This window comes from Hermetia illucens, chromosome 1 (assembly GCF_905115235.1).
Source record: "Hermetia illucens chromosome 1, iHerIll2.2.curated.20191125, whole genome shotgun sequence".
NCBI classification, from domain to species: domain Eukaryota; kingdom Metazoa; phylum Arthropoda; class Insecta; order Diptera; family Stratiomyidae; genus Hermetia; species Hermetia illucens.
In genome coordinates, this window is record NC_051849.1 from 148544220 (window position 1) to 148810173 (window position 265954).

The 265954-nt window shown below is 42.0% G+C and overlaps 3 protein-coding genes across 3 annotated transcripts; 1 reads left to right on the forward strand and 2 right to left on the reverse strand.

Annotated features, from left to right (window-relative positions):
• Positions 1-336: 336 nt before the first annotated feature.
• LOC119661115 (PI-stichotoxin-She2a-like) lies at positions 337-9146 on the reverse strand. Its single transcript, XM_038070311.1, has 2 exons — positions 8994-9146; positions 337-621 (listed from the first exon to the last, which is right to left on the reverse strand). The coding sequence occupies exons 1-2, from the start codon at positions 9064-9066 to the stop codon at positions 455-457; spliced, it is 240 nt and encodes a 79-aa protein (XP_037926239.1). The 5' UTR covers positions 9067-9146; the 3' UTR covers positions 337-454.
• Positions 9147-14799: 5653 nt separating this feature from the next.
• LOC119646248 (boophilin-G2-like) lies at positions 14800-24461 on the forward strand. The gene is made up of 4 exons (XM_038046645.1): positions 14800-14907; positions 15158-15322; positions 23767-23919; positions 24298-24461. The coding sequence occupies exons 1-4, from the start codon at positions 14841-14843 to the stop codon at positions 24459-24461; spliced, it is 549 nt and encodes a 182-aa protein (XP_037902573.1). The 5' UTR covers positions 14800-14840.
• Positions 24462-99587: 75126 nt separating this feature from the next.
• On the reverse strand, positions 99588-215949 carry LOC119655734 (frizzled-4). The gene is made up of 3 exons (XM_038061787.1): positions 214210-215949; positions 114481-114719; positions 99588-101017 (listed from the first exon to the last, which is right to left on the reverse strand). Exons 1-3 carry the CDS (start codon positions 215187-215189, stop codon positions 100371-100373), a joined length of 1866 nt encoding a protein of 621 aa, XP_037917715.1. The 5' UTR covers positions 215190-215949; the 3' UTR covers positions 99588-100370.
• Positions 215950-265954: the final 50005 nt, after the last annotated feature.

The window sequence follows — 265954 nt, forward strand, 5'->3', positions numbered from 1 at the left end:
CGGGGATTCTAGGTGGTATTGTTGTTCGAGCTCGGATCACCATGCCAACGAGATAGTGATCCGAGTCTATATGGCGGCGTTCGATCAACACGTGGTCAATTCGGTTGAAAGTGGTCCCATCTGGAGAGGCCCAGGTATGTTTGTGGACCACTTTCCGCGCAAACCAGGTACTTCCAACAACCATTTCGTGTGACCCTGCTAATTGTAAGCTATTCGAGATCCAATCACTTTCCTAAAATGTACAACATCTCGGCTATGAACCGGTGCTCATCTAATATGGAATTAGGTTTGGAAGTAAAAACATCTACAGGATGCATTCAATAAAAGAGACTCAAATATTTATGGTATTTGGAAAATTTTATTTAACTTCCATTTCATCCAGGATAATATAGAGCTACCTTTTACACTTCTCTAACGCTGAGCAAGGCATGGTGGACTAATTATGAAGAAGTTTTTAAACTTTACATACTTCTTCACATGATTCTTTCGTGAAAAAGTTATTGCCATTCCCACCACAACCGCCATAGATGAACTGGATGCACTCGTTCGTGTCTGGTTTATATCGAAATCTGGGCATGTAAGCCATGCAGCGTCCAGCTCGTTCCGGTAGATTGCACATTTCTGTAAAAACATATTAAACAAAAACATATTCATATGATTTCTTGTCGGTATGATTAATAAATACGTAATGTGAAGCAACATAACCACCATTGGCACAGCAAAAATAATTTTGAATCTCTTACCGATGATTGGATGGTATTCGTGAAATTTGTGTACAGTGCAACGATTTACTTCAACAACATAAAATAATAGCCAAAATAATGCGGAACTCATTTGGAAAAATTGATGCAAAAAGTTTTGGGTACTCTTACGTACCACGGTCGAGTAGTCCACATAGCTTAGATCACGCATCATATCTTCTTCTAGATCCCTAGTTACATCTACTTTTCTTAATTTGTATAACATTTTTGGGGTCGTTACAGTGCCACAAAAGCCTTTAAAATCCTTTTCAAATAAGAAAGGAAGAGTTACTAAACTCCGGATGGCCGTGGAAAAGAGTCCTCTCCTGTAGATAATAATGTATGACGGAATTTTAAAATTGCAGCTGCCCAAAGGAGTGACAATCATTGGTTTCGCAGACGAATCGGAGTGACTATCGTCGTACAAGATATTGAGGAAATCGTGGTCCTCACAAACGAGGAAATTGCTGGAACAAGATCTTGGCTGGAAGCTGCTGGTCAAACGCTCACAGTACATAAAATCGACGTAGTTTTGATCACCAAGCGAACGAAGAAAACGTCGAAAAAGATCAGAATTGGCGAACATATCATCCATTTACAACCAACGTTTAAATACCAAGGAGTCATGGTTGACCACCGACTGAAATTTAAGGTCCATCTTGAGAAATTAGCAACAAAGGTTTCCAGGGTTGCACCATTGTTCGCAAGAATTTTACCGAATGTAGGTGGTACTAGGCAAAGGCTTGGCTCCTTATCTCAAGAGTTGTCAGCTGCATTTGGCTTTATGCAACTCCAGTCTGGGCATCGGCATTGAAACTAGAAGCAAACAGAAGAAAAGTCTGAGCCCCATATCGACTGGGTGCATTGTAAACGCCGTGTGCCTACCGGACAACATCAGTCAAGGCAAGAAATGGTTTGAGTGATAGTCGGAGACAAAAAAAGTCAAGTGTCCGTAATGAAGCTTTTATATTTCGTGTGGTTCGTTTGGAAGTCTAATCAGAATTAATTAGAATTCTTTTCTTAGATATAGATTTGCGTTATCTAATAGAATGCTAGAAATAGTGCAGAATTACATTATGATAACTCAACGTCTGGTTTTGCAGAATTTCGAGACTTGTCACCACGAACTTTCTCGCCCAGTCCAAGGTGTCATGCTTCTGGGCGGTTTCACATTTTATGAAACCAGAAGCTCAATTATACATAATTGGGATGGTCCCCATCGGCATCTTGTCGAAAGAGGGTCGACATCTCTATGACCCATCATATGCCATCGGCAAGTATTGTATCGTCGGCAATTAGGACGAAGTGAATCTATTTTCCGGAGGAGTGATTCGCCCCCGACGTAATACCGAAATAGCAGTCCCACGAGGTAATCGAAGGAGAAGGAGTGGTTTTAATGGCAAAAGTCTCACATAACCGGATTGTGGGAGCCAGTGGTTTTGAACCTTTCTACCTTCAAACGCAAAGAAAGACAGACAGACAGTAAACCGATTTTTTTTGCTTTGTTTTTGTTTGTTTTACACAAAACCTTAAAAATAGCAAGAATAGGCGATTAAGTGTGAAGGTTTGAGGAACGCCAGCCGAAGGAGAGTAGGAGCGGTGTCAGTAACCATGAGAAAAACTCCGCATTTAGCAATGAAGGTGGTAAATTCCAGAAGGTTTGAAGCAATAGACCGATATTTCAGGAAACCATGCTGTTCTTTCACTATAAGGTGACCAAAGTGCGGTATATCAGGAGAATTACTGAAGCGCTCAGCTATTGTAAGTTCTCCGCTTTCGAGGATAGTGATAAAACGGCTTTTTTCTACAGATGAGTGGCATCCTTAGAGAATTTTATTGAAGATTATACATAGAGGAAGGAAGATGTGTTGTTCACGGTTAACGAGGAAAAGGTGTGAAGACCCATCGCGACTAGGGTTTGACATTGGTGTTAAGATTATTAACGGGGAACTTTTTGTCGCAGTGCAAAACGGGGTACCCTTCGCTAATATTGCTTAGCCAGCGCGGATAAATTGGAGGCCCCTCGCTTAGTTCTTAAAACCTTGACATTCTGGTAAAATAATCAAACAGTGAACACGGAATCGGTGACTTTGATCCACTATTAAGAGCCTCGTACGTCTGTTATTGAACCCTTTTTAAGAAGCACTAATTTTCGAATAACATCCCTTCCCCCTTCCATGAATTGTGGATAAAATCCGGCTCAATGGATTACGGTGCGCGGGTCACTTAATCCGTATGGATGTGGATGATCCAGCCCGGAAAGTCTATAAGGGCAATATCTATGGTAGAAAAAGAAGACGAGACAGACCCTACCTGAGATGAAGTGATGACGTAGGTCAGGACAAACCGGGATATTGGGAGTTCTTTATTAAGTCAGGCCTAGACCGGATACCGGTTGTTGCGCTTTTGATGATGATGATGATCAAGGTCCTTGAATAATTTGTCTTAGTGCTTACTACCACAATGGGTATGCAAATGAAGGAATGTGTAGCTATCAAGTGGTGATCATGGCTAATATTAACCATCTTTATATAGCTAGAAAGTTACTCTTCGGCGGGATTTCTCGCCAAACGTAATAGTTGAGCATATTTTTAAGGTTTTGTGTGAAGAAAAACCTTATCAAAATTGCTTCAATATCTGTCTGTCCATCTATCTGTCTGAATGTCCATCTGTTACACGCGATTTACTCTGAAATTGCGGAAGCTATCGTCATGAAATAAGGACTCAAAATGAGTGCCCCAAAAAGTGAAATAAGTCTCGTTCTCAGAACTTATCCAACTGAAAAATCTGAAAAAAAAGCACGGCGCTGTATCTACCCAAAATCTAGGTTTCAAAATACACCCATTATCCGCTCAAATAAAGTTGATAATAGCGTCATCATCATCAACGGCGCAACAACCGATATCCTCTCTAGGCCTGCCTTAGTAAGAAACTCCAGACATCCCGGTTTTGCGCCGAGGTCCACTAATTCGATATCCCTAAAAGCTGTTTGGTGTCCTGACCTTCGCCATCGCTCCATTTCAGGCAGGGTCTGCCTCGTATTCTTTTTCTACGATAGATATTGCCTTTGTAGACTTATAGATCCATATCAATGGATCGTTCTCATTCATATGGATTAAGTGAACCACCCACCGTAACCTATTGAGCCGGATTTTATCCACAACTAGACGGTCGCGGCATCGCTCATTGATTTCGTGGGTACGTAGGCTACGGAATCGGGCATCCTCATGTAGCGGACTAAAAACTCTTCGGAGGATTGTTCTCTCGAACGCGGAAAAGAGTTGGCAATTTTTCTTGCTAAGAACCCAGGTTCCCGAGAAATATATAAGGACTGGTAAGATCATAGTCTTGTACGGAAAGAGCTTTGACCGTATGGTTAGAAGTTTCGATCGAAACAACCTAGATAGACCCTAGATAGGGAAAATTTTCAAACGGTCTCAAAGTTGCAGTCTCCTATCTTTATTGCTTTCGATTAACCAGTGCAATTTGATGTTGTTCATTCTTTGGTTTTTGGCACCGACGTTGCCACCATGTACTTTATCTTGCCTTCATTAATGTGCGGCCCGAGATCTCGCGCTAATGCCGCTTGTTCGATCTGGATGCAGGTAGACCGTACACCTCGGGTTGTTCTTCCCATAATGTCAATATCGTCAGCGTAGGCCAGTAGTTGGGTGGAAGAGGTGAAAAGGATTGCGCCTCTCGTGTTTGCGTTTCTAGCGTGAATCACCTTCTCGATGGCCAGGTTGAAAAGGACTCATGATAGGGCATCCTCTTGTCGTAGACCGTTGTTGATGTCGAATGGTCTTGAGAGTGATCCTGCTGCTTTTATGTGGCCTCGCACATTGGTCAGGGTCAGCCTAGTCAGTTTTATCAATTTCATCGGAATACCGAATACTCTCATGCCCGTGTATAGTTTTATCCTGGCTATGCTATCATAGGCGGCTTTAAAGTCGATGAATGGACGTTGCAACTGTTGTCCATATTCCAACAGTTTTTCCATCGCTTGCTGCAGAGAGAAAATCTGATCTAAATGATACTCAGCAACGTGATACCTCTATAACTGCTACACTGCGTCATATTCCCCTTTTTATATATGTGCCAGTCGTCAAGCATTGATTTGCTGTCCCTTACTTTGAGCATCAGTTGATGAACCGCTTCTTGAAGTTGGTCACCTTCATATTTAACCAGTTTGGCAGTAATTCCATCACGGCTTGGAGACTTATGATTTGTCAGCCGGTGGATTGCAAGGACTGTTTCTTCTATGCTTGGTGGTGACAGTATTTGTCCATCGCCTTCAGGCGGCGAGACCGCCAAGTCGCCTATATTTTGGTTGTTAAGCAGTTCATCAAAATACTGAACCAATCGCTCCAATATGTGTATAAGGATTCCTTGTGCTGATTTGTTGGTAAAACTTCCAAGCCTGATGCGGTTGCTTCCTGTATTATTGAAGTTCACAGATCTGTTGGTCACCTCAGGCTTCCTTTTTCCGTCTGTGAAGTCGCTTCTCTGCTCGACGGAGTTCTTGGTAGGTCTCCACGTGTGCGTGCGTTCTTTGAGGATGCAGCATTACTTGGTATGCAGCATTCTTTCGTTCCGTTGCTAGCTTACATTCATCGTCAAACCAGCCGTTCCGACTCCTTTTGCGGCTGGGGCCAAGTATGTTTGTGGCCGTACTAATGATAATGTTCTTCAGGTGATTGTGAAGATCATTTGTTGATGTTTCATCTCCAGGTCCTCTGTTGACTGCGGTTATTGCGGCATCCATTTCCCTGTTATAGGTGACGTGGACGGTTGTGTTGTGGATGTCGAAATAACCGTTCCGACTTTTCTTGTGGCTGGGGTCAAGTATTTTTGTGGCCGTATCAATGATAACGTTCTTCAGGTGGTTGTGGAGATCATTTGTTGATGCTTTATCTCCAGGACATCTGTTAGCTGCTGTTATTGCGGTATCCATTTCCCCCTATGGGTGTTACGGAGGGCTGTGTTGTGAATGGCATCGGTATTCACTCTCACCTGATTGTCAGAGGGGATTGTATGATATATGGTGTCGTAATTTGAACTTGGCGTACTATGCTAACGAGATAGTCTATATTGGCCCCCTATAGGCTCTGACATTCATGAAGGCTGATAGGTGGCGGCGATCAATCAGCACGTAGTCAATTTGGTTGAAAGTGGTCCTTTCTGGAGGGACGCACGCCTTCCGCGCAAACCAGTTAGTTCTAACCACCGTTTCGTGCGATACTGTTAACTGAATAATCCGCAGCCCGTAATCCTTAGTATCCCTATGTAAGCCATGGGACCCGACGTTTCACTGGAATACGGGCTCCGCCCCTACTTGACTGTTGAAATCTCCAAGAAAGATATCATACTTGGGACATGCTTCGAGGGTCCTGTCAATTGCCTCGTAGAAGGTGTCTTCTCCGACTCTGCAGTCAGTCTCCTCTGTAGTAGCGTGAACGTTTATAAGGCTTATATTTCTAAATTTGCCCCTGTGCAGTGCATCTCTAGCAGCGCTGTTACATCGACCTTATATTAATAATAATAATCGTTGGCGCAACAATCCATATTGGATCAAGGCCTTGAAGTGTGTTAGAGCACTTCATTCAAGACCGTAACGGTACACCACAGTACACTGTGGGAGGCAATGTGGTCAGCATTGCGCTCGCCCGAGATTATTACCCTGATTTGACTCAGGTACTCATTCACAGCTGAGTCGACTGGTGTCCGACATCCAATCACGATAACAAATTCCTCTGCCCCCAGCGAGATTTGAACCGCGACCTTCCGCTACGAAAGCCCAGCGCTCTAACCACTTGAGCCATCCGGACACCTTATATTGGGGCAGGATATTGGCAGCATTCGGTACAGAGAGCGCACGTTCCATTAAGAAATGCGCAAATTTTTATTCCGTTTTCGTTGCCGGGTTCATCGTTTTTAAGTCCATCCTGTCCGAGGCTCCTGTTCTATTTCCGTATAGGGTTGTTAGCCCCTACCCAACCTCCAGCCTAGAGTGTGGAAGTGGAAAAACGTATATAGAAAGTTTCGCACACAAGAAGACAAAATTTCCATACCCAAACGTCCAGTTTCAGGTATTCCGACTTGTTTTAAACCTTTAAACCCTGCCGCCTAGTTTCTTGTGCAGGCCAGCTGACAAAGACAATAGACGGCATGGTAATTCCATTACCATCAGTGGCGTAAGACGCTATGTTGCGTCACTTTCACCTTAGAACGATGAAAGTACGTTAATAGTTCAATCAATAGTTTAATGATCACTCAATAGAAACAGCTAAAGTACCTTGGCAAGCACCTGGATAGACAATCCATGTGGAGGCCACAAATCTAAACAAAAACGCTGCAACGCGTTTCTCAACAAGAACTCTAATCTAGGACTCGAGCACAAAAGCTTGCATGCAAATGTAATATAAAGTTGTTTCGCAGAATTTAAAGGATGTGATGCTACCCGTCGCAATTGGAGAACATGCCTGATGTGTCCATAGGCGGGGCATTCACAAAGGAAATGCTCCGTGGATTCCGCTTCCTCATTACAGGAGGGACACGTATCATCTTCGGTAATTCCTATTCTGAACATATGCCCATGGCATAGCCTGTCAGAATGCCCACAATGCACCTGCAAGTCCTCCTGCTTTTCGACAGGATAAACTTTGCGGTACGTATGTTCGGTTCTGGCAGGAAAAGTTTGCTGTGCCGAGCAGCATTTAGGCTCTGCCACCTGTCATTATGGGAAGCTTGTTCCCAGTTTTTGAAAACAGACTTAGCCAATGCTACTGATACTCCAATTGCTGGCTCCGGTCCCGGCATAGAGGAGATTGACCACTCTTTCGCTAAAGCGTCCGAGATTTCATTTCCCTCTATGCCACAGTGACCAGGTACCCAGAGTAGTTCTACCGTATTGAATCTAGACATAGAGTTCAAACGGTTTCTGCATTCCTGAACGATTTTCGAGGTGATCAAAGGATTGCTCAATGCCCTCAATGCAGCTTGACTGTCACTGCAGATTGTGATGCGCCTGCCCTTCAACCGCTCGTCAATCACCCAGTTTGCCACCCTTAGGATCGCATAAACTTCGGCTTGAAAAACCGTTGCATATTGTCCCAAAGGAAAAGCCCACTTCTCTTTTTATGCGAGAGGTAGATTCCGGCTCCAGAACCCTCTTCTGTTTTTGAGCCATCGGTGTAGAAGACTCCCGTATATCCCGCCACACATTCCTCTGGGTCTTCCCAGTCTGCTCTACGCTTCAGGGTAACTTCATATCTTCTACCAAACAGATGTATGGAGACACGAGAATCGTAAGGCATTGTAAGAACTGGATTCAGCCCACCCAGTAACTCTTTCAATGCTCTGTGCCTCCCACATCCGTTTTTTTCCCATAGATTTAATCGAATGAGTCTATGAGCTGCTCTCATTGCAATAGCCTAGTGTGAGCCAATTTAAAATATTGAACTTTATAGAAAATTGAAGGAAAACAAAACCGAAACATCATGTAAAGAAGCCGTAACTATATTTTTCAAACAATGTATTTTATTACATTGGCGAGGAAGACATTTTAAGCTTAGTTGTAGGATTTGGCGTCTTGTTAGTCCCTCAAAAAAAAAACACAAAAACGTCGTTTATAAAAAATCAGTTGGCTTGAAATCAAATATGATAAGCAATTTGAAAGGTGAAAGGGACACTTCATCATATTTTAGAGTCATCGTGCTGCAACGAACCGATTTATGTATGACTTTTTGTCCTATATTTGAAGAACTGCTGACATTGATAAAATTAAGAAATGGGTGAGACTCAGCGCCTTGAAATCATTGCAATTACAGCAAAAAGACTACACACAGGAGATTTGTTTCGCAGTGCGTTGCTTGAAATTATGTGGTGACAAAAAATCATTCGGTACGTGGGTTAGCGCGTTAACTCTGGTATATTGTGCGCTGCATTGCAGTGCATTGGTGTGCGAGTACAGTTGTTTCTGGCTTGTGACATTGGATGCGGAAATACAGGCTAGAAAGCCATCTAGGCACCATCGACACACTAACCCATGAATCATAAGTACCACGGACCAGTTAGTTACCTCGTCCCTACCCCGCGAATACGCAATGACATTCCGTGATTTGATTTGCTCCTTCTGTGTTTAGTCTTCTTAACTTAAAACTATAAGAATGTAGAGCTGCGAGCACTTTTATTATTTAGTTAGCTCTAGACGGTAATAAATTCACTTTACTTTCACCATACTTAAAAACTTGCCTCGATTAACGTTTTCCGAAAATGCTGCAGCGATTACAGTTATCAGCACTAATATCAGTAGAAATGCTTTCATTTTGATGTTAATTTGCGTATCGACGTATCTATTCAAGTGGTCACTTCAACTGAAACTAAAGAGCAGATTAGCATTTGTCGTGAATTTAATATCTGTACATATGCGCATATAATTGTCTTATACTATATATATAATATGTAATTACTGATAAGGTAACCTTGAAATTAAAAAAAAAATTATTTCAAGAGAAGGGTTTTGATACTGGAAGGTCAACATGTTTTTAAAATGTTACGACCTATGATTGCTGGAGACCGAAATTATCATTTGTTGATTCCTTCAAACACATTCATAGGCGATTAAAATATGGCAGACTCTATGGATACGCTTAGAAAAACAATGTGATATTAGGACATTAAGAACAATAACAAATTGAAGAAATGTGACCTACTTTTTAATGTTAATTGTACATTCAGAAACTGTTTAACGAACATAATAAGTATATTCCATTTACAGCTGATTTTGTAGATTTTTAGTTTAAAGGTCTACTTAGTCTTTACCGGTGTCGAAACTGCAGTCAGCTTCATTTGACACTTCACGTGACCGATATACTACTTCCATAAAAAAGTTTCCAGTCTGTGGTGTCTCCGCTGACCGCATTTAAACTGTTTCTTTTGTTAGGCTGCCACATCCTTTTCGAACGTCACCCCCATTGCAGCGCCATAGGCCAACAGATGTGAAAATAATACCGTATTGAGTACAACTGTATGTCGAGCGCTTTCGGAATTTTAAAAGTTTAACAATTAAGAAAATGGAAAACTGGACCCTTCAAGTATGAACAATTCTGTGTTTTCTTATGTGAGTAACCCTAAGTATACGACAAATCGAAAAATCGCTATGATCACTTATACGTATGTAGATAAAAATTTCTTCAGGAACTGTTTATACACCTAATTTGCTCTGTAAAGTACAATATCGACAATAGCCCTCTCTCAGTCTCATAGCACCTGAGTGGATCGCCTACCTGTTCGTAGCAGGTTGGCATCCACGCGATTGGCGGAGCAACTGGGCAGAGAGTAAGTAGTCTACCGTGAGAAGTAATGAAATATGAATGGTGATTTTAACATTAGTATCATAGATTATCACGTGATTCCGCTTACTTTCAGTTTATATGAGAACACCACTCTTTAAAGGTTTTGCTGAAAACAGAACCTTATTAAAATCGGTTTACTGTCTGTCTATCTGTCACATGCACATTCCTCAGAAATTGTTACACCTATTGACTTGAAATTTCGTGGAAAAGCGGCTACTGTGCCTCCGCACGCATGCAGTGAATTACATCATGTTACGTTGATTTTAAGGGATCCCATACATGTAAGGGGGCTGTGTAATTTTTTTTCACCGAATATAGCCATGTGAGATATTAAATGAAATGTAGTATTAGTACTTTCGGAATGAGTTTGCAGTTTTGAAGCCGATTGCGAAACGGGGAAGTAAGAGGGTCATAAAGGGGTCACTTAAATAAAGGGGCCATTCTCAGAAATTACCCAGCAGAAAAGCCAGAAAAAAAATCACTATTATCTATATGATATCAAGACGCCGGAATAGGTGTTCCAATGAAAAAGGGATAGTACGGACGCCCGTATAATTTTCTCCGCAGATCTCCTGGGCACCGTTTTCCGCATAACTCCCACCGCGGACGCGGTGCATATTCGAGAGTGAACAAATAATGTAACCGTTGGCTTTAACATGGCGCTTGAATTTTAAAAACCAAGGCTTGTTTCTAAAATTCAAGCGTCATTCGAATTTTCATTAGCATAAATTTGTAAAAGAAATGAATGCCCATATTTCATAACAGTTAAAAGCGATTGTACTGAAGCTTTATTACTTCTTGCGAACATCCTAACCCTAACAATCGGCATAAAATGAAATTGAAAAAGAACTTAGAAAAGCTAACGAAAAAGTTCACTTTTCAGAGTTTCCTGTGGTGGCCGAAACCGTATATTTAACTTTTGTGAGTGTCAACTGCGGTGGTCAAAGGGTAGTATAAGTGCCAGGGCGAAACGTGGATTGATACCCACGATAGAGCATAAAACTTGGGAAACGCCTGCGGAACCAACACCAACAACTCTACTACCAAACCCTACCTCCACTTCCACGTGGCGACCGCTGGGAGCTCTTTCTTAACGAAAAGCTGAAGACGGAGAAGGATAAAGGCGAGTCTCCCGGCCTAAAAACGGGGCAAATTGTACCAACTGGTCCTCCAGGCTGGGGGTTGAGTAGGGCTGACAACCCTACATGGAAAACCGAAGTTACGAAGCCACGGAAGGAGCCTGGGGCTGGACGGATAATACAACGACGAGCCCGGCAAGGACCAAGAAATAAGAATTTGCACATTTTCTCATGGAACGTACGCTCCCTGTCCAGAGATGAAGCTGCTGAGCAGCTAGCCGATACCCTGTTCCAATATAGGGCTGATGTAACAGCGTTACAAGACAGCGGCCATCCACTAAACCAGGTGTTTGGAGTAGGTTTCTTAGTCAGCCAAAAAATGCAATCTACTGTTATTGGTTTTGAAAACATATATAAGCGAACGACTATGCACTTTGCGCTTGCGAAGTAAATTTAGAAATAAAAGCCTTATAAACGTTTACGCCCCTACAGAGAAAACTGGAGAGTCGGAGAAGGATACCTTCTACGAGGCAGTAGAACGAACCCTCAAAGCCTGCCCCAGATATGATATCAAAATCATACTTGGGGATTTTAAAAGCCAAGTAGGGACGGAGCCCTTATTCAGGCGATACGTTGGCTCCCATTGCTTACATCAAAATACAAATGATAACGGACTGCGGATTATTCAATTAGCAGTGTCACAGGAAATGGTTGTTGGAAGTACCTGGTTTGCGCGGAAAGCGGTCTCTCCAGAGAGGACTACTTTCAACCAAATTGACCACGTGTTGACCGAACGCTGCCACCTCTCAGCCTTGATGAATGTCAGAACATATAGAGGGGCTAATATAGACTTGAATCACTATTTCGTTGGCATGGTGCTCCGAGCTCGAATAACAACACCATCCAGAATCCCCTCTGACATTCAAGTGAGAGATAACACTGAAGCCATTCACAACATAGCCCTCTGCAACACCTATAAGTGGGAAATGGATGCCGCATCTTGGAGATGAAGAATCAACAAATGGCCTTCACAATCACATGAAGAAAGTTATCATTGATACGGCCACAAACATACTTGGCCCCAGCCGCAAAAAGAGTCGGAACAGCTGGTTTGACGATGAATCTAAGCTAGTAATGGAACGGAAGAATGCCACATACCGAGTAAGGTTGCATTCTCAAGGGACGCGGGCACGCGCAGAGACTTATCACGAACTCCTTCGAGCGGAAAAACGATTTCATAGACGGAAAAAGGAAGCCTGGGAGAACCAACAGGTCCGTGAACTTGAAAAGTACAGGCAGCAACCGCACCGGCATGAAAGTTTTACCAACAAGTCAGCAGGATGAAGCCTTATACACTTCGATGTTCATCCTGCCGAGACAGAAAGGAAAATCTGATTTCCGACAGAATGGGCATATTGGAGCGGGGTTGAGTACTTTGATGAACTACTGAACAACCAGAATATCAGCGAGTTGGAGGTCACACTACCTGAAGAAGACGGACAAATACTGCCACCACCAAGTACAGAAGAAACAGTCCGTGAAATTCATCGGCTTAAAAATTATAAGTCGCCAGGAGCCGATGGAATTACAGCCGAATTGGTTAAATATAGAGGCGATCAATTAGACCTAGTGGTTCATCAACTTGTGCTCAAGGTGTGGGACAGCGAATAAATGCCTGACGGCTGGCATCAATCCGTCTCATACATAAATAGGGAGATATCACACAGTGCAGCAATTATACAGGTATCACGTTCCTGAGTACCATCTATATAATATTCTCCTCTATCTTGCTAGGCTTGATAGCCCCATACGTACAGAATATCATTGGTCCATATCAATAAAGTTTCACTCCAGGCAAATCAGCAACAGATCAGGTTTTCTCTCTGCAGCAAACGATGTAAAAACTGTTATGATATCGACATGATGAGAAGAACGACCCGAGACGTACAAACTGCCTTCATCCAGATCGGGTAGGCGGTAATCGGCGTGAGATCTTGGGCTGCACATCAATGAAGGCAAGACAAAGTATATGATGGCTACGTCAGCATCAAAAGCCAACCAACCGACAACATCAAACCGCACTGGTCAAACTGGAAGAATAAAGATAGTAGAGTACAACTTTGAGACCGTTAATAATTTCTCTTATCTAGGGTCGAAAATCACAATCGATAACAGCTACGATGATGAAATCCACGCACGGTTGTTGGCAGCCAATAGAGCCTATTTCAGCTTACAAAAACTGTTCCGCTCCTACATGAGGATGGACGATTCCGTAGCCTACATAACGACGAAATCTATGAGCGATACCATGACCGTCCGGTTGTGGATAAAATCCGGCTCAATAGGTTACGGTGGGCGGTTCACTTAATCCGTATGGATCAGGATCAGGATGATCCAGCCTGGAGAGTCTATAAGGGCAATATCTATGGTAGAAAAAGAAAACGAGGCAGACCTGTTTATGATAATGCTTGAGAGTCCCACGTATGTCGTAAGTTGTAAGCTCCGCGTTGGTTTGCCTACAAAAGCCTGATTTTACTTTTGCCAGACCATAGAGCTGAATACCAAATTTAAAGATTTTAATAGCACGTTTTTTCTCAAAAACAGACTGTTTTCTCGGTCATTTTCGGAGATGAACAGTTTTCTTCTGTCCGGGTATGGAACTTCGCTAACCACACTATTTGGCGTATGCCCCTAAAGTGAACCTGTCTGCTCGTGCATGTGGTGACATCTTCCAATATCATGTCGCCTTTAAACGGACTTTTATGTGAATTGCAAATGACATCACGTTGTTTTCCGACTGCCACCTTCCGCAGTGTGTCATTCCATTTATGTCCAATTTAGTGCCTTATTATATATATTATACCTTTTATGATGTAAAGGACTGTATTCACCTAAACCACTACTTTGTTTTTTGGCGACGTAAATTTGGACTTATTTCATGAAGTGACCGCATGTAGCGAAACGTTACCAGTTCAGTTTTTTGATTATTTGTCATTTAGCAGAACGTGATATTGCCAAAAATTAACTTCATTTTGATTTCTGATTAAAGGTACTGAAAAGTACCTATTTTTTTAAAAATGCTACAAAATGACAAAAAGTACTAAAATACTGATGAACTTCAAAACGACACTGATTAAGGCTACTTGCGATGTAGTACCGTTCAAATCAAATCGAAGGTACATGGGAAGTACAGTCGGTTGTCAGTGGAAGGATCTGCTTGATCCTCAAGAGTGACAAAACTTCCTTCAAACAGCAGAAAACTGCCTAACTAGACGGAGGCGTTGCAAAGCCTGAAATACAATCGACAATTGTATGTGGACCAAACAATTTAGGCTTTTATCTGCGGTTAATCGAGATACTATCTTTCTTTTATTTTTGCTTTTTTTAAAACCAGAGGTTGATCCCAACACCCCAAAGAGGACTTTGTTTGCTTCTCTTACTGAAATATCTAAAGCTTGACGTAATAGTTGTGATTGAATCGATAGCATACAGGTTGTAGAACAATACTTTGACCTTTGTTCACTTTTAAGTTTTTAATTAGATTCAACTCATTATTATTGTTTTTCAATGACTCCAAATCGGTTATAAAAGCTTGCGGATTTGCAAAGTCGACCAGTTGCATTTGTGCACGTTTGTGTTCTACACTTTTTGGATACTTGACGAGAATGAAAGTTAATATTTTCATAGTGGTATTCGGGTTGATTTGGTCGATGGCTGCTGGGATGAAGCAAGGTAATCAGTTGTAGAATATATTTGTTAATCGCCTTTCTATTGAAATCTAGTGAGATAGATAGATAGATGATGTTATTAGAAATGTGTATTAATTTTTATGTAACCGTATATATTCAGATACGCTAGTAAAATGTTAATTATATGCATCAACTGAGCGGATGGCTCTGAAAAGTTCCAATGAAAAATTAAACTGTGAATTATTTTCACTAAATTAAGAAGAAATTTATGCGAATTGTTCATCTCTTTTCAGGACAATGTAGTCTACAAAAAGCCGAAGGAGATTGCTATGCACTTATCCCACGCTTTTATTACAACGCAGAAAGCAACGAATGCCTTAAATTCCACTATGGTGGCTGCGGAGGTAACGATAATAACTTCCTGACGAAGGAAGAATGTGAAAAAGCTTGTAAAGAATAAAACATTGAATAAATCATCCTGATTTGAGATTGTCCACTGTTTTTCCTTGTCATGAAAATCTTTGACTGAAAATTGTATTATTTTATTACGATTTCGAAAAAAGTGCATATAATGTTCAGAAAAATGAAGGATTTCGTAACTAAAAGCTTTCACTGAAAAGGGAAGCAAGGGTTGATACATTTACGTAAATTCTCTACCAGTTCCTCTTCATATGCTCCTGGATGTCCTCACCTTTAAGTTGTAATGGACTTTTTGCAAAGGCTTAAACTGACATACAGATAACCTTGGTTCATTGTGAAAATGACTTCCCCCTTCCTCTCAAAAGAGAACACTTGTACCGCATTGACTCCTTTTCGCACCAAACTAGAAACTGTTTTTATAATATTATTTGTTTAATCCTATCACTATTGTTATGGAAAAAAATATTTAGAGTCACTGTTTGAGTACGTGTCAAGCTATACAACATTATTTAGTTGCAATGAGAGCCCTTTGTTAGCATTGCAATAAAAATCGAAGTTATTTGTGGAGGCAACGGAAGTTAATAAACCCGAAACAATACAAAATTATTTCGGACTGGTTAAAAAATCTGTAACGAAAATTATCAATAATTTAAATTCGACTAAATCGTCTTAAATTCCCACGCTGTCGGAAGACGTTGGATTGAACGTTTTTATGAAAAAGAAGAAGCTAAAATTTTTTTCGAAAACTCTGAGAAAAAGTAGGAATCTTGGACTACTTGAGTTTCTAAGCGAATCAAAATTTGTTTGTTGGTTTTTAGATAACTTCGTCCGATAAGACCAAAATAAATCGGTTTCAATCATATGTGCGAGCATGGCACTGACTCTCATATGAAACCTACGGTATACTGCGATCTTCTTTCTTACATGGTTTGAGGGTGTATTACCTGGAACTACTTATTAAAATTACGTGGGGTAATTCGTACTTAATATTATCTTCGCATTCTTGTCGATAATTTTCCCGCTACAATTGAAAAAGTGGGAAGTATCGTCCCGGAGTCATCTTTCAACATGATAACGACTAAGTATCTGACAAAGTCGTAAAGGACCGCTGCCCACGGTGTTGTGGCAGATGAAGATCGGCGGTCTGTCGAGGACTGACGAATGCCCCAGGCAAGCAGATCATGCTGAGGGTAAAGTAGATAAATCGGCAGCACCCGAAATGCGCCTCGGCTAATCTGTTTGTTTTCCTCCTAGAGGAAGACATCGACATCGCACTAATACAGGAGCCCTGGGTCGAAGGCGACCGAACCATCAAAGGACTCCAAAGCAAATATTTGAATTTATTCCACAGCGCAGGAGACGCTGATCAGAATAGACCCAGAGCATGTATCCTCGCAAGGAAGAGTCTGCACACTTTTCTGTATCCGAACCTGAGTTCCAGTGACCTAGTCGTGGGCAGACAACGTGTATATTTCCTCGGCTTACATGGCTCATGACCAATTAGCTCCACCAGAAGAACTACAACATCTGATGAACATCATAGTAACGAAGAAGACCAACCTGTTGATAGTCTGCGCCGCCAATGCAAGGCATACGCTTTGAGGCAACTCGGAAATCAACGAGGGAGGTTAGTCTTTGATTTTATTATTACTTCAAACCTATCGATGTGTAACAGGGGTAGTACACCAACCAGCAAATCCGCAAGGCTCAGCAAGATCCTGTCCAAGGAACATAAGAGCCCATCCCTTCTTCAAAGGCGGAAGGCTCCTGGATGAAATTTTCTGGGGAAACCTTGGAGCTGCTGGTTCAAACGCACTTTCCCGTCAGCGAGGAAGACTGTAAGTCAGAGAATTGCTTGGAGGGTTTGCGGCCACCCCAGTCGTGCGAGACTATCAGATCGGTAATTACCGAGAATAAGATCGGCTGGGCTATAAACAGCTTCTCTGCATATAAATCCTCGGGCCCAGATAGCATAATGTAGTCATGCTACAGAAGCAGCAGGAAAAAGTTATGTCGCGGCTTGTCGAGATTTACCGAAGCTGCATCCGTTTAGGATGCGTACCACAGTCTTGAAGACGTGCACGAGTGGTTTTCATACTGAAAGTGCGCAGGCGCGGCCTCACCTCTTTCCTGCTGAAAACCCTAGAGCGCGTACTGGAGATTCACTTAAGGACGATTATGGAGAGAACACCTTTCTCTAAGTCCCAGAATAATAATAATAATAATCGTTGGCGAAACAATCCATAGTGGATGTGTGTTAGAACACTTCATTCAAGGCCGCAACAGTACATCACAGTACATCGTAGGAGGCAATATGGTCAACATTGCGCTCGCCCGAGATTATTACCCTGATTTGACTCAGGTACTCATTCACAACTGAGTCGACTGATATCCGACGTCAAATCACGATACAATTCCCACTGCCACGAGTGAGTTTTGAACCGCGACCTTGCGTACGGCAGCCTTGTGCTCTAATCAGCTATCAGGACACAGTCACAGAATGCCCACCTCAAAGGCAAATCCAAAGAAACCGCTCTCCCCGGGGTAATTGACACGGTTGAGCGGTTACTGCGATACAAGCAGTATGCCCTAGCTGCCTTCTTGGATATAGAGGGAGCTTTAAACGCCATCAAGGAAGCCTTGACCAGTATTGGATTGGAGGGACATATTACGCATTCGATTATATCCATGCTAAGTACCAGGATAATCCAGTGGGATCTGGAAGGCAACTACTTGACCAGAGCTGTAAACGGAGGCAGACCCCACCGCGACGCTATCTCTCCGGAGCTCTGGTTAACAGTGATGGACGAAAATTTTCCGAACATTGGACAGTAGCGGGGTGAAAGTAGTGGCGTATACTGATGACTTGCTGATATTAGTATCTGGGATGTTTCCGTCTATTATGAGTGACATCACGGAAGAAGCGTTGCGAAAGGGGTGCCTGTAGACCGCAAGATGCTCCATTGTATGGTGGCTGGCTTTGAGCAAAAAATACAATATGATGAAGCTTAATAGGATCTGAAGAACTGCGTGGTATCCGGATAGCTGAGTGGTTAGAGCATAAGGCTGCCGTACGGAAGGTCACGGTTCAAATTTCATTGGTGGCAATGGAATTTGTATCGTGTAATTTCACGTCGGATACCAGACTCGTACCGTTACGGTCATGAATGAATGAATGAAGTGCTCTAACACACTTCAAGGCCCTGCTCCACTTGGATTGTTGCGCCAACGGTTATTAGAGAACCGCAGATACTCTCAATGTACTCCTGCTTCTCCTCCCCTTAGACCTCCACATTAAATACGATGTAGCATGCAGCGCCATCAGATTACGTGAGTCCAGATGCTGGACAGCAAAGCCTACGGCCACAGTAACATTCTAGACAGAGTAGAGTAGAGAGAGTAGAGTACCTTGGGAAATCCAAAAATTCCCCTCGGACTATGCCACACGCTGAACTTCACGAGAAACTATGCTGTGGACTTTCCAACCAGGGCAAAGTGGAAGACCGGCGACGTGTTGCAAGGTTATGACACAGTATTCTTTACCCATGGATCAAAGATGCATTTAACATGTCAGATTTAGTACTTCGGGTTGTAAATTTACACGGTAAAGGCAACTTTGAGCTACTGTAACTTTGTTACTAATAGCATGATTTTGATCAAACTTGGGAATAATATGCTTCATACTATATTTTATACCACTACCAATTTTTACAACTCTGGGATAAACTTAAGCGGGGTTTTACTCGATTTTCCCAAAAATATGGTAATATACTATTATTAACTTAATTTGAATCGATATGGAGAGTATTTTGAGGCCTGGGCACCATATAGAGGCAACTTGATGATTTTTTTCAGATTTTTCGGTTGAGTAGTTTCTGAGAATGGGTCCGTTAAATAAATCATCACTTTCGACCCCTCCCACCCTCCGCCTTTTCAATAAATCTCAAAACTAAGACCGGCTTTGAAAAGTCCTAATTGAGACCTTTCATTTGATACCCCACATGACTATACTTGGTTTACAAAAATGTTACATCCCCCTTTTACATGTATGGGGACCTCCCTTAAATCTCAACGTAGAGGGATATAACCCACTGTATGTCTGGGGGTCTACAGTTCCCACCTTCTCACCAAATTTCGTGTCAATCGGTATAGCCGTTTCTGAGAAAAGTGCCTGCTACAGACAGACAGACGGACAGACGGACCCATACCCGGACCCATGGTGTATGGATCACAGATTCGATTGGTGGAGCGGCGATATGGGCTTGTGGTCGACAGGTCAAACAATGTACTGCAAGTCAGGCAGCCAGGGGCTTTGTGTGGGCGGAAATAAGTGGTGTATATGTATACAGCTGCTACGCCCCACCAAGTTCGACACTGTCTGAATTCGAGCAAATGCTTGATAATCTTGTTCTCGACTCAAGGGGACGAAGTCCAAAGGTGATTGCTGGTAATTTCAATGATTGGGCCCTAGAGTGGGGTAGCAGAGCATCAAATGCTAGGGGGCGCAGTTTAATAGAAGCTTTCGAGCAGATGGACATGGTTTAGCTAACGAAGGTGCAGTAAACACGTTCCACAAAAGGGGGTCAGGCTCGGTTGTAGACTTGACCTTTGTCAGCCCTTCGCTGGCGCGTGGTATGTCCTGGTGCGTCAGCGAACGCTACAACCACAGCGATCACCAGGCAATTCTTTGAGACATGTGTCGAGCTTCAGAGCAAAGAGCTATCATGCCCGAAGCCGAAAAAGATTTCAGGCTGGTCTGCAAAATCTTTGGATGAGCAGACCTTCATAGAGGTGTGATTAGATCAACCTGATAAAGCAGGCACCTCTACGGAAAGAGCCGTCCTTCTGGCTCAATGCATCGCCAAAGCATGTGACGCGTCCATGCCTAGGAGGTGCTCACTTCCTCGTAGAAGACCAAACTACTGGTGGAATGATGAACTGACCGGTCTTCGATCAGCCTGCCACCGAGCCAGAAGAGTGGCGCAGAGTGCGGTAGGTAGAGTCGATCAAGGGTACAAAGAGTGCGCCTATAAGGCAGCCCGCAAAATGCCCAAGCTCGCCATCCAGCGAAGCAAGAGAAAATGCTTTAAGGAGATCCGCTCAGAAGCGGACGTAAACCCGTGGGGGAGAGCTTATGGAATCGTGATGGGACGATTCAGAAGCCGCTCATCTCCGCAGATCACGTGTCCCACCCTCTTGCTGAAAATCATCCAGGGGTTATTTCCCCAGCAAGAGGAGAGCACCGACACATTCCAACCACCTCTGAATGTGACGGCAAATCCGCCAGTCACCAGAGACGAGCTGCTGGAGATCTGCGGTAGAATAGGAGACAATAAAGCGCCGGGCTTGGACGGAGTACCGAATAAGGCCCTTAAGCTTGCCGTGGAATCCAGACCGGACATGTTCGCTGAGTTGTTCGAAGCGTGCATGTACAAGGGAATATGTCTTTTGCACACTGCGGGGAAAATGTTACAACGGGTAATCTATAATAGATTACTCTCGGTTGCTGAAAGCCAAGGCGACCTTTCAAATCGGCAGTATGGGTTCCGAAAAACCAGATCAACCATTGATGCCATCAAATTGGTTACTGGCTTGACCGAAGATGCAATTCACGGAAAGGTTAGTACCAGCAAATATTGCGTGGTAGTAACCCTGGATGTGAAAAGTGCATTAAATTCCGCCAATTGGAATCTAATACGGAAATCTTTAGCGGAGGTTGGTATTCCCGCCTATCTCGCTGCTATCGTCGATAGTTATTTAACTGAAAGGAGGCTCTGGTATGACACCGATGACGGACCCCAGGAGTACGTTGTTTCCGCGGGTGTCCCGCAGGGCTCCGTATTGGGCTCACTACTGTGGAACATCATGTACAACGATGTACTTAATCTTCCCCTTCCGAGGGAAGCCACAGTGGTGGGTTACGCTGACGACATAGCACTGGTTGTTGTCGCAAAGCATCTCGAAGATGCTGAGTTTTACTCAAGCGAGACAATCAGTGCTGACGCTTGCGGAGGAAAAAACAGAAGCGGTCCTCATTACGAAGCGCCGGAAGAGGTTACACCTGTGTTAGAATCGGGAATCATATCATCACATCCAAGCCGACCATCAAATACTTGGGGGTGATGATAGACAGGAAGCTCAGCTTTAAGCAGCACGTACAGTATGTTTGTGATAAATCATCCATTGCTAGTATCGCCCTGGCGAGGATGATGCCGAACGTGGGAGGGCCACGGCATACCTCTAGGTTGCATACAGCCAGGGTGGTGACCTCAATCATGCTCTATGCGACCCCAGTTTGGAGCGAGACGTTACGGATATCAGTTAATACTAGCAAACTGAATGCAGTCTACAGGAGCACAGCTCTGAGGGTATGCTCTGCCTTCAGGACTGTCTCAGATGATGCAGCATTCGTCATCTCTGGAATGATGCCGATTGACATCTTGGCAGATGAGATGGCGAATATATACCATGCGAAGAACGCTGAGGGGGAGAGATACATAAATAGATGGCAAGAGCGGTGGGAACGCTCGGGAAAGGGTCGGTGGCCTCACAGGCTCATTCCTGCCATCAAGTAGTGGTTGGAGAGACGACACGGTGAGATTAACTATAATCGTACCCAGTTTCTCACGGGACATGAAGGATATCTCCAATACCTTCACAGGTTTAAATTGGAGACCTCACCAGACTGTCTAAATTGTGATGGAGTCCCAGAGGACCCTGAGCATATATTCTTCCACTGTCCGAGATTTGTGGAAGAAAGGAGGAACTGAGAGGAGACTCTAGGAGAGGTGCTGGTACCAGAAAATCTGGTGTCGAAAATGCTAGCACATCAAGAGAATTGGGATGCGGTTAACTCCATGATCGCATCTATTCAAGATAAATTGCGAAAGGCAGAGGAAAGGAGAAAAGCCCGGTCACGTGCGCCGCGTATAGAATAAATGGGATTAAGCTAGAGTGAGCTGACTCCGCCCCGTGATGTAATACCTTATGGTGGTTCCGCGGGACAGGGAGGGAGTCGGGGGTGGTTTTAGTGGGTAAAAATCCCACACGCTGGTGTGTCCAGACCAGTGTCTTTTGAAGATTTCCACCTCCTCAAAAAAAAAAAAAAAGACGGGCAGACGGACAGACAGACAGACATTGAACCGATTTTATCTGTCTCTCCGTCCTTCTGTCTGTCTGTCTGTCACACCTTATATCTCAGAAACGGTTAGCCCTACTGATACGAAATTTCTAAATTTAATTTAATTTAAATTAAAGGTGAGACCTGTGAATCCAATTACATGAAGTGAGTAACATAGTTATAACCCCTTAAGGGAGGTCTCCATACATGCAAAAGTGGGGTGCACATTTTTTTCACTGAGTATAGTCGCGTGGGGTATCAAATGAAAGGTCTTGATTTGTACCTTACAAAGAAGATAACACCTTTGATATCGGTTGTAAAGAGAAGGAGGGGGGGGGGGGGGATCCGAAAAGGGTTAGTTACTTCAATGACCCGTTCTCGGAAACTACTCAACCCAACTATCTAAAAAGAAATATGGTGGTCCATGCACATGGTATCTAGGCCTCAAAATACTCTCCATGCCGATACATGTTTAAATAAAGTTAATAATAGTATATTAACATATTAATTATAAGTTTATTTTTTTAGAAATTTACTGGGAACCCCCATTAAATTTTTCCTAGATTCATAAACTTGGTGAAAATCGCACTATTACAAACAGAGCTGCAATAGGCCAAATTTGTCACTTTTGTATAAATTTCTCGCATTCTAAGACTTTAATATGAGTGTCATACTAATATTAATGGTCTGATAAGCTAAATGCATAAACATTACTAATTTATAACAAATGGGACAGGACAGGTGACCATTCAAATATGTTTATATAAGCAATGCAAATCACATCCAATCGAGTTGAACTATGTTGATCCGATTTGATACAAATTAAATTAAGGGGAAACCACATTAAGCTATTTACAAACCACTACAAGATTATGTAAGGACATAAAGCGGCTATCTACCTCTTGGGCGTGCGAGACTGAGCCTGTACCCGATAATCGCCCGGTTCTATGCTCAAAAAATCGAAAGGAATGTGATTTTTTTTCGAAATTTTTGCAGGTTCTTCTGGAATAGTTAACTCAAAGATCTATGCAATAAAAAAATTGATTCTGAAAACGTCTTAATGTGGGGAAAACCCTTAAGTCAAGTTAGATTGAAATTTAGCCAAATACATACTTATATTCAATTCTAGTCATATTTAGCAGCGAAAAATTTGATTAGCTTCATTTAAAATTAGGTAATGCCCGAAAGATGAACTTAAATTTGAGAACCGTTGAATGGTTGGGTTGAATGGCAACGTAGCGCAGTAGTTTGAGAACCATACTTTCTAGAATACTATTATAGCTTGAAACAGAATGAAACCTTTGACCTTCTCCACTTATTATAATTCCAAGCTTTTAATTAATCCGAATGAATTATGATTAGTTTGGCCGGTTATAAAGACGAACAGATTTGGGAATCATCCAGTTGCAATTGTATTTTGGCAACATTCGCTCGTGAAGCTAAGGAAGATGAAAGTTAGTATTTTCATAATACTATTTGGATTGATTCTGTCGGCGGGTGCAAGCCTAAAGCAAGGTAATCCATTATAGAATATATTTCTCAGTAATTTTTGTGTTGTGTTGTCACAAGAATTTTATTTCATACAACCACTTGCGATCATATATATACATACGCGTAGAATTTGCTATAATTGACATCATAACTTAAATCGATGGTATTGTGAAAGCAATACAAGTGGAACAAGTGCTTTACATTATAAATGCAAACAGTATTCCGAATGTCTTTCGATGCCAATATTAGTACTAATAACTGCAACGGGAAATGGCTGTGGACAATATTAACTAAGAATAGTAAAATGCACAATTTCTTCGTCTAAATATTATATTTTAATAATTTTTCGTGCATAAAATGTTGGTCACAGTGACTAGTGTAACTTCCTTGAATATTTTTTAGCAAAATGTGGTCTACCGAAAGTCGAAGGTCTTTGCGATGCACTTTTCCCACGTTTTCACTACAATCCAGATAGCGAAGAATGTCAGCAGTTCTTTTATGGTGGCTGCGGGGGCAATGATAATAACTTCATGACGAAGGAAGAATGTGAAAAAGCTTGTAAATAATATAAATATATACAAAATTGTAAAAATAAACTGTACGTGCTTCACATTAACTTCCGTTTCTCCCTCTCATCAGATCTGACGAGAAGGGGAAGATACAGACTCCGACAAAATTAAATAGAGACTTTTACAAAACAGCGGGGCTCCTTTCACCCTGGGGCCGGGATTTTTTCTCGACGTTCCTACCCATATACATATACAGAGAGCTTGTAAAAAGGTATTAATTGGCATATTCGATGCAGAAGGATTGAACATACGGGACCTAGTGCAGAGAAAGGAGGCAACAGCACCTCAAATCCATATTGTTCGAAAGAATGTAGCCAAATCGTTGTATGCGCGAAATACCCAGAACTGAAGTAGTTTTAAATTGGAACGGAAAAACAATGTTAATTCGGCCTCAACTTTGAAGAACTTCTGAAGTGAAATCTCCTGGAATCTTTGATTAGACAGGTACAGTCATACATTATAGAGTACTAAATGAGGCAGTTTTGTGCAAAATCTGATTGTCGGCGTATATGTGTATAGCAGCTATTTTCCTTTAGATCTTTGACATAATTAAGGAATATGCTTTGGCCGCCTATCCTTCGAAACGCACCATTGTCGAATGACAACAAAACCCAGCAAATGTAATTAATTTTTGGCTTTTGCACAGTCTTACATACGTATTACTCTCCGCTCCGGCTCAATTATGGAACTGTTATTCGTTTGCCCTGCACAGATGAATAGCGACCCTTGGAACGCTGCCCAATCAAAAACCTAACTACTGGTGGCAAAGCAATCTGTGTAATCTTCGTTCAAGTCTACCCCAAGCCAAAAGGTTGCCCAGGAAGCGGTATTTAAGATGATTAAAAACGAACGACCAGGTTTATAAGGAATTCTTTAAAAAACCGTAAACTTTGTTAAGGGGTTCTGCTCAGAAACAAACTTAAACGCTATAAACTATCACCGGTCAAGAATTTTCCCCCCGCAAGGGGGGGGGGGGGGGGGGAGCGTACTGAATGAAAAAAAACTTGGGGTATAATAACAGCGCGGCCTGGTCTGATTATGCTTCAGGTTAAAGTTGCATAATTCGACAACTCGGGCGGGCCAAGAGTGTGTAGGTCCGGGCTGGAAGAAGGATCATCCGACTGACGAGGGTCTGATTTGTCTCCTGGCGATGTGTTAGGGGCAAGTAGATCTGGTGGGGGATGGACCGAAGCAACAGCCCGGGGATCGTCGTCCCTACACCGGAGAAAGTGCTAATAGGATCCCAAGCCAAGGTGGAACAGCATAAGCCGAGGGCTGCGTGGCCAATGGGGAGCTTGGTCTTTAGTATGCAAACTCTGAATACCTTAGCCACCTTCAATTTCAAATAATACTCTTACCCTTACCCTGGTGGCCTGGTGGACTACTCGTGGGACCAAGACATGGACTCAATTCTCAAAAAACAAAAAAACGACGATAGCGGAAGAGGGGGTGATGCCAGGCGCATCATCGGAGGATGAGCTGCTGGCCTCCAGCCAGGGGACAGCAGCCGTCAAGAGCAGTACACTCGGTGCCAGCCGTAGCACCGCTGTGCTGAAACAAATCACAGGGACCTCCCGGAGTGAGGCGGCAGACAGACTAGTGGCTTCCAGCCTGGAATCCACTACCGGTAAGCTGGGTGTAACGAGTACCAGACATACTACTTCTAACTCGAAACCCTCAGCGTGGGGGATCCCTCGAAAGTGAACACCGACAAGAACGTCGGTCGCCGGAAACCGGCCAAGAAGCGAAGGTCCACTGGTGTCCTGCTTAAAAACCAGTACCTGAAGGCCATGCACATTCTCAGTCGATGAGCGGGATGAAAAATACCCCGCTGAATACCAAGCGATTGCTGACGAATACAATAGCAAACGCCTGGCTGACGAGCAAAAGGCGAAGTCCATCGCTGTGAAACCCAATCGATCTCAAGACGAGGAGGAGCAAGATAAGAAGCGGAGCAGAGTGGGCAAGAGCAACATCAGAAGGAAATTGTGCAGCAACCGTCGCCGACGGGCCACGAACTGGGAAGCCCTTCAGCGACGTCACGTAGGCGGATGGTAATTATGCTAGCGGCAAACTAGCGCCGGAGGTGTGGACCAGTGTTGAGGCCAGGCTGTCGGGCATGGTTTTTGAGTATATCCTGGACACCGAAGGCGGGACTCATCTCCTACTTTGATTCCTCTCAGGTGGTCGGTGGGTTCCACGTAATAGCTTGCATGGACCAGTTCTCTAAGGACTTTCTCGGTTCATGTGTCGCTAAGATCAGCGACGCCTGGGAGGGCGCAAAGCTCAAGGTCATTCCTTACGATGAGATTCCCAGGAGGTTGGTCGCTCGCATCTGGTTGCCGAAGATCCCCATGGATAAGGACAAGCTCGTCCAATTCCTGCGCCTTCACAACCCCGGGATTTCCATGGAGGAGGAACCTCAGACAAACAGCCAACCTTTACTACTCTGTATGAGCGAGGAGTGCCTGGAGGCACTGAAAAGGCCGACTATAAAGTATGATTCGGAATCAGGAATGCAAAAGTAAAAGTGTTCCGCTCTGCAAAACCGGACGACGACCTAGACCCAATCGACGTCGACAACGAGATGTTGGAGGAGATGACGATCGACGGTCCGACGGGGTGACGAACTCCCCACGCAAGCAGATCATGTTGAGGGTAACGCAGATAAATCTGCAGCACTTGAAGTGCGGCTCGACTAATCTGCTTGTCTTCCTCTTAGAGGAAGACATCGACATCGCACTAATACAGGAGCCCTAGGTCGGAGGCGACCAAAGAATCAAATGGCTCCAAAGCAAATATTTTAATTTATTCCACAGCACAGGAGACATTGATCAGAATAGACCTAGAGCATGTATTCTCGCGAGGAAGAGTCACACTTTTCTGTATCCGGACCTGAGTTCCCGCAACCTAGTGGTGGTCAAGCTGAAGCAGGCGGGGGGCAGAGAACGTGTATATTTCCTCGGCTTACATGGCTCACGACCGATCTACACCACAACATCTTACGAACACCATAGCAACAAAGAAAGTCAACCTGCTGATAGGCTGCGACGTTAATGCATGGCATACCCTTTGGGGCACTCCGAAATCAACAAGAATCATTCTCTGATTTTATTATTGCTTCTAACCTATCGGTGTGTAACAGGGGCAGTACACTAGCCTTCTATTTCCTCTGGTCGGAGAACTGTGACGATTGGAAGAAGGTCCTTAATATCACCCTAAGAACCGACAATGGGATTCTTGGGGTGGAGGATTGAAGAGTGTCTGACCAGATACCCTTCTTTGATCATAGTTGGATACTTTTCAGTCAGGTCTCGCCGCAGAGGTCTCCAAACCCTTTAGAGACCCCAGGAGGATCGACTGGAGAAAGTTTAGTCAAGTAATTGAGAACAAACTCTCCGGTGCGCAAGTTGGTAAGATTGGCACGACAGACGAAGTAGAGTCAAAGATCGGGGCTCTGGAAATGGCATTCGATACCGCCTGTAAAGTCTCGTGCCCTACTAAGTACAACAAAAAGACCCTGCCACCATGGTAGAATGAAGATCTCTCCAGCTTCAGGAAGCTGACCAGAGAAATCTTCAACGTTTGCTGTACGCAAAAATACTGGCAGCCATACAAGGACTGCCTGAAGAAGTACAAGTCGACCATTAGGACCGCCAAGAGGCTCGGTATACCCTACAATTCCAAATCAGATTCGGATAATGTCGAAAAATGATCGCAACAATATTTCGTAAAAAGGTCCCGAAAAGCGGTTATTTAAAAAAAAGTAAGATACACGCGGACTTTATCCTCAAAGATGAATTTTCGAACGAAACATTTAAAAATTATTATCGTATAACACGTGAGTAGTTTTGTGATTTGCAAGATTCATCAAAGAAAAGGATGCAATGCGTGAAAGCCTATCGGAACAGAAGAAAAAGTGGCTGTATTTTTAAGGAAGGAAATTTACTTTTTATTCAAGAATGTAAGAATAAGTGAATAGTTAATAGTTAAATAAATTCAAAAGAAAAAGAAAAATCATGCAAGTATCTACAATATAAAATTAACATTACTATCATGGGTGATGATAACCAAATCGCTATCTTCACCCCCCTTTTGTATGTTTGAGGACCCTTTTAAATTCGATGTCAAATTATGTATGTTTTACACAAAACCTTAAAAAATGATATAGAGTGCTGAACTTTTTCGAACCAATTTGCCCTCTCTGCTTCTCTTTCAGCCATCTTTTTCGCCCGGTTTTCAAGGTTTTGTGTAAAAGAAAGAAAGAAAGAATTGAGGGTATAAAATAACGCATGATCCTATCAAGTTTGGTGGAAATCGCACTATTATTAACAAAGTTATAATAGGTCAAAGTTGTCGCTTCTTTGCAAATTAAAGCCTTTCAATGAAAATATCACCTGAGTGTGGATGTTGTCACATAATGGGACAAATGCACACTCAAATGTCTTTATAGAAGAAATACACAAAACCTACGCTGGAAACCTGTAGCGTTCAGCTTCCGGTTTCCCTACTTGTTTAATTTTTGATTCCATTATCAAACTAGTTCACTGCATTTAACTTGGGTAAGCGCTAAGCTTCTTCAAAATAGTGTGCAATTCGAAGTTTTTAATTGAGCTTCTATCGCCAAAGGAGTCTTCAGTCGCGTAGGGGCCTCCACTTTTTTGCTAATAAATTATTCAATCCGTTCTCCTGAAAATTCTTATTTATATTACAGTCTGTTCGACCGTACTAGTCGAACTAAACTCTAAGTAACAATGGTCTGGCAGCGATTTGATGTAGAACTCGCAACTCTTTATTAAATTCTAACATCTGTAATGACTTATACGATTTGTAGCTGGTCTAATGATCATCCTTATTGGCCGTAATCGAGCAAGAGGGGAGAGCTAACCCGAAAATCTAAAAAGATGGCGAAATTGACCGTGAAGGTCCGCCCGTAAACAATGAAGTTCTATGGAAGCGCTCCGTCGACAGGTGCTTGAACGCTTCTGTGCTAACCAGGCTCGGGAATATGGGGGGTGCTTTGAGCATTTCGATCCCTCATGTGTCATTGTATAAAATTCACGTGTCTCTTCCGGTACGGACGCTCGCACCAAACACGGGGATTCGCACGCATCTATCGAAATAAACAACACGCGAGCTAAAATAAAAAAAAAAACAATTAAAAACTAATCGAACAGTGGAGCAGTGAGCGGAGTTTTGAACTTCGCTGCATATGCTCTTCATCGATTTCGAGGAAGTTTCGATAGCATGAACAGGAAGTGTATCTGGAATGCTCTACGCGGGGGGCATTCCGGTTAAACCAAGAGCTATTTTCAGAGCGACATATGATGGCGCAAAATGTCAAGTAAAATTTCGAAGAATTTTGAGGTGGTTCCATTCTACCACCGAGATTATTTCTTCCAGTTATCGGTGACCATTTTCTTGCTGCCTTGTCCGGAGAACGTGGAGGAATTCAATGAACTATGACATCTTTCCTTAAATGCCTCGACTAGCTGATAACTTCTGTTTGCTCCCTCACGAGGTCATGGACCATAGCCAGATAGTTCCAAGCTAACTAGAATTGGACTGGGGATAAACACCAACAAAATCAAGGTTCTCTGTCCGACGGATCCTCGCACTCTCTCCATGTGCATTAGTGGGCAGACCATCGAAACTATCAACCAATTTTAATTTCTAGAAAGCGTGCCGACAGTGGCATTGAACTGGATGTCGCTTGATGCATTAACAGCGCTAGATCCGCTTTCGTTGTCCCGTCTAAAACCTGGAAATGCAATTATCTCAACACCAAAATCAAGCTGAGACTGTTCTATTCTAGTATTCTTTCTGTGTTACTACATGGAGTAGCACATGGAAAGTGAAGTTCATTGTTATTCAAAAGTTCCAAGCGTTCGCCAACACCTGTCTGCATCATAATAACTTGGTCGGTACGCAAGTACGAGGTGTGACAATTGCATTACTGACTACGTCAAGCGGTGGAATCAACGCTCCCAAGATTGCCGGCGAGTGGGTCGCCCCTGTCTTGAAACTTACAAGTTGTAATTACAGAGAGGGAGAGAGCAGGGCCTGTGCAATAAAGGAACAATAATGTGAAGAAACAGATATAAGATTTATTTATTTTTTCACATGCATATTTCAAATCTTAGCTACAGAGCGGACTACAAAAATACAACAGTCAGTATGGACATGGGTTAGTCTAATCTACCGACTTTAATTGATTATATATTTGGTTGTAATTCGCCAATCACAATTGTTTTCTAACCGATTAAAATTTTTGTCAGAAATGCAATAATTTCCTCTTATTTGTTATATTTCCCGACTGAAAAAAGTAGTAGTTGAAAATATAAACAATATTCCAAAAATTTTCATCAAAAAATTAGAAAGTTTTCAAAATTATGTATAATAAATCTCAAAAAGGAAATATTTTATAATATAGAAAATGTCATCAGAAAATAGACATTACGGTTCAATTGCAGTTTAGGTTTCCATTGCGTTACTTCTAGTTGGAGGTTTATATGGAACTTATGATCTGTAACCTCTCTACTCTGACGCACAGAGTAGAAAACAGACCACTTATGTCTTCTCTTGAAGTACAGGCGTGAGTACCAGTCTCGTTTGTGACGAAGGAGCCTTTTTTAAGCTAATACACACTTCTTGCGTGTTCTTATACTCTAAGGTAACGAGAAGGAAGACGGGGCAACATTCCTTTTGGCCTAAAAAAACCATGTAAACCAGTAAACACTGACTTACTGTTCATGATGCAGTAGGCGAATACTTCGCAACTTAATTAGAACAATCAGAGCCCAGTCTACACCGAGACTCATCCACGTCGTTTTGGCCACGAAACTCCACTAGAGGTATACTGCTACCATAGGAAATCGGGTAGCCTTCTGAATTTACATGTCCCAGGAGAATTCCTAAAATATGTACTTTCAGCTCGGTTATTAGCGGGTGGCCCCTGAGTGTAAGTTTCATCAGGGTTGTCGTTACATCCAAGCAAACAAGAGATCTTCGGGTCTCAAACGTGGAATTACTTTTCAACTAGGGTGGCATACTCCTTAGTTCATCATCATCATCAACGGCGCAACAACCGGTATCCGGTCTAGGCCTGCCTTAATAAGGAACTTCAGACATCCCGGTTTTGCGACGAGCTCCACCAATTCGATATCCCTAAAAGCTGTCTGGCGTCCTGACCCACGCCATCGCTCCATCTTAGGCAGGGTCTCCCTCGTCTTCTTTTTCTACCATAGACTTTCCGGGTGGGATCATCTTCATCCATACGGATTAAGTGACCCGCTCACCGTAACCTATTGAGCCGGATTTTATCCACAACCGGACGGTCATGGTATCGCTCATAGATTTCGTCATTGTGTAGGCTACGGAATCGTCCATCCTCATGTAGGGGGCCAAAAATTCTTCAGAGGATTCTTCTCTCGAACGCGGCCAAGAGTTCGCAATTTTTCTTGCTAAGAACCCAAGTTTCCGAGGAATACATGAGGTCTGGTAAGATCATAGTCTTGTACAGTAAGAGCTTTGACCCTACGGTGAGAAGTTTCAAGCGGAACAGTCTTTGTAAGCTGAAATAGGCTCTGTTGGCTGACAACAACCGTGCGCGGATTTCATCATCGTAGTTGTTATCGGTTGTGATTTTCGACCCTAGATAGGAGAAATTGTCAACGGTCTCAAAGTTGTATTCTCCTATCCTTATTCTTGTTCGTGTTTGTGTTTGACCAGTGCGGTTTGATGTTGTTGGTTGATTCGTCTTCGGTGCTGACGTTGCCACCATATATTTTGTCTTGCCTTCATTGATGTGCAGCCCAAGATCTCGCGTCGCCTGCTCGATCTGGATGAAGGCAGTTTGTACATCTCGGGTGGTTCTTCCCATGATGTCGATATCGTCAGGATGGGCCAGTAGTTGGGTGGACTTGAAGAGGATCGTACCTCTTGCATTTACCTCGGCATCACGGATCACTTTCTCGACCAGGTTAAAGAGGACGCATGATAGTGCATCCCCTTGTCGTAGACCGTTGTTGATGTCGAATGGTCTTGAGAGTGATCCTGCTGCTTTTATCTGGTCTCGCACATTGGTCAGGGTCAGCCTAGTCAGTCGTATTAATTTCCTCGGGATACCGAATTCTCTCATGGCCGTGTACAGTTTTACCTGGCTATGCTATCATAGGCGGCGTGAAATTCGATGAAAGATGGTGTAGCTGATGTCCATATTCCAACAGTTTTTCCATCGCTTGCTGCAGAGAGAAAATCTGATCTGTTGCTGATTTGCCTGGAGTGAAGCCTCTTTGGTATGGGCCAATGATGTTCTGGGCGTATGAATGTTGAGCCATGCACTCGGTATAGACTGGTATCGTTCTTGCTGTCAGAGAGCGGTTTTCACGGTGGTCGCAGAGATTCGATTTTAGTACCAGCTTTACACGTCGCCAACTCGAGCATGGGTTCTCTGCAGAATTCCTAGGTATTTGTAGAAGTTTGTCTCGATTATAGCTTCGATGTGGAGTTTACCAATGCTATGTCTGGCATGCGGCTCGTGATAACCTTTGCGGATGGCTTGGATTCGACACTTGTCTAATCCAAATTTCATCCAAATATCACGGTTGAACATGTCTACTATTCGCAACAGACTTCTAAGATGGTCATCAGTACTAGTATACAGTAGCGTCGTCAGTACAATACACAAGTAGCCATGAAAGGGGGTTCAATGCCATGCAAAACCAAAGCGAACTCAAACAAGTCGGAATACCGGAAGCTCGCGCTTCGGGTATAAAGGTTTTGTGTTATGTAAGAGACGCACATTTCTCTGTCCGTACATAGCTACAAATCCAACATAATCCTTCATATTTTCCCAAACTACGAGACATACGTACATATTAGAGCCATAGATATCATGCTCACCCTAAACAAACAAACTGCCTATTACCTGCTGTACACATATATGCACATATCTAAATTTATCGTACCCATATTTCCGATTTACGTCTTATATCTATCTGAATTAGGCACTAGCCGCAAAGTTCATTAGCACGCATATATTATATACCTACATATACACATGTCTGGTTGACAAATAACTAAAAAACTAAAACAAAATAATTGTCTGCGACCCAATTAATAAAAATTCATTTCGTTGTGGTATTGACGAATTGATATGTGATGATGACGTCATGCGGGTTGTAGAGTGCACGAAATTCACAAAAAATTGTAAAGTTTCACCCCCAATAACTTTGTTAATAATAGTTGGATTTTCTTCAAACTTGACCAAACTGTGCATTATATTCTTCGTTACACTCATGCCAAATTTTGTATTTCTGGGATGAACATAAGGGGGGGTGCCGGGTAAATTTCTAAAATGTGGAAATATACTATTATTAACTTTATTTGTGCAGATATCGGAACCGGATATATTTTGAGGCCTAGATTTCGTAGAGATGCACCACTGTGATTTTTTCCAGATTTTTCGGTTGGATAGGTTCTGAGAACGAGACCTGTTACACTTTTTGTGTTTCATATTTTCAACCCTGACTCCCCTATGTTTCATCTAATATCAAATATTGAACCAGATTCGAAAAGTACTAATTGAGACCTTTCATTTGATACCCTACTTGGCTACATTCTGTGAAAAAAAAATTTGCACCCTCCATTCACATGTACGGAGAGCCCCCCCTTAAACTTAACGCAAGATGGCGCCTTTTACTGCATGTAAAGGGATCACCAGATTACATACTCTCACCAATTTTCGTGACAATCGGTCCAGCCGTTTCCGAATAAATCGGGTGTGACAGACAGACAGACAGACAGACAGACAGACAGACAGACAGACAGACAGACAGACAGACGGACAGACGGACAGACAGACACCGTCACCATTCTAATAAGGTTTTGTTTCACACAAAACCTTAAAAATCCAGCCAGAAAATGGTCCTTCGTATATGGATAGGCTCTGAGGTATTAGCATCCTCAGATGTCGGCACTAATAAAGTGGTATGCCAGCCTTCCATGACTGTTGCCAGAAACTTTATTAGTTTGGGGTCAACGGGACAGAGATGTAGGATATCGCCATTATGTTTATTACTATTATTATTATGTACAAATTGACAATTTGTATATAAACATGTATATAAATGAGCTTTAGAGTTTTTAGGGAGAGGTAACAAGCGGTAGGCTTTGATAAATAAACTGAAATGATTGACTTGCCTTTGTGTTTTAAATGGTGGATGTTAATTAACTTTGGGGAAGGGAAAAGAGAAGTTGGGACAACTATATCGCGGTAAGGGGTGTTAAAATGGAAGGAAAGGTGAGAATATTGAATATTACTTTTTTTTTCAAAGTTGCGAGAAGATTCGAAGTCTGTGACTTCTTACCGATTGGAGAGTAAAAATTCTTAGCTTCCATGTTCATGGTCTGGACACTCTTAGTGCAAAAATGCGCTACTATAAACTACCCCACCATGTTATGATGGTGTTATTATAACCTACAGAAATTGTGGACAAATCTAAAGTTAGGAAGTAGGCAAGTAAAAGAACACCCACTAGAAGGAATCATCGCAACTGTAAACAATAAATTCAAAATATAATTCAGTAGTTTTTAAGCATGGACATTATAACCCAATTGTCATTGACTTTAACATCGCGAAGAAGGAAACGAGGAAACATGTTAATATAAAGGCACAAAAATTCAAAAGTTGTAGACCAAAAGTCAAGTAGCTCCTAAACTGGCAGCATAATTTGGAGATGCATGGTAGACTAAAAAGGAGGAGGAGGATGCATTCTAAGTTCGTTTAGTTTCAAAGTTCAAATGCGATAACAAAATATTCTATTACCACACGTTAAGCGGATTCAAACAATCATTGTCTTCCCCTATATGGAAAATTATTGCATATTAGCTCCACGTGTAATTATGTATGTGCTCACGAGTGTTTTTGCATATTAGTTACCCAGAAAATGAACTAATTATTATATACTTACCTTATGACGACTTCCTGGTTCGTTGTTATGCAGAAAGATAACCTAATGATATATTTACCGCAATTAGTGGTTAGTGCTCTCCATTAGTTCAGTTGTATAAATAGGTGAGCCCTCAAAATGGAAGTAATCAATCTAACCGCAAAACATGGGGAAAATACACCTGGTAAGAGACTGCATCTTCACTTCACCTTACTTATGTTTTCGCATCTTCACCCCTTTAAACTATCTTTTCAGATTATTTTCTTTTATATTCTCACTAGCTGTGTTGTATTCGCCTTACCAGCATTTGATCATGATGAAAAGCAAATTATTATTCATGAAATTGACGAGGAAGCTGAAAACATTGACATTCCATATCCTGACTTCGAGGACAATGATGCGATTATAGAAGCCATTGGCGACATTCAGACAAAGTCTTTCTATTACAACTACTACCCCTGTTATTACTACTGGCCCTATTACTGGTATATTTATTGTCCGTAAATTGGTTTAAGTACAGTACTTGATATTTCAAATTCCAAAAAATTACACACAACAATTATCACTGATTCAATCATTATTGTTGACAAAATATGTCGTTGAATTGGATTACAATTTGGGTTAATAGGGGAAACTAAGCACTCCCATAATTTAAATAAGGGTCAAACTTCGAAAAGAGAACCTGGGATTGCTAAAATATTTCTTGTTACAATTTTTGGCTTTTGAATAAAGTTACTGGAGGTCCTTTCCTCTATCACTTCACATTACATACATATCAGTAAATCCGCTCTGGTAAACTTTTAGGAGTAACTTAGCTCATTGGTTGATCACAGTTGAAAATTTTCATTCCGGAACCCTGATGTCGGGATTATTTGAACTCCGCTAAGCTATTAACATAGTATGATGGTCCCAAGCCCAGGTAAAGGAGGAGGGTTTGAGGCAACGTATTCTGTACTATCCTCAGTAAAACAAAAATAAAATGCTGAGATTAGAGGAAAAGATAAATAGAGTATAGTTGGAGTTATTCCACTATGTCAAATCCTACCAGACCTCTCTTGGTGACAGGTCCCGCGACAAGCCGACCAAGAAAATGCATACAATGTCGTTACAAACATGATGATCGGATTGAGTAAAAAAAGAACAAAAATATCTGGAGAAAGTGTTTGACCGTGTGCCACACGGACTCATTCAGTATGCTTTACGACAACACTTAGTGCTAGAAGAACTCGTGCGCTGGGTTCAATTGTTCTACCATGATCCGAAAATTAAAATTCGAAGTATGGCAGGTGTATCAAAACCGCTTCGTGTCTTTCTTGTTGTTCATCAAGGAAGCGCCCTCTTACCACTCCTCTCTGTTCTTGTTATGGACACCGTCACACGGGATATCCAACGTCCAGCGCCCTACACACTGCTTTATGCAGATGATGTTTTTCTAGCATCCAATAGCAAAAATGATTTCAAGCAACTTGTCCAAAAATGGAATGATCGCCTCATGCAACACGGTCTCAGATTGAATCTGATAAAGCTGAATTTTTGACGACCGATCCCCATGAAACAGGCACAATCATTGTCAGTGGCAGTGATATGCGCAGAACTGAGCGATTTACTTATCTCGGGTGAACGCCATCAGACAATGGAGAACTGCATTATGAAATTGCTTCACGCATTAACGTAACCTGGATGAAGTGGCCTTCCACAACTGGTGTTGTTTGTGATGGACGTATCAACGAACGTCTCAAATCTAAAATTTACCGCAATGTTGTCCGTCCAGTCGCTCTCTATGGTTCTGAGTGTTGGCCGACTATAAAAGACAATGAACGCCGTCTTGCGGTAATAGAGACGAAGATGTTACGTTGGACTAGTGGCATGACACGTTTTGATCACATCCGAAATGAGAATATCCGCGATCGTTATGAGGTTGCACCGATGGTGGAAAAGTTGCGAGAGAGGCATCTTCGATGGTATATTCGTGTTAACGAGAATTCACTTGCCAAGATTGGTCTGAACATCGAGGCCGATGGTAAACGACCAAAAGGCAGGCCTAAACAACGGTGGCTTGATACGCTGGATGGGGATTTAGAAGCCGCGAGATTGCACCCAGATCAGGCATTCGATAGAGCCAAGTTGTGAAACCGATCACGACGAGCCGACCCCGCTTGTGAACGGGAGAAGGCTGAAGAAAAAGAAGACATCGGGATCATTTGAGAAATGACGAAAAAGTGTCTGTGTGAGGTCTCAAAACCAATATTTGATACTAATATATATTTATTATATTTTTAAAGACGTTTTCCCTTGAAAAACGGATGTATTTTTAATCTTCTGTTATATGCTATGTACGATTTTGTATAATAGCATATCTTATATAAAATTAGAGGTGTAATTTCAATCTTGAAAATCGTCATCATCATCATCATCAACGGCGCAACAACCGGTATCCGGTCTAGGCCTGCCTTAATAAGGAACTCCAGACATCCCGGTTTTGCGCCAAGGTACACCAATTCGATATCCCTAAAAGCTCTCTGACGTCCTGACCTACGCCATCGCTCCATCTTAGGCAGGGTCTCCCTCGTCTTCTTTTTCTAACATAGATATTGCCCTTATAGACTTTCCGGGCTGGATCATCTTCATCCATTCGGATTAAGTGACCCGCCCACCGTAACCTATTGAGCCGGATTTTATCCACAACCGGACGGTCATGGTATCGCTCATAGATTTCGTCATTGTGTAGGCTACGGAATCGTCCATCCTCATGTACGGGGCCAAAAATTCTTCGGAGGATTCTTCTCTCGAATGCGTCCAAGAGTTCGCAATTCTTCTTGCTAAGAACCCAAGTTTCCGAGGAATACATGAGAACTGGCAAGATCATCGTCTTGTACAGTAAGAGCTTTGACCCTATGATGAGATGATTCGAGCGGAACAGTTTTTGTAAGCTGAAATAGGCTATGCTTGGCAACAACCGTGCGCGGATCTCATCATCTTAGCTGTTATAGGTTGTGATTTTTGACCATAGATAGGAGAAATGATCAACGGTTTCAAAGTTGCAGTCTCCTATCTTTATTCTTCCCGTTTCACCAGTGCGATTTGATGTTGTTGATTGGTTGGTTTTCGGTGCTGACATTGCCACCATATACTTTGCCTTGCCTTCATTGATGTGCAGCCCAAGATCTCGCGCCGATCGCCGCCTGCTCGATCTGGATGAAATCAGTTTGTACGTCTCAGGTTGTTCTTCCTATGATGTCAATATCGTTAGCATAGGCCAGTAGTTGGGTGGACTTAAAGAGGACCGTACCCCTGGCATTTGCCTCAGCATCACGGATCACGTTTTCCAGGGCCAGGTTAAAGAGGACGCATGATAGGGCATTCCCTTCTCGTAGACCGTTGTTAATGTTGAATGGTCTTGAGAGTGATCCTGATGCTTTTGAAAATAGTTGCCATAAAGTAACTGCTTTCATTATTTTCAGTTCTGTCAATTTTTTGGACGGTAAAAAACAATTAATTATATTACAATTATTATTATATTATTAGATAATTTTTCGAAATGATGGTTCATTAATTGGGAAAAACATACTCAAAATAATTTTCTTAGATTGTTGTTGATCTATCGTGTTGTTATGAGGCAATTTTCCGAGAAGCTGAAGCCCTTTATCGTTCAAGTGGTACGAAAAGACTCTAGTCAGAGAGGAGAGAGGAACTCAAAATCTCGCAATCCGATTCCGTCACATGAACGCCGCTTCAAGAAAAAATGGTAGCGGATATCCGAGGAAATCAATTGAGATCCAGGACCGTGTGCATGTCCGCATTGTTTGAAAAGATCCGTTAAAAATGGTGAAGTTGGGAGCCACGACAAGTGCAGCTAGAATCATTTCGGAGTGGACAAAAATTCGGAGTGGATTCCACTGCATGGCGTGACCAGGAATTTAGTTGTCCCCTTCCTTAATGTGTAATCTATGCACTGTCACTTTCGCTTTCCAGTCATAGCAAACAAGTTCTTTGTTTGGAATGGTATCAGGCCAGCGTACTCCGATGATACGCCGCAGACAGGTGTTAACGAAGACTTTGAGCCTTCCAATGACTGTGGAGGTCAGCGCGGTTAATGCACTGGACAACATTTAGTTCGGCACCATTGGCAGAAACTACGCTTCCTAGATATACAAATTGGTTGAGGCCTCCGATGCTCTCCCCATTAATGAAGATAGGGAGAGAGCAAGCACATATTATCACCGTAATGGGGTTGTTTGAGGAGGATGTCGTTGTCTATTGAACTCCTCCGCGTCCTCCGGACAAGGCAGCATGGAAAAAAACACCGATTACAAGGAGAAATAATATCGGTAATAGCATGTAATCCTGGGGGACTTCCTTTGGATCTCAAAATTTCTATGAGATTTCATATCAATGCTGCGCAGGACATTTTCTGTCATCATATCTCGCTCTCGTAAAGGCTATTAGCTTATACTTTCGCGCAGAGCACTCCTAGCTCATATTATCAAAAGCTTTCTCGAAATCGATAAAGTGCAGATAAAGCGAAGATCTAAATCGCGCGAACTGTTCCAAAGTGGTCCATAGGATGCTGTTGCGGAAACCAGCCTGCTTTCTACCGATTAAGCTTTCGAAAAGTTGTTTTGTGCGCTGCTGAATTATTCTAGCTATTTCCTTTGCGACGGTAGATAGCACGCAGATATTCCTCCAATTATCACACTCAGGATGGGTACCCATAACGATCATCAGCTACTTCTAATCTCTGGGAAAGGTGTGGATTCCCTAGATTTCCGTACGAGTGGAACGAGCAGATATGCATAATTTGCAGGTGCTTTTAGGGATATCGAATTGGTGGACCTCGGCGTAAAATCGGGACGTCTGGAGTTCCTAATTAAGGCAGGCCTAGACCGGATACCGGTTTTTGCGCCGTTGATGATGATGAGTGATAAATAACCCTACGGGGAGACCCTCAAACCGCCCGGCTTTATTTCGATTGAATGCGTTGATGGGTGAAAAGATTCTAAAAACATGACAGTGGCTGACCTTTACAAAAGCTGAACCGCAAAATACATCTTACTTCTGCTCAAATAAAATTAATAATAGCATATTTATATATAATAATAATAATTGTTGGCGCAACAATCCATATTGGATCAGGGCCTTGAAGTGTATTAGAGCACTTCATTCAAGACCGTAACGGTACACTACAGTAGACTGTAGGAGGCAATGTGGTCAGCATTGCGCTCGCCCGGGATTATTACCCTGATTTGACTCAGGTACTCATTCACAGCTGAGTCGACTGGTATCCGAAGTCAAATCACGATACAAATCCCACTGCCACCAGCGAGATTTGAATCGCGACCTTCCGTACGACAGCCTTGTGCTCTAACAACTAAGCTATCCGGACACTTTTATATATAACAAATCATAATATATCAAGGAATGGAAAAACGTACATGTAAAAAATTACATAAGATGAACACAAAACCTTTATACCTGAAACGTCAAGCTTCTAGTGTTCCAGTTTGTTATTGTACGAATCCAAAGGTAGGGAAAACATCGATTGAGGGTGTGATTCGTCGTGAATGTTTCCTCTTCATAGAGGCACCTGGTTTTCGAGATTTTCTGATGCCACCCGCGCGGTCGAGCAGCGTTTTTTTATTTGACTATTTTAATTTCGAGCCTACGATCAGATTCTGGTACTATCGCTTCCATAGGCTAAACGACACGTGAAATTTTGATTAATGACACGTGAGGGACTGAATTATCCGAAAGGAATCGCGCCACATTTCGGAGCCTGACTAGAACATAGTCGTGCAAATGCGTGTCGACGAGACACTTCGGGGTATTTTCCGTATTTGTGGATTTTTTTACGATCATTTTCGCCATCGGGAGAGCTCTGACTCTTAGCCGGATGGTCTTTGGTCATCACTCACGCTTAGGACCATCTTTTGGGAAGGTAACAGCGAAGTAGGGTAAAAACCTGATTTGAATGTTGAAATGTTGTGTATTGAAGTATATGTATTCCAAGCAACAATATTGTTGATGATGACCATAATCATGGTCTGCTCGACTTTAGATTTCTTACACAAAGCCTTAAAAATGATTTTTTTGGAAACAAAGCCTCGGAGAGGCGTTTACGTCATTCAATTCGGCAGACCGAGCCTTTGTAGTTTATTACCGCCGCTGAAGGCAAAGCTTCTGCCTATGAGACTATCGCATCTCAACATCGGCAGTTGGTTTCTGCCATGCGAATCACTCCACCGAGACAACAATGTGGGGCATGCACTGGCCCACCGCGCATTAAATGGTAGTCATTTCGTGAGAAGAAGAATAAGAACTGATTTCACTTACACGATTACTACCATGACGGATATCGAAGAATCGTGAAAACAAGCTAAAAATACGATCCACAAAGTGGCCTATGCAACCTGTAAAGGAATCATTATCGTAGATGGTTGCCTTTGAAATGATGATACCTAAATAAAGGTCAATGGGAGAAGTAAGGTGGGAAACTGGAAGCTAAGCGCTTCAGGTATGAAAGGTTTTGTGTATTTCGTATATAAGCATATTTAGGTAGGCATTTGTCCCATTTGTACGTAGCTCGTAATGTTTACGCATTTCTTTTATCAAACCATTCACTTTAGTATGGTATTGAAATTCTTGAATGCAAGCAATTTGCACAAAAATGACCTACTATAACTATGTTAGTAATAGTACGATTTCCACCAAACTTGATAACTCAATGGTATAACCAATATTACTGCAAGCGTTGGATAAAGTTAAGTGGGGTTCCCATTCAAATTCTCAAAAATATACTTATAATAAATGTGGCAATGTACTATTATTATTAGCTTTATTTAAGCAAGCATGGGTGTGGAAAGTATTTTGAGGCCTAGATGTTTCTTTTTATATAGTTGGGGTGGGTAGTTTCTCAGAACGGGTCTTTGGAGTAACCGGTCCTTTTCGGATCGCCGCATCCTCCCCTTTGCAACCAATGTCAAAACTAATACTAATCAAACAATAATCGAGATCTTTCATTTAATACCCCACATGATTATACTTGATAAACCCCCCCCCTCTCTTTTTGCATGAATGGAGTCCCCCCCCCCTTTTAAATTGAATGTGTAATTATGTTACTCACTGCATCCAGTGAAATCCAGACAGAGAGACATATCGAAGCACAGACAGACTGTAAACCGATTTTAATAAGGTTTTGCTTTACACAAAACCCTAAAGATGAATTTCTCGCTCACAGCCTAAACAAACATGTCTGGCTGGTTGGCCGAATCATTTTGCATTCGATCACCGGCCGCCTGAAGAGTACAAACTGACAGGCTAGCCGCATCTCACCCACGTTACGCCCACCGGTCAACTGCAAACTGTTCAGGCATAACTGACAAACCGAACTGAATGTCAGTGGCGGACTTAAGTATCTATAACTACAGTTTATAAAAGAAAAGGCATTTATGTAAAGTTTATTAGATATAACTTTTCAGGCCGATAATGTAGGGATGTTTTCCTCAAATCTGCATTGTTCAAAAATTGAATGAGACCGTACCGAAATGCAACCAGGAGATATAACTATATTTAATTTTAGGGAACCATTAATAAACAACAACAAATGATCACTTATTTTTATATCCCTAAAATTGTGAAAAACCTGCAAACATTTTGTAAGTTAAAAGTAAGTTTTCAGTTACGCAAAACAGAACATAAATGAATACCAGCTTTTTCTCACGTTGAGAAACATCCAGTATCTTGTTCGTCCCTGCTGGTGACGTACATATATTCATACATTAGCAGTACTTTCACTTCGCCTACCAACGGAGTCGTAACAGATAATTCCTTGAATGGAACAACTTTTTTCATACATTTCAATTGCTTAATCCTTTTAAAGCGCAGAATGCTGCCATGAAACAAGTGCAGATTATACTCTAAGGGTTGACTTGGTTGTAATATGACTCCAAGCATGACTAAGAGAAATTCCTGGATCACTTGTAAAGTGTCAATGACTTCATATCAACGTTGAGACTTTCCACAATACTCGAGAGTGCACATATGTAGTTCAGACAACACAGCTTGTGCTGAAAATTCGCAACAATGTTTGTAATTAATGTACACCTAATTTTCTTTTCATTATTTCCGAGTTATCACAATCTCGGCATATACCGGATTTTACCTAATACTAGCACTAAGTGCCAAGCATTTAGGCTAGGACGATCCTACCTACTTAAAAACTAAAGGGGCGCTGGTGGTAGTGGCCGGTTGTAATTCAATGGGAGAATCTGTCGAGTACTCCCCGCAACATCGAGCACGTATGCAGAATGATGCACTTCTGCATGGTTTGAACCAGACTGTGCGAAAGTCCCAGGTCAGCAATGGAAGCCGTGAGGGATTTAGGTACAATACCTGTAGCTGACAACTACAACCACCTGCTTGAGACGCCAAATTTCTTTGATTTCCCTTCTTCTGCACGTATTTCCACACAATGTTGCTATTATGGGGGAGAGCAACATCAATAATATACGCGGAGCGACCTATTTTGTCAACCAACATTACGTCAGGCTTGTTGTGCGGTATGTGGCGATCAGTCAGATCTTGCCGGTCCCAATACATGTTGTAAGCTGAACTATCAAGAACTGCTTGCGGCTTATGTCGGTAAACCGGACATGTTCCCGTGATCAGCCAGCATTATGCCTGGTGATATATTGCACTGGTGCCATAGCAGTACACCCAGAAATGAGATGGTCCAATGTCTCTAACGCCGAACCACACATTCTGCACTGGTCGTTCTCCACCCGTTCCTTCATGATGAGCTTTTTATAAGCTCGGGTGGCGACCACGCCGTCCCGAATGGTACACATGAACCCTCCATTTCAGTAGAAATTTCCCCAGCACACAACCATCTGTTCGACGAATGCAATTCGACAAATGGTTGCCAAAGACAATTCAGGTGTTTACCGTGCATTGCCTTCGACTTCTGTTCATCGATCCGCTCTTGATCCAACTTCACCCTACTCAGAGGACTGAAAGATCGATCCTTCAAGTTAAGTGAAATCAGTCCACTGTCTCCCTTCCAGACAGCCGAATGCAAGGGACTCGCCTGCTGTCTGCTAACCGTGCAGCGAGTCGACTTGGCGATGATGTTGTGCCGCCACGTCAACCACGCCCCTACCTCCGATGTCACGAGGCAGGTTCATTTGCTCCACGGCAGAGTTTGGATGATGCATTCGGAATTTGGATATATTATAGTTATCCGTATCCGCCGCTGGACGTTTTCCAGATCGGTCTTCGTCCACGGCAATATTTCAAATTTATAAGCCAGTGAAGGGATAGCGAATATATTCAACGCGTTTATTTTATTCTTCGCCCAGAGATGCGATTTCAGTGCCAGTTTTACACGTCGCAGGAATTCGGACAGCAGAGCATCCTTCAGATCACCATCTCGAGTATGGGTTCCTTGCAGAATTCCTAGATATTTGTAGAAGTCTGTCTAGGTCATAGCTTCGATGTGGAGGTCATTAATACTATGTTCGGCATGCGGCTCGTGATTACCTTGGCGGATCACTTGGATTCTACACTTGTCTAATCCAAACTCCACCCGAATATCACGGCTGAACATGTTTATTATGCGCAACAGACTCCTAACATGGTCGTCAGTACCAGCATATAGCTCGATACCATCTATTTGGTCGTTATGTAGGCTACGGAATCGTCCATCCTCATGTAGGGGGGCAAAAATTCTTCGAAGTATTCTTCTCTCGAACGCGGCAAGAATTCGCAATTATTCTTGCTAACAACCCAAGTCTCTGAGGAACTCATCAGGGACTGGCAAGATCATTGTCTTGTAGAGTAAGAGCTTTGACCCTATGGTGAGTCGTCTCGAGCGGAACAGTTTTTATTTTTGTTGGCTGCCAGCAACCGTGCGCGAATTTCATCGTCATAGCTGTTATCGGTTGTGATTTTCCACCTTAAATAAGAGAAATTATCAACGGTTTTAAAGTTGTAGTCTTCTATCTTTATTCCTTCCGTTTCACCAGTACGGTTTGATGTTGTTATTGGGTTGGATTGGTGCTGACGTTTCCACCATATATTTTGTCTTACCATCATTGATATGCAGCCCAAGATCTCGCGCCAATCAGCCCCTCCTCGATCTGGATGAAGGCAGTTTGTACATTTCGGGTCATTCTGCTCATGATGTCGATATCGTCAGCATAGGCCAGTAGTTGTGTGGACTTAAAGAGGATCGTACCCCTCGCATTTACCTCAGCATCACGGATCACTTTCTTGAGGGCCAGGTTAAAGAGAACGCATTATAATGCATCCCCTTGTCGTAGACCGTTGTTGATGTCGAATGGTTTTGAGAGTGATCCTGCTGCTTTTATCTGACCCCACATATTGGTCAGGGTCAGCCTAGTCAGTCTTATCTATTTCGTCGGAATACCGAATTCTCTCATGGTCGTGTACAGTTTTACCCTGGCTATGCTATCATAGGCGGCGTTAAAATCGATGAAAGATGGTGCAGCAGTGTCCATATTTCAACAGTTTTTCCATCGCTTGCCGCAGAGAGAAAATCTGATCTGTTGCTGATTTCCTTGGAGTGAAGCCTCTTGGGCATGGGCCAATGATGTTATGGGCGTATGGGAGTGAGAGAATATCTTATAGATGGTACTCAGCAACGTGATACCTCTATAATTGCTGCACTGTGTGATATCCCCATTTTTATGTATGAGTTGCCAGTCGTTAGGCATTGATTCGCTATCCCATACCTTGAGTACAAGTTGATGAACCACTTGGTGTAACTGGTCGCCTGCATATTTAACTAATTCGGCTTTAATTCCATCGGCTCCTGGCGACTTATGATTTTTAACCCGATGAATTACACAGGCTGTTTCTCCTGTATTTGTCCGTCGTCTTCAGTGGGCGGGACCTTCAACTCGCCCATGTTCTGGTTGTTCAATAGCTCAAAGTACTCAGCCCATCTCTCTAACATGCCCATTCTATCGGAAATCAGATTGTAGATGCCATGCAATAGACTCCAATAATCCAGGATGGTTGGCGAATGGTTCGCTCTGGTTCTTCTTAACGCAAAACAAGAAAGGAAGTGTGCCACTTTCTCGGAAAATCATTAAGTTAGTTGAATCACACTATCAGGACCCAACATAGTGAATGCCCACGTGTATTTGGCGCGCTATGCCGACATTAGGATTTATGACAACCACATACGTTATATAATGAAACAAATTTTCGCTGCATTCTTGACGTAGATTCTTCTCATATTCACAAGAAACTTTTAGAAAGCGGAATCTACTATTTGTACATCTCCTGTTATGATATTTTCTTGCCTAACTTTTTCGCATTTAGGTTCATTCGTAACCCATGCAAGCAATTTTCCGACACAAATTGTGCATACCAATTTATACACTCAACTTTTACATGTCACTGCGTGTATACTGATATATGTATATTTGCTTCGTGGTACATATAAATGCGTAAACCTAAAAGAAAATAACTTATTGTATTAACAACCTGCCTGTCCGGCATCCTCAAGATAAATTGAAAGATGCATGTTAAGACACATTTCAATTATGAATTATAGCCGTAACCAGTTCAATGGCGATTACACAAACCTGAACGAGATTCTTGAAGTAACTACAGAGGCTGGATGGGAGTAGCGCGTAATCAGTTGGCCAAGAAAATCATTCAATCCTAAGTGGACAGTTTGCTTCCATTAAGTTTCGAAGAGAATTCCAATGGACTTTCACAACATGGAGTTATTTTTGTTGCCTCGCAATGGCTTTGATTGGTATGAAAATGTTTTCATTGTGAAGTTGAGTTTTAGGTAAATACTGAGTTTGCTTTTGAGTTTCAATAAAGAAATCAATCATGAAACTCATATTAAAGCAGCATCCATTACGATTGGAGAAATTTTCCCAGGGGTATCACCTTGTACTATTGTCATCTGATAAATATTATAATTATATGAGATGAAAGCCTTCCCTCATTGGACTCAAAAGATAGACCTAGAGTTTGCAATTGTGTGACCGGTGATAGTTGCGTTGGAAGTGTCCTTAAACAAACTCCGCAATATCGAACGAATCTTGGTTTTCCAACTTGGGATGCACTGCATACACACTTACTCTCTAGATTCAGTGGAATAACCATACGATTGATCACAATGCCTGTTGAGAGATACTTCTCTAAGTCTGCGCTGCTTGCGAACGGAATAGTTGCTTCTGAACATCGTGTCTTAGTCCAAAACAAAGTAATTCTACCAATTTTCTACCTATAGCTTCAAGGTAGCTGTTGAAATCCTCGCATGGACCTTCAGTGTGACTGCACATAAACTGAACATCAATCTAGCATCTAACATCTAACTGCGCCCTAAAATGCTATCGAAGATCCTCACAAAGGGAAGTCCACTTGATCCATCCGCAGACTGATAATTCCAATATCAATTTGCTCTACCTCTAAAAACGATGGGTACATGAGTTCACAGCAGACCGGAATCCCCTACAGGATGCAATGGGTAAATGCTTCCCCTTCAAAAGATAACAGGTTGATGGGCAGAGATGTTTGTCTGTCCTTAAAAAAACAGCGCTCAGGACGCGGTGATAGTATAAATACGGTCAGCTGAGATGATATTATGCGTTCATGAATCGGCATCCTAGAAGCGAGTCATCATCGTCATCAAATTCTTAAAAATTGTCAGCAGGTCCAATTCTGTTGCCAAATCTGTAAACACTGTCAAATCCAGACATCCCTTCATGTTCGATGGTTGAGCCTGATACAAAAGCAGGAGGAAGACGACGTTGGTCTCGTGGTAAGAAATCTCGATGATGCGATATATTTCAGGTTACCGAAGCTGGGGAGCGACTAAGAAGGCAATCGGATCTAAAATTCGAAATAAAAAGAATATAAAAATGGGAGCTTATATAACGCAAAAAAACAAGACACCAAGCACTTGCCAGACTGCTGGGGCAAAGTTAATAAAATTTAAAATGTATTTAGAAAAACAAGCGAAAAATAAATAAAGTAGTTTTGATTAAAAGGAAAATGGTTCGTAATCGCTATAAGAGAAAAGAAAATGAATGAAGTTCAACCGAGTTGCTCACCGTCGTAGATTACAAACAAATGGAAATCGCCAGAATTCAATTTTCCTCGTTTGGAATCCGAAAACAAAATGAGGAGGAAACAGTGAGAACGAAATGGTGCAGTTTAGGCTGTCTTCGTATTCCATCAAGTTTTCATCTAGCCCAAGGTTTCGCTCCAAGGACGAAGAAAGAATATTACTTTGTATTGCAATTGAATGTAGAGACTGTTGTTTATTACAATGATAGGGAAAACACTTTTCCGAAGCTTAGACGACAATGAATTTCAGCAACTTGACGCAAAAGTTCGTAGATCCAATATGTCCCAAGACAAACATTCGAAACAGCAAGCTGTGAAGGTATGCTACCAGCGAAAGGACAGGGAACTCTACTGTACAAATTGGGATGGAAAAATGAACTTTAGGAACGCTTACTTCCGGGCAGAAAACATGTAAACCAAAGTTTGAAAAAAAGTCGAGCCTACTTGAAGTCTAGTCGGAAAGAAATCTCTTTATCCGATACACCACACGAAGTTGTGGTTCACTATCTGCCTCAGGTTTATTGTACTGAAACCTTATAAACGTTGGGCATCAGGTTAAGCACTATTCGAGTTGGGCAGGCAGCTGTTGCGAAGATTGATATACTAGGTGCGCTGGAGAGTCAAGGGAACGCGACTTTGCTCGCGTAAAAAATTAGCGCTCTGATGCAACATGATTACGCCGCCTCAAACCACCAGTACTCAACAGGTCCAAAACCGGAAACTCGGCGTTTTAGGTATGGACGGTTTTGTATATTTCTTCTGCTAGAACATTCGGGTGTAGGACTGTTCCATTTACACGTAATTTGTAATGTACATGCATTTAGCATGTCAGACTATTGGTCTTTAGTGTTTTGAGTTGCAGTAAATACACACAAAATATTGAACTACTATAACTTCATCGATAATAGTGGGATTTTTACCCCACTTGGTAGTACCATGCCCCATAGCATAGCCTGTATATATAATCATTCTAGGATGAACTTAGGGGGGGGGGGCTTTCCACCCAACTACCCAAAAATATGCTAAAATACTATTATTAACTTTATTTGGGCTGACATCGGTGTAAAAGGCATTTCGAGGTCGGGGTTGCATATATGGGAAGCTTCGTGATTTTTTCCAAATTTTTCGGTTTGCTAGAGAGAGAGAGAGAATGGTCCCATCACGTTTTTTAGTTCCGGCACTCCCCTTCGACAATTAATATCAAAATTGATACCAGCTACGTAAAGCACTAATCGAGACCGTTCATTTAATCTGCCACATGACACGTATGAGGACCTCCGTTAAGGGGGTGTAGGTTATTTAAAGTTTTTTCTTTGTATTTTTGGTTTATATTCTTAAATAGATGCATAATACCTCAAGAATATTGAGTCAAAATTTCAAGTTGATCGGAGAAAAATTGACGAAGTATTTGAACCTTGCTCCAGGCCGGGTATTTCAATGTGCAACACTTTAAATCGCCTTTTTAAGGTTTTGTTTGTAAAACAAAACCTTATTAAAATCGGTTTACTGTCTGTCTGTCTGTCCGTCTGTCTGTCTGTCTGTCCGTCACACGCATTTTTCTCGGAGACGGTTACAGTGATTGACACCAAATTTGGTAGAAAGGTGGGAACTGTGAACGCTCACGCATATAGTGAGCTACATCCTTTTACGATGAATTTAAGGGGGGATCCCCATACATGCAAAAGGCGGGCGAAAATTTTTTTTTCATCAAATATAGTCATGTGGGGTATCAAATTAAAGGTCTCGAAGCCGGTCTTAGTTTTGACTTTTGTTAAAAAGGTAGGGAGTGTGGGGGGTTGAAAGTGGTCATTTTTTTAACGAACCCATTCTCAGGAATCACCCAACCAAAAAATCTGGAAAAAATCAGGGGGCTGCCACTATATGGTGCTCCGAAATACCCTCCATATGGATACCTGCTCAAATAAAGTTAATAATAGTATATTGCTATAATTTTTAGTAATTGACAGGAAAAACCCCCCTTAAGTTCACCCTAGAATCACAAAATTGTGCAGCAATGTAGGCCACAGTATAGATCATGATCCTGCCAAATTTGGTGAAAATCGCACTATTACTAACAAAGTTATACTAGGTCAAATCTGTCGCTTCTCTGCAAATTCAAGACTATGAACGTGAATATCACTTGAAAGTGGCTATTTTCACATAATATATGCATATTTTACGTGCTACATGCTAATGAGAGAAATGCACACCCAAATCTCTTTATAAAAGAAATACACAAAACCTTTCATACCTGAAGCGTCTAGCTTCCGGTTTCCCGACTTGTTTGAAACTTGCTACTGTACCAATTGTTTTAAAATTTTGCACAATACTTCTTCACATGATTCTCCATGTATCCCTAGAAGCTTTTTTGTTTTTTTAACTTGTTTAAATTAGTCGATTTTCCGACAAAAATGCTACAGAAAATTAAAAAAGTCGACGAAAAAATCCCTCCAGGGTTACCTCGGCAAACTTCTACTTTAATGAATGCATTTTGATTGTTATCTTTCAGATGATTCTGGCGCGAGATATCGTGTACACCGCAAAACAACTATTTGCTGAATATTTTTTTTGAGAATTGTGGGGTCCTCAGTTTTTTGGTCCACGGACTTCTCGTTTAGGGCTTAGCACCCAAACTACCAGAATATTAGGGGATGACGGCTTTACCGTTTCTTACCAGGGCAGAGGCAAATTGTCAGATGCTGCCTCACCTCTGCCCTGGGAGCAGCGTGGCCGAAACGGCTCGCATATGTTAAGTGCTCCTTTGTATAATTCGCAGAACACAACATGACTACGAAGTACCTCTGGAGATTCACTGTCACTCGTTCAATTTAACATTTTTTACAATAGAAATTTTGGGAAATATTGTTCGATTGTTTCATTATCATATGGAAATTGATTAAATAGGTTGGCACTATCTGTATCCGCAAAAAAATAAATCTTAAAAACATGTCATTTTTTCATCTAGTTCCCCAGGATGAGGGAGATTTTAATAGCCAAGTAGTGAAGCAGCCCGTATTGAGGCGATATGTTGACTCCCATAGCTTACATAAAAATACCAATGATAACAGATTGATAATTAATCAGTTAACAGTTCAGTTGTTGGAAATACCCAGTTTTCGCAGAAAGTGGTCCGCAAACAAACGTGAATTGAATGCCGCACATATCAGCGTTGCCGAGTATCATCTGTAAGATATTTTCCGTTATTTTCCTGGTGCTACCCCATGTGTCGAAAACGTCGTCGTATGGACCGAGGTCTCATTCCAGGCAAATCAGCAACAGATCAGGGTTTGTCTCTTGCGCAGGTGATCGGAAAACTCTTGGAATATGACCATCAGCCGCACCCTTTTTATCGACGGCAAGGGCGCCCATGATGGCATAGATGGCACAGTCTACCTTTATCTAAATCGAGCAGGCGGCGCGAGATCTTGGGCTGCCCATTAATGAAGGCAAAACAAGATACATGGTGGCAACGTCCGCTATATAAATCAGGAACCAATAGCTCCAAATAGCACTATGAAAATGAGAAATAAGGCCAGGAGACTGAAACTTTTAGATATTTTATCCATATGGATAAGGATAATGTAGCCCCGAGAGTGTATAAGGCCAATATCTATGGTAAAAAAGAAGGGCGTGGCAGACCCTGCCTCAGATGAAACGATGGCGTAAGCCAGGACATCAGACAGCTTTTATGGATATCAAATTGGTGGATCTCGTCGCAAAACCGGGATGTTCCTTACTAAGGCAGGCTTAGACCGGCCACCGGTTGTTGCGCCGCTGATGGTGATGATTTATTTACTGTGCTAATAAATGCTCTAAAGCAAAAGTTCATATTCGATTCGCCCCCGTAATACTCATTTGATAATTGTTGAAATATCTCCCTTCTGACTGTCTTTTGTTGAAATATTGCCCTTCTGACCGACCAGTAATCATAAATTGATTAATTTAATAAGCGTGCAAAAAAGAAGAATCGTGCAACTTATCTTTGAACTTGATTTCATAGATGTTCATTATGGTCACTATTTGTCGCGAGAAAAATTCTATTTCTTTCCTCTGAAAAATCTCTCTATTAGCCACCACCTCTTTCTCCAGAGGCAGAAATTTACCAAAAAATTCTTACCCCTGTTTATCGATTCCGACTCCCTTCCCTATTCCCAATGAAAACTCGATTAAAGTTTTTCCAATCTCATCAATCAGACAATCCGCACAATAAACGAAAAGCTCGGCGCTTCAGGTATGAAAGGTTTTGTGTATTTCCTATGTAACAATATTTGATTGTACATTTGCTCTGAGGAAGCCTTGGAGGAAGACGGGGCAACATCCCTGTCAGTCGCACCAACACCAAGTGCGGAGGAGAACAAGAGGAGGTAGCACCGAGAAACGCTGTACTCACCTTGGCTTGCTGGTCTTGATGAAGTAGGTGAGTGCGCCAAGCCTTTAGAACCGGTTAATGAATGGAAACCTTTCATTTTATATTCCATGGAAAAAAAGTCACACCTCTTTTACTAGTACTCACTGCATGCGAGAGGATTCACAGTTTCCACTTTTGCACCAAATTTTGTATCGATGGAAATTTCAAATGAATGAGATTCAAAGCATTACGTATATATATACCTGTTCAGCGACTTGACCCAACTTGGCTTAGGCGTATTTTGTCTAGCTATTCACAAGCTTAATGGAAAGGGCTAAAAATATTTTAATATTGTAACAATTTTGTAATTATTAGTTTTAAGGCTGATGAATGCTTTAAAATTTCGAGCGAATGTTGCTTTTAATATTATTGATTGAGGAAGATACAGAATACATGAGAAAGGGCCGTGAACAATTAAATGAAGTTCCTATGTTAGTCTGGAAAAAGACAATGGATAGGTTAAAGTGATTGCAATTCAAGAGACTGTCGATCCATTAAACATTGATTTTCATGACCCATAATTGAAGAAAATGTTGGACCACATGAATACTTGACTTAATCAAATTTTCTCCACGACTCATCAGAAATCACCCAAATCTGGCACGAAACTACGCTTCTAAAGTGATATCACTTCCGTCAGTAAACCCATAATCGGGTCATTCCTGGCTTCCATGCATTTAGACAAAACAATCAACATTAGAGACAGTTTAATGTCTTACAACCCGCCGAACACCTGATGGCAATACGAACTCCAGCATGCTATTACTCGGCCATACTGGCCATAAGACATTCCCGGCTCCTGAACGGGCCAAGTCAGTGATGGGTGCTAATAAGGAAACATAAAAATAAATTTAATTCTTGACTTCTCGGCAACACGGTCTACCACCCCTCATTATCTCAGATGATTGAAACACATTTCCTAAAATCATTTCCCATCAACATGAACTAAATTTAGAATAATATTTTCGCTGCAGATGCAAGATGTGAACTCGGCCATAGTTTAGTTAGCCGCTCGCCAGTCAGAACAAACATCGACAAAAGATTTTGCAGATTTGTACATTTTTCAACAAAAATATTTATGCGAAAAGCATTTCTGTATTGTGGCAGAATGGATGTGATCTTGAAGGCTTTTAGTGAATGGGATAGCAGGGAATAGTGGGTGAAGTAAGTGGTTGAACTCCAATTTGAGGAGTGTTTGACATCTCCTTTTTATATCTCCTGAACAACCTTGAAAAATAAAGTGTCACCTTACAGACACTTTTGTAAATTCAAACTAATCAACATCAGATACCATACACACGCTGCTTGGTTTTGAAAAATATAAACAATTCACAAAAAATCCTATAAATTTAAAGTCCTGAAAATATTAAATATTAGGAAGTATATGTTGCATAGAAAAAGTGGGAGGCAAGAGTTTTTTAAAAAAAAAAATCACAACTGATAATAAGAAGTTTCCGCTGATGATCTAAATAATGAAGCTCTCCAAAATGAACTTTAAGTTTGCCGTTTTCAGCTGAATGGCCTTTGGGACAATATTATAACGCAATTAAATGCAGTAAAGGGAAAGAAATGAATATGAATGGTGAGGTACAGCCCCCTGTGAATTGGGGTTTAAGAATACACTCAAAGCCTTCCCTACCTATTATAAGAGGCAAGTAAACGGGATAGAAATTTGTGGGCTTGCAACCCTGCAAATTTGGAAACTTTAGTGATACCGAAACGTCAACAACGCCTTGGACAGGGACTGACCTGGCATCGACCATACCAATCATCTCTCTTTTTATTCAGTCGAACCGCCCGAAAAATACATTGAATTGCATGCAACATTTCCTCTTTTCTCCCACAGATTTCAGTTTCATCATTTCATTCTTCCATGCATAATTCCCTGCACTCCATCCCAACATCACATCTCTACAAATTAAGGAATATCAGTTTTAAATTAGCAAAAACTCTGCAATCTCAACATCCCAGCAAAATCCAATTGAGTAAATACTTCATTTAAATTGAAAATTGAACTGAAGATGCATCTCGCATTTTTCTGCTAACTAGATACAATCAAATGCATTTTACCTAACGGCCCGCTATAGGTGTTGGAAAAATTTCTGTGGATGGACGCAGTACTTTACTTTACCACATAAGATCAACTAATTGTTGGAGAGTCTAGAGGTGGATAAGCTAGGTAAGTCCCTAGGTCGCTAGGTCCCAGATCAGGCCTATGAAAGAGAAAAGTGGCACAATTATTCCAAATGATCCTACCCCACTACTGATCAGGACAGATCAAAGACTACGAAGTTGCAATTTTCGGAAAGTTTCCAGTGAGAGTCTCGCATTACTTTGTAATTTTTTTTCATTTCTGGTTTTGGAGGTTTGGCGACTTCATGCGGACAATCATATTGGCTCTATCTGATTCCGGTTCAGGTTTTTGCGAAAATTTTGAAAAATTTTACTTTGGGAATTTTTGAATCGCGAAACATTGACATTCAAATATAATTTTTCAATATAAATATGATCAAAATGAACAATTTTAAGAGGTATTTCCTTTTAAGGATTTGTGTAAAACGCGTGCAATGAGTAACATAATTCTAAGTTGAGTTTAAGGGAGGTCCCGATGTGATTGCGGTCAAAGGATAGTATAGGTCCCAGGGCGAAACGTGGATTGGTACCGACGATGAAGCATAAAACCTGGGAAACGGCTGCTGAATCAACACTAACAGCTCTGCTACCAAATCCTATCTCCACCTTAATGTGGTGATCGCTGGGAGTTCTTTCTTCATAAAAAACTGCAAACAGAAGGCGAGTCTTCCGCGCCTAAAAACGGGACAAAATGTACCAACTGGTCCTCCAGGTTGGGGGTTGGGTAGGGCTGATAACCCTACACGGAAAACCGATGTTACAAAGCCACGGAAGGAGCCTCGTACAGGATGGATTTCACAACGACAAACCCGGCAACGACAACGGATTAACGATTTGCGCATTTTCTCATGGAACGTGCACTCCCTGTACTAATATAAAGCTGATGTAACAGCGTTGCAAGAGATGCGATAAACAGGGGTCGGTTTCCTGGAGAAGAGTCTCTACACCATATATTATAGCAACCATCCAGTAAACCATGTGTTCGGAGTAGGTTTCTTAGTCAGCCAAAAAATTAAACCTGCTGTTATCGGCTTTGAAAGTATCAGTGAAAGGCCATGCACTCTGCACTTGCTAGGCAAATTTAGAAATATAAGCCTCATAAACGTCCATTCCCGCACAGAGGAAACTGTCGGAGAAGGATACCTTCTACGAGGCAGTTGAGCGGACCCTCGAAGCCTGTCCCAAGTATGATATCAAAATCATACTTGGAGATTTCAGCAGTCAAGTAGGCATGGAGCCCGTATTCAGGCGATACGTCGGCTCCCATAGCTTACATAGGGATACCAATGATAACGGACTACGCATTATTCAGTTAGCAGTATCGCACGAAATGGTTGTTGGAAGTACCTGGTTTGCGCGGAAAGCGGTCCATAAACATACTTGGGCCGCTCCAGACCGGACCACTTTCAACCAAATTGGCCATGCGCTGAATGAACGCCGCCACCTCTCAGCCTTGATGAATGTCAGAACATATAGGGGGGCCAATATAGACTCGGATCACTATCTCGTTGGCGTGGTGCTCCGAGCTCGAATAACAATACCACCTAGAATCCCCTCTGACAATCAGGTGAGAACGAATACGAAGCGATTCACACACAGCTCTGCAACACCTATAGGCGGAAATGGATGCCGCAATAACCGCAGTCATTAGAGATCCACAACCACCTGAAGAACGCCATCATTGATACGGCCACAAAGATACTTGACCCCAGTAGCGGAAAGAGTCGGAACGACTAGTTCGACGATGAATGTTAGCTAGAACAATGCCGCATACCGAGTAATGTTGCATTCTCAAAGAACGCGGGCACGCTCAGAGACTTATCAACAGTTCAACAAGAATTCCGGCGAGCGGAGAAGTGACTTCACAGACGGAAAAAGGAAACCTGGGAACACCAACAAGTCTGTGAACTCGAAAAGTAGAGGGAGCAACCGCACCAGGAACGCAAGTTTTACTAACATGTCAGCAGGATGAAGCCTCATTCAGCTCGATACTCATCCTCTCGAGATAAAGAGGAAAATCTGATTTCCGATAGAATGGGCATATTGGAGCGATGGGTTGAGTACTTTGATCTCAACAACCAAAATATCGTCGAGTTGGAGGTCCCGCCAACTAAAGACGATGGACAAACTGCGCCACCATCAAGCATAGAAGAGACAGTCCACGCAATCCACCGGCTTAAAAACCATAATTACAAGGTGCGGGACAACGAATCAATACCTGACGACTGGCTACGAGGCGTTATTTGTCCCATATATAAAAAGAGAGATATCACACAGTGCAGCAATTATAGATATAAGATATATAAGCTGTTCTGGACTATCTTGCTAGACCGTGTAGCCCCATACGCTCAGGACATCATTGGACCATACCAAAGAGGCTTTCAGGCAGATCAGTAACAGAAAATATTTTCTCTCTGCGGCAAGCGATGGAAAAACTGTTGGAATATGGACACCAGTTGCACTTCTATTCATCGACTTTAAAACCGTCTATGATAACATAGCTAAGGTAAAACTGTGCACGGCCATCAGAGAATTCGGTATCCCAACGAAATTGATAAGATTGACTAGGATGATCTTGATCAATGTGCAAGGCCAAATAAAAGCAGCAGGATCACTCTCGAGATCATTCAACATCAAGTCCACCCAACTACTGGCCTATGCTGACGATATCGACATCATGGGAAGAACAACCCGAGATGTACAGTCTACTTTTATCCAGATCGAGCAGGCGGCAATCGGCGCGAGATCTTGGGCTGCACATCAATGAAGGCAAGACAAAGTATATGGTGGCAGCGTCAGCACCAAAAACCAACCAACCAACAACATCAAACCGCACTGGTCAAACGAAAAGAATAAAGATAGGAGACTACAACTTTGTGACCGTTGATAATTTCTCCTATCTAGGGTCGAAAATCACAACCGATAACAGCCACGACGATGAAATCCGCGCACGGTTACCGGCAGTCAACAGAGCCTGACATAGGCAACAACAAAACAAAAACTGTTCCGCTCGAAACGTCTCATCATAGGGTCAAAGCTCTTACTGTGCAAGACAATGATCTTGCCAGTCCTCATGTATTCCTCGGAGACCTGGGTTCTTAGCAAGAAGAATTGCCGCTCTTTGCCGCGTTCGAGAGAAGAATCCTCTGAAGAATTTTTGGCCCCCTACATGAGGATGGACGATTCCATCCAGCCTACATAACGATAAAATCTATGAGTGATACAAGGATCGTCTGGTTGTGGATAAAAGCAGACTCAACAGGTTGTGGTGGGCGGGTCACTTAATCCGTATGGACGAGGATGATCCAACCCGGAGAGTCTATAAGGGCAATATCTATGGTAGGAAAAGAACATGGGGCAGACCCTACCTGAGATGGACCGATGGTGTGCACAGCCAAACAGCACGCCAAACAGCTTTTAGGGATATCGAATTGGTGTTCCTCGGCGCAAAACCGCTATGTCTGGAGTTCCTTATTAAGGCAGGCCTAGACCGGATACCGATTGTTGCGCCGTTGATGATGATGATTTCCTTTTGAGGGTTTGTGTAAAACAGATGCAGTGAATAGCATAAGTCTAAGTTGAATTTTAGAGGAGGTCCCGATGCATGCCAAACTGTGGCCTCTATTAGTACTTTGCAAAGCTAATTTTTGAAATTTGGCGCAAACGGGCAAGTACGGAGACTAGAAAGTGAAAATTTCTGTCACGGAATCGTACTCAGAAATTACTCGAGCGAAAAATCTGGAAAAAATCACAAAGTGGTGTCTAGGCGCTACCTACATATCTAAATTAAGTTTATAAGAGCATTTTACCCGTATAGGCTCATCCTAGAAGACGTTTTGCAATATTACAGACGTGTGATGTGAATCGCACTATTATTAACAAAGTTATAATAGATCAAAATTTTTCTTGTGTGCAAATTTACTGCAATCTAAGTCTGAATGGCCGTGTCACACTAAACTGAATAATCTAAATACATACACGCTGCGCGCTAGCGATAAATATCCTTACATAGAAAATATACAAAACCTGAATAGCTGGAACACCGAACTTTGTTGTTTTCGGCTTGTTCATCTCCTTTGCGTGAATTAATGATAGATTTTGTTAGCAAAATTCACGGGTTCTAAGAATATCTTTCATTTGGATAAGATTTGTTCATAAGATAAGAGTCCTTTCTAGACCAAAATATGAAAAGCATTTCTGAGTGTAATTATGCGGTGTTTCCAACGATTAATTATCTGAAATAATAAAGAAAAACTTTTTGTTTCTTTTTCGTTGGCGTAGATATTTATTCTTGCAAATACCGGTTCCGTTTTGGTTCGACACCAGAATGGAGGAGAAAGGGTAAACAATATGCGAGGTTGGTTTCCCTCTGCATGAATGAAAATGATTCCACATTCAGGGGAAAATACTTCAAGACAACCTCGGGTGTAGCGATTGCCCATCGCTCTCCCCACTCCTAAGTGAAATCTTTATGGCATCACTGGAGGAGAAAATGGAGCAGGATGGATTATTGCCAAATATATGGTTGAGATACGTGGATGACATTTTGACAATGATCCCGGACACAAGTATCCAAAATATGCTGGATAACATCAACACGCTACACCCTAAAATAATTTTCAACCATGAGAATGAAGTTAACAACCAATTGTCTTTCTTAGATTTTTTAATGAAACTTCAAAACCGGTAATTTAATTTTTCTATTTTCAGGAAACCCACCAGCATCACCATAGACAGGATGATCAGGAGACATACACGGAGGTTAGAACGTAGTAATCTCACTACACTGTATATCCAACAATCGGCCTCTACCGCTCTAAAACGATCAAGTGTCACCTTCTCAAATCTGTCCAAGCACATAAAACGGACATTGAAGAGGTTTAACATACAACTGGAAGGATCAAGTCGTATCTACCAGCTAATATCCCAGCTGGTTAGGGGAAAGGACCGAAAAACGGTAGAGGAGATGAGCGGCATATATAAAATCGCTCAGATTGTCTCAGATTGATCGGACAAACGAAAAGACTGATAACTACCAGATTTAGGGAACATACGAAGGAGGCAGAGTTGCCCTGGTCAAGTAATCCCGAAAACCTACAAAATCTATGGTGGCTAAACATATGGTGGAATGCGGCCATAAAATAAGCGCCGATGATTTGAAACTTTTATAATAAAACAGGTAAGGAAAATTAACCAGCTAGACGCCTAAGAAAGCTTTTCCATTAGCAAACAACCGGTAGACACTAGGTTGAATTTAGATCTAGGTAATTGCTATTCCCCATTATTTAGAAACTTTTTAAAAAAACTAATTAAATAAATTTGAAATAATGAAAACTTGTTGTTTCTTTTTCGTTGGTGTGAATATTTATTCTTGCAAATACGATATTTCGGGAACCACGTGTTCCCTTCATCAGTGCTAACACCACATAATTTCACTCAGATAATTAAATAAACCTCTTCTCGTTTCAGAATAGATAATTTTACATTTACATTTACAGGACCTAGATATAGATATAAGTTTTTCAAAATTCTAATTTAGCCATAATTATAATATTATAGGATAGATTTAGACTAGCATACACACAACTAACAAGCCTACTGATGAGCAGACTTGTTAGCAATGATGAAGGGAACAAGTGGTACACGTAATATCGGTATTTGCAAAAATAAATATCTACACCAATGAAAAAGAAACAAGTTTTTTATTATTTCAGAAAAGCATTTGTAAAAGTTAAAAACTTGTACGACACAGCAGAAGCAATATGAATTCTGGTCCGGAAGCGAGCGAAAATCGCTGAGTGAATGGTGTAACTTTGGTGCCGCGTGAGGACAGTTTGCTGTCAAGCCCTGGCATAGATTTTTCGCGTAAGATTTACCCGCGACCTGGAAGTTCATTCATAGACCATTTTTGCCTCGGGCTCCTTTTCGGCGCTGCTGAGTCGGTGAATATGTTGCCTTTTCACATGCTACTGGAACGGCTGCATGGTAAATTTCTGTGCAGGTATGAGAGTAAAAAGCGAAATTCTGTTCAAGCTTAACCAGATCAGGGAGGAGCTGAAAATGCCGTGCATTGACCCAACAGACCCTATTTGTCGTCTTCACTATTGGAAATTGGCCTTATTTTAATTCTTCTCTATTTTGATTTTATTGTAATTTATGCATTTATGACTTCCTTTCTTTATTATTGTAGTTTATATTTAGTCATTTCAAGGTCAAATAGCAGAAAACCAGTAACTTTTAGTGGAAGTTTATCTAAAGTTCTTTATATGTTATAGCTCCCTTATTACCTATCCCATTGACTTCTATCGTACCTCATTTTAAAGGTCTTCCCCAACAGTTACTGGCTTTGTGTTATTTGACTTTGAAAGTATTACTTTTATACCCATTACGAATTTACGTTTGGCGAGCCATAACTTAGTCCATATTGCACCTACTAAAAATAAAAAGATTCATTATTTTTGTTATTTGATACGATTTGCTTCTGCTTAATTTCATTTCTACATGAAGGCATAGTTTTCGAGTTATTTGGAAAAAACATTGAAAAACATGCATTTTTTCGATGAAAAAACGACATGTTTGAACATGAATAACTCGAAAACTATTAATTGTAGGAAAAATGTTTACAAAAAATATTTTGCTTAGAGACCATTTAATCGATTATTGTGGTTATTCGGGGAAAAAATCCACTCCGGAGGGGGCAGCCACACCTCTCCGGGGGGAGGCGCACATCGACGCTATATAACTTTTGTTTCTTATGCTACCCTATACCCCACCCCAAATTTCATGTCAATCGGTCTTGACTGAAAGAATTCGGAGGTTGAAAGCTTTAATGACTGGACTATCCCAGATGGCTTGGATTGGACATTTGTTTGCAAGCAACCCGAATTCCATCCTAATATTACTGCTATGTATGTACCAGTATACAACTAAATGTCATCTAAGGAAATTAGGTGTGCCAGCTCGCACGTAGACCATACTTCATTGTGAAACCATGCCCCCAAGCCCCCAAGCTCGTTCAATAGCAGTTAAAGGGTCCTACATCGTGTCCCCTTTAGTGAAAAGATAGGTGATCCCCGCTGTGAAAAAACGTGGAAATTCCACAGGCCGAGTAATGATTTGCCCTGTCTCAGCGGACCATGTATATGGGTAAACTTTTTATACAAGAAATTTTATACCCGATCCAGACCAGGGCCTTTACAGTTCTTCGAGCTATTTATAGCTCGTCGAAACTCCTCTTTCGTTACATCCGCAAAATTCATGAACGGCATTGTGTCATGCGGGTGCCTCCACTCAGAATGTGTTTGGCGGACTACCCCAAGTTTCACCCCGGTCTAATGGGCTTCGTTGTGTAATCTGAAAAGCTCCGCTGGTTCCTCGCGTACTTTACATTCTGAGCACACCTGGAGTGACTTTTGCCTTACTGGATTCGGCAGAAAGTTTCTACTTTAATATGTCCAGAATTTCAACAACAGGTGCCTCATTGGGATGGCATAGTTCCCGTATTTTATCCTTCACCCGTCTATTGACATTGCCAGAGGTGATTTAAGTCAGCCTAGCAACGTGCTGCCTTAGTGGGTCACACCGACTTTCTAGGCGAATTTTCATCTTCGGTCACTCAAACCAACCATAACGTGAAAGCAAATATTCTGACTGTGTAATCTGACCACAAACTACACCACAATGCACAAGTGATTGTAGTTACAATAGTGACATATCAGTAACATTCGAAACGCAATCTTCTCATTGATTTGAGATAGAATTCTCGGAATTGATAGATTCTGGAGAATTCCGCCGCGTATGCAAGAAAGGAGACCAAGCTAGAATTCCAGCGGAGCAAGGGGAGGGGTATCGATAATGGTTTTGCTGGGTAAAAGTCCACTGATTTTCTAGATCAATGACTTTAACCTCTCCGAAAGATGACGATCAAAAAGGCAATAAACCAACTTTAATAGGATCTTCTTGTTACACAAATCAATGCGTTTTCGCGGTATTTCTAGAAAAACGTTTGTAGGAATTCCGACTCAACACCGTCTCCGTCCCTAGTAGTAATTTTTTATTCAGCAAATATCGATATTTGGGAAGTAACTTGTGCCCTTCTTCAGCGCTAGTTGTATGCGCTGAAGAAGCTAGTTGTATGCTCCCGGCACCCGGGGACTACTACTAGGGACGGATACGGTGTAGAGTTTTAATTCCTGGAAGCAAATTGTTAGTATTTTCTTGACATCTAGCCCGAAACGTAACACTATTTAGTTCCCTGCTTGGTACTACCTCTCGCTAATTTTCCCCACTTAGATTTATACAATTCAAAAACCACAAGTTGATCGTAGTCCGCCCTTGCATAGTTACGTACTTCCTAGTCCCTAGTTCTGATGATTGATTACAGTTTGCACAAAGGACCGAACCAAGAGTAAATTATAGTTTCAGGATCGTCTTGTACGATTTGCCACAAACAATTACTGGAGTGATCTTAATTGATATTTTGGTCAACGAGAGTACGTATGTCCATATAGGATGGAATCCTTGGGGAATACCGCAAATACCTGAATAGATTTAGACTGAACAGCTCACCTAATCTTATTAATATCGGCTCACTTTCAATTCATTTATCACACGCACATTTTTTAGAAACTATTGTACCCATTGGCACAAAGTATGGTGCAAGGATTGGAGCAAATGACATTGAGTTCAAAGGGAAGAGCAAAATACAGACAAAATTAAACGGTAATTTTTTCCCCGAATATAGTCATGTGCGGTAATTAATGCAAATTCTTGATTAGTACCTTTGAAGCAGTTTGAACATAAATCATAAAATGGGGAAGTATGGAGATTACAAAGTAATCACTTCTTTTAAGAAAATATTCTCAGAAAATACAAAAAATCTGAAAAAATAAGAGATGTGCCTGTAGATAGTTAGCTTTCGAAGAACCTTCTTCTTTTTCTTGAACTGGGTCCCGTTCACAAATGGAATTGATTCGTCGTGATCGGTCGCGAGGCTTTTAAATCATCATCGCTACTGTTGTTCCGACTTTAGGCCTTTTGGTCGCTTACCATCGACTTCGATATTCAGACCAATCTTCGCAATCCTTAGCCTAAATTAAGTGACCATATCGATCTCGGATATCCGCATTTCACTAGTCCATCGCAAAAAATTTGTCTCCATTACCGCGAGACGCTGTTCATTTTCATTTATAGTCGACCAACGCTCAAAACCATAGAAGACGACTGGGCAATTCCATAACGCACATTTCCATTAGCTGATAGCATTGATTGGGTTGGTCCTGCACATGGTCAAACGCCTTCACCAGATCCAGAAATGCAATGTAAAGAGGACGATGCTTCTTTCGGTGTTTCTCCATGAGTAACCGTTTAGCATGTATTGTGTCGTAGTTCCACAGTTCTTGACTTGGTGCGATTATTTGGACGATTTTGCGAATACGGTTGTGAAGAGGGCATTCAAAAATCTTCATGAAATGGACTGCAACCAGATCGGATGGTAATATTGAACATTCTGCTGGACTACCTTTCTTTTTCCATATTGAACCTGTGGTATTTTGTTGGCGTTCAGATGGTATTCCACTTTCCTCAATAACCCGATGTTGTGTTGGGGTCCCAGCTTTTCGCTTTCCAGTGTGTGCTTTGTGGCCCCGAGGGTTCTTTAGGCGGCTTTGTGGGTCGTATTCTTAACTTAGTTCTAGTATTCTTCCGTATTTGTAATGTTTGGTAATCGTGTAAGTGAGATTTCTTCTTTCTTCTCTCGCCACCATTTAGTGCGTGGCGGACCAGTATGTTCCCCACACTGTTTAATTGGTGGCTTGATTCGCAAGACAGCAATGAACGGTCGATGTTGAGGTGCGATGGGCTAATACGGAACGGCTTTGCCGTCAGTGACGGTAGTAAAATATCGTCCTCTTATAAGAATATAGACAATTTGTATTTTACTGTTCCCAACATAAAATGCAGAAAGACGGGATAATCGTTTGATGAACCGTTTATTCAAAATTACAATGTCATCATTACGAATTCCAAACCCTTCTTCCTCATGGCACTTGTTACCATTTGCATTTTGACCTACATACCCATTAAGGTCGCCTGCAATGATGATATAGTCATCAGCAGGCACGTTTGGCTTTGTATCGAGACTTACCAGAAGGCATCTATCTCGGCCTGTCTGTGGTGCATGGTCTCTCAACGAGAGAGGGCAGGTAGGATTTAGTATAGTGGAATGATCCCAACTAAACTTTATTTATCTTTTTCCCCGATCTCAGAATTTAATTCCTTAATTTAAATCCTTCAATTGGCAAAGCTATCAAGGCAAAGCTAGAATAGTGCAATTTTATACTTCTATTGCAGAGAGACTGAAGAGCTTGTGCAAGCCAAGGAGGGGCCCCTAAAAGTTGCTTTGCGACCGTGTAATGAGATCAGATAACACTCTCAAATTGATGCACAAAGAGCAGGTCAGTTTCTTTTCTGGAGTTTCTGTAGAACTTAGAATATCTCTGAGGATAATCTGGAAAATTATTATTTTATCATATAATGACAGAAAGCCCCGCAAAAAAGGAAACGAATTTTCTCATTTCAATCTCCCAGTTGTGTGAACATGGAAGAATGAGTGCAAAATTGAATTCCTTTTGGAGATCACTGTAATTCTTGGCGCTACACTTGTGAACTCATGTTCATGGATATTCTGAAAACTGAAATACTCCAAGCCATTTCACACATTTTATTTGGACACATTCTCGTGTTTATGATACAAATTCGCACTGAAAGAATTCGAGAAGATTGTAAACAGCAGGCATGCATGCAGGATCGTAAAATCGGAAAATTGCGAATCAATACCATGAAGACTTCGCAATTATTGTCGGAAAACACATTGTTTTGCTACGCCTCCACTCGAAATGGGTTCCTCGGTAGTTTCGTTATCCATTAGATAAATTCAAATATAATTTTATGAAGTATATTTCGCAAACGTGTTGTATGCAAGGAAAACGTGTTGTTTGCAGGCATCAGATAAATTTACTTTATTTTCCGTAACAGACATGACCGGAAATACTGGAGCACTTGGAAGTTGAAACTCACTGCAATAGAAGTAAATTTATGATTTTATTAGGTTCTTGCACATGAAGTGGCCGATTTAGTACCAACATTTGAAATGACTGTAAAGCTTGCAAAAATTTATTTAATTAATCAAAATAGGTGCCAGTCGATTCAAAATACTTCTCGAAGCGAGATACAAGAGCATGTATGCCAGTTTCGTAGAAGTCCAATTTTCGGGTGTTGATAAATTCGTCGAAGGCAATTTTGACAGTCTCTTCGTTCCTAAATTGTTTTATCGCCAAAAAAATGATCCAAATGCTTAAAAATGTGGTAGTCGGTTGGCGAAAGGTCCGGTGAATATGGTGGAGGGGCACGGTCTCATACTGCAATTCGTTCAACTTTTGAACCGTTTTTCTGGATTCATGAGGTCGTGCATTGTCGTGAAGGAGTATCACACCATTTCTGTTGACTAATCTTCGCCATTGAATACTCAATTTTTGGTGCATTTCCTCGAGTTGGGCACAGTATTTCTGTGCATTTATCGTTCCACCAGGTGCCAAAAAAGAATAGTGGATAACTACAGCTTTAGAACACCAAACAGTCACCATTACCTTCTTCGGATGGAGGCTCGGTTTCGGAATATGCTTCGGTGGCTCATCAGCATCTAGCCATTGTGCTGATCGGCGACGATTGTCTAATAATATCCACTTTTCATCACATGTCACTATTCTGTGCAAAAAAAGGATCGCTTCTGTTGCGGAAGAGTAAAGAATTGCAAATTTCCGTTCGGAGCGCCATGTTTTGTTCCGTAAGGGCATGCGGAACCCATTTGTTCGAGCTTTTTCACCTTTCCAAGTTGTTACAAGTGCCGGAAAACTGTCGAATAGTGTACGTCCAGTTTCTCTGCAATGTCCCTCACAGACTGACGTGTGTCGGATTCGCCTAGCAGACGCAGCTCGTCAATGTAAATCGATGGTCCTGGATGTCCACGTGGCTCACTTTGGAGGTTTACGCCGCCTGGCCGGAATTTTTCGAACCACCGCCGAGTGGTTCGTTCGCTTACCGTATCAGCTCTAAATGCGCTGTTAATGTTCCTGGTCGCCTCCGCTGCTTTATGGCTGAGTTTGAACTCATACAGAATAAGCATACGTTCTTGGCTCTTTTTCATCCTTCTTTCCTTTTTGTTCACTGTTATCACAACGATGGTCAAAACTGCAATGATTACTTGATTAAATGTAGGAGTATTTATACTTCATTATCCGACACCAACAGCGCCAACTGGTGGTGGTTTGATACAGCTAAATCACAACTAACTTCACTTGATTGCCAAATCGGCCAACAACCTAATACCTATGTACTCGTATATTAGTAATACGGACCTGATCTCATGTGCTAAAAAAAGCATACAGAAAATTTTACAACTAAGGACCGTTGATTGAACTAGTAGGGAATAAACGGACCCGCACTCCCCACCTGCACCGTGTATCAGGTATTACATCACGGGGCGGAGGTAGCTTACTTTCACTAGGTCCCCTTTCTTCTATGCGCGTCTTATACCTGGTCTACGAAGATATTTCCGGTTAGCTCCGACAACAGATAGGTAAATATCTGTTCCTGTTTCAGGCATTAGACAGACATGATAAATGACCCTATTAGACAAATCTCTGACAGACAAACATCTGCGCAGACTGTCTGAAACCAACATTTAGCTGAGCGAGGCATTCGTCTGAAGCAGACACAGACACAGATTTTGTCCGAAACGCATATTTGTCTGTTTGATGTGTGCAACAGATACAAACATCTGCCTGACACATGCACAGATGTTTGTCTGTCACGGACACAGACATTTGTCTATCGGATGTCTGAAACAAGCACAGACAGTAGTTTGTCTGTTGTCTGAGCTAGACCAGTGGGTGTACTCCTTTATTGGTTGAAACAAAACATTTGTATAGAGTCAATTCCAGGCTTTAGGGGTTATAGCAATTATCAATACCAAATTTCAAGAATTATGGAAATTCCATTAAGCGATTAAAAGGACGAAAAAAAAGTTTGGCGGATCGAACAACTTCGGGTCCAGACCGAGTTGGCCACGACATCGAAAAACTAGTTTGGACAGCGAAAATTTTTTTTACGTTGTGAGCGAGAAACGAGACTAGCCCGTGGAGAGAAGGAATTCCTCACGGTCAATTAATTTATAATTAATAATAATTAATTTAATAACAAAAATAATTTAATAACAAGAATATGTTTTAACTCCGCCGTAGTCGGTCCCAAGCCCGGTTGTGAAAGGAGGAGGGATGAATAGCTTCAGTCTAAATGGATGTACGCCACCGCAGCGTCTCAGGGGGTAGCTGAGGAAGGTGCAGGAACTTTGCAGTATTGCAGATTATTCACTGAGGAAGCTATCCCCACACCTGGCAGTTAGGTATAAAATGCAAATCCATCTAATCAGAAGAAGGAGAAATTTGAGGTCCGGTACGGATAACGGGCGGGAGTCGTCTGATTTGGTGACTGGGTCAGGCTCTTGTAATGGACAGTACGGTGTTGAAACCGCTAGTCGTGTTGCGGTTCGACGTCTAGGTGCCACGACGACCAGGAACATAGCTCCGCCTGCAGCAGCTGTTTCGCCACAATTAGTTGCGACCACTTCAGCAGGTTTTCGTAGGCAGCGGATGAAATGGACTAAAGAAATGAACCTCTTCATCATCCGTTCCTACTACGAAATAACAGCGGGGGCGGATACAACATCTTACCCTGCCCCCTGTTGCACCAGAGATTCGCGCGCGTAACTGTGAAGCGAGTCGCCGACCAGTACCGCTTTATTACTCGCAGCGACACAATCCCGGCCACCATCAGAGAACGTGTTCGACTTGAGGTCATCGGGGAAACTGGTGGGGGAACTGGTGACCGAGGGTCGATGGGGTCAGAGGCAGCGGCATCAACCACACCACGCTGCACTGCAGGCAACAATTTCAGTACTCACCGAAGCACTCTTTTCCACCGTCCAGCTGAAGTTTCCGCTGAGGTTCGGGACAAATTCCAAAGAGCGTGTGTAGAATTTTCGGATATGGATCCCTTACATAGACCATAGACCATAGAGCCTAGGAATACAGCTCTATCCACCTCCACTAACTCCGGGGATTCTATCTCAAAACAATGATGAGATTGCATCTCGGCTGTGTGCTGATATGTCGCTGCTGCAACTGCAATCACTTGTGTATTGTGGTGCTATTTGCGGCTATCAGATTGCACGGTCAGAAGATTCGCTTTCGTGTCATTGGTTTAAGTGAGCAAAGAGATCCACCATGGAAAATTCGTCTGGAACGTCGGCGGGAATCACTAAGGCAGGATATTGCTAAACTAATTCAGATCAGCATTGGCAATACCAGCAGACGGATGAAGAATAAAGTGCAAAGGGTTTACCGGAACTATGCCATCCCCAGTGAGACACCCGTTGAAATTCTGGACACACTAAAGCAGAAACTTTCTATCATATGCAGTCGGTTACGACGGTATGGCGAAAGTCATTCCAGATGTGTCCAGAATGCAACATACGCGAATAACCAGCGGAGTTTTTTCAAATGTCTCAACAAATCCCAACAGAGCTTCCAGACAGTACAGTTTTATTGGCGTGGCCTATGAGGGTTACTCGCCCAGCATACTGAGTGAATCACCGCCGAAGGCACCCGCCATGCCAATACGCCTGGCATGGATTTTGCGGATGTTACCGAAGAGGAAGTTCGACGAGCCATAAACAGCTCGAAGAACTGGAGGGGTCCAGGTCTGGATCGGGTGCAGAATTTCTGGTATACGAAATTTACCAGCGTACACAGTATAAATGAGGTCATCAGTCACACGGAGGAATTGCCACCCTTCCTCACTGCGGGGATTATTTACCTTATCCCTAAAAAGGACATGGTGCAGGACTCCGCAGACACAAGACCGATTACTTGCTGACCAACCCTTTACAAATTCATAACGTCCATTATTAGTGGAAGGATCAATGCGCATATCGAGACAAACAACTTTCTGTCCGAGGAACAGAAGTGCTACTGAGTTGAGTCAAGGGGTTGCAATGAGCAACTCATTATCGACTCGGTAGTTGCAGGACAAGCAACTAGAGGCCAAAGAAACCTCTTTAGTTAGCGATAGCGTTTCACATACCTGGCTTATCGATGTCCTACATCTGTATCGCATTGATCCGAAGCTAATAAACTTTTTGGTGACAGTCATAGAAGGGTGGCGTACCACCTTATCAGTGCGTACATCTGAGGGTGCTAATACCTCAGAGCCCATTCGTATACGAAGGGGCATCTTCCAGGGGGATTCGTTGAGTCCCCTTTGGGTTTATAGGGCACTGAACTCCCTTTAATGGATACTAAATGATCCTAGACGGCATGGTTTTTTTGAACTAATTCACTTGATGTACTTAGATGACATCAAACTGTATGCTGGTACTGACAACCATCTTAGAAGTCTGTTGCGAATAATAGACATGTTTAGCGGTAATATTCAGGTGGAGTTTGGATTATACAAGTGTCGAATCGAAGCCATACACAAAAGACATCACGAGCCGCATGCCAGACAAAGCATTGGTGACCTCCACATCGAAGCTAGGACCGAGACAGACTTCTACAAATACCTAGAAATTCTGCAAGGAATCCATGCTCGAATTGGTGATCTGAAGAATGCTCTGCTGTCCGAATTCCTGCGACGTGTAAAGCTGATGCTGAAATCGCATCTCTCGGGGAGGAACAAAATAAGCGCGTTGAATGTATTCGCTATCCCTTCACTGACTTATGCATTCGGAATATTGCCGTGGACGAAGACCGATCTAGAAAACGTCCAGCACCTGAATGCATCATCCAAACTCTGCACACAACAAGCCTGACGTACTGTTAGTTGAGAAGACGGGTCGCTCCGATATATATTATTGGCGTCTCGAGCGGGTGGTTGTACTTCCCATAATATTGTCAGCTACAGGTATTGTACCTAAATGCCTCACGGCTTCCATTGATGTCCTAGAACTTTCGCATAGTCTGGTTCAAACCATGCAGAAGTACACCATTGTGCATACGTGCTCGATGTTGCGGAGAATTCTCGAAGGATTCTCCCATTAACCTACCACCGGCCACTACCACCAGCGTGCCTTTAGTTTTTAAGTAATTAGGATCGTCCCAGCCTAAATATTTGGCACTTAGTGCTAGTATTAGGTAAAATCCGGCATCCGCAGAGATTGTGATAACTCAGAATATATTTTAATTCATTGATAATATAATAAAATTAGTTATGAGAAAAATAAAGTGTTTATCGCAAAAAACTAATATGAATTTCCTTATTTAGCTATGCATAATGCCACCAGTCAGACCACAGCGAAAATCTATATTACAAAGAGCCCGACTCTAATGGTCTGCAGTAGTTTAAGGGGGTTGTTTCGTCATTAAAGCAATGATTTTGTCATGCCCAGACGCTTTTCTTTGGGTGCAGTAGTCTATAATAATACCAGTGACGCGATTGGTTTGAAATTTGAGTGCCGAATGGAAAACCGTATCTGAAAACTTTTGCTGGAAGATACTTCGCTGGTCAAGGGCTGGAAATCAAATAGGGGATTACATTGCCTCGGGGCGTTTCTAGTTTTCAGTGGATTTCCATATGAGCATTTAGATGGGGTCAAAGGATTCCATTTTGGCACTTGACGTTTGAAAAAAATCTACATACTCTGTAGAACTTTCCCGAGTACTTTTATCGAAGCGGATGATTTCAATTTAGCGGATGGACATCGTTATTCCCGCCATTCACGTTGGAGTTTTCCTTTTTCAATTATTAATCGTTTGATTTGTATCAAGATGTTCGATAGGCTTTAATGTTGAGGGAACTTTATGGAATGAAAAAGTGTAAATTGCCCCTTCTGTTATATCACAATTACTACTAAATTATAATACTATATATTACTACTTATTGAACAAATCTTTCGACAAGCCAACTGCATCTAGGTCTTGAGTTGTGTTAAAGCACTTCATTCTAACACTACACTAGGATGCAATATGCCCAGCATTGCGCTCGTTCGTGGATATTACTCTGATTTGACTCAGATACTCATTCCCAGTTGAGGCAGCTGGCATCCGACTTCCAGTTTAGACACAAACTCCTCTGTCAACAGTGGGATTTGAACCGATGTCTTCCATTGCGGCAACCTAGCGCTAACCTGCCGTAGTATTATGAAGTTGTCTATGGTCACATTGTGAATCCGGTTTATCACAAGCTTAGTGGCGTATAATTCATTTTCCTCCGCAGTTAGTTTTTTCCTTCTCAGTTCCATGCCCCTTCTCATATTCAATTTATCAATGGAGCTGGTGCTCGTTCTTTCTAGCTGCGCCAACATAGTATGCCAAGTCACAAAAGAAAATTTGTTATTGCGCTGGTCAGGCAAGATACCGCAAAATGCAATGATTTCAAAAATGTACACCCCTCCAAGAATGACCCACATATAGTTGCTATTTTTCGAAGGTCCTTTGGAGAACGTTAACGGTGGACTCTTTATCCATTAGGAAGGAACACTCCACCACGGTTCTTAGCCGTATCATATCCGATGAAGTTCCTTTTCTTGCGGATGAAATGGCTAATCACGGTTACATGCGGATACGGACTACTCCTACAAACAGAAGAAAAATTATAGTTATACGTTGTAAAGTCGACAGTCTCCTCGCAGCGTTTTCATCGCAGCACGCAGTTCCTGCTCTACAGCCTCAACAGGAAGTATATCTGTAGTTATCTATGCAGGAGGAACATTCCGGAGAAACTGATATCAGAGCGTCATATAGTGGCGCAAAATATCATGTGCTGCAACGAGGGAAAGTCTCAGAGAAATTTGAGGTCGAAGGCAGAGTCCCCGAGGGATGCATCTTGCGACTGATATTATTCGTTCTTCTTATCGGTGACGTTCTGCATGCTACGTTATCTGGAACATGTGGAAAACCCTCGACTTAGCTGATGACACCTACTTGCTCTCTCACCGTGTCATGGACCTTGGCCAAATGGCTCTGGATTTGGAAAGAGGGGCAAGTAAAATTGGACTCAAGATAAACAACAAATAAAATCAAGGTTCTCTGTCTGGCGGCCATCGCACTCTCCCTAATTGCATTAATGGGCACCAAACTGGATGCCACTTGACCCATTAACAGTGCTAGTTCCATCTTCAATGTCTTGCCATCTGAAAATGCCGTTATCCTAATACCAAGATCACATTGAAACTGTTCTGCGCTAATGCTCTTTCTGTGATGTTATATGTGAGTATAGCATTATGTTGACTGAATACACACTGCACGGTTACTCGTGGAGAAACACCGTGAGAAGCATTGCCCTCTTTACATTGCATTTCTGGATCTAGAGAAAGCGTTTGACCGTGTGCCACACGAACTTTTCTGGTAGGCTCTACAACAAGTCTTAAAGCCAAAAGAACTCGTGCGCTGGGATCAATTGCTCTATCCCGTCCCGAAAGTAAAGTTCAAAGTGTGGCGGGTATATCAAAACCGCTTCATGTCTCTGTTAGTTTTTATCAAGGAAGCGCCCTCTCACCACTCCTCTTTGTTCTTGTTATACGCCGTATACACTGCTTTATGCAGGTGATATTTTTCTAGCATCTGATAGTAAAAATGATCTCGAGTAACTTGTTCGAAAATGGAATGATCGCCTCACGCAACACGCTCTCAGATTGAATCTGAATAAAACTGAATTTTTGACCACTGATCTCCATGAAACAGGCACAGCGGCAGTGACCTGCTCAGCACTGAGCGATTTAAATACCTCGGGTCGACGCTATCAGTCAATGGAACTGCGCTATGAAATTGCTTTACGCATTAACGCAACCTGGATGAAGTGGCGTTCCGCAACTGGTGTTCTTTGTGATCGACGTATCAACGAACGTCCCAAACCTAAAATCGTCCTGTCGCTCTCTACTACTGGCAATGAACGGCGCCTTGCGGTATTGGAGACGAAAATGTTGCGTTGGACTAGTGGCGTGACACGTTTTGATCACACCCGAAATGAGGATATCCACGTTCGATATAGAGTTGCACCGTTCGTGGAAAAACTACGAGAGAGGCGTTTTCGATGGATCACGAAATTCGCGCGATGGTAAACGACCAAAAGTTCGGCCTAAACAACAGTGGCTTGATACGCTGGATGGGGATTTAAAAGCCTCCAGATTGCATCCAGATCAGGCATTTGATAGCACCAATTGGTGAAACCAATCACGACGAGCGACCCTGCTTGTGAACGGGATAAAGGCTGAACAAAAAGAAGAAGCGGCATGGTAAGTGAACACCTCTGTTACTCAAAAGCTCCTCGCCTTTGTCAATACTTGTCCACAACGTATCATCATGGCTTGACACTATTTCCACCGAAGAACTTGGTCGGTGCACAGGCCAGTTTCCTGTGGGCAATGTAATCGGAAGGTACAAGGGGAAGTAGGTAGGACGCACATCAAAGAGGTACGGCAATTGCTTAGCTGTCTACGATATGTAGTCCACTCTCCTAAGGTGGCGGACGAGTGCGTCTTCTTGAGATCACTTAACGCGGAAAGTAAGAAAGGAATGCCAGCTTAGTGTCCGGATAGCTGAGTGGTTAGAGCGCAAGGCTGTCGTACGGAAGGTCGCGGTTCAAATCTCACTGGTGGCAGTGGAATTTGTCTCGTGATTTGACGTCGGATACCAGTCGACTCAGCTGTGAATGAGTACCTGAGTCAAATCAGGGTAATAATCTCGGGCGAGCGCAATGGTGACCACATTGCCTCCTAGTGTACCGTTGCGGTCTTGAATGAAGTGCTCTAACACACTTCGAGGCCCTGATCCAACATGTATTGTTGCGCCAACGATTATATTATTATTATTAGTAAGAAAGGAATGCCAGCTTCTCGGGAAATCTTCAAGGGAGTTGGAGCGCATTTCAACTAACTGTAAATGATGGCGCGTAGGTGTGGCTATCTCCTATTCTACCATAAATATTGCCGCTCTAGATTTTTTAGGCCACAACCCACTGCGACCTATTGAATCGGATTTTATTCGCTGCCGGGATATCCCACTCAACTTTCTATTGGAGAGCAAAGATTCTTTGAAATACTCTCTTCTCAAAGCCTGTTTAGAGCTCGAAATTTATTCCATTTTCTGGGCCTAGGTTAAGAGGATTAGATTATAGAAACCCCTTTGTCTTAGACCGTTATTGATTTTTTTAAGGTGATTCTTATTTTTGTCGATCGCGCACATTGGTCAGCTTAATCAGTGTAAGTCAGTAGCTTCTATGGTTGTCGATGAAAAAATGCAATTGATGTCCATATTCCTACAGCTTTTCCATCGCTTGCCGCACAGAGAAAATCTGATCTGTTACTGATTTGACTGGAGTGAAGTCTCTTTGGTATGTATGAGCCAATGGTGTCCTGGGCATATGGGGCTATCCGGCCTAGCAAGATAGAGGAGAATATCTTACAGATGGTACTCATTAACGTGATACCTCTATAATTTCTGCACTGTGTGATATCTCCCTTTTTATATATGGGACAGATAATGCCTCTTTGCCAGTAGTCAGGCTTTGATTCGCTGTTCCACACCTTGAGCATAAGTTGATGAGCCGCTTGGTGTAATTGGTCACCTTCGTATTTAACCAATCCGGCTGTAATTCCATCGGTCCTGGCGACTTATGATTTTTAAGCCAGTGCATTGCACGGACCGTTTCTTCTAGACTTGGTGGTGGCAGTATTTGTCCGTCTTCTTCAGTTGGCGGGAGCTCCAACTCGCCGATATTCTGGTTGTTCAGTAGCTCATCAAAGTACTCAACCCATCGCCCCAATATGCTCATTCTATCGGAAATCAAATTTCCATCTTTGTCTCCGCAGGATGATCATTGAGGTGTGTAAGGCTTCATCCTGCTGACTTGTTGGTAAAAATTCCGCGCCTGGTGCGGTTGCTCCCTGTACTTTTCGAGTTCACAGACCTGTTGGTTTTCCTAATCTTCCTTTTTCCGTCTGTGAAGTCACTTCTCCGCTCGCCGAAATTCTTGATAACATTCTTCAGGTAATTGTGAAAATGATTTGTTGATTCTTTATCTCCAAGATTTCTGTTGACTGCGGTTATTGCGGCATCCATTTCCCTCTTATAGATGTTGAGGAGGGCTGTGCTGGCAGCGTTAACTCTCACTTGACTGTCAGAATGGATTCTGGGTGATGCTGTTATTCAAGCTGGGATCACCATGCCAATGAGATAGTGATCCGAGTCTATATTGGCCCCCCATTTGTTCTGACATTCATCAAGGCTGAGAAGTGGCGGCGTTCGATCAACACGTGGTCAATTTGGTTAAAAGTGGTTCCGTCTGGAGAGGCCCACTTTTGTTTGTGGACCGCTTTCCGCTCAAACCAAGTACTTCCAACAACCATTTCGTATGACACTGGTAATTGAATAATCCCCAGTTCACTACCATTTGCATTTTGATGTAGGCAATGGAAGCCAACGTATCGCCTGAATACGGGCTCCGCCCCCACTTGGCTGTTAAAATCTCCAAGTATGATTTCGATATTATACTTGGGACAGACTTCGAGGATTGATTCTACTGCCTCGTAGAAGGTATCCTTCTCTGACTCCGCAATCTCCTCTGTAGGGGCGTGTATGTTAATGAGGCTTATATTTCCAAATTTGCCTCGCAAGCGCAGAGTGCATAGCCGTTCGTGTATGTTTTCGAAGCCTGTAACAGCAGGTTTCATTTTTTGGCTGACTTAGAAAATTACTCCGAACACATGGTTTACTGGATGGGCACTATAATATATGGTGTAGCGACTCTTTGCCAGAAAACCAGTCCCTGTGCAACGCATCTCCTATAACGCTGTTACATCAGCCCTATATTGGGACAGGTTATCGGCTAGCTGCTTGGCAGCACAGGGAGCCCACGTTCCTTGAGAAAATGCGCAAATCGTTATTTTGTTGTCGGGTTTGTCGTTGTCTAGTCAATCCAACTTCTTCCGTGGCTTCGTAACTTCGGTTACCCCCAACTATGGAGGACCCAACCCCCAAGTTGGAGGACCAGTTGATACAATTCGTTCCGTTTTGATGTGCGCCTTCAACATTCTCCATTTGCAGTTTTTCATTAAGAAAGAGCTCTCAGCATTCACCACGTAGAGGTGGAGATGGGATTTGGTAGTAGAGCTGGTGGTGTTGGTTCAGTAGGTGTATCCAAGGTTTTATGCTGGGTAACAATCTACGTTTCGCCGTGGGAGCTATACTGCCCTTTGATTACCGTCCGTCACTCTAATAGGTAATCAGTTGCTTGTTTAACCCATATGCCAATGCACCGTTCTCCTACTTTGCCCTGTTGCTCTAACATATGTTAAACTTGTTACCGAAATGGAACCTCGTTGTCATGTTATCAACAGTAATTGGGGATGCTGCCTAAAATATCAATCTTCCTTCGATTTAGGCACCTCCCCGCCTCGCCGGCACTCCCGAATATTCTGAAGATCGCCCTCCTTACCTGCATCAGGAGGGACCCCTAGGCATGCCGTTGGGTATGTTTTCATTGCCCCACTGATACACATACAAGCCAATCTTTGAAGTTTTTGTGGTTCCCTGGCTTGTGCTACTTGTCCCCACTATTGCGGATCAATGAATTTTTCAAACGGCTATTGCGAAAAGTAGATCACCATCAGACTAGCAGAAAACTACCACAGTTCGGGAAACCGGAAGCTAGACGCTTCAGGTATGAAAGGTTTTGTGTATTTCTTTTATAAAGACATTCGAATGTGAATTTGTCCCATTAGCACGTCACACGTAATATACGCATATATTATCTGATAATATCCACTTTCGGGTGATATTGACATTCAAAATCTTGAATTTCCAAAGAAGTAACAATTTTGACCTATTGTAGCTTTGTTAGTAATAGTTTGATTTCCCCCAAACTTGGTGGGATCAAACTCTATATTATAGCCTACATTGCTGCATTTCCTGGCGCTAGGATGAACTTAAGGGGGGTTCTACAGCCAATTACTGAAAATTATAATAATATACTATTATTAACTTTATTTGAAGGGATATCGTTATGGAAGGTATTTCGGAGCCTAGCCACTATATAGTGGCAGCCTCTTGATTTTTTTCAGATTTTTCCATTCAACACTTTCTGAGAATGACCCCCTTAAATAAATGATCACTTTCGACCCCCCTAACTCCCCGCATGCCCAACAAATGTCAAAACTAAGGAAAGTACTAACCGAGATCTTTCATTTGATACTCCACATTTATATATATATATTTGGAGAAAAAAAAATTTACACCCCCTTTTGCATGTATGGCGACCTCCCCTTAAGTTCCACATAACAGGGTGTAACTCACTGTATGCACCTTTCTACCAAATTTGGTATCAATTGCTGCTGCAGTCTCCGAGAAAAATGCGTGAGACAGACAGAAAGACAGACAGACAGTAAACCGATTTTAATAATTTTGAAAATTTAATAAATAAATAATAAATAAATTTGAAAATTTACTGTTACCGAAAAGTCAACATCGCCTCGAATAGGGATTGACCTCACAAATACGACCTTTTACTATGAAAGCGAGAATTTCATCGATATGAGCTGGACATTCAGAGCCTAAGCGAAGTAAGATGGTGAGGAGTAAGATGGTGGAATTCCTCCTCTTCTTCTTGCGGGAATGGGCTTTTTTACGCTGGAAAGCCAAGTGGTAGCAGACGCGAAACCAGTGTCGGGGTGTTTCTGACGACCACCGCAAGGGGCGCTCCCTTGGCGTAGGAGTTGGATTCTGACAGACTTCTAACTGTAAGATTCCGTTCCAGACTACGAAATAAATAAAATAACGAACGAAATAACGAAAAAAATAAAATAGTGAACACTTCTGATACAGTGGAGAAGGACGCTTTCTATTAGCAAATAAATTGAGTTCCGGGGTGGCTTTTTTAAAGTGACATTGTGATCATGATAGGTTATCCGAATGCCAAGGTGCGATCTAACAACACCTTGTTCGGACATGTGATGGGGAAACATGATCTTGGCGACCGCAACGTAAGGGTGGGAAGTTTGTTGGCTCTCTTCAACTTCTACCACCTCGTCATTGGTGGCACCTTGAGTACCCCGCCTTAGAAAATCGATAAACATTTGACTGCCATCAAAAATGTTTTTTCCTCGAGTGCTACGCATGTCGTCGCCACATTCCGAGAGGGCGTCATAAGATCTGGCTGACTGCAGAGTCGCGGAAGCGGATCGATAAACTGAAGGGATTGAAGACTCTACTGACCGCTGCCAATGATGGTGTGGGGCGAGAAGTTCAGCGTAGTGTATACCATGATAAGAGAGGATTTGCTATTGCGCTGATTAGGGCAGCGAAATATGCCGCAGATCGCAATGATTTCTGAATTGTTTACCGCATCACGAAACAGCTTGCGTCTGGTTGCAAATCTTTCGATGGTCCTGTGAAGGACGTCAACGAGCGAACTCTAATCCATGTTGATGAACATTTGAAGAGGTGGAAAGAACACTTCACCACGGTTCCTAACCATATGACATCCAGTGGAGTTCCTCTTCTGTTGTAGGTGAAATGGCTAGTTACCGCAACATGCGGATACGGACTGTTCCTCCAACCAGAAGAGAAATCATTTCGGCCATCAATGTACTCGAACTGACAAAAGTCGCTGGGCCTGACCGTGTTCCCTGTAATATATCGCTCAATCTGGAGTTACTATAGATCTGTTGCTTCCACGTACGGAAATTTTGGGAACCCAAGACCTTTCCAGGACAGTGGAAGAAGGAGATGATTGTCAAGATTCCAAAGACGAGACCCGTTTCGAGTGCGACAATTGAAGGGGTATCTGCGTGCTTCCTGCCATCGCAAAGATAATACCTTAAATAATCCCAGAACGCATCAAAGAACATTTCGAAAGCATTATTAACAGGGAGCAGGCTGGATTCTGCTCGGGGCCCTCCTGCATTTATCACACCAACACGGATCATTTTGAAACAGTGCGCGGAATTTAAACTCCTCGATGCAGCTGCTCGTCATCGATTTTGAGAAAGCTTTCGATAGCGTCAACGGAGTCTATATATATGGAGGGCATTCCGGAAAAGCTAATAGCTATTATCAGAGCAGCATATGATGGCGCATAATGTCACGTGCTGCTGAGGTAAAATCTCGGAGGATTTTGAATACTAAAGCGGAGTCCGACAGGGTTGCATCCGATATTATTTTTTCTTGTTATCGGAGTTCTCGTTCTTCATACTGCCTTGTTCGGAAGACGTGGGAGAGTTCAATGGACGATGACATGATGATCTTTCCTCAGACACCTCAACTATGCCCATGACATTTGTTCGCTCTCTCACCGGGTCGTGAACCTTAGCCAAAAGTTTCTGAATTTGGAAAAGGCGAGTAGAAATGGACTGAAGATAAATACCAAGAAAACCAGAGAAGAAAGAGTTGAGTCCGTACTATGCTAGTGTTCTTTCTGTGTTGATATTTGGTAGTAGCACATAGAAAGGAACTCTACTGTTACAAATAAGCTCTAAGCATTCGTCAGTACCTGTCTGCTTCGTATCATTGGACTGCGCTAGCCTGAGACTTTCTCAAACGAAGAATTTGCTCGGCGCATAGGCTCGCTACTCGTATGCACTGTGATCGGAATGCGTAAGTACCAATGGATAGGTCACACATGGAGTTGAATCCACTCTGTCAAGATGGCGGACGAGTGGGTCGCCCCAAGAGCACTTGGCTCAGAGCAATAGAGGGGGAGTGCGAGCGTTTCGGGAAGTCATGCGAGTTCCTGAAGATCATTTTAAGTAACCGCGAACGACAACCTGTGGGTATGGTTGACGCACTATACCCCGCCAAGGAGTGAATCCAAATCATATATATATATTCCAAAATTGTTCTTTGTGATCGGCGTATCAACGTCGCAAATAGAGAATTTACAATAGTGTTGTCCGCCCTGTCGCCTTCTCTGGTGATGAGTGTTGGCCGACTAAGAACGTCGTCTCGAGGTACTGCAGACAAAGACGTTGCGTTGGACTAATGGCATAACTCGCCTTGATCACATCTAAAATGAGGATATTCGCGATTGATTTATGGTTGCACACAATTTCCGCTGATATGGTTATGTAATTCGCGCTAGCGAGGGTTCACTTACCAAGATTTGTGAGAACATCAAAGTGGATGTTGAGCAACCAAAAGACCGGCCGAAACGACGGTGGCTTAACACGCTGGATGGCGATTTGAAAGCCTCGCGACTGCATCCAGATCAGGCCTCTGGTTGAAGCAAATGGCGTAACCGATCACGACAAGTGGACGCCGCTTGTCAAAGAGGCAAAGAAAAAGAAGAAAAAGGAGGGTAAAGGCTGTAAGGCTTTTTACAAATGGAGACAGTTTGCAGCTGGAAATTGTAAAAGTTGATACTTATTCCGAAGCCAGGTAAACCATTGGGAGACCCCTCCTTATATCGACCGATACGTTTGGTCAATACCATTGGTAAACTATTTGAAAGAGTATTATACAACAGGCTGCTCGCTGTTGCAGAAAAGGAAGAAATCCTATCCGACAAGCAATTCGGGTTTCGTAACGGGAGATCAACCGTCGATGCAATCAAAATGATGACTGGCCAGGCTCGCGCTGCAATACAAGATGACAAATGCTGCGCAGTGGTGACGCTCAAAATGCATTCAACACTGCAAAGTGGACGAAAATCGTAGAGGCTCTAACCAAACTATAGGCTCCGAAGTACATTGTACGCATCAATGTTGCATTTCTTCTTGTGAGAAGATTATATTACGACTCGGACGATGGGCAGAAATTATTCACAATGACGTGCGGCGTACCACAGGGGTCTGTCTTAGGTCCCTTACTGTGGTTAATAATGTACAATGGAGTGCTGACGCTACGCCTTCCTAACGGCGTGACAAGTATTGGCTTTGCGGACGATATCGGGGTAACAATAGTGGCAAAACGTTTAGACGAGATCGAAATCTATGCAAATGAAGCGATATGGGAAATCAATTCCTGGTTGAAAAAATCCGGTCTATCACTTGCTGAACATAAAACGGAACTAGTGCTAATCAGCAAAAGAAAGAAAGACACGACCGTGAAAATTAAAGTTGGTGAACAAACAATTTACTTCCAAGTGTCGCTTAAATATTTGGGAGTAATGATTGACAAAAGGCCCAACTTTAAAAAATACATTGAGTGCGTTGCAACTAAAGCATATTCCATCGCTGTAACGACCTCGAGGATACTACCGAACATTGGTGGACCAAGACAAAGTCGACTTCGTCTTATTTCAAAGGTAGTTAGTTCCGTGTTACTCTACGCAGCTCCAGCTTGGGCAACCGTTCTGGAAAACAAAACAAACTGCGGAAAACTAGGAATGACGTATCGACTAAGTGCACTCCGGGTATGCAGTGCTTATCGAACGACATCAGGAGAAGCAGCATATGTACTGGCAAGGACAATCCCCATAGACAGCTTGGCGGATGAAGGTCGGCGTCTCTACGACAAAATGTATGCAATCGGGGACTCTATTGTACTTCGACAGGAACGAGCACGGCGGGAATCCATCGAAAAATGGCAAAAAAGGAGGAACGAGGCACAAACTGGCCGGTGGACCTCCCGTATCATTCCACACATTCGAAGATGGATTGAAAGAAGCCACGGGGAAGTAAGCTACGAGCTAACACAGTTTTTAAGTGGACATGGAAGTTATCGGGCTTATCTATATCGATTTGGACACGACGAGTCACCATGCTTCCCAAGATGTGGTAAAGTGGCTGAGAATGCGGAAAATGTTATATTTGAGTGCCCAAGGTTTACAGCACACCGAACTACGCTGGAGTTGATCGCAGACAGGCGCTTAACACCTGGAAATATAGTGGAGTTTATGTTGGAATCAACAGAGGCTTGGAATCAAGTGGTAATTGAGCTGAAAATGATTCATCAACGGCTAAGGCATGAAGAACTGCGAAGAAAGCAAGAAAGGGGGCGAACAATAATGCGCCGCAGTTAAAAACTGATCCAACCCCGCGATGCAATACTTATAGCAGTGCCGTGGGGAGAGTGGAAGAAGAAGGAGGTAGTTTTAGTGAGTAGAAGTCTCACATAAATGCATGGCAGGAGCCAGCAATAGGTTTTGAACCTTTCCACCTTCCAACGATGAAAAAAAAATGAAGAATTTTTAATGTCTCAGTCACATAATCGGTGTCATATGTATTCCATTCAGAAGGACACTTCTGAGTTTATAGCATCTTTCACTGTCCCTTTTCAGGAAGGCCGATCAGCATATTCTTGATTCTTCTTGTTTCTTCTGGATCAGTTACGTAAACTACTTCTAAACACATGGTGCTACACTTTGTAGCCACTAGTTCATTTAAGTAGCGGCTTTAGTTAATTCAGACCTTTCCAGGGTAGTTAGATGTGCGTATGACCGTTAGTGACTGTAAAGTTGTTTTTCAATTATTCACGTTTTCCTGGAATTTAGAAGTTAGCCCATTGAAACGCCAAGAAACTGTCAAACGTGTCGCAAAACCTGCTACCAGTTCACTTCAGGCTGGGAGGTTAGGGGTGTGCTTTTTGTTCAATGCAGTAACACCGTAATTAAGGGGAAGTGAACTGAATAAGTTTTATTAATACTTCGAAATTTTATTAAAGGGATGCAAGTCCTTGACCTGTACATTTCAATTTACGGTACCTCAAATGTATTATATATAATCTTGAAATATTATTCCTTTATTGCAATCAGAGCACCAACCTCTTATAAAAACATGACCCAAAGAATGAAACTGTCCCGTAATTCAAATAGCACAACATCTCACTTCCCTTCACTTGAGAAAGCCATTTATCAGGACTCTGCGTAGCTCCATGCGTAAGGAGCACAACTATGCGGCTGACGTACCTACAAATCATACACGAGTGCACTTTAGAAAGTCCTACGAACTCTTCTTGTGAACTAAGCGGGCATTGTGAAATTTTCACATAATTACGAAGTGCTGGAAAGTTGTTCCGCAATTTCCACACCGAACATTTTACCAGGCATTCACTCAGCAGCACAAACATGTACTTTGCACGGGGCACTCGTATTTTTGCTCGATTGAAACGGCCATTCCTTGCACTGGAAGCGAAGGTAGGCTGTGTTCATGGCTGAAGGTACATTGCCTGAGTTAAATGTATGTCCCATGAGCGTGAAGTAAATGCTTTTTGCATGTTAACCTAAAAGGATTTGGGAACCAGTTTAAACGCGAATTCAGGCAACTGTGTTGCTACCATGTCGTATACAAACGGATTGGATTCACTGCAGGCTCCACGCTTTCCATCCTGGGGGTTACCATCTTACCCGGTTTTATATGATGAAGAAACTGTTGACTTTTTGAACCTCTCCTCATGTAGCATCACCTAACCTGGATTTGGTAGTAGCAACCCGCACTCACTGGAGGCAAGAATGAATCTTTCTAATCCCTGAAAGCAGAAAACCTCCTTCCAATTCCTTTCCATACCAATGTTGATACCTACTGACTCCATTATTTTCTGAGTTTCCTTCCATCTATCAGTGGTAACACAAGGGGTTGTGATTAGGATATGCTTGTATATGTGTTTCGCGTTCTTTTATTTATTATATTATTCTCTCCCTAATTGTTGTACGCGACGTTGGTCATGTCCTGCTTTCTGGTAATTTAATATGCATTTTGCTACTCCCCCGTAGCTAATCCGTTTGCCGTTCATAAACTCGCAATTCCTTCGGCGAATAGCACACAAGTAGTCCCAACACTTTGCGCGCAGAGGAAATGAGATATTTTATTCCCATGTGGAACTTTCCTCATTCATTGTGTTGTGCGAGTCGGAAAAGTATCCAATTCCAAGCCCACAACTCGTTCTTCCATTTTTTCATTTAATTTTTTTCTAATCTGAAGCATTATTAATTTTTTATGCCGTTTTAGAGTGGCGTATTTATGGGGCAAATAACGTTCCCGATACCACCTCTATAAAGAAGTTCCTCAAGTGTCTGGACTAGGTATTGAGTTTCTTCTAGTGAAATCTTCCACTTTGCCGATTGCCACCAGACGAGTTGGCGGTGGCATAGGTAGATTCGAACCAGCTTGAAGCGTTTATAGATTATTCCAATCAGTTGAGCATAAAATATCTTGTTAGGAGGCGTCTTCAGACATTAACTGGAAAGGAAATGGATACCCCACGAATTTTCTCATTAGATTTCACCAAAAAGTGATACCAAATATTTTTTCCTAATATTTTCTAAAGAGTCCAGCTATTTAAATTTTCAGTTATACTCGTAATTATAGCCCTCAGAGAAGTTTGATTAAACCGATTAATCTCATAAGGGGCGAATTGATTAAAAGGCTAGAAACTTCCCATTCTGGTCAAATAGCGGCCAACGTGGGTTCTCAAAAAAGATATTTGTCCAACCAGATTATGTTTGGACACAGTAGAAACCTATCAGAGAATGACAGATGCCTAAATTTTAGCCATGTTGGAGAATGTAAGAAGGAGCCTTCCACCAAAACGTGCCGGTAGAAAATAACCCAATGATGGTTTGAGACATTGGATGGTGATTTAAGTACCCTTTGACTCAACTCAGACGAGATAAGTGATAAATAAGATTTAAACGAGCCGACCCTGCTACTAATCGGGACGTAACCGGAAAAATTAGAAAAGATGCAATCATTCGAAGCGGATCAATCGTGGAAGCAAGGAAAGTGCTGAAGATTTATTATAACATATTGAGCTCTGAACATACCGAAGCTAATTTCCTTTCAATTCACAAATAAAGTAATACCAACCCTTAAAATTCTCAAAATGATCATGTAGCGAAAAGGAAGCTTCACCTGATAGCAAAATAAATCAATGGTCATGTATATATTATGTGAAGTTGTAAAACGACGTACCAAGCCTTACGTAACTGATGATTGCGAATGGGCGGAGATCAGGAAAATCGTTTCATCAGAAATGCCACCACCGCATCAAATATCCAAATGATTAGTGGAGTTACTCCTGAATAGGTAAAAACATTTTGGTTTAACTTTTATTTGCGGATTGAGGGAGGCCCCCATCCACTAGATGGCAAACTGGGCCAATTGAAAAAAGTCTTTCAGCCACTGTTGTTGGTCCACGGGCCCCTCTATTTTGAGTCAGCTTCTAAATTTGCAAAATAATGTAGACAATTTGTGGATTAGTTCAGACTATTTTTAGGAAGTTTAGTTCGGTTGGGAAAGCCACAGATTTTTTCAAAAATATTCGCCTGCCAACAGAAATTCAAATTTTGCGATTGGGCAGCGTGAATCCTTGCAACTTCACCCTTCAAAGCAGACTTGGCAGCCGATGGTCTGATACAAAATTCTGGCTTTTCTCTCTCCATTATGAAACCATCCCTTAGCGAATCAATCTGTCAACCTCCTCAGGCATGTTTTGTTCAATCAGCCAAAATTCAACAGCGCTGGCGGCAACTCCACATTATCTAGCTTAATATGGGACTAGTGTCAAGGTTTTTTTCCATCATTCCTACCAATAGAGCGAAAACTGTGGTACAGAATTGGCGACATCCATATTCTGCAATAAAAAAGTAAGGTTAAAACAATACATGAGTTTAGTCCAAATCAGCATGGAAGAAAATCACTTCCATTTTATGGGTGAGCATTATAAACAGCTAAAAGGAGCCCCGATGGAAAACCCCATTTCCCCGTTCATAATGTTCATTATCAAGCTAGAAACGGGGTTAACATCCGGCGGTTTGATGCTTACCCTATACTCAGAAAAGACCACGTTGAAAATACGCCCAACTTTACGTTACGTTCAAGTATCGAATTTGCCCTGGAGATGGAAAAGGAAAGGCCCATCTACCTGTCTTAGATGTGTTATTGAGGAGGAAGCAGAAGACATTCGAAATGATGATTCACATCTTCCCATGTTCTGGAAAGGTTTGGTGAAAGAGATCAAACACACTTTGGATGCCGCTAGACAAAATGTTAACAATAAAAGCAAAAACACTCTCTTGTCGTAAGTATTCATCAAGGTCACTCGAGACCAAAAGTCCAAAAGGGGAGTGACATTGAAATCTTGACTTTGATAAAACCCCCGTATCGTTCAAGAACGTTGATTAAACGTCGTCTTTAGCCAGGGCCGACCCTAACATCCATTTTATCAGGGGGGATTAATTTTCAGACGTGTTTTTAGCCAAAAAGTACAAGTATTAGATTTATTTTCTTATTCCAATCCCAGCTCTGAGGAACGCAGTAGTAGTGGCAAAAATGTGTCAGCCAGAATGAGGAGATTCGGGTTTTACTCGTAGATTTTAATTGTCACCGTCTTGTTCAAACGTTCAATATACCTAGTTATAGTGTGCTCTGCTCTTCATCGCTTTCGAGGAAGCTTTTGCCAGCGTGAAGTGGAAATTTATCTATTCTGTGCAGGAAGACCAATCTTTAGATAGTGGTAGCTATTATCAGAGCCAGAAACGATGAAGCATATTATCTCATGCTGCGGAGTTTGCAGGGTTGCATCTTACTATCTATACCTTTTCTTCTCGTTCTCGTCGGTAACGATCGTCCTGCTACCTTGGCTGGAAGACGTAGAGGGGCTCAATGGTATGTAATTTTTTCTTAAACACCTTGACTATGCTGATAGCATAAGCTTGCCCTGACACCGAGTCGAGTTCTTTACCTAAATGGCTTTGGGTTTTGAGAAGGAGCCAAGGAGAACCGGTGAAGTCAAACACCAAAGAAAACAAGGTTCCCACTCTTGCTAATCATCGCAGTACATCAAGGACATACCTAAAATCACTCGACGTAAAACTTGCTTAAATTTATCTATCTACTTACTTACTTATTAGCGGGTAGTATACGGAAAGTGGCCACCACTGTTATTCAAAAGCTCCAAGCTTTGATGGGCAATTCATGTCTCTCTCGTGTCACCAAGTTACTCTGGCCTGAGACAGTAGCGTATAAAGAATTTTGCGGATTATTCACATATAATAATATGCTGATCCCAAAAAAATTTGAAGAAATGTGTAAATAAATTCCACCTTACAGGTGGACCAAGGAAACGCATTCAATATCGTTGCAAAAAAAGTTATCATGCAATGTAACAAGCCTCGGAAAAATAGTAGGGTGTCCACCTTATTCGACGCGGCAGGACGTGCCCACATTCTTTTGTGGAGAAAAATGAGCAAGGGTTATTCACTCGTGTCTACACGCTTTCTCTTTCACTGGTATACGAGACAAAAGCAAGAGCCCTTAGTACCAAACTAAATAACGTAATAAAAATTTGCTGTAAAGAAGTCACCACTGTTCCAATATGGAAAGGAACCAGAAACTACCTCCTGATTCGGTTGCCACCTATACCACAAAGATTATTTAATGCTTTCGTGGCAGACACATTCAGACCCTTTAAATTGCCGTGAACCAAGTAGCGTTTGTCAAGAACTGAAAAACTGCTGACATAAACCATATTTGCAGTTTCTAAAGAAGAAATGTGTCCGGATAGCTCAGTGGTTAGAGCACTAGGCTGTCATACGGAAGGTCGCGGTTCAAATCTCACTGGTGGCAGTGGAATTTGTATCGTGATTTGACGTCGGATACCAGTCGACTCAGCTGTGAATGAGTACCTGAGTCAAATCAGGGTAATAATCTCGGGCGAGCGCAATGCTGACCACATTGCCTCCTAGTGTACCGTTACGGTCTTGAATGAAGTGCTCTAACACACTTCAAGGCCCTGATCCAATATGGATTGTTGCGCCAACGATTATTATTATTATAAAGAAGAAATATCACGAATAACATCGCCCGGTGTACATTGCATTCTTGGATCAAGGCAAGTCATTTGACCGCGTGCCATATGAGCGCATTTGGTCGAAAGCGATCTGAAGATTAAAGTGGGAAATGCGGCATATACGTCAAAGCCGCTCAGTGCTGGTATTCAGCAAAGAAACGTCCTTCCGCTACTTCTCTTTCCTGTCATACACACTATCACAAGGGACACCTAACTTCTAGTGCCCTATATACTGCTCTATGCAGATCATGTTTTCTTAGCTGACCAAAGCCGATCTCGAATAACTTGCCCAAGAGTGGAACGACCGCCCCATGCAGCACGGTCTAGGATTAAATCAGACTACCGACTCAATAAGGCACTATCACTGTCAAACGGAACAAAAGCTAACAAATAGAGAAAGCGGAAGCTGAACGCTTCAAGTATGAAAGTTTTTGTGTATTTCTTTTATAAAAACATTATTATGTGAAAATATACACTTTCGCGTGATACTGACATTCTTGCCACTCTTAAATATGCATAGAAGTGACAATTTCGACCCATTATCACTTTGCTAGTAATCGTACGATTTTCACCAACCTTGCATCATGGAGCATGCAGTATGTAATAGCCTACATTGCGATAAAGTTTCGTAAATCTATTTTGAACTTAGGGCGAGTTTTATAACCAATTACTAAAAATTATAGCAATATATTATAATTAACTTTATTTGAACAGATATTGGTATGGAGGGTATTTCCGAGCCTTGGCATCATATAGTGACAACCTCTTGATTTTTTCAGATTTTTCGATTGGGTAGTTTGTGAGAATGGGTCCTTGAAAGAAATAATGACTATTGACCCTCCCGCACTCTCCACATTTCCAACAAATGTCATAACTAAACTAAACCCTGCCCCTGACGCCCATCATCCTGCTCTCGAGTTCGATGTTTAGATATCCCGACTCCACTCTCCGCTCGCAAGCCTACCAAGTTCAACTTTCATAAGGCGAACTTCGAAGGTTTGAACTCAGCCCTGGCGTCAATCAATTGGGTCCCCCTCCTCTCTCCATTTACGTGTGAACAAGCACTCAACACTTTCTATACCATTTTATTCGATCTTCTTCCTTGTTAGGTTCCCTCCTCTCCTAACTGCTTACGCTCTTACCCCGTCTGGTTCACCACTGAAATTCACAAAAAACTACCTCAAAAACAGACTGCGAGAAAGAAGTTCCTGTCTTCTAGAAACGTTGCTGACTTAGTTTTTTTAAAATCTTTTCGTTCTTCTGTCAAATCTTTAATAAGTAAGTCCAGAAACGAATATTTATCCAGTGTAGAAGACTCACTAAAGCACGGAAACCTGAAACCTTTCTGGTCCCACATTCGCAACTCCCGCTGCCCTACCCAGTTATCCCCTCCGTCCATTAAATTCTCTGCCTTCTCAGCTAACTCCCCCAACTATCTTGTGATTTACTCTGCCGCTACTTTTCATCAGTCTATTTTCCCCCTCCTTCCTCCGAATCCCTCCCGCCTACCATTCCCCTTCTTACCCCTATCCTTGTCGAATGCCTCATTGGCAAACTTGATCCCAATGTCGGACCTGGCTACGATGGTCTCCCAAACCTCTTTTTGCTCAAAACTGGTAAGTCCATCTCCCTTCCCCTATCTCTTATTTTCAACAAAAGCCTCGAAGAGAATCATTTTCCCGGCTTCCTCATTCACAAAAGTGGCGATCGTTCGCTTGCCGAGAAGTCCCTCCTCTCCTCCTGTTCCAAAATCTTGGAAAGATGTGCCAGCGACTGGTTGTCAGCCCACTTTGGCCAACACATAGTGAAAGAGCAACACGGCTTCGTTAAACGTAGGCCCACTGCCTCAACCTGCTTGACTTTACCAACTTCGTCGCGAAATGTTTAAATTCACGGCAACAAGTGCATACCATTTACACTGACTTCGCTAAAGCCTTCGACACTGTAAATCACAAGATACTTCTATCCAAACTCTCGTCCCTAAATGTTCCCATACCACTTATTTTATGGCTTGCCTCTTACCTTTCCAACTGATCCTGCCGCGTCTCTTTTGACGGTTGTACTTCCCCTCCTCTGGCGGCCCACACGGATGTATTCTGTGCCCCTTATTATTTTTATTTTTTATTAACGACCTTCCTCCCCTCCTTACTTGCCCCTGTTTGCTCGATGCAAACGACCTTAAGCTGTTTTCCGCTATACCGACGCCTGTAGACTGTGTTTCCCTTCAATCTAACCTGGACTCTCTGGTTCGTTGGTGCTCGACTAATGGTTTAGCGCTAAACGTCAGAAAGGGTCATTCTATGTGCTACTCCGTAAAATCCTCACCCACTTCTTTCTCCTATTCTCTTAACGGACATTCCTTATCCTGCTTAAATTCCACTGCAGACCTCGAAGTAATTTTCGACAGTAAGCTCCGCTTTGACACCCATTGCCTCGATGTCATCCATCGAGCAGCAAAATTGTCAGGCTTTATACTTCGCTCCTCCTCTGATTTTGATTCCATCCAACCCTCCTTAGATCTCTTCAATTCTGTGATTGTCTTGTCCTTGGAAATGTGCAACGTAAATTCACCCGTTCCCTCTTTTTTAAGAAAAGTTTCCCTCATGTTGATTACCTCTTTCGCCTTCGCTTTCTGAACATTCCCTTCCTACAACAGCTTAGATGCTATCTGGATCTATGCACATTTTTAAGGTTTTGTGTGAAACAAAACCTTATTAGAATCGAGACGGTGTCTGTCTGTCCGTCTGTCCGTCTGTCTGTCTGTCTGTCTGTCTGTTTGTCTGTCACACCCGATTTATTCGGAAACGGCTGGACCGATTATCACAAAAATTGGTGAGAGTATGTAATCTGGTGTTCCCTTTACATGCAGTAAGTGGCGCCATCTTGTGTTAAATTTAAGAGGGGCTCCCCATACAAGTGAAAGGTGGGTCCAAGTTTTTTTTTCACAAAATGTAGCCATGTGGGGTATCAAACGAAAGGTCTCAATTAGTACTTTTCGAAACTGGTTCAATATTTGACATTGGGTGAAAAATAAGCGAGTGAGGGCTCAAAATATGACCCACAAAAAGTGTAACAGGTCTCGTTCTCAGAACCTTTCCAACCGAAAAATCTGAAAAAAATCACAGTAATGCATCTCTATAAAATCTAGGCCTCAAAATATATCCGGTTCCCATATCTGCACAAATAAAGCTAATAATAGTATATTTCCACATTTTAGAAATTCACTCGGCATCCCCCTTATGTTCATTCCAGAAGTACAAAATTTGGCATGCGTGTAATTAAGAATATAATGCCCAGTTTGGTTTGAAGAAAATCTAACAATTATTAACAAAGTTATAGGGGGTGAAACTTTACAATTTTTCGTGAATTTCGTGCACTCTACAACCCGCATGACGTCATCATCAGATATCAATTCGTCAATACCACAATACAATGAGTTCTTATGAATTGGGTCGCAGAGAATTATTTTGTTTTAGTTTTTTAGTTATTTGTCAACCAGACATGTGTGTATGTAGGTGTATAATTTACGCGTGCTAATGAACTTTGCGGGTAGTGCCTAATTCAGATAGATATAAGATATAAATCGGAAATATGGGTACGATCAATTTATATACGTGCATATATGTGTACAGTATTCGGAAATAGGCAGTTTGTTTGTTTAGGATGAGCATAATATCTATGGCTGTAATATGTACGTATGTCTCGTAGTTTGGAAAAATATGAAAGACTATGTTGGATTTGTAGCTATATACGGATAAAAAAATGTGGGTTGAAATTTCTTAGATAAGATGAACACAAAACCTTTATACCCGAAGCGCGAGCTTCCGGTATTCCGACTTGTTTAAACTTTCCCCGGATCTGATGGACTGCTCCGCCGCTGACGAGATCACCTGCCGTCTTGCGTCTTATAACACACGTAGCGCAGACATTTTCAACGTGCCCTTCGCAGAGCTCGAAGTTTACTTTCATTCCCCGATTCCTAGGCTTTGCCGAAATTACAACGCAGAACAGCTTGTTCCTTTTAACTTCTCTACTTTAAGTAGTTTTAAACGTAGGATAAGCTTTTTGCTATCTCCTGTCCTCAGGAGGGGACAATAATTAATTGGAATTTACTCTGTTTGTTGCCCGTTAAATTAAATTAAACTAACCAACGCAAATCCGTGGGTGATACTAGGACAACGAGCAAAATAAAATTATTCGATCGGTCAACGGTGTAAACCTTGCAATTAAGCTTTCAGGACCTAACATATAATAGCACATAATTTCTTGCCTTTTTGCAAACTCAAATAATTTGGATATTTTCTCTTTTCAGGAGGTATGTGTATTTCAAATAAAGTAGGAATTGGATGCTAACTATTTTTCTGCCTCCAACATGAAGCGGAGTCATCGGCGTTAGTGGTGCGTCGATCGCAGATAATCAGGGTACACATTCCGGCGTGTGTTTTATAAAACTAAACATAACATTACTGTAGAAAGGACTATGAACATGAACCCCAAAAACAACAATGCCTGCACACCTTTCTTACACAATGTTCATCAGGTTCTTTGGAAAGGTGGCTTCTCCCAGGCAGCGAACGCAATTTGATAACTGATTATAATTCTCTTAAGGTTGTTGTTCGCAATCAGATATCCAGTTTCCTATACATCGGAAAACTCACTTTCTTCAACAACATAATACACTAATGTAATTCCAAATATATGAATATGGAAGCTTAGGATTTCAACTCTCCACTTGATAAGAAGTGACAGACTTCACAGTAAAGAGAGTACGGCAACTCTCAGCTTGGGAAAAACTGAAAATCCGACTACCGCGCCGGCCCGTCCGCAGCACTACAAAACTAACCTACCCGCAAAGGGAAGAGGGAGGCTCGGCAGAAGAGAACCTCCGCCACCTCGTCCTTACCAGAAAGAGCGGAAGAAAGGCAAGCTGATGACATAGACGCTACTGGTTCAACGCCGGTATGTGGAAATGGAGCCAAGCGCTCCGGACACTATGAACCTGGGAAGGCTCCAAGCTTACGGCAGGAAAAGGCATGGCGGAAGAATGCGAAGCACTTTGGGCATGAAGAAATGGACGTAGCTGCAACACTAAGTGCGGTAATGTTCAGAGAAATAATATACGCATAATCTACGCCAGCCACTTACCAAGATTGGTCTGAACAACGAAGTCGATGGTAAGCGACCAACGGTGGTTTGGTAAGTTGGATGGCGATTTGAAGGCCTCGCGACTACATATGGATCAGGCCTTTGATGAAATAAAATGGCGCAACCGACCACGACGAGCCGACTCCGCTTCTGAACGGGATAAAGGCTGACGAAAAAGAAGATAAGGTGGGGCAAAAGTAATGACCTGATGTTCTTCTTTGGCTGTAATGTTTTTTTTAATGAAAAAGTTTGGTTCTCCATGTGAAATTTGTTTATTTAATCCATTGGAATTTATTCCATCAATTCGAGAGAATGATATCGGACCGCCAAAAGTTCATGCACATACAGGCCCGTTTTATGGCATTTTCCATTACTCTTGCCAAAACTTCGGTCGATTGGTTCTCGCATTCCTGCTAAATAATCTCCTTAAGGACTTCAAGAGTCTGAGGTTTGTTGACGTAAACCCTATAAAAAGAAGTCTGGAACTGTTAAATCGTGTGATCTAGCCGACCAGTGCAAATCACTTAAACGGGAGATTAAGCGACGCGAAAATGCTTCCTTCAGAATATTGGTTGTGATTCGAGCAGTGTACGCCGTTGCACCGTCCTGTTGGAAAAAATTGGGTAATCAGGGCTCTCTATCACACGCCGTTCACAATCAACGTTTGGCCCGCGGCGTTCTCAAAGAAAAATCACCCGATGTCTCCTCCAGCGTAAACAGCGCACCACAGATTTTCGGTTCTCCAGAAGAGATTGTTTTGTTTATTCACGTAACTGCTAAGATGGAAATGAGCTTCATCGCTAATAATAATTTTCGATGAAAATCGTCCTCCTCTTCGTTGAGATTCAGGATGTCTTGAGCGCAGATTAGACGCGTTTGACGGTCAACGGCTAACAACTGATGTACTGTCTGTATTTTATTGTGCGTAGGGACCGCCGGCTAATGCCCAATTATGTGGCACGTCGTCTGATCAATGTTCCTCCTCTTCGACATCTTGGGCAACTGTAGCGATATTCTCAGCAGAACGGCTATTCTAGAGCCGCCCAGCCTTGGGAACATCTCGTGTTGCCCCAATCTCTTCAAGGCGAGTGCCTAAACGCCGCAGTGTTTGTCCAGTTGGTGTGGTGGTTTACTTCACAAATGTCTAGCCCGAATTGGCAATTGACGCTATTTGTAAAAGTTATAGCGTTTTACAATTGAGTGATTACTTTTCCCCCACCTTGTAGTAATGATTTTGTTCCATGAAGCTTGCCTTGTTTTCTCTATCGTTAGCTAGCGCAAGATTGATAGCAATCCAGCAAATAAAGCGTAACACTAATCCTTTTTGTCTATCATCATCAACGGCGCAACAACCGATATCCGGTCTAGGCCTGCCTTAATAAGGAACTCCAGACATCCCGGTTTTGCGCCGAAGTCCACCAATTCGATATCCCTAAAAGCTGTAGGTCAACGTCATCGCTCCATCTCAGGCAGGGTTTTCTTCGTCTTCTTTTTCTACCATAGATATTGCCCTTATAGACTTTCCGGGCTGGATCCGCCAACCGTAACCTTTTGAGCCGGATTTTATCCACAACCTGACGGTCAAGGTATCGCTCATAGATTTCATCGTTATGTAGGCTGCAGAATCGTCCATCCTCATGGTGGGGGCCAAAAATTCTTCGGAGTATTTTTCTCTTGAACGCGGCCAAGAGTTCGCAATTCTTCTTGCTAAGATCCCAAGTCTCCGAGGAATACATGAGGACTGGCAAGATCATTGTCTTGTACAGTAAGAGCTTTGACCCTATGGCGGTAAGCTGTTGGCTGACAACAACCGTGCGCGGATTTCATCATCGTAGCGGTTATTGGTTGTGATTTTCGACCCTAGATAGGAGAAATTATCAACGGTCTAAAAGTTATATTCCCTATCCGTATTCTTCCCGTTTGACCAGTGCGGTTTGATGTTGTTGATTGGTTGGTTCTAAGTGCTGACGTTGCCACCATATATTTTGTCTTGCCTTCATTGATGTGCAGCCCAAGATCTCACGCCGCCTGCTCGATCTGAATGAAGGCCGTTTGTACGTCTCGGGTGGTTCCCCCCATGATGTCGATATCGTCAGCATAGGCCAGTAGTTGGGTGAACTTAAAGAGGATTGTACCTCTTGTATTCACCTCAGCATCATGGATCACTTTCTCGAGGGTCAGGTTAAAGGGGACGCATGATAGGGTATCCCCTTGTCGTAGACCGTTGTTGATGTCGAATGGTTTTGAGAGTGATCCATTGGTCAGGGTCAGCCTGGTCAGTCTTATTAATTTCGTCGGGATACCGAATTCTCTCATGGCCGTGTACAGTTTTACTCTGGCTATACTATCATAGGCGGCTTTAAAGTCGATGAATAGATTCTTTTTGTCTGTAGCATGCGAAATTGTTTGATTTCAAAATTGGGAATGAGTGGGAAACATGTGGAAGTTTGTCAGTAACTTTTTTTGGCAAGATCCACGGCGTTTTCATGCGCTTGAAGAAACTGTAGGATCGCTGCATTTTTCTTACTTAAAGGTCTTTATTTTACCGTTTAATTAAAATTTCAATGAACACTGAAATGTTACTTTATTTTCGAAAGCAATATTGCATACAACTCAACTATTCTTACTTGAATGCAAAGTATAATGCATGAACGACCTTACTTTTGTCCACAACTTTTAGGCGTAATTATTATTCCAGTTTTATAGTCAAAGAGAGTTAGTTTGGTTCACTCCAACTATTTTTTTTTTTTTTGAAGACCTTTCTCACTTTTTTCAGGCTTTGACAGGGATTTTGCAAACACGTAGTTCAAAAGTACCATACGGTTAAGACGAGACTTGGAAGGGGTAAAAATCTTTCGCATATTTCCGAACTGGCTAGCATAATAGAACACAGGCTCGAAAATTAAACCTTAGGGACTTTTGTTGAAGATTTAGGAGAGGACAGGGAAATGTATCACAGTAGAATCACCATAATTCGTATGGTCAAGGGATTGACGATTTGGTGCGAAATACTGGAATTACGAATTATCGGGAATGTAAAATAAAGAAAACTAACTCTGGGTACCAACAAACTTGTACGAATTCACGGGAGATAGAAATAAAGGATCTGCGTATTATCGGAATTTCCTGCATTTGGTTTTTAGTAAAAAGGGGTTGAAAAGACAGTCAGAACCCGGACCACCATTGACATCAAGATTGTCAATGAGTTATTCGACTAAGGAAGAGGTAAGGAGGGTTATTGTAGAATACGTGGGAAGGTTACATCCAATCGGTTGGTTCTTACGGATAATAGTGGCGAACCAGAATGGGTAAAAGGAAATAGGTTAGATAGAATGATATAAAACAATTCAAGGGCTTCATCAAATGTTAAAAGGAGTGAGAATGAGATCTCGGTTGATAGCCGCCAGGACTGAATTCAGACCTTTTAACGTTGAACTTAGCAGGTTTACGCACAACGTTGGAACTGGAACAGGATGGTGAGCATCAGAAAGCAGCATAAGTAGACGCAATTGAAAATTGGCAAAAACAACGCACAGGCAAGTTGGAGGGATTCGGTTTAAGTGATTTCTAGTAAGCATGAAGCGAAGGCCGGTACAGGTGTCTCTAAAGTCTATAAGGTAAGAGAAAAATGGAAGGAGTTATTGGGGAGCGATGGAGGGCCGAAAACGTTAGGTCAAGTATAACCTAGTTTTTAATTCGTGGCTGACAAAAATTACCTAAACGGAACATTATCTTCCTCATGACACACCACATGAAAAATAAACATGGTTGATGCTTTATTTGCGTAGCATAGACCTTCTTCACTGTAGGTAACAATCAAGGCTACAGTCTTGCCCTTGTCACAACGGTTCCAATTCGTCAAATTAGCTTTGAATGGTGAAGCTGCGAGCGTTTAGGCAGCCGAAAAGGAAAATTTTAATTTTTGTTGGCAGGTCTTTGCGAAAGAAAGGCTAGTAGAATGCCATATTCGTTGATGCTTAAAAAGACGACATGGAAACTCAGGTGCACGTAGCGAGTTCAATACAATGCAACTCCGGCGAAATGTACTCCTGTAGATGGTGCCAGATCAAAGCCAATCCCAATAATAAAACTAAAACGATGCATAAACTTAGCTTTGGTTTTAAATTATAGTCCAAATAAATAACAGCCACTTAACCTAAGCCAGGTGGGCCTACCAGTGCGGCACAGTATTACCCTGATCAGGAACACCCCTGTGAGCTATGCCAGTCAAAATGCGCGCTCTGCTTGAATGTGTTAATTTACAGAAAAGGCTATACAATGAGCCTGCACGTAGTCTGTTTATTGACTTGATGAAGTTTATTGACTTGATTGAAGATTTATGATGTAAATCTAAATTGTATATTGGTAGCGGGATCACACATTCACGATTTATTCGTAGATGGAAGCCTACTCTATTTCCAAACGATTCTTACTAATAAAGGAACAAATTTAAGTGCGAACTCGCGGTATTTCTAGCGGTTAAATTATTTGAAATAATTAAGTATCAAAGACTTGTAGCACTGATGAAGGGAACAATTGGTTCCCGAAATATCGGTATTTGCAAGGCTAATAAATATTACTAGCGATAAAAACCGTTCAAGCTAATAGAGCGTTCATCCATATAATGATATTACTTTCCATCGTAGATAACTTAAAATGGTAGTTCATCCTGCCGAACATTCTCGATTCAGAAGGTCAGATTGTATCCTTGGTATGGCACCTTTGTACTGGATTTGGCGAAGACTTCTTAAGGATGGAGAATCTTAGTTCATTATCTAGAAATTCCCGAGAATCGAATTCAATGCACATCCTTCAAAGTAAGTCATAGGAGTACTGATGGTACTGAAAGTACTTTTGGAAGCGAGCATCACGAACGTGCAGGGAACTCAGGATTGTAATGCATTAAACGATACAATAAAATAAAAAAGTTTGCCGTATGTATGCCAAAGGTATTGCTCCTGAGGCAAAGTCAGATATCAGATCTAGTCCAGAGCTGATGGCTGGTGTCACTCCTATTCGTTAATCGAAAAGCAGAGATTGAAGCCAGACTATCCTTTTTTGGTGATGCTCACTTTTGTCAATTTAACACTTTCGGGCCCCGCGTTGGATGCTATCCGTTGAAGGATGGATGGTAAGATGCACCTTTACAAAAGTCACATTGTGGGGTTGAAGTGTTATGGACCCCGTTCGCAAACCCAAATTAGCCAGCATGACAGCATTTAAGGATGAATACTTCTGTAGACCTGCTTTTCGATGTAAATAGACCTTCGCCAGTTCCCATCCATCCTGGTTCATGGAAAAACTGTTCTGGAAGAGTCCTTAATTGAAATTAGTGTCGATGTTCCACAATTTTTGAGAATGTAATACACGACCTAATGTGACAAGCAGCACCCTCGTATTATTTTTAACGTGAAGGTAAGTAGCAACTCTGTAAAATCTAAAAGCAATAGTCAGGAATTCGATAATGGCAAATGGTTATTTGCCCAGATAATATGTATGTGAATGTCTAAAAAAAATTACAATGAATAGAGGGAAACATATTTTTATTTCGATATTAATATAATATCACAAAATAAATAAATATTACAAGATAAATTATTGAACTAAAAGTAAATGATAAATGCAGCATCTACACTTTTATATCCATTTGAATTATTTACAATTTTGATGGCACGTAGAGACTACACCTATTAATACACCAATTAGGTCTCAATTTTTCATCCTTTCAACCAGGATTGGGCCATATTGTATCAGCAAGCCTCAAGAATGTAATTCTTACGATAATTGTATTCGCTACGGTGGTATCCTACCAATGATAAACTTAATGTATCTTAAGTTTCACTTAACGCCAATAACTTAACGCACTAAAGTTAGACTTTCAATAAATAAATACATAGAAAAATGTAATCTTAGTTTATCGTATGTGTGAAGGTAAGTTAGTGTTAAAGTTACGTTTTAAAATAGTCCTTTAGGGGTTTTTAGGCCATTCAAGATGCATCCAGATGTCAAAATAATACAAGTGATTGAAGGTATACTTTTCAAGCAATCGCATGATAATTCCAATGAAAAATGAAGAAAAACTTTAAACTAGAAATGCCCAGAGCACCGAACTCTAAATTCAATTTTAAAAAGAAATTGTTTAAATTACATTTCATGAAAGTTAATTATGATGATGCAGTGTAAAGTCCGTTCTCACCCTAAAGTACCTTGCGCTATGCCAAACGCTGGCACTGTACATTTATCTGTGCGATCTTAGATCAAACTAAGTACAATAGACATAGAATACGAAATAGATTTACGCTAGACTAACTTTAGGACCTACTCTACTTTAAAGTACTGTTTCACTCCCATTATATGCTAAAGATTGTGAGGACATTTTATATCCACGAGGTTTCCTGACCGTATGAGGTGGATACTTCCTCGGCATACGCGACATTTTGTCCATAGTCAGGACTGAACTCGGTTGGCAAACTGTTTGATATGAGGCTGTGCTGTAAGCGGTGGAAGGGTACTTCACTGGCGTCTGCTTGTATTTAGGCCCGAAACGGTTTTTATAAAAGGTAGTGATACGAGGTCCCAGTACCCATGCTGATGACACTACCCCCAACATTAGCTCCATGAATGCTCGCGTCATAAAGGGCCACATTGGAGCTTTGACTGGCGGAGTAGGCTCAAAGGATGGCTGAGGTAAGTTAAGCCAGACGTCGCTATTGGCGAATTCGTAGAACACAGCAATCAGGAGTAGTGCACTGGGAACGCAATAAATGAAAAGGAAGGTACCAACGCCATTCAAGTTGAATATTGACACGGGGGCCTGAAGCGAGCCGGGAAGAATCGGTGGAGGGGTACGATTTCGTCTGTAGACCAAGTAGCCAGCAAACAGGTTAACTGAACCGAATATCCAATAGGAGGAAAGTGGTGTCGCGACAAGTAAGCGTAGGTTTTTGTCGTTTTGATTGCCTACATAGCATGCACCTGAAATGGAAAAAGGGGAAGTGTCAACAAAGCTAACAAGGATTCATTTAATTTTTTATAATATTTATAAAAGGTTTTTATATAAATATGAGTCGATATTATATTTTTCGTCTCCCTAATATGCATACGTTAATCACTTGCTAATACCAAGGGAAAAAATGACGCTGTTTCGGGTATCTTTGCCTTCTTGTTTATTTATACTAGTTAATTGGGGGGATAATATGAACTACTTGTCAATTATGGTGCATTAATGTTAATTAATTAAAAATTAGCTTAATGATTTCGTTTTGCACAAAATCTTAAAAGGCAATCAGGTTGAATATTAAAAGTATTGTCTAATTCGGTTGAACTCCCATACCATGATGCCTTTTAAACGCATCCACACACTACATTCGCAACATCGTTCAAACTACAACGCACGCAAAAATATCGGAACTACGAACGTAAAAGAAGCATTGTCCTCTCTACATTGCATTTGCAGATCTTTATAGTATAGTGTGCACACGCGGGCCAAGTCTATGGACGAATCCGATCTAGACAAACTCAACCCACTAACGAACAGGCCAAAGGCTAAATATGAAAGAGAAGTAGATTCCAAGGAGCTTTTCGATGATTATAGCCATCGTCGATATGTATGTACATCACTTTAGGAATAACGATTCTTTTCATCCTATATTTATAATTGGATATGTATAAAACTTCCGAATCCAACAATTTTTGACAGCGAACATTGTTTTTCGATGTCATGGCCACCGCGATTCGCACTTTCGCGCGTCCGACACGCAAGTTAGCCGCTCCGCCACAACATTCCACTCCCAGCTGAAATCAACGGGAGTTTCAGCGAAGCACCAGAAGCACGTCTCCCTCAACTCGGCTGCCGTAAGTCGAAACGGACGCGTCGCGCCCCCCCCCCCCCCTCCTGGCTGCGCTTTCTTGCTGGGTGAAAGAGCTTCAGTCGAGCCAAGGAGACCCATTTGACCTTGCCCCTCACGTTGAGGCTATAATGATGCCAGCCTCGCACGAGGACTTGGAAGGTGACCTCGTAAGGCGGCTGCAGCGGCTTCAGAGGGGCGTTCATCCTAATTAGGACATGCGCACAGGATTCGAGATCCCTGGGCATTTCAGCCACGGTTTTCGCGTAGTTGGTGGATGGTGGCGGCGTCAACTTTGGCATTGCGTCCTTGAACAGACGCAACAGAACGTTGAGTCCCGATCTGATGTCGAGAACAGGATCGCTGGAGAGTTTCAGGTTTTCCCCGTATACAAACTCCGCAGGACTTGCAGCAAATTCTTCTCGATTGGTTGTCCGTAAGCCAAGTAGAACGAGTGGCAAAAACCTACGATCAAGAAGGATCGTCTTAGGGACATTACAGTGGTCTTCAACGCCCTGTGCCACCTTTCATGCATTAGACTGCATGTAGATTGCGGGTGATGCGCAGTTATCTGATGGCGTTTGAAGCCGCAGTGTTTGCCTAACTCTGAGAAAAGGGAAGACTAAAACTGCATTCGCTGTCGGTGATTATAGTTACCGGCACACCAAAGCGTGGAATCCATTCTCGACAGAGGACCTCTACACAAGATTGTGTAGTAATGTTTTTCAGAGGTATTGCCACAGGTTACCGCGTGAACCTATCGATAATTGTGATGCAATACCTGAGGCCGTGCGAGCCTCGTAAAGAGCCAATGATGTCGAGATGGATTGTGTGTAAACGCTTGGTGGACCGATAGAACACTCCTAGCTTTCTCTTCACATGCTTTAATTAATGTCCTTGCTAGTGGACGGCCAGAAATACTACACATGACAAAGCCTCATCTTATTTTATCTTTTCCAGACACGTGTTGAATGTCGAAAGTGAACTGGCTGATAAAGCTCAAGTGCCAAAGTTGGCGAGAGGAATGTTTGTTAAGCTTTTGTTTCAAAGCGAAAGTGAGTGGCTTATGGTCCATGAACAATATGAACTACCTGCTTTCAAGGGAATACCGGAAGTATTTAATTGCGAGGTACGCGGCGATTACCTTATGATCATAGGTGCTGTAGTTCCTTTAAGCGGGATTCAGCTGTTTGGAGAAGAAGCTCAACGGCTGCCAGGTTTGGTTCACAGGTGAAGTGCAGCACCTATGGCATTGTGTGAGACATTGAAGAATACGGCTAGGGGTGCATCTGATTGACGGAATGCCAAAAGTGTAGCATTCACTATTTGTTGCTTGTTGTTCTCGGACGCCTGGACAGCCTCGAGAACCACGTAATCAAATGGGAGTCTTTGGTTATCGGCCCAGACAAGAAGGCGTTAAGAATCGAGTGATGGTGCCCGGCCGTGGGCAAGAAACAACGATGGAAGTTTAACATACCCAAGAACCTTCTCAGATCGTTAACAGTCTTTGGAAGCGGGAAGCTCAAAATCGCTTGCACCTTGACTTCAGGAGTAATCAAGTGACGGAGAAATTCCACCTGTTGTTGTAGGAATTTGCACTCTTCAACGTTAAGTACTAGCAAGAACCAATCTTGGTGTGAAAAATTGTATAACACTTTAAAAAGTGGGGAAAAACTGAAAACAGCTATTTGGAAAGTAAAACAGGGCGTTTCAAGAGACCGTGCAAGGAAGCGGATGCGAACATTGTGGTTATGTCATTAATCTAGGGCAAACGCTGATTTCTCGCGCAGTATTATTAGCATTCTTTTCCCACAAGTTTGTAAAGCGGCCAACTTCTAATTAGATAGATTCTGATTAAATCCCCAAAGAGGATTATTGAAAGTCCCAGGTTTACATGACTTCCTGGATAAATTTTTCAATTTAGTTCGTTCAAACCTGCGCGTGCGTGAAAGAAATGGTCTTTCTCGCAAAGTAGAAGGAACAGAAACTAGTGCTAATTCTGAAATTCTGAAAGAACTCAAAAAACCGAGGTCTGACGCTTTTTAGTTAAGAAAACGGGGGAAATGTAGTATGCGAATATACTGCGCAGCGTAAAACCCGAGCCCAAATTGGAAGAAATGGGCAAAATGGTGCCCAAAATTGAAAGCACCGTAGCGGCTCGCAGATGTTGAGTGCTCCTTTATATAAAGGAGGCAAAACACGCTACGGTCACGCTGCTCCCAGGGCAGAGGTGAGGCAGCGTCTGACGATTTGCTTCTGCCCTGGTAAGAAACCGTAAAGCCGCCATCGCTTCACTTTTTAGAGAAGTTTGGGTGCAAGTCCTAAACGAGGGGTCCGTGGACCAGGAAAGAGGGAGTAAGTTGCTTCCCATTTGGTCCGGTCCAGCATTAAGTTGATGCGGACTTAGGACCCCATCATTCCTAAAACGAACGTGTATTTATGTTCTGTAGAAAAGACCAGGCAAAACACGCAATCTATATAACTGGCAGTAATAACTGTCCGGTGTTCCGGAAGGCCTTAAATACTACGAAGTAGACATAAAGGTAATACAGATAAACCTCAATCACTGGAAGACAGCTCAGGATCTCCTGGCATAAACTGTAGTAGACGAGAGAGCAGACGTGGTTCTAATCAGCGAACTAAAATATCAGATAATAATGCATGGATTCATGACAAGAGCAAACCGCCCGCTATGTTGGCATGCGAGGAGCGAGCATTCCTAGAAATCGGAGAGGGACTAGAGCATTACGTCGGAACTAAAATAACCTAACCTAGTTGGATAATAGAAGAATTTCAAACAATGCTAGACGATATGACGACAAACGCAGGCAATAGAAGTCCACTAATTATCGGTGGTGACTTCCACGCGTGGACAATCAAGTAGGATAGCAAGCATACTGGCGTCAGAGATCGTAGACTACTGGAAACGTTTGCATCTCTGCAATTAGAAATTGCGAATAACGGTGGCGTGAACATATATGGTAAAGCAGGAATGGGTTCGGTCCTTAACATCACTTTTGTCAGCTTTTCCTTTCTGCCCCAGATGAAGTGGTGGGTTACCGGAGGATTCACCCACAGTAATTATCAGGCGGTAGTAGGATAGTATTTAAAAGAGCACAGAATGGCATAGAATCTTAAACTGACAGATGGAAGATGGCCCCTTTCATAAGGGTGCGTTTGACTTGGAAAAGTTGGCTAAACAGTCTGTCAGTCTGTTGTCAACGCGTGCGATGCTGCAATGTCAAGAAGGGTTTCAGCTGAAGATGCTTACCATGCTATTGATGGAGTGAGGAAATGAAGATGCAGAGGGCAAAATGCCTGAATGTTCGAAAAGAAAATTGGACTTTCAGGAGCTGCTCTCACATTCAAACAATTGAGGTAAGCCCCTGGGCATATAGAGGCCTATAGAGTGCCAACAAATTGCGCAAGACAGAACATGGAAGGGCTCTTTCCAATATGCAGTTTGTATTCAGGAAAAGTCGCTCAACCGTCGGCGCAATAAAGGTGTAGTCGAGACCGCAACCACCGCCATAGGAGGTGAGAGATCGTGATGGGGGCAAAAGAGTACTGCGCAGCGATCACGTTCGACGAGAAGAATGCTTTTAACTAAGTAAACTGGTCGACCATCAAAACGTCCCTCATCCAAATGAACACTCCACGCTATCTGAGAAGCATAGTGGCGAACTACTTTACAGACATAGAGCTAAACTACGAGAGGGACAAGGCACAAATTACTACCGTGCTGGAGTGATGATACACTTTTGTGGAACATCATGTATGATGGAGTCTTCCGCCTTCATGTAGCAGAAAAGTTAAAAGTAGTAGATTTCGCCGACGATATTACTATGGTTGTAGAATCCAGCACGGCCACGAAATTGTGTAGGCAGCAGCTAATGAAACGACCTGAAAGACCAAGGAAACTGCCGCAGTAGTGCTTGTAGATCACAAAACAGAAGCCCTTTTGATAATAAGCCGGAAGACCAGGAAGTACTTCAAAATTCAGGTTGGAAGCCAGATCATAAAAAGCAAGGAGACCGTGAAATACTAATACACACCTAAGGTATGATGCTCGACAGTGGACACAAATTCAAAGCGCATGTAAAATACGTTGAAAAAATGGCAACAATGTTGCAAGCAGTACTCTCGCGAATTCTGCCTAATATTGACGGACCCAAATACGTCAGTAGAGTGTTGCAATCTCGAGTCATTAGTTCAGTCTTGCTCTATGCCGCTTCTGTATAGGCTGCAGCATTAACGACTAACAAAATGAGGAGAAGCCTATTCCGGTCGTACAGATTATGTGCCTGAGCGCCAGAATGGTTTGTGCCTGATTTTAATACCAGATGACGCGGCATTAATTACAACAGGGGCTGTTGCTGGTAGGCATCTTGGTTGAAGAGATGTCACGAATTTACATCAGGAGAAAAACAACCCACGATGTTATGCAATTAATCAAGAACGAGGAAAGGGCATCACCAATGGTCAGATGGCAAACCCGATGGTTTGCTTAGATGTTAGCCACCAGCTAACATAGTTTCTACCTGGCCACAGCGGATACCGCAAATATCTACGAATTCGACATCCTGGCTGGGGTTTGCAAGGTTCGCTTTTTTACTTAATATTGATGCTGATGATGAATAGTTTGCGATTTTAGCTTAGCGTCTCTGACCTGCAATCGATACTATAAAGGGAGGAAAGTGTAGATACATACATGGGGACGCGTCAAAAATGAATTCAGTTTAATACTTTTGTTCGATTCCTCCACTTAAGGACTATTTTTTAGCAGAGGCGTTATGATCTGCCCAAGACTCCTCTTGAACCGCACATCTATGTAAATTCCAACTGAATGAATATAAACATTCGACCCCATTGAGATACAACCATACATATATTTTTAATGAGCATACAAATATCTTCCAAATCATGCATAGAATCGATTTTGAATTAGAACGGAAGAACTGGACCGTCTAATTTTGAAAATCATTTCGACAAATACAAATAGACATCGACTTGAACTATTTGAGTGTCTCCTATTTTTACCTACTCCACTCCCAATGATTTGGGAAAACTTGATCCACTTGACACCACCCAAAGCAAACAAGCTACCCAACAATTTTTTTCGGCACCGACAAATGCAGAGACCCTTTGTGGACCACCAACGATGATGCACTTTCCATCGTAATTGGGGAATGGTATGAGCATCTCACCCAACGCAGATCTTGTTGAACTTGGGCCAACAAATAGGTTTTGTAGTTTTTGTTTGATGTCGATGCAACAAATTATTCGTGTTCACTTTTATTGGTTCGAGATTGAATAGCGACGAAATGATCCTTCGTCAGTTTTCACATGATGAGGATGCTCATCGTGGAAGCAAGAACTTTGATATAGGAAAAGGGAACGTGGGAATATTCTAGAGAAAATTCTTAAGAGGAAGATCGTTTTTCAAGGTAAATAAAAATCTTATTGTGTTAAATTACGTAAATGCATATCAAGAGCATTCAGGTAAGCATAATACAATATGTGAAGTTCGTGGACCCTAATTTAGTTCATATCTTCTATCAGAAGTTAATTAATTTCCCTTCAAGGATTACAGTTGGGACCAGTTTGGAAAATCATCTTATATTTGATTTCTTTAATTTCGGGGTTTGAAATATGCCCCAATAACAAATAACGTCATCTACTTTTTGACAAAGCTAAGCGGGCAAGTGTAACTTATGACGCGGAAACTATGCAACTAAATTTTATTTATGAAATACGACAAATTCAACAACCATACAAAGGCAAAGCCTTGATACTGAAACAAACACAAAAATGCCAAATCTTGATGCTATAATACATGGGATGAAAAAGGAAGCTCTACAAGAATAGATCGGAATAAAGCAGAGGAGCACCTGCTTCAGAAAAACCCAAAACTTAAGAGGTGAAATCAACACCACATGGAGCCGAACCAAAGTGATCAATCGCGAGAGAAGAGCTATTCCAAAAACTTTGCATTCCTTTGAGCTAGGAAGCCAAATTATAGTGTAGAAAACATACCGGCCTGACTGCGCATGAAGCCAAAAAATTTAAACCTCGTTCCACGACCGAGGAAAGAAGATCTTTCACGTATCTCATTCTAATCCGATGTATATTTACCTCTGATGTTTATGAGACGTGGCCAAAAAAGTTCCCGTACTACTCCTCCTCCAGCTCCCCGACTCATTTTGGGTAGAGTCCCAATATTTTATGTAAAATAAAATTGATTTATTGAATTATCAGTAAATATTAAAAGCAGGAAAGCCATATCCAAGCACAAATTCAATTTGGAAAAAAGCCCATCCAAAATCATTATCATTCACGGCGCAACAACCGGTATCTGGTCTAAACCTGCCTTAGAAAGGAACTCCAGACATCCCGGTTTTGCGCCGAGGTCCTCGATATCGCTAAAAACTTTCTGGCGTCTTGGCATATACCATCGCCCATCTGAGATGGGGTCTGCCTATTAAGACGGATTTTATCCACAACCAGACGGTCGTGGTATCGCTCATAGATTTCATCGTCCCTCCTCGTATAGAAGGCCAAAAATTCTTCGGAGGATTCTTTGCAATTTTTCCTGATAAGGACATAAAGTCTGTGGAATATTCGTCTTTAGACTTAATTTTATGTGGTCAGAGGGTAGTATATGTCCCAGGGCGAAACGTGGATTGGCACCCATGATGGAGCATAAGACCTGGGAAATGCCTGCTGGACCAACACCAACAGCTCTACTACCACACCCTATCTGGTGTGGTGACCGCTGGGAGCTCTTTCATAACGAAAAGCGGCAGACGGAGAAGGATGAAGGCGAGTCTCCCGCGCCTAAAAACGGGACAAATTGTACGATCTGATCCTCCAGGTTGCGGGTTGGGTAGGGCTGACAACCTTACACGGAAAGCCGATGTTACGAAGCCACGAAAGGAGCCTCGGACAGGATGGATCTTACAACGACGAACCCGGCAACGACAACGGATTAACGATTTGCGCATTTTCTCATGGAACGTGCGCTCCCTGTAGAGAGATAAAGCTGATGAGCAGCTAGCCGATACCCTGTCCCAATATAGGGCTGATATAGCAGCGTTACAAGAGATGCGATGGACAGGGACCGGTTTCCTGGAGAAGAGTCGCAACACCATATATTATAGTGATCATCCAATAAACCATGTGCTCGGAGTAGGTTTTCTAGTCAGCCAAAAAATGAAACCTGCTGTTATCGGCTTTGAAAACATAAGCGAACGGCTATGCACTCAACGCTTGCGAGGCAAGTTTAGAAATATAAGCCTCATTAACGTTCACGCCCCTACAGAGGAGACTGCAACGTCGGAGGAGGATACCTACTACGAGGTAGTAGAGTAACCAAATTGATCACGTGTTGATCGAACGCCGCCACCTCTCAGCCTTGATGAATGTCAGAACATATAGGGGGGCCAATATAGACTCGGATCTCGTTGGCATGGTGATCCGAGCTCGAATAACAATACCACCCAGAATCCCCTCTGGCAATCAGGTGAGAGCTAACACTGAAGCCATCCATAACACAGTCCTCCGCGACACCTATAAGAGGGAAATGGATGCCTCAATAACCACAGTCAACAAAGGACCTGGAAATGAAGCATCAACAAATGATCTTCACAATCACCTGAAGAACGTTATCATGGATACGACCACAAAGATACTTGGCCCCAGCCGCAAAAGGAGTCGGAACCGCTGGTTTGACGATGAATGTAAGCTAGCAACGGAACGGAAGAATGCTGCATACCGAGTAATGTTGCATTCTCAAAGAACGCGGGCACGCGCAGAGACTTATCACGAACTCCGTCGAGCGGAGAAGTGAGTTCACAAACGGAAAAAGGAAGCCTAGGAGAACCAAGAAGTCTGTGAACTAGAAAAGTACAGTCAGCAACCGCACCAGGCGCGAAAGTTTTACCAACAAGTCAGCAGGATGAAGCCTTATACACCTCGATGCTCATCCTGCCGAGACAAAGATGGAAATGTGATTTCCGACAGAATGGTCATGTTGGAACGATGGGTTGAGTACTTTGATGAGCTACTGAACAACCAGAACATCGGCGAGTTGGAGGTCCCGCCAACTGAAGACGACGGACAAATATTGCCACCACCAAGTTTAGGAGAAACAGTTCGTGCAATTCATCGGCTAAAAAACACAAGTCGCCAGAAACCGATGGAATTACAGTCGAATTGGTTAAATATGGAGGCGACCAATTGCACCAAGTGGTTCATACGATACCATGACCGTTCGGTTGTGGATAAAATCCGGCTCAATAGGTTACGGTGGGCGGGTCACTTAATCTGTATGGATGAGGATGATCCAGCCCGGGCAATATCTATGGTAGAAAAAGGAGACGAGGCTGACCCTGCCTAAGATGGAGCGATGGCGTAGGTCAGGACGCCAGACAGATTTTAGGGATATCGAATTGGTGGACCTCGGCGCAAAACCGGAATGTCTGGAGTTCCTTATAAAGGCAGGCCTAGACCGGATACCGGTTGTTGCGCCGTTGATGATGATGATGGTGAAGGACATAAAGTCTCCGAGAAATACATGAAGACTAGCAGGATCATTGCCCTGTACAGTAAGAGCTTTGACCCTATGGTGAGACGTTTCGAGTGGAACAGTGTTTGTAAGCTGAAATAGGGTGTGTTGACTACCAATAACCGTGCGCGGATTTCATTGTCATAGTGATTATCGGTTGTGATTTTCGGCCCTAAATAGCAGAAATTATGGCCCGTCTCAAAGTGGCAATCTTTATTGTTCTCCTTCAACCAACCATTTGATGGTGCTGATGCTTTGTTTTTCGTGTTGACGTTGCCACCATGTATCTCGCGCGGTCGCCACCTACGCGATCTGGATGGACGTATATTGTGCATCCCGCGTTGTTCTTCGCATAACGTTTATATGATCAGTATAAGTAATAGGTGATGGTGCCTGGCGCATTTATGTCAGCATCGCGGATCGCTTTTTCCAGAGCCAGGTTAAAAAAAGACATTATAGGGCACTACCTTCTTTTAGACCGTTGTTGATGTTGAATGGTCTCGAGACTGATCCTGCTGCTTTTACCGGTCCTGGCACATTAGTCAGGGTCAGCCTCATCAGTCTTCTGAGCAATTTATAGTGTTACCCTGGCTATGCTTCTCCATCGCTGGCCGCACAGAGAACATCTGACCTGTTGCTGATCTACCTGGAATGAAGACTCTTTGGTGTAGGCCAATGATATTCTGGGCATATGGGGCTTCTGACATAGCCAGATAGCGAAGAATACCTTATACGTTAAGACAGTATTAAGCAACGTGATACCTCTATAATTGCTGCTCCGTGTGAATTCCCCGTTTTATGTGAGGGGCACATAATTCCTCGTCGACAATCATTAGGAATTAATTCGCAGTCCAGCAGAGAACTTGAGCATCAGCTGATGAACTGTTTACTGTAATTGGTCGCCTCCATATTTAACTATGAAACTGTTTCTCCAGCATTTATCCGTTGTTTTCAGTTGGTGGGACCTCCAATGCGCCGATATTTTGCTTGTTGAGCAGTACACCAAAGTACTCAATCGATTGTTCTTTGCCCCGGCAAGATGAGCATCGAGGAATATAAAGCTTAATCCTGCTGCCTTTTTGGTAAAACTTGCGCGCATGCTGCTGTTGCTCCCTTCCTGCCTAGAGCAACAACAGTATAAGTGCCGAAATTCTCCTCGGGAAAATCAAAGGAAATTCATTGACCATGTGGGCCTGTGCCTCAACCGCACGTTTTGAAGCCACTAATAAATATGGTGCTAGAACAAGCTACGCCACGTAATAATTGTAATAGGTGGTGCGGCAAACCAATTGGGTCAAACCCATGGAATGTGCTATAGCACTATATTCGAGACCGTAACCGTACATCACAGGACTACTGTACTCTATATGAGGCAACGTGGTAAGCAGTGCGCTCCGCCGTGTTTGCTACCCTGATGTGACTCAGATAATGATTCAGCTTCAAGTCAGCTGATATTCGACATCCAGTCACGATACAAACCTCTCGTCAGATTGAGAACCTAAGCTTTTCAAGCGGTTGTCTTCAGTGTAACTCTGTTTCCGTTTTTCGTCAAATCTATGACCACACTCACTGACTAAAAGGAATAGGAATTTGTGGGCTAGCAACCTCCAAATTTTGAAACTTTATTGCTACCGAAAAGTCAAGAGTGCTTCGGACAGGGGCTGATCTCATGCCGAAAATCATTGCCTATGGAAAACGAACTGGGATTTGTTTCTCGAATGTGCGCACGCTTCTCGACAACGGTAGCGACGGTCCTCAGAATGCTCGCTTTCTCCAACTTGAGCGGGAATTCAAACGATATAAACTGGACGTTCTGGCCCTAAACGAAGCAAAATAATAGGACTCTGAAGAGTGCTCCTCTCCCTCTTGCCACACTAATGGCAATGCACTTTTGTGCCCTGGAAAGCACAGTGGTAGCAAAGACAAATCCAGTGTCGGGTTGTTTATGACGGCTGAGAGCAGGTTCCGGTCCAAGTTGAGGAGCATTACAATTTTACGATGCTATGCACCAACAGCGACTTCCGATATAGAGGAGAACGATGCTTTTTGCGAGCAATTACACGCAGGGCAGGGCAGGTTTCCTAAAGGTGACATTATGATCGTGATGGGCGATTTGAATACCAAAGTGGGCTATGACAACACTTTGCTGGGACATGTGATGGGGAAACACGGTCTTGCCGATGGTAACCATAGTCACCTTGACATTGGTGGCACATTGTTCGAGTAAAAAACATGCCATAAGGTCAGTAGGGTTTCACCTACCCAATACCGTGCAAGCAATCAAATAGACCACTTCGGATCAACAATAGATTTAGGAGTTGTGTTCTGGATGTGCATAACAAAAGAGGCGTTAACATCTGCCTTTAGAGGGATCACCACCAGATGGTCGCTTAGGTTCGCTTGAGTGTGCGTCCACCTAAATCTACTGTTGACCGCAAAGTGGTGTCAGTCAGTTGAAACACGATTGACCTTATGGTAAGTTCTGTGTTCGATTAATGTGCCACCAATGACGAGCTGATGGAAGTTACAGAAATCAACCATTTTCGCCCACCTCGGTATTCAGACCTCCCATCATGATTGCAATGTCACGTTTAGGAAGCCTCCCTTGAGCTGCATGTAATTGCTCGTAGGAAGCATCCTTCTCTGCTATGTCGGAAATCTTTGGTGCATAGTACTATACAACCCTGATGCTCCTTAACCTGGACCAGAATCTAGCAATCAGAAATCGGCTTCCAGGTCAAGGTAGTGCATCTTGCATTAGCCGCCGACCAACAGCCCGACACCGAACTCAAATCTGCTACCACTCGCATACTCCTCGAAGTCCCATTATCTTACTTGGTTTATTCCCAGAATATTCAGCTTATACCGTTGGAGTTCTCACTCGAAATGGTGAAAGCGGGCATTCGGAGAACCCTCGATACTGTTGTCGAGGATCGTGTGTACATTTTATAAACCAATCATAGCCCATTTCGAAACTTACGCGTTTCTAGCCCACTAATTTATATTATAGAAATCGATGAAGAGCTGATGAAACCTCGGTAGGCTGTCCCACAATTTTCTCCACCCATGTTGATGTGATCAGTGTAGGAGGATCTAGGAGATAAATTAGTCTGCTATTATCTCTGCGACAGCAGGGACCGCACACATACCTCTCCAAATATCGCACTCAATATGGGTGCCCTTTATTTTAAAACATGGCGATCACCTCTTCCTTCCACTCAGTTCGCGAAAAATCTCAGGTCCGCAGGATTCATAAATGAGAGAAAGTAGCAACACCGCTGAGACAGCAGGGGCTGCACAGAACAGTTCTACATGGGGACCGTCAAGTCTAGCAGTTTGAATCTATATGTTACTAAAACTGGGCATTTCATCCACGGGAGAAGTTCACCAAATATTATAGGATTGCAAACCAAGGTGAAATGTTTCCGCCAGCACCTAAGCTCTTCGTCATTCTGGATGAGGAGTCGACCGTTAACGTTTATGACCGAACCATTAAAAGACTTGCGGCTACCTGAAAGTTCTTTTGTGATGCAATACACCTGAATGTGCATAATGCATAATGTGCACCAGAGACATGTCTTAATTCAATAGAGAGCTGAAACAGTGTACAAGCTTTGACACAAAGTAAAGCAGAGTTCGCGGGAGTTCCATCGACTCAGCTCGTTTATAACCTTTTGTATGAGCATATTGGAACAGCTCCCGGTACCAAAGCGAATGGAAGGACAACCTTACTCCCGTCATAATAGCTGAAACGTAAGCCAAGGATCGGAACTCATGGTTGAACTTTATACGAGTATATATATAACCTGAAAAGCTGGGAGTTATTGTTTGGTATAGGCAACTGTCTAGGTAACATATGCTACCAAATTGGTCAGAATATGAGAAATTATCATTACAAGGAAATCTAGCCCTCCATGGGGCGAAAAATTTCTGGAACTCCTCCAACAGAAGTACATACAAAAACATATGATGTTATAATTATACCTAACCACCTCTAATTAAGAATAATGTTTCCCTCAACTCACCTAGAAGCTCATCAGCATCCACATTACGTGCCACGAGAACTGCCACCGTTTGTAAAGCAGGCAAACCCCAGGCTGCCAACTGTGATAATGTACTGAACGTCTCATTTTTCTTATTCTTGGACAATTTATTATTGTTATTATTATTGTTGTTATTCGACGTGGAAACTACCGCTGGCTCGTTGATATCACTTCTAGCACGGCGTATCCCTCGATGCCATTCCAAACAGAGTATGGACCACCTGGAAAAATAAACAGAACGTCAATGGAGTCAGGAAAATATGTCTAGGGAAATGTTTAAAGAACAAACAAGACGTGTCATGTAATCGTGGATGCTACCCTTCGGACGAAAGGAGGATCTTTGTGTACGTGTTGAATTTTGAATTGAGAGAATGCAGTTCGGAGTAGCAGCAGCACTACGTCTGGATAAAGCCTAAACTATTCCTGGAAATAATATAATAAACCTAACGCTTTCTGAGGAAAGATAAGGTAGCGCTTCCCACTTTAAGTCGCTGGATATTGTTCAAAAGAAGGGAAGTGATGTATGGTAAAAAAGTGCCCACTAGGAGCTATGGAATTATGAAGTGAAGTGCTTCGAATATTTCTTCCAACTACTGTTCACATAAAACAGAAATACACAAGGTGCGTTCCCTGCGACGCGAAGACATAGCACCATTCCAAACATCCTTGTTTGTTTACGATACTCACGACGGGCCGTCAGTACTGAACCCATGTTAACAAAGACATGTTTCTCAATTTAACCCGAAATATATGGTGACGTGCAGAAGTGCATACAAAACTTATGAGTTCTTTCACTTCTCAGATTCAGTACTTCTAGCCGGCGACGGGCAAGCCCAGCTAAGTTCATTTGCTTCCCGTAAATATTTACTGCGAGTATGAAGTGGCGACGCATCCACTTCTTGGTCGTCCTCTTGAGAAAGCCAATGAAGTAGCTGCGGCACATGTTGAGATGCTGCCGGCCAGGAAACCACAAATATCGTTTTCCATGTCCATTGTCTCATGTCGACATGGCTGCAAACATGTTCGACTATTCAACATTCGTTCTAAACAAGTTTCAAGTTCGATGGCATCGTCGTCGTCATCGAGCAGGTGAACAATTAACAGATTCGGATAAGCAAATAAATAAACTAATTAGATTCATAACAGGCCGTAAAATTAATTTAAGCAGACTCCGCTCTTTGGGGAACGTCAAAACAGAACAGTTGGACGCGGTCGAAGCATCCATAAATTGTCCTCATTAGTGTGCATGGAAACTGGATAGGCAAATACCGCTTCTAAATGGACTTCCAATCGGTACCCTGAACTTTGACTGTTATTTAGGATTATATGGAATTCATTATTGCTAATATGATTTTAAATTATGCTACATAGCTGCCTCCCAATCAATGAAATTAATAGGCTCCGCTCCAGTGATGGTTTTATCAAAATTATTGTGCACTCCAAACGGAAACCAAATGTTCACTTCAACAACGTGAGCCCGAACGACATCCTTTTTTCTTTTCAATAACATCAAAATTGAGCCATTTAACCGATTATCCACCATTAGAAATGGCTCCCACCTTTCACTAAATTGACTTCAGTCAGGAAGCAACTCCACTTTAGTCCTAGTAGAAAATACCCAATACCAACCAGTCGGGCAAAAAGAATGGACATTTGTCCCATTAGGACCTAGCAAATAATGTATATGCAAATATTACGGCAGAATATCCACTTTTGCAAGCTACTGACATTCAAAGTCAAAGTCCAAGCAAGGATTCTTAACACGTGGACGGCATCAGGACGCAATCAAATTAGTCCGGGCTAAACAAATCCATGTCTGCAGAATAAATATTCACCTGACGAACGAGAAAATCGGAGGAGCCCTTGGGTGGAGGCGCATCGCTATCTCCCCTGTATAAGAAACCCAATGTTGTAGGACGAAAAATTGCGAGTTAGAACTGGACTGTACAATTCATTTCATTACCGCCTACGGGCCACGCAGGTCGAACTAAAGTCGAGGGGCATGTCTTCCGATAACTACTGAATATAAAGGCCTACAAGGTGCCTGTCGATCACTATATAATCGTGGTGGGTGATTTTAATAATTTATTAAATGGTTATTTCATATTCACGGAGCAGTGAGTCCTTGAGGGTTTTACGTGAGCACCTGTCTGGAAAATTTAATCCCACGGTCTTCTTAAGACACGCATTGATTTTGTGACCACAATCAGAGCCCCACAATGACAAGCAACAACGGCACCAGTCTATACCAAGTGTATGGTTTAGCATTCATACTGGTGCATGCAAGACCTACCTAAATCTCTACTGAACTAAGGAGTACGGCACCCGTGTTGACTAGGCCCTCGTCTTCCTCACTGCCACCTCTGAGCACCACGCATTACGAGCAGTAAAACGCTAATCGACTATGTTCTCAGAAGACATCCACCCCAACAAAGCCGTTCCTCCCAAAAACAATCACGCCACAACATCAGCTGTTGATTGCTGGGTGAATCAAACCACCATTGAAGGAAGGCAACGAAAGGCACTGTCCTGCAGCGGATTAAATAATGGAGGATTCGTGAAAAAAAGAAGAAGTTACCTCACTTATAAGTTTGCCGACCCATAAAGCGTCCCATGTACCTCTTGAAGTCACCGAGCCTGGAGAAGGGGTCATCAACCGGAAATACTTGGATTTGAAATGACGATATCCGAATAGAAATGCGTCAAGGGAAACGCGTCAATCACAACTTTCTCGTCGATAAAACATTTGTCAGTTGGGAAATTTATAAGAATGACAATCGGGAAGCAAAGAAAGCGATCGCTGTTACCCGAGCGGTCCATTACAAAGGTCCTTATGATAAACTGGGTACTCTTGATATCGAAGGAGATTTATGTCAAAAATCCATCACCAATGCACACAGAATATCGAACACTTCAGTTGAGTTAATATCGAAAACAATACATTGCTTACCGATCGGTAAGTCGCTATGGACAGATGGTGGAAATATTTCGAAAGGATTTCAACGGAAGACGTTGCTCATTCTCCACGTCCTCAAGCACTGGCGACATTTGAAGCAATTCCATGGAGAAAGCAAGCAATCGAATAAAATCGGGGCAAGGAACAGGACCTGACGAAATTTTTTTTGAGAATCGGAGGATTCCTAGGTCCGCCATCCACTAAATGGCGGACCGGACCAGTTGGAAAGCAACACACTTTCTCGGTTCTGCTCCACGTAATCCTCATTCCCTCCCTCCAAAACATATGGCTTGCAGTTTCGTTCAGGGCAGAGGCAACTCATCAGACGCTGCCTCACCTCTGCCCTGGGAGTAATGTCACCGAAGTGGTTACAAGTTAGCATTTGCTCCCTTATATTAATTCAAAACCACGACATGTGTGTGAATTATAATCAAGACAAAATCGTCTTGTAAAATTCGGGCCTAAGCGGGCCGAGGTTAAACTAAAATTTTGTCTTGTTTTTGAATTAATGTAAAGGAGCAAATGCCAACTTATAACCACTTCTGTCACACCATTCCCAAGGCAGAGGTGAGGCAGCTTCTGATAAGTTACCTCTGCCCTGGACGCAACTGCAAGTCAGAAGACCTAACAAGCTCGAACCTGAGTTCTAGAACGACAAGAGCCTGGATAAAATACTCTTACTCAATGGGTTCTTCAATCATGTTATTGACGTTGGTAAAAAACCATCAAATTACCATCAGATACGGTTAATGTCTCAAACCATGGACATTTTTGAACGCCTAATGGATAACAATATTCGCGAAATCTCCCAAATAACCACGAATCAAACCGGGTTTGTCAAGAACTGCGTAACTAATAATGTAATACACGCCACGCAATTGCTCATGGAGAAACACTATGAGAAGCATCGCCCTCCTCATCTGGTATGCTCTGCGGCAACACCCACGATGCAAAGAGCAGAGTTCGAAGTTCGGCGGTTATATCAAAAGCGGTTCGTACCTCTGTCACTATTCATCAAAGAAGCGCCCGTTCAAGACTCCTTTTTGTTATTGTTATGGACTCTGCTATACGGGATATCCAATGTCTAGCGGCCTACAAACTGCTCTATACAGACGATGTTTTCCTAGCATCTCATAACAAAGCTGATCTCGGCAACTTGTTCAAAACTGGAATGATCGCCTCATGTAACATGGTCCCTGATTGCATCTGAATTAACCATCACTGTCAGTGGCAGTGACCTGCCGAGAACTGAATTGCTCTATGAAATTGTTTCACGCATCAGTGCAACCTGAAGCAGCGTTCCATAACTTGTGTTCTTTGTGAGTTACGCGCAAACGAAAGTCTCAACTCCAAACTTAGCCGCAGTGTCATCTGACCTGCCGCCCTCCATGGTCCTGAGTGTTGGCGGACTACAAAAGACAATGAACGGCACCTCGCGTTAATGGATGAATGAATGTTGCTTTGGACCAGTGGCGTGAAATGCCATTTTTTGCACTGACAGTGGAAGATAACGGTAAAGGCGTCGTCGATTGTGTGGACATGTTATTTGTCAAGATTCGTGTAAAAGTCGAATTCAATGGCAAGCAAAACAGTGATAGCTTAATATATTAGATGGTGATTTGAGAGCTTTCCGTTCGAGCCAACAGTACAAAGTCTTAACAAGAAGAAGAGACCGATTTGATCTTCAAACCCATTTCTAGGAGCATCTCAGTAATTGCAGTAGAATCAGCTTCGGGTTCAATACCTCTACTTGCAATTATCAAACCTTCGCTGCTAAGTCAAATTCTTTAGCAATTTTCCGATAGTCGTCTTCCCTACAGACCTGGGTTTTTGTTTTCTCGGCCTTGTTTTTCTTCATTGGAACTACGAAGAAGTTGTTACGTCCGATCTTCTAGATCATTGTGAGGCGATGCTGCTCGCGTAAGTAAATTGGCGGAGGCTTCGGTAGTTTAATCTCTTCAAAAGAATGTCCATTAGGTTCATTGTGGAGAATCCTGAATCAGTTCTGCGTGTGCTTACAAACCCTAAGGAATGTATACATAAAATTTATCCTATCTTCATCATATGTTTAACAAAACATTGTCCGGGAACTACCGATTAATACTACTCCCTTCCTCTATCCTTAATATTATCCAAGGATACGTAAAACAAGTCTTTCGTCTGATTATCGCATCTGATTGTTATGAACCCACATTGGGCGCCATTTAAAATTATTACAAGTGGGAGGGTAGCAGTGGTCTAAGGGTATGAAAGTAATATCCATTCAGTAAATCCAACTGAGATATGTACACATGAACGAAACTAGGTTAGGTTTAATTGAAACGATCTGCAAAGTTCGTAAGCAGATTAAGTTCGTTAAGTGAGACCACCATTTTCTCTTCTTCTCTGTTATGCATTCAGTATTCTGTGACATATTTCTCAATAAATTTGCATATAGAATCCACACCAATTTTGATAACACCCAATTCTCCTTATAATTTCTAAGATATGAAACTGCAGAAGTCGTTAAAAATCATATTGAGAAATGAAATGCAAAGTAGCAATAGAATCGTCACCCCTGTCGTGTTCCATAAATTTATTAAAACTATTATAATGCAAATCGCGGAACCAACTCTAAGGCATGCAAGAGCCAATATTCAAAACTTGTTTCCAACTAAATTTATGTATATCAAACTCCCATTTCCATAAATATTAATTTATTTTCTTATATCTGAACAATCGCTCAGAAATCTTTATCTAATTATCCAAGAGAATAATATCTGGAACTCAAATATGCACTAATTCCCAGAAAAAAATGAAAGAAGTTCATCGTAAATTTTCCAAATGAATTAAAATCATGATTAAATCGCTTAAATCTTGTTCTTGGAATAATCTGAGATTTTTTCCAGCGTGTTATGCAAACAAAGCCACCATGAAAATCAGAACCGCCACACAAAATATCAAATTTCATAATTTCCTTTCGCACCAATTAAAAATGTATGCATATGTTGCCGATAATCGCGTTTGGAGGAGGAATAAATAAAAAATTTCATATCTGCTGAAAAGAAAATGGGATAAAAGATTGAAAAACTTGAAATGTTTATTTATAAGAAAAATGCTTTATGCCCCGAAAGAATACAAGAATTATGGATTGGAGAAGCGCGGAAACTTCGCAAATAAACAAAGCAAGGATAAACAAGTGTCTGTCTGATGGCAAGACAAATTCCATGAAATATTGCGGCATTTTGTAAGCGTTATGTGATTAATTAATTATGCGGGACTTTCTTCCCTGCGCTCGAGAGATTTATAGATTTTGTATTCTGGTGTCAAAACCCCACACGCTTGAATGGACACAAATATGTTTTCCTGAATGGATGAATTATTTGGTGAATGGTTTCAGCACCGAACCCAAAGAAAGCAACATCAGCCGTTGGGAGAATTAAACGGTTGAACTCAAAATGTTGATGTTGAATCCAATTAATGAGAAATTTTGTGTGAGAACCCCTTCATCCTTATCTCAAAAAGGAAGCATCTTACGCGCATAGTGTGCAATTCATGTATTCCAATCAGGAAATTGATACCTTCAAGACACCATCAGCACCTCATCATCTTGCATTATTTAAATAGCTGGAGCGTGTTCATTTCAAATAAGCAACATGCATACGGATGTCAGGGAGCGATAAAAAACGTAAGAACTGCCCATGTGCATGCGGAAAAGCATCCAACCCCGTGTTTATATCATACAGAATTGCAAAAGGAATTTTCTTAATCTTAATTGGCCGGTAATTTAATTGTATGTTCCGGACAGCTGAACAGGCCTTTACACATTTTTCCAATTTCGCAGCCATTTCGAATACTCGACCACGTTTAATGGGAAAGTTAACAGAAAGGTAGAAAAGGTTTTATGCAGACATTCGTGTGAGACGTGAGGTGAGCAGGGTTGACGAATGGGGAACTGTACGCGCTCTTCCTCAAGAACCTGCTGACACTCATGGATTTGTCACTGGTTAAACCAATTTTCATAATTTATCTGGAGCTGGGCTGAAACCCATGGTGCCGAGGTCATATGCACTATCTCTTTCAAAACGTATCTCCAATTTTTCGCTCTACAACAAATAGCCCAGAGCAATCTCCAGATAACTTCATCCAAATGGCACCCCTGTCGCTCTAACCACCCAGAAAAAATCGCAACAATATTTTGTTGTTCATTGGCGTTGGAACTCGTCACTTACAAGGAGATAATGGAGTCCGGACGTGAACATGAACTCGGACGTACGTGGTCCATTCCTCTGGTCATGAAGGCGGCATGGACCACTTCGTCGGTGTTAGTTGAATGACTTGGAAAGCTAAAACTGAAACTGGACATGGACAGCACAAGTGTCTGGTATGTCTGCTTTTCGTCCCAGGTAATAACTTCTTCTTAATCATCTCCTCAATCTTTTGGGTTTATGCTATCTGATGTAATTTCACTCACGGTTCGTCGTTCACTTCACCAACGGGCTTAAGTCTTCTGGCAACTTTCAACAATATCGATTTTCTTTAGCACCATCAATGTTTTTGCTTAGAGTGCTAGCATGCAACAGTGTGTGATGAAAGAATGGGGTGAACATTAATGTTACCGATGATGGTGTGATAAATCATACCATGTACCTTTAGCTTGACTATCCTGGAAGCTTCACGGTTTGTTTTATTAATAGTTTAATGGACTGAAAATGGAAGAAACACAAGCGCGGCTACGGTGGCAATATACGAATATTAAAACAACGGTTATTATTTGATAAAGGCACCAAAGATGATACTCGCGCCATATGTAAAATGACGCTAGGATGGCCAAAAGACTACCCTGGGTTAGTTTTTTTCAACCAGGAGAGCAAAGTTTTATATAACTTAACCAGAGGGTGGGCGGTGGGTCTCGTGCGTCGGAAATAAGGTCCTATGCCACAACTGGCTGCAGATATAAGTAGCTAAAAGAAGATCACCCGGAAAATATACCTAACCTGACATAAGAGTACAATTTAGAGCACAATTTGCATTGTCAACTATAGGCTGTAGTATTCTGTTACTTGAGTAAGCACTGATAAATCGTGCCAAAATGACTTTCAGGCAATGGTGTGCTCGATGCTTTGTCACCACTAGCACTAGTCTGGTTCTTAGTGATACACTGCAGAGATACTTGGTCCAAACCTAACATGGCCTCATTGATTGCATATCCATGGGATCACGTAGTGACCATAATCCAAACATTGTTAACGGCTTTAAATGTGAACGCAACTAACATAATAGAAGTGACATAAATAATACTGGAAGTGCCAACAATGGAGAACTGAAATCGACGAGTAAAAGGAGTTCCCTTCAAAAATCTCGAGACTCCCAGGGGAAAGCGAATGGCGTGTCAGCGAATGAAAGTCCCAAACGCTCCTGAGCACTTTTTGCCTGGAAATGAAACTTTTATTGGAAAGGAAAGCTGTTGTTTTTATAAAATATTTTCCACTTATAGCCGGCATTTTTTCCATTTTCCGAAGGTTGATACCAATCCAAAAAATGTTCGCTCTTTCAGATTAAACCATTCATCAATCCAATTTTCGGCCTCGTAATTTTTGAACTTGCTGATTCGTAAGTTCATAGCCCATTGAAGAAAGTAAATGGTAGCCTGTAGTGACCGCCTTTTTTCGGATTGATTTGCTCAAATAATGCATTCTATTATATGTAATGATCCCTTTAGCCTAACATTTTTTTTACCTCTTTAATGATGGGGTATCAATCTTTTTTTTATTATATAATTCCCGTCCCTTCCTTCACCTAAATATACATCTTTATAAGTTAAATTTCTTCCCCTTTTGGTTTAAACAATTCTCTCCATGTGCTATTGCCTTCAATCAGAGATGAAGTGGAGATATTAAAAAAATCGACGAGGAGAAAATCGCCTTAAGACAGCGCAAGAAGGAGGTAGTTAAAACTTCTTAAAATTGATACTTCAAGCATCGAAAACTACTATAGTTAACAGTGACTACTGCATAAGGTGCGATTGTAAAACAAGAGATATCATCATCATCATCAACGGCGCAACAACCGGTATCCGGTCTAGGCCTGCCTTAATAAGGAACTCCAGACATCCCGGTTTTGCGCCGAGGTCCACCAATTCGATATCCCTAAAAGCTGTCTGGCGTCCTGACCTACGCCATCGCTCCATCTTAGGCAAGGTCTGCCTCGTCTTCTTTTTCTACCATAGATATTGCCCTTATAGACTTCCCGGGTGGGATCATCTTCATCCATACGGATTAAGTGACCCGCCCACCGTAACCTATTGAGCCGGATTTTATCCACAACCAGGCGGTCATGGTATCGCTCATAGATTTCGTCATTTTGTAGGCTACGGAATCGTCCATCCTTATGTAAGAGGCCAAAAATTCTTCGGAGGATTCTTCTCTCGAACGCGGCCAAGAGTTCGCAATTTTTCTTGCTAAGAACCCAAGTTTCCGAGGAATACATGAGGACTGGCAAGATCATAGTCTTGTACAGTAAGAGCTATCGTGAGACGTTTCGAGCGAAACAGTCTTTGTAAGTTGAAATAGGCTATGTTGGCTGACAACAACCGTGCGCGGATTTCATCATCGTAGTTGTTATCGGTTGTGATTTTCGACCCTAGATAGGAGAAATTGTCAACGGTCTCAAAGTTGTATTCTCCTATCCTTATTCTTGTTCACGTTTTGTGTTGTTGGTTGATTCGTCTTCGGTGCTGACGTTCCCACCATATATTTTGTCTTGCCTTCATTGATGTGCAGCCCAAGATCTCCCGCCGCCTGCTCGATCTGGATGAAGGCAGTTTGTACGTCTCGGATGGTTCCTCCCATGATGTCGATATCGTCAGCATAGGTCAGTAGTTGGGTGGACTTGAAGAGGATCGTACCTCTTGCATTCACCTCAGCATCACGGATCACTTTCTCGAGGGCCAGGTTAAAGAGGACGCATGATAGCGCATCCCCTTGTCGTAGACCGTTGTTGATGTCGAATAGTCTTGAGAGTGATCCTGCTGCTTTTATCAGGCCTCGCCATTGGTCAGGGTCAGCCTAGTCAGTCTTATTAATTTCATCGGGATACCGAATTCTCTCATGGCCGTGTACAGTTTTACCCTGGCTATGCTATCATAGACGGCTTTAAAGTCGATGAACAGATGGTGCAACTGTTTTTCCATCGCCTGCCGCAGAGAGAAAATCTGATCTGTTGTTGATTTGCCTGGAGTGAAGCCTCTTTGGTATGGTCCAATGATGTTCTGGGCATATGGGGCTATCCGGCCTAGCAAGATAGTGGAGAATATCTTATAGATGGTACTCAGCAACGTGATACCTCTATAATTGCTGCACTGTGTGATATCTCCCTTTTTATGTATGAGACAGATTATGCGTCGTTGCCAATCGTCAGGCATTGATTCGCTGTCCCATACCTTGAGCACAAGTTGATGAACCACTTGGTGTAACTGGTCGTCTCCATATTTAACCAATTCCGCTGTAATTCCATCGGCTCCAGGCGACTTATGATTTTTTTGCCGATGAATTGCACGGACTGTTTCTCCTAAACTTGGTGGTGGCAGTATTTGTCCGTCGTCTTCAGTTGGCGGGACCTCCAACTCGCCGATGTTCTGGTTGTTCAGTAGCTCATCAAAGTACTCAACCTATCGCTCCAATATGCCCATTCTGTCGGAAATCAGATTTTCCTTTTTGTCTCGGCAGGATGAGCATCGAGGTGTATAAGGCTTCATCCTGCTGACCTGTTGGTAAAACTTCCGCGCCTGGTGCGGTTGCTACCTGTACTTTTCTAGTTCACAGACTTGTTGGTTCTCCCAGGCTTCCTTTTTCCGTCTGTGAAGTCGCTTCTCCGCTCGACGGAGTTCGTGATAAGTCTCTGCGCGTGCCCGCGTTCTTTGAGAATGCAACATTACTTGGTATGCGGCATTCTTCCATTCCGTTGCTAGCTTACATTCATCGTCAAACCAGCCGTTCCGACTCCTTTTGCGGCTGGGGCCAAGCATGTTTGTGGCCGTATCCATGATAACGTTCTTCAGGTGGTTGTGAAGATCATTTGTTGACGCTCCATCTCAAGGTCCTCTGTTGACTGCGGTTATTGCGGCATCCATTTCCCTCTTATAGGTGTCGCGGAGGGTTGTGTTGTGGATGGGTTCAGTGTTCACTCTCACCTGATTGTCAGAGGGGATTCTAGGTGGTATTGTTATTCGAGCTCGGAGCACCATGCCAACGAGATAGTGATCCGAATCCATATTTGCCCCCCTATATGTTCTGACATTCATCAAGGCTGAGAGGTGGCGGCGTTCGATCAACACGTGGTCAATTTGGTTGAAAGTGGTCCCGTCTGGAGAGGCCCACGTATGTTTGTGAACCGCTTTCCGCGCAAACCAGGTACTTCCAACAACCATTTCGTGTGACCCTGCTAATTGAATAGTCCGCAGTCCGTTATCATTTGTTATTTCGTGTAAGCTATGGGAGCGAACGTATCGCCTGAATACGAGCTCCTTCCCTACTTGGCTGTTAAAATCCCCAAGTATGATTTTGATATCATATCTGGGACAGGCTTCGAGGGTTCGTTCTACTGCCTCGTAGAAGGTATCCTTCTCCGACTCTGCAGTCTCCTCTGTAGGGGCGTGAACGTTTATGAGGCTTATATTTCTAAACTTGCCTCGCAAGCGCAGAGTGCATAGCCGTTCGCTTATGTTTTCAAAGCCGATAACAGCAGGTTTCATTTTTTGGCTGACTAAGAAACCTACTCCGAGCACATGGTTTACTGGATGACCGCTATAATATATGGTGTAGTGGCTCTTCTCCAGGAAACCGGTCCCTGTCCATCGCATCTCTTGCAACGCTGTTATATCAGCCCTATATTGGGACAGGGTATCGGCTAGCTGCTTATCAGCTTCATCTCTGTACAGGGAGCGCACGTTCCATGAGAAAATGCGCAAATCGTTGTTCCTTTGTCGTTGCCGGGTCCGTCGTTTTAAAATCCGTCCTATCCGAGGCTCCTGTTGTGGCTTCGTAACAGGTTGTTTTCCGTGTAGGGTTGTCAGCTCTACCCAACCCCCAACCTGGAGGACCAGTTGGTACAATTTGTCCCGTTTTTAGGCGCGGGAGACTCGCCTTCATTCTTCTCCGTCTGCAGCTTTTCGTCAAGAAAGAGGTCCCAGCGGTCACCACGTGGAGGTGGAGATAGGGTTTGGTAGTAGAGCTGTTGGTGTTGGTTCAGCAGGCATTTCCCAGGTTTTATGCTCCATCGTGGGTACCAATCCACTTTTCGCCCCGGGACCTATACTACCCTTTGACCAAGACCAAGAGACAATTAGCTTCAATCTCGGAATGAAATTTTATTGACCATAATGTATTGTCGACGAATTCGACGAGTTCTATACTCTACTAATGGTTAATTTCATTTCTTCAAGGAGATCATTTCATTTTTATCATAAAACAAGCCAGAGTTTCTTTTCGGATATCGGAGGGAAAACGAGATCCATCCTTCGTGATTTTGGAATTGAAATTAGGCATGAATTTTTTTTAAGTTTTCAATTTGAATCAGAAATTCAGGATATTTCTCACATTAATCAACTTTCAGTTGTAGGAATTTGCTCGATCATCACACAGAGCTCTGGATGTGCAATCGTGAGTGTTCTTATTTTGGTTACTAAATTAAGTTTTTTTACTTCTTCAATTTTATTATTTTTTTTTTTTTTAAGTTTATGCCTATATTTGAATTTAAATTTTATTTTATGTTTTCTTTTATTATTTATTTCTTTATTAATTTTTTTTTTATTTATTTAGTATTTTTTTCCTCTACTCTTTTTATTCTCTTTTTAAGAATTGTTTTAGTTTTGCTTTTTTTTCTTTTTTTTTCTTGTTTCTTTGGATTAATTCCGTCATAGTTAATGTTTGTAATGGCTGTTGCATGTTGATTTCCCCATGATGGATTTTAGATATATTTCTTTGATTTGAAGACTCCCTTCTTCTCTCTTCCTCCTTAGCCCCGCAAAGCTCCCACATCTTAGGGACATCTTCCAGAATAATGGTCGTTTTTTTGATTTTCATTTTTCGGGTTTTAGCTCGCGTTTTGATTTCACTGGTTAGGCTTACGCGAATCCCTATGTTTGTGCAGTTATTTTCAAGATCCGGTGCGGATCCACGTGCTGGCCCACGTGAATTTTGTATAATGACACGTGAGAGATGGTAACGTTAAACGGTCACATACCACAGCTTAACGAACAAATAGCAAGATGATTTCCGCGCTGCATCGGAATAATGTCCGATTTCGTACACTCGTACAGTTGCACAAAACCTCTAGGCATGCATCAGCCCATGTCTGCGTCATATCACGTATTCTAGCCTGTAATAATAACAAATGGAGTTTTCCGCTTGTGTAACAACGTGTTGAATCCTAGAGATACATGATGAAGAATAGTAAAGGGAGATTGCAAGCTTCTCGGAAAATCGTTCCGAAAGGTTGAAGCGTATTGCCAGGTACTGACAGTAAGGGTATGTAAGTATGGTTGACGCGGCATATTCCGCATAGAGATTTACAGCAACTCCGATATATATTTTCCAATTATCAATTTCCAAACATTCAATATATCATTGAAATGACTGGAGTTTCTGACATATGAAATATGCTTATGCACTCTCAGCGAGAAGTCGTCATAGTTAGCTTGCATAACAGACTCCTTCTTAGAGAAACAAACAAAAATAATGAAAATGAGAAAATCCCCTGCATTAGTGTACCTCATTGTACACAAACGACATTAATCATAACAGTGGGCTTGCTAGGGAAGCCAATGAACTAATGAATAGCACAATTTGAGGTAAAATCTCCGAAAATATCTGCCCAGACGTTCGACAATATTTATACCAGTTCAATGAATATGTAAAAGTCGTACAAGAAATATGCACCCGTAAACGAGGTACTTTTCTTAAAACAGTATATATTCTATTTTTAAGGTTTCTTTGAAAAAAAAACCTTATAAAATCAGTTCTCTACCTATCTGTCACACCGACTTTTCTCAGAAACGACTGTGCCGAATGTTATCAAATTTGATGGAAAGGTGGGAACTGTGAATCCCCACGCATGTGTTCAATTGCATTGCTGCACGTTGAAGAGGGGTACACAATTCTTTTCACCGAATATAGTCATGTGGAGTATCAAACGATTAATACTTTTTGCTGCAAATGTTGGTTTGGACATTAGTTGCAAAGGAGAGGAGCACGGGAGGTTCAAATGAGACAATGACTTCAACGACCCAGGACCCTGTCTCAGGAGTACTCAACCGAAACATCTAAAAAAAATAATAGTGGTCCATGCTCATAGTATTTAATAATAATATATATTTATATTTTGAAAATTTACTACGAACCCTCCTTAAGTTCATCTTAGATTCGTTAGCAGTTCGATTTTGATAGGAAGCACGATTCTGGAAATTTTGGTGGAAATCCGACTATTATTAACAAAGTTATAATAGGTAAAAGTTGCTCCTTTCGGGTCAAATAACAAATGCCAGCGAATTGAATACCGGGTATAGGCAATGTATATACACTACCTGGTGTAGCCGAATATTCTGCCATAAAAGATCAACGAAGCTCTCATACCTGAAGCGCCAAGCGTTCGGTAAATTTGTTATCTAAAAATGAAGTGAGCGATAACAAAAGCATTGACCCATATTTAATTAATATCCGAATAATTTCACTTGTATCCCCTGTTATTGAGAAAAAAGTTCACGTAATCCAAAGCCCCCTTCGAGTACCAAAAATTTCGAATTTTTAAATGACTTTAGAAAAATGGCAATTTAGAACCACTTAGCGAAAAGTAAGAACACTTCAGACGGCTTTTCGGTTCTAATAATACGGCACATTTGACAATCTCAACTCACGATCTGTTTTTAAATATTTTTGGGGCTAATTTTTTAGCCGAAATAGTGGAAATATGATTTTCAAATCAAATTAAATATAAGCTGTGCTAAAGTGTTTAAAAGAAAGTGGCCGGTTAAGTCGCATTAACAACAAGCTCTCCAAAAATGGCACGGTTTTTACCAAATTCGGTGTTTTTGTCTTTATTGCGGTAAAATTTTATATTTCTAAAATGAACTTGAGGTTGGAATTCAGCCCATGCCTTAAAAATATAGTTATATATTGAGAATGACTCCATGAAATATGCGACCACATTTCAACCTAAGGGATCCCCCCTTTTGCACCAAAAGGCAAAAGTGAGACTAGTTTTGAAAGGCACTTATCGAAACCTCATCACTTGGTACCCAACTACCAACTTCTTCTTTTATACGTTTTATGAGATGTTTATTTATTGCACCAGAAATGAGATGGTCCAACGTCTCTAACGGGGAACCACACATTCTGCACTGCATTATGAGCTTCTTATAAGCTCGGGTGTGGACCACGCCGTCTGCCAGAGGCAATTCACATCGGTCCGCTCTTTTGTCTGACTTCACCTCATTCAGAGGATTGAAAGATAAATCCTGCAAATTAAGTGGAGCCAGTCCGCCATCTGACGAACGGGACTCGCCTGTTATTTCCTTTGAAAATAAGCGCCCAGCGAGTCGACTTGGCAATAATGTTGCGCCGCCACGTCAACCACGGCCGTACCCACGATATCACGGGGCAGGTTCATCTGCTCACGCCAGAGTTTCGATGATGCATTCGGTTTTTTGACAAAGTAGTCCGTATCCGCCGCTGGACTTTTTCCAGGTCAGTTTTCATCCACGGCAATATTCCGAATACATAAACCAATGAAGGGGAAGCGAACACATTCAATGTGCTTATTTTATTCTTCCCAGAAAGATGTAATTTCAGCACTAGCTTTATACGTCGCAAAAATTTGGACAGGAGGGCATTCTTCAGATCACCAACTCGAGCTTGCCTAGGTACTTGTAAAAGTTTGTCTCGATCATAACTTGGATCTGAAGATCACCAATGATATGTCCAGCATTGGATTAGATTGGACAATTGTCTTCTCCAAATTCCATTTGAATATTATGGATAAAGAGCTAGCATCATTCAGTAGTCATGATAGGGGAATCAGTGCCATGCAAAACCATAGGGAACTCAACGACACCCTTTATAAGATGCCTCTCTATATATGGATTGGTGGAAGGATTGGTACCCTAAGTTAACGCACTGAAAGGTTGGCATGCCACCCTTCCATGACTGTCGCCAAAAACTTTATTAGTTTCGAATCAATGATCGATAAGCCAGGTGGGCGGGACGCTATCAAAATCCATGCCAAAATTGATATAACAACTAAAGAGGTTTCTTTCACCTCTGGCCTGTCCTACGACTTTTGAGTCGATAATCAGTTTTGCTTTACAACTCCTTGACCCAATTCGGCTGCTCTTCCGCTCCTCGGACAGGATCTTATAGGTCTCGTGGTGCGCATTGACCTGTCCACTAATAAAAGACGTTATGAATTTGTAGAGGATCGGTAAGCAAGTAATTGTTCCTTTATCTGCGGGGTCCTGCACCGTAACCTAGTTTATGTTGTGTGCCAACCGACCGTGTATACTGATCAACTTTTTGTATCAGAAGCCCTGGACCTGATCTAGTTCTGGACCTCTCCTCTTCTTCGAGCTGTTTATGACTCGTCGAACCTTCTCTTCGGTAATTTTCATGCTCGGCATAGTGACATAGCGATTGCCTTCGGCGGTAATCCACTCGGCATGCTGGGCGCTCTGCTGGTTCCTCGCATACATTGCATTGTGGGCACGTCTGGAGTAACTCTCACCATACCTTCGCAACTGACTGCATACGACAGGAAATTTCTGCTTCAGTGTGTCCAGAATGTCAACTACGGATGTCTCACGGGGATGGAATAGTTCTGGTAGACCCTCTGCACTTTGTTCTTCACCGTCTGCCTTAGTGAGTTCCGCCGAGGTTCCAGACGAATTTTCCATGGTGGATCTTTTGGGTCACTCACACCAATAACGCAAAAGCGAGTCTTCTGGCCGGGCAATCTAACAGCCACAACTATGCCGAAATGCACAAATGATCGTAGTTGCAGCAGTGACATATCGCAGTCGAGATACAATTTCATCGTTGATTTGAGATAGAATTCTCGGAGTTACTGGAGATGTTTAGAACCTGGTCGATCCACTCCCGAGAATTCTATACATGCTCTTTGGAATTCGTCCGGGAACTCAGGGGAGAAGAGTGCTTCGGCGAGTACTGAAAATTTTGCCTGCAGTGCGACGTGATCTTATTGATGCCGGTGCTTTTGCCCCCGCCGAGTCTTGTTCATTCGTTACCGCTATGACCTCAAGTTGAACAAGTTCCCTGATGACCGCTGAAATAGTGTCACTGCGAGTAATGAAGCGACACTGATCTGCAACTAGCTGCACAGTCACGTGCGCATATTGCGCGAAGTGCTCGACTCTCTGGTACAACAAGGGACGGTAAGATGTTTTATCTACCCTCGCCCTTGTTATTTCATCGTAGGAGCAGATGATAAAGACAAATGTTGCTGAAATTATGTTGAAAAGCTGACAAAGCTTTGTATTAATTAAATGTAGCATTTCTGAGCCACCCGAGACGTTCAAACTGCCTTCATCCAGATCGAGCAGGCGGCGCGAGATCTTGGGCTGCACATCAATGAAGGCAAGACAAAATACATGGTGGCAACGTCAGCACCGAAGACGAATCAACCAACAACATCAAACCGCACTGGTCAAACACAAGCACGAACAAGAATAAGGATAGGGGAATACAACTTTGAGACCGTTGACAATTTCTCCTATCTAGGGTCGAAAATCACAACCGATAACAACTACGATGATGAAATCCGCGCACGGTTGTTGCCAGCGAACAGAGCCTACTTCAGCTTACAAAGACTGTTCCGCTCGAAACGTCTCACCATAGGGTCAAAGCTCTTACTGTACAAGACTATGATCTTGCCAGTCCTCATGTATTCCTCGGAAACTTGGGTTCTTAGCAAGAAAAATTGCGAACTCTTGGCCGCGTTCGAGAGAAGAATCCTCCGAAGAATTTTTGGCCCCCTACATGAGGATGGACGATTCCGTAGCCTACACAATGACGAAATCTATGAGCGATACCATGACCGTCCGGTTGTGGATAAAATCCGGCTCAATAGGTTACGGTGGGCGGGTCACTTAATCCGTATGGATGAAGATGATCCCACCCGGAAAGTCTATAAGGGCAATATCTATGGTAGGAAAAGAAGACGAGGGAGACCCTGCCTAAGATGGAGCGATGGCGTGGGCCAGGACGCCAGACAGCTTTTAGGGATATCGAATTGGTGGACCTCGGCGCAAAACCGGGATGTCTGGAGTTCCTTATTAAGGCAGGCTTAGACCGGATACCGGTTGTTGCGCCGTTGATGATGATGATTTCTGAGCTACAGAAATTTATCTCTTTGATAATTGATTAAGCCTTGTCTTATATAACTTATAAAATACGAATCGTAGTTTCAGAAATAAAATTCGGTAAATTTGTTACTTACACTTGGCAATATTATCAATGAGTGATTATTTTCAGCTTACCTGTAAAAGAAAAAAAAAATTATGAATATTGAATTTCTTTAAGCAATGTTTGTTTAAAATCATTAGACTATCAGTTCGCCCTGGGTTGGTTGACTACTTAGTGATTTCATTTACAGTAATCTAATTAGTACTTTCTCCTTAATATATACCGTCATGGAGTCATTATTCTTGGTTAATGTGTGGTCCATCTATTCCTGTCAGTGCCTCTTGGTCAATTTGTTCACAGGCATGAGATTTGCATTCCGACATACTTTTCGATTATATATCGAATGGCCACGCCTCGGTTCAGGAGCATGAATCTTGCTGGTGTTTATTATGGGACATTTCCTTGGAAACTAGAAGCTAAATGGTAGTTGAACCTCAAGCCCAGTAACTGAAGGCCCGTAAGAAGTAGAGGAAGGCATATTGTTCGCGGAAAGCACCATAAGCGCCAAACGAATTACAGATAGTTCGTTGCAGAAGGAACTGGGGAAGAAGCATCTGGAGGCATGGAGTAAAGTTGTTTTGCATAGAGAAGCGAAGGCTGGCGAAATCCTTGTTAAGTTAGCTCCAAGGACAATCGACTACAGTACTTTCTTTGAAGCAGTAAAGTGGCTAGGTAGGTATTACCTCCTCGGGTTCTCAAAACTCGTTAAGATGGAAGTTGCTAAACAATAAGCGAGAGCGAGCGGATGGCAGAGGGTTTCTCGTTCAAGAAGGAGAGCGGTTGGGATAGCCTAAAGTCATGTGTATTAGAAATAAAATAAATAAGTCATATAGTTAGGAACGCATCTGGAATCTAAACTACCACTAAAACGAGTACCAGCGCTTGCACTAGATACTGTTCCAGCTACGAAAGGTTGCCCTGACATCAGTTCGCCAAGCTCAACTTGTACACTACCAAAGTCATGAGTGATACCTTGCGTTGTCAGAAATTTTCAGAAGCACGAAGTAACAAAGATTCCCCCAACTGAATTGATTTGAAAGCCGACCAGCAAACGGAAATCTTTATCAGAGGCTCTGATTTATAAAACCTCTAACAATGGACATATTTACATCACTTAATTTCACTAAAAATCCTAAGTGTTTAGCATCAAGAATAATGTAATGAAAACATAATATCAAGAAAAAGACGACTGCAAAAATTGAAGAAAATGCGAGATACAAATTGTTCGACAAGATGGACTGAAATATGACGTTATCTTTTAACATGGAAAATTAACTTTATATCTGCCCATGTGTGACAGTTTAATGTTTGATCCTTCCTGATAAGGGTTTTTACCGATTACAAAATTGTTCGACAAGTCTCGAGCACGATCTTCTCAAAGAATTCTGATGAATTGGTCAACGTGAAATATGATACTATGGATATCTTTATGTGGTGGTACTACGTTCATAGTTCCCGGCACAATATACTTAAATCTGACAAGTATCTCCAAGTCTATTATCTTTTCCTCGACTGTAAAAGCCTCGTAAACGCCAAGCCATGAATTCCATCAACATCACCTCGACCATGTGATAAAAGCAGTCTTGGACCTCTCCAAGATACAACGAAGCACGTATCTGGAGGACCCATCCGTTTATTTTTACGAACTCGTTTGTTGGCTCCGGCTGACTGGCGAGTCTGTAACTAATGTATACAACAACGTGGCTTTGGGCATCAACAAGTTACGCCCAGTTCGTTTGTAATCATCTTGAAAAATGATTCTGAACTCTTCAAGAGGAATCAGTTTTTTAATAAGTTCTTACAGCCGCCTTGCCTCCCCGTGCGATCAAAGTTGCTGTTTTTCGGCCCCCATCCTCCGTGGTCTGTGCAGTGATTTCAATCCCAGTAATGGTACGTATGCCGCAGATGAACTGAAGAGACCCGGGTTTAACGATCTGGTTGTAAATGACCTGCTAGATTCCTATGCGATCGTAATAGTAGACTTAAGTTTTTTGGTTGTTCGTGATCGAGTACATTTATCTTGCAAATTAATGTTGCAAGCCAAATGAAAGATGTCGGTAGTTAGATTTTAGCAAATTGATGGAGAGGTTGAGTGCTTTCTAGCTTTTTATGAATGCTCCATTATTGTACTGTGATTACGCCTTGTTTGGTTTTGCTGCGAAATTCCTGAGAGCACTGGAGACCTTTTGTAAGATGTAATCGAAAATTAGAAAAGCAATTTGTGAGGGAACGGTTTGATTTAGAACGAAATATTGGTTTTGCTTGTTTGAAGTGCGGTCATTTATCATTTGAAATGAAAGCAAGTGGAATGTTTTGAAACTGTTGGTCAGACCGGGAAGGCAATCTTAACGAGAACTAAAAGAAATCCATTTGAAACATCTTTTTCGACTTCTAATCTAAATATTAGAAGGATCTTTTGAAAGATAACAAACACCACGATCAAAGTGCTGTTTAATTAAGTGCAGTAGCATTCAAATGAACCACCCTCCATTTGAGCAGAAATTGCCCATTAAAAAGCTATATGGCAGGAAACAGTCCCTGAATTATTATAAGGAAATTGCGTGAAAGCCTATACGAGCCAAACATTTTTATGTAAATTTCCTCTTTATATCTTGGAGTTTTCAAAAGAAGACAAATTGCCTATTTCCCGTGCCAATGATCAACGTATTTTTTTAAAGAAAAGAAAACCAGGGGAGATCTATCGTGGCCACGTTATCGTGATTAATTAATTATTAGTTTCCAAACAACTTTTTTTTATTTAATGAATCTTATTTTGATTTATTATACCAAAATCCATAATTTAAAAATCAATAAGGTTGTGCTTTGCGGTTTTCAATTTGATTAGATGTTAAAAGCTCTTTATTTTTGTTGCTAAACGAATATATTTACATCCCATGGAATAGAACATTATGCCTGGGACTGAAATTCTTTATTCACTGTTGTTAACATGCTCGATACTTCCGTTATGAAAGGTTTTGCAGACCTTTTATCAAAAATATTCTGGTTCAAATTAAGGAATTTCGAGTAAATTTAAAAATATTGTAATATAATATTATTAACTCTGGTCAACCCCTGCACCTTAGTCTGCTTTGATATAAAACAGGTCGTTCTTCAAAAGCCTAAGTCCTTAGGAATCATTCGGCTTTACATGCTTGAGAATTTCCGGACGTCGTTAATCTTCCCACTGACTATATTATTATTTGATTGAATGGTCTCTAATGACCTCACTTATCATTTGTATTCGCAAGCTCCTATGCAGATGCTCATTTCAAATGTAATAATAAACTTTAAGAGTTTATACAACCTTCAAGTTTGTTTCCTTGGTACAACCCCACAGCTAACGCATGCAGTAACATAAATTCTGCGATACATAAACGAGTCTGAGATATTCTGTTAAACGGAGCATCGCTTTGGCCTGAGTTCTCAGATGTTATGCCTCTCCCGAACCTTAAAAACATACACATAGTCGCTTGAAATAAGGAAACACTCTCCAACTCCCAAACTCCCCGAGGAAACTAAACTAAAAACTGAAACTGAAAGTACTAATCGAAATTTTTCAATTGATACCTCACTGGCTGTGTTCGGTGACACTCCTCACTCTAACGAAAGAGGAGATTCACCTTGATCTGGAGTTTTCTCGGGGCCCGAAATGGAGGCTTTCATAACATCCTATTTACTATTTTCTATTTTCTCTCTACAATTCTGCTCCTGTATGAATACTTCGAGAAGGAGTGCGAAGGGTATTGATTGATTTGTTCGACCCATGAGCTGTGAGGATAAAGGGTATACTGCCAAGAAAGTGCGACATGAGGAGAAAGGGAGTTTCCTATAATTGTTGGTTTCGGACATTGAACATGTAACTGACCAACAAAAATAAGTACCGAAAAGTGGATCTCCACATTGTCCACTAATTAATTTTATTTAAAGTATGGTAAGAGCCTTTAGGAGACCTACGAGCTGCAAAATGAGCAACCAACTTGACAGAGGCGTGGTTAAATCAGCTTCCTACTAAAAATAGTTTTCTACTGAACCAAATGCGATGTTGATACAACAACAGGAAACTCAACTATTAGTAAAGTAGTGAACCGAATTATTTCCCAGACGGTGGTAACATTGATCAACCAGAACAAATCTAAAAAGACTTCAAGTTAGTTGTATGACGAAGTGAGGGAGATTCTAAAAACAACCTACTCAGAGACGAATATAAGTTTGAGGTGGATCTCCAGTGGGTTTTATTCCGTCCTCTTAAAAGCCAAGTTGTACACAGAGGAGATCTTCCTAGCATAATGGAAGCGACAAAAGTTCGTGTTGGTACGTCAGGAAAAGCACTGAGAATCCGGCAAACTATAAACAAATCGGCAAAATGAAACCGGCAGTTGATATTCGCAGTTATCTTGCAGTGTATTGTACACGTATATGCAGAACATTATGTACAACGATGTAGCAGCGAAAATCGCTAGTGAAATTCAAAAATAGTACTGGTTATAGTTACGAAGGAGGCTTTACTCCAGGCAAATCAGCAACATATCAGATTTTCTCTCTACGGCAAGCGATGGAAAAACTGTTGGAATATGGACACCAGTTGCACCACTATGATAGCATAGCCAGAGAGAATTCGGTATCCCGACGAAAGTGATAAAACTGACTAGGCTGACCCTGACCAATGTGCGAGGTCAGATAAAAGTAGCAGGATCACTCTCAAGACCATTCACCATCAACAACGGTCTACGATAAGAGGATGCCCTATCATGCGTCCTCTTTAACCTGGCCTTCGAGAAAGTGATTCGCGATACCGATGTAAATGCGAGAGGCACTATCCTCCCCAACTACTGGCCTATGCTGACGATATCGACATCATGGGAAGAACCACCCGAGACGTACAAACTGTCTTCATCTAGACCGAGCAGGCGGCGATCGGCGTGAGATCTTGGGCTGCACATCAATGAAGGCAAGACCAAATATAAAATATGGTAGTAACGTCAGCACTAAAAGCCAACCAACCAACAACATCAAACCGCACTGGTCAAACGGGAAGAATAAAGATAGGAGATTACAACTTTGAGACCGTTAATAATTTCTTCTATCTAGGATCGAAAATCACAACCGATAACAGTTACGATGATGAAATCTGCGCACGGTTATTGGCAGCGAAGAGAGCCTATTTCAGCTTACAAAAACTGTTCCGCTCAAAACGTTCCACTATACGGACAAAGCTCTTACTGTACAAGACTATGATCTTGCCAGTCCTCATGTATGCCTCGGAGACTGGGGTTCTTAGCAAGAAGAATTACGACCCTTGACCGCGTTCGAGAGAAGAATCCTCCGAAGAATTTTTGGCCCCCTACATGAGGATGGACGATTTCGTAGCCTACATAACGACGAAATCTATGAACGATACAATGACCGCCAATTTGTGGATAAAATCCGGCTCAATAGGTTACGGTGAGCGGGTCACTTAATTCATATGGATGAGGATGATCCAGCCCGGAAAGTTTATAAGAGCAATTTTTATGGTAAAAAAAGAAGATGAGGTAGGTCAGGACACCAGACAGCTTTTGGAGCTTTTAGGGATATCGAATTGGTGAACCTCGGCGAAAAACCGGGATGGCTGGAGTTCCTTATTAAGGCAGGCCTAGACCGGATACCGGATACCGCCGTTGATGATGATGATAGTTATTGAGGTTATCAAATTGTATTCATATGAAGACAAACTCGCGAAGCAATAGACGGAAAGAATACTCATCATCCCAAAGCGCGGTAGAAGAAATTATGTTTTTTTGGCATTGGAAATCAGATCGTTGTTTTCCTCTTAAACGCAAGGTAGAAGCAATACCAAAACAGCGGCCCCTCGAATAGAGTGTGGTGCATACATTTTTAGGCGGTAAGTTCGTGGCAAAGGGACGGAAAGACAGAATCCTTGAAAAAACGAGGCTCATTTTGTACCAACTTTTGAACAATCAAGCAACTTTCATATTTCTTTACATTCGTCATGCTGAGGGCATTCCTATCGATTGTTATCAATTCTTCCTATTCTTTGATTATTGGTTTTGACGCAGTTCAACGTAACATAGATATCAACGTCAACTTGAAGGTAATAAGTAGGTAGGTTTCTTTGCCCAAAAGTACTTTTGTTTAAAGCCGATAATTGCATGATGGTCATACACGGCAAGAAACTACTTGATAGGAGGGAAGAATATTTCACTATAATTGAATTTGGGTGAGCATATCTCACCTGATAAATTTTCTCAACCTGAGCTGTTCGGCAAAAAATTTCATCCTTGTTTGATACTCCCTTGTATACCAAAAAGCCCAAAATCTTTAAGTTCAGCAATATGTTTGGGTATCACGACTTATGGTTTACTATATTGCCTAAGGAAAACCCTTAAAACCCTTTCTTATTGCATAAATGTTCCCTTCACACTGCAAATGCAGGCAATGACATTTTCTAAGTTATATCGATCGAATCGATTTTTTCGCACAGACTTCCCTAGGATGATCGTTCAGTCAATCGAATACTCTTCTTTTAAGTTTTCTGAGCCCTTTTTTGCAAGGTTTACTATTCTGACGATGGCATCTTACACCACCCCAATATGTCCATCCAAGGGTAGCAGTAACTCAAAATGCATTTGTGTATGAAGAAGTATTTTCCAAAGGAATTCACTGAGTTCTCTTTGGTAAAAGTCTACTGAAGATAGTAAGATTTGGATAAAATTTGGTTTACACAACTGTCAACTTCCAGTCATCCATGTGGTCAACCCAAGTCGCATTCCACTGGCTTAAATTCTGCAGTGAAGCAGATGAATCTGACGCAAAACATCGGAGAAAAGAGTGTAATTAACCTTGTCAAAGCTTCAAACTGGTCATCCAGCGGAGTAGACGCTGACGAAGTGCGTGTTCGCTAAGATGTTTGAAGTCTGCGTATTGAAATAGATATTCCCCACGTCATGCAAGTGGCAGGAGTTGGTTATGCTGCCTAAAGCTGGTAAGCTATCACACTACCGAGCCATCTTCCTATAGAATCATATGGCTGTTATGTATTGCAGCACAGCAGCCAAGTCGAGGCGCTGCGGTTTGTAAAAACGATGTTTGTTTCACCTTCTTGATAGATGCCAACAAGCGTTAAACGCACAATTCAGAAACCAGATGGGATAAATTCCAAAAGATTCCTCTGCTCTACCCGCACAGACAGTCTTAAGCCATTTGAGAAAGGGGGAGGAATATATCACTTAGTTTAAATAGCCAAATTACACCCAGTTATCTCAAGGGGTAGGTGATCCCTTTTAATAGTATTCACTACTAACCTAGCGCATCTGTCCCCACTAGTGTGGCCCTCCTTTGATTTGTAGATAAAAAATTCACTTCAAGTATTGCCAGCTTATTGCAAAAAGCGACTAAAACGAATGGAAACTCGTTAGCAATGCACCAATAGAAAAGGAGCCTTTTGATGAGCCACTGAACGCAATTCACAATTCCTCCTAAACGTGACATTGTAATCACCTTGCTTAAATATGTCAGGGAAAACATGTTCTCGGCGGCACCGATTTGCCAATTTCTGCAGCTTCTGTCGGCTCGTCATCGGCGGCATATTGTTCGAGCCTGCCATAAGGCCAGTTGAGTTTCAATTGCCCGGCAGGAACGGTGTTATTGACCCCGAAAGGGATCACCATCTGATCAAGGGAGCAAGTGACCTAGGTTTCCGTTCGTGTTGAATCTACTAAATTTCGCGGAATTTCAGGTGTACGACCTTCGGCCCAGTCGTATAGATCAATCGGACGACTCTCAGTACTACCGACGCTCTTGAAGCTATCCATGCTCGGTAAAAAAAACGCCAACCCTTAAATTGGAAAAGTCACCGGATTGGTTTCAGAAGCAAACACAATACAATGTAGCAAATTCATACGATTATAGACAAAACCGAAACTATCATCTATAATCACTTTCGGAGCCGATGTCAGCACCTCAAAAAAAGCGCACTACCAGTAGTCGGCAGCAGTAGTCTAACATCGGGTTTGCGTCTACTACCACTTGAGTTTCTAAAGTACAAAAGTACGATACCATTTAAGCACAAATTGTCTAGAGCGCCGTAACCGTGCGGCTTGTTCCTGTCCCCGTACCTGATGACGTTACGGCAAAAAAATTCAAAATTTTAAGTTGACAAGGAGGGAATGCTTTGAATGGGTTCTTAAACCTCATCACACAAGTTTGTCAGTAAATGCACTTATGTCAGTATGCACTTTATTATTTCAAAAACCAGAGGCATTAGATACATTCACACTTTTAAGGACTGTATACTAGCTGGGCTGAAAAGTTCATTGGCGAATATACAGAGGGCACCACTAGCATTAAATCCGTATAATTTTTAGTTAACCCTAACCTTCAAAAACACATGTACAAATTTGACACCTGCCGGACTATTAGTTTATGGAATAGAGCATTTTGAGTGAAGCAACTTTTGTTTGTTTGAAGAAAATGGATAAAAACGAAATTTTTGTGTTAATAAAGCATTGCTTTTTGGCGAAAAAAAAACACTGTTGAAGCCAAGGCTTGGCTTGATAAAAATTATTCGGACTTTAATAATAATAATCGTTGGCACAACAATCCATATTGGATCAAGACCTTCAAGTGTGTTAGAACACTTCATTTAGGACCTTAACGGTTCACTACAGTATTCCTACAGTATACTGTGGTCAGTATTTCGCTCGTCCGAGATTATTACCCTGATTTGACTCAGGTACTCATTAACAGCTGAGTTGACTGGTATCCGACATCAAATCACGATACAAATTCCACTGCCACCAGCGAGATTTGAATCGCGACTTTGCACCAGGAAAATCAACCGTTGAGAAGTGGTTTGGTATCCATAGGCATTTTCCTGTTCTCAGACCTTAAGAGAATGATCACTGAAAAGAAAGTTAGCGCTGATGGAGGGGTAACTGAGGCCTATTTTGATGCTAAAGACAAATCAAACTATAAAACTGGTATCGAAAAATTGTATGACCTCTACAGTCATTGTATCACCCTCGTAGGCAACTATATTAACTCATAAAATCAAATTTTTGCAAAAAAAATATACAGCGAAGCAATCAGAGGATGTAGAGGTGTACGCGACGAAAACAATGGGAGCAGTAAAGTACCAGCTGGAAATTCCCGGACTGACACTGACGGATGTGAAAACGGAAACGATGTTAATAACGAACCATAGAATGAAGAGCACTATCAAGGTGGAAATCGGTGTATATACGGTCGTCTCTAAACATGTGTGTCTGTTAGGAAGCTGCTTCTATCAAGAATGGTACGATGGACCCTACTTTATCCGTCACCTGTGTGGGCGAAGGCGCTTGGAACCTCTCAAAGACGGGAGCAGACGAATTCTGTTTATAGCCCTTTTGGAACTAGATCAGATGAGACAGTACTGATAATAACGGGCAAGATTCCAGTTGACACTCTAGCAAAAAAATCGAGAATGCTGTACTATACAAGGCGTATAGAGGGGTACACAGAACTCATGAATACGGCCAGGTTAATGTCGTAAGCTCCCTTATAACATAGATATGCTGAGTCTAGGAAGAGTCAGTGGTTATATCTTGAGTAGAAACACGGGGAAATGAACTAACACACCGCGGGATGCAACCCATGCGATCCTAAGATTCACGATGAAAAGGGAAGGAGCGGGAGCCCGGAGAGTATAATAGCGAAAATACTGACGTCAAAACAACAAGATAGAACAGGATAAGCTGCTGAAGAATGGAAGGTGAATGAAAACCTAAGATATCAACCGCACGAGTGCCTAATCGTCCTTTCCGTGGAGTATTACCGTAGTGATGGTCCTGCGGGGCTGAGGCTTGACAAAACGAGGTGGTTTTTAGTCGGTGCGAATCCCACCGCACCCGCTCTACCTCAAACGCCCGAGTTGAAACAAATGTATCTTTCTAAGATTTTTACACCTCCGTTTACAAACAAAAATGCTTCCACTAGTCAGTTTATACTGAGTAACTCGCATGAAAAGCACACACTAACTTTCCAAGATCGTAAGGAGAATAGGAAATCTGTACAGGTAACTACTTAAGCGTTTTCGATTTTTTTTTCATTTTAGGTAATAACGAAGAGTATGTATGAAGTGAAGATAATTACTAACCAAATGCACACCTATCTAGCGAATATTTTATAAGATAAGCAAGATAACTATCCGACAGCAATCCAGAAATAGCATTATCCCATTAAACACAATTTTATAGAGTGGGAAATCAAGGACCGAAGAACTCTCAATGGCCGAGCAAACCACTTAGAAACCTATAGCCAGAATTAAAGTATTGGCCATATTTTAAGATTAACCAACCATCAAAGCGGAATAGACTAAAGGACATCACTGGAATACCAGTTATGCAGCTACCGCGATCTAACCAGCTCCCAAGTCTTAATTGGTCGCTAAATAAATTCTACTTAAAATCACGTCCAATATCTTATTAAAATTTATACAAAGGCCTTTCGCGAAATCACGCCGATCAGTAGTCACGCACAGCAGACGTAGCGTGTTTTATCACACTCAGGTGTTTATCAACAGCCAATTTGTCTGCTATCGAAAACATTTCGTTGGGGTGCCTCTTTGCGCTGTGTTCGCCTGTACGTCTGTTAGTTTGTTATAAATGTAAAGTTTACCTTTTCGCGGTTTCTGGCCTCAGTTGTTTTTTATCTTTCTACTGCTGAGTGCTCACCATGGGATGTTTGCTTGCTGAAAAATTTATTTATCCACCTGGCTTTGTCCAATTAGGAGAATTACGAGAGTGAATAGTAGTTGTCGAAACGTTCGAACAGATTGAGGGACTCAGTACTTCCATTTTGAGAGTATAAGCAGAGGAGAATTGTAAGTAAACTGCAGTAAACATTGGAAGCCTTTCTTCCGAACAATCTCCCATATTCACGAGTATAGGGTCCAAATATCTTATTTTTTGGCTACTGCTTGAGCCAGTATAGAAGTCCACTGGTCGATAAATTTCTACTTTCACTCTAGGCAGCAACATTGTATGCGTGCTCAAAACGAAATCTATCCCCGTGTCAGAAGATAAATTGGTTTGTTTATTATAATAAAGGATCGAGTGCCCACAAACATTTCCCTGGAGTGGAAACCGACCCGAGTGAGCTCACTTTCCAGCCGCAACCTTTTATCCCATCCACGTACGTGGCTATCTATCACTCGATTTCACGTCGATCGAGATTTTTCTTATTGATAAAAAACAAACAGAAAATGTGGAAATCGAGCAAGAACCATTTCGTTGGCTCTTTTCATCTGGTCAGAAGAAATTTATTTTCTGATCGACAAACGTGTTTATATTTCTCCACACCAAAAATTTATAGATTGCCGGTGATTATTCAAGTAATCCCAAGAGCATAAATTATCGAGGAGTCAGTCAATGACATGCTGTTTATTGATCTAACGTAATCCTAAAATACCCCAAAAAATTTCTTTTTCAAGCAGTAAATTGATGTGGTGCACGATATATTTACGGAGAGGAAAAAAACCCAAGAAAAACACTGAAAAATTCACCTAAGTTTATTTTTTGGAGGGAATAGATCAGCTGTATTTGGATTTTATCTTGTTTGGCCAAGGGAGCACTGTTTGTGGATAAAATTGTTTTCCCAAGTGGGCTTTAGGCCGTGAGTGATGGGCTGGCTAGCTTCACTGGTAGACTGTTTATTTACTTTGGATACTTTTTAAATAAATAGACCATTTTTCCACATGAATTAATATATGGACGAATAAATTTTACCTATGACAAATATTTACATTCATCAAAGAGGAATGATAGATAATATTAACAACCTATTGGAACAGATATCTTCTGCCCCCCTGATAGAACCAACAATTTATTTCACTAAAATGCTCTTAGTCTAGCAATGGTTGGAAAACATTCTATCTAGGCTGGATAGATTCAGACACATGAAATTTTTACTTGCCTGTAGCTTCACTAATATGAAAATAACCAACCCAGATGCATATACATAGGCAAGTAAATGCGGGACGTGTAGTCTCCTATATACTCAATAGCATATTTACATACATTGAACAAGCAAGAAACAATCTAAATCGTCCTTTATAAAAAGTAGCAAACAGTTGTCTAGGACAGTTTGTGGTGGCAGCAAAAGAGTTGACCACAAAATAACCCCGGGTTTTTGGCTAATTTTAACTTAGCTATAATCCCGGGGATACTTAAGGGGGTTATCCCGTGTGTCGGATCCGCGGATTCTTTTTTTTTTGACATCAATTGTATCTAGATATAGTGTAGAATATATAGGCAAAGTGGTTTTTTGATATTCGGAGTCGTTCAGAAACTATAGTGTTGAAGACGTGATAAGTCACATGCCAGATTTATGTCGATCGCCGTAATAAAACTCCTATTTATCGGTCCGAATGACGTTCGAATGACTTCGCTAAAAGGACAAGAATTGAAGCCGAGGCAGTACATGTGTTATTTCAAGAAACCTAAGGTTTATGGACCAGGTACAGCAGATTAATGATCAGTTAAGATTTTATGGCTAAAAATTACATTCTAGTTTTTAATATTTCTTAATAATCCTAGTTTGCGGACTGTGGTTAAATCTGTACGTTAAAATGCTGTTTACTTTTTTCTTTAAGATGATCGCAGCGGCCTCTAGTGTGGCAGCAGAAAAACACCTTTTTTTGGAGACGGGTTTATAAATTGCTCTGTATTTCAATAACGAACTACGCGATCGGGCTGGAAAAATTACTATGTACGCTCAAGATATTAATAAATCTATGGTATTTCGTATTTGTATCTTCATCTAACTCTTCACTAAAAATTTCTAAAAAAAAAAACGAAAAAAACAGTCTTCACACGGGATGACCCCCTTAAAATACATAATTACCATTCTCTACGGATACCAGGAAGAAGGAGGAACATGAATGCTTCAACTGGACATCTTCTTGATCCCTGGTTTTAATAAGTAGAAAATGCGGATGAATTAGGGATAAGAAGTGTCAAGGATTGTTCAGAACTTCAAACAAATTTGTCAAACTGGAACGATCCATAAGCATGTTCCCCGCCCGATATAAGAGGCTAAATTAGACCTTGTCACCAAAGCTGCATTTTGAGACTTCATGGGGACGATGTTGTAGAGGTATGCAATAGGCTGTTCCGATTTACCAGTCAGCAGGTGAGTTGTCGGTGCGATAGCTATGGTCGTGGATATAGCTGGGAAGGCGAGGACGGTTTGCAGATGCTAAATACCAGGATTGCTTCTAATTTTACATACAAGCATAAATGGCACCTTAAATAAACCGATTGTTCCTGACTATTTAATTCAACTAATAACAAGTCACCCGATCGTGGAGGGGCGTTTTTGGTGCAAGACGAATAGAAAGTATATTGGAATAGCGGGTGCTCCTCGGAGTATGGTATTGGGACCACTGTGTTGAACCTTATGTGTGATAGAGTACTTGGATTAGTTTTAAAAACAACCTGGCCTTGTTTGGTACAAAGCATCCCGAGGACATAAACCATGCGTAAGTTGACCTACTATATTCATAATATAATGCAGTCACTAAAGCTTCCAACCTCCAAATTCTTTCAGTCAAGACCGATTGTCATCAAATTTGGGGTAGGGGTAAAAAATGACATAAGACACAAAAGTTATATAGCGCCGATGTGGGTCTCCCCACGGAAGGGGTGTGGCACCCTCTTCGGGGTGGTATTCTTGCTCGAAATAGCTACAGAAATCGATTAAATAGTCGATTCGAAGCGACAAATATTTAATGAAAATTGTTCGTACAAGTAGTTGGACTAGTGGCGTCACACGTTTGGATCACATCCGAAATGAGGATATCCGCGATCGTTATGGGGTTGCACCGATCGTGGAAAAGCTGCGAGAGAGGCGTCTTCGATGGTATGGTCACGCAATTCGTGCAAACGAGAATTCACTTGCCAAGATTGGTCTGAACATCGTCGTCGATGGTAAACGACCAAAGGGCAGACCTAAGCAACGGTGGCTTGATACGCTGGATGGGGATTTGAAAGCCTCGAGATTGCACCCAGATCAGGCATTCAATAGAGCCAAATGGCGAAGCCGATCACGACGAGCCGACCCCGCTTGTGAACGGGACAAAGGCTGAAGAAAAAGAAGAAAAAGAAACATGTCGTTTTTTCATTGGAAAAATTCATGTTTTTCAACGGTTTTTCGTAGTTCGAAAACTATGCATTTCGTGTGAAAATGATATTAACCTTCATACGTTCTTCTGGTCATTTCTGACCAAAATTGATTTTTCGTTGACTCTGTATTAGCTGTTTGTTATTCAATGAACCTTAAATATGGTAACTGATAATTTATTTTCTTCCTAAACATGTTAGACACCAGAGTATTTTTAAAAAATGCTCCGTTCTTGCACAGTAAAAAATGTTACGTTTAAGTTCCTTGGGTCAAAAACGACCAATCGAATGAATTTTGCGAATTCTGGGGATAAATTCCAATAGGAAAATTGTTTTCTTGTATTGCATAGCATCCTATATGTGTTGCAATGTATTTCATCATCTTATTGCACATAGCGTGCAATGTATTGCATCATCCTCGAAGGGCTATAAAAGCGCGAGGTCATTGAACAAGTGTATCATTTGGTAAATCGTTGCCGTATAGTTTAGTTGCATAAAAGCATGGACTTTATCGAAGTAGCGGAGAGTTTTAGTGACGAGGACGAGGAAGTATCCGAAATTGAAGATTATGAATCGGGCGATGAAGAAATTGAAGTTTCGGACGACGACCTTGAAGAAATTATTCTGGAAGACCTACCCGAATATTTATCTAGAGACAAAACTATACAATGGTACGAACATCCTTTCCGACATTCACGAAGAAGTACAAACCCATCACTACAACCCGGAATAACACGCTACGCCGCTTCAAGGATCTCTGATATTCAGTCATCATTCGATCTATTTCTACCACCGCAGTTGGAAACGATAATTTTGCGAAATACGAATCGGGAAGGACGTAGAGTCTTAGGAGCCACTTTTGAAGATATCGATACGCCAACTTTGCGAGCTTACATCGGACTTTTGATTCTTGCAGGAGTGTACCGATCTAACAATGAAGCAACTGAAAGTTTGTGGGATGCTGAAATAGGACGTCCAATTTTTCGAGCCGTCATGTCGAACAAAACGTTCAAGAAGATCTCACGATTCATTCGTTTTGATGATCGGTCCACGAGGAGTAGCCGCCGGGAAACAGACAAGTTTGCACCCATCCGCGAGCTGTGGGACTCGTGGGTAGATATTTTACCAAAACTCTACAATCCGCAAAAGAATATTACCATTGACGAGCAGCTGGTTCCCTTTAGGGGCAGATGTCCTTTCAGGCAATATATGCCAATGAAACCTGCTAAATATGGAATGAAGAATTGGGTAGCTTGCGACAGCGGTACAAGCTACGTCTGGAATATACAACCTTGCACCGGGAGAATAAACAATACACCAGAAAGAAATCAAGGAATGCGAGTCGTTCAAGACCTGACTGCTGGATTGAAAGGTTACAACATTACGGTAGATAATTTTTTTACATCCTATGAACTTGCACAAAAGCTCTTGAAACGAGGGATTACATCAGTTGGAACAATTCGAAAAAATAAACCTTCGATTCCGAGAGTTCTTTTGGAATCAAAGAAGTGGCCTGCACAAAGTTCGAAATTCGCATTTACCAAAGATACGACGTTGGTTACGTATGTACCAAAGAAAAATCGAAGCGTTATTTTACAGAGCACACTACATACTACTAATTCTATAAATAATAAGGAGAATAAAAAACCGCTTATCATCGAAGATTATAATGCGTCGAAAGGTCCGGTAGATACTTTGGATAAACTTGTCGCTTGCTACTCAACGAAAAGAAAAACTAAAAGATGGCCAGTAGCAGTTTTTTGCAACATTATTGATATATCGTGTTATAATGCATTTATATTGTTTACTCAGGTAGAACCGGATTGGAACAAAAGTAAACTCTACAGGCGGCGACTTTTTTTGGAGCAGCTCGGTCGCGCACTGGTGAATCCATATATGCAGATGAGGAAGTCTCTTCCTAGAGCCTTAGCGTCTGCAGACATTGTATTGAAAAGCAGAAATTTAACTGATGACACCAATAACACTACAACAACAAAAGAGGAATCTGCCAAAAGAGGACGATGCAAATTTTGCCCTAAAGACATAATAACCTCATTTACTTGTAACAATTGTAAAAGGTATGTGTGCAAGCGACACTTTATTGTAAAGTGCAAAGACTGTTAAAACAATATAATGTTTTGAATACTAATAAAAATTATTATCGTTTCTTGAATTTTTTCCATGATTTCTTTACATTTTCTTCATGTGGTCAAAAATGACCATAGGACCTTCAACGCTAGTTGAAAAGAGGGTCGTATGAAGGTTAAGCAGAATCAAATCATATTAAATAACAAAAAGAATGGATCTTTTTATTTTTTGTAGGTACGATATGGACGGAGTCATAGCTCGTCAAACGTAAATGTAAATTCCTAATTTCTAAAAAAAAAATTATTCTTCCACCGTCAAATAATAAAAATCAGTAAATTTTGGTGAAAATTGAACTGAAGCCCCTTAAAGCGCTTAAAAAGGCTTTTAATGAGGTATAATAGAACTTAGTGGGATAAATAATAACGGAGCTATGATCAAAATAATATAATTGCTTGAATTTTTGATATAGAAATCGATAAAAATGAGTAATAATAATAATAATCGTTGGCGTAACAATCCATGTTGGATCAGGGCCTTGAAGTGTGTTAGAGCACTTCATTCAAAACCGTAACGGTACACTAGGACGCAATGTGGTCAGCATTGCGCCCGAGATTATTACCCTGATTTGACTCAGGTACTCATTCACAGCTGAGTCGACTGGTGTCCGACGTCAAATCACGATACAAATTCCATTGCCGCCAGTGAGATTTCAACCGCGACCTTCCGTACGACAGCCTTGCGCTCTAACCACTTAGCTATCCGGACACGGACGAAAAATGAAAGTAAGTCGAAACCTTTGAGAATCTATTGTATTTAACCACTTGCAATAAATTCTGAAAATTTCCACCCCGGAAGGGGTGCCACACAGATACATCACTGTGATTTTTTTTAGATTTTTCAGTTTTGTAGGTTCTGAGAACGAGACCTGTTTCACTTTTTCGGGGACCACCCTATGCTTCACCTAATATCAGAAATAAGATCAGTTTCAAGAAGTACCTAGCTACGAGTCCTTTAGTTTGACACAACACACAGCAATATTCTGTAAAAAAAATGTTGACCTTTTTTCGCATGTATGGAGAGCCTCTCTTGAAACTCAACAGAAAATGGCGCCACTTGCTGGATGTAAAAGGATACACAGACCTCATATTTTCACCAAATTTCGTATCAATCGATCGAGCAGTTTCGGAGTAAATCGGGTGTCGCAGACAAACAGACAGACAGACCGACGGAAGGACATTGAATCGATTTTAATAAGGTTCCATTTCACACAAAACCTTTAAAATATATATTTATTTAACCTTCAAAATATATATTTATTTGTCGTATATTCTCCCGTCTATCGAGCTTGAGATGCCGGCCCGATCATCTTATCAGATCAATATTTCAACAATACATTTAGGACTTGCTTACTTATTGTGTGTAGCAACTCAACAGAATAAGGCTGGTATTTCGTATTCGCTATTTCGCCATGATGTTTCTAAGCAGCCTCTAAGCACGATCCAGCTGCCATCCAACAATGTGAAAGCTTTCTTATGCACAGTCGACACAAACCCTCGACCCACTCACCCAAAATATAGATGAACTTTTTGAACACTACCATCGTGTCAAAATGAATTAATCTTTTCGTTGATGAGAGAAGCAGGAACTGATACAAATAGTAACGATTTCGCCACCATCTACTGCATCATGAATTTGCTTACAATTGGTCTTAAGCCTTTCGATAGACCTTTGAGAGACGCTAACAGTAGATTTCTCATACACAATAATGACTAAGTGAAGAGACGGAAGGAACAGTTCGCCACCATTCCCAAACTTATAACATTCAGTGGAGTTGTACCTCTTAAAAATGATCCACCGAAACATTCAGAGACAAACTGCTTCTCTTAGAAGGAGCTAAATTATGTTTGCCATCAAGACCTTCGGTCTCGCTGCTTCCGAGCAGCCCTTGCAGTCTATGCTTATTAATTTCACTCACTTGTAGATATTGGGTCTCCGCGATGTTTCCCAGTGAGTTGAAGAAAGGGATGATCGTTAAGATTCCGAAGAAGGGTACCCGTCTAGAGTGCTACAACAAAGGACATTTGCGTGCTTCCTGTTGAGACTTGACCTTCAGATCATTGTTAGGCAATGTTCGGAGTTTGGATTCCCATTCCGCGCTTCATCAATTTCGAAAAAGCATTTAGTAGCACGGATATGTTTCTGGAATGATTTCTTTGGGAGCGACATTTCAAAGAGAGGACCATCAAAGCAACATTTGCCTGTGCAAAATATCATATAGCGCATTCAGATAAAATTTTGGAAGAACTTAAAGATGAAAATGGAGATTCTTAGCGTTGCATCTTGTCATCCTTCTCGTTATCTGTGACGTTCTCTATGCTGCCTTATTCGGAGGATGAGAGGTGTTTCAATAAACTGTGTGATCGTTCCTCAAAGATCTCCACTGCGCCAAGACATTTGTATGCTCTCTCATCCAGTCATGAATCTTGTCCTTGGCTGTGAATTCCGATTATTCTGTATGTATGTATATATTAAAACTGACCACCACTATCAGCAAAATGGTATAAGCTTTCGTCAATTTATGTCTACATCATGCAATGGGGGTTCTCTGTCTGAGACTATAATTAATGGAGAACTTTGTCGGTGTACGGGCTAGATACTCGTGAACGTTTTAATAAGAGACCCGAAAATCACACACTGGAAAGGTCGCCAACTTCGTTAGGAGTTATGTGATGCAATGGAACTCACTATCCGAAGACAGGAGACGAGTCTCGAGTATTGGTATAAAACAGTGGAGGAGTAGCGCCAGCTTCTGGGAAAATCATGAGTTTGGTTGAAGCACACTTCCAAGCAGCAACAATAATCGCGTGTGGGTCTGGTTAACCCGCTATACGCCATTTAAATAGATGTTTATTTCAATTTCAAAGTCATTCAAAAAATAATCAAATTATGGCTACAAGGATTTAAACTAAATTTCAGGACGAAAAGATGATAGAGGTCTCTTATTCCTGATCGTTGTCGTTTCCAGAAACTTATTACGAGATACAAGCTGGATATCAGTGAAAAGTTTCATCAGCAGTAGATTCATACTCCATATCCAGATCCTTGGAATGTCTCGTACTGCGGTCGCTCCAATTACAGGGTCAGAACATACCAAAATAAGGTTGTTAAGTACAGATATCGTTTGTGTCCGGTGGTCGCTGGGGAGTACATGGAATTTCTTTATACCATCCAAACAAATTTCCACATGAAAGCCCTTCCTAAGGAAGAGACTAGAAGCTAGAACTAGCGAAAAGAAAATCATAGTTTTAGTCAATCTCTTAAACAACTATAAAGAAACGTTAGATTATTTTTGTGATGATTTCAGGAGCTTTATTGTAGGAACACCGAGCGAGTGAAGATAGAAAAGTAAGATTCTATTGAAACTCATTTAAACATTCAGATTCTCCATTGAGTTTACAATTATACCATAAAGGATGCTATTTGAGATTTCAGTGAGTGGAAGGAGGGTGTTAGTTTGTTCACTTTTGGTAGATGTGTTAATACTACGTAATTCTGCCCACTCCACTTGTGTGCGCAACATGCTGGTCCCCCAGATAAAAGAGGATGGTTTAAGGTAACGCATCTAATACTATCGTCAATCAAATTGGCATAGATCAAGGAAAATGATAAAGAGTTTGCAGATTGCCAGCTTATAGCTGAAACAACTTCACCATATTAAATCCTATCTGGTCTCATCTCTTCCTCGAGGAAGATAAGAAAAATTGTCATCCAGGCTGGGCATCGGGCTAACAACTCGTCACTATAGAAAACAAATCGGAATACCGGAAGCTCGCACGTCGGGTATAAAGGTTTTGTGTTCATTTTATTTGAGAAACTTATACGCATATTTTTCCATCCGTATATGCTACTAATCCAACATATTCCTTCATAGTTTTCCAAACTACGAGATATACATACATATTACAGACGTAGATTTTATCCTCACCCTAACCAAACGCTCGAAACGTCTCACCATAGGGTCAAAGCTCTTACTGTACAAGACGATGATCTTGCCAGTTCTCATGTATTCCTCGAAGACTTGGGTTCTTAACAAGAAAAATTGCGAACTCTTGGCCGCGTTCGAGAGAAGAATCCTCCAAAGAATCTTTGGCCCCCTACATGAGAGTGGACGATTCCGTAGCCTGCATAACGACGAAATCTATGAGCGATACCATGGCCGTCTGGTTGTGGATAAAATCCGGCTCAATAGGTTACGGTGGGCGGGTTACTTAATCCGTATGGATGAGGATGATCCAGCCCGGAAAGTCTATAAGGACAATATCTATGGTAGAAAAAGAAGATGAGGCAGGCCCTGCCTAAGATGGAGCGATGGCGTAGGTCAGGACGCCAGACAGCTTTTAGGGATATCGAATTGGTGGACCTCGGCGCAAAACCGGGATGCCTGGAGTTCCTTATTAAGGCAGGCCTAGACTGGATACCGGTTGTTGCGCCGTTGATGATGATGATAAACAAAAAAATTACCCGTTAAGTTCATTAACATACTATATATCTGCCTGGAGTGAGTGATGTGATATATAAATGATTAAAAAACTAAAAATATTTCTTTGCGATCTCCTATTCATAAGAGCTCACTTTGTTGTGGTATTGACGAATAGGTATCTGACGATGACATCTTACACTTTGTAGAATCCATCAAATTCACAACAAATTTTGACCCTCTAGAACTTTGTTAATAATGGTTGGATTTCCGTCAAACTTCACCATATGTTATCCCTGACACCAATGTACAATTTTATACTTCTAGGATGAACTTAAGGGGGGTCGTCGGGTAAATTTCTAAAATATGGAAATATACCATTATTAACTTATTTATGCAAGTATCGGAACCGGATGTATTTTGGAGCCTAGATTTCAAAGAGAGCCACCACTGTCATTTGTTTCATTTTCCTGAGAACGAGATCTACTTCATTTTCGGGGCACATATTTTGAGCCCTTAATACTCTATGTTTCACCCAATATCTGAAACGAAAAGGACTAACCGATACCCCGCATGACCATATTTGATGAAAAAAAAAATTTACACCCCCCTTTCACATGTATGGAGAGCCCTTCAAACTATTCACAAAATGGCACCATTGGCTATGTATGAAGGGATTCATAGACCACACCTTCTTACCAAATTTCGTGACAATCGGTTTAGTCACTTTCGAGTAAATCAGGTGGGATAGGCAGACTTTTTTTTAACTATACTAGATGGATGAAGACCTTAGCAGGGAAGCCAGCAAATTGCGGAGACACAAAAAACGAAAAGATATTGACGGAGATTCCGAGGGCTGACAATTATTTTGTGAATAACAAAATCAGACAAGTATTTCTGTAGAGACCAGGTAGGAAGTATAATCAGAGGGAATGATTTGGTAAACAAAATACGGATGTCCTATTCTCGGAACTTCTGAATCATCGCAGTTCAGAGATAAATCTTGCTTAGGACAAAACATCATTCTCCCCCAAGCGACAAACAGGTTTGGGAAAACTGCAGAGGCTCATGAAATCGACGATGACGAACACGACAAGTTAAGGATACACGAACTGACCCATTCCTCACCCCAGCAGGTTCCAAACCACGAGCGGGATGGCCTCAATGTTTTTCAATTTAGTACTCGAACGTGTGGTTAGAGAACACTCCATCGACATCAGAGGAAGGCTACTATGTATTTGAGTCCGATCAGATAGCTGCAAGTACGCTAACGATAGGAACTTTTCATCCCAAACTTTTCTCGATGCAAAAGTGACACTGGAAGTGAAGGAAGCCGGATAAATGAAAAAAGAAGGATATTTTAAATGTCTTCGAAATCGATTCGGCTCCGTATTTTATTCTTGGTTGTAGTGTCCAAATACGTAACTATAAAAAGGCGCCTTTAAATCGGAACTAATCATGATTGTCAGAGCTTCATTCTTGCATTCTGTACATTAAAACCCGGATTATCCAGGCGACAAAAGCGGTGTTAGTTTAAGTATGAAACCAAAATAGATGCTGTCGAGTGATACCTTGATCGGGTTCCTGTTTAAGATCAGTGGTGCCAAGTGATACTTTAGATCAGTATCACAGGAATGTTACTGCGACTATCTAACCATGTGATATGCCATTAACTTAACTTGAGATGACTTCATGGGCAGGGAAGTAGCATTGTCTGAGTCGGGTTTGTCAAGATTTAACGTCGTGGGATAGCGTTTACCGCACATTGAATGCTTAACTGTCGGTTGTTAGTCCAGGTAAAAACATACTTCAAAGCATAAATTCTGCATGCATTTTGATTCATGTTGCCAAATTTGAGGAAACCGGTAATTATCCCTGGGCCCGATGTTTTACTGGAGGAGGGTAGTAATTAAGGATCAAATTATATCGGGTGCAGAGCACATAATTCTCACATCGAGTCTTAATTTTCTCCGAACTACTTTGCTCGTGCCTCACAAGTGCTTAGCAGAACGGTTTCGTTTACTTCGGGCGATAGACATTGGGTTTCTTCAAGATAAAGTTTAGAGTACAGAAGTGTGGGTTTTTATTAGAATGACCATCAGCGCACTGCCTTCCGGGATAAATAAAATGCCCAGGCCTCTGTTATTTTGCATGTACATACATGAAACATTGGAGAGATCAGCGTAGCCAGATTTGTCAAAGAATTTCTTAAAACGCAGATAGAAGTAAATGTACATGGATTTCTTACACTTCTGCGCAATGATTGGCGGCCCGAGAGAGGGTGAAAGCCATAGTGTTTTACGTAGGCATCTGTCGTGAGACTTAATCCTACGGTCCTCTTCAGACACGGATTGATTTTGTGACCACAATCAGAGCCACGCTGAGACAAGCAACAACGGTACCAGTCTATACCAAGTGCATGGCTTAGCATTCATACTGGTGGATGCAAGAATTACCTAAATCTCTACCGAACTATGGAGTACGGCACCCGTGTTGATACGCAACACCACGTCGAGGCCCGAAGGTCTCTTCTCGCTTAAGCATAGCACAGCCACCATGAAATTCCCACTAGGGGGGCCAACCGCAAATAACCGAGCTGTCCTCACATACAACAGGAGTTCACCCGAAGTATGTGAGTCCAGGGGCTGTCCCGGTTCCCATGGTACCAGTTTACCCCTGGTAAGGTTTCGTGACCAATTTGCCACTTCAGATGAGTCCCCGTGCAGACTCGGGTCTGATCGCCCTGATTAGGTCTTTGGAACATTCGTCTACTGAATCACGGCCGGCAAACCAAAGTGATTACAGCGTCTCCCGGTGCCACCACTATGGAGGTTCTCCTCGACCCCTTGGTTTTGGTTTGGCCGATAGGGTTGCCGCCCCATCTTCCTCGCCGCCACCTCTGAGCACCGCCCGAGAGAGGGTGGAAGAAGGGGTGATTTCCCACGAAGCCAAAGTTTAGAAAATTAGATTGCTTTCGTAACTTCAGGGATCTGCATAATTTTCATCGCGCATTCGGATTTCGCCCTGATTATCGGCTTACGTATGAATTACCATCTTTTTCGGATGCTCTCGCTGAGATGAGATATCAAAGCGAAGTAGAATTAGTTGGATAGTGAAACAAGAACATACAAAGGTGGATCTATACCTTGCGATCATCAAGACAATGAACGTTGTTGCCATGAACTAATTGTTAATATAAATAACTATGAGTAACGTCCCATTGAGGTTCAAGAATAAACGACTTATCCGGACACTTAATGCACTCAAATCACCCCATTTAATAGACGTATTAATAACAGATTAGACCAGTTCTCCCTCAAACTTTCTACCAGATGATACGATCAATGAAGAGGAATAAGGAGAGAATCGCCCCCTCTTTATCGTATTCTAGTGGAGAGCACATATACATGAAGCGCAAGAAACCAGCATGTCGTACCCCAACCTAATGCTGAGGCTGGCCGTTATCCATCGAGCCTATTGCTCAACATGCTTAACAAATGCATAGTAATGGATATTTTTTTCTCTGTCTTGAAGGTATGTCAGTTGCGAGCTAGGAAGTTACACAGCATCTTGAAAATTTCCAATGTGCCAGCCAGAATTTAAAATTTCTATGCATATCTATAAATGTCCAGAGAAAAGGTTTTACTGCCTTTGGATGATTCCTTGATATTTCGAAGAGATTAACTTAGATACATTAATTGAAACTTTTCTAAGAGGAATCATCAAGGTATTTCCTGTTAGCTAGTTCCGATTTTCCTACTCTGATAAAATAAAAGGAGTTCAAATTCTGAAAAAAAGCTTACCTATTTTTCAACCCCAGAGGCGAGGTAAAGTTTTGGGAGACTACACAAAAGGTAATATAGGATTCGATGGATAAGTTCTCATTACGTAGAATGCAAAATAGGTCTCAATGATTTGGAACAAGAGACGTCATAAAACCATAACTGTGTTGAATGCTCGGGGGGTGAAAATTGTATGGCCCTCCAGTCATCCCATTATTTCTTTAAAATTTGTATTCCGGACCTGAGGGTAATTACCCTATTTCCCAACTTTCCCATCGGACTTAATAAAGGTGCTTGGGTAACCTGAATTATCGTAGATCAATATTGGAAACCGAAATTTTCGATAATCCAAAACTTAGCAATCCTCTTTCAAACTGTCTAATCATACAAATTGATTCTTTGGCTTACTTTATGTATCGCAAATATCTTTGTTTAGGCATTTTTCTGCCTTCAATCTAGACGTCCTGATGCCTAGAAAACGTATTTAAGCAAACAGGACTCCAGGAAATATGTTTCCAACTAGGCTACAAGTGAAATTATATGCTCCAATAAAAGCACATAGTGTCCATTCAAGACATACATAGAGCCTATTTAATAATACACGAGTATATCTTGATATATCGTATCGGGTGTTTATATGCTGTAAGAAATACACTTCCCTCATTATATCTGTTATTTGCGGCGCACATTGTAAAAGATACGATCGCAGCATCCCAACTGTATCCAAGTACCAGTTTGCCTCGATGCATCTTGTTTGAATATAGAAAACGTAAAGCAGTAACATCAACATAATTCTTGCTCTTGTTGCTCTTGTGCATGGTATTATTGCTTCTCGTAAATATCCGATACAACTTTTGAATGGGTCTGCCTTGTATTCCAGACCAGAGGAAGTCTTAGGTGGCATGGGCGGTGTAGTGTAGCCAACTTTGAGACGGATAAAATTCTCTTCAACGCGTTAACCTGTAGTGCAAAGGGGCTATAAATCTAAGTGTTAAATGTCCTCCCGAAGACAGCAGTAAGTGGGCTCATGTATACTTGCTCCGTACGCATGTACATCATATTTAGACCATCCTCATAATGCCAACTGAAATTGCATCTTCTTCGTGGTAATTCCCAGGACGCTGAGAGCAGCAACCCTCAGTTGAACCACGCCTGGGTTCACAATCAGCGGCTTGTACCGGCAGGCACCTTTTGTATAAAATAGGTGATGAGGAACGCCAGAACCTCGTTTGCCGTTCAGATACCTACGATAGAATGCAATCTCCGGCTGTCGGATCTGTTGCATTCATCTTGTTGCACTACGGCGTGCATCTTGTGTTTGTAGCCGTGTCTGTTCTCGTTTGTATCTTTCGCCAGCCCAGCTCGACTCCACACTTTAGAATCGAAAATCGTTCTCTGTGTGTCTCATTTCGACTGGAATCCACATTCAGAAACCTAATATAATGTGGCTGCGGTTGAATAAATTACATTCGGTCCTGTTGTTAGGCCCCACGATCATTGATGATATCTTTTATCTTTAAGGTTCGATGGCAATAACTTCTTCTCTTCCATAGTGGTATCAATGTATCTTAGCTGGGACATAATATGACTAGGCAATGTATTGACTTTTTTGTGGCATTGTTTCAGATTGTTTTATGCTTTTTTCTCCATCGTTGGCCGTACTGTTGGTGCGCTGTTTCATTCTTGTCGAAAATGAGATTGTTACGTTTTTTATCATTTGTTTGTTTCTTTGGGACCTCCTGAACTTTTTGAAATCATGCTGAGCCGATGTAGCCTAGCTATCGGAAGATCGAGCGGAACGAACTAACAGGAATTCCACGATTGAATGTATCACGCTATCTTCATCTTTTTGTGGTTTTTTGGACTGGAGAAAACTCGTTAGAGGGGCTGTAAAATTGGAATCATGAATATTGTAATAAGGAGATGCGGTTTGGTAATTTTTTGATTGGTCTTGCTTTGTAACGATGTTGTTTTCGATAAGTAAGAACACAACCAACAGATAAAAGATGCTGTATTTAAATACTTTTTTAAAGACAACATTTTCTGGTACATATGTATCTATAGTATGAGGGAATATCGGATTGCAGTAGAACGCAAAGTCTGTGAGTCGCTAGGTATCACTTCTACCCCAAGTTTGTATCAAACTAGAATAAACTGAGATAGGTTTCACTTTCCGTTGTTGGGACGGCGATGACATGGCCTAACAAAAACCAATAATAACAAGATTAATTCGTTTCTGTTCAACAGTTTAAGAACAGAGAAGTACAGTGACTATAGAGTTCTTTTGTATTTCCAACCGAAATTGTCATTCATTAGATTCTGCCTCCCGAAAAAGAAGGGAAACTGACTGAATATTCGCAGAACTAGGTAAAGTCTGGAATTTCCCAAGCTGTAAAATGTATGGGACAATCAAAAACTTTTGAAGTGACTTAAGGACATGAGCCAAATGTGGAACCTAATTTTTTACTTTGCAAAAAGAGTATTTGATAATTGATACATAACTACAAAGTCTGTGCATTGGAGGAATAGACCTTTAGAGGTAGCTACATACTAGTGCATGTACTACTTTTCGTTACAATTTGAAGGTACAGACACTTTAGAGACTAATTATGGGTTTCACGGTCCCCACACTGGGCGCCGTTTAGAAAATGGGAGTTTCATAGCAGAAAAAGCGACTGACGTTTTTTAAATGTTCAATAGAGATACCTCATCAGATGCAGCGCCCCCTATATTATAAGAACTACGATGTTGTTTGCCTCCTGATATATGTTAGCAAATACGAAATGAAAGTGGAATTTACAGAGGGCGAAAACTACTTGGTTCGAAGCTTGCCAAGGAACCCAAGGCAATATCTCACTGCATACGTGAGCGGTACCAGTTGTCACTTTCCCCCTCCCACATGTCAATAGGTATAACGATTTATGAGAAAAGTACGTGTGAAAGGCAGACAGACAAACCGATTCTTGTTTTGATTTCAACAAAACCTTAAAAGCCGAGTTCTCCTGTAAAAGAGGTAGAGATGGAACAAGTAGCACTTGAGATTATAAACAATAGACAAAGGAGCCAGCATACCGAAGGAAACTAATCGGTGAAAATTGCCAAGAATGTCTTCTTATCGCACAAATAAAAAACCCCAAACCATGGATCAAGGTCAGAAAAAAAAAGGGAACGAACCGAAAAAAAAATTCGTCCAAAAAAATGTTATTTGCAAAAAGCGAAAATATCCAACATTAATATTCTTGAAAAGGTGTAACGGCTGAGGCGAAGACAGAAAGCTGGTTACAAACTAAAATTAAATAAGACTAGCAAAAGGATAGCGGCTGCTTTTGGCGGAAAGTAGAGAAAATTTTGGGTCGATAAGCTGAGGTAAGATAATGTAGTATGCCAAGCCCTAAATGAGGCCACTCACGGGAAGATTGGTTCTGCCTTAGTAGCCGCAAACAACTCTCAGAAAATGCATGATGGAGGCCTATGAAGGGATAGAAATCGCTATCATCAGCAGAATCAATACTTAAAGTGATTACAGCAGACCCTTAAAGCAAGACTAATAATAATAGTGCGAGTGGAATCTCACTGTTACCTCAAAAAAATATTGTGCTCCTTTATAGTATAGTAAACGTGTGCTAAAAATCTTTAAACACCTCCACTTTATAGCAACGTACGCCAACCACCAAGATAGGTCGAAAAGGAATGAACATTGCGGAGAAGAGAAACATCACATTAAGGACTTGACAAAAGAACAACGGAGCATATTGTACAAATGGTAAAAAGTTGTAGATAACCCGTATTCTGCAAGTAGCACCATCTGTCTGGCAGCCGTACAAGTAAGCAAAATTGATATAAATCATCAGCCTCAAAAATTTTTAGCCAGCTCAAGACGTGAGAGGCCAGTGGGGGATCACCAGGAGACAAACCTTACATAAAGCTAGATCAAACATTGGCCAACTCTGGGAACGTCACCCATTTTGCTCGATTATTGATTTAATGGGCGCCATTGAGAAGGAAGTTCTCCAGTATTTTTAAATAGCGGAGACTAATCATTAGAGAATAGATGGATTTTCACTTCAAGGCGGCCGGGGTGTCTGACCTCTCCACTGGGATTCTTGAGGAAGATGTATTTCCAATGATGACAGAGGGATTTGTGTCGTCACCGAATGTCGGATAACAGCTGACTCAACTGTGAACGCCTACCTAAGTCAAATAAAGTAATAATCCTAGTATAATGTCACAGTTTTGAAATGATATGTTCCAACACTCTTTAACTTCTAAATTCAAATTAGGTTTTTGAATCATCGATTATTATTGGTATATTAAAAGGAGATGATGACCAGAAAGGAATGGTCATAAGTAAGGCAGGATAATTGTCTAGAGGGATAATTGACGTGTACGTCACTACCATGACGAGGCAGCCTTTGTTCTCAGATCACTAACAGCTACAGCAAAGATCCTCAAATCCAGGGCTGTAGTGAAAATTATGCCGAAAAAACGAGGTCCGGGATGGAAATTATACGAGTCCGAGGTGAAAATTATGCGGGCGCCTGTATTACCCATTTTTATTTTAGATTTTTATTGGAGCCCCGTACAAAACTTCAAGTTCAGGGGCATGCCTCTCTTTTCACCCCTCTCTCGTCAGATCTGCCCTGATCTACAAAACACCTTGAGTTGGAATGCTACAGGAAACTTCGTCTGAACTCATACCTCGAGTGTTCCCAGTAAACGTTTTATAAAGAAGATATGCGCGAAAAAATTACAACGCTTGATAAATTTATGGTTCTCGTTCAAAATAATAAAAAACTTTTTCATTGATCAAAAGGATAAACTTTAGATACAATATCAAGAAGACTTCTTTACTATTTCCAACTACAAAAGAGGAACTACAAGAGGTGCAAATGGCGCCGAGAGCGATGTTACGTATTTTACGTGAAGATTTAGGATTCGTATGTATCGGTCTCAAAAAAATATTTTCAGCTCTGGCCAAATTCTGGTCAATAAGGCAGATTTGCGCTCAATATAATTCGTAGTCATTTTGTGTTCTGCGAATTACATAAAGGAGCACTTAACATCTGCAAGCCGCTTTGGTCATGCTGCTCCCAGGGCTGAGGTGAGGCAGCGTCTGACGATTTGCCTCTGCCCTGGTAAGAAACCGTAAAGCCGTCATCGCCTAATATTTTACGGTCGAAGTCACGCTTTTACGCGGAATTTTAGGATTCCGGGGCATACAAACGTTACACCAAACATTTATTAATCCCAAATTGAAAGAGATTAGACCCGCTTTTCATGGATGAAAAAGTTTCCAGTATATAAACTAAACGATCGCGTATACGCTCGATCATCCATGGAAACCAGGAAGAAACTAACGTGTATCAGAGGGAACACCGTCCTGCGGGCGTAATGGTCTGTTTCGAAGGATCGGCGATGCGGTTTCACAAACGGTCATTGTTCTAAGAAAAAAAATATGAACGCCTCCCTTGGTATATCAAAAACTGTTGGAGGAAGTGGTTAAACAATTGAATACAATTCTCAAAACGAATGAATACAAAAATGTTCAAAAGAAAGAAGTGGATCTTCCAGCAAAAATCATCTGCAGCGCATAAGAGTCGAACATCTTAGCTCTAGCTCTAGTGACAGTCCAGACCTGAATCCACCGCAGGTACAAATCGAGTCGACGATCTGCGCAAAACTGCATAAAACTGTTGGCGAACTAAAGAAAGCGATCAAAAATCAATCGATGACTCGTAAGAGCGGCTATGTAAGTATGTCGCCATACAGGAGACCATTATTAAGGTTTTGTGTAAAACTATACCATTAATATCTGTTTACTGTCCGCCTGCCTGTCTGTCTGTCACCCCTTTCATTTCATTAACTGTTACTCCTACTGATACGATATTTGACAGAAGTGTGCGATCTCTAAATCCCATTGTAATGAGTGAGTCACATAGTTCTACGTTGAGTCTAAGGGAGAAGGGGTCCCCATACTTGCGAAAAGGTGTACACCCCCTTTTTTTACCAAGTAAAATCATATGGGGTATCACAAATCGATTAGTACTTTCCGAAACCGATATTAATTGTGGCGTTGGTTCCTAGAATCATTAACTTTTGCAGTAATGTATATGGCAAACCATAGAGCATGATGTTTGGTTGGTTTGGTAGAAATCGCACTGTTACTAACAGAGTTATTATAGGTCAAGGTTGTCGCTTTTGTGCAAATTTCTTGCATTCTAAAGCTTTGAAGGTCAGTATCATACTCAAATGAATTTTTTGATAAACTAAATGTATAAACATTAAGAGTTAGGTACAAATGGACAAATGCCCAAATGCCTATATAAGCAATACACAAGTCCTAATTGAATGTACTTTGTCTTCTCATAAATTCATTGAAAGATTTCCACTCCTCCCGCTGCATTCTATTGCGACCATTGATAATATTCGCTCAATTCTTCTGAAATTCACTCTGTAAAATGCACGATCAATCTTATGGCTCCACACTCGCTATCAAATTCTTTCATGGGTGTTAAACGTGCTTCCTTCCACGACGCTATCTCCAAAATGTTTGTTCATCTTTTCACTAAACTTTTTCACACGATCCCCCCAAACTACATACACCGCCTATAAGACGATGATAAATCGAATTTCCAGTTGTGAATTTATCGATTCGAATAAATAATGTTGGTTGCACGCTCAGTGATAAATTCTATGTTTCTAGAAGGCAATGTGGGTCTTTGAAGTGTTTTTGAATATTTCGAATTAGACCAAGCCGGCAACGCTAAGAGGCAAATGACCACAAGGTAGAAAACAGAAATGACTTTCTAATCGAAAAGTAATGAATTATCTCCATCCGCCACTGCGCCGCCTCCATAGGTGTACTTGACGCAAGATATATGACTCTATTTGTTGAATTGAATGTTTTCCAATAGTTGAAAGGAAAACACACTGAAAAATGAGCCGATCATGGGTTTATAAACAGAAAAGATAAAGGTGAAACTCTGATTGAAATATTTTATTCATTTTTTCGGAATTTGGTTGCAATTAGTCATGAAGGAAATGGGGTTTAGATGAGGGTGTGTTTTTAGTCAAGAATACTCACACAAAAATGTTAAATTTGAACTCTTATAATTTTATTCATAATAGTAGGATTCTTTTCAAACTTTCTGATATCTCATCCCATATTATGGTTTATGTCCTTGCAAAATGATGTAATCCTAGGATTTAAAGTGAAAATACATTTCGAGACTTAGAAGAGTGGTTTGTAAGGATGAGTCATGTCTAACTTTAAGTTTGTGCCTTTTTGCCGCCATATTTCCTTACTCCACAACCAAAGCCAAAACTAAACTTCGTGAAGCACTAACCGAAACTCAGTCGAGAGCTTCCATTTGATAGCTGATACGGCTACATTTACCTTTCGATTTTATAGAGACTTCCTTAAACTTCTCGTAAAATCATGATCTTCATAGCATGCGTGCGAGTTCACAGGCTGCATATGTTCACAGATTGGTATACTATGAAAAACCGAGTCTACCGGAACGGCCACAAATATCCCAACATCCCCCTTATGAACAAGGCCATTCCCATCCCCGTTCATGTCGGTAATGTCGGCAATAAATGAAAAAAGTTTCCTTCCCACCCTAGATTGTTGTGGAGTATAGTTGCAACATTGCTTTCCCAATCTCAGAAAATTATCTTGTTAACGGTAGCAACAAGTGATAAAAACATCCCTTCAATAATCGCAGACGAAGCGAAGATCCTCGAGCGGGTAAACTAAAACTGGCTGTCCCCAATAAAGCCCGGCATCCACGTACAGTTCGGCCTGTCGGTTACGCCGGAAGAGCCGGCAATTCACCCACCCACCAGTTTAACTGAATGCACCATCCACGTACCGACAAACCGCAACAATTTCAACTCTATACGTGGAAGCTGTTGAGATGCAAATTTGAAATAATTTTGTGCATGAGCATTTATCAAAAATGTTCATTAAGGGCAAAGATGCCCATAAAATTCTCGCTCACAACCTAAACAAATATAAAATCCTGCCTCACATCCTAAACAAACATTTCTGGCCGGCTGGCCGAATCATATTTCATTCGATAACCGACCACTGAACAGTCAAAACGGACAGATTAAGTGCATCTCATCCACGTTACAGCCACCGGTCACATGCGGACTATTCAGGCGTAACTGACAGGCAAAACAGACAGGCTCAATTGATTACGACCGTTTGGCTTCCGGCAGACTTGACCAGAGGTTTCAGTGACTAAAACGGCTTATAATCTAGTCATGAAAGTCTTTAATGAAGGGAAATGCTGCGCACTGGTGACTTTTAACATCAACAACGCCTTCAATTCTGTCAGGTGGAATCGTATCATCGAAACGCTCAATCTGTCATCGAAGCACTCATGATGGCACAAACGATTTATATGTTAATTATAATCTTCGACTATTTTTTACAGCTTACAATTCGAACGAAGAATCAAAGACGTATTATATAAAGAAAATGGACAGGACACTTTCAAACTTTCTACGCCTACCGGAGAATGTCGTGTAGGTATGATCCGAATATAATACCTGTATATTCTAGTCGATGTAACAGACCCATTATATGAGGAACAGCAGGCCAACAAACTTAGCAAACGGCGTCTTCAACTGCCTGGCATACACGGCATACAGGAAGTATCTACACAGATGAATCACTTAATTGACCTACATGGAAGGTGCAGTCAAAGATAGAGACGCAGGTTTTGTTGCAACAGTGGAATATATGCACCAGCAATCAAAAGAAGCAGAAGACCAGCCGTAGAAGGGAAACTATCGCAGATAACACCACATCAAGCAGCGTCAACTGATGTGTCTATAATGAGCAGTTAACCACTGAACATCCCAGTGAAGCAATACAAGAACGGTAGTCACATAGTAGGTTTTAACCCACAGAAGTATGCACGTCCTCGACTACAGATGCTTATTCATAATGAAATTCTCCCAGTGGCAGAGAGTGACAATATCAAACTGACACCAATGCGTCGACAATGAGGGATGTACCTCGGTGATGAACAGTTTAGCCACTGTTGCATAGAATAAAACAAGCACCTTAGGAAAGTAGATGTTTACATCGAATATGCCGCTCTCTGGAGCACCCATGACAGAAGCACAGAATGAGCAGAATGATTGGCATCATAAGCCGTAGTAACAGCAAGCTGCCCTGATCGTAAATGATCATAGAAAGCTCCCTAGGATCGACAATTTGATCCATTCAGAAAAAGGTTGGCGACTATAAAATTTCCTCCAATACCTACGGTGGTGAAATAAGGAAAAGGGGTCAATTGGCCTCAGAAAAGAGTGTTGGAATAGAAGTTTGATCTCGGAGAATAAGTTTTCACTTTGCTCGTAGCTAAAATTGTTGAGCTGTCCGAAAAAAGGCAAGAACAGCACACATAGGGAGCTATTCCATAAACTGCGAGAGGTTGAAAAATAATTTAAGGAACGACTTAAAATTACCTTCTCAATGATAACGCAGTCAACATAGGTGACATCGAAGCGACTACTCACAGACGTGCGGAAAAGCAAAAAGCCGCGAAAAAATAATGAAGTGTGTATAGGTAAATTAGATAGTTCAAAAGCAAAGAAATAACAAACCTGGGGTGATTATGTTGTAACACCGACGGAATGTCTAACAAAGGTATACTAAAGCTGATCCCGATCTCAAGAGCAAAAAGGGGATCTTATACTGAAGAGGAAAAGTCTAATGAGAATAAACGCGAAGGGCTTCGGAACCAAATTACATTCCTTGACGCGAGTACTGTGATGTGTCTTATCCAGCACAAAAACTTAGACGGTCATTTTTAAGGCAAAAATCAATGATTACATCACAGGAGGCATTTATTGTCAATTTCAAAAACGTGTATTTTGGCCGATAGAGGGTGACTATCTGATCTATTAGAGGAAATAGATAACCTGCTAAACGTTGATAAGATTCATATTGAATGCTTGGTCTATCGTCTTTAAAGATCCTTCAAATCTCTTAAATGTACATTTGACCAGGGAATGTACAAATGCTCTTAATCTATCTGATCGCGGTAGAAGGTATAAAGAAAAAGGGCGCATTGCTAGGAAATGTGGCAGGAACCGAATTCCATGCTGTACGATGCAGACAGGGCCTGAATAGCACAAACAGAGGCGGCATATATCCTGAATTCGAAAAAGTGTCAATTGCGATGGCAAAGTGAAGTGAATTCAAATTAACCTCAATCAATCTAGTGTCGCTTAAAGGTTGCTTTTGCCATTACGGACATGCAAGCTGCCATTAATCGGATATTCAAGTGGCTATAATAAGCGAACAGAACGGATGATTCTGTGGGCGTGTAATGGCCAAACCATGGTGTGATGTAACCTGCAATTAAACTTGAATCGGCAAAAATTAACGACATATATGTCTATAGCTGCTATGCTACTCCAAGCGAGTTCTAGGACATGCTAAACCAACCAGTCTCGGACGAGAAAAAACAGAGACGAAAAATCATCGATGACTAAAATTCATAAATCACACAGTGAAAAATGAAAGAGAACATTCCGAGACTTTCGCGCAGTTAGGCATCATATTGGCTAATGTTGCTCATTTTATTATATACCGGAAAAGGGAGCCACGCTCGGTAATGAACCTGATTTCCACTAACTTGCGATATATCCTGGAACAGTGAACACTACACTACATAATATGGTCACCGCTTTCTATCTGAAAATCAAAATAACCCGTTGGCAGCCCGGACGTCCAAGAATGGCCCGCGCAATCAATTGATGAGCAACCATTTACGAACGTATGCGTGGATCAGGACAGTCTACCAAGAACACTATCGGAGAGCCATGGAATGCATCGCAACGACATATGGGTTATCGACCCCGTCATACCATACTTAGCACAGTAAAAGGCCTAGCTGCTGGTGGAGCTGTGTATTCACTAATCTGTATTTGGCATGTCATTGAGCCGGACCACCTGTTTGGAAAGAAGTAGGTTGGCATGAGCAGGAGATGAAGGCATGTGATTATAAGAAACCTCGGTGACAGGATTGTAATTGGAAGAGTTAAAGGCCAGGCAGGTGTACAATTCACATGTGGCGACCTCCTCCTTATTGTTTCAGGAGGGCAGGCCGCAACAACTTCCAGGAGCCTTTTAAAGTGGTGACAGTACCCGGAATAAAAACTAAAAAGGCTTGGTAGCTTACACCCCAGTGAGAGCCTTGGTGCCTATACGATATACTAAATAACGCCCTTCAGCTATAAGCTATAAGTGCTATAACATATAATATACAGTAGATTACGCCCCCTCGATGTGCAAAAAGCATTCAACTCGAACAATTGAAACCTAGTTGGAAGGTTTCTGGTATCCATTGATGTACTCAGTTATTTGGCTGCGTTTATCGAAGGCTTTAGAACGGCACGGACGACAGACCAAGGGAGTACAGTCTTTTCGAGTATTGCAGAGAATTTTTCGGAATTACTATTGTGAAACATCATGTGTAATAATGTCCTTCAGTTTTCAGTTGCACAAAACAGAGGTTCGTATCAGGATGAACGACTACTTCAAAGCAAGCAATCTAATAGTATAACGTGACGATAGATGATAGAGGCTGAATTTCAAGCAGCATTTCCAACTTTTTTGCTGGGTGATCGTAATGCACCCGTAAAGCACTTATAGCTAAAGCGACGAAACGCCGAAAAGAAGGAATCGTTGAGCAGATTTCAATAACGATGAGAACGGGCCACTTAGAGAAAGTACGACAAAATAAACTAAATGCCCACTCAATTTCTCAATGGACCTGGTGAACACCGCAATTATCTATAGTTTAAACTGGGCAGCTGGGCACTGTTGACGGTATTCCGGAGAAACCGGAGGAATGTCCTCTTTCTTTGCCCTAGATTCAAAAAGGAAAGGGAGAGTCTAATGGTGACACTGGGGAGGACGGTGGCATGGGAAAGCCTATTTGGAGAAATGCTTATGTGCAAGGAAAATTGAAATGCAGTTGATCCTATGGTGAGGCCGATACAATGCAAAATGAGGGAAGTAATGAAACCAATACACAATGCATGGCTCATTGCATTCCCTAGTGGACCAGGAAATTGTCTGTAGACTGCATAGTATTCCATTATTTTAAATTGCTTGTCTATGCATGACAATAAAAAACACTTAATGGCTCCCCCTATATTCAAATCACTTGAATACTAAATATGAATGGGCATATTCATAAAATTCGCCATGAAAACATCAGAATTAAATTCTTCTTTTTCACAACTGTAGCCGAAGCTCATGTAATGTGTCGTTGAAGGACAAACGCCATAACAATGAATTTCAACATCATAATTAAGTGTGTGCGTATTCTCAAGTGTTATTTCTTTATTCCGTTCAAGATCATATTGTTCTTATCGAACAACCCTGTGTCATCACTAGCTAGAAGTTGGTATGCAAAATGGGCCATTCTGATTTTAATTTGAAGCAGTCAGGATGCCTCCATATATGCACACTCTTTACAAATTAATCTTGCATGTGTTGAATGACATCTACTCTAAAATTTGCATAAATCAATTTTCATCCCTTCTATAAAAACCATTTCACAATAGAATTGCTTACTTCGGGCACCATCATGCAACAATTGATTCCTACAAGACCAGACTCACTGGATGCAAAATGCAACCATTGAAGTTGACGCAGATATAAAAACCTCCTATACTCGTATGTATAATTCATATGTGCATTCATTGCATTTAGATGCAACGAGAAATCGTGTGTTGTTGTCGGAGTCCAATACACCGGAGAGATCTTGTTGATGTTGCTAATGAGATCCGACAGCAGAAATACTAACAATACACGGAGAAAAAACTGGGCCTCGTTGAGGTCCAACTAAGGCATTGTGCACTAAATGTATGTTTACCTTAAAAAATATTCTACTTATCGTTTTTCGTGTGTTTTCATTTTGTATAGCCTCCGGGTTAACGATCACTACATTCTTGTTATTGCTGCGATCACAATTGCCGCCCAGTCTCCCATTTACATTTAAAATTATGCAGAAGTACCATTCAGGTTGGGCTAAGGTTGGGCTGAATTCTTCGAGCATTGTCATAAGTTGGAATGCGTGGAAATATATACTTTGCAGTATGTGTCTAAATAGAGGGGAATGTTGTTAAAGAAACAAATAAGTTCAGTTTGGAAGAACCTTTTTTTACTGAGCGTTAAACTACTCGTAAGAAATCCTAATTAATCCGTCAGTTCGTTATCTATTAGAAAGGTCATAAGTATTCCAGTGCCAACCGTAAATCGTCTGGTTAGATACTAGACGGTTCACTTCAATTGGCTGCAGAAAGGTATAGACACGCTACACCTAGTGCAAACGATTGCTAAAAGTATCTATGAATATGAACCCGACCACTATATTGGACGCAGACGCAAGCGAAAATCGAGGCGAAAATCCTCTCCTCACAAGTAGCTACAGACCTATCTCTATCCTCCACCTCAATAATAGATGAGCATTGTGATAAAACCAACTCTATCTTAGATTTCCAGATCGCCACGCTTAAGGTTAATTCTGTTGAACATGTCATCCTTGTCCTAAAAATCAACATCTTGCTGAAAAGCAAAAATCCCAAAAAACCATTTCTAAAGGAGAAGCGAAGATGACACAAAAATAATTTCTAACATCACCACAAACATAATAATAATAATCGTTGGCGCAACAATCCATATTGAATCAGGGCCTTGAAGTATGTTAGAGCACTTCATTCAAGACCTTAACGGTACACTACAGTACATTTTAGGAGGTGTGGTCAGCATTGCGCTCGGCCGAGATTATTACCCTGATTTGACTCAGGTATTAATTCATAGCTGAGTCGACTGGTATCCGACGTCAAATCACAATACAAATCCCACTACCACTAGTGAGATTTGAACCGTGACCTTCCGTACGACAGTCTTGTGTTTTAACTACTCAGCTATCCGGACACAAACATACCTGCCCTTTAAAATCCAGACATCGTCCATCCTCCCAGTGAACGAAATCATCTATGCATGCACCTTTAGGTTACTATAAACTCAAACACCTCCACAACCTCTAGAGCACGTACCCCATACTTCCCACTCCATCATAACAAAAATTTCTGCACCTAATCCAGAGTTATACCGACTTTTAATCACTTTCGGTTTGCTCCGTCTTTTGAACATGATCCTAAGACTCTTCCTGGTGAGATTTTGACAATTCTGCGACTACTTGGGTTCGTATTTCCCCACGAGCACCCTAGGCTTTACCATTCTTGTTAAATTTGTCCAGTGTAGTTCCTTAACTTTCTCCTTCGTTCCTTACTGTCATAGCCATAAACCCCTTTCTGATTCAACAGAAACATTCTGGTCCATATAGCGACGTTCCTCCTACTTTTCTATTCAGCGCATCCGCTGCCACATTGCCGTTTAACCCAATATGGGCTGGAAGCTAGAGTGTTCAATGATGAGAAGCCTTGAAACGCATTGAATTCCCTAAAAATTGGTTGATACCCCCTAACCTCTTAATAATAATAAACATTGGCGTAACAATTCAATTGGATCAGGGCCTTGAATTGTATTAGCGCACTTCATTCAAGCCGTAACGGCACATTGCAGGACTATAGTACCCTATAGAAGACAATGTGGTCAGCATTGTGCCACACCCCCCCCCCCCCCCCCCCCCCCCTTATAGCTAAGTCGACTAGTATCTCACGCAAAATTACGATACAAATCCCACTGCCACCATGAGGTTTGAGCCGCGAACTTCCTTACTACAGCGTTGTGCTGTAATAGCTCAGCTATCCGGATACACCCTAACCCCTTAGCTGCTGAATATCTGGGGATAGAGATAAAGCAGGAAACCTCTTTCACTCGATCCAAATTCCTTTCTTGTACAAGTCATAATCACTTTTTCGGAAGGGAGGATAAGGTGAAACTTTACACAAATGCCCACCCCCACACCTCATGCTATTCATAACCTACCTTCCCACCGTAGTCCCTCTCCCATTCTTATTTCAACCCTCCCGTCTATCCAAAACTCTATTTTTGAATATATAGAGAATACCTATTGGCGGATTAAGTTAACTTTTCTTCGGATGCCCCGTTTATTTAGAAACAACAACATAGAAAACTTATTAGATTAGAGGTGCAGAGTCCTTGATAAGGATGAGTCGGGTAAGTTTCACGAACTCCAAAGTGGAGTCTATACAGACTCTCTTGAAAGTACACCACCCGGGAGGACAGGCGTCAGAAGTGGAATTTAGAGAATTGGCCGTTTCAACAAACCTTTCAACATGAAGGTGTTTCAAGGGGAATTGGGGCATTGCGAGAGCGGTTGTTACCAATGAAAAAGCGCGAGCTGCTGTACAATCTTTTGGACACTTCAAATCACCTGGCATGGATGGCATATATCCAGCAATGCCAAAGGAGGGCATAACGCACTTAGAGAAACTTCTAAGAAATATTGTTCGAGGATGTCTTGCTCTGGGCCACACACCTTCCTCTTGATCTTGTCTTCCAGAGATGAGGGGTTCAATCCTTCAATTCTTCGAAGAAGTGAAATATCTAAGAGTTATTCTAGACAAGAAGCTTCTTTAACAAAAACATGTTGAGGTAAAGATGAAATGAGCTCTCACAGCTTATGGGATGACTAGGCGGACGTTTGCCTCGACATGAGCAGCTAGGCCTCAGATAGCAATTTGGATATATGTTGCTATCATTATATCGATGTTCGCTTATACATCCGCAGTGTGGTGAGTTAAAGTGGAACAAAAGAGTTTTCGCTATAAACTAGCCACGACATCTGGCGCAGCTCTCAATGCATTACTCAATTTGCAGCCCTTGGACTTGTTTATTCAGAACACTGAAATGAGAGCAGCTCATAGACTAATGAATTTAGATCTATGAGGAAACAATGGCCGTGGGGCACAGAGCATTGAAAGAGAAGATTCCAGTTTTCTCAATGCCTTCTGATTCTCGGATCCTCATACAGCTGTTTAGTAAAAGGTATGAAGTTATCATGAAACAAAGAGAAAACTAGGACGAATCAGAAAAAAGCGTGTCAGGATATACTGACGCCTTCTACACCGATGGCTACAAAAGAGAACAGGGTACTAGAGTAGGAGTTTACCTTTTGAAGAAAAATGAGAAGTGAGCCTTTCTCTTGGAACAATATACACCGGTCTTTCAGGCTGAAGAGTATGTGATCCTAAGGGCGGCAAGCTGGTTGAAGAACAAGCGCATCACAATTTGAAGCAATAATCCAGCTGAGGGCGTTTAGAATTTTTTTGATCACTTCAAAAATCGTTTAGGAATGTTGAAATTCACACCCGGTCAATGAAGTGTAGAGGGAAATGAAATCTCGGATGTCTTAGCATGAGAGAGTTCAATTTTCCCCATACCCGAGTTCGGAATCAGCAATTGGGGTGTCAGGAGCTTTGGCTAATATTGCTATCAAAAACTGGGCTTTCCATAATGGCAGGCGGCTGAGCCTTAATGCTGCTAAACACACCAAACTTGTCCTGTAAAAACAAACATACGGCAAAGCTAACTTGCAGAAGTATTGTGGGCATTCTGACTGCTCATAAGTCACTAGCTTAGCATTTGTTCAGAATAGGAATTCTCCAAGATGATGCGTCTGCATCCTGTAATAAGAAAGCGGAATCCACGAAACATTTTCTCTATGGACGCATCAGACATCGGATTTTTGGTGCTTACACTTAAGCACAACTGCAGAGGGTAACATAACATCAACTAACGGAAATCCTGCGATATATAAACAAATCAGCGATATTCTGTTAGACGGTGGAATCAATGGACCGCTAGAGTCTGAGTGCTCAGAGGCTTTGCCTCTCCCCTACCTCAAACACACACATAAGTTAGCTGCTGAGATTCCTGTTAAGTTAAATATCTTTTAAATTGTGATGTACATATTTATTAATAAAGTATATTATTTCCGAAAACAGATATTGTTCTGCCATTGTTACAAAATGCCACCTTTGGTTTTCAGATCGGGTATCGCATTTTCCACCGGTCTCCTGCATGTACTCTTTTTTTCCAGCTGTTGGTACAACGTCACTCCGACAAACTGACACGTGTATAACGACCTTATATTCGGGCGATGTGTTGACTCTATAGTCCTTTAAAAATCGTCCCTAACAAGCTTCGATGAGCCACTCACTTAACGCAAATGGACAAGGAAGATCGTGTCCATGAAACCAGTTGGATTGACGCAATAACGATCATTACTGTTATAAAGAAGTGGATCTTAGTTAGCCGAGCCCACTGATACGATGAATAGCAGATCGAAGCGTCTCTGCTTATGCAAATGACCTACCTATTCAAAGCGTTTTGGTAACCAAGGAGACAAAACACCAGACTTTTACAAAAGTTTCGGCTAATCTTCACAGGGTTCAATATTTACCAATCCATTATATCTATTGTATATCAAAGGTAAAACCGTCCCTTTTGAATGTCTGGAGCTCGTATAAATTGATAGAAAGATAGAACTAAGGAAAAATAAAAAATTGACAATCTTATGTTACCAAAAACAGCCAAAATTAGAAAATTGAAGGTAAGAGATACCATATTTACGTGAGTGACTAAAAAAATAATGATAATTGGTATGCGCGAACAGAAGTAGTAATTTATTTTATTTGTCTATAGGGTCTCCCAATAGGTATATATATATATGGCGTACCAGGTTTATCCTCACCTGAGTTGCAAACGCAGAGCTGCATGCGACCAGGCGCGTGTCATGGGTTGCGGATAATGACATGACCCACCGGGTCAGCTACGAATATCGCAAGTTAATTTTGTAAATAAGTAGCCGTGGACAAGCAGAACGTTTCCCTTTGTGTTCGTCCTCCCTTACCGATTCTTCCCGTTCAGGGGGAGTAAACCTCCTTAACAAATCCGTAATCCAGGGTGAAGGGATCGACGAGCCTTTCGGATGAATTGCAGTGACGTTACACTGTATTTCAGCGGCTCCCCTCCAAATACCTTCCCTACCTTTGGAGGTAACCATGGGGCATTGTAACATTGGGGCTCTGTTGCAGGGTTGACTGCTTCCCCAATACTCGTGGGAATAAAATTGGGGAAAACAATTTAAATTCTCTTAATGGGACCCCAGGGACACGAAGACAGTACCCAACACGGTTGAGGGTCGTTCAACAACATCAGAGCGGCTCTTCGCCCTTGGATGTTTTGGCGGTTATGCCGTCAACCACCAGGGACGGGAGACCTAGGCGTCGTATGGTTTGGACGAACCAACTCAACGAATTTATCGTCCGCGCCTATTACCGTGTCACGGATTTGGAACGGAATCCATCAGGGTACAGACATCGACTACATGACGCGTTCATAACCCGATTTCCGGAGCTAAGTCATGTTCCGGAACAGAACGTCGTCAACCAGTACCGGGTGATAGTGAATAACAACCGAGTTGCCTTACCAACTAGGCAACAAATCTTCCAAGAGGTTTCACTTGAGCTCGGGCTGGAGTCATCAAATTACCGGACTAGTCAAAGGAGTAACACAAGTACTCCACCTGTAAGGCACTCCATGAATCCAGTAGTCAGGAGAAGCTTAGTAACTGGGGATGTCGACCTAATTTATAATGAGGCTTTGACCGCATTCCAGGTCGCATTCACAGAGTATGCTGAGATTCTCCCAGACGCTAGGCCAAAGATCCCAAAACTGAAGTTTACTTCGGCAACTACTAACATCATTGCTGCCGTTGACAGAATTTTGGCTGATCGTTTGGCTAGCGAGATTACTGCTACAGAGGTTCACAGCCTGATCTACGTTGCAGCTGCCACGGTTATTCGTCTCCATAACCAACATCTTAGAGCGAATAACAGAGGCATGCGCAGAAGGACTTTACCGTTCTGGGTGTTTCGACTCAACAAAAGAGTCGAAAAGTTGAGAAAGGAGATTGGTCGTGTGACGCAAGCATTCCTTGGAAATCCATCACCAAGAGTGCACAGATGCGTTGCGAACATCATTGGAAACTACCATCTGTCCAATGATATGCCAATCGAAGAAATCCTCGAGGTGCTGAAGCAGAAACTTGCGGTATGCTCCAATCGCATCCGTAGGTATCAGAAAAGCTTTCAGCGAAGGACAGACAACACCTTGTTCTTCCAGAACCAACGGGGATTCTATAAAAATCTCACCAGCTCAGATAGGGAAAGTAACCTCAATCTGGATCAGGCAGAAGACTTCTGGAGAAGTGTTTGGAGCGAATCCAGCCGCTGCAATTTAGAAGCAGCATGGCTCCCACACCTTATGCGTTCATGCGAGGCCCTCCCCGAAATGACCATGCCTGACGTAACTGAAGTCGACGTTAAAGCAGTCCTTGACAAGGCAGGTAACTGGAAGGCGCCAGGAGTTGACAAGATTCACAACTTCTGGCTGAAGCGGTTCAAGAGCACTCACAGGATATTGGCAAATCAAATTAATCAGATGATTGCCGATCCTGATTTAGTTCCACCATTTTTCACCAAGGGGATAACTTTCCTCATCCCCAAGGAACAGGGTGTCTCTTGCCCTTCAAAATGTCGACCAATTACTTGTCTTCCTACCATCTACAAGGTCTTCACTTCAGTTCTGTGCGCGAACATCTCAAAACATCTTGATGTTCATAAATTGATAGCTGAGGAGCAAAAAGGATGCGCAAAAGGCTCCCGAGGCTGCAAAGAACAGCTTGTAATCGATACGGTAGCTGTAAAGCAGGCTGTCCACCAAAAACGAAACATCTCGACAGCCTACATCGATTATAAATCAGCCTTTGACTCCATATCACATTCGTGGTTACTACAAGTGTTACGCTTGTATAAAATCAACCCGAATGTCGTTCTTCTACTGAGAACAGTAATGAAGAATTGGAGCACGAAGCTATCGGTATCTTCGCAAACATCAGAAGAGATACCAATCAGGCGTGGCATTTTCCAAGGCGACTCTCTACGCCCACTGTGGTTTTGTTTGGCTTTGAATCCGCTATCCCATCTTTTGCATGAAAGCAAATACGGGTTCCAAGTCAAGCATGGCATATTGTCGAAATATACATTAAGCCATTTAATGTACATTGACGACATCAAATTGTATGCCAAAGACGAGAACCAACTTCGCTCCTTGCTGGACATCACCATCCAGTTCAGCAGGCATGCAGTTGGGTTTGGAGAAATGTCGCATAAAAACAATTGTTCGGGGAAAACACACCGACAACGAAGGATACAGCCAAAATAACATCCGAATTGAGGGCATGGATTCGAACGGCGTCTACAAATACCTCGGCATATTGCAAGCAACAACACCTGCTGTGGCAATAATTAAATCTAAGTTGCTGGGGGAATTTGAGCGGCGTCAGGATCTTGTCCTTAAAACTGAGCTGTACGGGAAAAATAAAATCATGGCAATCAACATCTTTGCCATTCCCGTCCTTCTATACACTTTCGGTGTGATACAGTGGAGTAATACTGATTTAGAATCTGTCAATAGACGGGTAAGGGTAGTTCTTGCAAACAACAACATGCACAATAGAGCTGCCGAAAAATTGAGAATCACTATCCCACGTCATCAGGGAGGAAGGGGGGTACTTGATTTAAAAACGTTGCACTACAATCAAGTGCATTCTCTTCGTGAGTTTTTCTATGAGAAACAATCCTCTAGCTAAATACATCAGGCTACCGTCATGGCAGATAATAAATTATCTCCTTTGAACTTGAGAAGCAGAGAATGGGATCCCATGTCGAATGTTACTTCAGTCCAACAGAAGATCGACATGTGGAAAGAGAAACCCATTCACGGAGGTCATATCAAAAATTTGTTGTTGTCAGGCATTTACATCGAAGCCTTCAACAAATGGTTGACAAATGGTGTACTTTTCTATGAGATCGAAGCATTCCTAACTTCAATTCAGGATGCTTCGCTCCCAACAAAAAATTATAAACGATACATTCTTCACGACTCCTCAATCACCAACTCCAGTTGTAGGTTATGCAACTGTGAAGAGGAGACCATCCAGCACATAACATCTGCGTGCAGGATGTTGAGCGGTACCGAGTACACCAATCGTCATAACTCCGTCTGCAAGATTCTCCATCAAAACCTTGCGTTGAAGTATAACTTAGTGGCAACCTATCATCCTTACTATAAGTATACTCCGCAGAGAATCTTGGAAAATGATCGGGTCAAACTACTGTGGGATCACACTATTGCCACCGATCACAGTGTTAATCATAACAGACCCGATCTAGTTCTGCTTCTGAAGGAAGAACGAGCGTGCTTTATAATCGATGTAGCCGTACCGTTGGATCGGAACACTGTTGAAAAACAGCACGAAAAAATCCGGAACTACGGCCCCTTGGCAGACGATATGAAGCAGATTTGGAGACTACAAAAGATCCAAGTAGTCCCAGTAATAATTTCAGCGACGGGATTAGTCCCGCAGAACTTACATAAAGCGCTGAAAACGCTCGATCTTAGGGCTGGACTATACATGGAGATGCAAAAAGCGGTTATCCTTGCAACCTGTGCTATAGTCCGAAGAGTCCTGTGCTGTAGCAATCTGACCTAATGGGTTTCAGTCTTGATCCGCACTGTCTTCGATATAAGATCCATGTCTCTGTAGTGTAGAACCTCCGCGTCATTGGCCGAAGTGTTTGCGACAATCGGGATGTAGTAACACATTTTCGCATGGTCGCACACACTTTGCGTTAAAACGCATCATCGCTGTGATGCGGGCCTTTGGATGTTGCCTTCAGCCCATCCTTAGGTTGGTCGCCCCTCGGTCCGGTTGGGCGGGAAGAGGGTCCGTGGGCTTTTTGAACTGTTTAAATAATACCTTTAAAACAATAGATTTGCATGTCAGTAAATTAAAACAAGTCGGGAAATCGGAAGCTGGACGCTTCAGGTACGAAAGGTTTTGTGTATTTCTTAGTACATAGCACGTAATATATCCATATATTATGTGAGAGTATCCACTTTTGGGTGATATTGACATTCATAGTCTTCAATTTTCAAAGAAGTAACAAATTTGAGGTATTATAACTTTGTTAGTAATAGTGCGATTTCCACCAAATTTGGTAAGATCATGCTCTATATTATAGCCTATATCACTGCAGAATTTCATGGTACCAGGATGGAATTAAGGGGGTTTCTAACCAATTACAAAAAATTGTAGTAATATACTATTATTAACTTTATTTAAACAGATATCGGCATGGAAGGTATTTCGGAGCCCAGGCACCATAAAGAAGTGATTACTTTCAACCCCCCGCGCTCCCCACCCTTCCAACGAATGTCAAAACTAAGATCGGCTTTGAAAAGTACTAATCGGGATCTTTAATTTGATATCCCACATGATTATATTTGATGAAAAAAAATTTTACACCCCCCTTTTGCATGTATGGGGACCCCCCCTTAAATTCGACGTAAAAGGATGTAATTCACTGTATACGTGAGCGTTCACAGTTCCCACCTTTCTACCAAATTTGGTGTCAATCGCTATAACCGTCTCCGAGAAAAATGCGTGTGACGGACAGACAGACAGACGGACAGACAGACAGACAGTAAACCGATTTTAATAAGGTTTTGTGTTTACACAAAACCTTAAAAACAACTTTATTTAGAAGCTATTATATCCTTGTAATCTTGCGATGTTTCTAGCGATTAAACTCTTTGAAGTAATTAAGACTTGTGTTTTGGTTTTCGCTAACATTAGTTATTATACTTGCATAAGCTGATTTTTAGGGAACCGATTGCTCCCTTCATCAGTACTAGAAGCCCTTGAGACTTGCAAAACAAACTAAATGATACTACCGAAAAGTAAAACTCGAGTCTTAATTATTTCAAATCCTTTTATGCGAAAATAACCAAAAGATGTCCTTATGTTCAACTGCTTTGCATGTCCGATTCAGTTTCGTAATATCATTTAACATACCCCAATCGAAAGGTATCTGGTCCCTGATGTTCGGAATAAACCAACCCAAAAATTGACAATTCTAACGATATGGTCTGTTTAGATTGGATTGAATAAGAAAGGAAGCAGCAATAAAATCATAAATCCCAACCAGTATCGACAAAATCTAAAGAGAATATTACATCCAATTTTCCTTTCGCAATAGATGTTGGTTTAGAAGGAATTTCTCATTTGATAGAATATTTTTCATGAGGGTCATTCACCCGCCGCTTAAAAGGGACTTTTGCCTCTATAATATTCATGACTTGAGAAATGCTTGAAAGTTCAAAGTGTAATCATTGAAGTAAGAAAGTATGATAACTGCAGGAGTACGAAATGTATTCCATCATGTTCTTATATCGAATACAAGTACTATCCAAGAAGAAAACTCTTCGAACAAACCATATATAGTATTCCTCAGAATAACTTCACCCTTGTGATTTCTAGGGTAATGCATTCTTAAGAAGCTGCATTATGCATTTAAAAGTCGATATTGCAAAAATAATTAGGTCCACGATGGCGCGGAGTAATGCTCTCTGCAACCAGTTCGGTTAAAATGAGGAATTCAATCATGTAAAAAGGATTTTGTTCCGCACAAGTGAAAGTAGGCAGCAAAAGGGCAAATGACCAGAGCAAATAATTGTCTCAATAAATTATGACAAATACTTCAGTACAGTACAGTACCAGCAGAAAGACTGTAAGCATCCGGATGTCCTTATCCAATGGTCCGGTTGCCCCGTAACAAACACAATTATAAATGGAAGAACCAATGGGAAATGAAAGAGTAGCATGTGAAACTCTTATCACGGAAGTTAATCCACATCTGATGGAATCCTATATGTTGAATATCGGAACATCCTACAGTAAAACTCGCGCAGTTAGTTAACCAGTAATGTCAAAAGTAAGGAAGAAGCAACCCAGCATTTCCGAATTTACGACTCTGGAGGAGAAATTCGGTTGACTTACCCCTTGAAAGATGGGTCCAATCATGTCATGGGTGATGAAAGAGAGCGGAAAGGGGATTCCTCCCCGACACGGTTTTGTCGGGGGCCGGAGTAGAAATCTCAATGAAAATAAGGGTTGATATGCGGGACCGCAAAAGTTGACCCGGGCTCGGATCACGGCACTGTACCACGACCAAGATGATAACTGAGGAAACGAGAAGCCACAGAAACTGGAGTCTAAATCAACAGACGCCAAAGAAAAACAAGTCGGGAAACCAGAAGCTGAGCACTTCAAGCTTGAAAGGTTTTCTGTATTTCTTATATAAGAATACTTGGGTGGATATTTATCACATTTATACCTAGCTCGTAATGTATATGCATATACTATCTCAGGTTTTTCACTTTAAGGGGACACTGGGATTCGAAATCTTAGATTGGAGCAAATTTGCAAAAAAGCGCTATTACAAGTTTATTAGTAATAGTGCGATTTCCACCATGCTTGATAGTATCATATTCTATATTATAGCCTATATCACTTGCAAAATTTTATGATTTTATGATGAGCTTAAGGGGACCTTGCAGTCAGCTTCCAAAAAACATATAATAGTAATATACTATTATTAACTTCATTTGAGCAAATATCGGTATGGAGGGTAACTCAGGGCCTAAATAAGTCAGCCAGTTTTGGAGGATACTAATCGAGACCTTTCATGTGATACTCCACAAGGTTATATTTGTGAAAAAATTATAAAAATATAATATATTAAGGGCTTCGGGGGGCAAGGAAGAAGAGTGGCGAAGCAAATTTTTATTTAAATGAACCTGCCAATAAACATAATCGTTTCTTGAACTACGGTTTAATTGATCATTATCATACATCAACGGGGACACCATTGATATACAGTCTAGGTCTGCCTTAGTAAGGACCTCCAAACATCGCGGTTTTGCGCCGAGGACCACCATTTCGATACCCCTAAAAGCTGTCTCTCCTCCTGACCTACGCCATCGCCACCGCTCAGACAGGGTCTGCCTCATCTTTTTTCCTGCAATAGATATTGCCCTTATAGACTTTCCGGGCTGGATCATCTTCATCCATAAGGATTAGGTGACTCGCCTACCGCAACCTCTTGAACCGGATTTTATCCATAAACAGAAGGTCGTAGTATCGCTCATACATTCCGTTGTTATGTAGACTACGTAATCGTCCATCCTCATGTAGGGGCCAAAACTTCTTCAGAGGATGTTTCGCTCGAACGCGGCCAAGAATTCACACTTTTTCTTGCTGAGAACCCAAGTCTTCGAGGAATATATCATATAATGACTGGCAAGACCATTGTCTTGTAGAGTAAAAGCTTTCATCCGAGCGAAACAGTTTTTGTAAGCTCAAATAGGTTCTGTTGGAAACCAACAACCATGCGCGGATTTCATCGTCGGGGGCTAGGTTAAAGAGAAAGCATGATAGGCATCTCCTTCTCTTAGACCGTTGTTGATGTTCTTGATGGTCTTGAGAGTGATCCTGCTGTTTCTATCTGGCCTCGCACATTGGTCAGGGTCAACCTAGTCAGTCTTATCAATTTCGCCGGGATACCGAATTCTCTCATGGCCGTGTACAGTTTTACCCTGGCTGTGCTATCATAGGCGGCCTTGAAGTCGATAAAAAGATGGTGCAACTAATGGCCATATTCCAACAGTTTTCCATCGCTTGCCGTAGACAGAAAATCTGATCTGTTGCTGATTTGCCTGGAGTAAAGCCTCTTTGGTATGGTCCAATGATATTCTGGGTGTATGGGGCTATCTGACCTAGCAGGATAGCGGCGATTATCTTATAGATGGTACTCAGCAACGGGATACATCCTCAATTGTTGCACTGCGTGATATCTGCCTTTTTATGTATAGGACAGACAATGCCGTGTTGCCAGTCGTCAGCCACTGATTTGCTGTCCCACACCTTGAGCATCAGTTGATGACATACTTGGTGTAGTTGATGGCCCCCATATTTAATTAACTCGGCTGAAATTCATCGGCTCCTGGCGACTTATTATTTTGAAGCCGATTAATTGCACGGCCTGTTTGTTCAATGGGGTTTAATTGCCCCCCGCAAGTGATTATTGAACACGGCCTATACTCGAAAGAAGTTTCAGTATTGCAGGCAGAAAGAAACTGTCGATCTGTACTTCTTTGATGGTGTAAGGTCCGTTTGTCCTTCACTTTGTCCTGTTGCAAGCGAATGCAAGAGTCATTGCCTTGCATGAATCATATTTTCTTTTGTCCTATTTAACCCACAAAAACTCCTCCATTACTCCCCTTTCAATTTCCCGTTTGCCATTGTAATAATATTAACTTTAAAATAATAATTTTCACTTTTAATCCTATTTACGAAATTCTCTCACCTTTTAATTTTCCACAAAACCCCAAAATTCATTTAAATAGCTCAAGGTTAATATACAAATTGTCTTACATTTCGAAAATGATCATCAACTTCTTTTGTTGTTGCTTACACATTTAATCATGTTGCTTATTACGAAATGAATTACTAACACTTGTTTTTGACTCAAGTGAACAGTTGTATATGCGAAAGCTGGGATCTAGCGGTACCGCTGGCTCATTAGATGCCGGCTGGAGAAAGCTCGTTGTGTTGCATCGATAATACGAACTGTTCATACTTCATATAGTTTTCTAAGTGAACAGTTTCTGTGATAGACAAGCATCAATTAGAGCACAATTTTTAGAAAAATTGAGTTAATACATTTTCAGAATAGACACACATAAGTGTTAAAAGTAAGTTCAAGCTTATAAAAACTTAATTCAAATCTGATAATTGTGATAATTGCCGTAATTTTAGCGGGGGCGGCGACAATCAAGGTAGGAAAGCCTGGACATTAAGTCTGACTAAAAATCTCCTCAATAATTTGCAGCGAAAACTGAATTCCCCCTATTATTTGTCATCTGCATTAATTGTTAAATTATAGGGACATAAGTTAGGTTGCGATCCGCCCTGGATCTTCCATCTGGATCACGACACTTGGGTCCAGGGTTGAACTAATCCTCGCGCGCAGTTGAGGCTACATTTTTTGTTTTGTTGTTTTATTCCTAGCTTTAGCTCGCATCATTATTTCCAATACGCATATGCGATGTCCCGATATTTGTTTGGTTCTAATGGAGACCCACGCATTGGCTTAAGGACAGGTGAGCGTATGTAAAATAACGCGACACGAACCGAATTCTTCAAAGGACCCCTACACATTCCCAAGCCTGACTAGCAAAGAGACAAGAAAGCGGGTGTCAACAGAAGACTTCAACTTCAATATTTGCGGGTGGAACTTAACGGTCAATTTCGTCAACCTTTTAGGTTTTTTGGATAGCTCTCCTCTCTTGGTCCACGCCGGCCACACATCTTTTTACAAGTCATTACAAGGGCACCGCCAATATAGAACGATACACTGCTATGCTGGAAACATTTGTGATAGTAGAGTTAAATTAAAGATGAAAACTAGGCCGGGCGACTCGTGTATACTTACTCAAGAATGTGTATGTAGCAATGGACAGCATTTATCTTGTATGAGCAGAGCCAAATAAACCTTAACTCACGTGAGGATTAAATTTGGTTCTGTCAATTCAAGTTGGATGGCAAAAATAACACAACTTAGATATACAAATTGTTCAACACTCTCGATATTCTGACCATTGATGCAAATAGTGAGAGAGCGATGGAAAGTCACACCAAAAATCTTGGGTTTGTTGTTATATACGAGTATATTATCTTATATATATCGTGACTGGATGTCGGACACCAGTCGACTCCGCTGTGAATGAATGCGTGCCTCAAATCAGCGTAACGCTGACCCCATTGTCTTGTACAGTGTACTGTAATGTACCGTTACAGTGTTGATTCAAGTGCTCTAGCACGGTTCAAAGCCCTGATCCAATTGGATTGTCGTGCCAACGATTATTGTTATTATTGTATCTTCACTTCATTTCTGCTTGCCTTCTTACCCCAGAGCATTTGACACATTAAGAGACCAAACCGCAGTAACGGTTCCCCAAAACATCCTAGCTTTGTCAACATCCTACCTTCGACTGAGATTATAGGCGCACCCAGAGCCATGCACAAAATGTCATATCCCTAGAGAACTGAAGAATAAAACAGATGTTTAAAGCAGGGAAGGATTATATGACGGCAGCTATTATGAGGTAAGGCATTGATCTTAAGCCGAATCTACATAGCCCATCACCACAATGACAATAGAAAAGATATTTGCATGTGCCAACTACGATTTCATTCTTAAGTGTTCGTTTCCCTACCAACTGAAAATGGTGTTAAAATAATTCCAGCTTTTCCACCAATACTCCAACATATTCTTCCAGTTCTACAGATTAAGATTTACATGTTTTTCTTTTTTACTTTTCGTCGGCTATATTAAACTTATCAAGGTACACATGTTTACTTGTTTTTATTCTCATCATGGACCATCATTAATCCAATTTGTATCTACATCTGAATGTACATTCCTCTGAATCGTGTGATGAATGGAGGGGGCTTAGTTGTAGTTCTGGGAAATTTTTCCCCCAAGTCTAATGCATCTAATTAACTAATTCCATGTTAAATAACTCGTGATGGATGGCAATTTGCATGCGGCTACATAAATCCTAAAAGTGATGGCAATCAAAGAATTAAAAACAAGATACTTTGGAATAAAGATACAAGCAGAAATGTGTTGAGAAAAAAACAAATATTTGCGTAGGAATGTCAAGCATTAAAGATATGACGAAGAGATTTGGTACATTCAGATAGAGTTTGTATTATGATATTTATAAGATTTACACATTTTTTTCACTTTGCACTTAAGATCGGGACCTTATTTGCTCTTCCGTCTTCTTCAGTCATTTTACACCAGAATTTTTTTCCCTAGTGAAGTATAGTTTGGCAATCCTGCTCATCATCAGATGGTCCATCCTATAATTCGGCCAGATACCATTGGTTCATTATGTAATTTTGATTAAAAACTTTTAGGGGTAAAAACGATAAATACCTTACCCACATTAATCTAAAGCGGGTGAAAATTCAAGAAGGAGCACTTAAGGAAATCACAAGCTAATAGATAAGGAGAGTATTGATGAAGCTTGACTTGACGTATACCCGAAGATTTCTGCTAACTGGGCTCGGAAACGCAGCGCAAGGTTACTAGTTTACAATGATTCTGGTTTATTTTCAAATCAATCTGGCTCACACCTTCCTCAACTAACGTGGGCGGGGACGATAAAGATTTAGCGTGGTTTGGATTTCAGGCTGAACAAGCGATATTGAAAAGGCTGCAGCAGGGATATCTGTCACCTCAGTATAGCACAATGATATGATATGTTACGGTTGCTTCGTTGCCGGAAATAATTTTAGCAGAACTGGAAATATATTCGAAACTATAATACCATTATCCCGTGTGTCGGATCCGAGGAATCGATTTTCTTTGACATCAGTTGTATCTAGATATAGTGTAGAATATATGCGCAAAGTCATTTTTTGATATTCGGAGTCGTTCGAAAATTACAATGTTAAACAGGTAAAATGTCACATGCCCGTTATAAAGCGCGTATTTATTGGTCTAAATGACGTTCGAATGACTTCACTACAATCATAAGAATTGAAGCCAAGGCTTTACATGTATTTCTTCAAGAAACCAAGGGTTTATGGACTAGGTATAGCCGATTAATAGTCAGTTAAGATTTTATGGTTAAAAATCACATTCTATAATACTTTTTGCGTTTTTCTCGAAACTGCATGTTGAAAATCTGTTTGCACCATAGCCCAAAATCTATCCAACGAAATTCTTTGACAACTTATTCTGAAGATATTTCTACGGTCCGCAAAGTAGGATAATTGCGATTCACTCAGTAGTTTTTTTTATTCATTAAAGAAGCTGTGAAAAAACACCAAAATTTACGAAAGAAAGCTTACCAAGGCACCAAAAATTTAGCTTTCAATATTTGTTAATAATCCTCTAATAGTTTGAAGACTGTAGTCAAGTCAGCACGTTAAAATGCCGTTTGCATTTTTTTTTTTTGAGATGATCCCAGCGCTATCTAATGACTACGCAAACTCAAGATATTAATAAATATATAGTGAAAAAATCGTATTTTTGCCTTTATCCAGTTCTTCACAAAAAAAGTCTAAAAAAGCGAAAAAAACGGCCTTCACGGGGGATGAACCCCTTACATTGAGATGGACGGAAACTGTTCCTGTTGAGAAGAGATTAAAAAGCGACAGAACTGACACTAAGAAGAAGATGATGAAGGCTCATTATATACTATCGGAAAAAAAACTGGTGGTCGTAAACCGGTTGGCAGCAAGAGTTATCGCACCGGATAGGATGAACCTCATCCCGATGAGGCTATAGGAGAGATATTCTCTGCAGAAAATGAAAGTGAAAGGAAAGAAGGAACTCATGGATCTTCTCATACACAAGCAAGGCTCCTTCCTGCTAGAACACTGCTGATTTGGAGGGAAAGTAAGTCACTAATGTAAGCCATAGCAATCCAATCCGGGGCGTCCTCTGTCCCCTCGAAAAGAAACAGGCAACGAATATAAGGAGATAAAGAAAAAATGATAGTAACCAAACAGGCTAAGCAGCGTCCAAAAAAATTGAAAATTCAACAACGACTGCGTAAGTGGGAGACTGATCGTAATGACTTCAGTGTAATAAATTTGAAATCACCAACGACAGCAGCAGAGGTTTTTTGTTTAAGCATTTAAAGGTCTGAGTCCACACCCCCTTGATATCGGGCAATCCTTAAACAAAAAACTCAATTTAGCCAAACATAGGCCTGAATAAAGTAGCTTTTGTCCCGGTTATATTTCGCATTTACGTCATATTTACTCAAATGAATATAAGAGTTAGACAGCATGAGTTGCCTTTCCCCTGGATAATACCTATACACAGGGTCGTACAGAGAAAATCCGGAGCCGCGGTGCAAAATTCTGTGGACCTCTGTACCATTAAGGGAATTCCCGGCCCTCTCATCAGACATGCCTATGCATTTACCGTTCTTGTTATGTGGGTTCAATATGCCCTAAACTATATCAAGGTTTGTTTTACGGGGGTAATCTTTTCGGCGTTTACCTCACAGTGAACGAACCTGAACCTGCTTCTCGGAAAAAGAAGGGATAAGATCTGAAATATGGAAAAGAGAAGTTGGAGAAGCTGTTAAGGCAGAAGCCGGGGTGGCGCTTAAATCTACCAAACTCTCAGGAAACGTAAATCTTAGAAACGCTCGTCAAGACAGGAATCATTATTAGCCGTTATTGCAAGGGTATTATCATCAACGAGACATTTACTACCGAATGCTTGTTACCAGCAGTGGTAGGCAGACTACATGGGCAGTAATTACTAGTACATTTCCTTCAAAATAGTAAATGGCTTTTCTCAACGCCCTGACGCCAGGAATTTGAGGCAGTTAAATTTTTCAAAGCTTTCTTAGAAGGTTTAAATCAGATACAAAACCCGGACATGAGTAAAAACGGGGTCTGTGAAGCAGTAGACACAACAGCCAACTTTACCACCCAAAAGAACACCCCTTTAGAGAAAGTGATGAACAACTGAAATTGGGGAAAAGGGGAAGTTGAAGTGACCGTTAGATACACAGAAAATGAATTGCCGAAGAGGAAGGAGGCTGCGTAATCAATAGGCTAGAGGCGCACTATTGGCAAGAGCAAATAAATCCATGAAAGCTCAGGTATAACCAGGTAACCCGAAAACTCCGACGCCATGGGAATAAATAAAAACTTTTATCGGATCCACCCTATCCTAACCAAGGTTATCGACGGTGGGGAAAAGAATAGATATGGGCTTGGTCATAAAGGACAAAAAATATAACGGCGAGATAGCTTTTCCGTGATATACTAAAACGACTATTTATCAAACTTAATACTCAATAGCGTACCATGAAATGTTTTTCTTTTCAGCTGGAAGGTTTCGGGCTAATACTACCTGAAAAGATCATAAGGCCATGACTGATTGACATGTTCTGTACTCCGATAGATTTGCTATCAAAATATGAGAGTAATTCGACACGCAACTGACACGCAACAAGTACCCTAAGCTGTCAGACGACCTATGGCTCACAGTGATCACCATAGATGAGTGCTTGATATTGTAAGATAGGCCGACATATTTGTGGCGTTCGAAAAACAAAATTACCTTCTTCGCATTTTGAGGGAGTACATAAGAAAATGCGGTTTACTCTATAAGGCAAAAGAAAGGCGACGAAAAATGAAGGTCACATCGACGACGGCACAGGGATTATCCTGGCAGGATCTTTGGAATCGCTCATATAATGGTGTACCGTGATTCGTCCGATGATTCGTATCTATCCGAATTCTCGCATGCCTAGTCGAACAAGCCAACCACACAGTGCGAAAGGTAATAAAGCGAGTCAGCAGCTTAATCACTGAGCACAGATGGCCTCTTACAATATGGACCATCGCGAACGAGCCCATGACAATGGTGAAATACTTGGTTATAGTAGTAAAGTTGTAAAGTAGTTGGTAGTAAAGGATATATTTGATATAAGAAATAAGGGAGACGTTCATCGGCGCCCCTCCACATTAAGGTGGATGTACTGGATTACGCCAAGTGGTCGGTTAATATTCATACCAGTGAAACCATCCAATATATTTACCCTCTTTGGCTGCTAACAGCTGGGTGAAAGAAGCACAACTCGAAGCCGAGCTCAAAGAACTGTTCCTGTTCCGACAATACGAAATTCCTACAACGAGGCCACACACAAACCACCGGCTTAGAAGGCGTCTTTTGAAAAAGTCCGCTTACTCAAAAACTGGGCCGATTCCGGTCAGAAACCAGTGGAGTCCAGTGCGGCCCGGCATTAGAAATCAGCTATTCAGTACCTGGGCATAAAAATAGACATGGAGATGAACTTTTTCGAACAAGTTAGGAGTGCTGTGGATTAGGCTATAACTGGAAATCTATCCAATCGTGTGCGATGTATTACAAACACCTAACGCAAACTCGATAGCGGGAACCTAGTGTCCACCTTTTGCATTGTTTGCAAGCTTGCGGTATTGATAATAGCCGAAGTCACTTCACTTGCGCTAGGCTCCGCTCTGTAAGGTGAAAATTAATATATCTCACAAAAGGTGAAGAAATGTGTAGAGAGGGCTCACATTCTCAATTCATGGCAGCAATGTTCAGAAAGCAAGTTTAGCAGTAGTTGAACCCTACAACTCATGACAGGTACGACTCTGGTTCAACCGAATGCACTGCTAGGCTGATTATCCGGGTACTCAGTAGGTATGGATATTTTCGATCCCAACTACATAAAATCGGAAAATCACGGTAGCTCGACTGTATGTACTGCAACTACCCCAATTCTTTCTTCTATAGATGGTGAAAGCGCTATCACCTCTTTGTTGAAAAGTAAATATGTCCTACGATTAAAGACGAAACTTTGCGCATAAATGCATGTTCCCTCCTTACCAAAAAAGATACAGAATGGCAGATTGGATTTGTAGACTAGGATAAGATGTTAGCGAGTTTACTGTCGCAAAAAGTAGCTGAGCTAAATCAAATTATGGCAAGTAAATTCAGAAGGCAAAATATGATTTTTTACGTTACTTATATTGTGAACTTATTACTGTTAGTGATCTTAGATATTAACATTCTGTACTGCACGGTTAGTGTGGGAAAAAGCGATAAGCTGAATATATGATAGATGGCCAGTGACAAGAACATTTTATTAGGCTGTAGCTATAACTTTTCCAAATACCGAAATTTATCTAAGTGAACTTATGATGATATTCCTGGCATTCTGAGGAGAACAACTAAATTTCGGTCCCCCTTGCAAGGAGATTGAAATTATGATACTAATCAAGGTGCATGCGGGCTGGATTAGATCAAAGAAATCGATTCAACTTTTAGAAAAAAATATGATTGCATTATAAACAGACAAATTGTTCCTGAAAGATATGCAGTTATGAAAATTGTAACTCATGTGAATTTTACGAAAAAAAATGCGTGGAATTTGGTTTAATCCTAGAGCGCTAAATTTATGACCTGAATCCTTTTTTCCCCGTACTTTTTTTACAGTTTCCAGGTGGTCTTTCGTTATCAGGCACTTGAACTTACGACGAAATAAGGGCTAGGTAAAAAAGTTGCGAAAACTTTATAGTGGCCGGTGAATATATACCTGGATAATTCATGTTCCATTATTCTTCCTATTCAGTCATGCCATTCTGATCTTCGCCTTCTTATTTACCTGTCTATTTCAATATTATTATCGATGAAGTTATCATGTTTGGAGATTTACAACCCAATTCGTTATTATTTTCAAAGGCAAGGGGTCAAGGAGTACATTATTCATTATGGAACCTTTTGGCATGCGTTTTTAGGAAATCTATCCTTATCGAGGTCTCCTTTCGTAGGAAATTGAAAATAATCACAATGAATTCCAAACAATGAGCCAATGATTTATAATAATCGAAATTTGTACCCTCGATTAAGCGATAACTTAATATCGTCTATTAATATACCTAATCTTGGCAAAATTTGGATTCAGGGTACGCCTAATCGATCATTCATATCACTTACATGCAATCAATCAATATCAAATACATTCTATATGCCTTCACTTGCATACGGAAAAACATCGATATTGATAAGAAAACATTATCCCTTCTAATCGAATCTTAAATATTTAATCATCTTTTATCTCACCAAAGCCCCAAATATTGCCTGCAGCTATCCGATGAAAAAATCCACCAAGCACTCATGGCATATGCTATTAAATAAATTGAAGAGGGAGAACTCCCAGAAACGTAATCATACTTTATACTGGATCTAATCTACTGTTCTCGTATAGAATGCCCTTCAAAACTGTAGTGAGTGCGTTATCTATTGCCATACGCCGACCAGCCTCCCCCCACCTGGTCCCACTGGCACTATCTCCAAAGAACGATTTACAATATTATTGATATTTGGATAGTTCAACTGGTAAGTTTATCACTTAAGCCATAAAACGAATATGGCTTGTAATAAAAACATGGGAGAACAAAACGAAAAGAAAACGAGGAAAAAATAGACGAACAAGCCGATAATAATGAAGGCGATATCGGTGACGATAACCAAGCATTTTTTGCTTTTTTCGCCTACTGATAATACCCTCCACAATACCGTCTATTTGAGGGTAAACAGCTTTCCCCCGCTCGACGAGGCAAAGATAAACTAAACATACTAATACGAAGCAGAGTGAGCAGTGACTATGGAATTTTGATTTATCAATTTTTTTGGAGGTATTAATAGACGCCATAAAAATTGGCACCTGAAGTTTTATAATATCGGAAAAATTGTGATTAAATTGAGGTGAATAGAAATCGAGGTTATTACGTTTGATATTGGCTCAGCTCGAATTTGAATGTTGTGCTTTTCAATTTGAATCCCATCTGAGCTTAAATACCAATGTTCCAACTAGGTTCCATCCACAATTCCACTTTTAACCATTGTCCTAGAACTATCCTGCAAACATATAATAGGTATTGACGTAAAAGGCAACTACAAAAGATGGGTATTTTTGAGCTTCGACTATCAAAAACAGTTGATGATTGGTTTTTAGGAATGTGACGCATACTCCTCGGCAACGACATTAGGCAAAAACGCTCTAGCTAATGTGAAGATTTCAGGGATATATGCAACACATTTTGAGCTCAACGAAGTGAGTTGTCCTACGGTACTTTATTCTTGCATCCTGGAAGGCTTAGGGGCAGCAGACGTAATTCCGCTGGCGCATAACGGCGCTCATAACCTGGAAGCCTGTTTCTGGTAAGATCTTGACTGCAACATTCCCACCTCGGTTAAGGACCAATTGTGCTAGGTATTTCCTTTTCTCGAGTATGTGAGAATAAGGCTTGATCTTAATGAGCGTAACAAAGAGCGTGAAAGATTTGTTGACCTTGCGGGTTTGGATAAGCCTTTAGTCCTTTAGTCCCATGGGGGATGATCAGTTAAAGAATTGGAAATAGCATTTCACCACGATTCTACATCCCGCAAAACTCCAACTTTTGTGGGTGGATGAAATGACAAAGCACCAACACATACGGATCGAAACTACTTCTCAATACAAAAATGAATTTATCTTTGCCAAAAACAAATTCTACCGAAGTAAAGCAGCCGGCTTTCGCCGGTTCCCCACGGAACTTCCCCAAGCAACCCCTGCAATTTCCACTAATTCGCAAATACTGAAAATCTAATATCTTCCCGAGTGAGTGGAAGAAAGGGACGATTGTTACGATGCTAATGAAGGGCACTTATAGGAATTTGAAATTGAAAGCAGGGACAATGACACTTTTTATTCTTATTTCTTTCTTATTGGCGTCATTTTTCATGTCCTCTTGGTCGGAGTACGTGGAATGGTTTAATGAACGATGCTATCTGTTATTTATTATGTCAAACACCTCGACTACGATAATGTCATTTGGTTGCTTTCACGGTCCTTGGCTAAATAGCTCTCAATTTTGAGAAGAAGGCAGGGCTACACTGAAAACAAACAACTAATCAATGAAACACTAAAATATACCACATTTAAAAAGGACAAAAATTCCGGCCGGCGAGTGGATCTTCCTGGAACTACGTGACGCAGAACAGTGCCGAAGAGGAAATGATGAGATGAAATAAAGCATATTGCTAAAAACTAATAACGCATGGATGTTATTGACACAGTATGGTCCACTTTGGGGTCTATGCCGCTATTATCGATAGAAAAAGAAGCGTCACAAAAGAGAGGGCAGGAGCAACAGACGATACATTCAGTGTAAGCATCTGGATTTTGAGATCTACCCAATTTAAAAACAGAGGTCAGAAGAGGTCCGTACGTGGAAGTAGTTAAAGAAGTTCGTAGAGAAGTTTCCTTTTGTACGATTTAATGCGGAAGACTAGAGCTATCTAAATTTATCAACGACAAGCACGACATGAACCAAACTATAATCAGCCATGAGACCTCTTCACAATAGGAAGATAATTGTCCTGGAAAAGCGGAAAACTGCTGATAATGCCGCAAGCGTTAGAAATGACAGAAAACTGCACTGCCAGCAACTTACGAGCAAACAAAAGAGTGTCGAAGAAAACCGGATATTCTAGGAAACTAGCAAGGAACAAAGGGGGGATTGAATTGGATCAAGAATGGATATTTCGAGAAGGATGCACAAGCGGCATTGATCAGTACAATGGAAGCAGAAATTACAGGGAGAAGCGTATATTAGCAAAAAATGCAGAAGAAAGGCAAATGCATGTTTGAAGAAAAGAAGGGATTAGAAAACAAGCGTACTACCATACGTGCCAAACGTCTAAAACTTAGCAAACTGTTAATTGTAATGTTATTCAAATCAATCTCAATCATTGAAAGGTCACTCAGATTACGTAAAATCAGAGATTGAAATTGCGATAATAAGCAGGCTTAGAGAAAGGTAATGATAATCGTTGGGGCTACCATCAAGATCCAATTGAATCAAGGCCTTGGCTCCACCAGGTCTAACATCGCCGGGGTTCAAAGTCGTATTTCACAGATTTACTACCAACGCATAATTGCAAAAGGATAAAGTCCAAAGGATAAGGTCCAAAGGTCAATGATTTCCTTACATAGATCCTCGGATCATCATCATCATCATCAACGGCGCAATAACCGGTATCCGGTTTAGGCCTGTCTTTTTCGCATGCCAGGTTAACTGGTAAACAGGTCAACACTACCATGGATCTGTCTATTGTAGTCTAATGCGAATATTTAACGCTTTCGAAATTTTTCCAGCTGCTTTGATTTGGCCCCACACGTTAGTCAAAGTCACTCTGGTCAGTCTAATATATTTTGTTAAGGTGTTAAATTTTGTTCATCGCTGTGTACAGTGTTATCCTAACAGTGCTATCATTGGCTGCCTTAAAGTTACGGAAAAGAGTTAGGGAAAGGAAAGAATCAAGAATTTGATATAGGAGTGTGTGGCTTTCATCTCAAGTGAGATAGAAGGGATATCTTTTAGACGATGACTAGCAAAGTCATACTTCTATAATTGCTATACTTGTGATATCTACTTTTCGTATATGTATACATATATCGTCGTGGTCAAAGGGTAATATAGGTCCCAGGGCGAAACGTGGATTGGTACCCACGATGGAATATAAAACTTGGGAAGCGCCTACTGAACCATCACCAACAGCTCTACTACCAAACTCTCAATCTCAACATCCACGTGGTGACAGAGTTCTTTCTTCATGAAACACTGCAGCCGGAGAAGAATGAAGGCGAGTCTCCCGTGCCTAAAAGCGAGAAAACTTGTACCAATTGGTTCTCAAGGTTGGGGGTTATGTAGGGCTGACAATCCTACACGGAAAACCAAAGTTACGAAGCCATGAAAAGACCCTCGGTCTGAATTGACAATACAAATACGAATCCAGGAACGAAAACGGAACAACGATTTGCGCATTTCCTCATGGAGTGGGCGCTCCTTGTACAGACAGAATGTTGCCCGGCAGCTAGGCGATGCATTGACCCAAAGGCTGATGTAACAGCCATACACGAGATGCGCTGGACAGGTACCGGTTACCTGGAGAAGAGCCACTACACCATATATTGTCGTGGCCATCCAGTAAAATATGTACTCGGAATAGATTTCAGGTATTCAGCCACAAAATGAAATCAACTATTCTTAGTTTTGAAAACATAAGCAAAAGGTTATTCACTCTGCGCGTGCGAGGCAAATTTAGAAATATAAATCTCATCAATGTTCAGACCCTTACAGAGCAGACTGCATAGTTGGAGAAGGATACCTTGTGCGAGGCAGTAGAGCGGACCCTTGAAGCCTGTCCCCGGTATGATATCAAAATATACTCGGAGATTTTAACTTTCAATTAGAGATGAAGCCCGTATTCAGGCGATACGTTGGCTAAAGAACACATAGGAGGGCAATATAGACTCAGATCACTATCTCGTTGGCTTGGTGCTCGAATAACAACACCTCCTAGAATTCTCTCTCACAATCAGATGGGAGTCAACTCTGAAGTGTGGATAGCTTCAGAGCAGCCCTCCGCAACACCTATAAGGAGGAAATGGATGTCGCAATAACCGCAGGCAATAGAGATCCTGGAAAGGAAGCATCGACAAATGGTCTTCACAACAACCTGAAGAACGTTATCATCGATGCAGCCCCAAACATACTTGGCCCCAGTCGCAAAAACAAATCGCAACGGTTCGACGATAAATGTATGCTGGCAACGGAACGGAAGAATGCTGTTTACCGAGTAATGTTGCATTCTCGAAGAACGCGGGCACGCGCAGAGACTTATTACGTACTCCATCGAGAGGAGCAGTGACTTCGCAGACGGAAAAAAAAACCTGGGAGAACCAACAAGTCTGTGAACTCGAAAAGTACAGAAAGCAACTGGAAGTTTTACCAATAAGTCAGCAGGATGAAGCCTTATACACATCGATGCTCATCTTGCTGAGAATAAGAGGGAAACCTGATTTCCGACAGAGTAAGCATATTGTCTCTGCCCGGAACAAAATCCCTAGTTCTCGATTTTAACAAAATGAACGCCTTCCCAAAACGACAAGTCCGTCGAACAAAAAAGGTCTCTTCAAGTGGATACGCACTCCAGAATGTCTCAATTCAAACGACAATTAATTCCGCTTGATGAAGGCGCAACGCGGGACATACTAGACCAATTTGTTATGTTTGACTTTTTCAGCTTATCGGAATTTCCGACAATCCTTTAAGCACAATCACATTCTTTAAGAATATTGCATAGCTCAGTACATAGCGTCTTTCAGTAGCTATTCCGACTGATGCCAAAGTTGCTTGTAACAGCATCAGTGGTAGAGTCCTCAAGATATTTCCAGACCTTATTAATTGGGGGTTGAGCCCCACGGCAATTTGTTTTGATTGTGTTTGTTGTATTTAATGCATTTCTATAATTATTTCGCAGCTATTCATCCTGTACGACCGTATTAATTTATGTATAGTGGTGTTTTGATTCTTGAAGTTTAGAATTATGGCACGGAATCTTGCCCAAACAAAATGACAATTTGACATTACTCGCGTGTCACGTATAACTACGGTATGGAAACCTTTTCCCATAGACAGCAACTAACAAGGCAGATTCGCAAATGATATTATCTCTCGCTGGGAACTTCTATATCTTTTACGGTGGTGATAGAACTGTGTAAAAAGAGTCTAGGAGGACTTTAATGGAAGGCACTAGGATATTTTAATTAATTGTTGAGTTTTTCACCTTTTTAGGGTTTTACTGTCTGTTTGTCTTTCTGACGCACACGTTTTTCTCAGAAACGGGAGCACTTATTGTCACAAAATTTGGTAGAAAGGTTGATGCGTGGGGTATGCAATAAATTACATACATTGTTCTACGTTGAACTTAAATTTTTTTTAAACAAAAATAGCCATGTGTGGTATCAAATGAAGGACTCGATTATTACTTTCCGAGGCCAGTAGTAGTTCTCAAAAACTACAACCGAAAAATCTGAACAAAATTATCTTAGTCCATGCGCATGGCATCTAAGCCCCGAAATACTCCCCATTGCGATTATATAAAATTAATAATGGTATATTATTTTATTTTGAGTATTTACTGTTAGCTCCCTTAAGTTCATCCCAGATCACTAAAAATGCCACTGTATAAGATTTAATATGAAGCATTATACCTGAAAATTTAGTGGAAATCCTATTATTATTACCAAAGTTATAATAGGTCAAAATTACCTCTTTCGCGTCAAGTTACTAATCTATAAAAGATAAAATGTCAGCACCACATCGAATTGAATATCGGATGTATTCAGCTTATATACGCTACGAGCTATGTATAAATTGAAACCCTTCTGTGAAATATTCTTACGCAAAAATCCATAAAACCTCTGATACCTGAGGCACCGAGCTTCTTGCTCCCGACTTCTTTGTGGTAACTCCGAAAAATGATGCCAAAGGGGACTGAAGACCATGGGGAATAACTTTTGCTTACTCAATTTATTGATCGAGTATTCAAGAAAAAACACTGCTCCTAAAAAATCTTTTTGATTTTTAGCTCTTGTTTTTCCAGGAATTGCCACCATTGAACTTCCTCTCTACGGCCCTGCTGCTCGAATAGAGCACATCGTGTCCTCTCATAACAACCCTCCCAAATCAAACTTTTGCGGACAAAAATGAGAGCATGCGGCTAAGGTGGGTGCCCTTCGCAATTACATTACTGACGTAGGTTGAGCTACCAACGGTTGGCACACTCTTGCCAATGAAGTTAAGGACGCTCCAAATTCAAACAGGGAATAATTCTTGTAAAATAAAAAGTTGTGCATAATATATGAGTGCCATTAACCCCTAAATAGGGCATAAAGCGTCAAACACATCCCCACGTCATCGTTATTAGGTTGCTGAAATGTGTTTTAGTTCCCTCCAAGAGTAGCACGCACTCTTCCTCCAGTGTTTTTTCATCCATACTTGCGCAAGTATAAACTAGACGGTTTACACAATTGTTGCAACTGTACAAATATCTCGAAGGACTTGGAATACGTATTCTTTCACTGGCCGAAATTTTTAAGCGAATTGATAGCTAAGTTGTCCTACCTTATCTGGAAGGAGACTCTGCGCGAGACATCACCCCTTAACCCCAGTCCATAATTGCAGGTGCACATGTAAGGGCATTATGAATTTGCTAAAGCCCTGGAAGTCACTCCATGACACGAAATAACGTAAGTTCTTGCGTTTCAACCATTTTCCATTTAGTGTATTGCAAATCAACTTGTTAAATTATAAAAACTGTTTTACACACAACTTCAATTCTACTTATAATCGAGGTCTGATAATGGAAAGGTAATCAAGCATCACTTAACTAAATGTTTTTCGATAAAAGGCAACCCTTTCAACTTTCCAGTTGCTACATATATATGAACATTTTTCCTCTTCCTCTCCAAAATCCTTAAAATCCATTTTCGGAAATGATGTTCACCCGGATTCCAATACCATTTCTGGAAAAACCAGAAAATACCCCCCCTCAAATAATTGCGGTTTGGTGAGCATTCAGGACATTGCCCGCTGCTACGAGGATACGTGGGTTGAAGTATATTTCTCATATATGAAAATCATTAACGGAAGAACGATTCTTTTTTGTTTCCAGGTTTCCCCAATCGAATACTTTCCGCAAAATGACTGGCACCAACCACTGAACTTTGGCTCCATTTCAGCCATGCAAACTTCCACAAAACCTGCTAAGTAGATAATATAAGCTCCTTCACACGACCAACAAAAACGTGCAACACTTTTCATCTATATAAAATCCGATAAAAAATGATTCTATTATAATGCCGGAAGTCAATATACTTATCGATCATTTTATTACCCAACGGCACTGACGCAGGGAGAGCTCTTAATGCCCACATGCACACATGCACGCAAATGTATCTGAGCCTAACAAGTGTATCTTTGGATGATAGAAATTTTTTTTCTAAAGATGTCTACGGCAAAGAAGATTATTTCCATTCATCGGACGAAACTACTTATATCCAAGCTGGATATCTGCAGGCTGAATGGATATCTGTTTTTCAAGTGTTATTTCTCATACCTGAGGAGATTAGATTTTGCGTTTGCTTCGCTTTCAGCACGTAGATATCTTCTTTGCTTCTTCGGTGTTTAGTCGATATGCTAGCAACGAGTCTGGTCATTAGTGGGCAATAAATTGCCGATGTCATAATTCGTATTTTATGATACGCGTATCAGCTTCACTGGTTTTATAAAATTATCTTGTGCAATTTGAACCTGAGTGGTATTAGGAGTTTGATGGCTTTTTAAATGAGTTGGTGCCTTGCCTGAAATTGGCTGTTTTGTTTAGTTCAGTTAAAATACCTGAACTGGAAAATAGTGTAAATGATAGTTTCATACGAGGAAAATTGACCTCTTATTGCAGGATGTGTATGAGAAAGTTGCAGTGGACTATGCATGGCATGCATTGAACGCAAGAAGTATCAAGCAAAATAAGGAAGCAAGGATTGAAGGGAATAGCTGATTGCTTTTGAGGCCGAAAATGTTATCTGCACATTAACCAGATGGGTCGTTTCAGTTAGCGTGCCACAGTTCTGGTGGCGGAATCCGGAAGCATGGCTCATCCAGTTGAAGGCGTAGTTCGCACCAGCAGATGTCACGACAGACGTCACTATCTTCAATCACGCTCTGGTCGGCCTGAACGAGAAGTCAGTCACACTCGTCCCCGACGTGCTAAACAAAGGCTCCTACGCACAACTTGAGGCGCTCATTAGGCGCCTATTGGAAAGAGAGGCAGCTAAGCTGAACCACTTACTGACAGATCTGACGATGGCGACCGGACCGTCAACCAGTTACTTCCGGAGGTGGCTTCAGTGACTATCGGAGGACACACAGGCCATACTAGCGTGTGCCGACGGCGGTTCCCTGGAGATGTTAGGCGGGACTGCAGACAAAATTCACAAAGTACACGTACGCCCCGTGGTCGCAGAGGCGTCGTGCGAGACACGAGAAAAGGCAAACGGCCGGACCAGAATATGCTGCTTTAGGGTAGGAAGCAGCACTTCAGCTGGTGGCACAATGAGTATTCAAATTCTCCAGTGACTCTATCAAAATGACTGTTCTCTGATGACGAAAGTAGGATCTTATTTTTAATCAATGACAGCGCAGGCGGGTGGTGATGTACCTCGTATTTGAGGCTCGTGACCCCTGTGAACAGATGCGTTCAAAGGCGATACTAGGATTTCGCTCGTTTCAAACATATAAAAAAAAACTCCTAAACCTGACGGGTGATGTAGCGATCCGATTACGTGTAGCTAACCTGTCAGTTGAAACCAATTGATAATGGGGTAGAATATATGTTTGAATTATGCGGGTTCGTTAAAGCTTCAGGAAGATGCAAACATCCCACGTTGTCGGTATATCAAGACCGTGTTTTCGTGTTACATGTGGAAGCAAGGTGTTATTATGGCTCACGGTAGAATTCCGATCACTCATCACCTTTAAGAGGCCTCTCTCGTGTCATATTCTCCACCTGTGTCGGAAGCACTTCTTGGTTCATATACTGTACTATGGTTAGGTTTCTCACTTTGGACAGTAAGGGGTAGAGGAATATTTGATCTCTCATAACTTCTAAACTTCTGTTCGCCATAGTTTGCGGTTACTGAAAATACGCTTCGGCTCCCCCAGGACTTCCGCCAGCACTCGTCCTACATTGTTCTGCACCAAGTGTCCTTGGGGCGACCCACTCGCGGGGCATCTTGAGAATGTGGATTCCACAGCATGGCGTAGCCAACAATGCAGTTGTCGTTCCTGCTCAAAATGTGATCTATCCATCCTCACTTCCGTTTTCCTACCACATTCCGTATTGGTGCCAGGCCTGTGTCCGCCAGTTTCTTCACTTGGAATAGTATCGGACCAGCGTACTCCGATGATACGACGTAGACAGGAGTTAACGAAGGTTTGGAGCCTGCGAGTGACAGTGGTAGTCACTTTCTATTTGCCACCCCCATATAGCAACACAAAAACAACACTATCACAGAACAGTCTTAACTTGACCTTGATGATAATAAAAACTAGATCTTAAACAAGGTAGCGAAAGCGGATCAAGCGTTATTAACACTTAACGGTAACCACACTTCCTAGATATTCAAATTGATCGATAATTTCGATACCCTTTTCATTAATCGAGGTGTGGTAATGCGTTTTTGTATGGCCGCATACATTTTCTTATAAAAAGCAGCATAGTTATGGCACGGATATTTCCCCATTGTTAGGTTAGTTGTTCCTAGTGTTGCTAGTTGACAAGGAGGAATGTGGGACTTCTTACGAAGTATATGTCATGTCATGATATGTGTAGGGATCAACCTCTGCGGTTTGCAAAACTTATCCCTGACTGAGGCGGACGATCACGCAGTGAGTCGACCGAGCACTAATGCAAGAGCAAAAATTAGGGACGGCTAATACCTGAGAAAAATTCACATTTTAACAATACTAGCTAGCAGAACATTTCCGTCTTCGAGGCAAATATTATATTAACTGTGTTCGTCCAGGATCATTTTAGTATACTACAACAACCAGCCAATGTAGCCACACTGAAGGCGGCGGAGAATTCTTTCCGTTCGAGAGAGGTATGTCGGTCACGAGCACGTTCGACATCAACCTCCACCAATGGACGTTCGGGTACCCGTCCGTCAAGACCCGTATGGAACCCCATCATGTACAGGTACTATCCTAGGTTTACAGATCACGAAAGTTACCAGCCCATTCACGTTTCTTGCAGCCCCAAAAAAACTGAGCTGGCTGGGGGATGCACCGACATCTACCCGAATCACAGCGACACGACGTTTTACCCTCAGCAGCTGAAATTAGCGGCTACAAACTGCACGGCTGCAGGCAAGTAGGCATGAATCTTAGTTTTAGATCGTCACGGAAAATTTTAACCTGCGGAAAAAACAACATGCTTCCCATCACTTTTGAGGACGTTGTCGACCCATACAATTGCCACTCCTCCAAAAATATCACAACATTACCACCGAATGTAGTATATATATCTGAGCCAACATGATATTCAGCATCACGTCAGCACTACTTGTTCCAAAATATTCTCGAAGGTGCGTCGTCCACCATTCCTGAAGCCCGCTGCTGCGCGGAAAGAATTTAACGAACTAATTAAGCAGGATCTACGCAGCCCTTTCAACAGCAGTTGGTCATCTTCACTCCATCTGGTCCCCAATCGCAGTGGCGAACGGCAAGCTTATAGAGATTATAGACGCCTAAATGATCAGACGATTCCGGACCGCTACCCCATTCCACTCATCCAAGACTTTGCGCATTATTCAGCAAACTATAGTGTTTTCTTGACTTTAGATCTCACCGAAGTTTACCGCCAAATTCCTGTAGTTCCTAAAGATATTTCAAATACAGCAATTTGTACACCTTTCAGAATCTTCGAGTTCATATGGACTTTTGTGCTGATTCATCTTTTTACAACTTTTTCCTTACAGCGTATTACAATAGCAGTTCTACAACTTGTTGGAGTCTCAGCAGTTCTTAAGCAAGTACGGACGGTTTATAATTTCAGCAAACTTGTAGAAAAGTAGAAGGGGATCAAGTTAGTATCAAAGGAATTGGTGGGTCTGGATGTAGAAAGCCATTTTAAAAGAATTCCCGTAGAAAAATTTACGCGGATTATAATACCAGCAGCAATCGGGGTAAAATTAAGCTTGTAACATTAGGCGCTAACCATTGCTCTTCAAGGATTCCAGGAAAAACAAATAGTTTCCTCTAGGGCATATTGTCCAAAATGGAGCTTAATCAAGATGTCGTTTGTTTCATGTGGTAAAACGTATATCCCCTTATCTAAAAACGCTTCTTTTAAGTATGTTTTGTAGCCAATATTATATCCGTTGAAATCCTTTGCGGAAACTTATAATAATAATCGTTGGCGCACCAATTCATGTTGGATCAGGACCTTGTTGTGTGTTAGAGCACTTCATTCAAGACCGTAACCATACACTACAGTACACTGTAGAAAGTAATGTGATCAGCATTGCGCTCGCCCAAAATTTATTTCCTGATTTAACTCAGGTGCTCATTCACAGCTGAGTCGACTAGTATCCGACATCCAGTCACGAAAACAAATCCCTGTTCCATCAGTGAGATTTTAACCACTTGAATCATGCGCTTATGTTTTTACTTTATTTGCCTAGTTGCGTAAATAACGGCAACGGCACCAGAATCTATCCTAGATCTACCCCTTCCTCTACTCAATCGGGGGTAAAATAGAAACAATCTAAGGACACATGTAGACTTGACATCACAGGCCCGTCGATTTGCAAATCCCTGGGCAACCATGAAGTGACTTCAATACTTGCTCATTAAATGTTTTACAGATTTCCTTTTGGAAAGACCTGCACACCCTTAATAACTCTATTCTTTTTGTGATTGTCGACAAATGGTCACAAGTTCTTTTGGGGTTATGGACATAATAATCCTCACCATCTACACCGATACGGGTCAGTCATGGAAGACTGGCGGGGTTGTCTATCGAAAGCCCCATTATAGAACTTGTCCGATCACTCAAGAAAGATATGTAGCGTTTTATTGGCAGCAGAAAAATGTCTGGTACAAAACCACGGAGTCTTACCACTCGAATCTACTCCATCAGTTATAGAGCCTTATCAGCTGGAAAAGCTAGCCGAATAAACGGCGTCTACTGAACGCTGCTGGTAATGAGAAGGGTGAGAGATTGGCTCATCGCCCCCTGACACTGAAATTATAGCCCAGAGGCAGCACTTGCCGTAAAGCTACTCATTGTTAAATTTACTTTACGGGGTGACGCTGTAATGGACCACAAGGAATTGGACAGTTGCCTGCAGAAGAAAACTTTATAAAAAAAACTGGGTTTCCAGAGCCACATGTTTATTATCCCTCATGAAGTGGAACGAGATAACCCTACTGGAGCTTTTAGCAGGACAGCTTAACGTTTCACATGGAAAAAATTAGGTGCAGTAGAACCTATTACTTAGCCCTAATGGGTCAGAAAGTGTTTCTGGTTTTCTTTACCTATTGAATTTGAAAATGTCACATCAAATTTCAAAATCGAAATCTTCATTTTGGACTTATAATATTTATTTTATCGTTTAATTTATTGGCCATTAATAATTTCGAGAGCAACATCCATCTCCGTCTCATCTAGCCCGAAACCGTGACAATCAAATATTCATTACCTAAAATAAAAATGTAAAGCAAATTCCAGTATAAAATCGGCCATAAAAATTTAGCGAATTAACAAAAATTTTGCAAATGATGCGTCGGTGTCAAAGATGTCGACATCAAATCAGTCGGAAAAAAATCAATTTCACGTTTCACCTACAAACGCTGTCTCTCATAATAGCCCAAATTTTCAAAAAAAAGAGATTTTCCGTTGCGTAAATTGGCAAACAAAAAATCAATCAAAAGAGCTGAATATTTGGCTTAATCATATACATCGCGGAGATAAGGCAAAGGCAGTCGCATCGACCAGAGAGTATTGAAGATAAATCTTAATAATGGAATGTCGGCCATAATGAGATGTAAATAAGCTTGGCGCTGCGTTAATGTATCATTCCTAAGCTTACCTACGTATAGTGATAAAATTAGCATTTTACTAGCAGATCGGAAACATCAATCGATGTGTCTGTCAATAATCGAAAGGTGCGAATTTAAGTGTAAGATAGGGTGACGATAAAGTACATGCTCCAAACTCATTCAACTTATCGGCACTATATTAAGCTAAATTTTACATTAGAAGTAGCTCTCAAGCAGATATTTCACAAAGATGAAGTGACTGGTGAATCTAGCGACATTATGACTGAGGTCCCCCATTACGATCAAATGCTAGGCTCCATTGTTTTTCTGGAAAATTCAAATTAATAATAACGTAATTATGCAGCATCGTACACAAAACAAGGGCTGTTCAAAAAGCCGTAACCTTCGCAGCTTTTACCACCTCTTTATTTGCCTTGAATTTTTACCCCCTTAGGGGAATTTTGACTTCGGGGCACAGCCAAAAATCACACGGGGCTAGAACCGAACTGTAAGGCGAGTGGACTACAGTTTTAATGTCTACAGTATGAGGGACGTGGGGTCGGTCTGGTTGATGTTCTGTTCCTGTCATTTTTTTTTGAATGACGCAACATGGAATCTTCAATGAACTGTCTGTCTGACTTTTTGACCTTGAAGGTAGCCATGTTTCTAGGAACACCGTAACAATCGAAGTAGATTGTCATTATTACCACATTGCAACTCATTTTCGCTTTCCTTGGAAGTGAAGACGATGCTGTTTGCCACTGAGAAGTTTCTTGTTTCGGTTCGAGAACATAGTAGTACATCCCAGGTTCGTTCACAGTTATAATTCATTTAATTAATTCAAGTATTAATTCTCCGCCGAACCGCAATAACAAGTCCTGGCACACGGAAAAGCGATATTCCATTTGTTCTGATGTCAGCAGGCGCAGCACCCATCTCTAGCACAATCGTTATATGGCCAGTATAATTGGAAACACGCCCCCCTCTTTGGCATATATTGGGAGCCTCTCCCTTAAGTTTCACATTGAACGATGTGTTCCCACCTTCCCAACAAATTTGGTATCAATTTGGTGAAAAAAGTGCCTGTGACAGACGGTCAAACAGACAGACAGTAGACCAATTTTAATTTTAAAAAGGACGAAGGTCTACTGGGCAGTGTGCGGCTCAGTTGAAGCGTTTCGATGACACACACTATTTTTTGAATAATTTAGCCCCTCTTGCGTCACTTTCAAGAGTGCCGCCTACTAACATTTTGGTGCATTCGGAGATTACACCGAAATGGGACTAAACTTCTTTCATAAGGAAATACCTCAGGCAATACCTCAGTTGAGCTACACTTAGGATCTGGTCGGTTTGCGTGGGATAGGTGTGCCCTTTGTCAGGTTCAGCCTTTGTGACCATTCTAACAATCTTACTTTTTCACCTTGAAAATGTCACTCAACATGAAGCACCTGCTATGGTGCATGGAAGTGAAATTTTGAAAAACAGCCATTTAGTCATTTCCTATCTCGGCCTCATATATTAGAACCCCCTAAGCTGTTGAATTATTGGAGATAAAGATAGAACCGAACGGTTTAGGGTGAACAGTCCTACACCTCAGATAAAGTTTTATCGTAAGCCTAGGAATCAACGCCTGCCGAATTAACTTCTCCCCAGTAAAGATAGAACCGAACGGTTTAGGGTGAACAGTCCTACACCTCAGATAAAGTTTTATCGTACGCCTAGGAATCAACGCCTGCCGAATTAACTTCTCCCCAGTAATGCCGGAATTTCAAGAAAGCATTTTCATACCTCTTCCTTTTAGTTCTGCGACTCACATCCAAGTATAGCCTAGAGGTGAATTTTCGACTGTTAGTCAAACACACTCACACGCTTTTTGGTGGAGATCCAGCCAACTGGTACTAGTCCCAAAGCGGTGCCATTTGTTCTGCTTTCACATCCCTTTCCTTCCCCTTATCAGTTTCAAGATCACTTCTCCGGTCTTAAAATTCGAAAGCGAATCTGAAGTCAAACCCAATAGGATCGTGAACCTTTCGCAAAATACTATTGATAATTACGAAGTGTGGTCATGCCGGGTTCAACACATTCCACGCGTGGACATCGATTTATGTAAGTAGAAGGCATTGTTTTGAAACAACTACATTAGATGTCCTGGAAGCTTCCAGTGTTAGGCACTGTTAGATTTCTCGACAATCGTTATCGTTATCAAGACTGTCTAAAAGAAAGGAACGCCTTTTGCTACGAATGTCGCTCTCCAAAAATCTGTAAGGCATAATGTCGCAGATGCCTCGGAAGCTTCAAGGCGAAAGGGAAAACCACCTTTTACCTCAGCTTTATCAACTTCACTACCACCACTGCAAACCTTTTCGGTCTCTCCCTTAAGACTTAGCCTAGCAACAAATAAGATTTTAAAAAGTGACAAAATATTGTAATGTACTCCCAGAAGTAAGCCATCCAAATTGACCATCTGAGCTTCTGTGCATACATACACTACAAATGACTTGGTTTTTGGGTGCAATTTATCATGTTTAGCGAGAACTCGGATGTTCATTGTACAGATCTTGATTCTTAGCTTAAATTGAAAAAAGCTCTGGAACTACCTATCTTGTCTGCGTGATTTTTAACAAACAAAATGAACATTTGTTTTCTTTAATTGCCGACATCTTCAGGCAGAAAATCTGTGCAAAATATATTTAATCTCTCCCTCTCTGATACCTGAGATTGAACCAAGAGTTTGAACCTCTCAAGAATTCAATGATTTCTTGCAAAGCTGCTGTATCCTCATAGTCTTGAGAGGCAAAATATGTAGAGTAATTGGTTGATTTTCGGGAAAATTTATCTAGGCTTGATTGTGGGCCAAGTTTTGAAGTGTGAGTCTTGGAAACGTCTACAGTTGTTTCCAGGGAGACACTGAATTCTACCAGGACCATTGGAATCATCAGGTAGTTGATTCGCTTCTGCAATTGGTCGTCCCCACATTTAGCCAGTTTGGCACCATGCGACTTATGGCTATCCGTGCAATTCATTAGCTTAGAATGAATTGCACGGATTGTATCTTCCATGATTAGTGGTTATCCAGTTCCGCTTATTGAACAATTCATCAAAATACTCAACACATGGCTCCAATATGATCATACAGTGAGAAATGAAACTTCCCTCTTTGTCTCAACAAATGTATATGTATATGTATATGACTTCATCCTGCCGACTTGTTAGTCAAATATCCTCGCCTGGTCCAGCTTCTTCTGCATCTTTTAAGTTTACAGGGTTGTTGGTTCTCCAGGCTTCAATGTTTATTTTCACTTGATTGTCAGAGCGAATTTGAGGTAGTATAGTTATAATCAAGACTGAGGGGGGTGGTGTTCAATTAACACGTGGTCAATTTGAGTGAAAGTTATCCCACCTGGAGAGATCAATGTTTGTTTGAGCCAGCTCCCTTTATAGGGAAATGAAGGTTTATGAGGATTTTGACTGGCTAGGAAATGTATTGCAACCATATAGTCTATTGGATGGGATCGTAATATATGGTATATTCACTATTCCGGTCCCTGTCCAAAGCATTTCTAGCCACACTGTGATATTAACATTATATTGGGACATGATGCGGACTAGCTGGTGAGCTCACGTTCTATGAGAAATGTGCAATTCCTTTTACTCACAATCTATATAACTTCTTGACAGATTGATACTCATGTACCAAACCATTCTTCGAATCATAAATCTTCATTGGGAATTTGTAACCGGAGGCTATATTCCTTTAGTAAATGCATAAATAATTTCAAGGTTAGTTTTTTTGCAAAAAGCTTGTTTATGTTTACAAATTCAGAACCTACCAATTGATTGAGACGAAGACGGCTTACGGTTTCATACCACGGCAGAGGAAACTCATCAGACTCGAAGCGAAGGTGGATTTTACACTTACTGGTCCACAGTAGGTCAGAATATTCTTTAACACCGGCGGATCTGATAGTAAACGGCTTATATTTCAAATTAAAAGATGGAGTTTGTCGGTAAAAACAAAGGCTATGAATGGTCGAAGCCTAAAGTAACGAAGTCATTTCTAAAAAAAAACGCAGCCTATAAAACTATAAAATCAACACACAACGCCAAAAAAAGTCGGGAAATCGGAAGCTCGGTGCTTCAGGTATAAAGGGGTTTGTTTGCTTCTTCTGTGAGTATATATGAATACAGAACTATCCCATTTGTACGTATCCCGTTATGTATATGCATTTAGCATGTCTGAATACTCACTTAAGGGGGGTTATACTCAATTTCCCAAAAATTAAGTAATATACTATATGGAGAGTATTTCGAGGTCTGGACACTATATAGAGGCAGCTTCACGATCTTTTTCAGATTTTTCGGTTGGGTAGTTTCTGAGAATGGGCCCGTTAAAGAAATAATCACTTTCGACACCTCCCACTCCCTGCCTTTTGAACGAATGTGAAAACTAACTGGGATCGAGAAGTACTAAGCAAGACCTTTCATTTGATACCCAACATGACTATATTCGGTGAGAAAAAAATTACACTCCCCTTTTGCATGTATGGAATGAGTCCTGTCTCACTTTAAGTGCGTACATTTTGACTCCTCACTCGCGAACTTTACAATTCACGACTAAACTTATATTAGTTGCGGAAAGTACTAATCGAAACCTTTGGTTTGATACCCTAGAAGACTATATCCGGTGAAAAAATAGTTTGAATCCCCCCTTTGTATGTATGGGGTGTCACTCGCTGTATGCGTGGGATTTCATAGTTCCCATCTGTCCACCGAATTTCGTTCGTATCGACTTAGCCATTTTGGAGGAAAGTGCGTGTGACAGACAGACAGACAGACAGTGAATCGATTTTAATAAGGTTCTTTTTTACACAAAACCTTAAAGAGGAAAATAAAACCGCAACGATAATATTCAAAAGTTATTGAACCAAGTGTACGAAGTGTAAACTGCCCTGTACCACATAGACCTACCCTAAACAGTCCGTATTTCATCAGTCATCCAGAACTCTGACCATCACAAATTTACTGATAAGAAATTCATGGACTGACGTATTTAGTATACGCTACAGGCAAAAAGCAATTTTTACTACAAGAATTTAAACATCCAAACCATTCGGAGCTCATGTTTCGGCTAATAATACAACGACAACTGAAATTGTCTGTCATCAGTCCAACCTGACTGACAAATTTTACTTAAAATTTTTAATATTCATCACTCCATCCGTCATTTGTCATATTGACTGACGGAAACTGATGAAATACAGATCGCATAGGGTAGGTAGTAAACAAAAATAAAATTCCGATGAGATACTTGCTCAGTTGCTAAAAAAGATTGGACAACCTCTCAACAATTTCCTACATCAATCAGTATAAAAAATCTGGACGAGTGGTGATACCACATGAATAGCACCAGCTCATAAACTACCACAGAAAAAAAAATCAACTGTGCTGCAACAACTACAACTGTTAATTAAAATAGTAAAACACTAACTCACAAAAGAAGCAGACTTTATGATTGTTGAAGACTGAGGAGACCTTGGACGGAGCGGGCAAACAACAGGTAATTGCTGAAAAAAATTCTGAAAACAACGCTGAGGTGAATGATTCTCTATCGAATTGCAGCATAACACACAAGATAACATTAATTGGGACACTATCCACAGCTAGTGAAAGGCACAATAAGGAACACGGAGTCCTAAGTCGAAGCCTACAAAAAACTCACGGAAACTCAGCCTAACATCGGAATGTACCAAACGGAAACAACTAGTTGACGCCAAAAGTACGCTACCTTTCAAGTTTTTGAGTGTGCAGCAGTGACAGAAACCTAACAGCATTCTCAAGGTAGTATGCAAAACAGGACAGAAATTCGGGGAAAAAGAAAAAAAAACTCTGGAGAAACGCACGCGCAATAATCTTTATTTAAAAAAAGTCTAATTTATGTGGACACCAAAAAGTCACTAGGTTGGTAGTTTAGATTCCTTTTATGTCAATTTAATTTGGAAGTACCTAAAAGGTTTTATTATTATTTTTACTAACCCCGTAAATAACTCAATAAAATATTTATCCGTCAACATACCGAACAAAAAAACTCCTTTTTTAATAACTCAAACATTTTTTAAGCAGTTACAAGCGGTCAAAAAAATCAAAATTAATTTATAAAGAAAACGATGACTTTGACAGATACGCTGAAAGTTGGTGTGGTTACTTATAAAATAGAAGGCTGGACATTTCAGGTATGAAAGGTTTTGTGTATTTCTTTTATAAAGACATTTAAGTGAGCATTTGCCCCATTAGTACCTAGCACGTAGTATATACATATATTATGTGAGAATATCCACATTCGGGGGATATTGACATTCAGTCTTGAATTTGCAAAGAAGCGACAACTTTGACCTATTATAACTTTGTTGGTGATAGTGCGTTTCCTCAACCTTTGGTAGGATCATGCGCTCTGTTATACCCTACACTGTTTACAAAATTTGAACTTGAGAGGGATTTTGCAGCCACTTACTAAAAATTATAGTAATATACTATTATTAACTTAATTTGAACAGATATCGACCCCCTGCGCTGCTCATCTTTCCAACAATTGTCAAAACTAAGACCGGCTTCGGAAAGCATTAACCACCGTCTCACATGACTATATTTGATGAAGACAAATGGACACCCCTTTTTTGCATGTGCATGGGACAACCCTTAAATCCGATGTAGAATTATTTAACCCACTATGCGTGTGCATTTATAATTCCCATCTTTCCATCAAATTTGGTGTGATTCGCTTCAACCGTCTCCGAGAAAAATGCGTGTGACGGACAGACAGACAAGTAGACAGTTGGCGAACAAATAATTTACTCCCAACCATCACTCAAATACTTGGAAGTAATGATTGAAAGAACGCTCAACTCCAAAAAACATATTGAATGCGCCGCAACAAAAGCATCTTCCATCGCTGCTACCATCTCAATGGTACTACCGAAGATTGGTGGGCCAAGACAAAGTCGGCGTCTTTTGCTTTCTAGGGTAGTCAGCTCCCTGCTACTCTACTGGAGCTCCAGTTTGGGCAACTGTTCTGGATAACAAAGTAATCTGCAGAAAATTGGGAATGGCGTATCGGCTAAGTACATTCTGGGCATGCAATGCGTAGCGGACAATATCACTAACAGGGATGCTCCGCATAGACATCTTGGCGAATGAAGGCGAGTATATGACAAAACGTATGCAGCTGGGTAGTCAAGTTCGACAGCAGCTGGCACGGTAGCAATCTATCGAAGAGTGGCAAAAGAGATGGGACGAGCCACAAATTGGTCATTATACAAACCGCATCATTCCGGACATTCAGAAATGGTTTAAACGAAACCACGAGAAATTAAGCTAGGAGTTAACGCAATTCTTAAGTGTACATGGTGGTTATCGTGCTTATTTATATCGATTTGGTCACGACGAGTCACCATGCGGCCCAAGGTGGCTAAGAAGGCGACTTAACACTCGCAAATATTGTGGAATCCATGCTTGAGTCGACGAATGCTTGGAAGCAAGCTGTAAAGGAACTGCAAGCTATTCATCTACAGCGTAAACAGCAAGAACTACGACGAAGACAAGAAAGAGAGAGAATAGTTAAAGGCTGATCCAGCCGCGCGACGCAATTTTTTATAGGAGTTCCTTAGGGAGAGTGCAATGGGAAGGGGGTGGTTTTAGTTAGTCGTCTCACATAACTACATGGAAGGAGCTAGCAGTAGGGTTTGAACGTTTCAACTTTCCAACGCCGAAAAAAAAGGCAGACAGATAAACCGAATTCAATAAGGTTTTGTGTAAAACAAAAGAACAAATGTTGCTATACTCAACAAAATTAGATGCAGTGAACCATCAGTCAGAAAAGTTTGGGCGAATTATTTGAAAAACGGAGACCTTAGTGTGCCAGTGTTGACAGTGACTTCAAGGAAGACGAGTGAGCATAAGAATGGGAATTAGTTCCGAATATCTCTACGAAATCGTAACTACGAAACTGCTTCCGCAATTGGTGTGAGGACCAAGGCTGCCCATCATGTGGATTTAAGAAGCTCAGCTGTTAGACAGCGGCTAAGTGAAATAGTTTCAATGTCAAGCGAGCTTAGAAAAAACTATTTAAAACTTGAAGGAAATTGTTAAATTTACTTGACACGATGCACTTTCGACAGAATTACGATAGTTTTAAGATGCTTGCGCAGGGATATTCAGAACGAATTCCTCTCTTCACGCTCACTCGTCTTCCTTGAAAGTCCACTGTCACGCTGGCGCACCAAACTCTCCGCTTTCAAACAACTCGCCCAAAATTTTCTTATTGATCCTGCAGGTTCCGCATTTCTCTCGAAACCATCGTTTTTCTTATCAATTAATTTATTTCATCAATTGATATCCCAATGCTGATCAAGTTGATACTATTTTTTCCCTTAATACAAATAAACCCAAAAAAATTAAAGAAATCGGGTGTGACAGATAGACGGATAGACAGACATTGAATTGATTCTAATAAGGTTTTGCTTTATACAAAATCTTAAATAGACCCTTGAGATAAGGTGTCTTATTGGAAAACACCTCAGAACAACCTTGCAAATACTCTTGGCCTTCTTTTTGATGGCTACTATATTTGCATAGAGCACGCGCTTGTTATCAGGGAAACTCAAATTAACGTAATACAGGAAAACCCTAAGCATACTCTTCTCGTTTCCCTCTCAAAGCTTTTCAAGTTATCGTATCGTCACTAGTAAACATCTAAACAAACACTTTATCTGAGATAATTTTCAACTTCTACTCACCATACTCCTGCGGACATTCCAAAGTAATACCTCAGCAAAAACGTTGCTGCACACGGCGCATTCGATAGTCCATCGATCAGCAACAGTGATACTCCAGGCAATTGTGGATCATACCCACAAGCCGTTGCATTCCTGCCTGCAACAAATCGAATTGTCCAGCCCACCGCCACCAAACTGTGGCAAGTCACTAACGGCATCAACAGCTTATCCCATTTTGCTTCCGAAAATATCAGGCAAAGCGTTGCAATCACAGCTGTTCCTAAAGCAGCATAGCTCCATGCAGTTACCCAAATCTCTGCAACATATTTTTCGTGTTGATCAAAAAGGATATCCGATTCACAAAGAGGAGCACAGCGTCCAGAGCGGTTTAGTCTGACGTAATGGTGGGACTTGGTTAGTCCTTGACAACTGGTCTGATAGGTGGACGTGATCTTTGATATTGGGGGAGAGAAATGGGCACCGTTCCCTCCAGGAATAATACCTTGTCCAACGATCGTATTTCCGCCTGGTTCGCCAGGACCTTCCATACACATATGCTCGTGATTGTTTTCCTTTGGGAAGCGATTGCAGTCTAGAGCAGTTGGCCACGGGAAACCAAATCCTTGGAGAACAGGATTACAACGATCGCGCACAGTCTCACATAGCCCCCGACATGGGCCAATCGGTTCAGGAACCTTCGACGTGCACATGGGCACATACGCCGAACAAAGGAAGAAATGTAGTTGCGCGCTGCACCCGTACTGAATCAGGGGTGAGAAGGTCTTCAATGTAAAATCTGCATCGGCCTGGAGTTCATGACCCACAAGGTTCGGCATGGAGGTCTCGTTGTATCCAATTCCCCGGCACAACTCTATCCTGATTGGCTCACATACCCTAGGGGACTGATCAGCACCGATTTGCACGCCAACGGTTGCAGTTGTCAGAAACGCAACCGCCACTAATAATAGCGCGGACCTGGCTGCACTCATTTTTTCACACATGTCACAATTATCGCTTGCCGAGCTGCGGACTCAGAACAATAAACACTCAATAAACCGCCAATGAAACCGGGGCATAAACCACAAATTCAGTATTCATTACATTCCATCAGATACCGGGGGAAGCTGATATCATACGCAACCACCTCACCGCGTTCAATATCACGGTTAACTTGAAGATTAGAAAACGCTCCACCGAAAGCGAACTGCGGCCTGCACTTTATCATTTCTCGCCCGCACCAGGTTCCAATATTCACACCTCGCCGCGACTTGAAAGCCTCGAACTGCCTCAAATCTCACGCCCGCGGCTATCTGCCAGTCGGAATTCCGTATCCGAATCGGACAAAAACACTTTTCCCACGCACTTTTCCAGTTCTACGCGCTGCATGGTCCGAATTCTGGACGTTGCGCTATGCGCCCAACACGGGGCCAATCATCCCAGGAATTTTGCACATCTCGAGGGCATCCGCGGAGGAAACTTGCCGTGAGCACTCGGAATACCAGCCGCGATTGCTCAAGGTATTTTCACCTGATCTTAAGAAGAACGGCTGTGGTGCTGATAAGACGCTCGCCTCCACTTCGCTAGCGATAGATACAACCCAGACCGGTCTAGCCGCATCTAAACCCGCTCCTCGTCGTCGGCTGACTGAACTGAACTGGCTAACAAGCCGATAATATGTTTTCATGTGTGGCGGTGGCGACTCACGGCACGACTCACCGTTTCCTCACGACAACAACAACAAAGTCACTGCTGCCGAGTGCCAGTTCTTATCCGCCTCCTGTGACTTTCGGCCGTGGGTTGCCATCAGGATGTCAGGTGCGGATTGTAAAGGATAAATTATTCTGGAGCGAGGGTGAGTTGTTTATCTTTCCATTCGTGGATTTTGCCAGCAGTAAAAAATCTAAGAAATAAGAATAATAAATTGTTGATTGGAATGGAATAAAATAAGATAGTTATTGGGACAGAGGAAACTATCAGCTACAATTAAAAGGATATATGACGTGGACGGTCCCAAACTCGTTTGAGGAAGAAATAAATACGACTAGGGTCTAAATGGCCAGTCCCACGGAGTAGGTGGGGTAAACTATGCTCGGACTAATTGTATTTATTTTTAAGACGAGAGGTCTGCGTTCCGCTGAAGTAGTGACTCTAAGCTACAAGATGTAGGATTCATTCAAAGTGTTCCCCCCAGCCGTAAGGAGCGACTCGAAACGATAGAGATTTGTGGACTAGCAACCTCCAAAACTCAAAATTTATTATCTTTCTGAAACGGCTACCACTCCCTGATATCCGACGTTCTGCTTTCGTTAACGACAAAGTTGGTGGGACTTGGAGGAACACTCTCTCCCTCACTGCATCCGCTAGGTCCACCCTCATGCGGCGGAGAACCAATATCAGACAAAATATTAACTGTGAGACTGCGGTCAGGATGAGGAACCTTTCAATAGTATAGTATTATACTGCGGGTTCGGCGTTCCCGAACCCGATGTTAAGAAGGTTCGGGAAAAATCGGGCTGCCGGCTCTACTATGGGCTGGTTACCGTCACGTTACAAGTGTCGGCTCCTAAAACCATTGAAGAGGACATGCAGCCCTCGGCATCTTCATCTGAAACGTAGATGAGGTGCCACATTTCCCAAATAAATTTGCAGCATTGTAAAGCGGCGACTGCACTTATCAGTCGTCGAATCAATAGCTGCAAGACATTTATATACTTCATACAAGAACCGTGGGTTGTTGGTGGGGTAGTCAGGGGCCTAAACTTCCAACATGCTGACCTATTGTATGCCAATGGAAGCGATCGACCCCGCACCTGCATGGTAGTCTCCAAAGACTTCCAGGCTAATTTGGTTAACGACCTATGTGATGGCGACACCACATCGGCTAAGCTAACCATAAAAAGTCAATCAGGAGATAAAGAGACACTATGATGCTCTGCATATTTTCCCTACGACGCAGAAGACGTTCCCAGTGGAGCATTCATCAGAGCTATCCAAGATGCCAGAAGTAGAGGTATGGGGGTAATAGCAGGATGTGATGTCAACGCTCAACACATATGCTGGGGAAGTTCGAACGTCAATGCAAGAGGATCAAGACTACTGGAGTATCTAGTAGGAACCGATTTGCAGATCCTAAATGTGGGTAATGAACCCACTTTCTTCAACGTGGTCAGGCGAGAGGTCATCGACATCACGGTGGCATCTCTAGACATCGCGTCTCTGATCGGAGAGGGGAGAGTATCAAATGATATCAAACTCTCGGATTACAGACGCATTGATTTCGTTATGGGCATGGATCTACCTCCACCCACTCCATTTCAAAATCCGAGGAAGACGATTGGGTGATGTATCGAACAGAATTGAGCGCCCCAGTCACGATTCCTGGAAAACGCATCATATCCATTCCTGGAATTGAGAAGACAACCCAGATGATCACAGCTAGCATGAGAGAAGCTTTCGAAGAAAGCTGTCCACTCAAGATGCCAAAGAAGGGTAAAACACCATGGTGGAGTTCGGATTTGGCAAAACAGAGGAGAACGACAAGGATGCTCCTCAATCGTACTCTCAAGGGTGAATCAGACACTAGCTGGAATCGCTATAAAGAGGCACAGAAGGCTCTAAAGAAAAGCATAAGATCGGCTAAACGATCATCTTGGAGACGCTTTTGCGAAGAGACTAACTCGTCCTGCAGATTGCTCTGGTGCTGTAGGAATGCGATAGGTAAGACTTGGGGACTTTCAGCCAAACGGATATACTGGATGTATACATCCATAATAAAACCCATTTTGATGTATGCATGCATCGTCTGGTGGCCAAGACTGAACTTTGCTAACAACAGGAAGCTGCTAACGCAGATTCAGAGACTTGGTTGCCTAAGTATCACTGGAGCAATGAGTTCTACGCCGACTGCGGCACTTGAAGCTATCCTAAATTTACCCCCCATTGACTTGGAGGTGAAACGGAAGCAGCCAACGACGCATATAGACTCGATACCATTGGGGCGTGGAAACGGTCATGCGTCTATCTGGAAATTCCTTGAAAAACATCCAGTAGCGCTGATGCCGACCGATCATATGGTTTCCAAATTCGTCTTTGAAAAAACATACACTGTCGAAATCACAGAAAGAGAAGAATGGCCATGAGTCTTTTCAGATTACAGACCTAATAATCTGCACCGACGGGTCAGTCATGAAGGATGGATCGGGCGCAGGCGTGTTCTCGGAGAATCCGATTATAGAACTGGCCCGACCCCTCGGAAAAATGACGACCATATTCCAGATGGAGATATATGCCATTTCATTGGCAGCGGAAGAATGTTTGCGACAAAAGTGGAGGGGTTTCACCATTCGAATCTGTTCCGACAGTCGGGCGGCATTATTAGCACTAAATAGCAACGACATATCAAGCCAGTTGGTGTGGAGTTGTCATCAGGTGCTGCTGAAACTTGGCCGACTGAACGAAACGTTCCTGATATGGATCCCGGGGCACTCTAACATCGCCGGTAATGAGGAGGCTGACAGACTGGCTCGCCGAGGGTATGGATCCACAATCGTGGGGCCAGAACCAGCTCTTGGAATCCGACCATCTACTGTCAAGTCTACTCTGAAGGGTGAAATTGCAAGGATTTCCGCAACCGAGTGCAGAAATTTGGACTCCTGCCGGCAAGCGAAAATCCTTGTGAAAGACCCTAAGGCCACTAGAGCGGCATATTTGTTGTCCCTTAAGAAGTGCGACATGAAAACCCTAGTAGGGCTTTTGACGGGACACTGTTCCTTAAACTACCATATGGAAAAGATTGGGTTAGTGGTTTCGGCTATGTGTAGCCAATGTGAGGAGGAGGAAAAAACGGCCCTGCACTTTTTAAGCAGCTGCCCGGCATCCTCAGATCTCAGGCGAAGACACCTTGGCAATCTGGGAATCTGCACACTCTCTGCATCTGGAGAATTTTCTCAGATTTGCTAAAGCCTGCGAACACCGTAGGCGGGAAGCCATTGAATAGGCAACTTACGGGGATAGTACAATGGGCCTAACAATGGCCTGAGTGCTCGGAGCTGCGGCTCCCACCAGTTAACTAAACTAAACTGAAGCAGTATTATACACCAGAGGACGATTTCTATGAATATCTAAATGTAGTCCAGGATAAACTTCATGAAAGTTGCCATTGCAATCCTAATGGGTGATCTAAATAAATGGGCTCTGATTACACCTTGCTCAGACATGTGATCGAATAAGCCAGTCTTCGAAACACTAATGACAATGATGAAGAGTTTACGGTTTTCTGCAGCTTCCACCACCTCGTCATTGGTGGCACATTGTTCGAGCACAAAGCCTGCCATAAAGTCAGTTTCTTTTCAACTGACCAGGAACGTCAATCTAATCAGATCGACTACATTGCCACTAACAGTAGATTTAAGAACTATCTTCTTGATACGCGACAAGGGCCTCAAGTGTAATCATTTGATAGTCACTTGGCCTCGCTTCAATTATCTTGCTGATCCGATATCAGCCCACCAGAGAATATTGATGAAAATTGGGCCGCCATCAAAAGTGCTCTTCTCCGGCGGAAGTGGCGAGCAAACTGGCAAGCGAATCGGGGAAGGAACTGAACTGAAAACTGAACTGAAAGCATTTATTGTTGAGTGAGTGGGGACATATGTCATGCACTTGAGCTACGGTGCCACCAGAAATCAATCACAGCAGACACCACGACAAAAAGGAATTTGTTAGTGCGATAGTCAGCAGGATAGCAGCTTTCGCAAATAATAACGATTTGTTTACCGTATGTCGCATCACCAAGGAACTTATCTGTAAATCTCCCGGTGGTTCTATGAGTGACGTGAATGGCAACTCTCATCCATAGGGGTGGGAGCAATTTTACCACAGTTCTTAACTAGATAGCATCTGATTAAGTTCCGGTCCTTTTGAATGGAATGGCATCATGCGGATACGGACTACTCCTCCTAACAAACGAGAAAACATCAATACCCTCAATGCACTCAAACGCGGCCGCTGCGCTTGATGGTCTTTCAGAAGAACTATTAATCGCTGCTTTTTCTTCTTATCAGCAAATCCTGGGAATCAAAAATATCTTCAAATGATAGGAAGAAGAAGATGATTTTGAAGATTCCGAAGCGAGGCGATACTGCCTTATCCGAAGGATGTGGAGGACTTCAATGACTATAACTTCTTTCTTCAAACGCAGCAACCACCACCTATTTGCTCTGTCATACAATCATAGACCCAAATAGCTGTGGATTTGGAAAGGGAGGCAAGCAGAGTTTTGTACTTGCGTCTATTTCGCAACTATTGCCAACAACCATTTATAAGAACGGAGGTTCTGGTATGAAACCGATGAAAGATTCCAGGCCTTATTTTGTCTATGGATGTCCCACAGGGCTTCATACTGGACCCACTACTGTAGAGCATCAAATACAACGATATACTCGAACTTCCAGTCCCGGAGGAAGGCACGGCAGTGGCTTACGAATACGATATAACACTCGTTGTAGTCGCAAAGCATCGCGAAGATGCTGAGTTATACTCCGAAGAGTTGTGATCTGACACTCGTGGGGGAAAAACGGAAGCAGGAGAAATTATCTCCTAATTAAAATAGTTATCATAATCATAATTAAATACTTAGGAGTGATGATAGACGCAAAGCTCAGTTATGAGTAACTCGCGCAGTATGTTTGCGACAAAGCATAAGTATGGCTCTGGTAAGGATTATGCCGAAGGTTAGAGGGCCACGGTGTACCTCTACGCTTCTTATAGCTAGCGTGGTGAGTTCGATCTTGCTATATGCAGCCCCAGTTTGGGAAAAGGCAAGTCCCATTTAATGGCACCCCTAAGGGTGTGTTCTGCCTTCAAAACTGTCTAAGATGATGTTGCATTCGTTATATCGGGAATAATACCGATTGATATCCTAGAAAGTCCATTCAGGGTAAACTGCGAAAGTCAAAGGAGAGGAGAAAAGAACGGTTACATACACCACGAATAGATGGAAAGAGCTCGAATAAACCAACTCTTCCCGATGGTGTTCAGAGGGGCATGATATTTGTTTGGGAGTAGGATGGCCTAATGTGTTTATGCACAGAGCGTTGGGCTGCCACAACAGTACACTATCGGACTACCAACTAAACACCTCCCAGTCATCAGAGAACTAGCCAGGAACCGTTTGACACATCACTTCGACCTAGCCCTCCCGGCTTTGGGAGCGTTCAAATCAAGGAATCCCTTTCACCAACGAGATGGGAGGTGGAGAAGGAGGTTGTTAGTTCAGGGAATCCCCATCTGGTCCCTCCGCCTGTCGAGTTCAATCTTCTTCGCAATCGAAAGAGCTCGAACATAATGCGCAACACGACTCCAGCTGCCAACACTTTTCAGTACCTCTCTGACAATGTTATCTGGAGAAAGCTCCCCTGTATCTCCATAAAGCTGCTGATGAAAGCCGTCCCACTTTCGAGAAAGAACTGTGTTCAGCAAGGGGCATAATGAGAGTGGTGGTTTTGGTGGGTAAAAATCCCTTACGCGTGTCCAGATCAGCGTTTTTCGAAGGTTTCCAGATTGGTAGAGAGATAGAAATTAAATTTATTTGAAAAAGGTTTTTATTTTTCAAACAAAACCTTAAAAACAAAACTTTAAGTCATCGCACTCTTCTTATCTGCATTAATGGAGCATCAGGGGCATTCATTAGTCTGTTTATTCTGATAGCCTCGATTCATCGAGTTTGGTGCCACCCGAAGCAATATCAGTGCTAAATCTTCCCTTCCGGGATTGATCTGAAATCTGGAAATGCAGATACCTTCAAAGTCAAGTTGAACCTCTTACGAATCAAGCAGTAAAGGTATTGATTAGAGGACGAATGTGGAGATGGATACTTTAAAAAAAGGCAACAATTGTATTGCTAGCTATGCCGTTCAATGGAATCCAATATCCCAAAGTGGTTTCGGAGCATATCATACTCAATCACCACAGGTTGAAAATATTAAAATTATACGATTTCTGTTCGGAATCAGACCTCGACAATTAGTTCAATTAGTTAGCTTAGAATAGAGTCCTCAACAACGTTAATTTTATACTTGAGCTAAATAGAATTTTTTAGGCATTATTTTCAAGAAGGCTTTTACGCAAGACTTATACAATCGCACGACAAAAGAAAATAAATCATTGCTGTCAGAAAAAGGAGGAGAAAATACATTAAATGAAACAGAGTTTTCGTTTTGGGACGATGAAAACTCTTGTCAAGACTGCATAAAAGACCCACCGGCTGCCCTTCAGAACTAGCAAATTAAAATGTAAAAGCTGTAAGTCATGCATTCATACAAACGAGAAATATACAAGAAGAATCTACAAGGGGAAGATTTTTGTACAGGAAGATGACTTATGATTTTGAAGGCAGATTTACTTCATCCTATACACATCGAAAACCTCATCCAAGAGGAAGGGAATTCTGTGATCCAACTTGGCTACATACAAGACATGTCTGCCATCTTCTGGTTTCCATTCTTGTAAATTTCCCAGTTGGTCAGTGTCTTAACGACATTAAACGTTTGGCAAAGGGGATTCTTTTCACCGGATATTCGGATATTGTCATTTCAAATCCTAGTATCACAACCACAATATTGAGGACATGGGAATTTGGTAAAAGTCTCTTGTATGCAACGAGTAGCATGTCCTTGTGTTGAGTTTAGGCAGTGGTTCTCCATACATATAAAAGAGAAACATTTTTTCTTAGGATATGGTAATGCAGGATACCGAAAAAAAGGGCTCAATCATTACTTTCCTCTACCGACCAAACTCATAACATTGATTGCAAAATGCATAGATTACGACCCAAATGTTTGAACCATAAAGTGATGCAGGGGAATTCGCAATGTTCAGCTTCTTAACAGCAACCTTGGCTTTCTAAAACATTTGGGTCAAACTATCTTGGTGCTGTGACTGCGTCCTCCATTCTCTTATAATCAATTCCTTACAACTGTATATATCTGTTTAGATCTAATCATCTAACCGCCTTATCGACTGCGTCTTTTCATCTTTCCACTTTTTTAACTGACCTCCTTCCGTCAATTTCCCCCTTAAATATCCTTTTGCGTATTCTTACCTCATCTGTATTCTGTAGAAGAGCCATAGATTTCATTCAACTCGTTCTTCTATCTAGTGCCTAAGCCATCAGGCATGAAAACTGATTCCAATATTCTGCGCAGGTATTTAGTATTAAAATAAAGTGCGCTCTTCACTGATATAACATAGAACAGGTATGATGATCATTTGGTAGGTTCGTAGTTTCGCCTTCTTTGGTATTTATTTTCAGGAGAACTGAATAGTAAGTTTTTTTCGCCAACTTGATTCTTGGCTTCATTTCGTCAATTTCGTTTACGTCCTTTGAGAGCTTATTTCCTAGATATGTGAAACTGACAACAACCATTTTCACTATTAGTAATATTGTATCCTGATGGCGTCCTTTTTCTGGTTTCTGTCATAACTTGATGGCTGTGTTTGGCTTGGATATTTGTGTTTGTATTCGTGCTGTCTCCCTGCTGTAGGCTTACGGCTTACTAATATTGTGTAGTTTGATGTAATGCTCATCAATATTCCCAGCCGGACTGTTTAGATCAGCAACTATCCGATCAGCGAGAGAGTTCTTCTGCTGTAAAATAGCAGCTAGATCATATAAGCAATCGGTGTTGACTTAGAGAGGTCGAAGCTCTTCAGCCCTGCGAGAAACAGCGGACTAATAACGCAAGCATAAACAAGCAAACTTCAGACGCCGGGCTTCTCGAGGCCGGTGTGAGCATCTCCCTTGCCACGCACATCCAGAAAATGTAGTCAATCTGATTGATTATTTAACCCCAAGATGTCCAGCTTGTATAACTCGCTTAAGTTGCAGAAAGCGAGCGCTCTAGGGGCCCTCGAGACCCTTCCCCTCTCGCACATTTGAAAAACTTAAGCACGATAGCCGTCCTTTTCCGAGATATGGATAATGTTTCATTATCAAAAAGACAAATCAAAATATTCAGGTTGCTATCCCACTGATTTTTATCCCTTGTACTCCTATTTTACGATAACTAGCGTATACTTTCAGTAAATGCTTAACCCCTAATTCGAAGGGGAATTATTCTCTCATTGAAACAAAGATTTACTATGAATGCTAGTAATAAGGCCACACCTTCTCCCTGGGATGCCTAGTTATTAGATGGCAATTGAGACTATAGTTATTGATCCCTGCTTTCTCAAACGGACTTGCGGTCGTCTATGGCGAAGTTAAAGGACGCAATGCTCACGTTCGATCTATAAATGGTAACAAAATAAAGCACCTGTATATCTTAGTTATGTTTTTAAGGTTCTATAATATTTATCCACCTAACATACTTTTCTAATAACGATTTTTTTCCAATCTCAAGCCAATATTGTAGTACATGGTAACTCTCATATTAAGCCTTGCGCATTCATTTGCTCCTAATTCAAGTCCTAAGAATCTCAAGTCAGATTCCCTGCCGTCTTAGCGCTTATATGCCACATACTCCACATGTCCATGTCCCACATGTGAGACGTTTGGTGGTTGTTATTCGTTTTTCACCTGGTAGTCGACTGTGGCTGGTCCAGACTCCTCTCTGCACTCCAGCCACCTCATGCCGCGGCCAACGTTAAGCAGAACCCAAACTGAAACTAAATTCTCTCTCCCCACACTCGACACGCACCTTGTTCATCATCGGCAAGTCGTTAGCCCGTCTTTAGAATTTTCTTCAACCACTCGCCACCTCACCTTTCTTACCTGGTGGACTCTTGGAACCTTGTAAGATCTCGTATTGTTAATCGGCTGCGCAGCTTCCATTCTGGACCCGAACGATCGAAAGCAGTTGGGTACGTTTTGCTTGGAGTAGAGCATTGAGCACTTGGCTATGTCCGGACTGCTACAGGCTACAGTATCTATAGTGAACTTTTGCAAATAGCGTTGCGTGAAAATTTTCGCAATATAAAGATACTTGCCAATGATCGTATGCAAATTCATGCTTGGGCGCTTCGATGATAGATGTGATCTACTCACGATAATATGTAATTGCAATTCAAATAACCAGAAGTTGTTGGTACAGGTTTCTTACATTGAGTTCAAGGATTTCGCTAGCGAATTCTGTTTAATATTTTATTAAAACTGCTCTTAGAAGATAAACAAGATAATATCGGAGCTGGACGCTTTGGTATAATGGTTTTGTGTTCATCTTGTGTGGGAAATTTCTTATTCACGTTTCCCCATTCACATATATCTCCAATTCAAAATATTCCTTGATATATGACATTTCCAAACTCCAACTCCACCGGTCATATGAGTTCACTTTACATGATCATAATTTCATATACGTCTTAGAATGCGATAAATTCACGTGAAATACACAATTTTAACCTTTCATAACTTCGTTAATAATAATTACATTTTTGTCAAACTTTCCAAGATTATAATAATTAATGTCCTACATCTGCATCGCATTGAGCCGAAACTAATAAAGTTTTTGGCGACAGTCATCGAAGGGTGGCATACCACCTTATCAGTGCATACATTTGAGGGTGTTAATACCTCAAAGCCCATCCGTACACGGAGGGGCATCTTCTAGGGGGATTCGTTGAGTCTCCTTTGGTTTTTATGGCACTGAACCCCCTTTCATGACTACTGAATGCTAAAGGGTATGGTTTTGCAATTAAATATGGCTTACATGCTCAGTGCGAACTGACACACGTGATGTATTTAGATGACATCAAGCTGTATGCTGGTACTGACGACTATCTTAGAGGCCTGTTGCGAATAATAGACATATTCGGATGGAGTTTGGATTCGACAAGTGTCGAATCCAAGCCATCCGCAAAGGTCGAAGCTATGACCAAGACAGACTTCGACAAGTACCTAGCTATTCTGCGAGTTGGTGATCTGAAGGATGCTTTGCTGTCCGAATTCCTGCGACGTGTAAAGCTAGCGCTGAAATCGCATCTCTGGGGGAAGAATAAAATAAGCGCATTGAATGTATTCGCTATCCCTTTTTTCGCTTATGCATCTGGAATATTGCTGTGGACGATTTGGAAAACGTTCAGCGGCGGACACGGACAACTATATCCAAATTTCGAATGCATCATCCAAAGTCTGCCGTGGAGCGGATGAACCTGCCTCGTGATATCGGAGGTAGGGGCGTGGTTGACGTGGCGGCACAACATCGTCGCCAAGTCGATTCGCTGGGCGCTTATTTTTACAGCAAAGAGCAGGCGGGTTCCTTGCATGCGGCTGTCTATAAGGCGGACTATGGACTGACTCCACTTAACTTGAAGAATCGATTTTTCAATCCTCTGAGTGGGGTAAAGTCGGACCAAGAGCGGATCGATGGAAGTCGAAGGCAATGCACGGTAAACACGTGAATTGTGTTTGGCAGCCATTTGTCAATTTGCATTTGTCGAACAGATGACTGTGTGCTGGGGAGTTCTTTGCTAAGACGGAAGAGGTTCATGTGTGACATTCAGGACGGCGTGGTCGCCACTCGAGCTTATAAAAAACTCATCATGAACGAACGGGTGGAGAACGACCAGTGCAGAATGTGTGGTTCGGCGTTAGAGACGTTGGATCATCTCATTTCTGGCTACACTGTTATGGTACCGATGCAATACATCACCAGACATAAAGCTGTATGTAAGGTTGTCCATCAAAACTTTGCATACAAGCATGAGCTAATGACGGGAACATGTCCGTTTTACCGATATGAGCCGGAAGCAGTACTTGCTAGTTCTGTTTTCAGCATGTATTGGGACCGGCAAGATCTGACTGGTAGCCATACTCCACACAACAAGCCTGACGTACTGTTAGTTGACAAGACGGGTCGCTCCGCGTATATAATTGATGTTGCTATCCCCCATAACAGCAACATCGAACGGAAATACGTGGAAAAGAAGGTGAACTATCAGCCATTGGCTTGGGAAATCAAAGAAATTTGGCATCTCGAGCGGGTGGTTGTAGTTCCTATAATACTATCAGCTACAGGTATTGTACCTAAACTCTCACACAGTCTGGTTCAAACCATGCAGAAGTACACCATTCTGGATACGTCCTCGATGTTGCGAGAAGTTCTCGACGGATTCACCAATTGATCTACCACCGGCCACCACCACCAGCGCCCCTTTAATTTTCACGTAGGTAGGATCGTCCGAGCCTAAATTCTTGGCACTTAGTGCTAGTATTAGGTAAAATTCGGCATCTGCCGAGATTGTGATAACTCGGAAATAATAATATTGACGCAACAATCCATATTGAATCAGGGCACACACTTCAGTTCATTCAAGACCGTAACGGTACACTACAGTATAGCCTGTAGGAGGAGGTTAGCATTGCGCTCGCCCGAGATTATTACCCTGATTTGGCTCAGGTACTCATTCACAGCTGAGTCAACTGGTATCCAACGTCAAATCACGATACAAATTCCACTGGCACCAGTGAGATTTGAACCGCGACCTTCTGTACGACAGCCTTGTGCTCTAACGATTCAGAAATCCGGACACAGATTAAACATAATATTATTACTTACAACCGTACTTGTATTTCTAAGATGAACGCGAGGGAGGATTTTGGGTAAATTTTTAAACTATGTTAATATACTATTATAATGGGATGTATTTATCCAGATCGAGCAGGCGGCGCGAGATCTTGGGCCGCACATTAATGAAGGCAAGACAGAATGTATGGTGGCAACGTTAGGACCGAAGACGAACCAACCAACAACATCAAACCGCACTGGTCAAACAGGAAGAATAAGGATAGAAGAATACAACTTTGAGACCGTTGACAATTTCTCCTATCTTGGGTCGAAAATCACAACCGATAACAGCTACGATGATGAAATCCGCGCACGGTTGTTGTCAGCCAACAGAGCCTATTTCAGCTTACAAAAACTGTTCCACTCGAAACGTCTCACCATAGGGTCAAAGCTCTTAGTGTACAAGACTATGATCTTGTCAGTCCTCATGTATTCCTCTGAAACTTGGGTTCTTAGCGAGAAGAAGAATTTCGAACTCTTGGTCTCGTTCGAGAGAAGAATCCTACAAACAATGTTTGGCCTCCTACATGAGGATCGACGATTCCGTAGCCTAAACAATGACGAAATCTATGAGCGATACCATGACTGTCCGGTTGTGGATAAAATCCGGCTCAATATGTTATGGTGGAGGGGTCACTTAATCCGTATGGATGAGGATGATCCAGCCAAAAAGTCTATAAGGGCAATATCTATGGTAGAAAAAGAAGACGAGGCAGACCCTGCCTAAGATGGAGCGATGGCGTAGGCCAGGACGCCAGGCAGCTTTTAGGGATATCGGTGGACCTCGGTGCAAAACCGGGATGGCTGGAGTTCCTTATTAAGGCAGACCTAGACCGGATACCGGTTGTTGCGCTGTTGATAATGATGATGAATGGGATGTATTTTGAGTCCCAAATGTCGTATGGATGCTCCATTGTATTTTTTTTCAGATTTTTCTACGGGATAGGTTCTGAGAACAAGACCTCTTTCATTTTTTGGGGCTCACATTTTGAGCCCTCACTCCCCTGTATTTCACCCTGTATCAAAAATATATACTGATTATAAAGTACTAATTGAGCCCTTTCATTTGATATCCCACACCATATTCTGTGAAAAAAAATGTACACCCAAATGTTCACACCAAATTTCGTGACAATTGGTTTAACCGTTTCTGAGTGAATCTGTTGTTTTGTTTCACACAAAACCTTAGAATTGCTATCTCCTCTATAATACAGTGAAACACTACCGGCTACCCTCGTACCTATTACATACTTAACTGGAAACGCCCTTCATTGTACTTGAATGTCAGAATGACGGCATGTTGGTAGAGTTGATTGAGCGACAGCATTTCGATATTTCCCTATATTTTGAAAGACTGTGATTGTTGGTGTGCTCCTGAAGTTGCCAGAGAAGAATAGGAGTAACCTTCGGTCGTACAGAGCGTATCTCTTCTCCCCCCTAGGAGTCACAATGTGCTGTGCATGAACTTTTGCCCGCGTGTTATAAGGTATGAATGGGGTTTAAACGGAGGATTTGGATTAAAATAGTATAGATTTATACTAGGGACATTTTCGGGCTTACTCCACTGAAGAAGTGAGTGTCGAAATATGTAGTCCGAGAATTATAAAAAGCTCATTGACTTAAAAATAAATTTGTTAGTTTTTTTTTTTTGGGCAAGTCGTTAACTTTTTCCATAGCAGTGGGGACCCACAAATAAACATAAAACAGAATCCGATCTGGTAGCCAACTATAGACTACATCTATTTCCAAAGCTGGAAGAACATTTGGCCAGATGACGTTTCAATTAGGAGGACGAGGTGAAAATAAGGTTCACTTTTTGCTGAAAGGGTGTGCTGGAAAGTAAGAGGGAAAGATAAGACTCATTTGTAGCGACCTTTATCGAATGAAGACAAGAAATGGTTATCCGGGAATATATTTCTCAGTAGCACCTTATAATTGTGTTATTGAAATACTACCCATTCTGATTCGAAATCTTGCAGTCATGATTTGTGAATGGCTTCACTTAACCAGCTTTCCTCATTCCCCTCAATGGCGTTAATGATATCTAGATACTCCCTCATCGTTTCGTTTGTGACGCTATACGAATTTTTTAGTTGACAATGCCAATACAATACAATATTCTTAATGCAAGCACATTAGGTGCTGCTGTTCTTCTCACGACTGAAACTCCTCACTTTCTTATTGTCCTTGACATCAAAATCGTTCTTCTTGAGACCATCGCATCTCAACATTAACCGTTGGTTGCTGCCCTAAGAATCAAGCCACCGGTGAAAGAATGTAGCGAAAGCGCTAACCTACCAAGGGTCAAATAATGATGATTTCGCGAGAAATGCGACGAATGAAACCAGGCAGTGCAACAAGAGCTAATGACATTGTTACTGAATTCTGGAAAGCAAAGAACGGGGCTCAAAACTCAGGCTCAGTGAATTCTTCAATTGCGTATGCCAAAATGATTGGCAAAAAAGCACATCCGTTTGACCATGTGCCGCACAAAATCACGAGACCTAATACACTTGACAAAATTGCTCTAACACGATCCGTTCCTTTCGAAAATTAATCGATATGTGAAAATCACTTCGAGTTACAGGTGATGCTCATGAAGGAAGTGCTTTCCACCTACTCCTCTTTCTTTTTCTTTAAAGGCGCTGTCACATTGGATATTCAACGTCTGGCGATACCCATACACCTCTCTTTTCAGCTAACCTCGAACGCTATGCTATTCGGTTTCAATAAAACGAAGTTTCCGAGGTTCGACCCCAGTGAAACGAATTGTCCAAATCTGAGCGAATTAATTATTCCAGCCCAATGCTATCAGCCAAAGGCGAACTATCCACCTTCAACGCAACCTGGATAAAGTGGTATACTTTACGATTATCACTTCGGCAATTTAAGTTCAAAATTTGAAACAATATCGTTTCATCTGTTGTTGAATACCGACTATCAAAGGCAAAGATCGGCACCCCGCGATAATAGAGACGAAAATATTGGGTTGGATTAACAGCGTAGCACGCCATGATCACATCCGAAATGAGGTTATTTATGAACGATAAATGGGAAAAAGATTCTAGAATCGATGAGATAGCGCTAGTCGATGATTTTCTAGGAACGATGAGAGATTATGTGGCTGGGTATCACATGGGTTTGATTTAGCCAATCGGGGTTGAATTAAAGGCATTTTTGCAATTATAAGCTAGATGTGCAAGAAGAGCCATCCGTTTCTCCCGAAGAAGTGCATTGTTATACCAATCGATTCCAAAGTTCAAACGTTACCTTTTAACGATTGAAGCATAGTATTTTTACCAAGGAAAAAGAACAAATCCATCTCATGTAGCTGCAGAGTTCCGAAAGACATCTAGGAAGAAAGTGTACAGCTGGGAAAAAGACGCTACACCCATACATACCGATACTCGAAGCATGTTCTGTTCCGTTACACAAAGCTAATGGACGAAAGGAAGAGAAGAGGAGAAGGTCGGAGGTCTTAATCCTTAATTTAATCTTCAGGGTTGCGCAGACGGACAATATGGTAGAACTAGGTGTAACGAATACCAGCCATAGTACACCCAACACGAAACCGTTGACATCCAGGGTCATTCCAAAAGCAAGGGCTACAATGTCGGTCACGAGAAGCCAGCAAAGAATCGAAGGTCCACTGGAGTCCTGCTCAATAACTAGTTCCACAAAGCCATACATATTCTGAACAAGATTGCGAACAGTAGGGAGGGGGAAAGCGGGTACTGTCGGCGGACGGAATGAGGCGAACCTCGCTAAATACCAAGCGAGCAAAGTATGCAAGGGCTCAGACGCCAAGCAACCTTTTCAAACAAGTAAGCAACAACAGACGGCCGACGAAGCACGAACTGGGAAATCTTTCAGTAACGTGACCGGGAGTTACTCACGCCCTAGCGGATGGTAACTCAGCTAGCAGCAAACCAGCGCTAGTGATGGTCAGCGGAATGGGAGAACTCATCCCCTGCTTCGAATCCTCTCAGATGGTCCGTAAATTCCATGTTGCAGCATACGAGGACTAGTTCTCTAAGGGTTTTTCCGGTCAATGCTTTACTAAGATTAACATCGCCTGGGATCGCGTAAAGCTTAAAATCATCGCAGCTTAGAGGCACAGGCAAATGAGGATCTCAAAGTGCGGTTCGAAGTCATGAGCGTAAAGGTGAAAGTGTTCCACTCTCCGAAACCGCACGACGACCTGAATCCAGTCGACGCAACCAACGCGCTGTTGAAGGAGATGAAAATCGACGGTCCGTTGGGGACTGACGGAGGACCTACGCAAGCAGATCATGCTGAGGGTAGCAGAAATAAATCTACAGCACTCGAAGTGCGCCTCAACTATTCTGCAGACCTTTCTCCTAGAGAGAGCCATCGACTTCACATCAATACAGGATCTCTGGATTGAAATAGGTTGAACCATTGAAGTGCAACAAACCAAATAGTACAATCTATTTCACAATACAGGAGGCACTAATCAGGGTTGACCTAGAGAGAGCTGTAACATTAGACGTCCACCATAGCAGCAAAGAAAGCCATCCTATTGATAGATGGTGAGTCATTGTTTCATTTTATTATTAACACAAAACTATCACTGTGTAATATGCGCAACACACCAATCTTTCATTTTCCCAGTTCGAAGAACTGTGACGGTTGGGAGGAGGCCCCTGATACTAACCGAGAGTGATATTCTTAGGGTGATGAACTGAAGAGTGTCTGACCAGAGATCCTTCTCAGACCACAGTTAGATACTCTACAGTCTAGATCTCTCTGCAAAAGTCGCTAACCCTTTCAATGGGATTTTTAGTGTGGAGAACTGGGTATCTGATCAGAGAGCCTTCTCGGATCACAGTTGGATACTCTCCGATTTAGATCTTACTGCAAAGGTCTCCAACTTTTCAGACACCCAAGGAGAATCAACTGGAGAAAGTTCAGTCTAGTTATCAAAAACAAACCCTCTGGCACGCAAATCGGTAAAGTGGCACGACAAATGAACTAAAGTCAAGTTAAAGTCACCCGGACGGCATCTTCTAGTGGAACCCTGGAACTACTGGTTCAAACGTATTTCTCCGCCAACGAAGAGGACTGCGAATTAGAACCTTACTTGAAGATCATGCGACCGTGTGAGACTTTCAAATTGATAATTACCAAGGATAATATCGCTGGGGGGTGGGTTTCGTACAGAAAGCGGGCGGGCGCGACCGTGATCGCATGAAGGATTTTCGATCAATCAGCCTCACCTCTTTCGTGTTGAAGACCCTAGAACATTTAAGGACTATTATGGAGAGAATACTCTCCACGAGGTAATTAGCACGGTTGAGCAGTCACTGTGCAGCAATGCAGCACAAGCATTATACTCTAGCTGCCTTCCTGGATATAGCATTCAATAAAGTGAATGCCAACGGCATCAAGGAGGCCTTAATCAGTATAGGATTGGAGGCATGTCGTACGCATTGGATAAAATTTCTGCTAAGAATTAGGATAATCCAGTGTGATCTGAGAGGTAGCCACTTGACCAGAGCTGTAACCATACGGGTGCGACACCATGATCAGGCCATCTCCCGGGTGCTCTGCCTGATTATGGTGGATGAGATTCTACGCCAGTGATGGTGTATGCCAACGACATGGTGATATTAGTGTGAGGGATATTTGTCCTGTTATGAGTGACATCATGGAAGGAACATTAGGAAAGGTTTGCCTGTGGACCGCAAAATCCAGACTTGGCATAAATCCAACCAATGCTGATGCTATTCCCAACCAAAGCAAGGGGAGGACTCTGAGTCTGTCCCGTTGATGAATGCTAAGGGTGGAATATCCTTGCATTTGGAACTTGTGGACCAAAGATGTCGAAGGCTCACCACCTACGAAAGGTCAAGGAGAATTTGGCCCGCCAATAACAAAACCAGATCGCGAGAACACTTATGCCATAAGCGCGCAAATGCATACAAGATTACGGCGGTCTGTATGGAGCACTGGTCTACAATTCGAATTACCGAAGTTGCGTAAAAAGGGAAAACCATCAGAAATTTTCTTTGCGATTTCCCAGCTTTAGCAAAAGCTAGGCTACGGAGGCTAGGTAAATCATTCGTTGAGAATTTCAGAGAGATTCCTAGCTTGAGGGTGGGTGAGCTGCTTTCCTTTGTACCACAGCAGTCACACAGAGTTTGTAGCATCATAACAGCGCATCACAGCGCATCACAGCGCAAACTAAGATCGATCACCGATATATACATACTTCTTTTGTCTTCCCAATGTCTCCTCCCAATATTATTTTCCTTGATTCGATCTCTATTAGTTAAGCGGTCCTCCAATTTAACCTTTCCGGAAATCGTTTAAATCGCACTCTTGATCTTGTCCTCTCCAACTTTCCCGTGCGTTGCTTTTCCCAATACCCTCATACCACCCCCCCCCCCCCCCCCGTTACATCTCTCCTGACGCCCATCACCTTGCTCTCGAACTTGATGATCCCCTGCCGCGCAAGGTAACGAAGTTTAACTTTCAAAAGTTGGGAGGGGGGTGCCGTAGGCCTATACTCTGCCCTGACGACTATCAACTAGGCGACGCTCCTCTCTCCATTAACGTGTTACTACGCACTCAACATCTTCTATAACATTTGATCAGACCTCCTTTATTGTTACGTTCCCTCTTCCCCTAAGTTTCTGTTTATTATCCAGTCCACAAAAGTCCCTAAAAACTTCGTCAAACACTAACTGCTAGGAAAAGGTTCCTGTCTTCTGGAAACCTTCACGATTTCGTTTTTCAAAACTCTACGTTCCTCGGTCAAGACTCTAATAAGTAAGCCCAGAAAAGCATGTCACTAGACCGGGTAATCGTCAAGCCACTCTAGTCTTACATTCGCAACTCCCCCTGGGACCTCCTTCTCTCATAAAATTTTCTGGCTCCTCTGCTAACTCCCCCAACTATCCTGTGATTTACTCTGTCGCTACTTTTCGTCAATGTATGTGGCCTCTTCTCCCACTTCTCTACGAGTGAATACCCCATGTCTCAAGCCATTCCTCTGGTTCTCATTTTCCTTATCGCCAATGAGGTGGCAATCTTGACGCTAGTGAAGAACTGTTATCACTACCCCTGCAGTTTCAGCGAAGTTGCTACTTCCTCTTATTCGTAAATTCTGTGAACGATGATCACTAAGATTCCGATGAAGGAAACACAGCTTCAGAGCGACAACTGGATGGGTATCAGCGTGCTTCCTGCTGTCTCATCCGGTTCGGAAGCGGGGTCAGTTCGTCTCGAAGTAATTTCCCACTTATATATGTAGAAACTGTGTAAATTAATGCAATATAGCATGTAATGCTAAATTTTCTCCAAATTAAGATACTCTAATCAACATTAATCTCACATTGACAGATCTAAATATGTCTTGCCTTTGGCAACCTATCAGCTAATTTCGAATCGCAATTAAACTGAAACGTCGCAGTAATCACACCTAGGTCAAGCTAATCTAGGCCAAACTTTAGATTCCTAACAGTATTTGGTGTCATTTCCACTCCCCTTTCACGCCAACAGTTCGATAAAACATAACACAATAGTCGAAATGTTCAGCCATAATTTATTCTAATGACTAGAGTACGCCCACAACGACGACTCATATTCATTACTGGATCTGATCTGAGAATAAGTCCCCTTATCGCCCCCAAGTCATTTGAATTCCCTGGAATTATCTTAATAGCATGTCACCATTTTCGCCCCGAAACCAGTTTTAATTATCATAAATAAGGCATTATAAATAATAACTCTTGCAAATATCGGAGCTGCTCCACTCACATTATGGAAGTGCCAACAAATTAAAGTAAACGCTGTATAATCTCTTTCTGGACTAGTGAATTCGCACCTCAACGCAAGACCGTGTGGGAAGCATGCAATTTCCATATGAATAGCCTAGACCCTGTTATCCACACTGGCAAGCGATCTAGAACAATATCTTTGGAGTTTTTCAAGAAAGCGACCAGGTACCGGGGGAAAAAATCGGAAAATTAAATATTGCGCTAACAAGAGATTCAGAGAAGCGAAGGAATGATGGAGTGCTCGAAGCAAGGTTGCTTTTCAATCTTTTTTCGCGGTATCTTGTTTGGGTGAACCGACGAGGATGGTCAGCATGCTGAGCGTTAATTGGGCATACATCTGTAATTTATCGAAATGATTAGCATATGTATGCGTGCAACGGAGAGGAATTTCCTTTTGTGGGTTTCACTTGGACAAGGACTAATTGGCTCAATTGTGTTAACCAAATTTTACTGCTTGTCACATAAAACGGGGATTTAGCTTACTAACCAAGAAAGCAAGACTTCGAATTGGTTTATTGCCTAAATCTACGACTTCTTCTAGCATGAATATAGATGAATGAGTAACATAAAAACTGTGGTTACTCCCGGTACCTCACACGTAGAAGTTGTAAGGCGGAATCTTCCTGCAGTAACCGCTCACTTTTACTAGGCCAAGATATAAGGGTCCAGCTAGAATTTCATTCACTTTATTGTTGAGAGTTTTTCGGCGACCAGAATAATGTGGTCGGATTGGGCGTTGGTTTGCTGCAATTGATCCTTGTGCGTCGTCAGTATTTCGCTCGCCCGAGATTGTCACCCTGATTTGACTCAGGTATTCATTCACTCTTGAGTCAAATGGTATCCGTTATCATTGACATTGACTTGCTTGGCCCGGCTTAGGCCTAAATCAAGGGGTTTCCGTCCCGCGGTAAAGGAGACGAAGATGTTGCGTTCAACTACTGGCGTGACATGCATTGATTACATCTGAAATGAGGATATCCACGATCGATATGGGGTTGCAACGATGAAAAAAATCGCCATGATTCAGCTAAACATCGAAGTCATGGTAAGCGAGCAAAGGCCTTTGTTAAAATAAAATCCCGCAACCGATCACGACGAGCCTGACGTTGCCGTCAAGAAACAGGTTCTGGGCCGTCTGATAAGTTGCCTCTGTCCTGGGTGAAACCACCAGTCCTTATTTTATCCAGGAAGTATACCATCTTGGGGTTAACCGGAAAGTATGACTTTTTAGGGTGGACTTAGCCCTAAGCGCAAGCTTGATCAACTAAAAACCATTCGATAACATGGAGGTTAAACGATGTTGTTTCTTTACGTATGTTGGGAACATACATGGAAATGCTAAAAGAGCTATGATTACAAAAATGGACATAAATGTGAAAAATACTACGTTGGATATACACTCTAAAAAAAAGAACAATGCTTACCACGGAGGTAATAATCTGGGCCGATAGAACTGAACTCAGCACAAAAACCAAGGATTTGCACAAACTTTAAAGACGGGCTTGTGTGTTTATCATTGGGGCAGTGAAGCCCATGGTGTTTTACGTAGGCACCTGTCGTGAGACTTAATCCTACGGTCCTCTTAAGACACGGATTGATTTTGTGACCACAATCAGAGCCCCGCTGAGACAAGCAACAACGGTACCAGTCTATACCAAGTGCGTGGCTTAGCATTCATGCTGGTGGATGCAAGAATTACCTAAATCTCTACCGAACTATGGAGTACGGCACCCGTGTTGATAAGCAACACCACTTCGAGGCCCGAAGGTCTCTTCTCGCTTGAGCATAACCACAACCACCATGAAACTCTCACTAGGGGGGCCACCTGCAAATAACCGAGCTGTCCTCACATACAACACGAGTTCACCCGAAGTATGTGAGTCCAGGGGTTTTTCCGGTTCCCATGGTACCAGTATACCCCTGGTAAGGTTTCGTGACCAATTTGCCACTTCAGATGAGTCCCCGTGCAGACTCGGGTCTGATCGCCCTGATTAGGCCTTTGGAGCATTCGCCTACTGAATCACGGCCGGCAAACCAAAGTGATTACAGCGTCTCCCGGTGCCACCACTATGGAGGTTCTCCTCGGCTACTTGGTTTTGGTTTGGCCGATAGGGTTGCCGCCCCATCTTTCTCGCCGCCACCTCTGAGGACCATTATCATTGGAGCAATGTGGATATGCTCAAACGTATCCCTAGAAGTCTTTCTAGGATTGTCTCCTCTACATTTTCATATACAGATGAAGGCAAAGTGTTGCCTGATCTCCCATCAAGTTTAACCCCAGGTGGCGGATAGGGGCATAGCTATTTATATGTAAATCTGAATCCATGTACTTCCTTTTTTGACAGTGCATGGGCTAGGCTTTGCTCATCTCTGCGGTGTGGACCAAAATGGCTATGGGAAGGATTCCCGGAATATAAAACCAGCAGGAAAAGAGAAAAAGAACAAATTTACAGTGCAGGGGCTCGGAACCCCAATACGGCTTTTGTGACTAAACAAGCGGGTTTCCGATCGTCGATATCCCTCGACTGCAGTATCACGGTGGTGGACAACTTGGCCGCGGGGGCATGTAATGCTACAAGTCAGTTATGATAGATGGAGAGGGAAGTATCCAAACGTGTTACCACTTCTCAGTAAGGTGGTAATACATTTGAACACTTCCATCTCCTTCTCTACCAGTATTAAAACCGAAGAAAGATGAGCTGAAAGCAGATCGCTGGACTACAAACACAGTCAGAATTCTCAACGCATTTATTCAACAAGGCCGATAGCAGTAAGTACTCCAGCACCAAGAAAAAACTTCGTCAACGTTGAAATTTGCGCCAATGCCAAAGACCATAAAAAAAATGCAGCGAAGGTGAATACATGTCAAAGATGAAAGACCATATAAAAGGAGTAATACCGTGTGGACTCATAAAGAACAGAACCCTGATCCATAGGAATTACCCTTCACACAGCTTGGGCGAAAATAGTTGAGGTATCCGAGTTTATCAACGACAAACACAACTTGCACCGAATCATAAAGAACATGATGAAGGCTATTAGAGTCCTTAATAGACTGCAAGAGGAGGAATGGATTTTCAAGAAGATACCAAAATCTGCTGTAACGGATCCCAAGGGGAACGAAAACAATAGATGGATGAAGGTAACTAACAAAAAAATGTTATCTCCAATTGGGAAAATCTGTCGGTTTTTTATTTTATTGTTATTTATTTTATTGTTATTTTGGGTAGATTTCCCTTTTCCTTTGCTTGCTGAGAAGCAGTGTCCCTGTCGTAGTGTCATGTAATCCGCCAGTTCCAGGTTCTTTTTCTCCGATCATTCCTTAGAAATTCGTATAGGAGGACATAGCAATCCTAAGTAAAGGAACTAGCCCCAACCACTGTGTTATTCCGGCGGATATACTGTAGGTCGGTGTGCGGTCATTTATACCGTAATATAAATGTCTCCCAGAGAAATGTACGGTGACTCACTCAATTGAGCATAGCACGCCAAGTACGCGCCACCGTTCAGTGTTTGCTGAAATCGGTTTCATCTCCTAATAGGCCCTATTCAACCCTTATGATTGGGAGCTGCCGTTATAAACTACCCACGTCAGTAATTTGTCCATTGTGCCCACCAAGTATATTGGTCATTATGATGACAGTTCACCCAGGGCTTTCCCTCTTCACTGCTTCTCTCAGGCAAGGAGTAATACGCTGGTAACTGCATTTGCTTTTCTTTCGATTGCCTCAGAAACTGGCTAATTTATGCTGCCTTCGAAGTTCGTCTCTACCCATACTTTTCTTTGTAACGTTCACTCTCCTATACTGTTTCTTTCGCTTCTTTTTGAGGCATCCTGTACCCTTGAGGGTTTGTCTATTAAAGAACTTGTACGAGGGTCCATGTAAAAGATCTCGAGTTGTATAACTCAGAAGAGAAGAACATTAGCTAATATAGCGTCAAGATATTCTTCATAATTCAAATTGGTTGGTATGCAGATAAAAGCTATATACTTAGGTGTGTCGTTTCAATGCTGGGTTTCCGAAAACCATGTCGGATATAAGTCGAAGGAGTACAATCTCACCGGCTCTGAGCCTTAAATCCAATTCGTGGAGTTCCCGAAAAGTATACCTTGGTTGTCCATTGATAGACTCAAGTTAGAGCTGGGCAATCTCAAGTGCATAATGGTTTCGCTTTCCTTTCAATCACTTTGGCAACGGGCTTTATAAAATATTCCAGTCCTGGTGGTATAACTCCCTACTGGCCGGTTCTCCGTATAAATCGCTGTAGTCATATATTATTTGCGTTTGGGTCATAAACTCCTGTATATGGATTTTGTCGTAAAAGGGCCCAATTTGGCATAAGTAGTGAACAGGCTATCAAGACTGTTTAATTCGATCGTGCACAGATTCGTCAGTTTGGGGGTTATAATCTTTGGATCTAAATTTTTGATAACGGGTTGCCTGTCACTTAAAAATAGCCATATTTCTCTTGGAAGCCATGTTACACCTCATCCGCAGACAAGAGTCCCACTGGGTTAGTGTCTTGGCCTAATTCCACGGATTGCTTTTAATCTGTAGGTGAAAAATATGGCATCACAACACTAGATCGCTGGTAATCCACTCCGCCCTGGTTAACAATCTCAATAACGAAAGAGGTCCTGAAGTGCAGCCCGAGATATCCAAAGCTACCTTCGGTAGCAGCTGCAAGATATTGCTACAGCCACACTATCTTGTAGGCTGACGCCCTGCACGATTCAATGCATTTGATATTAAAGTCGCCTTTTGGACATCCTCCCACAGGTGTCATTATCCAAAATTTCGCTTGCCTTTTAGGCCATGCATGGGACCCCTCAAGAACTTGCCCTCCCTTCACATTTCAACTCCCAAAAACACTCACTCTGCAGAACACCCCAGTGAAGTCAACTCAACCCAAAAATCCTGTTTACACCCTGCGCAAGAGAGACTCTTACATATCTACCGAGTTGCTCCCCCTGGTGGAGTACAAAATAGCCAAATCAAAACATGTGGAATCCGAGAGTAAAGTGGGCATAACGCACTGAGATCGGAATAGGCACCGCTTTAGTTGACTGCTTCTGATTCTTCCTTTTTATTAGACTTTGTCCCGTTGACATGTGGATCGGTTGCGCCATTTTGTTCTATCAAAGACCTTATCTGGATGCAGTTGCGAGGCATTCAAGCCCCCATCCACTGTATAAAACCGCCGTTGTTGCGGGCGGCCTTTTGGTCCATCGTTACTTTCATTACCATTCTTGTTAGCGCGATTATGTGACCATACTATCGAGGATGCTTCCCTCGCAATTTTTTCACCATCGGCGCCACCGCATATCAATCACGAATATCCTCATTTCGGATGTGATCAAGGCGGGTTACGCCACTAACCCAACGCAACATTTTCGACTCCATTACTGCGAGACACCGTTCATTGTTTTTATAAACCAACACTCAGAACCATAGGGGGCGACAGGGCGGACGTATGTGCGGAAAATTTTCGATTTTAGACGTGGAACACCACTTAATCCAGGTTTTGCTGGTGCGTGAAGCAATTTCATAACGCAGTAATTCATTGGCTGGATAAGACATTACCACTGACAGTGCTAGTGCCTGTTTCATGTGGGTCGGTCGAAAAAAATTCTGTTTTATTCATTCTGAAACCGTGCTGCATGGGAGAATTATTCCATTTTTGGTCAAATTGCCCGAGATCATTGGTATTAAAGGCTAAGAAAACATAATCTGCATTAAGCAGTCTATGGGGGCTGGATGTTGGATGTCGCGTTTGTTCATATCAAGAACAAAGAGGAGTGGTGGCGCTTGGAAAGTTTCGGTTAGGCGAATGCTGTATGTGGACCGCGGGGTGCGGTAAGTGATATCAGTAAAGAGGGAACAACCCAACAGGTCAGCAGAAAGTTTGAAAAGGATACACGCGTACAGGGGGTTCTGTGTAGTTTCAAGGGAGATAAAGAGATTGGAGTCGATTCGGTTAGTCCATACAGCGCAGTTCTTTTAAAGAAGTCTGATTACGTGAAATTACGTTTTTCGGTCTTTTTCTAGAGCAAGACAAAGTTGTGGGTATGGGACCAGATCGCGCAACAATCCTCAAGAATGTTTCGAATGAAGGAATTGAAAAGTGTTATGGAGGGTTAGACAGAGTCAAAGTCAGAGAAGGTAGATAATACGAAATCAGCCATTCTGGAATGCTCATTGCTGATATCCACCTAGCGTCTGCCTAAGCGGCACTTATCTAAAAAAAAATTACACCGAAGTATTGGATGAAGCATTTGGTATGATAAAAAGTAGCTGTCAAAAGAGTGGGAAAACCGAGTGTGAGAGGATTTAAGAGAAATATATTATACATCAAATGGCATTTGCTAACGTCTAGTGCCAACATATTCGTATTTATAAAGCTCCAGCGAACCATATGTAGTGTCCAAGTTCGGCTGAGGAGAAAATCTACTAGAGAAGCTACAGACGAAACAAGCTTAAGGCCATTAGTGTAAAGCTTGAAGGGAAAGAGAAAATCGTTGATGAGGAATAGAAATAGTAGCGACCTCAGATGGAACCTTGTGGTACACCATAGGTACGGAAAACGAGATAGGATATGCAACTATAAAAAAAAAACGCGGAAGGAACAGTTAGAGAAGTAGAGCCGAGCCATGAAATGAATGATAAGGAAATGTTAAAAGAAGCGAGTTTAGGCATAAGTACCATACGTTAACGGGAGAAAAGACCTTAGAAAAATCCATGTAGACGGCATGCGCTTCCTGTGAAGAATTTAGACATTTCCCATAAAGTTGGTATAGTCTAGTAGATTGGTAGCAGTGGATCGATATTTCAATTAACCAGTCATTGACATATCTCTCAAGCAGGGCTCAAGCAGTGGACTACAGCTTAGACTACGGCGGAATATAGCTCCCTGAGGCCAACGCATCTCTCTCTGAGGGGGAGCTGTCCCTCCTTTAAGGTTATGTGTGGCTCTTCAAGGGCCAAGCCTCACGTCTATCAAAACCATTAGTGAGTGGTGATAGCCACACCCTGTATGAGGTAAACCTACTATTAACAAAATGTTACTAATCTAGACTGGGGAGTCGAAAAACACTTCCCTCAATCCAGGGTGTCATGAGAACCGTGCCCATTGGATAATTTGCAGTCGGGGGTAACTGATTGTATTCGAACGGAGCCTCATTGATAAATTAGATCTTACCGTGCTACGGGGGGCTATGGCACAGCGGACCTCTTAACCTTCACACTCGTGGGAATCAAATAAGTACCCGCAATAAAATAAAAAAAAACTACAGCCAATAAAGCGGGACACTATACCGAACATAAACTAGTTAACTAGGCAGGACGGAAGACACTGCAGAGTGGCTTAGGATCATAGTTCCTCTTCAACTCTTCAACTGGGCAAAACAAACCGGGGGCTGTCAGTGGTACAAAAATGAACTGACTGCGTATAGCAAACGCGTTCAGGTAAGCCAAACGGAACAGTTTGAGGGAATTCTCTAAAGGGATCGAACAAATTACAGAAACAACCAGGCTGTAGCCAAAGGTGAGGCAATATCCTCTGTCTATTTGAAGAACGAAAATGGGACATTTATCGAGAACGAGGAGGACAGAGTACACCTGCTTCTCAGAACTCATTTCCCGGGGTCCCGCCCCACGGTGACAGGCGACAACATTCTGTCCGACATCCCAGCAACGAATAAAAGGGGAAGAAAGGAAAACTGGAAACTAGCAAAAGAGGTATGCTCAGGAGCTAGGGTTAGGTGGGCAATGGGAACTTTTAAATCACTGAAATCACACGGAGAACATGGCATTTTCCCAGCACTAATACAGAGAGGCCTAGGAATCATCATAGAGTCTCTTCTGAGGGTGATCAGAGGTGGCATAGTTCTGGGATATATAACAAGGACATGGAGACGGACAAAAGTGGTCTTTATTCCGAAAGCGGGAAAAAAGAATCCATTCCACCCTAAATCTTCCAGACAAATTTGCCTAACATCGTTCGTACTCAAAACGATAGAGAAGGTCATAGGCAACTACATTAGAACTAAAGTTCTAAGGCGTAATCCCCTACATCAGTGTCAACACGCTGAGCCACAAGGGAGTGTGAAACATCCTGGCATTCTGGATGGGCAAAATACTAGAAAGTAAGCAAAAAGAAGTACCGACAGGTACTAATTCTATTGTCATGAATACTACTCAAGATTGTTCACAGGGCGGGGTACTATCGCCGCTTATGTGAAGTATGGTAGCGGACGAACTCCAGGACGTGCTAACAAATATTGGAATACTGGTCCAGGGTAACGCGGACATTGTTTTAATCTGAAGAGGCAAATATGAGGATACCCTATGTGATAGAATCCGGACTGGACTAAGGGTTGCTAGTGCCTGGTGCAGGAAGGTGGGACTGCCGATCAATCCAGCCAAAACTACCATAGTACCATTCACCAAAAAACGTAAGCTTGATCACCTGAGAGTGATAAGGTTACATGACATGGAGATGAAACGAGCCACAGAGGTCAAATATTTGGGAATTACGCTAAAGCAAAAATTACTCTGGAAGACACTTGTCGGAAATTCACGAGGGCTCTGATGACTTGTAGATCCAAGATGCAAGTTTGGATATACACTGCAATAGTAAGGCCAATGATTACCTATGGGGCGGTAATCTGGGCAGAAAGAACTGAACAGAGCACACAAGCCAGGGAGTTACACAAACTCCAAAGACTGGCTTGCGTGTGTTTCAGTGGGGCAATGAGAATATGCCCAATGGCATCCCTGGAGGTTTTTCTGGGATTAACTCCTTTCAATCTGCACATACAAATGCAGGCAAGAAGGGAAATATTCAGGATGGCCGGGTATATCAGTGAGGCGGGGAGCTGCCTTAAGCGAAGGAAGATTAAAATTCTTCCTGATACCAAGGGATAACATGACAACGAGTTTTCACTTTGATAAGAAGTTTGAAACACGTTGGAATAACAAAGCAAACTGGGAAAGCATGGCTGGGACATACGCGTTAAACCAGCAACTGATTACTTTGCACACTTACGCTGACACTGAAGGATATTGGCGTAGGAAAAGAGGCGTGAAGTGGAGGCCGTAATTCCCGGCGGATGTATGATTACCACTTTTGTGTATAGGGATAATAAGAGCGTCTTTCCACAGTCTAGGAAAATGACAACCTTCGATGCTTTTGTTAAAAATTATACAGAGGAGGAAGGAAATGCATTGTTTGTTTTTTGGCAAAAAAGGATTCGGAAGGCTGTCAGGACCAGGAGTAACATTGGACCCAAAACTGCTAGTGACGTACTCAACTACAGAATTCTGCACCCTATCGCACAAAACAGGGAAACGAGAAGGGAACGTATGCGTCCAAAAAAAGCAATTAGAGAAAAACCCGCATAAGATAATTTAGTCGAGTTGGCAGATGCGCCTGTAAACGTGTTGAAAGTGATACTAACCAGACACTCCTTTCTACACTTAGTTATCACTGACTTTCCCAAAGTTCGCAGAGTTTTAACGTGATTTAGATCATTATGGTTTCCGGACGACTTATATGTTTTTACCCGTAGTGTATTTCAGGCGGAGCTTTTTTTGGATTTCCGTGATGAACCAGAATGGTTAAGAGCGCAGAAATCAGAAGTAACAAGGGACGTAACAAAAAAGCAAGTTAGATAGTGTTTCCTGTTGACTTCTTAGTGGAGTATATCCACACAGTCAGTTTCACTCTTATCACACTTAAATCTGTGCAAGTGATAAGCTCACAACAATGAGACTTGGAAAATATTTCAAGTGGCAATGAGATCGAAGAATGGGAATGAAGACAAGCGATAGGCGCATAAAATTCAAGATCACGTTGATGAGAATTAGTAGCGATGCAAAGAGAAGCACCTGAAAATTGGGGAAAACAATACACATGCCAGTTTCGAGGGGATGAGACCAAGAGGGCAATTCCAATTATTTCTGATGAGATTGAGATGAAGAGCTGCAGAGCTATTAAGGAAGCTGTATAGGAGAAGACAAAGCTTGAAGGAGTTATTCACGAGTGGTGGAGAACAAAGACCATTAGGCCAGGTGAGGATAGGGAGACTGAAGTCATCACAAACAATGAAATGGGGGGCGGGGAGATTAGGGATAAAAGAGTGGCAATAGGAAGAGTAGGAGAAGACAATGGGTTCGGAAGGGAAATTCTACTGCAATCATTCATACCTGCCCGCTTCGGTAAAAAGCTTCAACAAGCGTGAGCTGTCTAGCATATCTTACTCTTTCTATCAACACCTTCAATCTCCTCCCATATTAGTTATGTTTAGAAGGACTTGACTGCGTTTTCCGTCGGTACATGCGCCTCGTCCATTTCGCCATGATCATTGATCGTACCGCATACTTTCCGCAACTTTCTCAGGATGTGAACGGCCTTTTAGCACTAGCTTTGTGAAAGACTCCAGAGGACTTATATTCATTCCATGGGGTCCGTTTTATGTTCTTTCCGCAAGAAATTTCCAATGCCGGCAGTCTTCATGTAGGCGCATTTTGACGGCAGTGACTTCTGGAATGGAAACCATCTGTCTTCCACCTCACTACCAGATGCTGTCATAGTCATTGACTTCAGGACAGGGTTGTTAAGTGGTCGGTCTCAAAAGTGATCAATCAGCAACTGAAAGTTAGTCAGCTTTATTTACTGACAATATCCTTTTCAAACATTTTGTCCTCAAAATGGCTCACTATGTTGAAAGCAAACAAATTTCCCCGATCTCACGCACGTATATTTTTAAATACAAATTAGACATTAAAAATGCAGAAAAGGTATTCAAAATTTATTCCCAATGACAACTTCAAACCCAACCGCTTCTAGGTCTGTAACCTCTCACCAGAATAGCTAAAAAACCTCAAAAGCCAAATACCTTACAAGTTCTTTTCGTCCGCCTGACAGCAAATGACAACGGACTTAGTCTGGCCGTTATTCAAGTACGCAATATGATCCTTGAGCGTTTTGATTTGCTTTTGCGAGGAGTCAAGGCATGTGGCCAAGCAGTTCAACTGACCCTGCATATCCTTGATAGTGGTTTCCTTATCTGCGCTGGTGATAGAAACCGCTGCACGTGCCTTAGCCAGGTTACCTTCAAGCTTATGTATATGGCTCTGCAATTTAAGCCGCTGCCCATCAGCACGTTCTTTCAAACGGCAGATAACCTTGGCGGACTCCTTACGTAGATTGTCCAGATCGGCCTTGGCCGTATCGTAGCGGTTGGTCATCGCACTATAACATTCGCGCAATGCATTCAGTTGGGAAACTGTGTTATTCAGCTCATCTTGCAGCTTCGGGCAATTTGAGCACTCCGCGATATCATCCTGGACATCGCGGTCATCTCGCAATTTTTTAAATTCCAAGCAGACTATGCGTAGCTTACGTTCCAGTTCACGTTTTGCATCGGTAACCTGTGCAAGTTTCATTTGTTCGTTTTCCAACAGCTTAGGGTATTGAGCATATTCCGTTAGTTTCTGGTCAAATTTAGATTTGATTTGTCTGATCTCAAGGTTTATTTGATCCTCAACTTTCCGATTGTCCATTTGCAGGCGTTTGGCAATGCATTTGAGTTCTTCGTTTTTCTGCAGAGACTCCAAGTACCTCGCATGGTACTCCTCGATTTGCTCAGACTGTTCACAAATAATCACCTTTTGCGCTTCATTCTCTTCTTTGATTTCCGCCAAGTTTGAACGTAAATAATCCTCAACGGGATTCTTTTCTGGCTTCTCCTTCCGGCTCATACAATCTAGCTGAGCTTGGAGTTTTTGGACTCTTGTATCCTTTTTCGCATACTCTTCTAAAAGCTCACAATATTTTCTTTTGAAATTAATATTTCTTGCATCTGTGAATCCGTCGCTAGCCTCTTCCGAGTCCTCGTCCATTAGATCTTTTTTAATATTTTCAAATCGTCTGTTTATTCTTTCGAACATCGCACAGTCATCGTCGGCACCTGTGTTTAGTATAGAGTCGTTACACTCATCGTTTAAACCATCGTTTATATTCGAACCAAACCTTTGCGCTTGCCGCTCCTTGCAGAGACGTGCCAGTTCAGCCTGCATTTTCAGGACCTTTTTGTGCAGCCGCTCAACCACTCTATCACGAGATATCAATTCTTCTTTCAAACGTCTCCTCTCGCAATCGACATTTGAGATATTTTGGTTTTTGGAACCCCTGCAATCTCGAGCTCGCCTTGGTATACGTGGTCTATTGAACAAAGATTCTTGACTACATGATGACGATACCGAGAGTAACAATTCGTCCTTCGGCGGTGGGATTGGCTTGATATGTGACATGACAACATCATAATCTAGGCCTGACGTATCGTCCCGATCTTCTTCCAAAGTTGTTGCGAACGCTAAAGTAGGCCATTCTCGTTCGGGATCTTTCTCCTGTATCTGCCGAGCCTCTTTATAATATTTATTGAGCGTATTCAAGCTGGCATCGATTTGTTTTTTGAGATTATTAATCTCGTTCCTTGTGTCAGATGTTTGCGCCTGGGCTTCGACCAATTCCAGTTGGGCTTTATACCCATTAATTTCCGCATTCTGTATCTCAATCCTTTTTTGTACATCTTCAAACATATATTTAAGAGGATCGCTAGTTTGACTGAAGGAGGGCCGTGAAGACCTTTGAGCCGAAGGTCTGGCTTGACTTGGTCGTTTCGCTTGACTCTGCTGTGATGCTTGGCTTGAACGTGGCACTTGATTCTGTTGCGCTGTTTGATCTTGTTTTTCAGACTCTTTTCCAATTCCCATCGATGTTTTGCGGCCTTCCTCACCAGTTTGACCGTCAGCATCAACATAAGTGGGTTTAGGGAGGTCCTGCTTTTCGAAATCGACAGTCATCTCTTTTAGTAAGTCCTTATCTGGAAATGTGGCCTCGGGAACACCAGAATCGGATTTAGGTTTGGCTTCGGGTACAGGGAGACTTCCAGGTTCCGGATCGATTTCAGGTGGGTTGCTAACCAATTGTAGGGGTGGCATATTTGGACTAACATTTCTCTGTACGAAATTATCTCGTACATTTTCGGCGGTGTCGTTATTCTCCCCCTGGTTTCCATTTTCCGGGTCATCCCCACTTTGCAAATTATCCTCATTTTTCCTTTCGTTGTTTTCTTCGGTTTTAGTAGGATCAGACATTGTAAGTAACTACACGAAAGTCTCCTGCGTATTTTTTCACAGATACCGTTAGCAATATTTGACTCAGAGCTTCAATAAGGTTAAAACAATTTTTAATTTCTGGATTGGTAATAGCACCAAATTTCCAAAAAATATTTAACTGGAAATTTTTTAGTAAAAGCGTTCCAATTTGAAATCCCAATAAAAATTGACTGGTTTTGATCTTAAAATAGAATTGACTTATCATGTTCCTACGGTATTATGATCAAAATTGTAACTACTGACTATTGTCTTAAAATATATATGACATAGATACATATTTCAAGATAATAGGAGAGCGAAACTACTACAACATGTTATGCTGAATGTGGATTCTTTGATTACATTGGTGACTATCTAATTTCCATTAATGAACAAAAGCACCTTAATGCGACATTATATTTTTTCTACTACTGTGCAATCTTTCAAATAACTATTTCTCACCCGCCAAATGAGCATAATTCAGTTCAACAGATGTTTTTGCTTGTGAGAATGCTGAAAATACACCTACCTGCTGGAATTGTAGCAGCAGAAAATTCAAATAAGATAACTTTTAAAACCCGATATCTCTGCAAATAAGTTGCCATCCTGTGATAATGAATTCGGTTGCATGAATAACCGAGGCTTATTGTTGTTGTTGCTTTTGGGGCCGCCCCGTATCAGAGGGTCCGCTTTGAGAGGTAATTCTCGCCCAGACTCGCGAAATATCCTCGCAACGCTCCATTAATTCGGTTCTAGTTGGCGGAGTTGCTTTCGACGATGGGTGGCAGTCTGTTCTAGATGACTCTTTCCATTATCTTCCCAATTGTATCCAATAGGCAGATCAGGGGATATGATGCTAGATCTCCAGGTGGTTTATTGAGTTGGGGAAGTAACACCAACTTTTTCCGTTGCGCAGGGAATATTCCTCCTTTTAGGAACACCTCGTGGTGAGGAAATACAGTGGGGGCAATTAATTTTAAGAGGTGCGGACAAATCACTTTCGTAGACTTTCCATTACCACCCTGTAGGCCCCACCCCAAGAGTTTATATTGACATAGTCGCGCGACTGTGTGAAACAGTTCTTTTCACCCCTCCAACTTTTTCTTTTTATGCGGCCCCGCAGTTGTCTGTGCGACTCCTCTCAATCTTTGCTTCTGAACTATACCCTAAGCCACCTATGGAAGAATGATTTTCAGCCAACGGCCACCCGCGAATTCTGCAATGACAACATATTCCTTAAGTGTAACGCTGGATTAGCATAGCAGTTATATATTTAGGCTCCTTTCACTTTTGCTCTGACAAATGGATCCTCGGATGCTCCATTATTTCTCGGACGGCCTGTCCTCTGCAACATGCACATAGCGCTGTTTGGCCCGTTTTGTCGTTGACCCAAATGTTAATACTGTGATTTCAAAATGGCTCACTAATTATAGCCACTTCGATGTCTTTCTCGTCTATTGTTTGCTACAATATGTCCTGAGTCGCCTTGCAGTGGCTGAGGTTGATTTATATCAAGCTTGCCTGTGGTTCGGATGGTGGTGTCCTGATAGTTCAGTGGTTAGAGCTCAAGGCTGTTGTACGGAAGGTCGCAGTTTAAATCTCACTGGCAACAGTGGAATTCGCACCGTGATTTGATGTCGGATACCAGTTGACTCAGCTGTGAATGAGTACCTGAGTCAAATCAGGGTAATAATCTCGGGCGAGCGCAATGCTGGCCACATTGCCTCCTACAGGCCATTCTGTAGTGTACCGTTGCGGTCTTGAATGAAGTGCTCTAACACACTTCAAAGCCCTGATCCAATATGGATTGTTGCGCCAACGATTGTTATTATTATTGTCTGCGGTTTGCGTTCCGGGCTTCCCTGTACTCCAGGTACCTGTTGTTGCCTGCAATGTGCCGAAGACCCACACCCTATTTCCCTTTGCATTGAAACAAATTTGGGCCAACTCATCCGTCTTTGCTGGTATGGCCCCCGCTCCGTATCTCCTGCATTGCTTCGACCTGCCATGCGAACTAGTGCTTGCCTCCGAAATATGACAAAGCATCTAAACCGTCCCTCTGATGCCACCTCATCATCATGATCGTCAACGGCGCAACAACCCGTCCACGCCTGCCTTAATAACGAACTCCAGACATCCCGGTTTGCACCGAGGTCCACCAATTCGATATCCCTAAAAGCTGTCTGGCGTCCTGGCCTATGCCATCGCTCCATCTCAGGCAGAATCTGCCTCGTCTTCTTTTTCTACCATAGATATTGCTCTTATAGACTTTCCGGGCTGGATTATCCTCATCCATACGGATTAAGTGATCTACCCACTGTAACCTATTAAGCCGGATTTTATCTACAACCGGACGGTCATGGTATCGCTCGTAGATTTCGTCGTTATGTAGGCTACGGAATCATCCATCTTCGTGTAGGGGGCCAAAAATTCTTCGGAGGATTCTTCTCTCGAACGCGGCCAAGAGTTCGCAATTTTTCTTGCTAAGAACCCAAGTCTCCGAGGATCATTGTCTTGTACAGTAAGAGCTTTGACCCCATAGTGAGACGTTTCGAGCGGAACATTTTTGTAAGTTGAAATAGGCTATGTTGGCTGATAACAACCGTGCGCGGATTTCATCATCGTAGCTGTTATCGGTTGTGATTTTCGACCCTATTTATTAGAAATTATCAACGGTCTCAAAGTTGTATTCTCCTATCTTTATTCTCCCCGTTTGACCATTGCGATTTGATGTTGTTGGTTGATTGGTTTTCGGTGCTGACGTTGCCACCATATATTTTGTTTTGCCTTCATTGATGTGCAGCCCAAGATCTCGCGCCGATTTCCGCCTGCTCGATTTGGATGAAGGCAGTTTGTACGTCTCGGGGGGTTCTTCCCATGATGTCGATATCGTCAGCATTGGGTAGTAGTTGGGTGGACTTAAAGAGGATCGTAACTCTTGTATTTACCTCAGCATCACGGATGGCTTTCTCGAGGGTCAGATTAAAGAGGACGCATGATAGGGCATCCCCTTTTCGTAGACCGTTGTTGATGTTGAATGGTCTTGAAAGTGATTCTGCTGCTTTTATCTGGCCTCGCACATTGGTAAGGGTCAGCCTAGTCAGTCTTATCAATTTCGTCGGGATACCGAATTCTCTCATGGCCGTGTACAGTTTTACCCTGGCTATGCTATCATAGGCGACTTTAAAGTCGATGAATAGATGGTGCAACCGTTATCCATATTCCAACGCTTGCGGCAGAGAGAAAATCTGATCTGTTGCTGTAGGTGGCATCTGCTATGACAAATTTGATCCTCCATTTAATAGTGTACTAGGAGGTAATGTCATCAGCATCGTCAACCACCAGGATTATTGCTTGAAGTTGGTACAGGTATTCACTGACAGTTAATTGATGCGCGAGAACCAGTTTTGATAAAAGTTCCACTGCCGCCAGCAAGATAGGAACCTCGATTTTCCATTGCAATAATCATGCGATCTAACTCCTGAACCGATCATCTCTCATAATAGCCATTAATCTCTCTGGAATACAACTCTTGTCGAAAGTTTCATGGAAATCGATGAAGAAAAGGTGAAATGAAAATTTAGACTTCACACACTGATTCACAAATCCGAAGCGTATTAATGTGTTCGAACATTAGTCGATCAGACTTTCGAGGTGTTTTATCATACGTGATGCCTACGCAAATGTAGTGGATGCGATGTTTACCTAATACCTTCACACCTTCTCATGATGCTGACATTCAAAGTCATGAATTTGCACAGAGTGACAACTTTGTAATAGTGCGATTTCTATTCCTACTTAGTCTTACCCCATATTACAAGCTTACATTACATTTCGTGATTCTAGGCTGAACTTAAGGGGGCTTTGCAGTCAGTTACTAAAAATTAATTAGTTAGTTAGTCAGTTACTAAAAATTAATATATATATAGTAAAATACTATTATTAGCTTTATTAGAACAGATATCGACATGGCATTTTGGTGGCATATAGTGACAGCTTCCTGATTTTTTTTCAGATTTTTCGGCTGGGTATTTTCTGAAAATGGGTCCGTAAAATAAATTATCACATCCGGCCCCCGCACTCTCCACCTTTCCAACAAATGCCAAAACTAATGCTAGATTCGAAAAGTACTAATCGAGACCTTTCATTTAATACTCCACATGACTATATTCCACATTTACACCCCCTTTTATTTTACACAAAACCATAAAAAAGAACGAAAGTTGGAGGAACAATGGACATGAGAACAGAACTGAGTTAACTTCTGAGCAATGAACAGAACGGGGTAGTCGGTAAACCCATACAAACGCGCTCGGTGTGAAACAAAATGTCAACCCCCACTAACTGCACTGAGCAGTGGAAATACTAACTCTGCAAACAAATCTATGATGTAATCGCGATCGGTGTGGGGAGACTAACGATATCCCGAAAAAGATGCCTGGTGCCTAAAGGCGAAAGAGAGCGGCAGTGGATAAGCAACTGGAAAAAAGAACCTATTCGAAAATGTTGGTTACATGTATCATGCTAAAGACCAGAGAAAGCAGAAATCACCCTCGGGGGTAGTTATCGGTTTCAAATATCTCAGCAAACGATTGAGGAGCGGGTGTGTCTTGATGTATCGACAAAACCTAGAGAAACTTATCGGGAAATACTACCCCTCGGAGAAGGTGGTGCTAAGAAAAAATATGGAAGGAAAGCTGATCACGCAAGAAAGCAAGACAGTACAAAGATCTAACCCGTTTCGGGCGTGGAGCTGTGAATCCTTCACTGGCCATCAGTGCACAAGTAGCTATTTGAAAATAGGAGTCTTAAGTGGTACGTGAGCAATCAACAAGCTAAACATTGGCTGTAGAAGACGATGTGGGTTGTCGCCCCGTGCGACAACATCATTTTCTGGGTTGACGAAGCTAACGAAGTGACTAACATCACCGAGAGGGGTTGAGACGAGGTAGGAATATCCCAATCCCACTTAGCGATTTTATTTCTATTAATTTAGTGGCAATATCTATCAGGGCATCATGGGCGACACCCATGTGAAGAGTTACTTAGCATTAACTGTCCATTTCCCGTATAATCTACAATTTGCATCACCCACCACATCTACATCTATCCGTCATCGCTGTCAGTTTCTGAAAATGCGCTTCAACTTCCTCCACGATTTTCCAGCTTGTAGTTTTCACTTCTGCTTAGTGTATGGTCCATCCAATGCCACTGGGAAAGAGCTTAGATTCCCAACATTTGCAAATTAGTGGAAGTAACAATTCTATAGAGGCTGCTAGAGCTGAACAGGGAGACTGTTAAAGTCGGCGAGTTTACTCCGTTTGTACGGGATAGTAGCGAAGATAATTTCACTTCTGTTTGGAGGATGAACCTATATTCGGATGTTACAATGCTTTGCTACATCATCTACCAAAGTTAGGGTCCGTCAACCTCTTCAACTGCTTATCACCGTAGACGGGAAGCCTACCGTTGGCATTCTTCACAGGACCATTGAAAGGCTTACTACCTTCTGCATGATCTTACGTGATTGAGTATACGTTAGTGAAATCGGTTCAGTTTCCATCACCAATACAATAGTGTACACTACACTGCATTTCTAGCAGCGAAACAAAAGGGAATGCCCTAAGGAAATGTGCATAGAGGAACGTAAACCCGCATATGGAATTGTTGCGACCCGACGCAGAAATCATCACCTCCACAGATCAAGCGCTCTACTTCTTCCTGAAAATTAACCAGGACTTGTTCCCCTAATAAGAGAGTAGCTATAATTCTACAGTAAAATAGGAAACAACACACCTCAGTGCTCGGATGGCATACCGAATAAGATGAAATTAAAAGCTATTCTTGAAGAGGGCCACCCCGTGTGTTGGCCGTTTTTCTTGGATTCTTTTTTTTTTGAAACACTAAACAAAGAAACAGATACGAATTTTTGACATATATCTATTAATATCTTGACTACACGAAACATTTTTTCAGCCCGATATCATAGCCCATTATTTAAGTGCGCGGAAACTTATTCACCTATCTAAAAACAGTGTTTTCAGGGTACCACGCTAACGGGCGCTCACCTCATCTTAAAAAAATAAACGGCATTTTAACGTTCGAAGTATATCACGGCTCGAAAACTAGGATCATTAAAAAATAGCAGCTTGTTAAACATTTTTCTTGAAAATTTTGGTATTTTGATATTTTTTGCTGCATTCTCAAAGAAAGCGGGGACGCGCAGAGACTTATCACGAACTTCGTCGAGCGGAGAAGCGACTTCACAGACGGAAAAAGGAACCCTGGGAGAACCAACAAATCTGTGAACTAGAAAAATACAGGGAGCAACCGCACCAGGCGCGAAAGTTTTGCCAAAAGGTCAGCAGGATGAAGCCTTATGCACCTCGATGCTCATCTTGCCGAGACAAAGAGGGAAATCTGATTTCCGCCAGAATGGGCATATTGGAGCGATGGGTTGAGTACCTTGACGAGCTACTAAACAAGCAGAACATCGGCGAGTTGGAGGTCCCGCCAACTGAAGACGACGGACAAATACTGCCACCACCAAGTATAGGAGAAACAGTTCGTGCAATTCATCGGCTTAGAAATCATATGTCGTCAGGAGCCGATGGAATTACAGCGGAATTGGTTAAATATGGAGGCGACCAGTTACATCAAGTGGTTCATCAACTTGTGCTCAAGGTGTGGGACAGCGAGTCAATGCGTGACGACCGGCTAAGAGGCATTATCTGTCTCATACATACAAAGGCAGATATCACGCGGCGCAGCAATTATAGAGGTATCACGTTCCTGAGTACAATCTATAAGATATTCTCTGCTATCTTGCTAGGCCGGATAGCCCCATACGCCCAGAACATCATTGGCCCATACCAAAGAGGCTTCACTCCAGGCAAATCAGCAACAGATCAGATTTTCTCTGTGCGGCAAGCGATGGAGAAACTGTTGGAATATGGACATCAATTGCACCATCTATTCACCGACTTTAAAGCCGCCTGATAGCATAGCCAGGGTAAAACTGACGATATTGATAAGACTGACTAGGCTGACCCTGACTAATGTGCGGGGACAGATAAAAGCAGCAGGATCACTCTCAAGACCATTCGACATCAACAACGGTCTACGACAAAGGGGTGTCCTATCATGCGGCCTTTTTAACCTGGCCCTCGAGAAAGTGATCCGAGATGCTGAGGTAAATGCAAGAGGTACGATCCTCTTTAAGTCCACCCAACCACTGGCTTATGCTGACGATATCGACATCATGGGAAGAACCAGCCGAGACGTACAAACTGCCTTCATCCAGAGCAGGCGGTAATCGGCGCGAGATCTTGGGCTGCACATTAATGAAGGCAAGACAAAATATATAGTGACAACGTCAGCACCGAAAGCCAACCAACCAACAACATCAAACCGCACTGGTGAAACGGGAAGAATAAAGATAGGAGACTGCAACTTTGAGACCGTTGATCATTTCTCCTATCTATGGTCGAAAATCACAACCGATAACAGCTAAGATGATGAGATCCCCGCACGGTTGTTGCCAAGCATAGCCTATTTCAGCTTACAACAACTGTTCCGCTCGAATCATCTCATCATAGGGTCAAAGCTCTTACTGTACAAGACAATGATCTTGCCAGTTCTCATGTATTCCTCGGAAACTTGGGTTCTTAGCAAGAAGAATTGCGAACTCTTGCACGCATTCGAGAGAAGAATCCTCCGAAGAATTTTTGGCCCCCTACATGAGGATGTAGCCTACACAATTACGAAATCTATGAGCGATACCATGCCCGTCCGGTTGTGGATAAAATCCGGCTTAATGGGTTACAGTGGGCAGATCACTTAATCCGTATGGATGAGGATAATCCAGCCCGGAAAGTCTATAAGGGCAATATCTATGGCAGAAAACGAAGACGAGGCAGACCCTGCCGTAGGTCAGGATGCCAGACAGATTTTAGGGATATCGAATCGGTGGACCTCGGCGTAAAACCGGGATGTCTGGACCGGATACCGGTTGTTGCGCCGTTGATAATGGTGATTACTTCCATCACATTTCCGATTTCCTTACCAGCCCTCCCTATGAACTTGAAAAATCATATTTTTCTTTTATTAAATTGTCTGCTGTTCTACATATTTTCTGGTTGTGTCCATAATGAGTCCACATATCCACTTTAAAATTCTTAGCTTCAATCCAATTATCGTAAAAAATTAATCATCCCACCGAACTCGTATGACCATAAAACCCGTTTCAAGAGAATCTCCAAGTCATGGCATCATTTTTACGGAGGTGGACGCAACGCAACAATAAACACTACATTTCTCAGCACTGGGACGATCTCGAGTGCCAGGAGATGATTATTCAAGTGATTTATTTGATCGTTACATGGAGCGAAGGCTAACTAAGTGCAAAGGCTTGATTGGGCATAACACGTTCTTCCAAGAGATCCAACCCCAGCCTTGCCCAACACAAGTATCCCCCGTGCAGCGGAGCCAACACCAATCTCATATGCATGCGACGTGAGTTACCTGCCGCATACGAGTATCTCTTGAAGTTTTTTGCTGGTTCCTTATGCGTCCACTGGAGCTATCTTAAAAAGGGAAATCAACATTTTCTTGTTAGCAGAGTTCCGATGCAGAACAACATTCTCAAGTTGGAAATGTTTAGGTGTGCCTTTAACACCGCAGCGGTAATGTTCTTTGTTATTGTTGTGTTCCTCGTCTCGTGGATTTCACTTTTCTATTCCTTCCCACTCGGTCTGGCTTTAATTCTCAATTTATGCTCCCTTCGCGCTTTACCTGACTTTGTTCCATTAAAGTTCTGTCCTGTTGTGATGCAAATTAAATTCGTAAGGATTTGGGTAGTGACTGAAAGAAAGTAATATTTTATTCGTTGGTGGGTGGAGATGTAATGTTGGTCAATCACGCAGTTCCAGTGTGGAAGAGGTTTCTTTGTGATTTCCATATCCTTTTCAGTAAGTGCCTATAATTCCTAGGCAAATTTCTTGTCGAGAATATTCACCCTTCACTCGTTCTACTTCTTCCAACTATGCTGCCTCATAGATAAAAGGTTGATTTGTGGTGGGATGTTTGGGACGAATTCAGATAACTAACATGCGACAGCAGTAGATAAAACCCTCCCTTTTCCTTGAGTCTTTTATTCAGTTAATTCCCTCCCGTATTTAACCTTCTAATTAGTTCAACGTTGCAAATTACTTCTCAAGTTTTGTCATCCTCGAATTGGGCTAATATAACTAGGACGAGGAAGAGTCAAAGCGAATTTTTATGTATCCAACCATACATAACGACCTAACTTAAAGAGGCAACAATCGGCTTCTAATTTTAGATTTGATCAAGCTGAGTAAAGCCCCCAAACATCTAACTTTTCAAATAACAAGGATATTAACGCGGCGCGAGTTGATTATCTGGCCGCCGGATTAGAGACTGTAACAAGTAATAAGAAGGAGATGGCGAATGTCCTCTCGCCATTGCATAACCTACAACTGATGTTAGTAATTAGTGGTCAAAAGGTAGTATAGATTCCAGGGCGAAACGTGGATTGATACCCACGATGGAGCATAAAACCTGGGAAATGCCTGCTGAACCAACACAAACAGCTCTACTACCAAACCCTATATCCACCTCCACCTGGTGACCGTTGGGAGCTCTTTCTTAACGAAAAGCTGCAGACGGAGAAGGATGAAGGCGAGTCTCCCGTGCCTAAAAACGGCACAAATTGTACCAACTGGTCTTCCAGGTTGGGGGTTGGGTAGGTATGACAACCCTACACGGAAAACAACTTGTTACGAAGCCACAACTAGAGCCTCGGACAGGACGGATTTTACAACGACGAACCCGGCAACGACAACGGAATAACGATTTACGCATTTTCTCATGGAACGTGGGCTCCCTATACAGAGATGAAGCTAATAAGAAGCTAGTCGATACCCTGTCCCAATATAGGGCTGATGTAATAGGGTTGCAGGAGGCGCGTTGGACAGACACCGGTTTCCTGGAGAAGAGCCGCTACACCATATATTATAGCGGCCATCCAGTAAACCGTGTGCTCGGAGTAGGTTTCTTAGTCAGTTAAAAAATGAAACCTGCTGTTATCGGCTTTGAAAACATAAGCGAAAGGCTATGCACTCCGCGTTTGCGAGGCAAGTTTAGAAATATAAGCCTCATTAGACTCGGATCACTATCTCGTTGGCATGGTGCTCCGAGCTCGAATAACAATACCACCTAGAATCCCCTCTGACAATCAGGTGAGAGTGATTACTGAAGCCATCCACAACACAGTCCTCCGCGACACCTATAAAACTGTACACGACCATGAGAGAATTCGGTATCCCGACGAAATTGATAAGACTGACTAGGGTGGCCCTAACGAATGTGCGAGGCCAGATAAAAGCAGTAGGATCACTCTCAAGACCATTCGACATCAACAACGGTCTACGACAAGGGGATGCCCTATCATGCGATCTCTTTAACCTGGTCCTCGAGAAAGTGTTACATGATGCTGAGGTAAATGCAAAAGATACGCTCCTCTTCAAGTCCACCCAAATACTGGACGACGCGAGACGTACAAACTGCCTTCATCCAGATCGAGGAGGCGGCACGAGATCTTGGGCTGCATGTCAATGAAGCCAAGACAAGGTATATGGTTGCAACGTCAACATCGAAAAACAACCAACCAACAACATCAAACCGCAGTGGTCAAACAGGAAGAATAAGGATAGGAGAATACAACTTTGAGACCGTTGATAATTTCTCCTATCTAAGGTCGAAAATCACAACCGATAACATTACGATGAGGAAATCCGCACATGGTTGTTGGCAGCCAACAGAGCCTATTTCAGCTTACAGAAACTGTTCCGCTCGAAACGTCTCAGGGTCAAAGCTCTTACTGTACAAGACAATGATCTTGCCAGTCCTCATGTATTCCTCGGAAACTTGGGTTCTTAGCAAGAAGAATTGCCAACTCTTGGACGCGTTCGGGAGAAGAATCCTCCGAAGAATCTTTGGCCCCCTACATGAGTATGGACAATTCCGTAGCCTACATAACGACGAAATCTATGAGCGATACCATGACCGTCCGGTTGTCGATAAAATCCGGCTCAACAGGTTACGGATGAGGATGATTCCACCCGGAAAGTCTATAAGGGCAATATCTATGGCAGAAAAAGAAGACGAGGCAGACCCTGCCTAAGATGGAGCGATGGCGTAGGTCAGGACGCCAGACAGCTTTTAGGGATATCGAATTAGTGGACCTCGGCACAAAACCGGGATGTTCGGAGTTCCTTATTAAGGCGGGCCTAGACCGAATACCGGTTGTTGCGCCGTTGATGATGATGATCAGCATATTATTGAAGAGGGTTTTAAAATAAATGAAAATAATAAATCTGCAGAAAATAGTAACTCCCCATAGAGGTGCTGGCTACGCCATACAGTAGAGCCCACTTTCCCAAAATGGTCGACGAGTGGGTCGCCTCATTAGCACCGGGTGCAGAACATTAGAGAGAAGGGGTGTAGGGTACTCGGGAGGTCCTGGAAGGAGTTGAAGCTCATTTCAGCAGACCGTGTACGATGGCGCGTAGGCGTAGTTGACGCACTATGCCCTACCAAGTGGTGAATAGCAACCACGTATACATTTCGATTTCATTAAAAATTAAGTATTTACTAATTAGTATATGAGACTATATATATTATAACTATTTCCATCACTAAATTGCAAAGAGCTACGTCCTCGTTAGCGTATTGCAGATTTTACTATTTCTAGTAAGGAAACTATAATACATGCGAAAAATAAAGCATATTATATACAAATACTTCACGATAGGTATATGAAAAGCTTCATTTCTTCGAAAGATTCTAAAACTAGCTCAATTTCATCCCTATTAGCGCAAGAGTCACACAAAATCATACAATTTCTATTGTCTCCTTTTCCCTTCACAGTTCCCCTCGTCCCTATAAATGCTGTTAAATTTAGGATAATTCTTCAGGACTATAACTTTCATTTCGCACGCATGCCATGTGGTAATATATTACTTTGCCCTTTACAAAATCGCGATATCAAGCGAATAAGATAGATACGTTAACTCTGCGAAAACCGAACGCAGGTCAATGACAAGAAATTATGCAGTTAGGAAAAATCTTTGGCGTAGTCGTCCAAGTGAAATAGTATCGGTTGAACTCGAAGTTCATGCTCAAGGAAATTTTCAAGTGATATCCTGCTTCAGAAAATTGGAGTTATTCCAATTATTCCAACACAATACCCTCATGCTATCCAAGCATTATAAAAGGAACTATCCCCTATCCTTTGTGCCGTTGACTCACGATAATAAGCAATTATACCACCTCATTCATCCGTCACCAAATTCATACCCGCCGCGCCCAGATTTATTTCCATAAACAATAAACTGCGAAATTAATTCAAAACTGTAAACAAAATTACTTTTCCGCATTTTAATTGTTTTCTGTATTTATGCTCGTATCTTGGTTTTAATTTACAAAACAAAGTTATTATGATATCACTGCGCATCCAATGATTCTAAGAATAAAGCGCGATTATGGTCTGCCTTGCCGGTAGCACAGTAGTTGGAAATATAATTAATTTATTGAATGGCGTGAAGGTGTTAATTTATCAAAATGGGCTTGAATTTCATTTATCAGAGAGACAAATTAATTGGGCGCTGATGTAGTCATTTCGGTATGCCGCTCATTTATAAATTTAGATGTTTGGATTGAGGAGCGTCTAGTAGGTCATTTCCGATAAGAAACGGAAAATAATTCCATGGGATTATAAAAATTTATGACATTGGAAAGCCTGACATCTAGGCGTCCTACTCACAGTGACGGTTTTTTAATCCCTTTTAAGTCTATGGCCCTACAAACCGATGATAACCTGCGACCACCGGATTCATCTCAGATGCGCATCCGAAACTTTTAGTCAAACAGACTTTGAATTCCTATCCAATTCTATAACGTTAGAAAAGTGGGTAATTTTCCTATACGACCCTTTTTCTTATGGAATAAAAGCGAAGAGTGTAAGTCATCCTATAAACGACTCAAGATGACTAAACAAATCATCATCAACGGCGCAACAACCGGTATCCGGTCTAGGCCTGCCTTAATAAGGAACTCCAGACATCCCAGGTTTGCGCCGAGGTCCCCCAATTCGATATCCCTAAAAGCTGTCTGGCGTACTGGCCTACACCATCCCTCCATCTTAGGCAGGGCCTGCCTCATCTTCTTTTCTATATATTGCCCTTATAGAGTTTCCGGGCTGGATCATTCTCATCCATACGGATTAAGTGACCCGCCAACCGTAACCTACTGAGCCGGATTTTATCCACAACCCGACGGTCATGGCAGCGCTCATAGAATCGTCCATCCTCATGTAGGGGGCCGAAAATTCTTCGGAGGATTCTTCTCTCGAACGCGCCAACAGTTCGCAATTTTTCTTGCTAAGAACCCAAGTTTCCGAGGAATACATAAGGACTGGCAAGATCATAGTCTTCTACAGTAAGAGCTTTGACCCTATGGTGAGACGTTTCGACCAGCACAGTTTTTGTAAACTGAAATAGGCTCTGTTGGCTGACAACAACCGTGCTCGGATTTCATCATCGTAGCTATTATCGGTTGTGATTTTCGACCTTAGATAGGAGAAATTGCCAATGGTCTCAAAGCTGTATTCTCCTATCCTTATTCTTCCTGTTTGACCAGTGCAGTTTGATGTCGTTGGTTGGTTGGTTTTCGATGCTGACGTTGTCACCATATACTTTGTCTTGCCTTCATTGATGTGCAGCCCAAGATCTCACGTCGACTGCCGCCTGCTCGATCTGGATGAAGGGAGTTTGTACGTCTCGGGTGGTTCTTCCTATGACATAGATATCGTCAGCATAGGCCAGTAGTTGGGTGGACTTAAAGAGGATTGTACCTCTTGCATTTACCTCAGCATCACGGATCACTTTCTCCAGGATCAGGGTAAAGAGGACACATGATTGGGCGCCCCTTTGTCGTAGACCGTTGTTGATGTCGAATGGTCTTGAGAGTGATCCTGCTGCTTTTATCTGGCCTCGCACATTGGTCAGGGTCTGCCTAGTCTGTCTTATTAGTTTCGTCGGTACACCGCATTCTCTCATGGCCGTGTACCGTTTTACCCTGGCTATGCTATCATAGGCGGCTTTAAACTCGATGAATGGACGGTGCAACTGTTGTCCATATTCCAACAGTTTTTTCATCGCTTGCTGCAGAGAAAATCTGATCTCTTACTGATTTGCCTGAAGTGAAGCCTCTTTGGTGTGGGCCAATGATGTTCTGGGCGTATGGGGCTATCCGGCCTAGCAAGATAGTGGAGAATATCTTATAGATGGTACTCAGCAACGTGATACTTCTATAATTGCTTCACTGTGTGATATCTCCCTTTTTATGTATGAGGCAGATAATGCGATGTTGCCAATCGGCAGGCATTGATTCGCTGTTCCATACCTTGAGCACAAGTTGATGAACCACTTGGTGTAACTGGTCGCCTCCATATTTAACCAATTCGGCTGTAATTCCATCGGCTCCTGGCGATTTATGATTTTTTAACTGATGAATTGCACGGACTGTTCCTCCTAAACTTGGTGTTGGCAGTATTTGTCCGTCGTCTTCACTTGGTAGAACCTCCAACTCACCGATGTTCTGGTTGTTCAGTAGCTCATCAAAGTAATCAACCCATCGCTCCAATATGCCCATTCTGGCGGAAATCAGATTTCCCTTTTTGTCTCGGCAGGATGAGCATCGAGGTGTATAAGGCTTCATCCTGCTGACTTGTTGGCAAAACTTCCGCGCCTGGTGCGGTTGCTCCCTATACTTTTCTAGTTCACAGATTTGTTGGTTCTCCCAGGCTTCCTTTTTCTGTCTGTGAAGTCGCGTCTCCACTCGACGGAGTTCGTGATAAGTCTCTGCGCGTGCCCGCGTTCTTTGAGAATGCAGCATTACTCGGTATGCAACATTCTTCCGTTCCGTTGCAAGCTTACATTCATCGTTAAACCAACCGTTCCGACTCTTTTTGCGGCTGGGGCCAAGTATGTTTGTGGCTGTATCCATGATAACGTTCAGGTGATTGTGAAGATCATTTGTTGATGCTTCATCTCCAAGTCCTCTGTTGACTACGGTTATTCCGGCATTCATTTCTCTCTTATAGGTGTCGCGGAGGGTTGTGTTGTGGATGGCTTCAGTGTTCACTCTCACCTGATTGTCAGAGGGGATTCTATGTGGTATTGTTATTCGAGCTCGGAGCACCACGCCAACGAGATAGTGATCCGAGTCTATATTGGCCCCCCTATATGTTCTGACATTCATCAAGGCTGAGTGGTGGCGGCGTTCGATTAGCACGTGGTCAATTTGGTTGAAAGTGGCCCCGTCTGGAGAGGCCCACGTATGTTTGTGGACCTGTTTCCGCGCAAACGATCATCGGCATAACCAAGTACTTCCAACAACCATTTCGTGTGACCCTGCTAATTGAATAATCCGTAGTCCGTTATCATTTGTATTTTCGTGTAAGCTATGGAAGCTAACGTATCGCCTGAATACGGGCTCCTTCCCTACTTGGCTGTTAAAATCCCGAAGTATGATTTTGATATCATATCTGGGACAGACTTCGAGGGTAACTTCGATTAAACACAGCTGGAGCAAATCAAGTGTCTGCGGGGCACGGAATGTCACTGTTTATTCGCGGGGTAGGGACGAGGCCAGGCCCATGGCCCTTGAGGTTCATATTTTGGTCTGTCGATGGAGCCTAGATGGTTTTCTTGTATATTCTTCCCCCATGTGCTAGGAACCACTTGGCCGCACATCAATGCACTGCATCACGTATGTGGCACTAGCACTGGAGTAAAAGCGCGGAAAAATTAGAACATGCACATGATTTTTTTTTGGGTGGTCTGCAAAAACTTTGGATGAACAGACCTTCATGGAGGTGTGGTTAGATCAACTTGCTAAAGCAGGCGCCTCTATGGAGAGGGTCGTCCATGTGGCCCAATGTATCGCCCAAGTATGTGATGCATCCATGCCTAGAAGGTGTTCATTCGCCAGTAGGAGACCTAACTACTGGTGAAGTGGTGAACTGGCTGGTCTTCGATCAACCTGCCACCGAGCCAGAAGAGCGGCTCAGAGGGCGGTAGGTAGAGTCGATCAGAGGCAACAAGAGCGCGCCTATAAGGCAACCCGCAAACTCCTCAAGCTCGCCATCCAGCGAAGCAGGAGGAAATGCTTTAAGGAGCTCTGCTCAGAAGCGGAGGAGAGCAAAAGGAGAGCACCGACACATTCCAATCACTTCTGAATGGGACGGCATTCCGCCAGTAACCAGAGACGAGCTGCTGGATATCTGCGGAAGAATAGGAGACAATAAAGCCCCGGGACTGGACGGAGTACCAAATAAGGCCCTTAACCTTGCCGTGAAATCCAGACCGGACATGTTCGCTGAGTTGTTCGAAACGTGCATGTCCGAGGGGATATTTACAGCGGCATGGAAGCGGCAGAAGTTGGTACTTCTGCCTAAGCCTGGTAAATCTCCAGGTGAACCATCCTCATACCGACCCATATGTCTTTTGGACACGGTGGGGAAAATGTTAGAGCGGGTAATCTATAATAGATTACTCCCGGTTGTTGAGAGCCGAGGCGGCCTTTCAGATCGGCAGTATGGTTTCGGTAAAGCCAGATCAACCATTGATGCCATCAAATTGGTTACTGGCTTGGCCAAAGATGCAATTCACGGAAAGGGTAGTGTCAGCAGATATTGCGTGGTAGTAACAATGGATGTGAAAAATGCATTCAATTCGACCAATTAGAATCTAATACGGAAATTTCTAGCGAAGGTTGGTACTCCCGCCTATCTCGCTGCTATCGTCGACAGTTATTTAACTGAAAGGAAGCTCTGGTATGACACTGATGATAGACCCCAGGGGTACGTTGTTTCCGCGGGTGTTCCACAGGGCTCCGTATTGGGCCCACTACTGTGGAACATTATGTACGACAATGTACTTAATCTTCCCCTTCCGAGGGAAGCCACAGTTGTGGGTTACGCTGACGACATAGCGCTGGTTATTGTCGCAAAGCATCTCGAAGATGCTGAGTTATACTCAAGCGAGGCAATCGGTGCTGTTAAAAGTTGGCTAAAGAGCTCTGCTTTGACACTTGCGGAGGAAAAAACAGAAGCGGTCGTCATCACGAAGCGCCGGAAGAGAAATTACGCCTG

Excerpts from the sequence above, each read along its gene's own strand:
- LOC119646248 (XM_038046645.1), top strand. The coding sequence starts at position 14,841 with ATGAAAGTTAATATTTTCATAGTGGTATTCGGGTTGATTTGGTCGATG. Across the intron at positions 14,908-15,157 it reads GGCTGCTGGGATGAAGCAAG|GACAATGTAGTCTACAAAAA; the intron begins GTAATCAGTTGT and ends ATCTCTTTTCAG. Across the intron at positions 23,920-24,297 it reads GGGTGCAAGCCTAAAGCAAG|CAAAATGTGGTCTACCGAAA; the intron begins GTAATCCATTAT and ends AATATTTTTTAG.
- LOC119655734 (XM_038061787.1), bottom strand. The coding sequence starts at position 215,189 with ATGTGTGAAAAAATGAGTGCAGCCAGGTCCGCGCTATTATTAGTGGCG. Across the intron at positions 114,720-214,209 it reads GGAATGTCCGCAGGAGTATG|GTGGTCCATACTCTGTTTGG; the intron begins GTGAGTAGAAGT and ends TTATTTTTCCAG. Across the intron at positions 101,018-114,480 it reads GGATGCTGATGAGCTTCTAG|GTGCATGCTATGTAGGCAAT; the intron begins GTGAGTTGAGGG and ends TTTCCATTTCAG.
- LOC119661115 (XM_038070311.1), bottom strand. The coding sequence starts at position 9,066 with ATGAAAGCATTTCTACTGATATTAGTGCTGATAACTGTAATCGCTGCA. Across the intron at positions 622-8,993 it reads TTCGGAAAACGTTAATCGAG|AAATGTGCAATCTACCGGAA; the intron begins GCAAGTTTTTAA and ends ATGTTTTTACAG.